Below are 288,358 nucleotides of genomic sequence, written 5' to 3'. Positions count from 1 at the left end.
TGGCCACACTAAGAGAAGACATGTAGCACTCGAAAAAGACCGTCGTTTTAGGAAGTTAAGGAATTTCAGGGGCATACTTTTTGTTTGTCTCTAGCTTCAATACACTCTAAAATCATCCCAGAGGTGTTTATGTTACCGTCTGCAACTCTGTAGCTTACATATAATTAATCTGGCCTAAACTTTTGTTTTAGGAGCTGACTGCTTGAGATGTTTTGCTTAATTTGGCACCTTCCATTGCGACGTGGTGCTGTGGCCCCTTTACATATTCGGCCACACACTAAAAGAGTGTTACAATTGTGATGATAATGGATAGAGAATGAGTTGTTGTTATTATTGTATCTCGTATTATGGAGAGCTTAGTGCGTAGCTGTGCAGTCTCTTTGCGACAGTACTTCATTAACTAGAGACCACGGCCGGAGTTACTTGCTCATACAGCACAGTGACGTCATAACATCGGCACTCGCGTCTCATTCATTATGAACAGCTGCGCACTGCCACGTGTGCTAGTCCTGAAATCGGGTGAGCCCGGCCTTTTTGCTTCTCACTAGAATAAGACGGCAACTACTCTCAAAAGAGCCATGCATTTCTGGACAGACGATTTTTTCCATTTAATACAACTTTTCTTTTACTACAGGTATTAACACACTTGGAAAGCGTGTAATCGGCGGATATCTGTCCGATCGTGTTTACTCACTGGGATACAAGCGCAAAACTTGTACTCCTCACGGCTTTGTGTTCGCCTCGACCAACGGATTACGTGACGTCTGTTGCCAACATGCTGATTTTATTCCTGCACAGTCTTATATCTCCAAATTCTACCGTAGTCGGTTCCACATTCTTGGTATATATTAAAACAATCCCGCGATTTATTTGAATGACCACGAATAGAAATGTTTTCATTTTTATTTCCTCTTCTTAAACGTACCATTCGTCGTGTTTCAACAGTCGACATCGCAAAGCTGTACCACAGATCGGCGCGATTTGTATATCTACACACTCTTTCGAAGTGATTGCCCAATATGGGACAAACACAACTGCCACGACATTTGCGATGATACAATTGTTCTCTACTATTCGAATCTCCGATTTCTCAGTAACATACTAGCGTAGGGAAGTGTATCTGGTACTCAGTCCGTTTCTGTGAACGTCAAATAGTAGGACAGCTACTATTAATTACATAGAGCAGTCTCAGCAAACAGATCTGCTATTAGCAGTTCCGTCTCATCACGCGACCTCTGCGATATCGATCCTGGAAATGTGCTTATAGCCAGAGCCAGCCCCTCGCTTAGTGGCGAGGGCCACGGCAAACAGTGGCCGGAGACAAGACACCCCCTGACTCCGTGCACAGCGTTCTGAATGGGTCTTCAGTCTTTGAGTAGTTTTGCCGCCGTGCCTAAACGCCCAAAGCTTTTTGGCGAAATGTGTTTGCAGCAGTGCCCATCTTGCACTTCTTTCCACAACGAGCGTGAACGCTTCAATGGCCGAGCACGAGACTTTTCAACGTTCCTCTATTTCCAATCTAATCTTCACCCTCCACTACATCGTGGCTCCACTGGCGTCTGCCAGGATTCCGTACTCTCCACCATGTGTTAATGTCTCCACTCGTATTACGCAAAGACTGGTAAGTCTGCTTCGTGAAGGACAGCTGCATTGCAGAGACCACGCGTGTAATAATTATGAAGCTCGGGACATCGACGTTTGCTCACTCTAGCAAAACCGATTACTGTTTAACATGTAACCACATGATTAAAACGGTTTCCGAAATTTTCCTCCCCTGAATGTTGTTTCCCGTGTAGTCGTCGTCTCTGTCGTATCGTTCATCCTGACTGCTCAGTACACACATGGAAACTTGCTGCAGGTATCAGATACCCACATGGAGGACTTGAGGCAAATTTCACGACGTTTCAGTACAGTGAAAACCGTAAATAAATAGAATGTAGTTCGCCTCTGCCAGGAGAACAAATCAGGGCAACTCGGTCTCGTAGGTTACTGTGCCGCAGGGATATATCGAGATACAGAGAGCAGCTGATATCACACTATTCATCGGTCTCTGAGTCATCACTTCAACATCACAGAAACTATAAAATTAGTTCGTCTCTATGATAGGAGCAATGCGGCCAACGCCATTAAAAGTTGCGTTCCATTTTCAGTCCGTAGGGAACTGGGGAACTGACCAATGGTGCACTGTCTCTCTCGTTCCATTAATACCGACGCTGTAGGGGCTCATAATATGTTGCCCCATAATAATGTGGCAGACGCTTTTCTCACCACATTTATACATTTACTACTTGCTTAAACGTATCGCAGAGGTCGCGTGATGAGACGGAACTGCTTTTCTTTCACGTACTTGCCGTCTACTAAATTTTATAGTTGTATATCGCTACCAACGCATTCCGTCATTTTGTCGTTTCCAGCACTTTCTATGGAGTCGTGAGAGTTCGACTATCATTATGTCACTTGCTACGACACGCTTACTTAATTAAGTGGTGACTCATTTTTCATTTACTTTGACCTTTTTAAGACATTTTCAAGTATTAAATATGGACATGCGATTGTCTTCATTTGTAACGAAATATTGTGTGGTACGTCGCCTAAGTATGATGAACGTGTATGTGATGTTTTAAAGTTTTCTTGTTCTCATCCTGAAGACTGGTTAGTCCAAAGACTGTTCAGCCGTACATTTTCTATAAATTACCTTTCATTTTGGGTAAAGAGGTCTCCATGTCAGATTTTAATTACACTCCTGTAGCGCCGAAATTACGCATTTGCGGCTCTTACTTGCGGTACTCAGATTCCTACGATTCGTACTGTCTTTCCGCCCTGAACTTTTGGTCAAATTGTTTTTCCGCACCCTGTATAACATTCCTGGATGGCAAACGTCGCTCAGCCAGCACCGCTTAAATTATTCACTTTTTACAGACGCTACACATATGTCACTGAATGACACCCAGCCAGGTTGACCGCCTATATTCCGCCACGTCACTGGAAAGCCAGCACGCGATCCACAAAATCACCAACCAGCACCAGATTCGCATAGTGACACTGTACTGATGGTGAGCACACTCAGACATTAATCGCAAACGCAGATCGTAGTAGGCAGAAGCCGAGTTTATCTTTCCGTTAATTCTGCGTCGCCTGCAGACCACAGAGCTCTGTCGGTTCATCAGCGGTCGATTGTTGGTGTTGGCGCCACGGAATGATGGCAGTTAGATTCAGGCTTTCTCCGGAGTAACTGGTATTCTATTAATGAAATCGAAACAGGAAGGAGTAACGAAAGCGGCAACTGGCAGTCAAACAGTACGTTTCTGTTAATTTAATGCGATGACAATTTTGAACGATAATGTTCGTGATGCGATTGAGTTACCAGCAATTACAGTAACCCAGGTTTTATGTTGCGCCCTCCACAGACAAACTCACTAAAGATATCGTCCCTGCCACGTTCCTACGAACTACGCACAACTGACTCTGTAATTCATGACGAAGTTGACTATTAATTTTACTAGTCTCGTATTTTTCTTAGGTAATGAATGAGGAAAATGCTCACACGTGATACAAGTGTTACGTCTATCATGCAATCGTGGAGGAGACAATTGCTCCAGCCAGAGCAGAAATGCCCTTCATGTAATTTATATTTTTCTTTATAAACTGAACATTTAGTAACAGGGTGAGCCGAATTACATACTGCATAGTGTGAATAAATGTTTCAATTTTTTGAGCAACCGTGATAAACAAGAAGAAAATACTAAGACTTGGCCACAGATGTCCGCCATCATAGGGCTGCAGTGACAGCTGAGTCGTTCCTCAAGTCTTAATGGCGCCCACAGCGGCTGAGGCGCCACATCGCAGCCCTGTCTCCGTAGACCACGCGCGACGTGTCTCGCTGTATCCAATCATTTATTTATTTTTATCGAGCATTTCGATAGTTTCTCACCCTTAAACACCAGTGTATTTTCTCGGTATCACTATAATCAATTTAAACGCTCTGTATAACACTTTTTTACGAGCGGCATGATTATTAACAATTTTTGTCTGGTTATTCGTCTGTTGCCGACTTTCCTCATTCTACACTCAGTAAACGTCAAGTATTTTTGCTTGTACATTTCAAAGTTGCCCCACTATTACCGGGTACATCTGTAGCAGTATCAGGCGCATAACATATCTTTATAATTCATATGCAAATTCCAATCTTCCACGAAAAAGACACATGTCAATCCGTGTACCTGGTTAAGAGAAACATTGGTGTCTCTCCCTACTCAAGCCAGCGAACTAATGTCCAAAACTGTGAGCACAGCATAATGCTGTGTCTGCCGCCAGTTGTCAGACGCATTCCAGTATCCTGTCCCACTCACTGATCAGTTACGCAATTTTAATCTGTCCACACAGCCGCCCACAGATTGCTGGATACTCTTCCTGCGTAACAGAACTTGCCCGGCCTTTGCCTCCCGCTACTGTTCGTGTTCAGATTTTCCGTTTCAAGATCCGCCAGGTAGTGCGTCGCACTCAACACATGATTCGCGACCGCTTTCTCTGAAGACTGCCGCCGGTTGTTACTTTAGCTCTTTCTCCATTCAGATGATGTATCTTCCAGCGCCGCACCTAGCTGCTTATGTCTCTTGTTCTCCATGCCAGGAATTGTGCCCTGTCACTGAAGAACTAAAGAGAAATTATGGCCACGTATTATATTAAGTAGTTGAAAAGTACGCTTCGCAGGGCATATACTTGCACCTGACATTGAAATCAATTTTTTTCCTCTCAGGAAAAAAGAAAAGATGTTCCTGGTAGTGTTGGAATGTGACGAGAAAAAAAAAACTTTATTTATTTCCATTCTTTTCAAAAGAAATACAAAATATAAACTTATTTCATGTTTTAATATGCTACTACTTATTTGAAAGCGCTGAGCAACGCTTCGATAGAGAACGAAAACATTCTGAAATTTATTCTACGGCTCCTGACTGCGTTATACGATATTCTCTGGTGCTGTGTGGAGGCGGATTTGAAATCGCAACTGCCTGTTTCTCTGATGTGGCAATCTTGTCGGCTCAGTTGTCTCAATTTACCTTCTTTCATACAAATAGGCTACAGCTCTCCCTCGTTGCCCACTACAAGAGATTTTTATGTACGAATGTTCTGTTTTTATTTTTTGGAAGTGCGTGATTCGCACCCCAAAGAGCGCTATCGAAAGACGTTCTGATGGCGCCCCGTGTTGCAGAAGAAGGTAACTGCGAAAGGAGTTACAGAGGACGCAGTGTAGTCGATGGCCGACAGATGGCAGCATGCGACTTCCCGTGTTAAGCTTTTATATAAGGAATAAGACGTTGAAACGGAATAAACAGCGCGAAAAAAATGTCTACGGGGGCCATTCTGTCACACAACGACCAAGGACCTTGTATATAGTAATGGAGAGGGAAATTCTTATATCTTTTTGCAGAAAATTATAAATGTCGAACGGAGGAGAAATGTTTAGCGTAAAAATAAAATATTTGATTCTCTGTGTTTCCGCTTAGAAAAAGTAACGATATGTTAATAATCGCTTTCATTTTGTCAAACAAAATATAAAACGTTATTAACAGTTGTACAAACGGCTGACGAATGTGCTCCTCGTAAACCGATCTGCCGCTACCGCTTCTGGTTCGTCATGTAAACGCTATCATATCGACTGCCGAAACATGGTCACCGATGCCGGATTTCTTGCTGTATTTCGAAGGAAAAAAACACTACCACAGCATTCCATCGTTTTACGGGTTTAAGCAGTTTCATTTTATCGAAGAATTGAGACTGCGGTCAGCACCCTTGTCGTGTCATGTCTGATAATGTGTAACAGTGCAGGATGGCGAACTCCCCCCCCCCCCCCCCCCCAACCGCCACTGCTTACGTTTGCGTTTTCTCACACGCGTCACTGACTGACTACCAAAAGGGATTACACAAAATCGTAAAAGCAGCGTCAGATTCGCATAATGACACGGTACTGACGTTGAGCACTTTTAATCACGCTTGCAGACCGTAGAAACATAGAAGCTGAGTTAATTTTTCGTTAATTCTGCAGCCCACAGACCTTTGTCGCTGCCTCAGGTACCTATTGCTGGTGCTGGCGCTCCACAATGTCGGCAGTGTTAACTTTCTCGCGAATAATGGCGGTTTGATGCAGAAAATGAAAACGGAAAAACGACAGTAAATGCACAGCCATCAGTCAAACTTTACATTCATCGGAGTTAGAAGCGAGCAAACCTTTAAGCGATAAGTAACGTCGGTGGAGCGCACATGACTGTATTTAATCTATGTAAACCCACGTTTAGAGTTTGGCCTTTCAGATACAAACTCGCCAAAGTTATCATTCTGTCCAATCGAAATTACGCATCGTATTCTTCAATGAAAAATACTCCTGACTTCCAGTAATCACCTGTGGAGTCACGCTTGCATAACACTTCCACGTCCCTACAGCAAACTATTGTGTGCTATATTACACACTCTGTTCGCATTTGAAAGCATTTCTATATTTTCGCAATAGTAATGGATGAGCTATAAAGATTCAACGTCTTCTTACTTCTTACTTGTTGGCATTCACATACATAATGTGAGTGTCGAGCAGCGATTTGTTCACATGGAGAGAATGATTTACTGCTCTGAAATAGCGGCTAAAACTCGTATGCAGACGTGGAAAGTAACAATCTATCGTATTCGTCACCAGGAAATGATACTAACCGATATAATCGACAATAATTTCCATAATCGTCCTCTTTCCAGAGCTAAATGTTTCGTAGACTCACCATCGTAAGTAGTTCAGAGGTTTTTCGTTTCTTCAGCAGTACATAAACGAACAATTGCAAAGAGGTGAACTTTTGAAATGTCGCGAAAGCAGTACTGCGCCGAAAATTTCGTTACAACTGCGAACGGAGTGTCTGGCAGCGGCGTTCTGGCTACAAATGCTTTCGGCTGCCTGCTGCCTCTAAAGGAAAGACTGCAGTAGCGGTGCCGGTGCAAGTTTCTGCTCTACGCTCCCAGCTCTTGCGGCCTGCCTTTCCACGGAACTGCTGTACCTTGGTTTTACCTCAATATAAATAACGCAACTAATTTTACCTAAAATACTACGGCGAATATTTACAATTGTTGCTAACTGTTTTACCGCATTATCGTCCAAAGCATATTCAGGTTTCGTAATACCCTCTCTGTTTTCACACGTGTTTTAGGCCGTGGGCAAGCAAATTGCACCATTAGCAGAGTAGGAAACTCACCACCGTAAATCCAGAGACGAATTTGCTTACCTGGAAAGCTGCCTATGACATTATGTATTCTGGAACCGACACAGCTTGATCTGTTATTGGCCACGCTAAGAAAATACATTTAGCACTCGAAAAGTTCCGTCGTTTTAAGAAGTTAAGGAATTTCAAGAGCATACTTTTTGTTTGTCTCTGGCTTTAGTACACTCTAGAAACATCTCAGTGGTGTGTACGTAACCGTTTGCAACTCTGTCGCTCACATGTATTTATTCAGGCCTCACTTGTGTTGTAAGGGCTGACTGCTTGATATGTTTTCCTTGATGCATGATTTTCTGAAGAGGTGATTGTTTCCGTTTAGTACGACACTTTTTTTTTCTAGTGTATGTGTTAACCCTCTTTGAAAGCGTGCAAATAGCGGATATCTGGCCGATCGTTTTTAAGTCACCGGGCTACAAGCGCAAACCTTATACTCCTTACGGTTTCAAAATTTTAACGTAGTCTGTTTCACATTCTTGGTATATATTAAAACAATTCCGCAATATTTTTTGAGAAACCACGAAAATAAAAGTTGTCATTATTTATACCCTCTTGTTAAACGTGCCATTCGTCGTGTTTGAACAGACGGCATCGCAAAGCTGTACCACACATCGGTGCGATTTGTATACCTAGGTACTCTCTCGAAGTCATTGCCCAATATGGGACAAACACGTCTGCGGGACATTTGCGATGACAGAATCGTTCTCTAGTATTCGAATCTTCGATTTCTCCGTAATATACTTACATTAGGAAGCGTATCTGGTACCCAGTCCGTTTCTGTGAACGTCAAATAGTAGACATCTTCAACTTTTGTAGTCCTGTCTTCCTCAGTTGCGTGTAATATTACGGTATATTGATAATTTTTACTTATGGACCGTCTGACAGTCGGCAACAGAAACCAAAACATTGCATTGAAACAAGCGTTCAGTTCATAGTGCTGTGGAATGTGGGAAAAAACCGCAAATTCGCATTCATAAGAAGAAGAACACCGAAAATGCAACAGGAGCGTAATATGTAAGAAATTGTCCACGCAACCTGCCACTGATGATGTCTTGCAGAAAATAAAGGCGAAACGCGTATGGCACTAAAATTGTGTTTTATCCAGTTGCTGTCAGACGGTCGATAAATAAAATGTATCAATATACCGTCAAATAGTAGGACTGCTACTACATAGTACGTAGGGCAGTGTTTGCAAACCGATCTGCCAATAGCAGTTCTGTCTTATCACGCAAACACTGCGATATGGATCCTGGAAATGTGCTAATAGCCACAGCCAGCCTGTCGCTCAGTGGCGAGGGCCACGGCAAACAGTGGCCGGAGACAAGACACCCCCTGACTCTGTGCACAGCCGTGTGGATGGGTCTGTACTCTTTGAGTAGTTTTGTCGCCGTGTCTAAACGCCTGATACTTTTTGCTGAAATGTGTTTGCAGCAGTGCCCATCTCGCACTTCTTTCCGCAACGAGCGTAATCCAGATCGCTTAATAAATCAGCTGCGTACGCTTCAGTGGCCGTGCACGAGGCTTTTGGACATCCCTTTACGTGCAGTCTGCTCCTCATCTTCCCCCACATCATGACCCCACTGGCGTCTGCCAGGATTCCGTACTATCCACTACTCGTTAATGTCTCCACTTCGTATTACAAAAAGACTGACAAGTTCGCTTCGTCAAAGGATAGCTGCATTGCACAGACAATGAGTGTAAAAGTTATGAAGCTCGAGACATTGACGTTTGTTCGCCGTAGCAAAGTCGAATAACGTTTAACATGTAACCACATCATTAGAGGACAACGGTTTCCGAAATTTTCCTCATCCGAATGTTGTTTCCCGTGTAGTCGTCGTCTCTGTCGTACCGTTCATCTTGACTGCTCAGCACAAACAGGGTAACTCGCAGCAGTTATCAGACACCTTGATGGCGGCCTAGAGACAAAATTCACCACATTTCAGTACAGTCAAAACCGTAAATGAATAGAATACGGGTTGCCTCTGAGAGGAGGACAAATGAGGGCAACTTGGCTCCATAGGTTACTGTGTGACAGGTGTATATGGAGATACGGAGACAACTTGAAATCACACTATTCATCGGTCTCTGAGTCGTCACTTCCACATCACAGACGCCATAAAATTATTTCGTCTCTACTCACGATGATAGGCGCAGTGCGACCGACGCCATTAAAAGTTGTGTTTCATTTTCCGTGCATTGGGAATTGAGCAACGGCGCACTGTCTCTCTTTTCATTAATACCGATGATGAAGGGGCTCGTATGTTGCCCCATAGTAACGTAACAGGCGCTTGTGTCACGACATTTATAGATTTACTACTACATGAAACATGGACATGTGATTGTCTTCATTTCTAAAGAAGTACTGTCTCCTACGTCGGCTGAGTATGATAAACGTGTATATGATGTTCTAAGTTTTGCTTTTTCTCATCCTGAAGACTGATTGGTCGAAAGACTGTGTTCACGCGTACATTTTCTGTGGATTACCTTTCATTTTGAATAAAGACGTCCCTATGCCAGATTTTAATTACGTTCCTATAGCGCCGAAAATACCCATGTGCGACCCTTAGTTACGACACTCACATTCTTACGTTTCATACTGTCTTTCCGCCCTGCACTTTTGGTCAAATTGTTGTTCCGCACCCGGTATAACGTTGCTGGGTGGGAAACCTTGCTCAACCAGCACTGCTTAAATTATACTCTTTTTATGTACGTTACACGTATGTGATTGAATGAGTCCCAAGCCCGATCATCCGCCTATATTCCGCCACGTCACTGGAACACCAGCACGCGACATACAAAGCATCAGAGCCGCATAACTAAACAGTACCGATTATGTGATACGAAATAGCGGAGGTCGGTAAGACGAGTGTCGAAGCCAAGAGAAGGGCCACCGAAGCCAAGAGAAATGCAGAATTAGTAAGGGTAGAGGCAGTTGGCGCCAAAACATTGGCCAAAACCGCAAATAACCGTGCAAGAATCGCTAGGCGAATTGGACACATGAATGCAATAGGAATCGATGCAATGAAAGCCCAGTGGAAGGGAGCACTTGCGAGCACAACGCAAAGAATGGAAAGCGTTGAAGAACGCGTTGCGGGTACCACCCAAAGGTGTGGAAGCGTAGAAAAAGATGTGGCCCGCCTGGAACGCCGAGTACAAACACGCTACTAATATCTTGGCCATTGACAGCAAAATTAAAATTTATCTGCGGGCACATCGAGGGCACGGCAGCTGAGAAAATGCGTAGTGTTGCAGGTACGTGCCGAACGTACCCAGAATTCACCGACGCGTTACTGGGAAAGTATTGATCGCGCCAAGTGCAAGACCGAATAAAAGAAGAAATCATTTTGTGTCCGTATCCTTAGGCGTCAGGATACAAGAGCCCCACGGAGCTCTTCGAGGCTTTAATTAGAAAGAATCAGTTTCTAATTGTTATGGTGAAATAATGAAGTTCTGTTTAGCGAAACTGCCGAGCAACTACCAGGTAGCGCTTGTAGGAAAGTACGGAGCGAATATCGAAACATTGAAAAGCCTTCTGCGCGAGTTGCAGGTAATTTTCGAAAAAGAAGCATCGCATTATGGAAGGAAATAACTATTACAATGGCGACTTTCGTGGAGCACCGCGCAATAACAACATCCATCAGCGTGGAGGAAGGACTATAAGAGACGGGACGGCAGAGTAACTTGCAGAGAAAAAACGATACCCGCCAGTACGACACGAGCTGGAGGCGCAGAGATTCACATGGAGAGCGGGACGAGTGAATCGAAATACGTGGTCCTAACCAGAGTTCCAATCACCGAAACAGAAGTGGAGGGCGAGATTGAAGCCAGCACCGTGCGGTTTCGGCTCGGGGAAAATCCGCACAAATACTCGGACAGAGCCGTTTACACGTGTTGAAATGTGAGGAGCGCAAGAACGTAGTTTTTTAACAGAAAAAAAGTGTTGCCTGTGTGTGAAAGAAAAGGGAAACATTTGTAAAATAGACTGGCTTAGAAAACATCTTTCTGTTGTGTACCTATTAGACATTAAGTGTGGTAATCTGTTTTTATTTATATTCTTTAACATGTACATGTGTAACTTGTAGGGGCTACGAGGCGACATATGGACCTTCCGCATTCTTTGTTAACTCCGAAAACGAAGGGTCGGTCTAACTCACTGTTCTGTACTTTCCGTGTCATCAGGGAGCCACCACTCTTCCGAGTCATCGGTAACACAGAGTCCATCTTCATGTGTATTTTGTCTTTACACCGTACCTGTTACTGTGACTTTGTTGAGGAAGAGCTGCTGGATGCATACCGACAGTGTTCTGGGCACGCGTTACAGCGCTGCACCACTTGTTTGTTTGCGCGGTATTTGTCACTGGTGTCATGGGCACACAATTGCGATGTCGCACCTATTTTCAGTGAGGCTTTTCTCTTCGTTGGCGTGTTGGGCACGCCACAGCGCGTTGCACCATACTCTTAGGGTTTGGAGGCGGATATGTACAGAGGTGGCCACTGTGCCCGCCCATGCCGCTGCTGTTAAGCGCAACCTTTCTGGAGTGTGGCGAGTTTCTCGTACGATGGTACGTCACGTCTCTGAGCGTGAGCGGTCGTCGGGATTTATCGTGTGAGCGGTGTAATGCCGAAGGTATGGAATTCCTCAACAAGTCCGGTAACTGGTGTCTCGGTGTGAGACCTAGCACACACGACAAGTCTAAAAGTATGATATTTACAAGAAATTGTGTACAGAGGTAGAGTCCTTGCATTGTAACTTGCGAAGTCTGCCGTGTTTTTTTTTTTTTTTGTGTAAATTTTCCACCGTAAGTTTCTGTACATCCAGTTCCATCTCAGATGAGTAGCGACCGACTCAGCGATCGGCCACGCCAGAGACAGCAACATCCACCGAGTTGTCTCAGCGGGGCAGGACGGGGGAGTATGTATGGTAAACGGGTATAGCCGATAAGTTACATATAGTATTTTTGTTAATTTCCATTACTAAGGCGATTGCAGCTAATTATATCTCGTCTACTATGTGTTCATTGTTTATTTGTGTGCGTCCGCCATGTCTTGAGCAGTTTCAGGGATCCATTGAGGCCTCTGGGATCCGAGACGGCGAGGGACGTGCAGTGGCGCCTGTAGATAGCGTAGTTAGTGAAGTTGAAGAGTCAGCAGTAATTGTGAGCATGCTCCAGTGACGGGTATGTCATAGGTGGGAATACGTACAGTATTTTAGAGTTACGGGTGGAGTACTTGAGCCTCTCTGTATCTTAATGAATCGTACCCTGATATTAACAATCGGCCCATAGGTTAAGTCACTATTCTTTACAATAAGCATTAATTATAAAGTCTCTCAGCAGAGTATAAGAATTTTGTGTTGTATTAGTGTAACAGTTCTATTCATGTAAATATTCGTCTCTATTAATTTGTTTTATCGAATGTACAAAATACGATCTTTACAAATTCTGAATGCTGTTTTAGTAAAAAGTTTTGAGGAGGCACTCTTTATGAAAGATCTTAAGTATTGTGCAGGTACTGCGAACAGCGAGTGACTGCTGGACGAGAACTGACGCTGCACGGTGGTCGGTGTGGAGAGTAAGTGGAGGCCGAGCGGCAGGCAGACGCCTGAGCGAGGCGGCTGTCAGTCACGACACGCCCCGCGGCGGCTCAGAGGCGCGTGCCGCCCACCTGGTCAGCGAGGCGGCGGCTCACCTGGCCGACAGCCTCCGGTCAGCTGAAGGCGGACACAACCCCGGGATCCCACCGGGACGGGCGACCCCGTTGGCGGCTGGCCGAGGAGACAGCGCGGGACCGCTCAGCGGTGACGCAGAAACGGGGACTCCACTAGAAATGGGGACTCCACTAGAAATGGGGACTCCACTAGAAATGGGGACTCCACTAGAAATGGGGACTCCACTAGAAATGGGGACTCCACTAGAAATGGGGACTCCACTAGAAATGGGGACTCCACTAGAAATGGGGACTCCACTAGAAATGGGGACTCCACTAGAAATGGGGACTCCACTAGAAATGGGGACTCCACTAGAAATGGGGACTCCACTAGAAATGGGGACTCCACTAGAAATGGGGACTCCACTAGAAATGGGGACTCCACTAGAAATGGGGACTCCACTAGAAATGGGGACTCCACTAGAAATGGGGACTCCACTAGAAATGGGGACTCCACTAGAAATGGGGACTCCACTAGAAATGGGGACTCCACTAGAAATGGGGACTCCACTAGAAATGGGGACTCCACTAGAAATGGGGACTCCACTAGAAATGGGGACTCCACTAGAAATGGGGACTCCACTAGAAATGGGGACTCCACTAGAAATGGGGACTCCACTAGAAATGGGGACTCCACTAGAAATGGGGACTCCACTAGAAATGGGGACTCCACTAGAAATGGGGACTCCACTGCAGGAGAGGTGCCAGACGACGAGGGCGTACTCTGACAGTGGCAGCACGGAGAGTCGGAGAGATCTCTTGAGGCGCGCTTATGACGGACGCCGTTTACCGTTCCTGCACGAATTCGCATAAATCACCATAATAGGCCGGACTGCACGCCCAAAGCAGTTCTGTGCCGGGTATTGATGGACTGCCGTTTGTCGTGATTATGTTCTCTCCTACAGAGAGCAGTTCCGAGCAATCGGCCACGTTGGTCGATCTGCTATCCTGGTTTCAGCCTCCATCACATGAATCCACGAGTGTTGCAGTCACTCTAAGAGTAGAATCCCGTATTGCAATTTTTCGGTCTAGATAAGACCGAGTGTTACGGTCTTAGCACGGCCAACTGCCTGTCCTACGGCTCTGTCCCGATTCTTGCGGTCCTCAATACAATCAGAGCCCGTACGTGTGCTGGCCACCGTACCGCGCTGTACTGCACATCAGCAATAGGCTGTCGTGCCACCCCACGAGCCTCTTGTCGATGGACAGTGCCGCTACAGAGAGTGAAGCATGACTGGAGCAACTTCCGGGTGCCGCGCCTGGTTCCCAGAAACATTAGATTGCTGGCCCACACCACCAGTCGCACTGCTTCCAGCTGGCGCCGCTTTCTCCACGCCAGGAACCACCATCCCGCTCCACAGACGAGTGTGGCAATATTCGTGTGTTGAGTGATTCGTTGTGACGTCAGCATGCGAAGGACGTTACGGGCAACTGTTTTTTTTTTTTTTTTTCTTTTCTTGCTCAGACAACTGCGTCAACACAGTAACATTCGTGCTTTTAGTGAAAACATTATTATTTTTTTTTTTTTTGCCCCCCAAACTTTATTTCAGACACTAGAGATTGGAAATTCAAAGTCAAATACATGTATATTTTTTTGCTTCATAGCTTTCAGTCTTCTTTTTTTATATGTACATTTTGATGTTAAATATATCCTGGTTCCCTATCATCATGTCAGTTTGAAACAATTTTTTTCGTGATGCACACTATGTTACATGATCTTTGATCACACAGCTACACTTACGAAATTTCTGTCTTTTCATGTACACTATATCTCTCTATCTAACTTATGTTGATGCCTGTCAATTGTCACTATGTGTACAAATTTCAATACTTACAAAATGGTATACACAATAATATGCTACTGTTACACGAGAGTATTTTTGTTTGTCTATGTGAGCGGAATATCTGTGGTTACAATTCTGGTTAATGGCGAATGGACCATCAGCCAATCAATCACTGTAAAATATTTATCATCCTTTCTGTTCAGGGAAACGGCGTGAGAGTGGTTAAACGTTTCAGCCATGAAGCATAGAGATATTGTTTGTCTTTTTGGCTTCATGCAGAAGTATGTGTGTGTTTGAGTTGGGCACCAGGAGCTAATTCTTAAATGTTACTTTAATGAGAAGCTTGCAGGCCCATTAGGTCAACATTTTACTGCAGCTTCGAACTTAGCCTTCTGTCATGTGTTCAACATTTGTATGACTGTCTGAGTATGTCCATGCATGACAGTGGGCTCCCTGAGGCTGAATCTGTGTTGCGTGTGACTTATTCGTCAATGTGAGTAAGATGTTGGCGAAGCCATAAGAAAAATTTCACCTTTTATTTTATCATCAATTTCCAATTTAATCTGCCAGTTCGTTGTGACATTTTGGAAACAGGACCGATTCTTTCTGAGTGATTGACACACTACATTTGTCAAGTGAGTCATCCACTACCAAAAACTGGGGGCGGGGGAATGAGACGTTCTGTGCCCCCTTTTGCATGTCTTCTCTCATTTTAATCAATTTTATTAGTGTTCTATGTCATTGCACGGTAGTAACAGACCGAGTAAGGTTATTGTAGTGAGAGTATTTGTACTGAGTGCTCAAAAAATATTTTTCACTTGATTCCTATACATGTTGGGTTACTTCCCTGGGTGGCTTGTGCGAGGCAACCGTCGGAGGACGTGGCACATGGCATTTCCGGTTGGGGGTTGCACTTCCCTGAATCTGAGGGGTTCGTACAATAGGCTTCAGCCCCTGGTGGAACGACCTGCGAGACGTCTGAGTGTCGCCGCGTTTTATGTGTTTAACACTTGTGGACCGTGCCCTCCGGGGTGCGACTGTCTGGCGCCAGATGGCCCGTGGTCTAGGCAGGTTGTTTTCGTAGCCAGTCAAATGGCAAGTTCAGTGCCCTCAGCTGAACAGCAGAGGCATGACCGGTCAACTTAAACTGAGGCTAGTTGACGTCATAAAGCCCTGCTCGGAATTGGAGGGAACGGCCGTTATTGGCGCGAATGATGTCCCGAGACAGTGTGGGGGATTTTGGAATCGGCGGTTTCCGAGGAGAGTAGAGAGTTCAGCAATGCTGGCTCCGCTCTTGCTTAGAATTCTCCGACAGCCTTTGCTGCCATGGGTTGACACAGAGTCGCTGCACGGCACAAGTCGGCCCCTGCATCACCAGGACGCTGCCTGCCGACGACGTGCTGCAGATTTCAGTACCGGTACAGTATTGTGCGGCTCCAGCATTGTAGGTCCTTATCAACACTGAATCACTCAGCAGCAAGCATGCTCACATTGTTACGAGTCCACCTTGTTTGTTTCTCCACGTGATCCCCTCTCACTGCTAATTGCGATACTGCTGTATAGTCGGGAGATTAATATTTGATTCATTAGGACCTCCAGTCATTATCGTCAGTCTATTGCATCACAGACAGTAGGAGCCCCTTGTTCTCGAGCCAACTCTTATTCTCATAATATTTCAGTAACCCTATTCTTTAGCGAAGTGTCTGTGTCGATAATCATGTGAATTTATGTTCTGATGTATAATAAATCTCATTCTCATATTTAATCCGTATATCTTGTCGTAGAGATATGCAGAATCCCATTTCCTGTTGCTTAATATGATAAAGTTCTCTTTTTTCTGAGTAGATTACTATTCTTATTAAATTATTGTGAGTGTGCACTCCTTATTTAACTAACTAGCAGGGGCCACCATCATTTTCCTCCATTACCATTGTGCGCATAATTAATTAGCTGGTAGATAAGGAGGGGTCGAGTGCATGTCTCGATCTCATACAAAATTCGTCTGAATTAAAGAGGTACAAACTCTTCTCCACTCGGCACCTCGCAAGATTTCATTAACGACTTAGCTGTCACGACAACCCTATGATGGCAGACATCTGTAGCTAAATCTTTCTCTTTCGTGCTTGTTTATCGTTGTTGCCGAGAAAATTGCAGCATTCATGCACATAATGCAGTAAGTAATTCGGTTCGCCGTTTACTAAGTATTAAGTTTATAAGGTTAGTCGCAACAGGAATGGCTCGGACTGGAGGAATTGCTTCCTGGACAATTACATGACAGACGTAAGACTGCTATATCGTGTGAGCATTTTGCTCAGTCTTTGCCTGTAATTAATGGCGAAGCTGACCATTACTGTTACTATTCTGATATTTTTCTTAGGTATAGTTAAGTGTAGTTCATAAGAAATAGTCTGATACAATTGTGTGTAAAATAAAATGTGCCAACGACGATAACTTTAGTGAGTTTGTCTCTGTAGTGCGTAGCTTTAAATCTGGGTTTATGTAATAGCTGTTAACTCAGTCCCACTACGTAATTTATCGTTTAAATCCGTCATCGCATTAAACTACCAGAAACGTGCTGCTTGACTGCTAGATGCCGCCTTCTGTACTTCTTTCTGTTTTTATTCCTTTAATAGAATCACAACTTAACTGCCATCGTTCCGTGCCGCCAACACCAGTAATCGACCGCTGATGCAGCGACAGAGCTCTCTGGCCTGCAGGAGACGGAGAACTAACGGAAAGATAAACTCAGCTTCCACATTACTATGATCTGCATTTGCGATCAATGTCTGAGGTTGCTCACAATCAGTACAGTGTCACTATGAGAATGTGATGCTGCGTTCATGATTTTGAGGCTCGCGCGCTGGCTTTCCAGTGTCGTGGCGGAATATAGGCGGACGACTGGGCTGGGAGCTGTGTGTAGCGTGCGTAAAAAGTGAGTTATTTGAACAGGGCTGGTTGAGACAGGTTTGCTATCCAGCGCCGTTATACTGGGCGCGGAAAAACAATTTGACCAAAAGTGCAGGGCGGAAAGATAGCATGAGACATATTATTTTGTGTATGGCAACTAAGGGTCGTAGCTGCATATTTTCTGGGCTACAGGAACGTAATTGAAATCTGACATACGAATGTCTTCACTCAAATGGCTGGTAATTTACAGAAAATGTATACGTAAACACAATATTTGGACTAACCAATCGTCACAATGAGAAAAAGGTAAATTTAAATTATGACTTTCACCTGTATCAGATTTAGCTGACGCACGCTAGACAGCATTGTTTCAGAAATGTAGAAATAACATGTCCAGGTTTCATTTTTCAATACGCATTAAAAGGGCCAAAAGGAACGAAAAATAAGCCACCAGTCAATTAACAAAATTATGTGGAGCAAATGTTCCAACTGACCACGGTTCATGCTGGCATAGCGCCTTAAATACTCAACTGCGACCTCTACATTCCTTCACTTGATGCTTTGGCTTTTGGTCAAATTGTGGTTCCGCACCCTGTATATGCCAGACAATGCGTGACAGAATGTTGGTCAAGTGCTCAGGAGTCAAGTACACCTAACCTTTGGTGGAGAGTGCTAACAAAGGCAAAATGACGGTTGCGTTGGTAGCGATCAGTAACTTTAAAATTCAGCAGACAATAAGTATGATACGTTTGACAAAGGCGCTAAGAAAATAGAGGTATAATACAAACAGTCCTCTAGTAAAGTAGTAAATGTGTAAACGTCGTGACACGAGTGTCAGCCACGCTGTTATGGGGCAACACATGAGACCCTACGGAATCGGTATTATTGATAGCAGAGACTGTGCACCGCTGGTCGATTGCCAAAGCACTGAAAACGAAACAAAACTTTTAACTGATTCGCTCACATCGATCCTATCACCATGCGTAAAGACGGTATTTTTTAATATCGTCTGTGATTCAGTAGTGATCAACGAGAGACTGTTAAATACGGTGATATTAATTTATTTTTTATCTCTATATGTAGCTAAAACATATGGGCAATGACCTAAGGTACCACGCAGACGTCGACCAGAATTCAATATTTGCTGCGATTTTCCACGTAGCCTATTTACTGAGCAGGCAAGGTGAACGGTACGACAGATTCGACGTTTACACCGGACGCAACATTCAGAAGGCGAAAATTTCGGAAACCGCTTTTCTCTACTTATGTTTACATATTAAATCTTGACGGGTTTTGCTAGTCCTTATGACGAGATTCATAATTTTTACGAGTATCGTCTCTGCAATGCAACTGTCCTTGGTACAGCGAACTTATCGGTGTTTTCCTAATATGGAGAGGAGACATTAACAATTATTGGAGGGTATGGATTTCTTACGTACGCCAGTGAAAATATAAGGAAGAGGGGAAGGAGGAGATTGCACGTAATGGCATGCTCAAAAGTACTATCCACGTCCGTTAAAGTGTTGGAAGGTGCTATGTTGAGCGTCCAAAGTTAAGCTTACTGGTGCACGGTTGTGAATTAAGTGCAGATATAAGTTGCGCAGCTATTTGTTTTGCGGCTTTGTGGTACAGACTATTCAAACACGATGGAGAATGGACGGCATACTTGACAAGAGGTTACAAAAATGATAATTTAACGTGTTTCCACAATGTCAACAAGCCAAGTACGGGCCTGTTTTTATATACGACCGGAAAGTGCAGGAGAGCACAGCACCATATCGAGAAAGAAGATGTCGCAGCGATGTAAACATGTCGTCCACACGGCTCAAGCGATCCTTTTGCTGAATCAGGAGACAGAGCGATTAATAATTATATAGTTGGTAGCTGTAGCCAGGAGAGCTAAAACCAGGCGGAAAGATGTCCGCCGTTTGCGTTTTCAAGGTGTATTAGGCGTAAACTAGAGCGAAAATGGAAAAAAAATGCTTCTTTAGTAGGGTCACTCGGTTACAGGGTTGGCGCGTTTCTCAGGGCAGGATCGCTCGTAATGAGTGAGTCGAGAGTGTCGATGTTATGACGTCACCATACTGTCAGCGATAGACGCCCTCCCGAGATCTGAATATATGTAACACCACTGAAGCGAAGGGAACAGTTGATTCTGGGAAGCCCGCCATATTTCTAACATTTGATACTTGCCTAATCTGAGCGTAATATTTCGCTAAGCGTTGTACGCAAAACTATTTGGAGTACTGTTAAAACGAAATATCGAGGAATACACAGATTCCTTTCTATAAGAAAAGGGCTTTACTTTTTCTGTCATCATAGAGGCCGCACAGATCAGATTTCGCAAACATGATTTCAACCTGTACAGTGGCTGTTCTGCACAGCAGTTCGTCGAATCATCTGCTTCCCGACTTGGGGGAACAGCGTCGCAGACGTCGACACCTTGTCTGGCAGCACGGCGATAGTGATGCGGAGACGGAAAAAAAAGGCGATGGACCTTTCTGAATTAATCCTGAACTGCTACTAAAGTTCAACTCGACAAGAGCACGGACGTGGCACAAGAATGCCGTCGCGAGAAACATCGTTCCCAGGTGTAACGGAATGTTCCGGCCTACAGCTGTTTTCACAGCAATTTATTGTAAACGCCGGGCCATTTTAATTGTCCGTTTACGTGACCGTGACGAATTACAGGGCGGTGAAGTAGAAAGAACTGCGATTACGATGATAATCCCAAGGCTTTTCTTAGCAGTAATTCAATGGAAAGAACGTAACATTTCTTACCGTGTTTTCTGTGGATTAAGGGAGACAACGTTATGCCGTTTGTCTGTCCTCCTAAGCAATTAAACTAATAGATAGATTTGCCCCGAGTTGGCAAATCGCTTCATCGTATATCTAGTACGGACGACCTCCAGTTTGAAAACGGAGATTCAGCCGTTGACAAGTCTGCTATCGACGCTTCCTCAGCTCCCAAATAGAGCAGTGCACACACCGAGAGGTGAGTAACATACACGGTAATGAATCACTTCGTTAAATATCCTGATATCAGGTTTCTTTTTTTTTCTGGTCTCGCTACAAACCTACGGCACAAGAGTAACATACTCTGTGTGGCACGGTGGTGGTACGTGCAGCTACGGTGAAGTATAATCTGTCGAAACAAAGAGGTGCTATCAGTTTCTTCTGACCAGAAGACATCGTAGCTTCATATACTACCAATATGTTACCGATTCTGAGTAAACTGAAAGCACCTAAATACTTCCTCCAGAACCGTATCTGCACTGGCTCCAAAACTTTAATAGTAGCTGGAAATTTCGATATTTACGTCGAAGCATCGGTCTGGACGAATCAGAGGAGTCCTATTGTCTGTGTCATGTGAGAAGGCGGCCCAGTTTTCAGCTGTTCTCCTCATCCCCCTCCACTAGCCACTGGCGGCCACTAATATTCATGCTCTTTCCGAGCGGCTAGCAGCGAGTTACAGCAGAGAGCGAGAATCTCGTTCCTAAGGGCAGCACTGTTGCCGCACTTCGCCACAACCGGTCCATCCAACCATCAATTTTTTTCTTTCCTTTATTTTCTTGCAGTAGTACAGCTGTGAATGTGTATCTTGTAAATGTTTAAGAGCGATTAAAAAAAAAGTCATATGACGTCAATAAACGTGAAGTGCATCACAAGCAGGCGAGGCGGATTATTTACATTTATAACTTTTTCAAACGTGAATTTAAAAGCGCGTCTCCTACGGTTGATATTTGAAAGCACAACAATGGCCCCCAAAACCATGTGGAGTCGGCAAAGAACTGTTAAAGCGAATTGTAAAGGGAAGTGTCAAGACTGCCGAAACTGTAGAAACAGTTGGTTTCGTGTCGCCGGAAAGCATCGAAATCGCAAAGAACCTGTAACACAAATGGATAGTTTTAACAATGATGTTTTAAAGAGATCCATATGAATGATGAATGCCTGACATAACAAAAACGTGTTACAATTACGCAGGCTTCAATGGTAAGCGCTTCGTCAAGGTAAAGAATTTTCAAAGTCATTTGTTCCAGATACGTTAAGAAGAGAGTTTTTAGTTCAAACAATTGATATAGGTGCAGCACGAACTACATCCCATGTAAAGATTCACGATACAAGAGAAGCAAGTAGGTCAACAGTGTATTATCTTGATGAAACATATTCCAAGAAGATATGTTGGAAAATTATTGATGGTACTGCCAGTTTTAAATTTCTCATAGGGATAGGTTCTCGGACAATTACGAGGCCTGTTCAGAAAGTAAGCTCCGATTGATTGCCAAATTGAAACCACAGTGAACATCAGAAATGTTTTACTTGTAACAATTAGCTACACCTTTCAGCTACTTCTCTACGTAGTCGCCGTTCTGACTTAGACTTTTGTCATAGCGTTGTACCAACTTTTCAATAGCCTCATCATAGAAGGCAGCCGCCAATGCTTTCCGCCAATTCTCCACGCTGGCCTACACCTCGTTGTCTGTGTCAAAATGTTGTCTTCAAAGACAGCGGTTCATGTGACCAGAGATGAAACTCAGGGGGAGACAATTGCGGACTGTATTGTGGGTAATCTAACATTTCCATTTGAAAACGATGCAGGAGCATCTTCATTGCCCCTGCAGAATGCGGCTGAGAATTGTCTCGAAGAAGAAACAGCACGGCAGTTATGTAATGTTAGCTGCATAGCTTCAGGCGAAATTTCTCACCAGGCCCTCGTACTTGGCGGCAGACACTATTTTCTAGACATCTTTACGCACTCACTGCGAGCTCAGAAATGAGAAGAGCGACGTGATGCTAACTGGGGTTATACTAGAGACACTACCCAACACATCTGTGCAAAGCTTTATCGGATTTTCATAGTCGTTTCCATTTCGCGACCGATCGGAGCTTACTTTCTGAACGCCCCTCGTATTATGCAGGCTGACTCTTCTCGTTTTATTTCTGAGAATAAATCTGTATTTACGTGCAAGTAAAACAGCAGTGACTACCGTTCTGGATGAACGTTGCCAGTCTCGTCATGTGATTCACAATTCTTGTCATACCTCGCGTCGAAGTCGGTCATTGCCAGTTATAATTAAACTGTTACAGAAAAAACATCAAGTACAAACACCTGAAATGTGGATATTTTTGCCCACCTTAAAAATAAAAATAGTAAGCATCGTATAATCTAGACTCGTGTCGATCTTCTGCAGCTCGTTAATTTATACTGTACCAGTCACGTTCACACACGACTTCGTTGCACATGAATGCGGTCACACCATTTTGCGTTTACTCACGTGTCACTGTCATTGTAGCCACATGGAATTAGTTTGGGCAAAGGGTGTTAAGACTATGTGGAAGAAAAAGAAACAAAACATTCAAGGTAACATACAGTGAATCACTTGTACATGAGGCAATAAGCAACGAGGCAACAGACAACATCCCACCTGTAGTGTGGGCATAGTCTGTGTGGCATGCTGAGAAGCTTTAGGAAGAAGAAATTGACAGGGAAACGATGATTGATATAAGACTCGAACCTATCATCATAAATTTAATACCAGATTGTTCGGAAACAGACTCAAACACAAGTGAAGATGGTATTACAATGTAGACTTTGGAACAAAGTAATATTTCTTAGTTTTAAAGACTCACGGCTTAAAAATGTGTTTGTCAACAGATCAGTTGCATACATAATAATGAGAACTTCCTAGCCTTTCTGATTAGGACTTGTATCCTTTTAATTATGCAGACTACAAATATATTGCCCAAGGAGAAGTTAAGCTTCTCCCACCGCATTGTAAACCTCTGTCATTTTCAAGGCACTTACTGGACAGGGCTCTAAAATGACAATAATGGTTACCTGTCGACATATCGGTAGTTTTCGATGTTATCGGTCAGATTCCCTGGAGTTATTCGCAGGTGGAGCTTAATTTTTTGCTTGTTCTATTGATTATCGATGCGGTCTCTCACTGCAACATCGATCGTGTTAGTTTACACTCAGAATGTCCGTTAACAAAGAAAAATATGACAACTTACTGACCATTCTTACGGTAGTCTTTCACATTAGTCTTTTCTACCACTAATTCTTTTTTACACACAGTGATTACACTCAACTACCGTCAAACACACACACACAGACACACACACACACACACACACACACACACACACACACACACACACAGAGCAGAAGCAGTTGTCAAGCAGATATAATGATTTCGGTTTGTGCTCGAAGTTAATTTTGTAGTGTATTAAATTTCTACTTATAATGCAGTTCAAATCGCAATAAATGGTAATTATTGCAAGCAGTTTCAATGTCGTTTTGAGAAAAATGGTACTTCACTTCTTCACAAAACTGTGTCAGCTGTTCTCGAATATTTACTATTTCCCTCGTAGATTTGAACCTATAATACGATGTACCTTGGGCAAACGAGCCTGAATGTTGTCCCTAGCAATGCAGTTCGGCCACGTGGACTTTATTTGCCCACTCTCTGCTGCTGGCACGTGCGCAGTTCTCACCCCCCCCCCCCCCCCCCCCGACACCACCCACACTCTTCCTTTCCGCTCCGCGTCTGTATGCGGAAGCGCCGCCCTAGGTGACGAGGGCTTTAGTGTGCGTTATTCATGGAAATCTTCAGAGTACAACACACGCCTTGTTATGTAAAAGTCAGTGTATCAATGACAGATTAAAAACTCTAGTAGTACACCGTATTCAAGTACAGCAACTATGTTTCCCGTAATTGGGTCACGGTTTTCAAAGGTTATGCACACGTACGATTCGCGCCAATTTCTACAGTTTTCTAGTAAGGACTATTTAACACGACGGAGAGTGCACAGCACATTTGGTAGAAGCAGATATTAATGATAAATTTATTCTCTAAAATGTAAACTTTCACGGCCGGAAATATCATGTCCATTATAATTATCCGGGCTGTTATGCCGTGGTCGGTTGATGAATTCTGAGGTGATTCCCAACGTTTCGTCTCCGACTGCGGGAGACATCTTCAAGCGGAATATTACCGTAATTTACAAGCCCACCAGGAAGATACAGGAATACCTTAGGCCTGCCAAGGACGCTCGCAAACCATTGGAAAAATCTGGAGTGTATAGGATCCCATGCAGCTGTGGTGATGTTTATGTGGGTACCACCAAAAAAACAGTTTCTAAACGTTTGGAAGAGCACAAGGGAAATTGCAGAAGAGGAGAAACGGAACGATCAGCTGTTGCGGAGCATGCTTTCCAGCCAGGGAACCACAATATTCGTTTCGAGGAGACGCAAGTACTAGCGGCCACAAGCGGATACTACGAAAGGCTCTACAGGGAGGCAATCGAAATCGCTAAACACCCAAATAATTTCAACCGAAAGGAGGAGGGCGTCAAATTAAACGGTATATGGATGCCGGTGTTAAAGATGATGTGTACCACTCGTCCACTACTGGGTGATGGCCGCTGTCCGTCGCCGTCGATCGCCGTTGCCAACTGCACTGACGTTTTAAAAACACGTGACGTCACGCCGCGGCGCGGACACGGAATTTAGCGGCAGTCAGTAGCGAGCCAGTGTGTGTGTTGGACTTCCCATCAAGCTACGGACCCCCTTCAAGATGTCTCCCGCAGTCGGAGACGAAACGTTGGGAATCACCTCAGAATTCATCAACCGACCACGGCATAACAGCCCGGATAATTATAATGGACAAATTTATTCTCTGTCGTCATCAAGGCATCTTTGATGTGGCCGGAGTGTGTAAGATGTCGCAGAACTACTTTGCAGAGAAAGATGCAACTACAACGTTAAGACTTTGGCAACAGAAGTTGCGCGTTTCGATTGTCGAGACAGAAATGAAACCGCTGGAAATTTGTGCGTTTGGCACGTGTAGCCCACACTGTTCGAAACGAGCTGTTAGTTATACGCCATTTATATGTTAAAACGGAATAGCACAAGCTACGCAGCGAACGATTTCCAAAATCCATGGGTTGGATGAATGTGCGGATCTAGGCTATGTTGGTCGTCAGATCGAAAACTCTACGAATGGCGAAAATTTTTGACACGACAGAACGTTCCTCTCTAACCGACTATTAGGAATTTACTCTACAAGTAACGTTTTCTGATACATCACGCTTCTCATCTCGATATTGTGTCGGCATATGTACTGGATTAATCAGAAGCCATAGCGTTTCATTCCGTATAAAAACAGGACACTACGGATGTTTCTTATTAAAGCATGATGACACGCAGTCCTGAGGAAAGGACCAGAAAAATATGTGCTTCCCGTGAAACTGACATTTACTCTTCTGTGGAAGCGGCCACCTAAATGAGCCACAGTCCAACAAGAACAGGAATTCTCAAATTACTGCAATTCTGTCGTTTGTGTAAATAAAGAATTGTCAGGACAGTGTTTGAAACGTTTGCTGTCGCTCTACCTGGCCAAACGTAACAAGGACAGTTATCGCATTAACATTGCGACTATTGGAGAAAGTAGGTTAATTGACTTACTACATGTGTGACACTAATACAACAAGATCATTTTTGAAATGAGTAATTGATTCCAGGTGTAGATAATGTAACTGTCTAATCCATTTGGTTCAGAACCTCACAGCAAGGATAGATGCACCCGCTGTGTATATGTGTACCTCTGTGGTCGAACGCACGAAACTTGGTGTGAGTCCACAGTTTCACATGCGCCAACGAGCGGCCTATAACGCAATCACGCGCAGTAAAATAAAGCTTTGGTGATCTTCGTTCTCCCGATCGGCGCCACCCAGCGACACGACAAAATAACACCACTGAAAGAAGCTTTTCCCTGTTCATCGCCTTGTCAGAGAAATTAATTTTTGGCTAGAATGTGGCCCTCCTCCTCTCATGTGGAGTGTGTAAAGACCCTCGACGAATCGTTTTTCATCTGTTACCGTTTAACGAATGCAATTTGTACAAACAGAAGGTGAACAGCTGGATACATTGCCACGAACTAAAACAAGTTCTCACACTTGGGTTTAGATTTCGCATCGATAAAAAACAGATGATGCTGTCAACTTCATTGTTACTTGTTCACAAACAGTGGCTGGTGACATATCCGCTAATACTATGTACGTGATTAGGAGTTCGCCTTGACTTTGCTAGGCAGTTACACGTCTTCAAAACCATGGACTGTAAATACGTTCCACCCCCTACTGCTATTCCTATTCCTCACTACGCAAGTCATCCAGGTGAGTATAACAAACGTATCACATGCGTTAATTGGTTTGGATAAAAACGTTTAGACGGTATTTGTTGACGATTTCTACACGTTTTGCGGAAGATCTTCTCACACAGTCGCCTCCTTCTCGGGACTGTAGAGTAACATCAGCTGGAGGCAGCTGAGGCAGAAGGCCGTCCACGAATGTGTCGCGTGCGAAACAGGAACTGTGCGGATGCGTTAAGATGGTGAAACTGGCCAGCGACTGTCAGTGTGACTCACATGTGGGAGTGGACACGCGTCTCGCAACTGGAGGGATACGCGAGGTTGTGGTGTGGGTACATTTTAAAAATGTAGTCTCTGCGTCAAATATAGATTCGCTCTTATTAAGACGATTAACTCAAGCATGCAAATTTCTCTGTCGCTCTCGTTTACTTCATATAACAGCCATTACTCGCGGGAGAGTTACAAGTGGCAACAATCCGCGATGCTAACAGCAACAATCAGTCGCTGAGGCAGTGACAAAGCTCTGTCAACGAAAAAATAAATTCCACTTATCTGTGTATAATGTTTCGCACTTTCGTTTCAGACAAAAATATTTGCAGTACTGTTATCAACGCAAAACCGGGGGTACAGACTTTTTTAAATCATAATATTGCTTAACGTTTTCTGTTATCAGAGAGGCCACACTGATCAGATTTCGCAACAGTAATTTCAATCGAGACAGCGGCGTTCCTCCAGACCAATTCGTCGAATCATTTACGTCGCAGCCACCGACATGTTCCCTGGCAGCACGACGACAGTGATACGTTGCCGAGGAAAAGGGCGATGGACCTTTTTAAAACAATGTCGAACTGCTACTAAAGTTTTAACTCGGTAAGAACACGGACGGCGTCTGACGCAAGAATGCCGTCGCGAGCAACTCCGTTCCCAGTTGTAACGGAATTTTCTGGCCACAGCAGGTTTCGGGGCAGTTTATTATAGACGCCGTGCCGTTTTAATCGTCCGTTTATATGAACTGAGGAACTACCGAGCGGCGAACTGGAAGGAATTGCGATTACGGTGATGAGGTGAAGGCTTTTCTTAGTTGTAGTTTAATCGGGAGAGCGTAAAATTTCTTATCGCGTTTTCTGTGGGTTGAGGGAGACAACACAATGCTCTTTCAGTCTATTCCCGCAAGCGATGAAACTAAAAAACAGAAAATTTACCCAGAGTTGATAAACTCGCTTCATCGCCTCGTTAGTAAGGGCGACGTCATTTCATGGCGTCTCTGGTTGGCGACCGGAGTTTCAGCTGTGGGCAAAAGTTTGCTACCTTTACTAACTAGAGACGCATCCTTACTTCTCAAATAAAGCATTGCATACACAGAAAGCTGAATAACATACACAGAAATCAATGAGAGGAACTTATTTATAATGATTTCATCGTATTTTTTTCTTTCTGGTCTCAATATATACCTGCGGCACAACACGTTCATAGCGTGTGTGACGTTGTGGTCCACGTAGAGGAACGGTTAAATATAATCTGTCGGAACTAAGAGCTGCTATCAGTTTCTTAAGATCAGAAGACAGCGTAGCTTCATTTGTTAGAAATCTTGATTACACTGAAAGCTGCTAATATTGCCTCTTAAACCGTATGTGGATAAACTCCAAAACAGTAACTGCTAGTTTCGACATTTACTTCGAAGCATCGGGTTGAACGAAACAAAAGTAGTATGCGTCATTCACAGAAATGTGCTGAGCACCTGACACGCTTGCTTATGCAAAGTCATTGTATTAAAAACAAATTAAAGATTCTAGTACTGCACAGTGGTTTTAGCTTAGCAACTGTGTTTGCCCTAATTGGGACATGGTTTTCAAAGATTAGGTACATGTACGATGAGTGCCATTTTTAGTGCAGTTTCCTGCCATGGACTTTTCGGACACGTTGGAGAGCGGACACCAAACATCGTACGAGCACCTAGTAATGATAAATTTCTTCTCTATTCTCATCAGAGCAACTTTCATGCTGATTTGATACGTGTCTGGAATGTGTAAGAAATCACAGCACTACTTGGCGGAGGAGGAAGCAAACTCCAACAAAAACCCTCTGACAACAAAGGTTGTACGATTCTATTGTCGATGCAGAAAAGAAAATGGAAATTTGTGCGTTTGGCACTTGTGATCGTCGTTTTCGTAACGATCGATAAGATGTACGCCATTTGCATGTACTGAGAGTATATTAAAGCTGTAGCAGGACAAAAATTACACGATTCAAATGCTAAAACTTAATAATAGGACAAATCTTTTGCAATGGTTCAAATGGTTCAAATGGCTCTGAGCACTATGGGACTTAACATCTATGGTCATCAGTCCCCTAGAACTTAGAGCTACTTAAACCTAACTAACCTAAGGACATCACACAACACCCAGTCATCACGATCTTTTGCAATATTAAGCGTATCATCGTGAGTAAGAAGACTGTAAGGCCAATCTCTGTCGATGGTAGGGGCTGTATATGTGGTGCTGCAGAGTCGGACACGAATGTGTCCATGTTGTGACGTCACGGCTGTGTATCGTGGAACGTGGCCGGCCGCGATCAGTACAGAATATGTGTACATTTCCTAAAGTAGGCGTTTACATCTGCACATTATGCGTTTCCCGGGCTGGATGGACGGCAGTGAATTATCGGCAGTGCTGAATATGCAAGTGGTTGCAGACTGACACGTGGAACAAAAGTCGAAATAGTTTGCCCAGTCACGGAGCAATGAGGAATGCTTGAACACTCTGTTTGAAAAGAAACAATTTTAACCCAAATGACTGTACAAACCTGTTTTACATCTAACGACCAACATGCATCCATACTTTCAACGCAAGGATTTTTAAAGACATTCTTCACCGCTTGTCGTTTCGACTGTTCAAGCGTGTCACATACGTGGCCGTAACTTTTCCCTGGCTTCACCCACAAGCACAAAACTTTTCGACTGCCATCACGCCATGGACGCTAGAATGTGACATAATTTTCAACCTGATACGCCAGTCTTCCTCTGTTTGCAGTTTATTGGTACTTGAAAATAAAGTTACGCTGCTAGAAATTCTTGAAAAAACTGGCAACAGGTGCTTGTTTTTCTTTGTGTGTTGTGTTTTATCGACACGTCCGCCGTATTCAATGAGGAACACCGAACGACACAGCGTATGCTTGTATAGTCGTGGTGTACTTGAAGAAAGGGAACTCTTCTTTCATCGTTTTAGAGGAAGAACACTTTCTTCTCCTCGTATTAAGGGACGCGAGTTAGTTTCCCACACAGCAGAAAACAGACAATGGAACGCACTAAAGCGTGCTCGCCGAAACCTGTGTTGCAACTGCCGCCTGCTTCTCACTGTTGTCTGTAACAGTCCGAAGACATCGCGTCGGTGGCATCTTGGCTGCTCCCCTCCCCTCCCCCCCCCCCCCCACCGCGTCTGAGTTTCGAGTCCTCCCTCAGGCATGGGTGCGTCTGTTGTCCTTGGCGTAATTTAGTTTCAGTTAGATTAAGTAGTGTGTAAGCCTGGGGAGTGATGACCTCAGCAGTTTGGGACTTAACACCACCACCTCGGTTGCATCTACTACAAATCTGTCATACGACAGTGAATAGCTGGAAGTAACTACGAATGCAATTGAACATCGATAGCCCTGTAACGTTCTTTAATGAATGTTACATGCGTCCTTCATTTCTGGAGTATCAAATGATGGGTACCAAGCGTGAAGCTCGCACGGAAGTGACCGGCACTGAGCACGACGACGAAAAATCTGTTCTCACCTCTCCTGGTGCCGTGACCAAAATACAGCGTCTTAGTTCCATCGTTGCGTTCACCAGAAGTGGTACTGGGAAATCGGTTTACGAAATCCGGTTTTGGGAGCCCCATGTAGGAGGGGGGGGGGGTGGGAGGCTTTGTTACCAGCTGCATAGCACGGAACGAGATGAACGGACTGTGGCGTGGGTGGACGCAGGCGGTCCGGCAGTGCCGACACGGACGTAGACGCCTCGCTCTCTCTGTTGCAGCCGTTCCCTCGCATGCCGCGGGCCGAGCTAGCAACTCAGCCTCATGACCTCAGCGTGTTGTTCGGAGGGAGGGGGAGGGGGGAGAAATGGGGCAGCCGCGCGCCCGGGCTGTCTGTGCGGCCCAGTTGTGGCGGAGCGGCCAGGCGTGTGGCGGCGTGCGGCGCAGTCCCACCTCTCGGCGAGAACACCAGAGGCAGGCGAGGCGGCCGGCCGGCCTCCACTGGGTTACTTGGAAGCTGCGGATGTTATGCTGCTCGCTTTTATGTGGCTTGTCGCGTAACTCACGACGGAACTGCTCGATTGATACGAACATTAGGGATGGCGAATAGTTTGTTAAATTAGCGCGTCGAGTGTTTAATAATTTATTACTCGTTATTTATCGCCTTCTTACAGTGGTTTAACCGCTGATACTTTGAGCGAGAATAGCGTGCAACGAACAGAAAATAGCGCCACATTCAGTCGGGCAGTGTTTCGATGTACCATTGTCGATTCCTGCAGATTTCTCGTACCACAGTTGTTGGAAACGAAAACCACGCGTTCCTGGTTACGTCACTGCAACGAAATAACCAATGTTCGTAGAGGACGCAAGTATGCGAAAACCATCAAACAGTCAGCACTTCGGACTGAGTGAGTTTTAGTGCGACACGGCGTCTTCCGCCACTGATTCCAGCAGCCGTGGTTGTCTGTAATTCTGGACCGCCAGCCGAGAGCGGCTGCAGCTTGCCTCTGTTGCGGCTTGCAGGGCTGACAGAAGTTTATTTCTCAATATTTCGCTTAATTTGGCCGAATTTGAACATCTAAAATGTTGTAAGGTACTCATTCAAAGGTATAACCTGACGTTACGGCTTTCACACAGTAAGAAAAGTATCACAGTTGTAAACTCAAGGCGTGTCGCGAGGTAACGTAACGCACGGCGCTGAAATACGCGAACGTTATTCACCCAGTATTTGAGCACTTCGCGACTTCGAACACACGTTGAGAATAATTTTAAAGAGTTCCAAAACTTTTTCTCGCTTACACGCTTAACGTCAAATATTACAGACGTTAACTCGTCTGCAAAGTAATCAGACGTCCGAAGTTGTTTAGTGCATAGGCATTCCGAATCCTGTACTCCACTCGTGGCGTCATGCCGACGTGCTTCTGGCGATGAAACGCAGCACTTGCGTTTATTTCAGTATTTTTACAATTTTCTGGAATTTAGGTTGTGATGCACGAGGGATCTGTTGTTTTCCCCAACCTACCTTAGACTGAGGCGAAGATTTGCTTTGTTGTTGGCGAATTCTTGAGAATTTATCGTAATGTTTGCGTTTCATGAAATAAAACTTTCTTATTCTCTTTTATCGTTCTGTGACGTCATGTTTCGTTTGTGATTTGCTGATAAAAGAGAAGCGATCACACACCACAATTTTTTTGCTCTATAGAACTCTGCAGCGCTTTGTTTTCGTGTTACTATTTGTTGGGTAAGAGAGACTCGTGTGTCGACGAAGCTACGCAAGGTCTTTGAGACGCGTCGTGTTCCCTGTGGCTTGTTGTGCAGAAAAGTTGTCGCAATCGTGCTTGCGCATTAGTCGTATCTTACGTCACCAAAGAATGAATGATGGTGATTGACTGTCACTTGCCAACTTCTTTATCTGACGTTCAAATGACACGATTAAAATGCAGTGTAAATTTTTATGTGCGGCCTATAACGACGGCAGAATCTAGATTTAATTTGTGCCATTTCAAGTTCAATATTTGCGAGAATCTAGGTAGATTTGTTGTTAGTTTCCGTCAGAGCACTGAATCACGTCGGAATTACATTTGTGCCGGCATTTGCTAATTATATTTGACTGAAACCTATAGCAAATATTATTTCGTTTAGGCAGATACTGTTACACAAGCCTTACCCGTTACTGATGGTAAGTCACTTTTAGGGAATTATCGGTAGCCACTGACGCCAGATTTACCGACACTTTAGCATGATAAAGTACTCAAAATCTTGAAGACTTCTGAAATGTCGTATATCATTTAGACTGCATATCGTCATAAAACGCAAATTTGAGTACCAAAACTATGAAATTGCCAACTTCGCAAACACATAGATCAGCACAGCGACTGTTCAGTTTGCTCGCCGCATCCAATCGCAGCACAGGACGCGTGATGTCACATAAGAGTGACTGTCTTCACACGTGTGGGACGGGATGATTAAATAAAAGTTCCACGAATTATATGAATAATGCGTAACCGGAAATCTGAGCTCCAACTGGTTCTCACTGTCGTGACACTGAAGTGTGTGTGGTGGTTTCCGTTCTTATACTCGGCTGTCACAAAATGTGCAACGCAATTGATGCACCGAATTGAAGACCTGTCCAAAACGTCTCGTGTGTAGCGAGATTAGTAGTGCTGAATTGTCGGGAAATGTGACGTTGACGGATGAAGAGTGGCCGCAGCCAAAACAGTTTCAGATAAAGGCCGCCATTTAATCGCGAATGTGTGGAATTCGCTCTCTGAAGCACACATCGATTGCCCATAATAACGGAGTAAGATTGCTGGTGACTTACGAATGTGTACAATGTTTCTGGGTGCTTTTAATTCTTCACGTGTTCTGTCCTCCAGCAGAATCTTTGACAGTGTGGTGTCTCACACGATACTTGGGCTGGCAGTAACGCTACTGTACCACTGGGTGCTCATAATCTGAAGTTGAGCCACTCACAGGGGTCCAGTGTGGACTGTAACTATTGTATGGCAGCGAAACCTGGTACACTAAAGCCCCCTTGCGGAACCGATTTGCACTGGAAAGGAATTATTTTCAATTTTGGCCACCAAATGGCTCTATCAACGGAAGAAAGACGTATAGAAATGTTTCCATATGTAACGGATTGGCAACGGAACGTGGGCAGGAAGGGTCAAACAAGTGAGAAAGGCAGAATGTAGATCTTGTTATTAACCGCCAGCTGCACAATTTGTTCAGTATGAGCACCGAAGACTTTGATGAGACTTTGCACAACGGCAGATTCGCACTTGGTAACTAAAATCGCAACTGATTTCCTCCGGCGCAAACTGGTTTCGCATTAACGCCTTAGCATACCTGCCAAGTTTCGTTGCCATACGACAATTAAAGACCACAGTGAACCTCGGTGAGTGGCTGCATTTTACTGACGACCACCCAGTACTTCCATGCCTCCGCTGAAGAAAAAAGCGATTCGCCAAAATTTCGCTGTCGCATTTGTGGCCAATTTGGTCATAAATCATTTAGTAGTCAGTCAGTTAAAAAAAATCTGCAGTTCTCTGATTTGCGTCGTGTTTCACTTAAAACGCCAACACTCCTTAGATTCTGCAAATAACAGTCTTCCCAGTACAGGCGGCTGTCTATACTGGAGCAGGTCGCAGCTACCGATAAGGGGCGTCGACATTGCCCCGTGGCGTAATGATATGCTGCGTGACATCATATATACCTACGTATACAACATAACGCAGTGATGTTTTTTTTTATGTGTGAAATTTTATGGGACTTAACTGCTAAGGTCATCAGTCCCTAAGCTTACACACTACTTAACCTATATTATCCTAAGGACAAACACGCACACCCAGGCCCGAAGGAGGACTCGAACCTCCACCGGGATCAGCCGCACAGTCCATGACGCAGTGATGTTCACATAGCTGCTTTATTACGTATTTTTTCTAATATAGGTTGTGGTGGAAAAGTGATGTGTTGCATAGCCCGAGGTCTCGGATGGGTTGACAGGTTCCAGTATGGTTGTTAGTTAGCAGAGCCAAAGAAATGGAGTATTACAGTAACAATAATTCTTGCTGTGTCAGATATTGTATGCACGTTACATTTCGACGAGTGTCTTATGTCCGTTTTGATGTCGTCATGGATCGAAACACAGTTGGAACGGCAGGTTCAGTATTTTTCAGCATTGGGCACAGTTCGTAGCCAGCGTAAACGTACGTTTACACCTGTGTAAATTCGCGTGTGCACGAGAAGGACGCAGCCTTCGCACAAAGAGGCATCGGTGCAGCCAGCCTCGTACGCCTGTTGACACGTGGGTGCGGGCAGTCAACACGTCCCAGGCGAATACAGACCGTGCTGTCCCGTCTACGGTTTTGTTTCGTTTGCTCCGATTTGCTGCGTCGCACTATTAAGTTCTAGTCTTTCGTGCGCTTTCAAATGTTTGTTAACCCATTGGCCGAGTGGCCTAAAAAGGAACAAATGGATCCCAAGAATATTATCGTGCATACTTATGACGCGAGTTATCGGTAACTTCTAGTGTGACTTCTGAATGATACGAGGGCTATTCCGAAAGTAAGGTCCGATCGGTCACGAAATGGAAACGACTATGAAAATCCGATAAAGCTTTGCACAGATGTGTTGGGTAGTGTCTCTAGTATAACCCCCGTTAGCATCACGTCGCTCTTCTCATTTCTGAGCTCGCAGTGAGTGCGTAAAGATGTCTAGAAAATAGTGTCTGCCGCCAAGTACGGGGGCCTGGTGAGAAATGTCCCCTGAAGCTTTGCAGCTAACATTACATAACTGTCGTGCTGTTTCGTCTTCAAGACAATTCTCAGCCGCATTCTGCAGGGGCAATGAAGATGCTCCTGCATCGTTTTCAAATGGAAATGTGAGAGTACCCACAATACAGCCCGTAATTGTCTCCCTCTGAGTTTCAGCTCTGGTCACATGAACCGCTGGTTATGAAGACAACATTTCGGCACAAGACAACGAGCCGTAGGCCAGCGTAGAGAATTGGCGGAGAGCACTGGCGGCTGCCTTCTATAGCGAGGGTATGGGAAAGTTGGTACAACGCTACGATACACGTCTAAGTCGGGTCGGCGACTATGGAGATAAGTAGCTGCAAGGTGTATCTAACTGTTGCAAATAAAACATTTTTGATTTTTACCGTGGTTTCCATTTCGCGACCTATCGGACCTTACTTTCGGAATAGCCCTCGTATAATGGATAATCGAGTTGAACTTCTTACTGCTAATGTTATGAGGAAACGTGCTTTCCAATGCAGTGGTAACGCGTATCAATTACTAATGGCCTTTTGAATAATATTCATGTTGATTTGAGACACACTATATAGTGCCTGCCATCTATCGCTGCATTCTCGAAAACAGCATGAGAAAGTAGGCTGTAGTAAAATTATAAAAATTACAACTTAATTAGAGCAGTCAACCACGAATATGATATGCAAAGTTTATTTACACAAAACCATTGCCGGTTGCCGATTTTCAAAAACAAGGTGTTAGATGGCTTTCAAAAGCTGATCAGTACTTGCGTTAACCGCCATTTAAAAGAATATTCCTTTCTGTGCAAAATATCAAACCTTCACGATCAGTTTTTCTCTGGAGATGTGAAATTATCGACTAAATTCTCCCATGCAAATGACGTCGGAGCTTTGTGTTCGGACACTACATTACTAGATGGAACGCAACAGTGAACCCAGCTACAGATTCAGTATGCCTTAAATGAAATATAAACAGGAAGCAGGATGATTCGTGAGTGGTAACGAAAATGATTGTACATTATCTGTACATGTCATCGATATAGTACAGGCCGATCTGCCCTTTAAAGAAAGTTAGAACAGTTACTGTGGCATGTATCTTGTAATCGGTATTTCAGGTAAGGAAAGGAGCCACTCGATTCTATAAGTAAATTGTCAGTAAGACGTGAATTAAAAGTTAATGAATAGCAGCACTGACAGCTCACCATACCGGTTACAAAACACTATCATACATAAATTTCTCAGCATTGTTTTGCAGGAAGAATAAAGTTATTGGGGTATGAAGTTTTCATTCTTGAGGCTGCACAGAAAGAAGTTCTAGATTTAATTGCGGAATTCAAACACACGCTACCTGTTAACGATACCTGAGTCTTGGTCTATGAGTAAGTCAGTCACGTGCGAAACTGCTTTGGGTTGCATGTTCGTACTTAATGAATAGTGTACTGCAAAGGAGTAATAAAAGTCGGATACAAGCAGGCATATACTCACTATTTACGTACGTCGTCGTTGATTGCTTACGGCAAGATGGCAGATGGTAATGTACGCAGTATAGGTAGTAGCATTGAAGTCACTACATAGTTTTGGCAGTATGTGATTAGTTAGTACAGAAGTGCTACTACATTTTGTGAATGAAATATTAGGCGCTGTGGTGATTAATTGGAGATGCACAGAAGTACTTTTATTCCTAACATTATCAGGAGAATCCTTGGAGACAGGTTTTGTGTGCAAATATTATCTATATAATTAAAATAATTCGTAAATACAACATTGTCAACCTTTCCGACTAATAACTAAGAGAACTTTTGGCGTCACATCAAAACAACAACGGGATCGAAGTCATGAGCTGAGTCGCTCAGTGACCATACCGTCACAGCAACGGAAGACGACACAGGAGGCGAAATACAGGGCTACCAATAAATCATTCACTGGTTTCCAGAATTCTACATTTTCCGAAATATTTTTCACCTCAGCGAGTTTAGACTGTGCGGAACACCTGATCTTACGAATGCAGCGCCTTGTGAAAATGCCGAAAAGGCGAGAGAAGAGTTTTCGTGTGTTGTAATGTGCGGGATATTTGACCAAATGTGGCAGCTTCGGCCGTGGAGGAGGGTGAGCGAGATTTTTGTAGAAAGAAGTCAACAGCAGCGACAAGCCGCGAACTCTGAATACCGCAGCAAAGTGTGTGGAAGACCGTGCGTCGGCTGTTACACTTCGAACCGTACCGTCTGCAGCTCGTACAACAATTAAAAGCAGAAGGTTGCGGCCGGCGCATTCAGATTCGCGCCACAACGGAGGAGGCACTGCAGGATAAACCTCGATGCTGAACCTCGATGCTGATCTTCAGCGACGAAGCAACCTAGAATTCATCTGAAAACTTAATCTCTGCACTGTGAGTGTGGGCTAATGAAAATCCTCATGAAATTGCCGCGCATGAACCACATTCGCAGATGGTTAATGTTTTCTGTCCAGTGTCACAGACAAAGCTTGAATGGGCCGTTTTTATTCTGTGAAGGAACTACGACGATCCGTAGCACGCCACAGTCTCACATTGCGGACATAAACATTTTCAGAGAAATGCAAGGTTGCTTCGATGCTGAATATGAGCATGGAGACGAAATGTCCATCCTCAACCAGTCCGCACATTGTGGCGCAAATCTGAAGGCGCCGGCCGCAGCCTTCTGCTTTTAATAGTTGTGAGAAATGCAGACGTCGCGGTTGGATGTGTGACCGCCGACGCACGGTGTTCCACACACTTTGCTGCGGTGTTTGGAGTTCGCGGATTGCGCCTGCTGTTGACTTCTTTGGACCGCGTACAGAAATCTCGTTCACCCCACTACACGGTTGCAGCTGCCACATTTGGTCAAATACGCCGCATATTACAACACAAGAAAACTCTTCTCTCGCTTTGTCGGCATTTTGGCAAGGCGCTGCATTGTTAATGTGAGGTGGTCGGCACAGTTTAAACTCGCTGAGTTGGCTGTTATATCCATACACCAATCATATTTCTACAAGTAATATTTCGGAAAATTTAGAATTCTGGAAACGAGTGAATGATTCGTGGCAGCTCTGTATTTCGCCTTCTGTCTGTCGTCTTCCGTTTCTGTAACAGTATGCTCACTGAGCGACTCAACTCATGGTTTCGATCCGCTTGCTGGTTTTATGTAATGGCAAAAGTTAGTTCAATTTTTAGTCACATCGGTTGACAATATTGTATTTACGAATTCTTTGAATAACGGAGGCAGATTATCTGTGAAAATATTCCTACAAGAACACCCCCGAAAATGTTTACAAACAAAATACTTCTGTGCCCTTACTATTAATGACCCCCCCATGAACCATGGACCTTGCCGTTGGTGGGGAGGCTTGCGTGCCTCAGCGATACAGATGGCCGTACCGTAGGTGCAACCACAACGGAGGGGTATCTGTTGAGAGGCCAGACAAACATGTGGTTCCTGAAGAGGGGCAGCAGCCTTTTCCGTAGTTGCAGGGGCAACAGTCTGGATCATTGACTGATCTGGCCTTGTAATATTAACCAAAACGGCCTTGCTGTGCTGCTACTGCGAACGGCTGAAAGCAAGGGGAAACTACAGCCGTAATTTTTCCCGAGGACATGCAGCTCTACTGTATGATTAAATGATGATGGCGTCCTCTTGGGTAAAATATTCCGGAGGTAAAATAGTCCCCCATTCGGATCTCCGGGCGGGGACTACTCAAGAGGACGTCGTTATCAGGAGAAAGAAAACTGGCATTCTACCAATCGGAGCGTGGAATGTGAGATCCCTTACTAGGGCAGGTAGGTTAGAAAATTTAAAAAGGGAAATGGAGAGGTTAAAGTTAGATATAGTGGCAATTAGTGAAGTTCGGTGGCGGGAGGATCAAGACTTTTGGTCAGGTGAATACAGGGTTATAAATACAAAATCAAATAGGGGTAATGCGGGAGTAGGTTTAATAATGAATAAAAAAATAGGGGTGCGGGTTAGCTACTACAAACAGCATAGTGAACGCATTATTGTGGCCAAGATAGACACAAAGCCCATGCCTACTACAGTAGTACAAGTTTATATGCCAACTAGCTCTGCAGATGATGAAGAAATTGATGAAATGTATGACGAGATAAAAGAAATTATTCAGGTAGTGAAGGGAGACGAAAATTTAACAGTCATGGGTGGCTGGAATTCGTCAGTAGGAAAAGGGAGAGAAGGAAACATAGTAGGTGAATATGGATTGGGGGGAAGGAATGAAAGAGGAAGCCGCCTTGTAGAATTTTGCACAGAGCATAACTTAATCATAGCTAACACTTGGTTCAAGAATCATGAAAGGAGGCTGTATACATGGAAGAAGCCTGGAGATACTGACAGGTTTCAGATAGATTATATAATGGTAAGACAGAGATTTAGGAACCAGGTTTTAAATTGTAAGACATTTCCTGGGGCAGATGTGGATTCTGACCACAATCTATTGGTTATGAACTGCAGATTGAAACTGAAGAAACTGCAAAAAGGTGGGAATTTAAGGAGATGGGACCTGGATAAACTGAAAGAACCAGAGGTTGTAGAGAGTTTCAGGGAGAGCATAAGGGAACAATTGACAGGAATGGGGGAAAGAAATACAGTAGAAGAAGAATGGGTAGCTCTGAGGGATGAAGTAGTGAAGGCAGCAGAGGATCAAGTAGGTAAAAAGACGAGGGCTAATAGAAATCCTTGGGTAACAGAAGAAATATTGAATTTAATTGATGAAAGGAGAAAATATAAAAATGCAGTAAATGAAGCAGGCAAAAAGGAATACAAACGTCTCAAAAATGAAATCGACAGGAAGTGCAAAATGGCTAAGCAGGGATGGCTAGAGGACAAATGTAAGGATGTAGAGGCTTGTCTCACTAGGGGTAAGATAGATACTGCCTACAGGAAAATTCAAGAGACCTTTGGAGAGAAGAGAACCACATGTATGAATATCAAAAGCTCAGATGGAAACCCAGTTCTAAGCAAAGAAGGGAAGGCAGAAAGGTGGAAGGAGTATATAGAGAGTTTATACAAGGGAGATGTACTTGAGGACAATATTATGGAAATGGAAGAGGATGTAGATGAAGACGAAATGGGAGATAAGATACTGCGTGAAGAGTTTGACAGAGCACTGAAAGACCTGAGTCGAAACAAGGCCCCGGGAGTAGACAACATTCCACTAGAACTACTGATGGCCTCGGGAGAGCCAGTCATGACAAAACTCTACCATCTGGTGAGCACGATGTATGAGACAGGCGAAATACCCTCAGACTTCAAGAAGAATATAATAATTCCGATCCCAAAGAAAGCAGGTGTTGACAGATGTGAAAATTACCGAACTATCAGTTTAATAAGTCACAGCTGCAAAATACTAACGCGAATTCTTTACAGACGAATGGAAAAACTGGTAGAAGCGGACCTCGGGGAAGATCAGTTTGGATTCCGTAGGTATGTTGGAACACGTGAGGCAATACTGACCTTACGACTTATCTTGGAAGAAAGTTTAAGAAAAGGCAAACCTACGTTTCTAGCATTTGTAGACTTAGAGAAAGCTTTTGACAACGTTAACTGGAATACTCTCTTTCAAATTCTGAAGGTGGCAGGGGTAAAATACAGGGAGCGAAAGGCTATTTACAATTTGTACAGAAACCAGATGGCAGTTATAAGAGTCGAGGGGCATGAAAGGGAAGCAGTGGTTGGGAAAGGAGTGAGACAGGGTTGTAGCCTCTCCCCGATGTTATTCAATCTGTATATTGAGCAAGCAGTAAAGGAAACAAAAGAAAAATTCGGAGTAGGTATTAAAATTCATGGAGAAGAAGTAAAAACTTTGAGGTTCGCCGATGACATTGTAATTCTGTCAGAGACAGCAAAGGACTTGGAAGAGCAGTTGAACGGAATGGACAGTGTCTTGAAAGGAGGATATAAGATGAACATCAACAAAAGCAAAACGAGGATAATGGAATGTAGTCAAATTAAGTCGGGTGATGCTGAGGGAATTAGATTAGGAAATGAGACACTTAAAGTAGTAAAGGAGTTTTGCTATTTAGGGAGTAAAATAACCGATGATGGTCGAAGTAGAGAGGATATAAAATGTAGACTGGCAATGGCAAGGAAATCGTTTCTGAAGAAGAGAAATTTGTTAACATCGAGTATAGATTTAAGTGTCAGGCAGTCGTTTCTGAAAGTATTTGCATGGAGTGTAGCCATGTATGGAAGTGAGACATGGACGATAACTAGTTTGGACAAGAAGAGAATAGAAGCTTTCGAAATGTGGTGCTACAGAAGAATGCTGAAGATAAGGTGGGTAGATCACGTAACTAATGAGGAGATATTGAATGGGATTGGGGAGAAGCCTCTGGCTGCTGCTCCTTGCACAGCGCACTGAAGTCGTCGTCAAAGGAGAGGCTCCACGGATGATAGCTCAGCAGGCGTACACTCAACAGCGGCCGCCTGTAGCACACAAGGTGCCAGGTTAAAAGTTAAAAACCTATAACGTATAGTTTATGCAAGAGTGTACAAGTATCCAAAAATGTGTGTGAAATCTTACGGGACTCAACTGCTAAGGTCATCAGTCCCTAAGCTTACACACTACTTCACCTACATTATGCTAAGGACACACACACACACACACACACACACACACACACACACACACACACACACACACCCATACTCGAGGGAGGGCTCGAACCTCCGCCGGGACCATCCGCGCACCCCATGACTGCAGCGCCTGAGACCGCTCGGCTAATCCCGCGCGGCTAAAAGTATCCAGAGCGGATTTCCACTCAGCAGTGGATGAGTAACTTCCTGGCAGACGAGTACTGTGTGCCACACTGGGACACAAACCTGGAACTTTTTCATTCTTTAAAGGATGCGTAGTAACACAGCAAACAATCGCAAATCCATTGGTCTTTTTAGCATTTTAGCGCATCGAGATTTCATCTTTAGATTTCGGAGCACTTGAGTGAGACACCGATTATAACTATTTCGTGCAGGTCATCCACTCCGTTCTGTGCTGCTATATCGTTTTAAGTGGTTTCAGACACATCAAACAGCAGAACTGCAGCGCCTGTCGCAGAATACCTCTTTTCTTTGAAGAAGAATTTCGTATGCATTGCAAGAGAGTGAACATGTGATATTTATGTTAAGGATATGAATGACTTGTTCAAATTAATTATAGATGATTTTAGACGCTGACATGTAGACATGTCTATCATGAGCTGAAGCAAAATCTTCCACATTACCACTTGAAAGTGGCTCAAAACGCCGAAACTGCAATTGTAAAACAATTTTTATAATCAATGGCGAATATGACGTCCTTAAAAAAAAGACATAGAGCTGGGCAGGCAGGAACCGAGAGCCGCCGTCGCAGCCTTCCTTCCGCCAGTAGCTCAGCCGCTGCCTTCCAGCCGTCACAGAAGCTCCCCTGCACGGCTGGCGGGACCAGCGCTCCCGGAAGGATGGGCACTCGGGAGTTGCTTCCTGGACGAATCCTCACTCTGCAGTGGAGAGTGCAGCCACACGGCTCTGACCTGCCAGGGAGTTTCCTATCTGCTTTAGGTGATGTGACATCTGCGATAATTCTCCGTAAAGACTGTATGACAGCTGAAAGAAGAACTCCCACAGGAAGAAGAGCTCTATGGACAAACGTGAATGTACCGTCAGGCAGGTCCACTTATTCAGTCCCTTTCAGCTAATCCGACGGCTATTGACAGCGCGATACGATGACTTAAGCTATTTGAAATCCGTCTTTGCAAATACCAAATATGTGTTTTTATTTCACAATACGTGTTTTACTTTACTCATTATACCCTTACCAGTTGTGGCATTTTTATAATGTTTCCGCTTACATCCGGCAGTGTGCATCCCACCATCTCACACTAGTATGCTTGACGTCCAGAAGTACACGTCTGCTGACGAAAAACTTGACAAAATGACGCTTCACTATTGCATACAAATGTTTAATTGGCTCTGAAGCATTCGCTCGGTCTCGTTTCGTGAGTGGTTGGTGCGGGTTTCTCGTTTGGCAGTGGAAATTATCATACAGAAATTGTTGGCTGTAAAACTTTGTCCTAAGGTCAGTGTTCCGTACATCGATTCGATGCATCTGTGTCAGGTACATGTTGTGATGAGAATGGAGCCCTCAGAATCGGGTATGAGACAATTTTTTTCCTGATTAATCTACGACCGCATTCCCTATAGCTCGTCAACGATGGAAAGTTTCCATACTGCCAGATACAATGCAGAACATTCAGTACTCCCTGTACTCCTTGTAGTATGGTCCTTGGTTATCACTGTTACTTGACAACGACGTTGTCAATTAAAGCATGAAGCTGCATCATAATCAGTTGCGTGTGATGTCTGGGTCTCCAGTTTGACCGGAAAGCTGTCCCTCCCATAAGACATGTGGTGCCATGGTGCTAAGGCTCGCAAATCATTTCCACGCTACGTACACCAGCACGCTGTTCTGCTTGGAGGTACAGTACCACACCTACTGCACTGACAAGCTGGGACTCAGAATACGTCCCGTGATAAAGTTTATCGTTTGCATGCCACAGATCCAGGAAGTAGATGCATACTGACAATGATCTGAATAATTATACTGAGATTTGGTTGGGGAAGAATTTCGGGAAAGGGCTGTTTTTAACATAATGGAGCCGTTCATTCCATAAGGCAACGAAAGAACGGATTTAAATGCAGCAAGGAAGTGAACAAACAATATCCACTGAAACAAGCTCTAAAGAAAATCTCGAAACTTCTGGACAGTTGGGAATGTACTACACAGCTATAATGATACCATATTCAGTTTAGGAGCAAGTGCGTTGCAACACAAAGTGGCAAATCAACAGAGGACGCAATAAATACTCGCCACATGGAGCTGGAGTGTCGACAAGCGGGGCAGACCGCTGCCACGGAAGGCAATCGTCGACAATCTGCGTGCAGAGGCACGGTCAGTGTGCTATAGGCGGCTTTGGCCTGTAGTGCTGGAGCCATTACTGAAGGTATCATGCGAGTCCAGTAATGAAGTGGATTGGCGGAATTTAGAAATGACCGACTGTAAAGGGCGATACGTGAACTACAGAAAGACACGAAATGGTGCGCTGCGTGGACTACGAGGGCGGTAACGAAGTTCCACCACTGCCGCTGGAGCTCTGTGACCCCCTCCCCTCTTACATCTCCGGTTTTCGACTTTGTACTGACATCCAACAGAAGATAAACACGCTGGGTCGTATGAATAAAAAAGACGACGTTCTCTGGAGAAGATTCTCGGAGCAAAAGGACATCCACTGAGAAAGCTCTTACGAGCAAAACATTCGAAGCCATAATCTGTGACGAGAGGGTTCCTTTTTCTCACTAGCTCTGCTCCCTGCTGAGCTCTCGGTGTGTGTGGTCTGCCGTGTCCGGCACAGAAAGCACGCGCAGTGTCACGTGTCATTCAGCTCGCTCAAACGGGCGACATGTCTGGAACCGGCATCAGTGTGTTCAGGCAGAGTTGCACTACGTTTCATTTTGTTTATTTTATGTGCGGCAACAAATTATTAAGACAACTACGTATACAGGTTACGAAAATGCATTTTCTTGAGATGTTACCGAATTTACAACATGCGGAAAACGTTTCAGTTATAGAAGTTAGGCGAACGTTATGCGAACGAAATCTTAAAATTACATGACTTTTTATCTACTCCAAGCCGGAACTGTGTCAGAGTTCTCTAACACGAGATAATTTTGGTTACTATGGTGAACATCGGGAATTGTCAGTGACACCGTTGTTTGGTGTAGGCCTACACCGAAGTTTTCTCGTACGTTAGTCTGAAAACTTAGGTCTAGTAAAAAGCAGCAAGAATGTTTTAATTTTAACTTCTTTTGAAAGGTTGTCCCCTCTTCTTTGGTGATTTTCTGGAGGGAAGTTCACCAGGCAAGTAATGCTCTTATTGTGAAACCCATATCAACTTCTACAGTATCTCTGTTCAGCATTTTGTTGGGCTACATATATCTTTCATTGCCTTCGAAGCAGCATGAATTCTGTCATTACTGTCAAAAAGTATGTAAAACTTAACCTGAACAGAACTTACTCAGCTCAAAGAATGCTAAAGAGCTCGTTTCAATGTTTTCCGATTGTGAGAAGCTCCTCTAGTTTTATTTATACGTAATCGGAGAACATTCTTTGTCTTAAGCAACATCCCTCACCTTTTTACTCACGTTGAGCACGTTCTCGGATGGAGTATATTCTCTGACTCGTTTTACTCATGTTAACCTCAAAATGTCCTCTCAAAATTTCCAGTACGAAGTATATCCTCCGTTTTACTATACTTCGCCAGCACCTCAGCTCTCACCTGGACTCTCCCAGCGGTTCTTCGCCGATCATCTCCCACCCTTCGTCGTCGTCCTCATTGCTTCACCACTCACAGAGAGCCGTAGTCTGGCAGCCCCTTCGCCACTGCCTCCGTCAAATGCTCCACCACCGTCGCCGCCACCTGCGCCACCGTCGACTCCCTCTCCAGCAGCGTCGCTGGCTCTGTCGCCAACACCGTCGCCAGCCCCAAACCGCGGCCCGCCCCATCGCCCCCACCACTGCCGGTGCAGGAAGTTCCAACCACATCCACCACCACTGTAGCTTCGTCACCGCCGTCATAAACTCCTGTCAATGTCCTTATCTACACACAACTGGGGCCACCTATTACACCACAACCCTCATGCATGCAGTCATAAGACCAAACAAATGAAATAGAATAGATAAAACCTCACGATTCCAAATGAAACCAAGCCAAAAATGATTTCACTAAATTTACGGACATGAAACCAATAATTCCTCTCAACTATCGTCTTTTGTATCTACATCTACATACATAATCCGCAAGCCACCGTGCGGTGCGTGGCGGAGGGTACCCTGTTCCACAACTAGTCGTTTCCTTTCCTGTTCCGCCGGCTGACAGAGCGAGGGGCAGACGCCTGTCTATATGCCTCCTTAGGAGCCGTAATTCCTCGTATCTTGCCTTCGTGGTCCCTACCAGAAATGTATGCTGGCGTCATTAGGATCGTTCTGCAGCCAGCTTCAAGTGCCGATTCTCTAAACTTTCTCAGTTGTTTTCTTCGAAATGAGTGTCTTCTTCCCTCCAACAATTCCCTGCTGAGCTCCCGAAGCATATACGTAACACTTGCATGCTGATCGAAACTCCGGTAAGAAATCTACCTGCTCCGCCTGAATTGTTTCGATGCCTTCTTTCTATCCGACCTGGTGCAGATCCCAAACACTCGAGCAATGCTGTACAAGAAGTCGCTCTAGTGTCCTAAACGGGGTCTCCCTCACACAGGAACCACATTTTCACAAAACTCTCCCAATAAACCGAAGCCGACCGTTGGCCCTCCCTACCAGAATCCTCACATGTTTATTCCATTTCATCTCGCTTCGCAAGATTACGGCCAGATATTTAAACGAAGTGACCGTGGTAAGCACGGTAAGTGGTAAGTGGTTTCGAACTGAGAATATGTTTAAGGATTCTGCAGGAAACAGGTGTTAGGGATATTGGTCTGTAATTTTGTGGGTCCGTTCTTTTACCTTTCTTATACACCAGAGTCACTTGCACTTTCTTCCATTCGCTTGGTTCTTAGCGCTGATCGCAAGATTCGCGGTATTCGCGGTAAATGCAAGCTAAGTAAGGGGCCAGTGCCGCACACTACTGTTTATAAAACCAAACTGGCATTCCATCTAGGCATTGACACTTATTTATTTTCAGCTGTTTCAGCCGTTTCTCTACGCCAGCGGTACTCATTACTATGATTTCCATACGGGACTCTGTGCGATGGTCAAACGACGGCAAGTTTGTGCCATTCTCCTGCGTGAACGATTTCTTAAACGAGGAATTTTTAACTTCGGCCTTCCTTTTGGAATATTCTACCGCCAAAAGCAGACTGGTCAACGTGTGACTGAATAGAAGCGTTAGATCCGCTTAACGATTTTGCAGAGGACCAAAACTTTTTCCGGTTCTCCGATGGTAGCTGTGCTTCGCGCTCAGATCTTTTCACAGACGCACGAATCTCTACAAATCTTTCTGTCCTCATTTGCGCGTTCTCTTTTGAACCGAGAATGTAACAGCCTTTCGTTCCTCAGCATTTTCCGAATTTTGTTATTAAAGCACGATGAGTCTTTTCCGCCCTTTATCCACTTAGTAGGCGCATACTTTTCCGGATCACGATTTACAGTCTCTTTAAACTTTAGCCATAATTTTTCTATGGCCATAATTTTGGAATTAAATGATTGTATTTTATTGTCTAAGTGAGACGCTGACAACTGCATATCAACTCTCCTAGCGTTCTCGACTGATTTACTAACTTTCGTAACCATAGTCGCTATGATAACATCATGATCACTAATCCCCATCTCTATGGTGACGCCATCGATAAGGTCCTGCCTGTTTGTGCTGGCTGACGAACTAGCTGCTCAACACAGTTTTCGGAAAACGTGTTCAAAAGTCCTTCACAAGACTGTCTGTCTGCACGAGCTGCAGTGAATCCATAGATGTCCCAGTCTATACTCGGTAGGTTAAGGTCACCGCCAGCTAGTGTCGCGTGATCTGGATATTTATGCAATGCTGACTATTTACCTTCTTTGAATGGCTACACATCTGTCCCAGCGGAGTCGGGTGGGTGGTAAAAACATCCAACAAGTGATATGGTTTCACCTTGTCCTGTTATGTGCGACGACGTAACTTCACTATAGCACTCAAATTCAACCTCAGTAAAATGTTTTTTGTCAATTGCAATAAACACTTCGCCTCCTACGGCATCGAATATGTCTTTCCGATAAACATTCCAAGACTCGCTAAATATCTCAGTTCTTTTACTTTGGGTCTTACTCAGCTCTCAATTCAAGAATAATTTGAGGCTGAGAACGTTCATGGAGGAGAGTAAATTTGGGAACTATGTTATAAATACTTCCACAGTTGACTGATAAAAGTTTCAGAGCCGAACTGACTTTACTCTGAAAGATATCTGATTTCCCTAAATGTGTACCAACTGGCGAGTGTTCATGAGAGTACCTCAAACTACTGGCTACCCTGAAACCCCCCATGTACTCTCCACAAGTACTCTGCTATCCGATTAGCTGCTTCCTTTGTGTATCGCACCCCTGTCTTGAAATCACTGTTCCCTTCATTCCCACTGCCTGACACAATATCGATAGTTTTATCCCGTCACACTATCTGCATGTGTCTATACACAGTGAACCAGTAACCCACTCACAGTTCTGATGACAGATGTGGAGTAGCAAACCCAAAATCCCCACACAATAAACATTGTGGAGTAACAATACCGTTCCTCAAAAACAGCTCCAGTTGGCTACAAATCATGTTCCATCATCCTGCATAATACTTTATCCTGAGTGTGTATTTTACCACCCTGACCGTGATCTGTGCTACTGCCTGTCTCTGTCCGAGCCATCCTATAGCACATAATTTCGTTCCTCACACTGACCACAGCTTTATATCCACATCAGTTCCCATGATGAACTTAACTGTGGATGTCGGTTGATCACCTTCATTTCAAAACACCTAGCCCATTTCCCAGACACACACATCCCAAAGTGACTCCCCTATCGACCTCTTCAGATATAACTGCAGAAGTCTTTCATCCTATTGATAGTAATCACATCGTAATCCATGTTCTCCACCTCCATAGCTATCCCACGATAAGCCACCTGAAATAACCCAACAACACCGCCACAAGACCTAGGGTGCCTGCTGGGAGCTTGCCCTTTCCCACATAGGAAGCCACCTGCTCACCCTCCGTAGCGCCAACATATTACACTACTCCATTCCACGGCCCCATATGTCAACCACTCGAGAGACTATTCCGCTTTCCTCCCGCTCACAACCTACAGTATTTACGCTCTATGCTACGGACTGACTTAAACATACCAACCACCGGACAAAATATAAGAACGATGGCTATCCGCTTCCTGCCCTCTGCTGACGTCTTCCCATCTTCCCTCATCGCTGCTTGGATTTTTCCTCCATCTATTGAGATGAACATGACTTGTGGCCTCTTTTCCTCACCGACTGGATGCCAGTATCTGGACTAGAGTCGCTACTACAAGGTATTACCGTAATTTCTCCCGAAGTGTTTTTTTTTTTTTTTGTCCCGCATAACACGAGGACACGCTCACTTTTCGTGTCAGGTTCCACATCATTGTTTCCTCAAATTATGAAAACTTCGGAAGTGTCTGTAACGATCAATACTTTCTCTAGTAAATGCAGTAACGTCGTTTATTGTGTCAGTTTTCTCCGCTGGTCTGTTACGTAATACGTGGCACATTTTAAGACACAATACGAATCAAAAATCGAAGGCTAAACGGAGTCAAAAACCCTTGTGAATCACGAGTTTCTTTAACCATGTCCTTCACTACTGCCTATTAGTGCTAGTTCTTTACTCCATTTTGAATTAAATGACCCCTGTGTTTTCTATAGCTTTAATGAATACTTCCATGGATAAAAGTGAGATAAGCTCCAATAAACCATAGTGAGTAAGACAGACATTTGAGTGTACACTGGTTTATACCTGATTATCACATGCCCTGGCCTGTCCTTGTCTTCTTCCACCTCGTAGTGCTCTACCTGTTTGCTGGCGAATTGCAAGTCCTGTAACCATCCGGTTGATTTCGTGCGCAGCATGTCTTTCACACGTTTCATGTCCTTAATCCAACGGTGGAGTTGCTGATCACTTGCGTGGTTACCCTGAGACACACAGAAAATAGTTCAAATTACTTTCATAACATCCACAAGCAGCAGCCTGTCTTATGTAATAGTGCTACATGTAACTGTATATTGACACTGAAATTACTGCCAGCGCATGAGTGTAGTACATTCAGTTTTGTACAGGCATAAAAACATTAATGCACAGCAGATGCCTAGTGGGGTTTTATTAAATAAATACATTTCTCAAACTGTGACATCCGATTAGAGAGGTGCAGATATTTCTTGGTAGTTGACATTACAGACGTCTGAATGTATGAATGTATACTCCCGTGACGATGTATCCAACTGAAATGTTCTGGAGCTGCCAGCAGCGTCGAGTTCCTACGTGTAAAGCCACATGGCGTGGCTGGAACTCTGAGCAGATTCTATTCAAACTTTTGAACGATTTTCGAAAATAGAATGGCCAGACTGTTGACAAATCCGTCAAAATCCTACTCGTTACCAACGCTGTGAGAAACCTGAACACATGTTATGACCTTCTACAAACGCAACGATAGACATCAGCCGCTCCATATCTGAAACATTATCTGAGTTAATTGCGCACACACGAAATGTCAGTTTGACTCAAAATGTTGTAGTGTTTGTCTGTTGCCTGGCTGATCGCTTTTGCCGAAAATTTGCGTTTGTAGCTCGTCATCTAACACGATGTCGTCTGTATCTGAACACGTCTCGAATATTGGAGATTTGAAGGAATGTATTGACTGTCCGAGTGTTAAGATCATTTTTTCTGGACCATTTTCGAGTGCGAAGTTTACATTTGTGTCACGTATTAAGGTCTATGCTCCTTTGACGTTGTACAAATTGTAGGCTTCTAAGTCACTGTAATAAAGATATGGCGATTTAAATTACATAATTTCATACTTGAAAAATCACTCACAAAAATCTATAAGGTGCTCCCTGTTGATTTAGAATCATGACATTTAGGAAGAAGCCAGATTTCAGAGTGCAAATAAAGGAAAAAATCTTAAAATCCATAATTGGTAACTATATAACTCTAGAAAATACTTTTCGTATTATTTTTTATCAGTCTATCTATTTGTCTGTCCATCTGTTAAGAATCTTTTTCTCTGGATCAGTTCTGGGTATCATGTTGAAATTATGTCACATACAAAGGTATACGGACCCTTGGCGGCGTAAAATTTGTAAGCTTATAACTCACCCCAGTCAACAGATACGGCCGTTTATGTCTCGTGTTTTGATAATCGAAAACTCACTCATCGACTTGTAATCATGCGATTTGGCAACAACTAAGTTTTCCGGTACAAGAAAAGCAAAAATCTGAAACTTGTTAACTTTTAATTATATCACATAAAAATGTCGTTTTCGATTTGGACATGCATTGTGTTCATGACCTGTTGAAAGTATAACATACGAACATTATTGCATCCAAACATAAAATGTATGTTGTATTCATGATTTAGTACGTAAACGGAAATATGTTTTTAAATCTTCTCTCCCTACATACATAAACTAAAGTCCTCTGCTTGCTTGTTCTTGTTTGTTTGGGCTGGGCTGAGGAAATAACGTAGAATTTCTGGACCGATCTTAGTATTGCTGGGAGCAGTATCTTGCCAGTAAAGTTACAGAGTTTCGATAACCGGTAAAAATCATTGGGAATCTCGATGTCCAGGATGGGGAGTCTGTACAGAACCCCATTCTGTTTTCCTTTTTTCTATCTACCCTAGCTTCACCCAGTATGTTGTTCTGGAAGGTGAGTGCTCACCACAGACATGGGTGCCGTCGGGGGAGTCTGAGGGAAGTGGGACAGAACTGCTGTTGTGCTCTGTACGTGGGGTCCCCAATCCTTTTGGGTCACACTGAAACAGGTGACAGTGGCTCCACAATAGATTATATTGAGATAGGGAACCAACACTCGAGGGTGCATATTTATTGTGTTAAGGACATACACAGCATACACCACCTAACAACAATGTAGCTCATAGCAATTCTTCAAAGCAACGACTGTCAGTCTGAATGAATGCATGTATTGCAATGATGCCTGCAGTTCTTCACACCCTTGCAAAGATCTCGGGTGTCCGTTGTGCACAGAACAGTAGCATCTGATAAACAGTGTACACACCTGACCACCAAATGGACCTACTGTACATAACTAGGCTCGTAGCACTCAAGCATCGCAGTGGCGCATTAACCTGTGCCGCAAGCACACCACTGACCCTGCTGTCAGCTGTCCATTACATCAGACAGCTTGTGTCGTGTTCATGGTGAGGTGTGTTGCTGTGTACGGCGCACAATGAGTAATCAAAGATGAAATGTGCAAGCACTGCGACGAACGGATTTTGAGCCCTATGTCTGCTTGTGTCAATCCAGTATCGTTCACAGCGCTGTAGTGTCCAACTTCATACAGTTTGTATTGTTTGTGGATGAGGCCTCATTCATAAGTGATGTTGTTTTCAAAAACCAAACAGGCAGATCTAGAATGAGGACAACACCCACGCTAGCCATATCGGAGGCCAACAGCAAAGATTCTCAGTCAAGGTATTTTAGGGCATTATCCAAGATCATTCCACTTTGATGTTAATGTTTGCAAGCACCTGAAGAATACTCACCTCATTGTAGGACTGGAAAGGTGGGGGGGGGGTCCTCTCTGATGGCCATTGCGATCGCTGGATCTTACAACCCTCGACTTAATTCTCTGAGGTTATGCCAAGATGTAGGTGTACGAAACACCGGTAGATACCGCTGAACACCTGCTTGCCAGGGTCCAAGCTGCCCGCCTCCTGGTACAACATTGTTGCTCACGGGCGAGGCCTCCGCGACGAGTGCGGCCGCTTCATGTTTAAAGATGATTGAAGATGTGGCTGTTGTCACACGCATCGACTCAGTCTGTGTCTCGACAAGTTCCTACACAGTTGTCACTTCCGCCCAGCTGCTCAGAACAATGCAGTGTGACATGTCTTGGAAGACAGTAGCGTGACTGACTCGATTCCACTATCGCAGTAGCCGCCACGATACAGGAATGACCTGTGAGGATATGCTGACATCACTCCGAAACTGTGATCACAGAGAGAGCGTCATGCAGTCAAAGGTCATGAGGTGGTGGTATGAATGTGGGAAATTTTGAAGAACACTGACTGACATACAGTTGAATGATTCCAAATTCAGGATGGCAGACACCTTAGGCAAGTGTACGGTGGTGGAGAGAAAAACGGATTTACTTGTGTTGCAGATATGTGCAAATATTATTTTCTTAATACAATTTTTGTACCTATTTCAATACTGCCGAGCTCATTTTTTACAGTTCTTTTGTCAGCTGTGTTTATTTACCAGGCGACATCTACACTCTTTTTGGAGAACTGTCGAGATGATTTCCCAAGTTTCTGCAATGTGTCGCTCAAAACGTAACCGATCAGCAGCTACTTGCAGCCAGCATATTCCATTTCGCGCATTTCTGTCACTACACAATCCCACTCGTTTAATATGTGGAAGTTCTTCTTCTTACGAGAAATAAACCCGTTTGTGCTGCCTTGCGTCCACGCATGGTAAGTAATGAGAGTAGTAGCAAGTTGTGAGGGGCATGTTCAAATGTGTACCAACACGCTGGGCACTGTCGCAATGCGCTATGTGTAAGTAATGTTAGTGGGGAGAGAAGAAGCGTGATGGATTGCGACTTGAATTGCTGATCAGCGCACGCTGCGTGGCTGAACGGCCAGTGGCGACACCTACAACGTGCTGACATGAGGAGAGTTTCCAACCGATTTCTCAAACCCAAACAGCAGTTGACCGGCGTTGCCTGGTGAAACGTTGTTATGATGCCTCGTGTAAGGAGGAGAAATGCGCACCATCACGTTTCCGACTTTGATAAAGGTCCGATTGTAGCCTATCGCGATTGCGGTTTATCGTATCGCGACATTGCTGCTCGCTTTGGTCGAGATCCAATGACTGTTAGCAGAGTATGGAATCGGTGGGTTCAGGAAGGTAATACGGAACGCCGTGCTGTATCCCAACGGCCTCGTATCACTAGCAGTCGAGATGACAGGCATCTTATCCGCATGGCTGTAATGGATCGTGCAGCCATGTCCAGATGGGGACGTTTGCAAGACAAGAATCATCTGCACGAACAGTTCGACGACGCTTGCAGCAGTATGGACTATCAGCTTGGAGACTGTGGCTGCGGTTACCCTTGACACTGCATCACAGACAGGAGCGCCTGCTATGGTGTAGTCAACCACGAACCCGGGTGCACGAATGGCAAAACGTAATTTTTTCGGATGAATCCAGGTTCTGTTTACGGCATCATGATGGTCGCATCCGTGTTTGGCGACGTCGCGGGAACGCACATTGGAAGCGCGTATTCGTCATCGCCATACTGGCGTATCACCCGGCGTGATGGTATGGGGTGCCATCGGTTACACGTCTCTGTCACCTCTTGTTCGCAATGACGGCACTTTGAACAGTGGACGTTACATTGCAGATGTCTTACGACCCGTGGCTCTACCTTCATTCGATCCCTGCGAAATCCTACATTTCAGCAGGACAATTCCTGACCGCATGTTGCAGGTCCTGTACGGGCCTTTCTGGATACAGAAAATGTTCGACTGCTGCCCTGGCCAGCACATTCTCCAGATCTCTCACCAATTGAAAACGTCTGGTCAATGGTGGCCGAGCAACTGGCTCGTCACAATACGTCAGTCACTACTCTTGATGAACTGTGGTATCTTGTTGAGGCTGCATGGGCAGCTGTACCTGTACACGCCATCAAAGCTCTGTTTGACTCAATGCCCAGACGTATCAAGGCCGTTATTACGGCCACAGGTGGTTGTTCTGGGTACTGATTTCTCAGGATCTACGCACCGAAATTCCATGAAAATGTAATCACTGTCATTTCTAGAATAATATATTTGTCCAATGAATACACGTTTATCATGTACATTTCTTCTTGGTGTAGCAATTTTAATGGCTATTAGTGTAAGTGATTCTTATGGGTTCCACTTCTTCTTTTCTAGCTGTGAGCAGGCGTTACTCGCTGTGGGATCTGAACCCAGCAGCTGATAATGATGATGACGATGATGATGATCTCTGGGGAACGACTTGGATCGTTCAGAGGCAGATATCGCTTATTCTACAGTATTAAATGTTGTTTGTTATTTTTGAGATGCTCTAGTTTGTAGATGTTCTCAATTCGAAAATCGGTGTGTAGACACGACCACCAGCTACTAGTTCTTTTGCACCTGTGTTTTCGTTTGGGTTTGTCCATATTCTTTCAGACACATTCCCCTGCCGACGTCATACACCTCCTCTAGTACCCATGCTGGATATGCCCTTAATGACAAACATGCCCACTGATGATGAGTTGCTGGAAGTGTATTCCAGTAATGAACACAACAACAGTTTTACTTGTAAGTACTCAGAATTTATTATTATTGTTATACGAATAAGGATTTTTATTTCTCCTTCCTTAGATACTTAACTCTGCATAGAAGAAGGAGAAAGAGACGCAGTTGATATTAGGAGTTGGACGTGTTGTTGAGGGGAAGAGCATTGTCCAAGTTAGGGGGAGACCTGTCGTGACGTCATGGGGTGAGTCGATACCAGAGCGGTCATACTGAGTCACTTTCCTGAGGTGCAGGAAAGGGGGTCGTGTAAGACACTCAGCTGTATGCTCTGCCTTGATTTATGTTCATAAGATTTTGATCAACTTATTGTGGGGTCCAGCAACATCTCTCTTCAAAAGTATATACTGCTAACAAAAAGCATGTCCTAATGCCCAGAATCATGACGAGATGAGTTTAAATTGATTTCCATGTTTGCTTCTCACTAGTGATAGAAATTAACCAAAAAATACGGGGCATACAGATAGACAACAAACACCAGATGTCCAGTGACGTTCTAATTTCTCGTTTATGGCCGAATGTAGGAAATGCATAAGAAGAAGACAAACATTAACACGCTGTGTGGCACATCGACAAAGAAGTCGAGCGTAAATTAGGTGGTCCCCTCTTCTTGTCCATATTAGCCGAGAAACATCCAAAAAGTGTAGACCTGCTGCTAATCTCTGAAGACGATAGGCAACACAACGTTTGGATAAAATGCATGACCCACCTACGTCCCTCTGAAATGAAAACAAAAAAGGTGCAAGATATTTTTGCTGTAGATGTCTCAAGACGTTTACCAAGAGCGTGTATCTTGAAAGACACCTGATTGACTGCTAGAGCCAGGAAGCAATAGGTGTGGAAATGATTATCAAGGATAAACGGTTCTCGAAGTTTAAGAATGCCTCTCACCAACACTTCTGCCCTTCGTCGTTTACGTCGATTTAGAGCGCCTCCTAGCTCCTGTGGTACAGTGTGAACGTGCTGCCTCTGCCTCCCGTCTCACTGTCACAAAATGATGCATACGACATGTGGCTACCCATCAAGATCTGTGCACTAAAATTAAAATCTTATGCCAAGGGAATAGGGCGAGATGGCTGCTCACTGAGCTTGAAAGTCTTGTACGGGATGTTTATAGTGAAAACGTCCTCATGACCAACGTGAAGGAGAATGATGCACTGTACAAGCAGGCAGCTGATCATTGTACCTGGGGACTGTGACTGGACAGAGGTGAGGAAGCTCCCTGTAGAGACTGTTGCCACGTAACGGGGAAGTCCCAGAGTGCAGGTGATATCCGTGTAGCTTTAAGTACCAACTGCCACAGCACACAGCCATCTTTTCCACAATTTAGATGCCCACTTTCTAGTTCAGCACTTTGACGAGTCTGGGTGGTAGGATGATAAGATGTGTGTCATTGCTGACACCGTTGACAGATACATGCCGCTTCAAAGAGGATCACACCACTTCCTGGATTCACAACGCTTCATGCTCACGTCTCTTTAGAAATTTGCTGAACCAACGCGTCCTGAAGATATTCGTAGCAAAGGGAGCCACTTATCTCGATGGTGTAGGGTTTCAGCTTGTGATAGAGAAGAGGTCTTTCTACACGAACATCTGGACTCTCTAGTAAAGTAAGAGGCATTTCCATAATGAATGCAATAAACAGGCACTTGGTGAATGAATGGCAGGACGGCATCTCTGATTTATCAGAACATGTAAAATGATGAACACCAACATCTTCGAGAAGTTGTGCAGCATATGGCTGAGATTACGTGGGATGCCATGTTAAGAAAGACACAAGCCAGCAGCGAAGTCTTGACCAACGTTGAGATGCATGTCTTCCTGGAACATGCGGTCCACGAGTGACTTTGCCAATGTGTGCGCAGGTATTCCAAGGCAAATAACTTGCAAATAATCGAGGGGGAGTACAGGTTGTCTGACGATTTCAGTTTAATCCTTTACCTGGATGTAAACTGTCTCTAAAGGCAAACCATGCAACAACGTCTACCATTTGGAGGGTTCTGATGGATGTCCAAAGGGGAAATCAGCAGACTGAGGAAAGAGATCAAATATGTGGCTGCTGATGCTGTTGAGGGATATGTCCTAGAGTTAGAGCTGGACTATCCCACAAGTCTGCATGACAGACACGGTGATTTGCACAGCCTGAAAGACTTTCACGTTCAGGGACTTCAACAGGTGCCTCCTCAAGGGCATTGGCGCTGCACCACAAATGCTTATCAGGAGACCTTTCGATTGAGGTTATATACTGAGGTATATACTGCAATTCCAGCTGGAAGCAGGGGTGTCCTACCACGATCACAAGTGGTTCATCGGGGGGCATAGGTGTGGAAATCTGCTGCACCCAGACTATTTACTGATGTGTCTGGGTGGGTTTATTTGTTAGTAAAAAGATAAAAAGGTGTTCCACTTGACTGGGTGTGTGTGGAATAGTTTGATGAACTGTTTGTCACAGTTCTGACTGCATGTTCGAGATTATGAATGTTTCATTGCACACTGCGTGCGTCCATGTCTGCGTGTGTGTGTGTGTGTGTGAGAGAGAGAGAGAGAGAGAGAGAGAGAGAGAGAGAGAGAAAGAGAGAGAGACAGAGTATATATTTCGTGTGGAACATGTACAATATGCATCCGTGTAAAGAAAGTATTTTATATGTTTATGGTGCGTGTGTGTGTGTGTGTGTGTGTGTGTGTGTATTGTTTTTGACTTGCCATTGCTTTTGCTGTTCTAAGTATGTACACACTGAAAACTTCTCTCTCCCTCTCTCTCTCTCTCTCTCTCTCTCTCTCTCTGAGTTACTAATAAGTGTTTAATACATTGGAAATTAAAAAATTACCTTATTCACAAAAGAACGTGTATATTGTAATGAATCAATTACGAAATAACAAAACTGTTACGTATATAACAAATACGAGAAAAAATGGAAATTAAAAAGCTTTCAGTTGTTTTCACAATACAGTTGTTCTTCTTTTTCATATTTTTTTGAATGAAATACCTCCTTTATCAGTTTTATATTGATGGCAGGAACCAGAGAAATAAGAAATCATTTTCGAATACAATATTTTTTAAATTTACATACATACATACATGGCCAACCGGTTCTAGACGGGATCGCGATTTATCGCCTCCAATTCGTATTTGCGTAAGTAGATCTTTGCGGATGTGCGCCAGGAATACTGCACGCGTTTACGTGTGTGTGTGTGTGTGTGGGAAGTGCGTCACGTCCTCGCAGTGTCGGCGTGCGGTTAGCGGTCAGCGGGCAGCTAACATCCCGTTTGCGGTCTGAGCCGCTTCGCGCTTCCGACAGCCCGGCTGTGGGCGTCACAACAACACAGGGCGAGGGAGGCCAGCGAGCGACACGGGCCGAGTCCACACAGTAGGGGGTGCAGCGCACAGACAAACCCAAAATCACTGTAGTGGTGACACGTGGCTGCAGTCGACTCTTACCAGTACGTCGACAAGCAGTATAGAAAACGAAAAATAAAATTCAGAATTTCCCTCGTTGTGCAGGAGCAGTGAATTGGAAGGTGGTGCACACTTTTATATCTGCACCCTCCAATACGTTGAATCCGTCGTCCTTGCCATGGCGCCACTGCGCTTTCTGCCGTCTAGACCTAATCTATGCCGGCCGGTGTGGCCGAGCGGTCCTAAGCGCTTCAGTCTGGAACCGCGCGACTGCTACTGTCGCTGGTTCGAATCCTGCCTCTGGCATGGATGTGTGTGATGTCCTTAGTTTAGTTAGGTTTAAGTGATTCTAAGTTCTAGGGACTGATGACCTGATAAGTTAAGTCCCGTAGTGCTCAGAGCCATTTGAACTATTCTGAACATACATACATACATACATATTTGCACACGGTATGATGTGAGAGCCCAGTTACCAGGGGCACAGGGTCAAAATCGTAAGCTGCGTCGTTACCTGGGCCACAGCACGCTTTGCCGTACTACTCTGTAGGGCTGTAGTGAAGAACGACGAGAGGAATTATCTCGAATACGAATACCTCAAGACTGCTGCAGCTGTCTGAAGACTTAAGTTTACTTCAGAAAGCAAAGTGTGTCTTTAAATCGGAACTATCTGTACAACATTGGTTTCACGGAATAACTTTTCGCAATTACACTTTTCCTAATCAGGTGCAGTGTATGACCAACGAAGCGTATCTGCACCGCAAATGTAATAAAGAAGTCGTCCTTTAAACATTCTCGCAAGCTGTGAGGTACTAACTCTACAAAATATTGGATACGTATCAGGTAAATTGCCTTTGCTGCAGTGAAATGCTTGGATTATGGTAACGAAAACAAGATGCAATGACAGGACATGATACGATGTCGGCAGAAACCGTTCTTAAATACGGAACCCGCAACTATCAATCGTTGAAATTACCATCCCGCAAACATCCGTAATATTTATAGGAATAAGATTTAATCTAGCCAGAACCTTTTCAGTTCACTAAAACAGGTATCGCCTAATTCTCTTCTCAAAGGATCCAAAATGAGGCTCACACGATACTTTAGGGACTGGCACGTTGCTACATACGCCACCAAAAGTTACACAAAGACACAGATCATACTGCGTCCTTTTGCTTTCCATGTATACTACTGTCAGAATCCAAACAGTCATAATGCACAGTGGCCATTCTATGTGTTAAGGTTGGGTTGTTTGGGGAAGGAGACCAGACAGCGAGGTCATCGGTCTCATCGGATTAGGGAAGGATGGGGAAGGAAGTCGGCCGTGCCCTAAATCAGAATGTCCGGACACGGGATTGAACCGTCGTCCTCCCGAATGCGAGTCCAGTGTATGTGTTAAGACCACATAACTGTTATTATCGGTAGTGGGAAAATCACTGGTGGTAGTGTTCATAAATCATAGACAGAGAATTCAGACTCGATAATTGTTCGAGTTAGGCCACGAGACACGTGCAGAAATGCTAACGACTGAGATGAATGCTCTCAGAAAGCAGCATCCGGTTTCACGTTAGTCTGGCACAGATTTTCATTGGCCTTGACGCATTCACCAGATATTCCGCTTGTGACTGTAGTATCACAGTGCCTTTAACAAAGCCACTCGCAGACGCAACACGCGCTAACTGGTGGACCCCAACTGCATGTCTTCGTTATTGACGCGCGTCCTCTGTGGCTGCGGCGGCTGGGGCATTGCCGTGTCACACGGACAGTGCTGGCTGGCAGTGGTGAGCACATGGCGTCGAGCCACAAGTGTCAGCTGCGCTATCGTCTGGGATATGGTCACGTGAATGTTAAGGCGGGAAGAGTTTGAGCAGTTGCAACGAACTGTATAAATTATGTGGTATGTATACAGGTTCATTACGAGATTTGAAGTTGACGAACCTCCATGTTGAGAGAAGTAATTTTATAGGCCTTCCATATGGAGTAGGGATTCTTAGGAAGAGAAGATGCTGATGGAGACTTGAAATGCCACACTCAGACTCTAGACGACTCTCCATTCAATATGAAGCTAACATGCTTCAGCTTCTAAAGCAGGACCGGATGCAAAGTTATCTGCTCTGTTAAAGAAGTAGCTAGCAAACTGGATGTGAACAGCGCGTAGCGTTGCGCAGTTGGAGGTGAGCCGCCAGCAGTGGTGGATGTGGGGAGAGAGATGGCGGAAGTTTTGAAATTGAACTGCTATATATATTATGATTATTAAGGTAAATACAGTGTTTGTTCTCTATTAAAATCTTTCATTTGCTAACTATCCCTATCAGTAGTTAGTGACTTCCGTAGTTTGAATCTTTTATTTAGCTGGCAGTAGTGGCGCTCGCTGTATTGCAGTAGTTCGAGTAACGAAGATTTTTGTGAGGTAAGTGATTTGTGAAAGGTATAGGTTAATGTTAGTCAGGGCCATTCTTTTGTAGGGATTTTTGAAAGTCAGATTGCGTTGCGCTAAATAATATTGTGTGTCAGGTTAAGCACAGTTTTGTATAAATTGTTCTAAGGGGACGTTTCAATAGCTACAGTGTGAAGAAGGTAAACTGGGAAACACTCTCCAAGAACTGACCAGGTGGTGTGTGTCATTTTCTCACCCCCTGTACGTTTAATACAGTTTATAAGAGGAGGAAAAAACTCCACTTACCATACGTTCGAATGCGAGGGGAACCAACAGCTGTGAGGCGTGCGTCGCATCGAGTGAGAGCAGCGGCGCCAAGTCCCGCCAGTAGCTGGAGAGTCCTTTCCGGAAAACAGTCGCCTGGTCCTGGAGTGCTGCACAAGACGGGAGACGACGGACTGGTGAACAAGCCAGTGGATCAGACTTCTGTAGGAAGCACAGCTTTCCCTTTCTGCCCCCACAAAGTGTATGCAGGTAGCATTTACCTTTTGAAACTAGATCAATATACAATGTCAGTAATCGTATGAGTTACAGAATGGACACCTTGACCGGACACAAAGCTCATATTCCAGCGACAAATTTAAAGAGCACATCAAGCAAAGAGAGAGGAGCACCATCACCTAACGTAGATCCAGTAATAAAAATTAACCTAATGGTAGAAGTATCAAAATACCTGAAGAAGTGGAAATATACAACTATTTCAAAAATCACCCACACAGCTTGCCCAACAATAAGACAGATTTAAGAAATAAGAGACCTCGAGATAAATTCCAGTCAGTTTTACGTGCTATTAATAGAAAGTAACATAAATGAGACTGTATAGTTTAGCTATTTGACTTTGACTTACTGACAAGCATAGGACGTAACGATTTGCACAGAATTGTGTCTATGCTGGTTTTATAATATGAGTAGTCTTTGCAACGTTTCCCGTGAGTTGTATGATATGTATGGAAATGAGGAAGAATTATGTCCACTCATAAACTTTTTATATTTAGGATGTATTTATTTTAACATAAGTAATATATTTTAGTAATTCAGTAAAAAATTGAATAAGGTGTTTTGAAAGTGTAGCTGAAAAAGTCATTCTCGGCCTAAACTTTCTAAGGACCATGGAAATGTATGACTACATTTGTACTGGTACAGTACCTTACATATTAACAGTACATTTTACAATTATATGATGATAGACATAATGTTCTGTAATGTGTGACATGTATCCCATCACATGTTTTTATCTCTTTTTTTGTACTCCATTTTCTTTTTATTTGTCCACCGGATCAATTCATGTACGAAAGTTGTTGTGAATGCGATTTATAACTTTGTTTTTAATGTGGTACAAAGAATACACATGTAAAATTATATATATATATATATATATATATATATATATATATATATATATATATATATATATATACTCCTGGAAATTGAAATAAGAACACCGTGAATTGATTGTCCCAGGAAGGGGAAACTTTATTGACACATTCCTGGGGTCAGATACATCACATGATCACACTGACAGAACCACAGGCACATAGACACAGGCAACAGAGCATGCACAATGTCGGCACTAGTACAGTGTATATCCACCTTTCGCAGCAATGCAGGCTGCTATTCTCCCACGGAGACGATCGTAGAGATGCTGGATGTAGTCCTGTGGAACGGCTTGCCATGCCATTTCCACCTGGCGCCTCAGTTGGACCAGCGTTCGTGCTGGACGTGCAGACCGCGTGAGACGACGCTTCATCCAGTCCCAAACATGCTCAATGGGGGACAGATCCGGAGATCTTGCTGGTCAGGGTAGTTGACTTACACCTTCTAGAGCACGTTGGGTGGCACGGGATACATGCGGACGTGCATTGTCCTGTTGGAACAGCAAGTTCCCTTGCCGGTCTAGGAATGGTAGAACGATGGGTTCGATGACGGTTTGGATGTACCGTGCACTATTCAGTGTCCCCTCGACGATCACCAGTGGTGTCCGGCCAGTGTAGGAGATCGCTCCCCACACGATGCCGGGTGTTGGCCCTGTGTGCCTCGGCCGTATGCAGTCCTGATTGTGGCGCTCACCTACACGGCGCCAAACACGCATACGACCATCATTGGCACCAAGGCAGAAGCGACTCTCATCGCTGAAGACGACACGTCTCCATTCGTCCCTCCATTCACGCCTGTCGCGACACCACTGGAGGCGGGCTGCACGATGTTGGGGCGTGAGCGGAAGACGGCCTAACGGTGTGCGGGACCGTAGCCCAGCTTCATGGAGACGGTTGCGAATGGTCCTCGCCGATACCCCAGGAGCAACAGTGTCCCTAATTTGCTGGGAAGTGGCGGTGCGGTCCCCTACGGCACTGCGTAGGATCCTACGGTCTTGGCGTGCATCCGTGCGTCGCTGCGGTCCGGTCCCAGGTCGACGGGCACGTGCACCTTCCGCCGACCACTGGCGACAACATCGATGTACTGTGGAGACCTCACGCCCCACCTGTTGAGCAATTCGGCGGTACGTCCACCCGGCCTCCCGCATGCCCGCTATACACCCTCGCTCAAAGTCCGTCAACTGCACATACGGTTCACGTCCACGCTGTCGCGGCATGCTACCAGTGTTAAAGACTGCGATGAAGCTCCGTATGCCACGGCAAACTGGCTGACACTGACGGCGGCGGTGCACAAATGCTGCGCAGCTAGCGCCATTTGACGGCCAACACCGCGGTTCCTGGTGTGTCCGCTGTGCCGTGCGTGTGACCATTGCTTGTACAGCCCTCTCGCAGTGTCCGGAGCAAGTATGGTGGGTCTGATACACCGGTGTCAATGTGTTCTTTTTTCCATTTCCAGGAGTGTATATATATATACACGTCAGAAGATTTGTAAATTTTGACACCTCCAGTGGCCCGATGCAAGTGATGTGCTGTTTTTAGCATTTTTTGTAATATAACTGCCTCATGTATGGGAGGATAGTGGCGTTCTATACATGCCATCTGCATTTCACTGTTCGGTTATTGCTGTATACCTGTATAAAGGGCATAGGATCGAAAATGTAGTCGTGAAAACAAATAATGTTACAGTTAATGGCAGACAGAACGTCTTTAAGAAAAATACTGCATTATTTTTATGCCTGTGCCAGATTTTTGGCATTTCGTTCTTATGCGAGCCCACTTTCAGTACAAAAAAGACATTGCTACAGATGGAGAATGATGTGTGTACACGATGTTTGTTCTGTTCCTAATGCTACTGGAATTACTCAGCGCAAATCGCAAAAGAGAAAGTCCAAAGAACGCGCATCTTAATGACTTTGTAAAAAAAACGAATCATCGGCATGAGGGACTTGAGAGCATCGTACACATTACACTGGTATCTGGCTGTAGGGCAACGACTGCAGAATGTATAGCAACGGGTTGGGAGAAGTTCACCAGCCATCACAGACAGACCGGTGTAACCTGGGTTGAGATCTGTGGCTACCACTGACACCACACCACAAGCAGCATAGTGTAGGGCGTTCTGTGGTGTTCAGCGGCGGGAGTCGCTTTTGCCTGTGGCGGTCAGGTCGACGCTGCTCTGTCCTCAGGTGGCCTCGTGAGACGTCACGGGAAGCAGCGGTCGTCGAGGTGCCTACCTCTGCAGCCCACAGAAACAAACAGGGGTCAGGAAGACTCGCGATCAAATCATGTGGAAGGCATGTGGAAGAGTTCTTAGGAATTTCGAAAATTTTTCAGAAATTTGGAAGCCAAATTATTATTCAAACTGGTTCTCCAGATAAACAATCAGTATCTCTTGAAAATATCATTCACATAGTTCTGTATGTTCAAGGACACATAAGTGTGAGGACATCCGCACAATTACCTAAAGAGCTCTCACACTCAAGTTGCTGACAAGAATATGTATATAAGAGGAAAAAGTAGATTGAGGAAGTGCTAGATGACGATCAATTTGGTTTTAGGAAAGATAAAGGCATCAGCGAAGGACTTCTCAGTTGGCGATTGATGGTTAAAGCGAGACTTAAGGAAAATCTAGGCATGTCCGTAGGATTTGTAATTAGATAAAAATCGTACGATAATTTAAAATGTTGCAGGATTTCCGAAACTCTAAGGAAAATGGGTGTAACCTCTAGGGAAAGAAGGGTTACGTGCAATTTGTACATCAAACAAGCGGATAAAGTAGGAAGACCAATAACAAACAGATTAGGTTAGGAGAGATAAAAGACATACATCTAATCGCCCCTACGATGCAATCTGTACATCGAAGAAGCAATGACGGAATTAAAAATAGGGTTCAGAAATGGAATTAAAATTCATCTTGAAAGGTTATCAGTGACAGGAATAGCTGATGTCATTGCCGTTCTCAATGGAAGTCAGAGGTAACAGTAGGAGATGTTGAGTAGAATGAACAATCTAATGGGTAGACTCTACGAATTAAGACTAAATGAAAGAAAGATTAAATTAATGAGGTCTAGCAGAAATCAGATCAGTGATCAACTTAATGTCAGAATTATAGACGAGGATCAAGACGAACTGAAAAAATTCTGCTACCTTGAGGACAAAGTAGCCAGCTGAAGTGGCCGTGCGGTTCTAGGCGCTGCAGTCTGGAACCGCGAGACTGCTACGGTCGCAGGTTCGAATCCTGCCTCGGGCATGGATGTGTGTGATGTCCTTAGGTTAGTTAGGTTTAACTAGTTCTAAGTTCTAGGGGACTAATGACTACAGATGTTGAGTCCCATAGTGCTCAGAGCCATTTTAACCAAGGACAAACTAACTCATAATGGAAAAATGAAAGAGAACATAAAAAGTAGAGAAGAACATTCAAAGAGGATGTTGATGGCCAAACGAAGTCAACTAACATCAACTGTCAGTTTTGTAACAACGAAATCAAACAATCATTGATAAAATTATTTAATAGGATAGATAAAAGAATCGACTCACGAAGCAGCGGCAGAGAACACACATAGAAACTGTTGTGATTGGCAAGCTTTTGGAGCCAGTGGCTCCTTCTGCAGGTAAAAGGGTTGAAACAGAAGGAAGAAGGGTTAAGGAAAAGGACTGGACAGGTCTAGGAAAAGGGGGAAAAGGGGTAGATTTTGGGAAAGTCACCCAGAACCGCGGGTAAGAGGAGACTTACCGTACAAGATGAGAAGGAATGTTGGGGACCGCATCCAGGGAGCTTAAAGGTGGAAGATAGGTTAATATACAAGAGAGAGGTTACTGCTAAAACATTGACCCCGAGTTAACAAGAGTGTGTCCTCCTATAATAGCCCTGTAACTGGCAAAACATATTCTACCAAAGGGAGAGCCAGCTGTGAAAAGATACAAGTCATATTCCAGCTACTACGTAAACACTGTTTAGCCTTCTACATAGGCATGACTACCATCACATTATCAATTAGGATGAATGGGCATAGGCTGAGGGTATATACTGGTAACTCACAATATCCTGTTGCAGAGCACGCTCTACAACATGACATTCGTGACACCAGCGCCTGTTTCACCACCTGGATTCCTCCCCCAGACACCAGTATCTCAGGACTCCGTAGGTGAGAACTAACTCTACAACGTGTCCTTGGTTCTCGCCATCCAGCTTTCTATCACTGTAACTACTCTTTGCTTCACTCCGTTTCAGTTTCCTGCATCTTTCATTGTCATTCCCATCTATTTTTCACCGCCCCATCCCACCTCTGTTATGTACAATGTGCTTACCTTCTCACTCTTAATAACTTGTGATCAATGTTTTAGCAGTAATCTCTGTCGTGCAAATCACCTCGTCTTAAGCTCTTAGGTTTTCAAATCTCGTCCGATGCAGTCCTCAACAACTAGTCTTCCCTTCTCATCTCGTACAGTAAGTTTCCCCTGACCCACAGTTCTGGGTGACTTTCCCAAAATCTACCCCTTAAGTTTTGAGCACATTATTCTGTGAAAGTGAAACATGGACAGTGGGAAAACCGGGACGGAAGAGAATCGAAGCGTTTGAGATGTGGTGCTAGAGAAGAATGCCGAAAATTAGATGGACTGATAAAAGAAAAAATGATGAGGTTCTCAGCAGATTCGGTGAAGAATGGAACATACCAAACGCTTTGGTAGGAAGATGGGACAGTATTTTGTCCTTGGTCATGCAACCTTATTGTTTCCTCTTGGTTCTTGTACGTATCACCCGTATTTCTTTGCAACTTACTCCCATTTTTCTCAATATTTCGAACATCTTGCAGAAGTTTACATTTCCGGATGCTTTTTCTAGGTCTATAGGGTCTATGAATGTGGCCATTTTATTTTCCAAGTTTTGTTTCTGTCATCAGTCACAATATCAGACGTACCGCCCTCTCATGCTATTAGCCTTCTGACAGTCAAAATGATCGTCATCTATCATATTTTCTATTATCTTTTCCATTCCTCTGTATATATTAGTCCTGTCGACAAATCCCATACATGAGGTGTTATGCTAGTTGTGCGATAGGCCTGCAAGTTTCTGCTCTTATCTTCATGGTGGTGTCTAATGGTATACCACCGTTCTCGTATATTCTAGACGCCAGCTTCAATAATTCTTGGTTGACACTTTCGCCAATGATTTTCTGATCAATTGCTGTGTTTTTTTCTGTTTCCCAAGGTTCTTTTCCGTTAGCTCCTTATGTCTATCTTTGTTTGTCCTATTTCTACGATGCCCTTTTCATAGGTGTCCATTTCTGTTCAAATGAACTGCCTGTGTGGTATTCATCAACGTAATATCTACAGACCAAGAGAAATTCAAATGAATTTCGTGATTGCTTTGCACTTTAGTGTCCCACTCCTTTCCGCATTTTGTTCTTCCAGACCATTCTCTTAAACTTCAATCCACTCTTCATCGCAATTCAGTTGACATCTGAGCTTATATCTGGCCCTAGGTGTGCCACACAATAGAAGAGCAGGATTTAGAAAACGATAGATTTCGACTTCTAGACATAGATAATCGGACAATTCTTCCCATAAATACAGAAGTATGAGTATTAACAAGAGCCTTACCCGGACGTAACCTCAGATGGAAATTTCCTGTGCCTCGATCATTTTCGAAGCATACCTCCCGTGGGGAAGCGAGATCTTTCTATAGCTACCGACGGTTTCGAGTTAAAACAAAGAGCGACAGAGGGAGAGAGAAAGGGACTCCCCTCTCTTCCACTCCGCTCCAAGGCCAAACGTCGTGTGCAATCATGACTGTTTGTACTGAAGCAATAATGTTATGTAATTGCAGTACGTAAAATTTTGATATTTTTATCATTATGTAATTTGTTAAAAGAAAGGCGAACAAACATGTAAAAATAATGCATCCACAGTTTGAAACAGTTACACTGTTTTACATCTAAGTCAACTTAAAGATGCAGATCTACAATTTTGTAGTATGTGTATTCTGATATAAAGCATAACATGTGGAATTTATGAAACCCCATACATTAATTTCTGTCATCAGTGACAATACCTGCTACACTTGCAAAATTATACATCAGCAGTTGATTTTATCACTGGGATGTGTATCAACAGTTGTACATGTCCCATCAAGAGAAACGTGTGTTCTTATGTGTCTCCATTGTTGTTGTTGTTGTTAGCAGAAGTAGTATATTTATCACTACCGCGTGCTGCCCGTGTACTTCGCATGTCGTAATGTTGACTCATTGAGATGTCAGGTTATATGTAAGAGTGTGCACGAATGTCTTAATTTTATCAGGTGGAATAAACGCATAAAGAAGTAAATAAATGTACACAATGTGCCAAATACCGCTACTTTTTATAACGCACTTTGCACTATTTCTAAGGACACGGGCTCTGTCGTTTCTTGCGACTCTTAGTGTCTGTTCTGCTGGGTTTGGCATCGTGTAGTGGATCCCCGTACACTCTGCAGCGTATGGTATTAAAGGTCTAAAAATTTCGTAAAAGTTACAGTACCTTCCTGCATTGTCACCTTTATCGCAACGACAATGAACGGGAGTGTTAAAACGTCACGTGTCAGAGATCTGTGCTGAAGTTTAGTGAGCGAGCAGTCTAGATCGCATCACATCGCATAGTGATTTTTTAATCCGGACCTGTGCGCTACCTTCATGCTGAGTGCCCTGGGGACGCTCGCAAGACAGCAGCCGTGTTCACAGACCGCGTGGACACGCTCCTGGCTGGACTGCCGAACACTCAGCCGTCCTGCCGCATCCCGACATGCCCGCTAAGCCATCCCGTCTCAGCCTCACAGCAGATGTCTGGCTCCAGCGTGTGGACAGCGGCGGTCTGGCGGCTCTACGGGACCTGTTGAGTGACGTCAGCTGAACACGACACAACTGGAGAGACTCGTGGACTCTCCTTGTCGGCGAACTCAGGCCCTTGTTGAGGCTAGAGGCGGTGTGCTCTACTCCTGTGTCAGCATGATCTCTCTTTATCTGACATCGAATGAAATCTGTCCTCAACCTTCATGTTAATTACTTGTAACCTTCCACATAAACATAACTAACTCGACCTTGTTTTGTAAGGAGAAAAACGTACACTTCCGAGATCTCAACCCTAGATACCAAACACCCGCCCCCTCTTAAAATAAATGGCCGTACTTAAGATAATACTCATTTCAGACATCTGAAATGAGTATTATCTTAAGTTCTGTAGGTGCAGGTTGCCTGCCACTGGCTCCGCCCCACTGCAGCTGCCTGATGCACGAGTGCAGAGTACTGTGCAGCGGGGTGACGTCCAGAGCCCTCAGACCCGCTTCATGTCGCAAGTGTGGGAAGACGTGTGTGGAGCCGGTCACGTGTGCCCCATGTGTTTCGAAACTTTGTTCTTCAAGTAGAACACATGTTATTTAACATGAAAAAAGGGTAAGCAATATGAACAGATAGTATTTCAATGCCATGCGCATATATGGTCAACACTGTTTAGCAATATTTTAGGACATATTCTGCAACAGTTTTTTATAAAACACACGCGCACACACACACATACACACACACACACACACACACACACACACACACACACACAGATCTCTGTTACGGACAGAGGCCAGGTAAAATCTGACAATATTACCTCTTCAAAGCAAGCTTCCTAAACAGTCAGTTCGTGATTTTACGTCTCCGTCGCATTGTGCCAATGAAGTTGTTTGACGAAAATGATCGTGGTGAAAGGGTATCGTCATCATTGTCACCACCATCCACTCATAAAGAATAGTCTAACGTCAATCAACTATTCTTCTCTCCATTTAACGGGTCTTCTGTATGACTGCCGCAACTAAATCGCAAGGTACAAATAGTAGCACAATGAAAAGCTCATAGAGTTTCCTTTGCCTCGTGTAAGAGTTAGTCGAATAGCCACTTATAACGACGCTTACCGGTCACAACTGTCGCAAGCTTTGGCGTTTAAACGTGGCAATCTGACCGTCACTGCATACTGCTCCTGGACGTGCCACACTGTCGCTTGTCGGTTGACCGGCACTATAAACGCGAACCTCTTACTCACCGTACCGTACAGTAGTTCGAGCTCCGGCAATGGGCGAACGCAGCGGAGCGTGCCAGAAACATGTGGAACACGGGCGTTAAAAAGCTGTGTGTTCAGAAGGTCTTAACTGCGTACACTCATAATCACGGTCCAAATCTCCGCGCGACATAGACAGCTGGGGCTCACACCTTGCAAGTTTGCGTCTCATATATGAGACAAGGTTGGTGATCTTCTCTTGTTAGATGCAATCGGGTGTGATTAGATAACTGTTTCTTTTCTCCAGTATGATTATTATTTACTTCTCATGTTTTTATTTCTATGCACTGTTATTAGGACTGAATTTTCAAATGTGGTGCAACTCCATCATCATGTGTTCATAAGCCTCGACGAGAGTTTTTACAGAATACCTAAATGAGCACATTACACTTTATTTAACAATAACGAACTTCCAAATAATATACTCACCAGTTTTATTCCTCCACTCAAACTCAAAAAGACGCCGCCTCTCACATCTCACCCTGCTTAACGTGGCTCTTGTGATGCGTCGAACAGCATGCGCTGACTGGGACAGGATATGATGCCTCAGATCACCCGTTTGCAGCGTTGTCGTGTTCCATTCCATGTTGTTCAACCTTTCAAAATAAAATGGAGTCAGCTTATGTGACAGATGATACTCTGAAACTTGACTGTATTTTGTAGAATAGAATAGTGAAAACTAAACTCAACTTGCCTTTCTCCAGCTTTTACGTTTCCCATTGATAGAGGTCGCCAGCCCCTTAGAGACAAATCGAGGTGTCAGACAGGAATTCTGGCGTAAATTACGGCTGGTATGCGAGTCTGCTAACATATTCTGGCGAACTGATCATTTCTGATGAAATACAAGAATTCACATACAAACATGCAGCCAGAACTATGATTGGACAAGCACGGCAGACAGCCTTCAAAGGCACGGAGTGGGCGCTCCCCCACAACATGGCTCACCGTCTGCTCCTGGGCGCCATAATCACGAGCAGCACTTCCACTATAATACCACGTTTTCAAGACGTTGCCATGTCTCTCCTGTGCCATTTGGATGAGGTTGAATCTTGACCTTTCTTGACAAGAGAGACCATACTACGCTACCTTACTCAGTTGGACTGAATTCTTATAGCACTCTGTCTTAGGAATTAGCACCTTGGCATCCTCGATTGTGAGATTAGCAGGGACAAAATTTGACAGAACATGCAACCCCTAAGTGGGAGCTGTTGTAGCAATGTCATTAATAGTCAACATGGCTCCTTACGTCTTAACTGTATGAGTGCCATTCTCCCAAGCTTTAGCACAATATGCGACAGCTCAATAACCAAGAGAAATTGCAGCGTTGTTTTGTTTGTCTACATTTTCTCCATAGTTTTTTGCAGGAATGTAGTGCAGTTGGTTTAGAATAGAACCAAACGACTTTCACAGGTCCGCGCAGTGCTGCATAAATGACAGTGACAGAAGAGGGAGACACCAAGGTAATTAAGGAAGTAGCTGCAGGAAATTTTGGTCCTATACAGGGCCACATATGACTGCCTGTGTGCCTCTGTATCATGGAGGTAGAACTCTGTGGGCTCAGTTCCGCTTGTGTTTTGCTCGAGTCTCTATTTGTAAAAGTACTCCCTCAGTTTGGTGTCAACTCGGAGGCTCGTCGACACAGTCAGTAAGTAGCCAGTTTCACACGATGAATTTGGTCACTAGGGGACCACTACGAACAACAGTAAACAAGTACCTGGGACCTTGGAGTGCGAAGAAATTGCCTAAGGGGACACGTGAAACGGAACCTGGATCAGTGGAGTGGGCTTGTGTTCACCGGCGAGTACAGGTTTCGAACGTCGACTGGGGATCGTCGTACAAGGCTGTGTAGGCGACCAGGCAGCGGTGCAGCTCTCTATCCATGGGTTCTGCTGTGGGGTGGGACGGTCGTATTTTTGGCTGCTATTTTGGTAATATCAACAGTAGCAGAAAACAGTATAACGGGAGTAGGATTCTTTAGGAAGGTAGAGCAGAGAGTGTGTTACAGTGAACAGTTCAGTGATACAGTTACGCTTATCACAATCGACAGCAAACCAACACCGACAACGATAGTTCAGATACTACATGCCGACGTCGGAAGCTTAAGATGACAGAAAAAGTATATGAAGGTACTGAAAGGGTAATACAGTACGTAAAGGGAGATGAAACTCCAATACTCATGGGAGACTGGAATGCAGTTGTAGCGGAAAACGTGGAAGAAATGGTTACTGGAGAATGTGGGGTTGGGATAGGGAATGAGAGAGAAGAAAGACTAACTCAGTTCTGTAATAAATTTCGGCTAGTAATAGCGAATACTCTTAATCACAAGAGGAGGATGTATAATTAGAAAAAAAATGGTAATGTCGTGTGGCTAGGGCCTCCCGTCGGGTAGACCGTTCGCCTGGTGCAGGTCTTTCGATTTGACGCCACTTCGGCGACCTGCGCGTCGATATAATTAGAAAAGGCTGGGTGATATGGGGAACTACAGTTAGATTACATCATGGTCCGACAGAGATTCCGAGATGATATAGTGGATTGTAAGGCATACGCAGGAGCAGATATAGACTCATATCACAATGTAGTAATGATAAACAGTACGTTGAAGTTTAAGAGATACGTCAGAAAGAATCGATACGCAAATGTGTCAGATACAGAAGTACTAAGGAATGACGAGATACTCTTGAAGATCTGCAAGGCTATGGATACAGCAACAAGGAATATCCACTTGAAGAGGAATGGATATCTCTGAAAAGGACAATAATAAAAGTTGGAAAGAAAAACATAGGTACAAAGAAAGTAACTGCAAAGAAACCATGAGAATTAAAATAAATAACTGAAGTTTTTCTTTTATTACCCATGATGAAAGAAGGAAGTTCAAAGATGTTCAGGGAAATTCAGGAATACAGAAATGCCAGTCACTGAGGGATGAAATAGACAGGATGTGTAGGAAAGCTAAGACGAAATGGCTGCCTGAAAAATGTGAAGAAATCGAAAAAGAAATGATTGTTGGAAGGACTGAGTCAGCGCATAAGAAAGTCAAAGCAACCTTGAGTGAAACTGTTAGCAAAGGGTGGTAATATTAAGAGTGCAGTGGGAATTTCACCGTCAAAAAAGGAGGAGGAAGTGGATATATGGAATGAGTACATTGATGGCCTCTGTGAGGAAGGAAGATTTGTCTGATGTGATAGAAGAAGAAAGAAGAGTCGATTTAGAAGAGAGAGGAGATCCAGTAATAAAATCAGAATTTAAAAGAGCTTTGGAGGACTTAAGATCAAATAAGGCAGAAGCGGTAGATAACCTGCCATCAGGATGTCTAAAATCATTGGGGGGAACTGGCGACAAAGCGACTATTCATGTTGGTGTATAAAATGTATGAGTCCGCCGACATACCATCTAGCTTTCGGAAAAATATCATCCACACAATCCCTAAGACTGCAAGAGCTGACAAGTGCGACAATTATCGAACAGTGTGCTTAACAGCTCATGCATCCAAATTGCTGACAAGAATAATACACTCCTGGAAATTGAAATAAGAACACCGTGAATTCATTGTCCCAGGAAGGGGAAACTTTATTGACACATTCCTGGGGTCAGATACATCACATGATCACACTGACAGAACCACAGGCACATAGACACAGGCAACAGAGCATGCACAATGTCGGCACTAGTACAGTGTATATCCACCTTTCGCAGCAATGCGGGCTGCTATTCTCCCATGGAGACGATCGTAGAGATGCTGGATGTAGTCCTGTGGAACGGCTTGCCATGCCATTTCCACCTGGCGCCTCAGTTGGACCAGCGTTCGTGCTGGACGTGCAGACCGCGTGAGACGACGCTTCATCCAGTCCCAAACATGCTCAATGGGGGACAGATCCGGAGATCTTGCTGGCCAGGGTAGTTGACTTACACCTTCTAGAGCACGTTGGGTGGCACGGGATACATGCGGACGTGCATTGTCCTGTTGGAACAGCAAGTTCCCTTGCCGGTCTAGGAATGGTAGAACGATGGGTTCGATGACGATTTGGATGTACCGTGCACTATTCAGTGTCCCCTCGACGATCACCAGTGGTGTCCGGCCAGTGTAGGAGATCGCTCCCCACAACATGATGCCGGTAGTTGGCCCTGTGTGCCTCGGTCGTATGCAGTCCTGATTGTGGCGCTCACCTGCACGGCGCCAAACACGCATACGACCATCATTGGCACCAAGGCAGAAGCGACTCTCATCGCTGAAGACGACACGTCTCCATTCGTCCCTCCATTCACGCCTGTCGCGACACCACTGGAGGCGGGCTGCACGATGTTGGGGCGTGAGCGGAAGACGGCCTAACGGTGTGCGGGACCGTAGCCCAGCTTCATGGAGACGGTTGCGAATGGTCCTCGCCGATACCCCAGGAGCAACAGTGTCCCTAATTTGCTGGGAAGTGGCGGTGCGGTCCCCTACGGCACTGCGTAGGATCCTACGGTCTTGGCGTGCATCCGTGCGTCGCTGCGGTCCGGTCCCAGGTCGACGGGCACGTGCACCTTCCGCCGACCACTGGCGACAACATCGATGTACTGTGGAGACCTCACGCCCCACGTGTTGAGCAATTCGGCGGTACGTCCACCCGGCCTCCCGCATGCCCACTATAGCCCTCGCTCAAATTCCGTCAACTGCACATACGGTTCACGTCCACGCTGTCGCGGCATGCTACCAGTGTTAAAGACTGCGATGGAGCTCCGTATGCCACGGCAAACTCGCTGACACTGACGGCGGCGGTGCACAAATGCTGCGCAGCTAGCGCCATTCGACGGCCAACACCGCGGTTCCTGGTGTGTCCGCTGTGCCGTGCGTGTGATCATTGCTTGTACAGCCCTCTCGCAGTGTCCGGAGCAAGTATGGTGGGTCTGACACACCGGTGTCAATGTGTTCTTTTTTCCATTTCCAGGAGTGTATATTGGAGAATGGAAAAGAAAATTGAGGATGAGTTAGATGACTATCAATTTGGCCTTAGGAAAGGTAAATGCAACAGAGAGGCAATTCCGACGTTGCTGTCCGTGATAGAAGCAAGACTAAAGAATAATAAAGTTACGTTTATAGGATTTGTCGACCTGAAAAAGATGTTGAGCAATGTAAAATGGCGCAAAGTGTTAGAAATTCTGAGACAAACAGGGGTAAGCTGTAGAGAGAGACAGGTAATACACAATATGTACAAAAGCCAAGAGGGAATAATAAGAGTGGATCACCAAGAATGGAATGCTCAGATTAAAAGATGTAGGCAGGGATGTAGTGTCTCGCCCGTATTTTCAGTATGTACATCGATGAAGCAATGATGGAAATACAAGAAAGGTTCAGGAGTGGGATTAAAATTCAAGTTGAAAGGGCATGAATGATACGATTCGCTGATGACATTGTTATCCTGAAAGTGAAAGTGAAGAAGAATTACATGATGGGCTGAATGGAATGGACAGTCTAATGAGTACAAAATATGGGTTGAGAATAAATCGAAGAAAGACGAAAGGAATTGGAAGTAGCAGAAATGAGAACAGAGATAAACATAACATCGGGATTAATTGTCACGAAGTATATCAAATTAAGGAATTCTACTACCTAGGCAGCAAAATAACCAATGACAGATGGAGCAAGGAGGACATCGAAAGCAGATTAGCACCGGCGAAAAAGGCATTCCTGACCAAGAGAAATCTATTAGTATCAAAGATAGGCCTTAATTTTAGGAAGAATTTTCTGAGAATGTACGTTTGGAGCAGAACTTTGAATGGTAGTGAAACATGGACTGTGGGAAAACCGGAAAAGGAGACAATCAAAGCATTTGAGATGATGTACTACAGACGAATGCTGAAAATTGGGTCAACTTACAAAGTAAGGAATGAGGAGGTTCTGTGCAGAATGGAAGAGGAAAGGAATATGTGGAAGGGACACGATGATAGGACATCTGCTAAGACATCACGGAATGACTTCCATGGTACGAAATTGGAGAATACATCCAGCAAATAATTGAGGACGTAGGTCGCAAGTGCTGCTCTGAGGTGAACAGGTTGGCATAGGAGAGGAATTTGTAGTGGACCACATCAAACGAATGAGAAGACAGATGACTCAAAAAAAAAAATGGAAAGGTCTCTAACGTTTCGTCTCCAAATGCTGGAGACATCTTCAGAGGCTATAAAGGCTCAGGCAGCAGTTTGAAACTTCTATAAACTCTACAAGCTGAACTGTTTGTTCGGATCCCTGCCACAGTCGGGCTGTGATGTCATCAGACGGCTGCTTAAGAGCGCAGAGTCACGAGTGCGTGTGTTGTCGAGCTTCTGCTGGGGAACACTTGGCGCTGGTTTCTGTATTCAGCACTGGGGCCAGCAACTAGTCTAATTTCTCTCATTCTTCTTTCCGTTAAAGTTGCTTTCGTGCTTTGGAATTTGAATGCCCTCTCTGTAAATTCAAGCACGTAATATTGGTTCTGTATTGCAGAGACGAATTTTTAGTTTCCCTGGTCCGAGTGGATGTTCTGCGACTGCCGATTTATTGCTATTTCGCAGATGACAACTGCTCTTCTGTTCCTTAAGCAAGAAATGAGTACTTCTGTTTGTACTACACATGTGTGCTTCACTGTGTGTGCAAGACAATTTATATATTCCTCCTGTGGCAAGTGCTGGCCGTACATCCTTTACAGTGTTCGAAACATTCACGCTCCTTCGTAATTGGTATAAACACTGCATCAATACTATGTACTCCTCGTACTCTGATCATGTGAACCATGACTGCTTTTACGAATGGGAGTAAATCTTTGTTTCTTCTTCATGAGAAGCTCCATACCTTTATAGACTTACTGCCCTATTTATCTCTTTCTCAGATTAATAATTTATTCTGAAAGTAGTGTTTAAATGGTCGGAGCGTTCCTCCAACTACTCTGGTGACACATTATTTAAGCCAAGCCGACCTATGTTCTTATTACTGCTCTTTTCAGTTTGTGACAATGACTGGAATTTTTGTGAATGTATGCACATGTGTGAGTGAGGTTTTTGCAGACCTTCTGTGCCTAACATCTGTGGATTTTCTAAGTAGCTGTACATTTTAAAATATTTCAACTTCTTTCTCTTTCTCTATACTGGATTTTATATTATAACTAATATCATTCGGAAAGTTTAGAAATTCTGAATTCTTTTTGTCCATGAGGCTATATAACGAAGTATGAGTGTCATCAATATAACAAAACCAACGATAGGGATTTTTCTTGCTGGGCTGATGAGCTGTTCCTTCCAGTTTTACATATAGAACTCCGCTGTAACTGTGCTGAGTGTGTTCCCTGTAATGTTGTAATGAATACAGTTTCAGAAAACTGGATGATTTATTCCAGAGCCTCACAAACTGAGCGAAGTTAATAACGCTTTGGTCCGCCTCTGGTCCTTCTGCAAGCAGTTATTTGGCTTCGCATTTATTGGCAGAGCTGTTGAATATCCTCCTGAGGGACATTGTTCGAAATCATGTCCAGCTGGCAGGTTAAGTCATGAAATCCCAGAGATAGTTGGAGGGCCCTACCCAGTATGCCCCAAACGTTGTCAGTTGGGGAGAGGTTTGGCGCCCTTCCTAGTCAAGGTATGTTTGGCGAGCAATAGAAACTCTCGCTCTGAGTGTGGGCGGGCATTACCTTGCTGATACGTAAGGCCAGTATGGCTTGCCATGACGGGCAACAAAACTGGATGTGGAATATCATCGACATACCGCTCTGCTGTGTGGGTGACTACTAAAGTGGTCCTGCTATGAAAGTGAACGGCAGCCCAGACCATCACTCCCGGTTGTTGGGACTTATAGTGGGCGACACTCAGGTTGATACCCCCCAGTCTCCAAGGCACCTCCAGACACATCTTTGCCGGACATTGGGGCTCAATTAGAAGTGAGGCTCATCATTGTTACAGTCAATGAGATTCCTGGCCGAAGTCGCGTCTAGAGATGCCCCAGATGGTCGTGGGATACCAATCTTACTGTCGTCCGCTATATGGTCTGACCACCTGGATTGATGCTCAGGGTTGTCATTTGTTTTCACAGCAGGACCTCTTTGGTTGTCATCTGTGGCACCCTTACAGCACATCTGTTCGCCTATGGCGTTCTGCTGCCCTTCTAGGTTATCCATCATTGGCTAACTTTTTTCCAAGATAACGCCCACTCACACATAGAGAGAGTTTCTACTATTTGTCTTTGGACTTGCCAAACCCTACCTTGGCCAATAAGTTTGCCAGACCTCTTCCCAATTGAGAATAATTGGAGCAAATAGGCAGGGACCTCCAACCAGGTCGAGATTCTGAGGATCTAACGCACCATATGGACAAAATATGGCATGATGTTCCTCAGGGAGACATCCAACAACTCTGTCAATCAATGCGAAGCTGAGAAATTGCTTACATCAGGATGCATTGCTTACATAAGGACGCGTTATTGACTTGCTTAATCTGTGAAGCTTCTCTCTCGAATAAGTCATCCACTTGTTTCTGGACCTTTCAGATAGTTCCTTTTTTTGCCTATGAGTGTAATTTCTATATGTGACATCGTGCTCCCTCTACTATTTTTACCCTCCTCGCTGCCCTTCAATACTAAACTGGTGATCCCTTGATGCCTCAGAATATGTCCTGCCAACCGATTCCTTCTTCTAGTAAGGAGTGATAGAATGTCTAAATAGGCTAATATGTGATGGGCTCAGCATGAAGGATTCTATGTTTTGCATAAATGAACTAAACCTTTTATATGTCTTTTTTTGCTACAGAGAACTGTAGAAGACTTGCTAAGTGCTTGGCAGCCATGCTTGTCGAACAGTCCATAGCGCTAACAACTGGTCTTAATGGAATGATGGGTGAATTTTTGGCACACCACACAATCTTGGTGGGACCAGATCTGATTTAAAAAGACATTTATAGTCTGTGGGAGAATTCGAGGAGGCTTTCACTAGCTGATGCATTTCTCAAAGCATTGCTGTTGGAGTGCTTTTCAACTCCCTGTACCTTCCTGGTTGTTATACAACGCCAGTTATACTGCAGTAGGTTCGTTATTTCATTAGCATTGTAGCATTGCCCTTATCTGCTGGAAGCTCTAGAATACATAAAAATTGAAATCTCGGACAGGTTTCTTTTCACGTTTCGTTAAGGTACTGATGTCTCAGTGCTTATTGCCTCTGGTAGTGCCTCCAGATTTAGGGACGAAGTCTTTGGCACAGAAATACGCTATGGAACGTGGCCTAGTACCCATTAATCAAAATTGACCAGTAGGTTGTATTTTAATTATTTATCAGTACGAGCACATGTGTTAGTGTTTGTAGGAATCACGAAAGAAATGAGGAGTGTAGAAAAATCTTTAGAGAAGGGGTGGCCAAGACATCAGCTCATGGGCCATGCCCAGGCACAAGTGCATTTGGCTCATTATATACATCTCCCCAATTAACATTTCTTAAATTTTCTCTGAAGTGCTCAATAAACACTGGGTTGAGCAACCGTACAGTTTTATTTCATGGTTTCTGAACTGTACACCTTGCTGTGTTTTCTAATTTAATCAATTGTACATCATGGGCTGATAATCCATTTATCAATGGGAAAGCGTATGTTAGTTTTGCACCCTCTTGCTGTACAAATACATAATCTATTAGAGCGCTACTGTCTTGAGCTATATGTGTAGGGAAATTGATAGCTGATTCTATATGTAATTAATAACACTTATACTTTTCCCATCTGAACTGGTTAGAAAGTTTACATAGAAATCATCACAGATTAACAACTTCCTGTTTTTGGCTGATAGACAGCGTAAACTTTTTTATGAGTAGCTCCCAATCTCCTAATGGGGACCTGTACACTGTTGCTAGCATCAACAATACATTATCTAGCTGTAGTTTATATGCACAAACTTCAAAGTGCTGATCCATGCAGAATTTGCTTACTTCTCCAGTTTTGTATTTATACCCTTGTTTTTGTAAACGGCAACCACTCCTTTATCCATGCTATATCTGGAAGTGTAAGAGGCTAAATTATACTAATTTATACTGACACTATCCATCACCACAGTTACATGGTGTTCAGACAAAGTATATCAATCTCATTGTTATTTGTGAGGTCATCTACACATACTAACAGATCATCTACTTTATTTTTTATTCCCCTGATATTCTGATGAAGTAAGTTGATACTACCCTTAGCTCATCCCTATTTACTGTACATGGAGCATCTTTTATTCTATTTTTTTTTTACTGTTGCCTGTTTGGACTTTGACCTTAACACAAAAAACCTATCTACCTGGTCCCATTAACCACAGGGGCCACCTTCGTGTGACTGAGGCTAATAGAGAAGCTGACTTATCTTTCCCCTTCCTATTTAGGTGCAGGCCATGTGTAGTGTGTCCTCACCTACCAGTAATGTCAACAGGAACATCGCATATGTGTGGTTTTGGGGGTATCTGGAACATCCCGTTCCTCCACTACTTCAGATAGCAAGCCAAAGTGTTACCACGCCTTACAGCAGTGTTTACGCAGGACCGAACATGGCGCTGAAAGACCTCCACAGACACCACATTTGTGTGGCCAGTTCATGTTCCTATTTCATCCAAGTCTCTCGCAATAGTACACCTTGGATTCATACCACAGGCTGTTTCCTGCTGCTCCAACTGTAATTACCTCATCTCCCTAGCATTTGTTTTCACAAAACTTGTGAGCTGGTACGCTGCACCTAATTCCTCCTGACGCTCCTGGCCTTGACTGTTAACTAGAAGCTATATTCTTCTTTTACTATTCTGATTTGATCCCTACATGTCTTTTTTTCTTGAAGCTAATATTCTGCTTCAAAATACAACTACATCTGGATGAGGCCCTTCCTGACTAATTCAGATAGCAAGCCAAACTGATTTACTAACTGAATTTCAAAGTTTTTTCAACAGTTTCTCTTTTTGCTCCTACCTTTCCCGTCCCTGTTTCTTCCCTTAGCCTACATAATTCCAAGTCCTCATTTTCTAATTCAGCCTTAAGGCACAAATTTTTGCCTCATCTTCAGCAACTTTTCTGTCCTTTCTACATAACATACGTTGCCATGAAGGAGCGTCTTTATCTACCCAGTTTCCTCGCCGCTACATTCGCCCCAATAAACCATAACCTACACAGTCTTCACACGCCCGCCTTAAGATTTCTACAGCAAACATCACATTTGCTAGACATGTTTTGACAGAAAAATTTACACAAAGGAAGAGGATAACTTGGCACAAGAGCACTGATGTTACGTAACCTGTATTAATACGCAATGAAGCGCTAATGCAAGCAAACTTTTAAAAATCTCAAAAACTTTATAAAACTACTCTTGTAATTCTTTCTAGGTCACAACGTATTCTTGAAACTCCGTATTTCCTTTAACACCAGTGATCTTAGGGAACTTCACTGTCTTTGTCAGAATGTGTCCGTTCCAGAAACGCGATTTTCTTTTTAAATCCATCCACATCAAATGAGGAAAAAGTTACCTTGCAGTGCATTACTGTGGGCAGTGTGCAGTCAAGTCCAGTTAAAATGTGAAATCTGCACTAGATTGCACATGTTTTAATTTTCGTTCCTGCATTCCTTCATTAAACGCTAGCAAGTTTTAAGTCGTTCCAGGTATGTCTCTCGACATAACCAACGTACTTTGCAGTACGATATGAAGTCTCCATAGGAATTGTTCAGTTTCACTGAAAACCGTTGCAGCTGAAAACGGAAGATGCGTGTGACTTCAGCAATTATACTATGCTTTCTTCCAATTTCGCCATGTGCCAAAGGCCTGCAAATTTAAGACAAAGTGCTTTTTGATGTACAAAACAAGGAATCTCGTCTGTCGACATTCGTGATTTAATCCTGTTTCATTGTCAATCAAATCTTTAAACTCTTTCTGCATATTCCAGAATCAAGAACAGTTCTCTACATGAGTAACCTAGAAGCAGATATCCTCCGATTTGTGAGGCAACTTAAATCACTTGATAACAGCTAGTCTTCCGGTCCGTACTGTATACCAATTACGTTTCCTTCAGAGTATGCTGATGCAACAGCTCCATACATAACAACCTCATACAACCGTCCGCTGGACGAAAGATCCGTATCAAAAGATTGGAAAGCTGCACAGGTGACACCAATATTCAAGAACGGTGGAAGGAGTAATCCAGTAAATTACAGGTCCATATTATTAACGTCGATATCCAGTAGGATTGTGGAACATATATTGCGTGTGAGGACTATGAATTACCTCGAAGAAAACGGTCTATTGACAAACAGCAAAGACGGATTCAGAAAACATCATTCTTGTGAAGCGCGAAGTGTTGAGTGCTATCGACAAGGATTTCGAAAAGGCCTTTGACACTGTACCACACAAGCGGCTTGTACTGAAATTGGTAATTATGGAATATCATCTAAGTTAGCTAACTGGGTTCGTGGTATCCTGTCAGAGAGGTCACAGTTCCTTATAACTGACAGTCATCGAGTGAAACAGAAGTGATTTCTGGCGTTCCCCAACATAGGCCCACTGCTGTTCCTTATCTATATAAATGATTTAGTAACAATCTGAGGAACAATCTGAGATCAAAAAATGCAAAACGATTTGGAAAATATATCTGTATATTTTGGAAAGTGGCAGTTGATCCTAGATAATGAAGTCCTCCATATGAGTGCTAAAAGGAATCTGTTAAACTTCGGTTACACGATAAATCACTACATCTAAAGCCCGCAGATTCAACTAAAACCCTAGGAATTATAATTACAAGCCACTTAGATTGGGGGTTGGGGTTGGGTTGGGTTGTTTGGGGGAAAGAGATCAAACAGCGAGGTCATCAGTATCATTGGATTAGGGAAGGATGGGGCAGGAAGTCGGCCGTGCCCTTTCAAAGGAACCATCCCAGCATTTGCCTGGAGCGATTTAGGGAAATCACGGAAAACCTAAATCAGAATGGGCAGACGCGACTTCAATTGGGATGAACACATAATGTTGAGGGGGAGGCAACCCAAAGACTGCGATTCATTAGCAGAATAATTAGAAAATGTAAGATCTACTAAAGAGACTACCTACGCTATGCTTGTATGCCCTCTTTTGGAGTACCGCTGCACAGTGTGGGATCTTCACCAGATAGGGTTAACGGAGTACATTGAGAAAGTTCAAAGAAGAGCTGCACGTTCTGTATTACCCCGAAATAGGGGAAACAGTGTTACTGACCTGTTACAGAATTTGGGGTGGACATCAAAAAGGCGTTTTTCATTGCGGCAGAATCATCTCACGAAATTTCAGTCACCAACTTTCTCCTTCGAATGCGAAAATATTTTGCTAACGCAGACATACTTAGGGAGAAACGATCGTCGTGATAAAATAAAGGAAACGGGAGCTATCGGGGAAAGGTATAGACATTTGTTTTTTCCTCGCACTGTTCGATATTGGAATAATCGAGAATCGTTGTGAAGGTCATTCGATGAACCCTCCGCCAGGCACTTAAGTGTGATCTGCAGCGCATCCGTGTACATGTACATCTTATGTCGTTTCACAGTGGATATGCACTACCTGTAACGTATATGAATTGGGAAACCTCTTCGCTCTCTTCTGTCACTGCCACTCATTTTAAAGAATCGCGACAGTAGATCGCTCGACTGCCTCCTTCGTGCAAACAGCCACTGGCCCAGTGAACCTCCACCGTACCGAGATCACACAGCGAAGGGTAAACAGCGCTGACGGCGCGAGTCTGCCGAACTCGAGGGACTTGTGCCGGCCGGAAGACGCCCCTACCCAGCTGCGGCGAAGTTATTCAGTCAACTCCTGAGGCGTCACCAGTGGCCACAGGTTGGATGTAAGATGTAATACTTCACGTATGTTCGTTTTATATTTTCCAGGAAAAAGATGTCCATTTTTACAAGTGACAAACAGCAAGCGTGTAAAACACAATGCATCAGAATAACACATATTAAAAGCATAATATTACCAAGTATCAAGAGCCATCAACTAGAGATAATTACAGAGAACACTGCAATATTTTGAGAAATGTCATTCGACCAGCTGATAGTATCAGCTGTGTGAGTAGTATGTACATATCTGAGAATAACATCAAAATAAGCTGATATATAACGAGGACAATGCCAGGCGAGCAGCGGAAATCTTCGGTTATCTGTTTACTGAATGTCGTAGTGTGAAGACGTTACTAACGTTAACAGGATTTGCAAACGTTTAAATACACTCCTGGAAATTGAAATAAGAACACCGTGAATTCATTGTCCCAGGAAGGGGAAACTTTATTGACACATTCCTGGGGTCAGATACATCACATGATCACACTGACAGAACCACAGGCACATAGACACAGGCAACAGAGCATGCACAATGTCGGCACTAGTACAGTGTATATCCACCTTTCGCAGCAATGCAGGCTGCTATTCTCCCATGGAGACGATCGTAGAGATGCTGGATGTAGTCCTGTGGAACGGCTTGCCATGCCATTTCCACCTGGCGCCTCAGTTGGACCAGCGTTCGTGCTGGACGTGCAGACCGCGTGAGACGGCGCTTCATCCAGTCCCAAACATGCTCAATGGGGGACAGATCCGGAGATCTTGCTGGTCAGGGTAGTTGACTTAAACCTTCTAGAGCACGTTGGGTGGCACGGGATACATGCGGACGTGCATTGTCCTGTTGGAACAGCAAGTTCCCTTGCCGGTCTGGGAATGGTAGAACGATGGGTTCGATGACGGTTTGGATGTACCGTGCACTATTCAGTGTCCCCTCGACGATCACCAGTGGTGTACGGCCAGTGTAGGAGATCGCTCCCCACACCATGATGCCGGGTGTTGGCCCTGTGTGCCTCGGTCGTATGCAGTCCTGATTGTGGCGCTCACCTGCACGGCGCCAAACACGCATACGACTATCATTGGCACCAAGGCGAAAGTAAATATTCAGTCATAAGGCTCTAAAATAACATGTTGGTAATATCTAAATCAACTTCCACTTCCATACTCTACAAACCCCTACGAAGTGCGTGGTAGAGGGTTTTTCCTGCAGTAGCACGTACTGGACCGTCTCCCCAGCCACTTCGCTCCTGTGCGCCCTGTAATTAGTGTGACCTCGTCTTTGCCGGCCCTACGAGAGCAACAGCCAGGCGTCCGTCTTGTATTCTCAGATTCTTCGCTTCATACAGCTTCTTGGAATGTTGTGAGTAGGTGAATTCTCGACATGAAATCTCACTTTTTTTTATCTCGTGTTTGAATCTTTTCAAATTTTTGTTCTTAAATCAACGTTGAACAAACACGGTTTCTTCTCTTTTTACCGACACGTATCTCGGCCATATTTTATTATCACCAGCGGGTTTCCTTTATTCTTCTGCAGAGTAAAGAGTAAAATATCGCATTGCGATACGCATATTTTTGGGAATGTGTTATTTTTGCTCAGAACGTTATAACAGACATGTAAACCATAGTAACACATGCCGTTGTTCATGTCGCTGCACGTCATCTGCAATACCGAGATACCAGCCAAACTGGAAATAGCAGACAGGGACATCAGCAACAGCATGTGCCATTAACGCATACATATTTCTTAGAACGTTTCGAATAAAAATGTAAAATTCCAAAATTTTACGTTTCCCCGTGTAACAATATATTCTTTCTAGAATCAAATTTTCACTCTACAGCGGAGTGTGCGCTGATATGAAACTTCCTGGCAGATTAAAACTCAAACTCGCGACCTTTGCCTTTCGCGGACAAGCGCTCTACTAACTGAGCTACCAAAGCACGACTCGCGCCCCGTCCTCACAGCTTTAATTCCGCCAGTACCTCGTCTCCTACCTTCCGAACTTCACAGAAGCTCTCCTGCGAACCTTGCAGAACTAGCACTCCTTGAAGAAAGGATATTGTTGAGACATGGCTTACCCACAGCCTGGGGGATGTTTCTAGAATGAAATTTTCACTCTACAGCCGAGTGTGCGCTGATATGAAACTTCCTGGCAGAGTAAAACTGTGTGCCGGACCGAGACTCGAACTCGGGACTTTTGCCTTTCGCGGGCAAGTGCTCTATCAACTTTTTTTTCTTTATGAAGAGGAAAAGAAAAATTTTTCGCATCCACCCATGCATCTTTCAAGTATGATGTCGCGCGCTGTGGTACATGTGTTGCTTCTGATTTCGTCACTAAGGTAACTTGCTTCGAGGAAAAAGTTCCTCACATCAGACGGGCATTAATCCTTCGCACATCAATCGGTGCTTGCAGGCTATGGTGTATCACAGCCTCAAAGAGCTTTGCGATTATACATTGTGGAAGTTCTATGAGTATATGGAAAGTCCGTTTGAGGAACAGAGCAGACGCTTTATTTCGAATGCCCACCAAACCGAGGCCCCCGCTTCTGACATCCAGTATAACGGTAGTCGCACCAACACTGAATATGTCTCCTCGCCATAAATAATTGGTAACAATGGACATGATCCCTTTCGATACTAGTTTGTGGATTGGAAATACCTGTGCAGTGAAATACGCTTTAGACAAAATGCTGTTCATGAATCTGACATTTTGCACCTGGTCCACAGTTCGATGGATGTTCTCCATTACAGCACCACGAACTTTTCTCCTAGCTTCCGTCCAGTTGAAAGCAGCCATCCTCATCGGACATGCCATTAAGGTTACTCCCAAAGTTTTACGTTTGTTGTCTTGTTTTGCCCATGCCAGTCGGAGGTGATCTAGGCCCCACAGCTACAAAATTTTACTTTTGTTTTCATTGGTTGTCGCTTCCGACGCTAGACAATAGTTTTGGATTTCTTTTTCCAGTGTAACTGTCTCCTCCTTATTCCTTATTACAACACCCACGTCATCAGCATAAGCTCGTATGACGGTTTTCTCACCACTCAATGTTATGCCTGTTAATCTTGCGTGGACAGTGCGGAGAAAGGGCTCTAAAGATACGGAAAATAAAAACATAGATAAGGGACTGCCCTGTGGAACCCCTCGCCTTATCTGTATGGGTTTAGATGTTTGGCCATTGATTGCTAGTTTCGCTTTTATACCTGTTGCAATATTTCTTAGCATGTTGAGAATCTGAGGGTGGAAAGGCATTCTTGACAGCGTCGCAAAGAGGTATCTATGACTAACGCGGTCAAAAGCTTTGTTGAAATCTGTAAAGATTAAAGCACATTTTATACTTGCCACTGACGTAATTGCAATGACGTCTCTGTATGCAGATAGACTTTCGAATATCGTTCTGGTTGGAGAACAAGATTAATGATGACTGAATATTTTGTTGGAAAAGGCACGGAGTCTTTTGTTGATAATACGCGAAATTATTTTGTAATCAGAATTTAGTAGCGAAAGAGGCCGAAAATTGTTTAAGTTGGTTTTGCCATTACTCTTAGGAATCAGTACTATTTTACTTTCCTTAAACTCTGCAGGGACCGCTTCTCCGGTCAGGACCGCATTCGCCATTGAAGTGATCTTGTCCCCAATTATAGACCAGTAGCGGGCATAAAAATCCACAGGGAGGCCATTAAGTCGCGGAGATTTTTTGAGAGGTGAGTTACGCACTGCCTCATGCACTTCATCTTTAGTAATATGTGACAGGATGTCAGCGTTTTCTGTTCCCGACAACTGTGGACCTAAAATAGTGAGAAAGTCCTCGAGAGCTGCATCGTCCACTGTGGTATAAGTTGTCATAGTACCTGTGGACTTGGTCCAGTATTTCTTTCTGGCATGTGAGCCTTGTACCAGTGTGCGTCTTTGAGTGCGTTTTTCTGTGGGACAGTGAGGGCGTATCGAGGTGAAATTTTTATGACGTACTGAGGTCGGTGCTCGCTTGGCGGTGTCAAAGTTTTAAGATTTTAAGTGAAGGCATCGAGGAGTTGCGGACGTTTATGCAGCGTGTTTTGAAACACGAAGAGCGCAGACGCGCCGCGCCGCCTGGCCCAGTAAGCGTAGTTTGTTTTGATATCGGAGCGCGTGGCGACGTAAAAAAATACTATTTTCCACAGTGCAATGAAAGGAGAGTATCGGAAAGTGCTTAATTTGTAATTACATGCGACGGAAAAGTAGCTTTTGCGTGAGTTTGTGTAATCCGTTTTTCGGTTTGTATTTGCGTCTTTGAGTGCGTTTTTCTGTGGGACAGTGAGGGCGTATCGAGGTGAAATTTTTATGACGTACTGAGGTCGGTGCTCGCTTGGCGGTGTCAAAGTTTTAAGATTTTAAGTGAAGGCATCGAGGAGTTGCGGACGTTTATGCAGCGTGTTTTGAAACACGAAGAGCGCAGACGCGCCGCGCCGCCTGGCCCAGTAAGCGTAGTTTGTTTTGATATCGGAGCGCGTGGCGACGTAAAAAAATACTAGTTTCCACAGTGGAATGAAAGGAGAGTATCGGAAAGTGCTTAATTTGTAATTACATGCGACGGAAAAGTAGCTTTTGCGTGAGTTTGTGTAATCCGTTTTTCGGTTTGTATTTGCGTCTTTGAGTGCGTTTTTCTGTGGGACAGTGAGGGCGTATCGAGGTGAAATTTTTATGACGTACTGAGGTCGGTGCTCGCTTGGCGGTGTCAAAGTTTTAAGATTTTAAGTGAAGGCATCGAGGAGTTGCGGACGTTTATGCAGCGTGTTTTGAAACACGAAGAGCGCAGACGCGCCGCGCCGCCTGGCCCAGTAAGCGTAGTTTGTTTTGATATCGGAGCGCGTGGCGACGTAAAAAAATACTAGTTTCCACAGTGGAATGAAAGGAGAGTATCGGAAAGTGCTTAATTTGTAATTACATGCGACGGAAAAGTAGCTTTTGCGTGAGTTTGTGTAATCCGTTTTTCGGTTTGTATTTGCGTCTTTGAGTGCGTTTTTCTGTGGGACAGTGAGGGCGTATCGAGGTGAAATTTTTATGACGTACTGAGGTCGGTGCTCGCTTGGCGGTGTCAAAGTTTTAAGATTTTAAGTGAAGGCATCGAGGAGTTGCGGACGTTTATGCAGCGTGTTTTGAAACACGAAGAGCGCAGACGCGCCGCGCCGCCTGGCCCAGTAAGCGTAGTTTGTTTTGATATCGGAGCGCGTGGCGACGTAAAAAAATACTAGTTTCCACAGTGGAATGAAAGGAGAGTATCGGAAAGTGCTTAATTTGTAATTACATGCGACGGAAAAGTAGCTTTTGCGTGAGTTTGTGTAATCCGTTTTTCGGTTTGTATTTGCGTCTTTGAGTGCGTTTTTCTGTGGGACAGTGAGGGCGTATCGAGGTGAAATTTTTATGACGTACTGAGGTCGGTGCTCGCTTGGCGGTGTCAAAGTTTTAAGATTTTAAGTGAAGGCATCGAGGAGTTGCGGACGTTTATGCAGCGTGTTTTGAAACACGAAGAGCGCAGACGCGCCGCGCCGCCTGGCCCAGTAAGCGTAGTTTGTTTTGATATCGGAGCGCGTGGCGACGTAAAAAAATACTAGTTTCCACAGTGGAATGAAAGGAGAGTATCGGAAAGTGCTTAATTTGTAATTACATGCGACGGAAAAGTAGCTTTTGCGTGAGTTTGTGTAATCCGTTTTTCGGTTTGTATTTGCGTCTTTGAGTGCGTTTTTCTGTGGGACAGTGAGGGCGTATCGAGGTGAAATTTTTATGACGTACTGAGGTCGGTGCTCGCTTGGCGGTGTCAAAGTTTTAAGATTTTAAGTGAAGGCATCGAGGAGTTGCGGACGTTTATGCAGCGTGTTTTGAAACACGAAGAGCGCAGACGCGCCGCGCCGCCTGGCCCAGTAAGCGTAGTTTGTTTTGATATCGGAGCGCGTGGCGACGTAAAAAAATACTAGTTTCCACAGTGGAATGAAAGTAGAGTATCGGAAAGTGCTTAATTTGTAATTACATGCGACGGAAAAGTAGCTTTTGCGTGAGTTTGTGTAATCCGTTTTTCGGTTTGTATTTGCGTCTTTGAGTGCGTTTTTCTGTGGGACAGTGAGGGCGTATCGAGGTGAAATTTTTATGACGTACTGAGGTCGGTGCTCGCTTGGCGGTGTCAAAGTTTTAAGATTTTAAGTGAAGGCATCGAGGAGTTGCGGACGTTTATGCAGCGTGTTTTGAAACACGAAGAGCGCAGACGCGCCGCGCCGCCTGGCCCAGTAAGCGTAGTTTGTTTTGATATCGGAGCGCGTGGCGACGTAAAAAAATACTAGTTTCCACAGTGGAATGAAAGGAGAGTATCGGAAAGTGCTTAATTTGTAATTACATGCGACGGAAAAGTAGCTTTTGCGTGAGTTTGTGTAATCCGTTTTTCGGTTTGTATTTGCGTCTTTGAGTGCGTTTTTCTGTGGGACAGTGAGGGCGTATCGAGGTGAAATTTCTATGACGTACTGAGGTCGGTGCTCGCTTGGCGGTGTCAAAGTTTTAAGATTTTAAGTGAAGGCATCGAGGAGTTGCGGACGTTTATGCAGCGTGTTTTGAAACACGAAGAGCGCAGACGCGCCGCGCCGCCTGGCCCAGTAAGCGTAGTTTGTTTTGATATCGGAGCGCGTGGCGACGTAAAAAAATACTAGTTTCCACAGTGGAATGAAAGGAGAGTATCGTAAAGTGCTTAATTTGTAATTACATGCGACGGAAAAGTAGCTTTTGCGTGAGTTTGTGTAATCCGTTTTTCGGTTTGTATTTGCGTCTTTGAGTGCGTTTTTCTGTGGGACAGTGAGGGCGTATCGAGGTGAAATTTTTATGACGTACTGAGGTCGGTGCTCGCTTGGCGGTGTCAAAGTTTTAAGATTTTAAGTGAAGGCATCGAGGAGTTGCGGACGTTTATGCAGCGTGTTTTGAAACACGAAGAGCGCAGACGCGCCGCGCCGCCTGGCCCAGTAAGCGTAGTTTGTTTTGATATCGGAGCGCGTGGCGACGTAAAAAAATACTATTTTCCACAGTGGAATGAAAGGAGAGTATCGGAAAGTGCTTAATTTGTAATTACATGCGACGGAAAAGTAGCTTTTGCGTGAGTTTGTGTAATCCGTTTTTCGGTTTGTATTTGTGTCTTTGAGTGCGTTTTTCTGTGGGACAGTGAGGGCGTATCGAGGTGAAATTTTTATGACGTACTGAGGTCGGTGCTCGCTTGGCGGTGTCAAAGTTTTAAGATTTTAAGTGAAGGCATCGAGGAGTTGCGGACGTTTATGCAGCGTGTTTTGAAACACGAAGAGCGCAGACGCGCCGCGCCGCCTGGCCCAGTAAGCGTAGTTTGTTTTGATATCGGAGCGCGTGGCGACGTAAAAAAATACTAGTTTCCACAGTGGAATGAAAGGAGAGTATCGGAAAGTGCTTAATTTGTAATTACATGCGACGGAAAAGTAGCTTTTGCGTGAGTTTGTGTAATCCGTTTTTCGGTTTGTATTTGCGTCTTTGAGTGCGTTTTTCTGTGGGACAGTGAGGGCGTATCGAGGTGAAATTTTTATGACGTACTGAGGTCGGTGCTCGCTTGGCGGTGTCAAAGTTTTAAGATTTTAAGTGAAGGCATCGAGGAGTTGCGGACGTTTATGCAGCGTGTTTTGAAACACGAAGAGCGCAGACGCGCCGCGCCGCCTGGCCCAGTAAGCGTAGTTTGTTTTGATATCGGAGCGCGTGGCGACGTAAAAAAATACTAGTTTCCACAGTGGAATGAAAGGAGAGTATCGGAAAGTGCTTAATTTGTAAATACATGCGACGGAAAAGTAGCTTTTGCGTGAGTTTGTGTAATCCGTTTTTCGGTTTGTATTTGCGTCTTTGAGTGCGTTTTTCTGTGGGACAGTGAGGGCGTATCGAGGTGAAATTTTTATGACGTACTGAGGTCGGTGCTCGCTTGGCGGTGTCAAAGTTTTAAGATTTTAAGTGAAGGCATCGAGGAGTTGCGGACGTTTATGCAGCGTGTTTTGAAACACGAAGAGCGCAGACGCGCCGCGCCGCCTGGCCCAGTAAGCGTAGTTTGTTTTGATATCGGAGCGCGTGGCGACGTAAAAAAATACTAGTTTCCACAGTGGAATGAAAGGAGAGTATCGGAAAGTGCTTAATTTGTAATTACATGCGACGGAAAAGTAGCTTTTGCGTGAGTTTGTGTAATCCGTTTTTCGGTTTGTATTTGCGTCTTTGAGTGCGTTTTTCTGTGGGACAGTGAGGGCGTATCGAGGTGAAATTTTTATGACGTACTGAGGTCGGTGCTCGCTTGGCGGTGTCAAAGTTTTAAGATTTTAAGTGAAGGCATCGAGGAGTTGCGGACGTTTATGCAGCGTGTTTTGAAACACGAAGAGCGCAGACGCGCTGCGCCGCCTGGCCCAGTAAGCGTAGTTTGTTTTGATATCGGAGCGCGTGGCGACGTAAAAAAATACTAGTTTCCACAGTGGAATGAAAGGAGAGTATCGGAAAGTGCTTAATTTGTAATTACATGCGACGGAAAAGTAGCTTTTGCGTGAGTTTGTGTAATCCGTTTTTCGGTTTGTATTTGCGTCTTTGAGTGCGTTTTTCTGTGGGACAGTGAGGGCGTATCGAGGTGAAATTTTTATGACGTACTGAGGTCGGTGCTCGCTTGGCGGTGTCAAAGTTTTAAGATTTTAAGTGAAGGCATCGAGGAGTTGCGGACGTTTATGCAGCGTGTTTTGAAACACGAAGAGCGCAGACGCGCCGCGCCGCCTGGCCCAGTAAGCGTAGTTTGTTTTGATATCGGAGCGCGTGGCGACGTAAAAAAATACTAGTTTCCACAGTGGAATGAAAGGAGAGTATCGGAAAGTGCTTAATTTGTAATTACATGCGACGGAAAAGTAGCTTTTGCGTGAGTTTGTGTAATCCGTTTTTCGGTTTGTATTTGCGTCTTTGAGTGCGTTTTTCTGTGGGACAGTGAGGGCGTATCGAGGTGAAATTTTTATGACGTACTGAGGTCGGTGCTCGCTTGGCGGTGTCAAAGTTTTAAGATTTTAAGTGAAGGCATCGAGGAGTTGCGGACGTTTATGCAGCGTGTTTTGAAACACGAAGAGCGCAGACGCGCCGCGCCGCCTGGCCCAGTAAGCGTAGTTTGTTTTGATATCGGAGCGCGTGGCGACGTAAAAAAATACTAGTTTCCACAGTGGAATGAAAGGAGAGTATCGGAAAGTGCTTAATTTGTAATTACATGCGACGGAAAAGTAGCTTTTGCGTGAGTTTGTGTAATCCGTTTTTCGGTTTGTATTTGCGTCTTTGAGTGCGTTTTTCTGTGGGACAGTGAGGGCGTATCGAGGTGAAATTTTTATGACGTACTGAGGTCGGTGCTCGCTTGGCGGTGTCAAAGTTTTAAGATTTTAAGTGAAGGCATCGAGGAGTTGCGGACGTTTATGCAGCGTGTTTTGAAACACGAAGAGCGCAGACGCGCCGCGCCGCCTGGCCCAGTAAGCGTAGTTTGTTTTGATATCGGAGCGCGTGGCGACGTAAAAAAACACTAGTTTCCACAGTGGAATGAAAGGAGAGTATCGGAAAGTGCTTAATTTGTAATTACATGCGACGGAAAAGTAGCTTTTGCGTGAGTTTGTGTAATCCGTTTTTCGGTTTGTATTTGCGTCTTTGAGTGCGTTTTTCTGTGGGACAGTGAGGGCGTATCGAGGTGAAATTTTTATGACGTACTGAGGTCGGTGCTCGCTTGGCGGTGTCAAAGTTTTAAGATTTTAAGTGAAGGCATCGAGGAGTTGCGGACGTTTATGCAGCGTGTTTTGAAACACGAAGAGCGCAGACGCGCCGCGCCGCCTGGCCCAGTAAGCGTAGTTTGTTTTGATATCGGAGCGCGTGGCGACGTAAAAAAATACTAGTTTCCACAGTGGAATGAAAGGAGAGTATCGGAAAGTGCTTAATTTGTAATTACATGCGACGGAAAAGTAGCTTTTGCGTGAGTTTGTGTAATCCGTTTTTCGGTTTGTATTTGCGTCTTTGAGTGCGTTTTTCTGTGGGACAGTGAGGGCGTATCGAGGTGAAATTTTTATGACGTACTGAGGTCGGTGCTCGCTTGGCGGTGTCAAAGTTTTAAGATTTTAAGTGAAGGCATCGAGGAGTTGCGGACGTTTATGCAGCGTGTTTTGAAACACGAAGAGCGCAGACGCGCCGCGCCGCCTGGCCCAGTAAGCGTAGTTTGTTTTGATATCGGAGCGCGTGGCGACGTAAAAAAATACTAGTTTCCACAGTGGAATGAAAGGAGAGTATCGTAAAGTGCTTAATTTGTAATTACATGCGACGGAAAAGTAGCTTTTGCGTGAGTTTGTGTAATCCGTTTTTCGGTTTGTATTTGCGTCTTTGAGTGCGTTTTTCTGTGGGACAGTGAGGGCGTATCGAGGTGAAATTTTTATGACGTACTGAGGTCGGTGCTCGCTTGGCGGTGTCAAAGTTTTAAGATTTTAAGTGAAGGCATCGAGGAGTTGCGGACGTTTATGCAGCGTGTTTTGAAACACGAAGAGCGCAGGCGCGCCGCGCCGCCTGGCCCAGTAAGCGTAGTTTGTTTTGATATCGGAGCGCGTGGCGACGTAAAAAAATACTAGTTTCCACAGTGGAATGAAAGGAGAGTATCGGAAAGTGCTTAATTTGTAATTACATGCGACGGAAAAGTAGCTTTTGCGTGAGTTTGTGTAATCCGTTTTTCGGTTTGTATTTGCGTCTTTGAGTGCGTTTTTCTGTGGGACAGTGAGGGCGTATCGAGGTGAAATTTTTATGACGTACTGAGGTCGGTGCTCGCTTGGCGGTGTCAAAGTTTTAAGATTTTAAGTGAAGGCATCGAGGAGTTGCGGACGTTTATGCAGCGTGTTTTGAAACACGAAGAGCGCAGACGCGCCGCGCCGCCTGGCCCAGTAAGCGTAGTTTGTTTTGATATCGGAGCGCGTGGCGACGTAAAAAAATACTAGTTTCCACAGTGGAATGAAAGGAGAGTATCGGAAAGTGCTTAATTTGTAATTACATGCGACGGAAAAGTAGCTTTTGCGTGAGTTTGTGTAATCCGTTTTTCGGTTTGTATTTGCGTCTTTGAGTGCGTTTTTCTGTGGGACAGTGAGGGCGTATCGAGGTGAAATTTTTATGACGTACTGAGGTCGGTGCTCGCTTGGCGGTGTCAAAGTTTTAAGATTTTAAGTGAAGGCATCGAGGAGTTGCGGACGTTTATGCAGCGTGTTTTGAAACACGAAGAGCGCAGACGCGCCGCGCCCCCTGGCCCAGTAAGCGTAGTTTGTTTTGATATCGGAGCGCGTGGCGACGTAAAAAAATACTAGTTTCCACAGTGGAATGAAAGGAGAGTATCGGAAAGTGCTTAATTTGTAATTACATGCGACGGAAAAGTAGCTTTTGCGTGAGTTTGTGTAATCCGTTTTTCGGTTTGTATTTGCGTCTTTGAGTGCGTTTTTCTGTGGGACAGTGAGGGCGTATCGAGGTGAAATTTTTATGACGTACTGAGGTCGGTGCTCGCTTGGCGGTGTCAAAGTTTTAAGATTTTAAGTGAAGGCATCGAGGAGTTGCGGACGTTTATGCAGCGTGTTTTGAAACACGAAGAGCGCAGACGCGCCGCGCCCCCTGGCCCAGTAAGCGTAGTTTGTTTTGATATCGGAGCGCGTGGCGACGTAAAAAAATACTAGTTTCCACAGTGGAATGAAAGGAGAGTATCGGAAAGTGCTTAATTTGTAATTACATGCGACGGAAAAGTAGCTTTTGCGTGAGTTTGTGTAATCCGTTTTTCGGTTTGTATTTGCGTCTTTGAGTGCGTTTTTCTGTGGGACAGTGAGGGCGTATCGAGGTGAAATTTTTATGACGTACTGAGGTCGGTGCTCGCTTGGCGGTGTCAAAGTTTTAAGATTTTAAGTGAAGGCATCGAGGAGTTGCGGACGTTTATGCAGCGTGTTTTGAAACACGAAGAGCGCAGACGCGCCGCGCCCCCTGGCCCAGTAAGCGTAGTTTGTTTTGATATCGGAGCGCGTGGCGACGTAAAAAAATACTAGTTTCCACAGTGGAATGAAAGGAGAGTATCGGAAAGTGCTTAATTTGTAATTACATGCGACGGAAAAGTAGCTTTTGCGTGAGTTTGTGTAATCCGTTTTTCGGTTTGTATTTGCGTCTTTGAGTGCGTTTTTCTGTGGGACAGTGAGGGCGTATCGAGGTGAAATTTTTATGACGTACTGAGGTCGGTGCTCGCTTGGCGGTGTCAAAGTTTTAAGATTTTAAGTGAAGGCATCGAGGAGTTGCGGACGTTTATGCAGCGTGTTTTGAAACACGAAGAGCGCAGACGCGCCGCGCCGCCTGGCCCAGTAAGCGTAGTTTGTTTTGATATCGGAGCGCGTGGCGACGTAAAAAAATACTAGTTTCCACAGTGGAATGAAAGGAGAGTATCGGAAAGTGCTTAATTTGTAATTACATGCGACGGAAAAGTAGCTTTTGCGTGAGTTTGTGTAATCCGTTTTTCGGTTTGTATTTGCGTCTTTGAGTGCGTTTTTCTGTGGGACAGTGAGGGCGTATCGAGGTGAAATTTTTATGACGTACTGAGGTCGGTGCTCGCTTGGCGGTGTCAAAGTTTTAAGATTTTAAGTGAAGGCATCGAGGAGTTGCGGACGTTTATGCAGCGTGTTTTGAAACACGAAGAGCGCAGACGCGCTGCGCCGCCTGGCCCAGTAAGCGTAGTTTGTTTTGATATCGGAGCGCGTGGCGACGTAAAAAAATACTAGTTTCCACAGTGGAATGAAAGGAGAGTATCGGGAAGTGCTTAATTTGTAATTACATGCGACGGAAAAGTAGCTTTTGCGTGAGTTTGTGTAATCCGTTTTTCGGTTTGTATTTGCGTCTTTGAGTGCGTTTTTCTGTGGGACAGTGAGGGCGTATCGAGGTGAAATTTTTATGACGTACTGAGGTCGGTGCTCGCTTGGCGGTGTCAAAGTTTTAAGATTTTAAGTGAAGGCATCGAGGAGTTGCGGACGTTTATGCAGCGTGTTTTGAAACACGAAGAGCGCAGACGCGCCGCGCCGCCTGGCCCAGTAAGCGTAGTTTGTTTTGATATCGGAGCGCGTGGCGACGTAAAAAAATACTAGTTTCCACAGTGGAATGAAAGGAGAGTATCGGAAAGTGCTTAATTTGTAATTACATGCGACGGAAAAGTAGCTTTTGCGTGAGTTTGTGTAATCCGTTTTTCGGTTTGTATTTGCGTCTTTGAGTGCGTTTTTCTGTGGGACAGTGAGGGCGTATCGAGGTGAAATTTTTATGACGTACTGAGGTCGGTGCTCGCTTGGCGGTGTCAAAGTTTTAAGATTTTAAGTGAAGGCATCGAGGAGTTGCGGACGTTTATGCAGCGTGTTTTGAAACACGAAGAGCGCAGACGCGCCGCGCCGCCTGGCCCAGTAAGCGTAGTTTGTTTTGATATCGGAGCGCGTGGCGACGTAAAAAAATACTAGTTTCCACAGTGGAATGAAAGGAGAGTATCGGAAAGTGCTTAATTTGTAATTACATGCGACGGAAAAGTAGCTTTTGCGTGAGTTTGTGTAATCCGTTTTTCGGTTTGTATTTGCGTCTTTGAGTGCGTTTTTCTGTGGGACAGTGAGGGCGTATCGAGGTGAAATTTTTATGACGTACTGAGGTCGGTGCTCGCTTGGCGGTGTCAAAGTTTTAAGATTTTAAGTGAAGGCATCGAGGAGTTGCGGACGTTTATGCAGCGTGTTTTGAAACACGAAGAGCGCAGACGCGCCGCGCCGCCTGGCCCAGTAAGCGTAGTTTGTTTTGATATCGGAGCGCGTGGCGACGTAAAAAAATACTAGTTTCCACAGTGGAATGAAAGGAGAGTATCGGAAAGTGCTTAATTTGTAATTACATGCGACGGAAAAGTAGCTTTTGCGTGAGTTTGTGTAATCCGTTTTTCGGTTTGTATTTGCGTCTTTGAGTGCGTTTTTCTGTGGGACAGTGAGGGCGTATCGAGGTGAAATTTTTATGACGTACTGAGGTCGGTGCTCGCTTGGCGGTGTCAAAGTTTTAAGATTTTAAGTGAAGGCATCGAGGAGTTGCGGACGTTTATGCAGCGTGTTTTGAAACACGAAGAGCGCAGACGCGCCGCGCCGCCTGGCCCAGTAAGCGTAGTTTGTTTTGATATCGGAGCGCGTGGCGACGTAAAAAAATACTATTTTCCACAGTGGAATGAAAGGAGAGTATCGGAAAGTGCTTAATTTGTAATTACATGCGACGGAAAAGTAGCTTTTGCGTGAGTTTGTGTAATCCGTTTTTCGGTTTGTATTTGCGTCTTTGAGTGCGTTTTTCTGTGGGACAGTGAGGGCGTATCGAGGTGAAATTTTTATGACGTACTGAGGTCGGTGCTCGCTTGGCGGTGTCAAAGTTTTAAGATTTTAAGTGAAGGCATCGAGGAGTTGCGGACGTTTATGCAGCGTGTTTTGAAACACGAAGAGCGCAGACGCGCCGCGCCGCCTGGCCCAGTAAGCGTAGTTTGTTTTGATATCGGAGCGCGTGGCGACGTAAAAAAATACTATTTTCCACAGTGGAATGAAAGGAGAGTATCGGAAAGTGCTTAATTTGTAATTACATGCGACGGAAAAGTAGCTTTTGCGTGAGTTTGTGTAATCCGTTTTTCGGTTTGTATTTGCGTCTTTGAGTGCGTTTTTCTGTGGGACAGTGAGGGCGTATCGAGGTGAAATTTTTATGACGTACTGAGGTCGGTGCTCGCTTGGCGGTGTCAAAGTTTTAAGATTTTAAGTGAAGGCATCGAGGAGTTGCGGACGTTTATGCAGCGTGTTTTGAAACACGAAGAGCGCAGACGCGCCGCGCCGCCTGGCCCAGTAAGCGTAGTTTGTTTTGATATCGGAGCGCGTGGCGACGTAAAAAAATACTAGTTTCCACAGTGGAATGAAAGGAGAGTATCGGAAAGTGCTTAATTTGTAATTACATGCGACGGAAAAGTAGCTTTTGCGTGAGTTTGTGTAATCCGTTTTTCGGTTTGTATTTGCGTCTTTGAGTGCGTTTTTCTGTGGGACAGTGAGGGCGTATCGAGGTGAAATTTTTATGACGTACTGAGGTCGGTGCTCGCTTGGCGGTGTCAAAGTTTTAAGATTTTAAGTGAAGGCATCGAGGAGTTGCGGACGTTTATGCAGCGTGTTTTGAAACACGAAGAGCGCAGACGCGCCGCGCCCCCTGGCCCAGTAAGCGTAGTTTGTTTTGATATCGGAGCGCGTGGCGACGTAAAAAAATACTAGTTTCCACAGTGGAATGAAAGGAGAGTATCGGAAAGTGCTTAATTTGTAATTACATGCGACGGAAAAGTAGCTTTTGCGTGAGTTTGTGTAATCCGTTTTTCGGTTTGTATTTGCGTCTTTGAGTGCGTTTTTCTGTGGGACAGTGAGGGCGTATCGAGGTGAAATTTTTATGACGTACTGAGGTCGGTGCTCGCTTGGCGGTGTCAAAGTTTTAAGATTTTAAGTGAAGGCATCGAGGAGTTGCGGACGTTTATGCAGCGTGTTTTGAAACACGAAGAGCGCAGACGCGCCGCGCCGCCTGGCCCAGTAAGCGTAGTTTGTTTTGATATCGGAGCGCGTGGCGACGTAAAAAAATACTAGTTTCCACAGTGGAATGAAAGGAGAGTATCGGAAAGTGCTTAATTTGTAATTACATGCGACGGAAAAGTAGCTTTTGCGTGAGTTTGTGTAATCCGTTTTTCGGTTTGTATTTGCGTCTTTGAGTGCGTTTTTCTGTGGGACAGTGAGGGCGTATCGAGGTGAAATTTTTATGACGTACTGAGGTCGGTGCTCGCTTGGCGGTGTCAAAGTTTTAAGATTTTAAGTGAAGGCATCGAGGAGTTGCGGACGTTTATGCAGCGTGTTTTGAAACACGAAGAGCGCAGACGCGCCGCGCCGCCTGGCCCAGTAAGCGTAGTTTGTTTTGATATCGGAGCGCGTGGCGACGTAAAAAAATACTAGTTTCCACAGTGGAATGAAAGGAGAGTATCGGAAAGTGCTTAATTTGTAATTACATGCGACGGAAAAGTAGCTTTTGCGTGAGTTTGTGTAATCCGTTTTTCGGTTTGTATTTGCGTCTTTGAGTGCGTTTTTCTGTGGGACAGTGAGGGCGTATCGAGGTGAAATTTTTATGACGTACTGAGGTCGGTGCTCGCTTGGCGGTGTCAAAGTTTTAAGATTTTAAGTGAAGGCATCGAGGAGTTGCGGACGTTTATGCAGCGTGTTTTGAAACACGAAGAGCGCAGACGCGCCGCGCCGCCTGGCCCAGTAAGCGTAGTTTGTTTTGATATCGGAGCGCGTGGCGACGTAAAAAAATACTAGTTTCCACAGTGGAATGAAAGGAGAGTATCGGAAAGTGCTTAATTTGTAATTACATGCGACGGAAAAGTAGCTTTTGCGTGAGTTTGTGTAATCCGTTTTTCGGTTTGTATTTGCGTCTTTGAGTGCGTTTTTCTGTGGGACAGTGAGGGCGTATCGAGGTGAAATTTTTATGACGTACTGAGGTCGGTGCTCGCTTGGCGGTGTCAAAGTTTTAAGATTTTAAGTGAAGGCATCGAGGAGTTGCGGACGTTTATGCAGCGTGTTTTGAAACACGAAGAGCGCAGACGCGCCGCGCCGCCTGGCCCAGTAAGCGTAGTTTGTTTTGATATCGGAGCGCGTGGCGACGTAAAAAAATACTAGTTTCCACAGTGGAATGAAAGGAGAGTATCGGAAAGTGCTTAATTTGTAATTACATGCGACGGAAAAGTAGCTTTTGCGTGAGTTTGTGTAATCCGTTTTTCGGTTTGTATTTGCGTCTTCGAGTGCGTTTTTCTGTGGGACAGTGAGGGCGTATCGAGGTGAAATTTTTATGACGTACTGAGGTCGGTGCTCGCTTGGCGGTGTCAAAGTTTTAAGATTTTAAGTGAAGGCATCGAGGAGTTGCGGACGTTTATGCAGCGTGTTTTGAAACACGAAGAGCGCAGACGCGCCGCGCCGCCTGGCCCAGTAAGCGTAGTTTGTTTTGATATCGGAGCGCGTGGCGACGTAAAAAAATACTAGTTTCCACAGTGGAATGAAAGGAGAGTATCGGAAAGTGCTTAATTTGTAATTACATGCGACGGAAAAGTAGCTTTTGCGTGAGTTTGTGTAATCCGTTTTTCGGTTTGTATTTGCGTCTTTGAGTGCGTTTTTCTGTGGGACAGTGAGGGCGTATCGAGGTGAAATTTTTATGACGTACTGAGGTCGGTGCTCGCTTGGCGGTGTCAAAGTTTTAAGATTTTAAGTGAAGGCATCGAGGAGTTGCGGACGTTTATGCAGCGTGTTTTGAAACACGAAGAGCGCAGACGCGCCGCGCCGCCTGGCCCAGTAAGCGTAGTTTGTTTTGATATCGGAGCGCGTGGCGACGTAAAAAAATACTATTTTCCACAGTGGAATGAAAGGAGAGTATCGGAAAGTGCTTAATTTGTAATTACATGCGACGGAAAAGTAGCTTTTGCGTGAGTTTGTGTAATCCGTTTTTCGGTTTGTATTTGCGTCTTTGAGTGCGTTTTTCTGTGGGACAGTGAGGGCGTATCGAGGTGAAATTTTTATGACGTACTGAGGTCGGTGCTCGCTTGGCGGTGTCAAAGTTTTAAGATTTTAAGTGAAGGCATCGAGGAGTTGCGGACGTTTATGCAGCGTGTTTTGAAACACGAAGAGCGCAGACGCGCCGCGCCGCCTGGCCCAGTAAGCGTAGTTTGTTTTGATATCGGAGCGCGTGGCGACGTAAAAAAATACTAGTTTCCACAGTGGAATGAAAGGAGAGTATCGGAAAGTGCTTAATTTGTAATTACATGCGACGGAAAAGTAGCTTTTGCGTGAGTTTGTGTAATCCGTTTTTCGGTTTGTATTTGCGTCTTTGAGTGCGTTTTTCTGTGGGACAGTGAGGGCGTATCGAGGTGAAATTTTTATGACGTACTGAGGTCGGTGGTCGCTTGGCGGTGTCAAAGTTTTAAGATTTTAAATAGGAGTTTTGAAACACGAAGCGCAGGATATATTCCGGTCGCTGATATTCGCCCCGTTCAGTGTACGCGGGCCTCTCGCTGTCACTTGGTCGGAGTGGCCGCCTTATAACGTAACTGTGAGCAAGCGGAGCGCAGCGGAGTCGCATTGCACCCCCCACACCAATCACACAGTCGATACAAATGCGCCTGTTGAAATAAGCTGTTTGCGAATTTGTTTGCTATGTTGGGAAGCATGGCGCCTGTTGAAATAAGTTGTTTGCGAATTTGTTTGCTATGTTGGGAAGCATGGATGCCATCAGACTCCCCAGCCCCCAAGCAGATATTGAAATAGTCACCATTAATTATATTAGTGGACCTGACACCCCCGCCTCTCACGCCGTGTATTACGGCGAATTTTTTTTACCCTGGATTTCCCTGGAGGGGGACAAAATGCATGCTGCCAAGCCAACAGGCTGCGCACTCCACTCACCCCCCCCCCCCCCCCCACAAATCACACAGGCGATACAAATGCGCCTGTTGAAATAACTTGTTTGCGAATTCGCTTGCTAAGTTGGGGTGCATGGAAGCCACCATGCCATCACACACCCCAGCCTCCCAGCAGTAATTAAAATAGTCAACCATATTAGTGGGCCTGACACCCCCGCCTCTCCCGCCTTGTATTACAGCGAATTTTTTTCCCCTGGATTTCCTTCTAGACACCCTCTCACTGCTGCCACACAGCACTGCTTGTGGTTTAATTATTATGTAATGCTCCAATTATTTTAATGCAGCCCAATTGCGACGATTTGTGTGTGTGTGTGATTTGTAAATTTCTGTTTTGCTTTCTCTGTCGGGAAGCTAGGGTTGCAAAAGTATTACATTGAAGCCTGCTAACTGAGGAAGTGCAGCCAGGAAGCAAATAGCTGAACATGGATGTTCGCCATGTCGAGATGAAAGTGCTGTCTGAACATTCAAAATTTTTTGGCGCCTCCAGGCGACTGTGAGAGGCTGTGCTCATCCCTGGAATCGCACCACGGGATATCGGCCGCAAGCTGCGAATTCCGACGAACGACGGGCGGCGTTTTGCGCCCTAAACCCCCCCCCCACCCCTCACCAGTCCCCCTAGCGGAATACTGGACCGCGCTTTCCGACGCAATCCGTCCTTGGCGTACAATGTGTCAGCTGCCCTGTGTCCCACGCCCTTCATACTTTCCTTTTTTTTATTGTTACGGTCTATAGAAATCCCTCCACGTTTTCGGCAGGCACTTCATCTGTAACACTACGTTATGTGAATGGGCGGCACAAGTGGCAGCGTGGATTTATGCGGCATTAGGCATGTGTAGCAGTACTGATACGTCTGTCTCTCATCTACAGTATTATGGTGGATATCTTGCCTTCGATTCTCATCTGACAACTTGTTCATTGGCGCCACACAGCACAGCTTATGGTACTGATTATTGTAATGCTCCAATAGTCGGGAATTTCGATGCACGTGTTTGATCTGTACATTCGTGTTTTCTTTACAGACAGCGTGACTGATATTAGACACCACACCGACGATTGTCTTTTATTCTAGCCACCATGTGGCTCGACTACCATTCTACAATTTGGTTTCCCAACTTTATTATTCAGTAGCGCCTACTGTTGTGGGAGTTCTTCCTTCTTGCCTCACCTCAGACTTAGTGCTTGTTTTCTCCTTTTCACTCTCCACTTCACTGCCTGTACAGCGTTTTTGTGTGTTCTCAATTGTAGTAAACATACCATCTACACACTATGTATATAACTTTTCTCTATCCTCCTCCATTCACTTTACACTTATATTACCTGTTACTTTCGTTCCTTCCTTACTTCTCTCCGTCGTTTCCTCTTTGCCCCATACATCCTCCCTCTTCTCACCATGGCTTCCTTCTCCTCCTCTCATCCTTTCCCATTTTACTATCCTCTTCAACTCTCTCAAACATACTTTCCTCATACACTCCCTCCCTCCCTCCCCCCTCCCTCCATTCTTTCTACATACTGCTTTTTCTCCTCCCCATCTCTTTTTTTCCGCATTACAGCAAGCAAAGCAGTCTATTCAAGTTCTGTGGTTACTACACACAACTCAGCTGCAAAAGCATCTGTTACTGAACTTGCAAGAGATCCCTTGCATGGAGGAGTGACTGCTTACGCAAAACTTACTCTGCACATTTGAGATATTGTACATGCAAGAGTTGCATCACACACTATTCATGTTCTATTAGCGAAAACTGCTGAAAGTGAAATTCTTCCTATTCATTTCATTATATCAGTACATCCAAGTGTTACTGTATACAGAAAGGTTGCTGCAAATGAAACAGTTACTGAATGTACAGTAGTTATGGCACTACAAGGTTAATCACAAGGTCTACTATCCTTGCAAGTTGGCTGTCCTCTCTAGTTGAGCTGTCGTCTCTAGTTGAGCTGTCCACTCTAGTTGAGCTGTCCACTCTAGTTGAGCTATCCTCTCAAGTTGAACTGTCCTCGCAAGCTGTGCTGTCCTCACAAGCTATGCTGTCCTTCCAACCTGCACTGTCCTCGCAAGCTGTGCTGTCCTCGCAAGCTGTGCTGTCCTCCGAAGCTGTGCTGTCCTCCGAAGCTGTGCTGTCCTCCGAAGCTGTGCTGTCCTCACAAGCCGTGCTGTCCTCACAAGCCGTGCTGTCCTCACAAGCCGTGCTGTCCTCGCAAGCCGTGCTGTCCTCGCAAGCCGTGCTGTCCTCGCAAGCCGTGCTGTCCTCGAAAGCCGTGCTGTCCTCGCAAGCCGTGCTGTCCTCGCAAGCCGTGCTGTCCTCGCAAGCCGTGCTGTCCTCGCAAGCCGTGCTGTCCTCGCAAGCCGTGCTGTCCTCGCAAGCCATGCTGTCCTCGCAAGCCGTGCTGTCCTCGCAAGCCGTGCTGTCCTCGCAAGCCGTGCTGTCCTCGCAAGGGGTGCTGTCCTCGCAAGCCGTGCTGTCCTCGCAAGCCGTGCTGTCCTCGCAAGCCGTGCTGTCCTCGCAAGCCGTGCTGTCCTCGCAAGCCGTGCTGTCCTCGCAAGCCGTGCTGTCCTCGCAAGCCGTGCTGTCCTCGCAAGGGGTGCTGTCCTCGCAAGGGGTGCTGTCCTCGCAAGGGGTGCTGTCCTCGCAAGGGGTGCTGTCCTCGCAAGGGGTGCTGTCCTCGCAAGGGGTGCTGTCCTCGCAAGGGGTGCTGTCCTCACAAGGGGTGCTGTCCTCGCAAGGGGTGCTGTCCTCGCAAGGGGTGCTGTCCTCGCAAGGGGTGCTGTCCTTGCAAGGTGTGCAGTCCTCGCAATGTGTGCAGTCCTCGCAATGTGTGCATTCCTCGTAAGGTGTGCTTCCCTCGCAAGGTATTGCTGTCCTTGCAATGTGTGCTGTGCTGTCCTCAAAAAGTATGCTGTGTTCACAAGGTCACATGCACTAACTATGTGTTTTGTCATTGTGAGGATTGCCAGTGTCAATATCAGTGCTGTCAGTGTAAGCTGTAGTGTCCTCACAGGTGTTGTAGTCATCACATGTTTTGCAGGAATGGCAGTATATGCACTTATCAGAAAATGTGTTTTTCCTCCCAACATGTTGTACCTTAATATGATGTTCTGTCCTCTCTTGTTTAACAGTCCTGAAAATGTTTACTGTATCATAAGATGTGCTGTCCTCGTAAAGTATGCTGCCCACAAGGTGTGTTGTCCTCGAAAGATGGGCTTTCCTTGCATGCTATTTTATCCTTGCAATGGGTGTGCGTTCTGTGCAAGGTGAACTGTCCTCACTGCTTCCTCTGTCCTTGCAATTTATTCCGTCCCCACAAAGTGAGCTGTACTGCCAACATGTGCTGACCTCATAATAAGTGAGGCAATCAGAAGGCATGCAGTCATTGGAACATATATTTTCTTCAGAATGTATGCCATCTCCAGATGTTCTCCTATCCCCATACAGTGTACTAACATTACAAGGCATGCTGTCCTCTTAAGGTGTTCTTATAGAATGAGCTCTCATTCTAAGGTGTGCTCTCCCTTTCAGGAGTGCTGACAACGTAAGGTGAGCTGTCCTCTGCATATCTGCCATCCTCTTAAGCCTTGATGTCCTCGGCATGAGTGCAATTTTATTAATGTCTTGTGTTCTGAAGGTGTCTTCACAGGGCAAGCAGTCTTCACAGGGTGTGCTGCCTTCACAGGTGTGCTGTCCTCCTAACGTGTGCAGTGCTTCTGAGGTTTGCTGTCCTTGCAGGGTGTGCGTGCCGTCATTGCAAAGTGTGCCATTCTCGCATGGTGTGCCATCCTCGCAAGGTGTGCCGTCCTCGCAAGGTGTGCCGTCCTCGCAAGGTGTGCCGTCCTTGCAAGGTGTGCCGTCCTCGCAAGGTGTGCCGTCCTCGCAAGGTGTGCCGTCCTCGCAAGGTGTGCCATCCTGGCAAGGTGTGCCGTCCTGGCAAGGTGTGCCATCCTCGCAAGGTGTGCCGTCCTCACAAGGTGTGCCGTCCTCGCAAGGTCTGCCGTCCTCGGAAGGTGTGCCGTCCTCGGAAGGTGTGCCGTCCTCGCAAGGTGTGCCGTCCTCGCAAGGTGTGCCGTCCTCGCAAGGTGTGCCGTCCTCGCAAGGTGTGTCGTCCTCGCAAGGTGTGCCGTCCTCGCAAGGTGTGCCGTCCTCGCAAGGTGTGCCGTCCTCGCAAGGTGTGCCGTCCTCGCAAGGTGTGCCATCCTCGCATGTTGTGCCATCCTCGCAAGGTCTCCCATCCTCGCAAGGTGTGCCCTCTTCACAAGGTGTGCTATCCTCGCAAGAGGTGCTGTACTCACAATATGCACGGCGAGGTTACCTTGTAGGGCAAGCCGCCCTCACAGTGTAGCGTTCTACAATCCCGAGATGTTCTGTACTCACATAATGTGCTGTCCTCAGTAGGGATGCTGTCCTCAAATGATGTGGTGCCACACTTGATGTTATGTCATTGGATAGTGTGGCATACTGATAATATGTCCCATCCTCAATCAGTGTAGTCTCTCACAATCTGTACTATCTTTACAATATGTGCTGCCACTGGTAGGTTGAAGCACGACTTTGCAAGATGTGCTTTACCATAGGTGTGCTTTCCATTCATGGTGAGTTGTCTGCTATGCTCACATGAAATACTGATCTCAGAACGTATGCTCCTCTAGCAAAGGGTCTTTTTCATAAATGTATGAACTACCAATCTGTAATTCTTTTATAATGAATGCTATCCCCACAAGGTGTACTGACTAAAAATATCTTGCGCAATTGACATGGTTTACAGTCCTTACAGTTCATGACGTCCACACAGATCTTGTCACTTCTCAGAAGAAATAAATGGACTACCAGATCATGACATACAGCTCATTGTTTCCTATGGAACAATGTCAGCCTTCGAATAGTGTGCAGTCTTCACATGGAGTGCAGCGTTTGCATGGTGTGCACCCTTTGCATGGTGTGCACCCTTTGCATGGTGTGCACACTTTGCATGGTGTGCACCCTTCACATGGAGTGCAGCCTTCACATGGAGTGCAGCGTTTGCATGGTGTGCACCCTTTGCATGGTGTGCACCCTTTGCATGGTGTGCACCCTTCACATGGAGAGCAGCCTTCACATGGAGTGCAGCCTTCAGATGGAGTGCAGCCTTCACATGGAGTGCAGCCTTCACTCGGAGTGCAGCCTTCACTCGGAGTGCAGCCTTCACTCGGAGTGCAGCCTCCACTCGGAGTGCAGCATCCACTCGGAGTGCAGCCTCCACTCGGAGTGCAGCCTCCACTCGGAGTGCAGCCTCCACTCGGAGTGCAGCCTTCACTCGGAGTGCAGCCTTCACTCGGAGTGCAGCCTTCACTCGGAGTGCAGCCTTCACTCGGGGTGCAGCCTTCACACGGGGTGCAGCCTTCACTCGGGGTGCAGCCTTCACTCGGAGTGCAGCCTTCACTCGGGGTGCAGCCTTCACTCGGGGTGAAGCCTTCACTCGGGGTGCAGCCTTCACTCGGGGTGCAGCCTTCACTCGGGGTGCAGCCTTCACTCGGGGTGCAGCCTTCACTCGGGGTGCAGCCTTTTCCTGGAGTGCAACCTTTTCCTGGAGTGCAGCCTTTTCCTGGAGTGCAGCCTTTTCCTGGAGTGCAGCCTTTTCCTGGAGTGCAGCCTTTTCCTGGGGTGCAGCCTTTTCCTGGTGCGCAGTTTTTCCTGGGGCGCAGCCTTTTCCTGGGGCGCAGCCTTTTCCTGGGGTGCAGCCTTTTCCTGGAGTGCAGCCTTTTCCTGGAGTGCAGCCTTTTCCTGGAGTGCAGCCTTTTCCTGGAGTGCAGCCTTTTCCTGGAGTGCAGCCTTTTCCTGGAGTGCAGCCTTTTCCTGGAGTGCAGCCTTTTCCTGGAGTGCAGCCTTTTCCTGGGGCGCAGCCTTTTCCTGGGGCGCAGCCTTTTCCTGGGGCGCAGCCTTTTCCTGGAGCGCAGCCTTTTCGTGGAGCGCAGCCTTTTCCTGGAGCGCAGCCTTTTCCTGGAGCGCAGCCTTTTCCTGGAGCGCAGCCTTTTCCTGGAGCGCAGCCTTTTCCTGGAGTGCAGCCTTTTCCTGGAGTGCAGCCTTTTCCTGGAGTGCAGCCTTTTCCTGGAGTGCAGCCTTTTCCTGGAGTGCAGCCTTTTCCTGGAGTGCAGCCTTTTCCTGGAGTGCAGCCTTTTCCTGGAGTGCAGCCTTTTCCTGGAGTGCAGCCTTTTCCTGGAGTGCAGCCTTTTCCTGGAGTGCAGCCTTATCCTGGAGTGCAGCCTTATCCTGGAGTGCAGCCTTATCCTGGAGTGCAGCCTTATCCTGGAGTGCAGCCTTATCCTGGAGTACAGCCTTATACTGGAGTTCAGCCTTCGCACAGAGTGCAGCCTTCGCACAGAGTGCAGCCTTCGCACAGAGTGCTGCCTTTGCACAGAGTGCTGCCTTTGCACAGAGTGCAGCCTTTGCACAGAGTGCAGCCTTTGCACAGTGTGCAGCCTTTGCACAGGGAGTGGCCACCGCATGAAATGCAGTTTTCGCATTGAGTGCAGTCTTCGTACGGAGTGCAACCTTCACTCGGAGTGCAACCTTCACTCACAGTGCAACCTTCGCTCGGAGTGCAGCCTTCGCATGGAGAGCTGCGTTTGCATGGAGTGCAGCCTTTGCATGGAGTGCAGCCATCGCATGGAGTGAAGCCTTCGCACGGAGTGCTGCTGTTGCACGGAGTGCAGCCTTCGAATGGAGTGCAGCTATCGCATGGTGTGCAGCCTTCGCATGGAGTCAAGCCTTCGCACGGAGTGCTGCCTTCGCACGAAGTGCTGCTGTTGCACGGAGTGCAGACTTCGCAAGGAGTGCAGCCTTCGCACAGAGTGCAGCCTTCGCACGGAGTGCAGCCTTCGCAAGGACTGCAGCCTTCGCTCAGAGTGCAGCATTGGCAAGGACTGCAGCCTTCGCTCAGAGTGCAGCATTCGCAAGGAGTGCTGCCTTCGCAAGGAGTGCTGCCTTCGCACGGAGTGCTGCCTTCGCACGGAGTGCAGCCTTTGTAAGGAGATCAGCCTTCGTAAGGAGATCAGCCTTCGCACACAGTGCAGTTCTTGCACAGAAAGCAGCCTTTGCACGGGGTGCAGCCTTCTCATGAAATGCGGTTTTCGCATGGATTGCAGTCTTCATATGGAGTGCAACCTTCGCTCGGAGTGGAACCTTCACTTGGAGATCTACCTTCGCTCGGAATGCAACCTTCGCTGGGAGTGCAACCTTCGCTCGGAGTGCAACCTTCGCTCGGAGTGCAGCCTTCGCATGGAGTGCAGCGTTTGCATTGAGTGCAGCCTTTGCATCGAGTGCAGACTTCACATGGAGTGCAGCATTTGCATGGAGTGCTGCCTTCGCACGAAGTGCAGCTGTTGCACGGAGTGCAGCCTTCGCATGGAGTGCAGCAATTGCATGGAGTGCAGCCTTCGCATGGAGTGAAGCCTTCACATGGACTGCTGCCTTTGCATGGAGTGCAGCCTTTGCATGGAGAGCAGCCTTCAAATGGAGTGCAGCATTTGCACAGAGTGCAGCCTTCGCATGAAGTGCAGCCTTCGCATGGAGTGCAGCCTTCGCGTAGAGTGCTGCCTTCGCATGGAGTGAAGCCTTCGCATGGAGTGCTGCCTTCGCACGAAGTGCTGCTGTTGCACAGAGTACAGCGTTCGCATGGAGTGCAGCCTTCGCATGGAGTGCAGCCGTCGCACGGAGTGCAGCTGTCGCACGGAGTGCAGCCTTCGCACGGAGTGCAGCCTTCGCACGGAGTGCAGCCTTCGCACGGAGTGCAGCCTTCGCACGGAGTGCAGCGTTCGCACGGAGTGCAGCCTTCGCACGGAGTAGAGCCTTCGCACGGAGTGCAGCCTTCGCACGGAGTGCAGCCTTCGCACGGAGTGCAGCCTTCGCAAGGAGTGCAGCCTTCCCACGGAGTGCAGCCTTCGCACGGAGTGCAGCCTTCGCACGGAGTGCAGCCTTCGCACGGAGTGCAGCCTTCGCACGGAGTGCAGCCTTCGCACGGAGTGCAGGCTTCGCTCGGAGTGCAGACTTCGCATGAAGTGCAGCGTTTGCATGGAGTGCAGCCATCGAACAGAGTGCAGCCTTTGCACGGATTGCAACCTTCGCAAGGAGTGCAGCCTTCGCAAGGAGTGCTGCCTTCGCACAGAGTGCAGCCTTCGTGAGGAGTGCAGCCTTCATGAGGAGTGCAGCCTTTGTGAGGAGTGCTGCCTTCGCGAGGAGTGCTGCCTTCGTGAGGAGTGCTGCCTTCGCGAGGAGTGCTGCCTTCGCAAGGAGTGCTGCCTTCGCAAGGAGTGTAGCGTTTGCATGGAGTGCATCCTTCGCAGGGAGTGCAGCCTTCGCATGGAGTGCAGCCTTCGCACGGAGTACAGCCTTCGTAAGGAGAGCAGCCTTTGCACAGAGTGCAGTCTTTGCACAGATTACAGCCTTTGCACAGGGTGCAGCCTTCACATAAAATGCGGTTTTCGGATGGATTGGAGTCTTTGTATGGAGTGCTACCTTCGCTTGGAGTGGAACCTTGGCTTGGAGTGCTACCTTCACTCGGAGTGCAACCTTCGTTGGGAGTGAAACCTTCGCTGGGAGTGCAACCTTCGCTCGGAGTGCAGCCTTCGCATGGCGTGCAGCGTTTGCATGGAGTGCAGCCTTTGCATCGAGTGCAGACTTCACATGGAGTGCAGCATTTGCATGGAGTGCAGCCTTCGCATCGAGTGATGCCTTCGCATGGAGTGCTGCTGTTGCACGGAGTGCAGCCTTCGCATGTAGTGCAGCCTTCGCATGGAGTGCAGCCTTCGCATGGAGTGCAGCCATCGCATGGAGTGCAGCATTCGCATGGAGTGAAGCGTTCACATGGAGTGGTGCCTTCGCACGAAGTCCTGCTCTTGCACGGAGTGCAGCCTTGGCATGGAGTGCAGCCATCGCACAGACTGCAGCCCTTGCGCGGATTGCAACCTTCGCAAGGACTGCAGCCTTCGCACAGAGTGCAGCCTTCGCAAGGACTGCAGCCTTCGCACAGAGTGCAGCATTCGCAAGGACTGCAGCCTTCGCTCAGAGTGCAGCATTGGCAAGGACTGCAGCCTTCACTCAGAGTGCAGCATTCGCAAGGAGTGCCGCCTTCGCACAGAGTGCAGCCTTCGCAAGGAGTGCTGACTTCGCAAGGAGTGCTGCCTTCGCAAGGAGTGCTGCCTTTGCAAGGAGTGCTGCCATCACAAGGAGTGCCGCCTCCGTAAGGAGAGCAGCCTTTGCACAGAGTGCAGTCTTTGCACAGAATGCAGCCTTTGCACGAGGTGCAGCCTTCACATGAAATGCGGTTTTCGCATTGATTGCAGTCTTCGTATGGAGTGCAACCTTTGCTCGTAGTGGAACCTTCGCTTTGAGTGCTACCTTCGGTCTGAGTGCAACCTTCGCTGGGAGTGCAACCTTCGCTGGGAGTGCAACCTTCGCTCGGAGTGCAGCCTTCGCTCGGAGTGCAGCCTTCGCATGGAGTGCTGCGTTTGCATGGGGTGCAGCCTTTGCATCAAGTGCGGCCATCGCATGGAGTGCTGCCTTCGCAGGGAGTGCAACCTTCGCACGGAGTGCAGCCTTCGCACGGAGTGCATCCTTCACAGGGAGTGCAGCCTTCACATGGAATGCAGCAATTGCATGGAGTGCAGCCTTCGCATGGAGTGATACCTTCGCACGGAGTGCTGCTGTTGCACGGAGAGCAGCCTTCGCATGGAGTGCAGCCTTCGCATGGAGTGCAGCCTTCTCATGGAGTGCAGCCTTCGAAAGGAGTGCTGGCTTCGACGGAGTGCATCCTTCGCAGGGAGTGCAGCCTTCGCACGGAGTGCATCGTTCGCAGGGAGTGCAGACTTCTCACGGAGTGCATCCTTCCCTGGGAGTGCTGCCTTCGCAAGGAATGCTGCCTTCGCAAGGAGTGCTGCTTTCGCAGAGTGCTGCCTTCGAAGGAAAGCTGCCATCGCAAGGCGTGCTGCCCTCGCAAGGAGTGCTGCCTTCTCAAGGAGTGCTGCCTTCGCACAGAGTGCTGCCTTCGCACGGAGTGTGCCATCGCACGGAGTGGAGCCTTCGCACGGATTGCAGCCTTCGCATGGAATGCGGCATTCGTGCGGAGTGCAGCCTTCGCTCGGAGTGCAGCCTTCGCACGGAGTGCAGCATTTGCACGGTGTGCAGCCTTCGCACAAGGTGCAGTCTTGGCTCGGAGTGCAGCCTTTGCTCAGAGTGCAACCTTCGCTCAGAGTGCAACCTTTGCTCGGAGTGCAGCCCTCGCATCGAGTGCAGCGTTTGCGTGGAGTGCAGCCTTCGCACGGAGTGCAGCCATCGCACGGAGTGCCGCCTTCGCACGGAGTGCAGCCTTCGCACGGAGTGCAGCCTTTGCACGGAGTGCAGACCCCACACGGAGTGCAGCCTTCCCACGGAGTGCAGCCTTCCCACGGAGTGCAGCCTTCGCACGGAGTGCAGCCTTCGCACGGAGTGCAGCCTATGCAGGGAGTGCAGCTTTTGCACGGAGTGCAGTCTTCGCAAGGAGTGCAGCCTTCGCAAGAAGTGCAGCCATCACACGGAGTGCAGCCTTCGCACGGAGTGCAGCCTTCGCACGGAGTGAAGCCTTCCCACGGAGTGCAGCCTTTGCATGGAGTGCCGCCCTGGCATTGGAGTGCAGCCTTCACATGGAGTGAAGCATTCGCATGGAGTGCTGCCTTCGCACGAAGTGCTGCTGTTGCACGGCGTGAACCCTTCGCATGGAGTGCAGCCATCGCACGGAGTGCTGTCATCGCACGGAGTGAAGGCTTCACACGGAGTGCAGCCTTCGTAAGGAGTGCTGCCTTCGCAAGCTGTGCTGCCTTCGCAAGGTGTGCTGCCTTCGCAAGGAGTGCTGGCTTCGAAGGTGTGCTGCTTTCACAAGGAGTGCTGCCTTCGCAAGGAGTGCTGCCTTCGCAAGGCACGCTGGCTTCGCAAGGAGTGCTGCCTTCGCAAGGAGTGCTGCACACTGTGCGAAGGCTGCAGTCCTTGTGAAGGCTGCACTTCTTGCGAAGGCTGCACTCCGGGCAAAGGCTACACTCCGGGCGATGGCTGCACTTCTTGCGAAGGCTTCACTCTAAGCAACAGCAGCACTCCACGCAAAAGCAGCAAACCGTGTGAAGGCTTCAGTCTGCAATGAGTGCTGCCTTCGCAGGGAGTGCTGCCTTCGCATGGAGTGCTGCCTTCGCACGGAGTGCTGCTTTCACACAGAGTGCTGCCTTCGCACGGAGTGCAGCCTTCGCACGGAGTGCAGCCATTGCACGGAGTGCAGCCTTCACAAGGACTGCAGCCTTCGCACAGAGTTCAGCCTTCACAAGGACTGCAGCCTTCACACAGAATGCACCCCTCTCATGCGGTGCTGCCTTCGCAAGGAGTGCTGCCTTTGCTAGGAGTGATGGATTCGCATGGAGTGCTGCCTTCACAAGCAGTGCTGCCTTCACAAGGCGTGCTGCCTTCGCAAGGAGTGCTGCCTTTGCAAGGAGTGCTGCCTTCGCAAGGAGTGCTGCCTTCGCAAGGAGTGCTGCCTGCACATGGAGTGCTGCCTTCACACGAAGTGCTGCTGTTGCACACAGTGCAGCCTTCGCATGGACTGCAGCCTTCACAAGGAGTGGAGCCATCGCACGGAGTGCAGCCTTTGCACGAAGTGCAGCCTTCGCAAGGAGTGCAGCCTTCACAAGGAGTGCTGCCTTCGCAAGGAGTGCTGCTTTCGCAAGGAGTGCTGATTCGCAAGGAGTGCTGCCTTCGCAAGGAGAGCTGCCTTCTTAAAGAGTGCTGCCTTCGCAAGGACTGCTGCCTTCACAAGGCATGCTCCCTTCGCAAGGAGTGCTGCCTTCGCACGGAGTGCAGTCCGTCACATGGAGTGCAGCCTTCGCACGGAGTGCAGCCTTAGCACATAGTGCAGCCTTCGCACGGAGTGCAGCCTTCACACAGAGTGCAGCCTTCGCACAGAGTGCAGCCTTCGCACGGAGTGCAGCCTTCGCACGGAGTGCAGCCTTCGCACGGAGTGCAGCCTTTGCTCAGAATGCAGCCATCGCACGGAGTGCAGCCTTCCCAAGGAGAGCAGCCTTCGCAAGGAGTGAAGGCATCGCAGGGAGTGCAGCCTTCGCAAGGAGTGCTGCCTTCGCACAGAGTGCAGCCTTCGCACGGAGTGCAGCCATCGCACGGAGTGCAGGCTTCACAAGGACTGCAGCCTTTGCACAGAGTTCAGCCATCGCAGGGACTGCAGCCTTCACACAGAATGCACCCCTCTCATGCGGTGCTGCCTTCGCAAGGAGTGCTGCCTTTGCAAGGAGTGCTGACGTCGCAAGGAGTGCTGCCTTCACAAGCAGTGCTGCCTTCACAAGCAGTGCTGCCTTCGCAAGGAGTGCTGCCTTCGCAAGGAGTGCTGCCTTCGCAAGGAGTGCTGCCTTCGCAAGGAGTGCTGCCTGCACATGGAGTGCTGCCTTCACACGAAGTGCTGCTGTTGCACACAGTGCAGCCTTCGCATGGACTGCAGCCTTCACAAGGAGTGGAGCCATCGCACGGAGTGCAGCCTTTGCACGATGTGCAGCCTTCGCAAGGGGGGCAGCCTTCACAAGGAGTGCTGCCTTCGCAAGGAGTGCTGCTTTCGCAAGGAGTGCTGATTCGCAAGGAGTGCTGATTCGCAAGGAGTGCTGCCTTCGCAAGGAGAGCTGCCTTCTTAAGCAGTGCTGCCTTCGCAAGGACTGCTGCCTTCACAAGGCGTGCTCCCTTCGCAAGGAGTGCTGCCTTCACATGGAGTGCAGGCCGTCACATGGAGTGCAGCCTTCGCACAGAGTGCAGCCTTTAGCACAGAGTGCAGCTTTCGCACGGAGTGCAGCCTTCGCACGGAGTGCAGCCTTCGCACGGAGTGCAGCCTTCGCACGGAGTGCAGCCTTCGCACTGAGTGCAGCCATTGCTCAGAATGCAGCCATCGCACGGAGTGCAGCCTTCCCAAGGAGAGCAGCCTTCGCAAGGGGTGCAGGCATCGCAGGGAGTGCAGCCTTCGCAAGGAGTGCTGCCTTCGCACGGAGTGCAGCCTTCGCACGGAGTGCAGCCATCGCACGGAGTGCAGCCTTCACAAGGACTGCAGCCTTCGCACAGAGTTCTGCCTTCACAAGGACTGCAGCCTTCACACAGAATGCACCCCTCTCATGCGGTGCTGCCTTTGGAAGGAGTGCTGCCTTTGCTAGGAGTGCTGGATTCGCAAGGAGTGCTGCCTTCACAAGCAGTGCTGCCTTCACAAGGAGTGCTGCCTTCGCAAGGAGTGCTGCCTTCGCAAGGAGTGCTGCCTTCGCAAGGAGTGCTCCCTGCACATGGAGTGCTGCCTTCACACGAAGTGCTGCTGTTGCACACAGTGCAGCCTTCGCATGGACTGCAGCCTTCACAAGGAGTGGAGCCATCGCACGGAGTGCAGCCTTTGCACGAATTGCAGCCTTCGCAAGGAGTGCAGCCTTCACAAGGAGTGCTGCCTTCGCAAGGAGTGCTGCTTTCGCAAGGAGTGCTGATTCGCAAGGAGTGCTGCCTTCGCAAGGGGAGCTGCCTTCTTAAGGAGTGCTGCCTTCGCAAGGACTACTGCCTTCACAAGGCGTGCTCCCTTCGCAAGGAGTGCTGCCTTCGCATGGAGTGCAGGCCTTCACATGGAGTGCAGCCTTCGCACGGAGAGCAGCCTTTAGCACAGAGTGCAGCCTTCACACGGAGTGCAGCCTTCCCACGGAGTGCAGCCTCCCCACAGAGTGCAGCCTTTGTACGGAGTGCAGCCTTCGCACGGAGTGCAGCCTTCGCAGGGAGTGCAGCCTTCGCAGGGAGTGCAGCCTTCGCATGGAGTGCAGCCTTCGCAAGGAGTGCAGCCTTCGCAAGGAGTGCAGCCTTCGCAAGGAGTGCAGCCTTTGCAATGAGTGCAGCCTTCCCACGGAGCGCAGCCTTCGCATGGAGTGCTGCCTTGGCATGGAGTGCAGCCTTCACATGGAGTGAAGCCTTCGCATGGAGTGCTGCCTTCGCACGGAGTGCTGCTGTTGCACGGCGTGCACCCTTCGCATGGAGTGCAGCCATCACACGGAGTGCTGCCATCGCACGGTGTGCTGCCTTCGCACGGAGTGCAGCCTTCGCACGGAGTGCAGCCTTTGCACGGAGTGCAGCCTTCGCAAGGACTGCAGCCTTCGCACAGAGTTCAGCCTTCGCAAGGACTGCAGCCTTCACACAGAATGCAGCCTTCTCATGGAGTGCTGCCTTCACAAGGAGTGCTGCCTTCGCAAGGAGTGCTGCCTTCGCACGAATTGCAGCCTTCGCAGGGAGTGCAGACTTCGCACGGAGTGCTGCCTTCCCAGGGAGTGCTGCCTTTGCAAGGAGTTCTACCATTACAAGGAGTGCTGCCTTCGCAAGGAGTTCAGCCTTCAGACGGAGTGCGGCGTTCGCACGGAGTGCAACCTTTGCAAGGACTGCAGCCTTCGCACAGAGTGCAGCATTCGCAAGGACTGCAGCCTTCGCACACTGAACAGCCTTCGCAAGGTGTGCTGCCTTCGGAAGGAGTGCTGCCTTCGCAAGGAGTGCTGCCTTTGCAAGGAGTGCTGCCATTACAAGGAGTGCTGCCTTCGCAAGGAGTGCAGCCTTCGGACGGAGTGCAGCCTTCGCACAGAGTGCAGCATTCGCAAGGACTGCAGCGTTCGCTCTGCAGCATTGGCAAGTACTGCAGCCTTCGCTCAGAGTGCAGCATTCGCAAGGAGTGCTGCCTTCGCAAGGAGTGCTGCCTATGCACGGAGTGCTGCCTTTGCACGGAGTGCAGCCTTCGTAAGGAGATCAGCCTTTCCACAGAGTGCAGTCTTTGCACAGAATGCAGCCTTTGCACAGGGTGCAGCCTTCACATAAAATGCGGTTTTCGAATGGATTGGAGTCTTCGTATGGAGTGCAGCCTTCGCATGGAGTGCAGCCATCACACAGAGTGCAGCCTTTGCACTGAGTGAAGCCTTCACATGGAGTGGTGCCTTCGCACGAAGTCCTGCTGTCGCACGGAGTGCAGCCTTCGCATGGAGTGCCGCCTTCGCATGGAGTGAAGCCATCGCACAGAGTGCAGCCTTTGCAAGGATTGTAACCTACGCAAGGAGTGCAGCCTTCGCAAGGAGTGCTGCCTTCGCACAGAGTGCAGCCTTCGCGAGGAGTGCTGCCTTCGCGAGGAGTGCTGCCTTTGCAAGGAGTGCTGCCTTTGCAAGGAGTGCTGCCATCACAAGGAGTGCTGCCATCGCAAGGAGTGCTGCCTTCGCAAGGGGTGCAGCCTTCGCATGGAGTGTAGCCTTCGCACGGAGTGCATCCTTCGCAGGGAGTGCAGCCTTTGCACGGAGTGCAGCCTTCGCACGGAGTACAGCCTTCGTAAGGAGAGCAGCCTTTGCACAGAGTGCAGTCTTTGCACAGAATGCAGCCTTTGCACAGGGTGCAGCCTTCACATAAAATGCGGTTTTCGGATGGATTGGACTCTTCGTATGGAGTGTAGCCTTCGCATGGAGTGCAGCCATCGCACAGAGTGCAGCCTTTGCACGGATTGTAACCTTCGCAAGGAGTGCAGCCTTCGCAAGGAGTGCTGCCTTCGCACAGTGTGCAGCCTTCGCGAGGAGTGCTGCCTTCGCGAGGAGTGCTGCCTTCGCAAGGAGTGCTGCCTTTGCAAGGAGTGCTGCCATCACAAGGAGTGCTGCCATCGCAAGGAGTGCTGCCTTCGCAAGGGGTGCAGCCTTCCCATGGAGTGTAGCCTTCGCACGGAGTGCATCCTTTGCAGGGAGTGCAGCCTTCGCCCGGAGTGCAGCCTTCGCACGGAGTACAGCCTTATTAAGGAGAGCAGCCTTTGCACAGAGTGCAGTCTTTGCACAGAATGCAGCCTTTGCACAGGGTGCAGCCTTCACATAAAATGCGGTTTTCGGATGGATTGGAGTCTTCGTATGGAGTGCAACCTTCGCTTCGAGTGATGACTTCGCACGGAGTGCTGCTGTTGCATGGAGTGCAGCCATCGCACCGAGTGCAGCCTTCGCAAGGACTGCAGCGTTCGCACAGAGTGCAGCATTCGCAAGGACTGCAGCCTTCGCAAGGAATGCAGCCTTCGCACAGAGTGCAGCATTCGCAAGGACAGCAGCCTTCGCTCAGAATGCAGCATTGGCAAGGACTGCAGTCTTCGCTCAGAGTGCAGCATTCGCAAGGAGTGCTGCCTTCGCAAGGAGTGCTGCCTTCACACGGAGTGCATCGTTCGCAGGGAGTGCAGACTTCTCACGGAGTGCATCCTTCCCTGGGAGTGCTGCCTTCGCAAGGAATGGTGCCTTCGCAAGGAGTGCTGCTTTCGCAAAGAGTGCTGCTTTCTCAAGGAGTGCCGATTCAAAGGAGTGCTTCCTTCGCAATGAGTGCTGCCTTCGAAGGAAAGCTGCCTTCGCAAGGAGTGCTGCCCTCACAAGGAGTGCTGCCTTCTCAAGGAGTGCTGCCTTCGCACGGAGTGGAGCCCTCGCATGGATTGCAGCCTTCGCATGGAATGCTGCATTCGAGCGGAGTGCAGCCTTCGCGCGGAGTGCATCCTTCGCACGGAGTGCAGCATTTGCACGGTGTGCAGCCTTCGCACGAGGTGCAGCCTTGGCTCAGAGTGCAGCCTTCGCTCGGTGTGCAGCCCTCGCATGGAGTGCAGCGTTTGCGTGGAGTGCAGCCTTCGCACGGATTGCAGCCATCGCACGGAGTGCGTCCTTCGCACGGAGTGCAGCCTTCGCATGGAGTGCAGCCTTTGCACGGACTGCAGACCTCACACAGAGTGCAGCCGTCCCACGGAGTGCAGCCTTCACACGGAGTGCAGCCTTCGCACGGAATGCAGCCTTCGCACGGAGTGCAGCCTTCGCACGGAGTGCAGCCTTCGCATGGAGTGCAGCCTTCGCAAGGAGTGCAGCCTTCGCAAGGAGTGCAGCCATCGCACGGAGTGCAGTTTTCGCACGGAGTGCAGCCTTCGCACGGAGTGAAACCTTCCCACGAAGTGCAGCCTTCGCATGTATTTCCGCCTTGGTATGGAGTGCAGCCTTCACATGGAGTGAAGCCTTCGCATGGAGTGCTGCCTTCGCACGAATCGCTGCTGTTGCACGGCGTGCACCCTTCGCATGGAGTGCAGCCATCGCATGGAGTGCTGCCATCGCACGGAGGGAAGCCTTCACACGGAGTGCAGCCCTCGCAAGGAGGGCAGCCTTCGCAAGGAGTGCAGCCTTCGCACGGATTGCAGTCTTCCCACGGAGTGCAGCCTTCGCACGGAGTGCAGCCTTCGCACAGAGTGCAGCCTTCGCAAGGACTGCAGCTTTCGCTCAGAGTTCAGCCTTCGCAAGGACTGCAGCCTTCACACAGAATGTAGCCTTCTCATGGAGTGCTGCCTTCGCAAGTAGTGCTGCCTTTGCAAGGAGTGCTGGCTTCGCAAGGATTGCTGCCTTCACAAGCAGTGCTGCCTTCGCAAGGAGTGCTGCCATCGCAAGGAGTGCTGCCTTCGAAAGGAGTGCTGCCTTCGCAAGAAGTGCTGCCTGCACATGGAGTGCTGCCTTCACACGAAGTGCTGCTGTTGCACGGAGTGCAGCCTTCGCATGGACTGCAGCCTTCACAAGGAGTGGAGCCATGGCACGGAGTGCAGCATTTGCACGGAGTGCAGCCTTCGCAAGGAGTGCAGCCTTCGCAAGGAGTGCTGCCTTCGCAAGGAGTGCTGATTCGCAAGGAGTGCTGCCTTCGCAAGGAGAGCTGCCTTCGCAAGGAGAGCTGCCTTCTTAAGGAGTGCTGCCTTCGCAAGGACTGCAGCCTTCGGACGGAGTGCCGGCCGTCACATGGAGTGCAGCCTTCGCACGGAGTGCAGCCTTAGCACAGAGGGCAGCCTTCGCACGGAGTGCAGCCTTCCCACGGAGTGCAGCCTTCACACAGAGTGCAGCCTTCGCACGGAGTGCAGCCATCGCACAGAGTGCTGCCTTCGCACAGAGTGCAGCCTTCCCAAGGAGTGCAGCCTTCGCAAGGAGTGCAGGCTTCGTAGGGAGTGCAGCCTTCGCAAGGAGTGCTGCCTTCGCAAGGAGTGCTTCTTTCGCAAGGAGTGCTGATTCGCAAGGAGTGCTGCCTTTGCAAGGAGTGCTGCCTTCGCAAGGAGTGCTGATTCGCAAGGAGTGCTGCCATTGCAAGGAGTGCTGCCTTTGGAAGGAGTGCTGCCCTTCGCAAGGAGTGCTGCCTTCGCACAAATTGCAGCCTTCGCAGGGAGTGCAGCCTTCGCACGGACAGCAGCCTTCGCACGGAGTGCAGCCTTCCCAAGGAGTGCAGCCTTCGCAAGGAGTGCAGGCTTCACAGGGAGTGCAGCCTTCGCAAGGAGTGCTGCCTTCGCAAGGAGTGCTGCCTTCGCAAGGAGTGCTGATTCGCAAGGAGTGCTGCCTTTGCAAGGAGTGTTGCCTTCGCAAGGAGTGCTGCTTCGCAAGGAGTGCTGCTTCGCAAGGAGTGCTGCCTTCGCACGAATTGCAGCCTTCGCAGGGAGAGCAGCCTTCGCACGGAGTGCAGCCTACCCATGGAGTGCAGCCTTCGCACGGAGTGCAGCCCTCGCAATGAGTGCGGTCTTCGCACGGAGAGCAGCCTTCGCACGGAGTGCAGCCTTCGCACGGAATGCAGGCCTTCACACAGAGTGCAGCGTTCCCACGGAGTGCAGCCTTCGCACGGAGTGCAGCCTTCGCACGGAGTGCAGCCGTCGCGCAGAGTGAACCTAAGCATGGAGTGCAGCCTTCGCAAGAAGTGCAGCCTTCATAAGGAGCTCAGGCTTTCCAAGGAGTGCAGCCTTTGCACAGAATGTAGCCTTTGCACGTTGTGCAGCCTTTGCACGGGGTGCAGCCTTCACATGGAATGCAGTTTACGCATGGATTGCAGTCTTTGTACCGAGTGCAAACCTCGCTCGGAGTGAAACCTTCGCTCGGAGTGCAACCTTCACTCGGAGTGCAGCCTTCGCATGGAGTGCATTGTTTGCATGGAGTGCAGCCTTCGCGTGGAGGGCAGCCTTCGCATGGCGTGCAGCCATCGCACGGAGTGCAGCCTTTGCACGGCGTGCAGCCTTCACAAGGAGTGCAGCCTTCGCAAGGAGTGCAGCCTTCACAAGGAGTGCAGCCTTCGCTAGCAGAGCTGCCCTCGCAAGGAGTGCTGCCTTCGTAGGGAGTGCTGCCTTTGCAAGGACTGCAGCCTTCGCACAGAGTGCAGCATTCGCAAGGACTGCAGCCTTCACACAGAGTGCAGCATTCGCATGGACTGCAGCCTTCGCACAGAGTACAGCATTCGCAAGGACTGCAGCGTTCGCTCTGCAGCATTGGCAAGTACTGCAGCCTTCGCTCAGAGTGCAGCATTTGCAAGGAGTGCTGCCTTCACAAGGAGTGCTGCCTTTGCACGGAGTGCTGCCTTTGCACGGAGTGCAGCCTTCGTAAGGAGAGCAGCCTTTCCACAGAGTGCAGTCTTTGCACAGAATGCAGCCTTTGCACAGGGTGCAGCCTTCACATAAAATGCGGTTTTCGAATGGATTGGAGTCTTCGTATGGAGTGCAGCCTTCGCATGGAGTGCAGCCATCACACAGAGTGCAGCCTTTGCATTGAGTGAAGCCTTCACATGGAGTGGTGCCTTCGCACGAAGTCCTGCTGTCGCACGGAGTGCAGCCTTCGCATGGAGTGCCGCCTTCGCACGGAGTGCAGCCATCGCACAGAGTGCAGCCTTTGCAAGGATTGTAACCTACGCAAGGAGTGAAGCCTTCGCAAGGAGTGCTGCCTTCGCACAGAGTGCAGCCTTCGCAAGGAGTGCTGCCTTCGCGAGGAGTGCTGCCTTTGCAAGGAGTGCTGCCTTTGCAAGGAGTGCTGCCATCACAAGGAGTGCTGCCATTGCAAGGAGTGCTGCCTTCGCAAGGGGTGCAACCTTCGCATGGAGTGTAGCCTTCGCACGGAGTGCATCCTTCGCAGGGAGTGCAGCCTTCGCACGGAGTGCAGCCTTCGCACGGAGTACAGCCTTCGTAAGGAGAGCAGCCTTTGCACAGAGTGCAGTCTTTGCACAGAATGCAGTCTTTGCACAGGCTGCAGCCTTCACATAAAATGCGGTTTTCGGATGGATTGGACTCTTCGTATGGAGTGTAGCCTTCGCATGGAGTGCAGCCATCGCACAGAGTGCAGCCTTTGCACGGATTGTAACCTTCGCAAAAAGTGCAGCCTTCGCAAGGAGTGCTGCCTTCGCACAGAGTGCAGCCTTCGCGAGGAGTGCTGCCTTCGCGAGGAGTACAGCCTTCGTAAGGAGAGGAGCCTTTGCACAGAGTGCAGTCTTTGCACAGAATGCAGCCTTTGCACAGGGTGCAGCCTTCACATAAAATGCGGTTTTCGGATGGATTGGAGTCTTCGTATGGAGTGCAACCTTTGCTTCGAGTGATGACTTCGCACGGAGTGCTGCTGTTGCATGGAGTGCAGCCATCGCACCGAGTGCAGCCTTCGCAAGGACTGCAGCGTTCGCACAGAGTGCAGCATTCGCAAGGACTGCAGCCTTTGCACAGAGTGCAGCATTCGCAAGGTCTGCAGGCTTCGCACAGAGTGCAGCATTCGCAACTCCTGCAGCCTTCGCACAGAGTGCAGCCTTCGCAAGGAGTGCTTACATCACAAGGAGTGCTGCCTTCGCAAGGAGTGCTGCCTTTGCAAGGAGTGCTGCCATCACAAGGAGTGCTGCCTTCGCAAGGAGTGCAGCCTTCGGACAGAGTGCAGCCTCCACACGGAGTGCAGCCTTCGCAAGGACTGCAGCCTTTGCACAGAGTGCAGCATTCGCAAGGACTGCAGCCTTCGCTCAGAGTGCAGCATTGGCAAGGACTGCAGCCTTCACTCAGAGTGCAGCATTCGCAAGGAGTGCTGCCTTCGCAAGGAGTGCTGCCATCACACGGAGTGCTGTCTTCGCACGGAGTGCAGCCTTCGTAAAGAGAGCAGCCTTTGCACAGAGTGCAGTCTTTGCACAGAATGCAGCCTTTGCACGGGGTGCTGCCTTCACATGAAATGCGGTTTTCGCATAGATTGCTGTCTTCGTATGGAGTGCAACCTTCACTCGGAGTGGAACCTTCGCTTGGAGTGCTACCTTCGCTCGGAGTGCAACCTTCACTGGGAGTGCAACCTTCGCTCGGAGTGCAGCCTTTGCATGGAGTGCAGCGTTTCCATGGAGTGCAGCCTTTGCATCGAGTGCAGACTTCACAAGGAGTGCAGCATTTGCATGGAGTGCAGCCTTCACATGGAGTGATGCCTTCACACGGATTGCTGCTGGTGCACGGAGTGCAGCCTTTGCATGGAGTGCAGCCTTCGCATGGAGTGCAGCCATCGCACAGAGTGCAGCCTTTGCAGAGAGTGCAACCTTCGCAAGGAGTGCAGCCTTCGCAAGGAGTGCAGCCTTCGCAAGGAGTGCAGCCTTCGCTAGGAGTGCTGCCTTCGCAAGGAGTGCTGCTTTCGCAAGGAGTGCTGCTTTCGCAAGGAGTGCTGCTTTCGCAAGGAGTGCTGATTCGCAAGGAGTGCTGCCTTCGCAATGAGTGCTGCCTTCTCAAGGAGAGCTGTCTTCGCAAGGAGTGCTGCCTTTGCAAGAAGTGCTGCCATCACAAGGAGTGCTGCCTTCGCAAGGAGTGCAGCCTTCGGACGGAGTGCAGCCCTCGCACGGAATACAGCCTTTGCACGGAGTACAACCTTCGCAAGGAGTGCAGCCTTCACACGGAGTGCAGCCTTCGCACGGAGTGCAGCCTTAGCAAAGGACTGCAGCCTTCGCACAGAGTGCACCATTCGCAAGGACTGCAGCCTTCCCTCAGAATGCAGCCTTCGCAAGGAGTGCTGCCTTCACAAGGAGTGCTGCCTTCGCAAGGAGTGCTGCCTTTGCAAGGAGTGCTGCCATCACATGGAGTGCTGCCTTCGCAAGGAGTGTAGCTTTCGGACGGAGTGCACCCTACGCACGGAGTGCAGCCTTCGCAAGGACTGCAGCCTTCGCACAGAGTGCAGCATTCGCAGGGACTGCAGCCTTCGCACAGAGTGCAGCATACGCAAGGACTGCAGCTTTCGCACAGATTGCTGCCTTCGCAAGGAGTGCTGACTTCGCAAGGAGTGGCGCCTATGCAGGGAGTGCTGCCATCACAAGGAGTGCTGCCTTCGCAAGGAGTGCAGCCTTCACACGGAGAGCAGCATTCGCACGGAGTGCTGCCTTCGCACGGAATGCTGGCCTTCGCACAGAATGCAGCCTTCGCACGGAGTGCAGCCGTCGCACGGAGTGCAGCCTTCGCACGGAGTGCGGCCTTCGCACGGAGTGCAGCCTTCACACGGAGTGCAGCCTTCGCACGGAGTGCAGCCTTCGCACGGAGTGCAGCCTTTGCACAGGGTGCAGCCCTTGCACGGGGTGCATCCTTCACATGAAATGTAGTTTTCGCATGGATTGCAGTCTTCGTATGGAGTGCAACCTTCGCTCGGAGTGGAACCTTTCCTCGGAGTGCAACCGTCGCTCGGAGTGGAGCCTTCGCATGGAGTGCAGCGTTTGCATGGAGTGCAGCCTTCGCATGGAGGGCAGCCTTCGCATCGCATGCAGCCATCGCATGGATTGCAGCCTTCACATGGAGTGAAGCCTTCACACGGTGTGCTGCCTTCGCACGGAGTGCTGCTGTTGCACAGAGTGAAGCCTTCGCAAGGAGTGCAGCCATCGCCCGGAGTGTAGCCTTTGCACGGAGTGCAGCCTTCGCAAGGAGTGCAGCCTTCGCAAGGAATGCAGCCTTCGCACAGAGTGCAGCATTCGCAAGGACAGCAGCCTTCGCTCAGAGTGCAGCATTGGCAAGGACTGCAGTCTTCGCTCAGAGTGCAGCATTCGCAAGGACTGCTGCCTTCGCAAGGAGTGCTGCCTTCACACGGAGTGCTGCCTTCGCACGGAGTGCAGCCTTCGTAAGGAGAGCAGCCTTTGCACAGAGTGCAGTCTTTGCACAGAATGCAGCCTTTGCACGAGGTGCAGCCTTCACATGAAATGCGGTTTTTGCATTGATTGCAGTCTTCGTATTTACTGCAACCTTTGCTCGGAGTGGAACCTTCGCTTGGAGTGCTACCTTCGCTCTGAGTGCAACCTTCGCTGGGAGTGCAACCTTCGCTGGGAGTGCAAACTTCGCTCGGAGTGCAGCCTTTGCATGGAGTGCAGCGTTTGCATGGGGTGCGCCCTTTGCATCGAGTGCAGACATCGCATGGAGTACTGCCTTCGCGGGGAGTGCAGCCTTCGCACGGAGTGCATCCTTCGCAGGGAGTGCAGCCTTCACATGGAGTGCAGGATTTGCATGGAGTGCAGCCTTCGCATGGAGTGATACCTTCGCACGGAGTGCTGCTGTTGCAAGGAGTGCAGCCTTCGCATGGAGTGCAGCCTTCGCATGGAGTGCAGCCTTCGCATGGAGTGCAGCCTTCGCATGGAGTGCAGCCTTCCCACGGAGTCCTGCCTTCGACAGAGTGCATCCTTCGCAGGGAGTGCAGCCTTCGCACGGAGTGCATCCTTCGCAGGGAGTGCAGACTTCTCATGGAGTGCATCCTTCCCTGGGAGTGCTGCCTTCGCAAGGAATGGTGCCTTCGCAAGGAGTGCTGCTTTCGCAAAGAGTGCTGCTTTCTCAAAGAGTGCCGATTCAAAGGAGTGCTTCCTTCGCAATGAGTGCTGCCTTCGAAGGAAAGCTGCCTTCGCAAGGAGTGCTGCCCTCACAAGGAGTGCTGCCTTCTCAAGGAGTGCTGCCTTCGCACGGAGTGGAGCCCTCGCATGGAGTGCAGGCATCGCACGGAGTGCTGCCTTCCCAAGGAGTGCAGCCTTCGCAAGGAGTGCAGGCTTCGCAGGGAGTGCAGCCTTCGCATGGAATGCTGCATTCGAGCGGAGTGCAGCCTTCTTGCGGAGTGCAGCCTTCGCACGGAATGCAGCCTTCGCACGGAGTGCAGCCTTCGCACGGAGTGCAGCCTTCGCAAGGAGTGCAGCCTTCACAAGGAGTGCAGCCTTCGCAAGGAGTGCAGCCATCGCACGGAGTGCAGTTTTCGCACGGAGTGCAGCCTTCGCACGGAGTGAAACCTTCCCACGAAGTGCAGCCTTCGCATGTATTTCCGCCTTGGTATGGAGTGCAGCCTTCACATGGAGTGAAGCCTTCGCATGGAGTGCTGCCTTCGCACGAATCGCTGCTGTTGCACGGCGTGCACCCTTCGCATGGAGTGCAGCCATCGCACGGAGTGCTGCCATCGCACGGAGGGAAGCCTTCACACGGAGTGCAGCCTTCGCAAGGAGGGCAGCCTTCGCAAGGAGTGCAGCCTTCGCACGGATTGCAGCCTTCCCACGGAGTGCAGCCTTCGCACGGAGTGCAGCCTTCCCACGGAGTGCAGCCTTCGCACAGAGTGCAGCCTTCGCATGGAGTGCAGGCATCGCACGGAGTGCTGCCTTCGCACGGAGTGCAGCCTTCCCAAGGAGTGCAGCCTTCGCAAGGAGTGCAGGCTTCGCAGGGAGTGCAGCCTTCGCAAGGAGTGCTGCCTTCGCAAGGAGTGCTTCTTTCGCAAGGAGTTCTGATTCGCAAGGAGTGCTGCCTTTGCGAGGAGTGCTGCTTTCGCAAGGAGTGCTGATTCGCAAGGAGTGCTGCCTTTGCAAGGAGTGCTGCCTTTGCAAGGAGTGCTGCCTTCGCAAGGAGTGCTGCCTTCGCACGAATTGCAGCCTTCGCAGGGAGTGCAGCCTTCGCACGGACAGCAGCCTTCGCACGGAGTGCAGCCTTCCCAAGGAGTGCAGCCTTCGCAAGGAGTGCAGGCTTCACCGGGAGTGCAGCCTTCGCAAGGAGTGCTGCCTTCGCAAGGAGTGCTGCCTTCGCAAGGAGTGCTGATTCGCAAGGAGTGCTGCCTTTGCAAGGAGTGTTGCCTTCGCAAGGAGTGCTGCTTCGCAAGGTGTGCTGCTTCGCAAGGAGTGCTGCCTTCGCACGAATTGCAGCCATCGCAGGGAGAGCAGCCTTCGCACGGAGTGCAGCCTTCCCATGGAGAGCAGCCTTCGCACGGAGTGCAGCCCTCGCACTGAGTGCGGTCTTCGCACGGAGAGCAGTCTTCGCACGGAGTGCAGCCTTCGCACGGAATGCAGGCCTTCGCACAGAGTGCAGCGTTCCCACGGAATACAGCCTTTGCACGGAGTACAACCTTCGCAAGGAGTGCAGCCTTCACACGGAGTGCAGCCTTCGCACGGAGTGCAGCCTTAGCAAAGGACTGCAGCCTTCGCACAGAGTGCACCATTCGCAAGGACTGCAGCCTTCCCTCAGAATGCAGCCTTCGCAAGGAGTGCTGCCTTCACAAGGAGTGCTGCCTTCGCAAGGAGTGCTGCCTTTGCAAGGAGTGCTGCCATCACATGGAGTGCTGCCTTCGCAAGGAGTGTAGCTTTCGGACGGAGTGCACCCTACGCACGGAGTGCAGCCTTCGCAAGGACTGCAGCCTTCGCACAGAGTGCAGCATTCGCAGGGACTGCAGCCTTCGCACAGAGTGCAGCATACGCAAGGACTGCAGCTTTCGCACAGATTGCTGCCTTCGCAAGGAGTGCTGACTTCGCAAGGAGTGGCGCCTATGCAGGGAGTGCTGCCATCACAAGGAGTGCTGCCTTCGCAAGGAGTGCAGCCTTCACACGGAGAGCAGCATTCGCACGGAGTGCTGCCTTCGCACGGAATGCTGGCCTTCGCACAGAATGCAGCCTTCGCACGGAGTGCAGCCGTCGCACGGAGTGCAGCCTTCGCACGGAGTGCGGCCTTCGCACGGAGTGCAGCCTTCACACGGAGTGCAGCCTTCGCACGGAGTGCAGCCTTCGCACGGAGTGCAGCCTTTGCACAGGGTGCAGCCCTTGCACGGGGTGCATCCTTCACATGAAATGTAGTTTTCGCATGGATTGCAGTCTTCGTATGGAGTGCAACCTTCGCTCGGAGTGGAACCTTTCCTCGGAGTGCAACCGTCGCTCGGAGTGGAGCCTTCGCATGGAGTGCAGCGTTTGCATGGAGTGCAGCCTTCGCATGGAGGGCAGCCTTCGCATCGCATGCAGCCATCGCATGGATTGCAGCCTTCACATGGAGTGAAGCCTTCACACGGTGTGCTGCCTTCGCACGGAGTGCTGCTGTTGCACAGAGTGAAGCCTTCGCAAGGAGTGCAGCCATCGCCCGGAGTGTAGCCTTTGCACGGAGTGCAGCCTTCGCAAGGAGTGCAGCCTTCGCAAGGAATGCAGCCTTCGCACAGAGTGCAGCATTCGCAAGGACAGCAGCCTTCGCTCAGAGTGCAGCATTGGCAAGGACTGCAGTCTTCGCTCAGAGTGCAGCATTCGCAAGGACTGCTGCCTTCGCAAGGAGTGCTGCCTTCACACGGAGTGCTGCCTTCGCACGGAGTGCAGCCTTCGTAAGGAGAGCAGCCTTTGCACAGAGTGCAGTCTTTGCACAGAATGCAGCCTTTGCACGAGGTGCAGCCTTCACGTGAAATGCGGTTTTTGCATTGATTGCAGTCTTCGTATTTACTGCAACCTTTGCTCGGAGTGGAACCTTCGCTTGGAGTGCTACCTTCGCTCTGAGTGCAACCTTCGCTGGGAGTGCAACCTTCGCTGGGAGTGCAAACTTCGCTCGGAGTGCAGCCTTTGCATGGAGTGCAGCGTTTGCATGGGGTGCGCCCTTTGCATCGAGTGCAGACATCGCATGGAGTGCTGCCTTCGCGGGGAGTGCAGCCTTCGCACGGAGTGCATCCTTCGCAGGGAGTGCAGCCTTCACATGGAGTGCAGGATTTGCATGGAGTGCAGCCTTCGCATGGAGTGATACCTTCGCACGGAGTGCTGCTGTTGCAAGGAGTGCAGCCTTCGCATGGAGTGCAGCCTTCGCATGGAGTGCAGCCTTCGCATGGAGTGCAGCCTTCGCATGGAGTGCAGCCTTCGCACGGAGTCCTGCCTTCGCAAGGAGTGCAGGCTTCGCAGGGAGTGCAGCCTTCGCATGGAATGCTGCATTCGAGCGGAGTGCAGCCTTCTTGCGGAGTGCAGCCTTCGCACGGAATGCAGCCTTCGCAAGGAGTGCAGCCTTCACAAGGAGTGCAGCCTTCGCAAGGAGTGCAGCCATCGCACGGAGTGCAGTTTTCGCACGGAGTGCAGCCTTCGCACGGAGTGAAACCTTCCCACGAAGTGCAGCCTTCGCAAGGAGTGCTGCTTTCGCAAAGAGTGCTGCTTTCTCAAAGAGTGCCGATTCAAAGGAGTGCTTCCTTCGCAATGAGTGCTGCCTTCGAAGGAAAGCTGCCTTCGCAAGGAGTGCTGCCCTCACAAGGAGTGCTGCCTTCTCAAGGAGTGCTGCCTTCGCACGGAGTGGAGCCCTCGCATGGAGTGCAGGCATCGCACGGAGTGCTGCCTTCCCAAGGAGTGCAGCCTTCGCAAGGAGTGCAGGCTTCGCAGGGAGTGCAGCCTTCGCATGGAATGCTGCATTCGAGCGGAGTGCAGCCTTCTTGCGGAGTGCAGCCTTCGCACGGAATGCAGCCTTCGCACGGAGTGCAGCCTTCGCACGGAGTGCAGCCTTCGCAAGGAGTGCAGCCTTCACAAGGAGTGCAGCCTTCGCAAGGAGTGCAGCCATCGCACGGAGTGCAGTTTTCGCACGGAGTGCAGCCTTCGCACGGAGTGAAACCTTCCCACGAAGTGCAGCCTTCGCATGTATTTCCGCCTTGGTATGGAGTGCAGCCTTCACATGGAGTGAAGCCTTCGCATGGAGTGCTGCCTTCGCACGAATCGCTGCTGTTGCACGGCGTGCACCCTTCGCATGGAGTGCAGCCATCGCACGGAGTGCTGCCATCGCACGGAGGGAAGCCTTCACACGGAGTGCAGCCTTCGCAAGGAGGGCAGCCTTCGCAAGGAGTGCAGCCTTCGCACGGATTGCAGCCTTCCCACGGAGTGCAGCCTTCGCACGGAGTGCAGCCTTCCCACGGAGTGCAGCCTTCGCACAGAGTGCAGCCTTCGCATGGAGTGCAGGCATCGCACGGAGTGCTGCCTTCGCACGGAGTGCAGCCTTCCCAAGGAGTGCAGCCTTCGCAAGGAGTGCAGGCTTCGCAGGGAGTGCAGCCTTCGCAAGGAGTGCTGCCTTCGCAAGGAGTGCTTCTTTCGCAAGGAGTTCTGATTCGCAAGGAGTGCTGCCTTTGCGAGGAGTGCTGCTTTCGCAAGGAGTGCTGATTCGCAAGGAGTGCTGCCTTTGCAAGGAGTGCTGCCTTTGCAAGGAGTGCTGCCTTCGCAAGGAGTGCTGCCTTCGCACGAATTGCAGCCTTCGCAGGGAGTGCAGCCTTCGCACGGACAGCAGCCTTCGCACGGAGTGCAGCCTTCCCAAGGAGTGCAGCCTTCGCAAGGAGTGCAGGCTTCACCGGGAGTGCAGCCTTCGCAAGGAGTGCTGCCTTCGCAAGGAGTGCTGCCTTCGCAAGGAGTGCTGATTCGCAAGGAGTGCTGCCTTTGCAAGGAGTGTTGCCTTCGCAAGGAGTGCTGCTTCGCAAGGTGTGCTGCTTCGCAAGGAGTGCTGCCTTCGCACGAATTGCAGCCATCGCAGGGAGAGCAGCCTTCGCACGGAGTGCAGCCTTCCCATGGAGAGCAGCCTTCGCACGGAGTGCAGCCCTCGCACTGAGTGCGGTCTTCGCACGGAGAGCAGTCTTCGCACGGAGTGCAGCCTTCGCACGGAATGCAGGCCTTCGCACAGAGTGCAGCGTTCCCACGGAGTGCAGCCTTCGCACGGAGTGCAGCCTTCGCACGGAGTGCAGCCTTCGCGCAGAGTGAACCTAAGCATGGAGTGCAGCCTTCGCAAGGAGTGCAGCCTTCATAAGGAGCTCAGGCTTTCCAAGGAGTGCAGCCTTTGCACAGAATGTAGCCTTTGCACGTTGTGCATACTTTGCACGGGGTGCAGCCTTCACATGGAATGCAGTTTACGCATGGATTGCAGTCTTTGTACCGAGTGCAAACCTCGCTCGGAGTGAAACCTTCGCTCGGAGTGCAACCCTCACTCGGAGTGCAGCCTTCGCATGGAGGGCATTGTTTGCATGGAGTGCAGCCTTCGCGTGGAGGGCAGCCTTCGCATGGCGTGCAGCCATCGCACGGAGTGCCACCTTTGCACGGCGCGCAACCTTCACAAGGAGTGCAGCCTTCGCAAGGAGTGCAGCCTTCACAAGGAGTAAAGCCTTCGCAAGGAGTGCAGCATTCGCTAGCAGTGCTGCCCTCGCAAGGAGTGCTGCCTTCGTAAGGAGTGCTGCCTTTGCACGGAGTGCTGCCTTCGCAAGGATTGCTGCCTTTGCAAGGAGTTCTACCATCACAAGGAGTGCTGCCTTCGCAAGGAGTGCAGTCTTCGGACGGAGGGCAGCCTTCGCACGGACTGCAGCCTTTGCAAGGACTGCAGCCTTCGCACAGAGTGCAGCATTCGCAAGGACTGCAGCCCTCACACAGAGTGCAGCATTCGCAAGGACTGCAGCCTTCGCACAGAGTGCAGCTTTCGCAAGGAGTGCTGACTTCGCAAGGATTCTGCCTTCGCAAGGAGTGCTGTCTTCGCAAGGAGTGCTGCCATCACAAGGAGTGCTGCCTTCGCAAGGAGTGCAGCCATCAGACGGAGTGCGGCCTTCGCACGGAGTGCAACCTTTGCAAGGACTGCAGCCTTCGCACAGTGTGCAGCATTCGCAAGGACTGCAGCCTTCGTACAGTGTACAGCCTTCGCAAGGAGTGCTGCCTTCGGAAGGAGTGCTGCCTTCGCAAGGAGTGCTGCCTTCCAAGGAGTGCTGCCTTTGCAAGGAGTGGTGCCATCACAAGGAGTGCTGCCTTCGCAAGGAGTGCAGCCTTCGGACGGAGTGCAGCCTTCGCACAGAGTGCAGCATTCGCAAGGACTGCAGCGTTCGCTCTGCAGCATTGGCAAGTACTGCAGCCTTCGCTCAGAGTGCAGCATTCGCAAGGAGTGCTGCCTTCGCAAGGAGTGCTGCCTTTGCACGGAGTGCTGCCTTTGCACGGAATGCAGCCTTCGTAAGGAGAGCAGCCTTTGCACAGAGTGCAGTCTTTGCACAGAATCCAGCCTATGCACGGGGTGCAGCCTTCACATGAAATGTGGTTTTCGCATGGATTGCAGTCTTCGTATGTAGTGCAACCTTCGCTCGGAGTGGAACCTTCGCTTGGAGTGCTACCTTCGCTCGGAGTGCAACCTTCGCTGGGAGTGCAACCTTCGCTTGGAGTGCAACCTTCGCTCGGAATGCAGCCTTCGCATGGAGTGCAGCATTTGCATGGACTGCAGCCTCTGCATCGAGTGCAGACCACACGTGGAGTGCAGCATTTGCATGGAGTGCAGCCTTCGCATGGAGTGAAGCCTTCACACGGAGTGCTGCTGGTGCACGGAGTGCAGCCTTCACATGGAGTGCTGCCTTCGCATGGAGTGCAGCCATCGCATGGAGTGCAGCCTTTGCATTGAGTGAAGCCTTCACATGGAGTGGTGCCTTCGCACGAAGTCCTACTGTTGCACGGAGTGCAGCCTTCGCATGGGGTGCCGCCTTTGCATGGAGTGCAGCCATCGCACAGAGTGCAGCCTTTGCAAGGATTGTAACCTTCGCAAGGAGTGCAGCCTTCGCAAGGATTGCTGCCTTCGCACAGAGTGCAGCCTTCGCGAGGAGTGCTGCCTTCGCGAGGAGTGCTGCCTTCGCAAGGAGTGCTGCCTTCGCAAGGAGTGCTGCCTTTGCAAGGAGTGCTGCCATCACAAGGAGTGCTGCCATCGCAAGGAGTGCTGCCTTCGCAAGGGGTGCAGCCTTCGCATGGAGTGTAGCCTTCGCACGGAGTGCATCCTTCTGAGGGAGTGCAGCCTTCGCACGGAGTGCAGCCTTCGCACGGAGTACAGCCTTCGTAAGGAGAGCAGCCTTTGCACAGAGTGCAGTCTTTGCACAGAATGCAGCCTTTGCACAGAATGCAGCCTTCACATAAAATGCGGTTTTCGGATGGATTGGAGTCTTCGTATGGAGTGCAGCCTTCGCATGGAGTGCAGCCATCGCACAGAGTGCGGCCTTTGCACGGATTGCAACCTTCGCAAGGAGTGCTGCCTTCGCGAGGACTGCTGCCTTCGCAAGGAGTGCTGCCTTTGAAGGAGTGCTGCCATCACAAGGAGTGCTGACATCGCAAGGAGTGCTGCCTTCGCAAGGGGTGCAGCCTTCGCACAGAGTGTAGCCTTCGCACGGAGTGCAGCCTTCGCACGGTGTACAGCCTTCGTAAGGAGAGCAGCCTTTGCACAGAGTGCAGTCTTTGCACAGAATGCAGCCTTTGCACAGGGTGCAGCCTTCACATAAAATGCGGTTTTCGGATGGATTGGAGTCTTCGTATGGAGTGCAACCTTCGCTTGGAGTGGAACCTTTGCTTGGAGTGCTACCTTCACTCGGAGTGCAACCTTCGTTGGGAGTGAAACCTTCGCTGGGAGTGCAACCTTTGCTCGGAGTGCAGCCTTCGCATGGAGTGCAGCGTTTGCATGGGGTGCAGCCTTTGCATCGAGTGCAGACTTCACATGGAGTGCAGCATTTGCATGGAGTGCAGCCTTCGCATGGAGTGATGCCTTCGCACGGAGTGCTGCAGTTGCATGGAGTGCAGCCATCGCACGGAGTGCAGCCTTCGCAAGGACTGCAGCGTTCGCACAGAGTGCAGCATTCGCAAGGACTGCAGCCTTCGCACAGAGTGCAGCATTCGCAAGGACTGCAGGCTTCGCACAGAGTGCAGCATTCGCATGGACTGCAGCCTTCGCACAGAGTGCAGCCTTCGCAAGGAGTGCTTACTTCACAAGGAGTGCTGCCTTATCAAGGAGTGCTGCCTTTGCAAGGAGTGCTGCCATCACAAGGAGTGCTGCCTTCGCAAGGAGTGCAGCCTTCGGACAGAGTGCAGCCTCCACACGGAGTGCAGCCTTCGCAAGGACTGCAGCCTTCGCACAGAGTGCAGCATTCACAAGGACTGCAGCCTTCGCTCAGGGTGCAGCATTGGCAAGGACTGCAGCCTTCACTCAGAGTGCAGCATTCGCAAGGAGTGCTGCCTTCGCACGGAGTGCTGTCTTCGCACGGAGTGCAGCGTTCGTAAAGAGAGCAGCCTTTGCACAGAGTGCAGTCTTTGCACAGAATGCAGCCTTTGCACGGGGTGCAGCCTTCACATGAAATACGGTTTTCGCATAGATTGCTGTCTTCGTATGGAGTGCAACCTTCACACGGAGTGGAACCTTCGCTTGGAGTGCTACCTTCGCTCGCAGTGCAACCTTCACTGGGAGTGCAACCTTCACTCGGAGTGCAGCCTTTGCATGGAGTGCAGCGTTTCCATGGAGTGCAGCCTTTGCATCGAGTGCAGACTTCACAAGGAGTGCAGCATTTGCATGGAATACAGCCATCGCACAGAGTGCAGCCTTTGCACAGAGTGCAACCTTCGCAAGGAGTGCAGCCTTCGCAAGGAGTGCAGCTTTCGCTAGGAGTGCTGCCTTCGCAAGGAGTGCTGCCTTCGCAAGGAGTGCTGCCTTCGCAAGGAGTGCTGATTCGCAAGGAGTGCTGCCTTCGCAATGAGTGCTGCCTTCGCAAGGAGTGCTGCGTTTGCAAGAAGTGCTGCCATCACAAGGAGTGCTGCCTTCGCAAGGAGTGCAGCCTTCCGCCGGAGTGCAGCCCTCGCACGGAATACAGCCTTTGCACGGAGTGCAACCTTCGCAAGGAGTGGAGCATTCACACGGAGTGCAGCCTTCGCACGGAGTGCAGCCTTCGCAAGGACTGCAGCCTTCGCACAGAGTGCACCATTCGCAAGGACTGCAGCCTTCCCTCAGAATGCAGCCTTCGCAAGGAGTGCTGCCTTCACAAGGAGTGCTGCCTTCGCAAGGAGTGCTGCCTTTGCAAGGAGTGCTGCCATCACATGGAGTGCTGCCTTCGCAAGGAGTGTAGCTTTCGGACGGAGTGCACCCTACGCACGGAGTGCAGCCTTCGCAAGGACTGCAGCCTTCGCACAGAGTGCAGCATTCGCAGGGACTGCAGCCTTCGCACAGAGTGCAGCATACGCAAGGACTGCAGCTTTCGCACAGATTGCTGCCTTCGCAAGGAGTGCTGACTTCGCAAGGAGTGGCGCCTATGCAGGGAGTGCTGCCATCACAAGGAGTGCTGCCTTCGCAAGGAGTGCAGCCTTCACACGGAGAGCAGCATTCGCACGGAGTGCTGCCTTCGCACGGAATGCTGGCCTTCGCACAGAATGCAGCCCTCGAACGGAGTGCAGCCGTCGCACGGAGTGCAGCCTTCGCACGGAGTGCGGCCTTCGCACGGAGTGCAGGCTTCGCACGGAGTGCAGCCTTCGCACGGAGTGCAGCCTTCGCATGGAGTGCAGCCTTTGCACAGGGTGCAGCCTTTGCACGGGGTGCATCCTTCACATGAAATGTAGTTTTCGCATGGATTGCAGTCTTCATATGGAGTGCAACCTTCGGTCGGAGTGGAACCTTTCCTCGGAGTGCAACCGTCGCTCGGAGTGGAGCCTTCGCATGGAGTGCAGCATTTGCATGGAGTGCAGCCTTCGCATGGAGGGCAGCCTTCCTATGGCATGCAGCCATCTCATGGATTGCAGCCTTCACATGGAGTGAAGCCTTCACACGGTGTGCTGCCTTCGCACGGAGTGTAGCCTTTGCACGGAGTTCAGCCTTCGCAAGGAGTGCAGTCTTCGCAAGGAATGCAGCCTTCGCAAGGACTGCAGCCTTCGCACAGAGTGCAGCATTCGCAAGGACAGCAGCCTTCGCTCAGAGTGCAGCATTGGCCAGGACTGCAGTCTTCGCTCAGAGTGCAGCATTCGCAAGGATTGCTGCCTTCGCAAGGAGTGCTGCCTTCGCACGGAGTGCTGCCTTCGCACGGAGTGCACCCTTCGTAAGGAGAGCAGCCTTTGCACAGAGTGCAGTCTTTGCACAGAATGCAGCCTTTGCACGAGGTGCAGCCTTCACATGAAATGCGGTTTTCGCATTGATTGCAGTCTTCGTATTTACTGCAACCTTTGCTCGGAGTGGAACCTTCGCTTGGAGTGCTACCTTCGCTCTGAGTGCAACCTTCGCTGGGAGTGCAACCTTCGCTGGGAGTGCAACCTTCGCTGGGAGTGCAACCTTCGCTGGGAGTGCAACCTTCGCTCGGAGTGCAGCCTTCGCATGGAGTGCAGCGTTTGCATCGAGTGCAGCCATCGCATGGAGTGCTGCCTTCGCAGGGAGTGCAGCCTTCGCACGGAGTGCATCCTTCGCAGGGAGTGCAGCCTTCACATGGAGTGCAGGATTTGCATGGAGTGCAGCCTTCGCATGGAGTGATACCTTCGCACGGAGTGCTGCTGTTGCACGGAGTGCAGCCTTCGCATGGAGTGCAGCCTTCGCATGGAGTGCAGCCTTCGCATGGAGTGCAGCCTTCGCACGGAGTGCTGCCTTCGACGGAGTGCATCCTTCGCAGGGAGTGCAGCCTTCACACGGAGTGCATCCTTCGCAGGGAGTGCAGCCTTCGCACGGAGTGCATCCTTCGCAGGGGGTGCAGACATCTCACGGAGTGCATCCTTCCCTGGGAGTGCTGCCTTCGCAAGGAATGCTGCCTTCGCAAGGAGTGCTGCTTTCGCAAAGAGTGCTGCTTTCTCAAGGAGTGCCGATTCGAATGAGTGCTTCCTTCGCAATGAGTGCTGCTTTCGAAGGAAAGCTGCCTTCACAAGGAGTGCTGCCCAAGCAAGGAGTGCTGCCTTCTCAAGGAGTGCTGCCTTTGCACGGAGTGCAGCATTCGCACGGTGTGCAGCCTTCGCACGAGGTGCAACCTTGGCTCAGAGTGCAGCCTTCGCTCGGAGTGCAACCTTCGCTCAGAGTGCAACCTTCGCTCGGAGTGTAGCCCTCACATGGAGTGCAGCGTTTGCGTGGAGTGCAGCCTTCGCACGGAGTGCAGCCATCGCACAGAGTGCGGCCTTCGCACGGAGTGCAGCCTTCGCACGGTATGCAGTCTTTGCACGGACTGCAGACCTCACGCGGAGCGCAGCCTTCCCACGGAGTGCAGCCTTCACATGGAGTGCAGCCTTCGCACGGAGTGCAGCCTTCACAGGGAGTGCAGCCCTCGCATGGAGTGCAGCCTTCGCAAGGAGTGCAGCCTTCGCAAGGAGTGCAGCCTTCGCAAGGAGTGCAGCCATCGCACGGAGTGCAGTTTTCGCACGTAGTGCAGCCTTCGCACGGAGTGAAGCCTTCCCATGAAGTGCAGCCTTCGCATGGAGTGCCGCCTTCGCAAGGAGTGCAGCCATCGCACGGAGTGCAGTTTTCGCATGGAGTGCAGCCATCGCACGGAGTGCTGCCATCGCACGGAGGGAAGCCTTCACACGGAGTGCAGCCTTCGCAAGCAGGGCAGCCTTCGCACGGAGTGCAGCCTTCGCAAGGAGTGCAGCCATCGCACGGAGTGCAGCCTTCGCATGGAGTGCAGCCATCGCATGGAGTGCAGCATACGCATGGATTGAAGCCTACACATGGAGTGCTGCCTTCGCACAAAGTGCTGCTGTTGCACGGAGTGCAGCCTTCGTATGAAGTGCAGCCTTTGTATGGAGTGCAGCCATCGTACAGAGTGCAGCCTTTGCACGGAGTGCAACCTTCGCAAGGAGTGCAGCCATCGCAAGGAGTGCAGCCTTCGCTAGCAGTGCTGCCTTCGCAAGGAGTGCTGCCTTCACAAGGAGTGTTGCTTTCGCAAGGAGTGCTGATTCGCAAGGAGTGCTACCTTCGCAATGAGTGCTGCCTTCGCAAGGAGAGCTGCCTGCGAAAGGAGTGCTGCCCCCGCAAGGAGTGCTGCCTTCGTAAGGAGTGCTGCCTTTGCTCGGAGTGCTGCCTTCGCAAGGAGTGCTGCCTATGCAAGGAGTGCTACCATCACAAGGGGTGCTGCCTTCGCAAGGAGTGCGGCCTTCGGACGGAGTGCAGCCTTCGGACGGAGGGCAGCCTTCGCACGGAGTGCAACCTTTGCAAGGACTGCAGCCTTCACACAGAGTGCAGCATTCGCAAGGACTCCAGCCTCCACACAGAGTGAAGCATTCGCAAGAACTGCAGCCTTCGCACAGAGTGCAGCATTCGCAAGGACTGTAGCCTTCGCACAGAGTGCAGCCTTCGCAAAGAGTGTTGACTTCGCAAGGAGTGCTGCCTTTGCAAGAAGTGCTGCTTTCGCACGGAGTGCAGCCTTCGCACGGAGTGGAGCCTTCGCATGGATTGCAGCCTTTGCGCGGAATGCGGCATTCGTGCGGAGTGCAGCCTTCGCGCAGAGTGCAGCCTTCGCACGGAATGAAGCATTTGCATGAGGTGCAGCCTTGGCTCGGAGTGCAGACTTCGCTCGGAGTGCAACCTTCGCTCGGCGTGCAACCTTCGCTCGGAGTGCAACATTCGCATGGAGTGCTGCGTTTGCGTGGAGTGCAGCCTTCGCACGGAGTGCAGCCATCGCACGCAGTGCCGCCTTCGCACGGAGTGCAGCCTTCGCACGGAGTGCAGCCTTTGCACAGAGTGCAGACCTCACACGGTGTGCAGCCTTCCCACGGAGTGCAGCCTCCCCACGGAGTGCAGCCTTTGCACGGAGTGCAGCCTTCGCACGGAGTGCAGCCTTCGCAGGGAGTGCAGCCTTCGCAGGGAGTGCAGCCTTCGCACGGAGTGCAGCCTTCACAAGGAGTGCAGCCTTCGCAAGGACTGCAGCCTTCGCAAGGAGTGCAGCCTTCGCAAGGAGTGCTGCCTTCGCACGAAGTGCTGCTGTTGCACGGCATGCACCCTTCGCATGGAGTGCAGCCATCGCACGGAGTGCTGCCATCGCATGGAGGGAAGCCTTCACACGGAGTGCAGCCTTGACAAGGAGTGCTGCCTTCGCAAGGAGTGCTGCCTTCGCAAGGAGTGCTGGCTTCGAAGGAGTGATGCCTTCACAAGGAGTGCTGCCTTCGCAAGGAGTGCTGCCTTCGCAAGGAGTGCAGCCTTCGCAAGGACTGCAGCCTTCGCACAGAGTTCAGCCTTCGCAAGGACTGCAGCCTTCACACAGAATGCAGCCTTCTCATGGAGTGCTGCCTTCACAAGGAGTGCTGCCTTCGCAAGGAGTGCTGCCTTCGCACGAATTGCAGCCTTCGCAGGGAGTGCAGCCTTCGCACGGAGTGCTGCCTTCCCAGGGAGTGCTGCCTTTGCAAGGAGTTCTACCATCACAAGGAGTGCTGCCTTCGCAAGGAGTGCAGCCTTCGGACGGAGGGCAGCCTTCGCACGGAGTGCAGCCTGTGCAAGGACTGCAGCCTTCGCACAGAGTGCAGCATTCGCAAGGACTGCAGCCTTCACACAGAGTGCAGCATTCGCATGGACTGCAGCCTTCGCACAGAGTACAGCATTCGCAAGGACTGCAGCCTTCGCACAGAGTGCAGCTTTCGCAAGGAGTGCTGATTTCGCAAGGATTCTGCCATCGCAAGGTGTGCTGTCTTCGCAAGGAGTGCTGCCATCACAAGGAGTGCTGCCTTCGCAAGGAGTGCAGCCTTCAGATGGAGTGCGGCGTTCGCACGGAGTGCAACCTTTGCAAGGACTGCAGCCTTCGCACAGAGTGCAGCATTCGCAAGGACTGCAGCCTTCGCACAGTGTACAGCCTTCGCAAGGAGTGCTGCCTTCGGAAGGAGTGCTGCCTTCGCAAGGAGTGCTGCCTTTGCAAGGAGTGCTGCCATTACAAGGAGTGCTGCCTTCGCAAGGAGTGCAGCCTTCGGACGGAGTGCAGCCTTCGCACAGAGTGCAGCATTCGCAAGGACTGCAGCGTTCGCTCTGCAGCATTGGCAAGTACTGTAGCCTTCGCTCAGAGTGCAGCATTCGCAAGGAGTGCTGCCTTCGCAAGGAGTGCTGCCTTCGCACGGAGTGCTGCCTTTGCACGGAGTGCAGCCTTCGTAAGGAGTGCAGCCTTTCCACAGAGTGCAGTCTTTGCACAGAATGCAGCCTTTGCACAGGGTGCAGCCTTCACATAAAATGCGGTTTTCGAATGGATTGGAGTCTTCGTATGGAGTGCAGCCTTCGCATGGAGTGCAGCCATCACACAGAGTGCAGCCTTTGCATTCAGTGAAGCCTTCACATGGAGTGCCGCCTTCGCATGGAGTGCAGCCATCGCACAGAGTGCAGCCTTAGCAAGGATTGTAACCTACGCAAGGTGTGCAGCCTTCGCAAGGAGTGCTGCCTTCGCACAGAGTGCAGCCTTCGCGAGGAGTGCTGCCTTCACGAGGAGTGCTGCCTTTGCAAGGAGTGCTGCCTTTGCAAGGATTGCTGCCATCACAAGGAGTGCTGCCATCGCAAGGAGTGCTGCCTTCGCAAGGGGTGCAGCCTTCGCATGGAGTGTAGCCTTCGCACGGAGTGCATCCTTCGCAGGGAGTGCAGCCTTCGCACGGAGTGCAGCCTTCGCACGGAGTACAGCCTTCGTAAGGAGAGCAGCCTTTGCACAGAGTGCAGTCTTTGCACAGAATGCAGCCTTTGCACAGGGTGCAGCCTTCACATATTATGCGGTTTTCGGATGGATTGGAGTCTTCGTATGGAGTGTAGCCTTCGCATGTAGTGAAGCCTTCACATGGAGTGCTGCCTTCGCACGAAGTGCTGCTGTTGCACGGAGTGCAGCCTTTGCATGGAGTGCAGCCTTCGCATGGAGTGCAGCCATCGCACAGAGTGCAGCCTTTGCAGAGAGTGCAAACTTCGCAAGGACTGCAGCCTTCGCACAGAGTGCAGCATTCGCAGGGACTGCAGCCTTCGCACAGAGTGCAGCATACGCAAGGACTGCAGCTTTCGCACAGATTGCTGCCTTCGCAAGGAGTGCTGACTTCGCAAGGAGTGCAGCCTTTGCACAGGGTGCAGCCCTTGCACGGGGTGCATCCTTCACATGAAATGTAGTTTTTGCATGGATTGCAGTATTCGTATGGAGTGCAACCTTCGCTCGGAGTGGAACCTTTCCTCGGAGTGCAACCGTCGCTCGGAGTGGAGCCTTCGCATGGAGTGCAGCGTTTGCATGGAGTGCAGCCTTCGCATGGAGGGCAGCCTTCGCATCGCATGCAGCCATCGCATGGATTGCAGCCTTCACATGGAGTGAAGCCTTCACACGGTGTGCTTCCTTCGCACGGAGTGCTGCTGTTGCACAGAGTGAAGCCTTCGCAAGGAGTGCAGCCATCGCCCGGAGTGTAGCCTTTGCACGGAGTGCAGCCTTCGCAAGGAGTGCAGCCTTCGCAAGGAATGCAGCCTTCGCACAGAGTGCAGCATTCGCAAGGACAGCAGCCTTCGCTCAGAGTGCAGCATTGGCAAGGACTGGAGTCTTCGCTCAGAGTGCAGCATTCGCAAGGAGTGCTGTCTTCGCAAGGAGTGCTGCCTTCACACGGAGTGCTGCCTTCGCACGGAGTGCAGCCTTCGTAAGGAGGGCAGCCTTTGCACAGAGTGCAGTCTTTGCACAGAATGCAGCCTTTGCACAAGGTGCAGCCTTCACATGAAATGCGGTTTTCGCATTGATTGCAGTCTTCGTATTTACTGCAACCTTTGCTCGGAGTGGAACCTTCGCTTGGAGTGCTACCTTCGCTCTGAGTGCAACCTTCGCTGGGAGTGCAACCTTCGCTGGGAGTGCAAACTTCGCTCGGAGTGCAGCCTTTGCATGGAGTGCAGCGTTTGCATGGGGTGCGCCCTTTGCATCGAGTGCAGCCATCGCATGGATTGCTGCCTTCGGGGGGAGTGCAGCCTTCGCACGGAGTGCATCCTTCGCTGGGAGTGCAGCCTTCACATGGAGTGCAGGATTTGCATGGAGTGCACCCTTCGCATGGAGTGATACCTTCGCACGGAGTGCTGCTGTTGCACGGAGTGCAGCCTTCGCATGGAGTGCAGCCTTCGCATGGAGTGCAGCCTTCGCATGGAGTGCAGCCTTCGCACGGAGTCCTGCCTTCGACGGAGTGCATCCTTCGCAGGGAGTGCAGCCTTCGCATGGAGTGCATCCTTCGCAGGGAGTGCAGACTTCTCACGGAGAGCATCCTTCCCTGGGAGTGCTGCCTTCGCAAGGAATGGTGCCTTCGCAACGAGTGCTGCTTTCGCAAAGAGTGCTGCTTTCTCAAGGAGTGCCGATTAAAAGGAGTGCTTCCTTCGCAATGAGTGCTGCCTTCGAAGGAAAGCTGCCTTCGCCACGAGTGCTGCCCTCACAAGGAGTGCTGCCTTCTCAAGGAGTGCTGCCTTCGCACGGAGTGCTGCTTTCGCATGGAGTGCAGCCTTCGCACGGAGTGGAGCCCTCGCACGGATTGCAGCCTTCGCATGGAATGCTGCATTCGAGCGGAGTGCAGCCTTCGTGCGGAGTGCAGCCTTCGCACGGAGTGCAGCATTCGCACGGTGTGCAGCCTTCGCACGAGGTGCAACCTTGGCTCAGAGTACAGCCTTCGCTCGGAGTGCAACCTTCGCTCGGAGTGCAAACTTCGTTCGGCGTGCAGCCCTCGCATGGAGTGCAGCGTTTGCGTGGAGTGCAGCCTTCGCACAGATTGCAGCCATCGCACAGAGTGCGTCCTTCGCACGGAGTGCAGCCTTCGCACGGAGTGCAGCCTTTGCACGGACTGCAGACCTCACACGGAGTGCAGCCTTCCCACGGAGTGCAGCCTTCACACGGAGTGCAGCCTTCGCACGGAATGCAGCCTTCGCACGGAGTGCAGCCTTCGCATGGAGTGCAGCCTTCTCAAGGAGTGCAGCCTTCACAAGGAGTGCAACCTTCGCAAGGAGTGCAGCCATCGCACGGAGTGCAGTTTTCGCACGGAGTGCAGCCTTCGCACAGAGTGAAGCCTTCCCACGAAGTGCAGCCTTCGCATGTATTTCCGCCTTGGTATGGAGTGCAGCCTTCACATGGAGTGAAGCCTTCGCATGGAGTGCTGCCTTCGCACGAATCGCTGCTGTTGCACGGCGTGCACCCTTCGCATGGAGTGCAGCCATCGCACGGAGGGAAGCCTTCACACGCAGTGCAGCCTTCGCAAGGAGGGCAGCCTTCGCAAGGAGTGCAGCCTTCGCACGGATTGCAGCCTTCCCACGGAGTGCAGCCTTCGCAAGGACTGCAGCCTTCGCTCAGAGTTCAGCCTTCGCAAGGACTGCAGCCTTCACACAGAATGTAGCCTTCTCATGGAGTGCTGCCTTCGCAAGGAGTGCTGCCTTTGCAAGGAGTGTTGGCTTCGCAAGGATTGCTGCCTTCACAAGCAGTGCTGCCTTCGCAAGGAGTGCTGCCATCGCAAGGAGTGCTGCCTTCGAAAGGAGTGCTGCCTTCGCAAGAAGTGCTGCCTGCACATGGAGTGCTGCCTTCACACGAAGTGCTGCTGTTGCACGGAGTGCAGCCTTCGCATGGACTGCAGCCTTCACAAGGGGTGGAGCCATGGCACGGAGTGCAGCCTTTGCACGGAGTGCAGCCTTTGCACGGAGTGCAGCCTTCGCAAGGAGTGCAGCCTTCGCAAGGAGTGCTGCCTTCGCAAGGAGTGCTGATTCGCAAGGAGTGCTGCCTTCGCAAGGAGAGCTGCCTTTGCAAGGAGAGCTGCCTTCTTAAGGAGTGCTGCCTTCATCAAGGACTGCTGCCTTCACAACGCGTGCTCCATTCGCAAGGAGTGCTGCCTTCGCATGGGGTGCAGGCCGTCACATGGAGTGCAGCCTTCGCACAGAGTGCAGCCTTAGCACAGAGGGCAGCCTTCGCACGGAGTGCAGCCTTCGCACGGAGTGCAGCCTTCCCACGGAGTGCAGCCTTCGCACGGAGTGCAGCCTTCGCACGGAGTGCAGCCATCGCACGGAGTGCTGCCTTCGTACGGATTGCAGCCTTCCCAAGGAGTGCAGCCTTCGCAAGGAGTGCAGGCTTCGCAGGGAGTGCAGCCTTCGCAAGGAGTGCTGCCTTCGCAAGGAGTGCTTCTTTCGCAAGGAGTGCTGATTCGCAAGGAGTGCTGCCTTTGCAAAGAGTGCTGCCTTCGCAAGGAGTGCTGATTCGCAAGGAGTGCTGCCTTTGCAAGGAGTGCTGCCTTTGCAAGGAGTGCTGCCTTCGCAAGGAGTGCTGCCTTCGCACAAATTGCAGCCTTCGCAGGGAGTGCAGCCTTCGCACGGACAGCGGCCTTTGCACGGAGTGCAGCCTTCCCAAGGAGTGCAGCCTTCGCAAGGAGTGCAGCCTTCGCACGGACAGCAGCCTTCGCACGGAGTGCAGCCTTCCCAAGGAGTGCAGCCTTCGCAAGGAGTGCTGATTCGCAAGGAGTGCTGCCTTTGCAAGGAGTGTTGCCTTCGCAAGGAGTGCTGCTTCGCAAGGAGTGCTGCTTCGCAAGGAGTGCTGCCTTCGCACGAATTGCAGCCTTCGCACGGAGTGCAGCCTTCCCATGGAGTGCAGCCTTCGCACGGAGTGCAGCCCTCGCACTGAGTGCGGTCTTCGCACGGAGAGCAGCCTTCGCACGGAGTGCAGCCTTCGCACGGAATGCAGGCCTTCGCACAGAGTGCAGCGTTCCCACGGAGTGCAGCCTTCACATGGAGTGCAGCCTTCGCATGGAGTGCAGCGTTTGCATCGAGTGCAGACCTCACACGGAGTGCAGCCTTCCCACGGAGTGCAGCCTCCCCACGGAGTGCAGCCTTTGCACGGAGTGCAGCCTTCGCACGGAGTGCAGCCTTCGCAGGGAGTGCAGCCTTCGCAGGGAGTGCAGCCTTCGCACGGAGTGCAGCCTTCACAAGGAGTGCAGCCTTCGCAAGGACTGCAGCCTTCGCAAGGAGTGCAGCCTTCGCAAGGAGTGCAGCCTTCGCACGGAGTGCAGCCTTCGCACGGAGTGAAGCCTTCCCACGGAGCGCAGCCTTCGCATGGAGTGCTGCCTTGGCATGGAGTGCAGCCTTCACATGGAGTGAAGCCTTCGCATGGAGTGCTGCCTTCACAAGGAGTGCTGCCTTCGCAAGGAGTGCTGCCTTCGCATGAATTGCAGCCTTCGCAGGGAGTGCAGCCTTCGCACGGAGTGCTGCCTTCCCAGGGAGTGCTGCCTTTGCAAGGAGTTCTACCATCACAAGGAGTGCTGCCTTCGCAAGGAGTGCAGCCTTCGGACGGAGGGCAGCCTTCGCACGGAGTGCAGCCTTTGCATTCAGTGAAGCCTTCACATGGAGTGGTGCCTTCGCACGAAGTCCTGCTGTTGCACGGAGTGCAGCCTTCGCATGGAGTGCCGCCTTCGCATGGAGTGCAGCCATCGTACAGAGTGCAGCCTTTGCACGGAGTGCAACCTTCGCAAGGAGTGCAGCCATCGCAAGGAGTGCAGCCTTCGCTAGCAGTGCTGCCTTCGCAAGGAGTGCTGCCTTCACAAGGAGTGTTGCTTTCGCAAGGAGTGCTGATTCGCAAGGAGTGCTACCTTCGCAATGAGTGCTGCCTTCGCAAGGAGAGCTGCCTGCGAAAGGAGTGCTGCCCCCGCAAGGAGTGCTGCCTTCGTAAGGAGTGCTGCCTTTGCTCGGAGTGCTGCCTTCGCAAGGAGTGCTGCCTATGCAAGGAGTGCTACCATCACAAGGGGTGCTGCCTTCGCAAGGAGTGCAGCCTTCGGACGGAGTGCAGCCTTCGGACGGAGGGCAGCCTTCGCACGGAGTGCAACCTTTGCAACGACTGCAGCCTTCGCACAGAGTGCAGCATTCGCAAGGACTGCAGCCTCCACACAGAGTGCAGCATTCGCAAGAACTGCAGCCTTCGCACAGAGTGCAGCATTCGCAAGGACTGCAGCCTTCGCACAGAGTGCAGCCTTCGCAAAGAGTGCTGACTTCGCAAGGAGTGCTGCCTTTGCAAGAAGTGCTGCTTTCGCACGGAGTGCAGCCTTCGCACGGAGTGGAGCCTTCGCATGGATTGCAGCCTTCGCGCGGAATGCGGCATTCGTGCGGAGTGCAGCCTTCGCGCAGAGTGCAGCCTTCGCACGGAATGCAGCATTTGCATGAGGTGCAGCCTTGGCTCGGAGTGCAGCCTTCGCTCGGAGTGCAACCTTCGCTCGCCGTGCAACCTTCGCTCGGAGTGCAACCTTCGCATGGAGTGCTGCGTTTGCATGGAGTGCAGCCTTCGCACGGAGTGCAGCCATCGCACGGAGTGCCGCCTTCGCACGGAGTGCAGCCTTCGCACGGAGTGCAGCCTTTGCACAGAGTGCAGACCTCACACAGAGTGCAGCCTTCCCACGGAGTGCAGCCTCCCCACGGAGTGCAGCCTTTGCACGGAGTGCAGCCTTCGCACGGAGTGCAGCCTTCGCAGGGAGTGCAGCCTTCGCAGGGAGTGCAGCCTTCGCACGGAGTGCAGCCTTCACAAGGAGTGCAGCCTTCGCAAGGACTGCAGCCTTCGCAAGGAGTGCAGCCTTCGCAAGGAGTGCAGCCTTCGCACGGAGTGCAGCCTTCGCACGGAGTGAAGCCTTCCCACGGAGCGCAGCCTTCGCATGGAGTGCTGCCTTGGCATGGAGTGCAGCCTTCACATGGAGTGAAGCCTTCGCATGGAGTGCTGCCTTCACGAGGAGTGCTGCCTTCGCAAGGAGTGCTGCCTTCGCATGAATTGCAGCCTTCGCAGGGAGTGCAGCCTTCGCACGGAGTGCTGCCTTCCCAGGGAGTGCTGCCTTTGCAAGGAGTTCTACCATCACAAGGAGTGCTGCCTTCGCAAGGAGTGCAGCCTTCGGACGGAGGGCAGCCTTCGCACGGAGTGCAGCCTTTGCATTCAGTGAAGCCTTCACATGGGGTGGTGCCTTCGCACGAAGTCCTGCTGTTGCACGGAGTGCAGCCTTCGCATGGAGTGCCGCCTTCGCATGGAGTGCAGCCATCGCACAGAGTGCAGCCTTTGCAAGGATTGTAACCTACACAAGGTGTGCAGCCTTCGCAAGGAGTGCTGCCTTCGCACAGAGTGCAGCCTTCGCGAGGAGTGCTGCCTTCACGAGGAGTGCTGCCTTTGCAAGGAGTGCTGCCTTTGCAAGGAGTGCTGCCATCACAAGGAGTGCTGCCATCGCAAGGAGTGCTGCCTTCGCAATGGGTGCAGCCTTCGCATGGAGTGTAGCCTTCGCACGGAGTACAGCCTTCGTAAGGAGAGCAGCCTTTGCACAGAGTGCAGTCTTTGCACAGAATGCAGCCTTTGCACAGGGTGCAGCCTTCACATATTATGCGGTTTTCGGATGGATTGGAGTCTTCGTATGGAGTGTAGCCGTCGCATGGAGTGCAGCCATCGCACAGAGTGCAGCCTTTGCACGGATTGTAACCTTCGCAAGGAGTGCAGCCTTCGCAAGGAGTGCTGCCTTCGCACAGAGTGCAGCCTTCGCGAGGAGTGCTGCCTTCGCGAGGAGTGCTGCCTTCGGAAGGAGTGCTGCCTTTGCAAGGAGTGCTGCCATCACAAGGAGTGCTGCCATCGCAAGGAGTGCTGCCATCGAAAGGGGTGCAGCCTTCCCATGGAGTGTAGCCTTCGCACGGAGTGCATCCTTCGCAGGGAGTGCAGCCTTCGCACGGAGTGCAGCCTTCACACGGAGTGCAGCCTTCGCACGGAGTACAGCCTTCGTAAGGAGAGCAGCCTTAGCACAGAGTGCAGTCTTTGCACAGAATGCAGCCTTTGCACAGGGTGCAGCCTTCACATAAAATGCGGTTTTCGGATGGATTGGAGTCTTCGTATGGAGTGCAACCTTCGCTTCGAGTGATGACTTCGCACGGAGTGCTGCTGTTGCATGGAGTGCAGCCATCGCACCGAGTGCAGCCTTCGCAAGGACTGCAGTGTTCGCACAGAGTGCAGCATTTGCAAGGACTGCAGCCTTCGCACAGAGTGCAGCATTCGCAAGGACTGCAGGCTTCGCACAGAGTGCAGCATTCGCAACGCCTGCAGCCTTCGCACAGAGTGCAGCCTTCGCAAGGAGTGCTGCCATCACAAGGACTGCTGCCTTCGCAAGGAGTGCAGCCTTCGGACAGAGTGCAGCCTCCACATGGAGTGCAGCCTTCGCAAGGACTGCAGCCTTTGCACAGAGTGCAGCATTCGCAAGGACTGCAGCCTTCGCTCAGAGTGCAGCATTGGCAAGGACTGCAGCCTTCACTCAGAGTGCAGCATTCGCAAGGAGTGCTGCCTTCGCACGGAGTGCTGTCTTCGCATGGAGTGCAGCCTTCGTAAAGAGAGCAGCCTTTGCACAGAGTGCAGTCTTTGCACAGAATGCAGCCTTTGCACGGGGTGCAGCCTTCACATGAAATGCGGTTTTCGCATAGATTGCTGTCTTCGTATGGAGTGCAACCTTCACTCGGAGTGGAACCTTCGCTTGGAGTGCTACCTTCGCTCGGAGTGCAACCTCCACTGGGAGTGCAACCTTCGCTCGGAGTGCAGCCTTTGCATGGAGTGCAGCGTTTCCATGCAGACTTCACAAGGAGTGCAGCATTTGCATGGAGTGCAGCCTTCACATGGAGTGATGCCTTCACACGGATTGCTGCTGGTGCACGGAGTGCAACCTTCGCATGGAGTGCAGCCTTCGCATGGAGCGCAGCCATCGCATGGAGTGCAGCCTTCGCATGGAGTGAAGCCTTCACATGGAGTGCTGCCTTCGCACGAAGTGCTGCTGTTGCACGGAGTGCAGCCTTTGCATGGAGTGCAGCCTTCGCATGGAGTGCAGCGATCGCACAGAGTGCAGCCTTTGCAGAGAGTGCAACCTTCGCAAGGAGTGCAGCCTTCGCAAGGAGTGCAGCCTTCGCAAGGAGTGCAGCCTTCGCTAGGAGTGCTGCCTTCGCAAGGAGTGCTGCTTTCGCAAGGAGTGCTGCTTTCGCAAGGAGTGCTGATTCGCAAGGAGTGCTGCCTTCGCAATGAGTGCTGCCTTCTCAAGGAGAGCTGCCTTCGCAAGGAGTGCTGCCTTTGCAAGAAGTGCTGCCATCACAAGGAGTGCTGCCTTCGCAAGGAGTGCAGCCTTCGGACGGAGTGCAGCCCTCGCACGGAATACAGCCTTTGCACGGAGTACAACCTTCGCAGGGAGTGCAGACTTCTCACGGAGTGCATCCTTCCCTGGGAGTGCTGCCTTCGCAAGGAATGCTGCCTTCGCAAGGAGTGCTGCTTTAGCACAGAGGGCAGCCTTCGCACGGAGTGAAGCCTTCCCATGGAGTGCAGCCTTCGCACGGAGTGCAGCCTTCGCACGGAGTGCAGCCATCGCACGGAGTGCTGCCTTCGCACGGAGTGCAGCCTTCCCAAGGAGTGCAGCCTTCGCAAGGAGTGCAGGCTTCGCAGGGAGTGCAGCCTTCGCAAGGAGTGCTGCCTTCGCAAGGAGTGCTTCTTTCGCAAGGAGTGCTGATTCGCAAGGAGTGCTGCCTTTGCAAGGAGTGCTGCCTTCGCAAGGAGTGCTGATTCGCAAGGAGTGCTGCCTTTGCAAGGAGTGCTGCCTTTGCAAGGAGTGCTGCCTTCACAAGGAGTGCTGCCTTCGCACAAATTGCAGCCTTCGCAGGGAGTGCAGCCTTCGCACGGAGAGCAGCCTTCGCACGGAGTGCAGCCTTCCCAAGGAGTGCAGCCTTCGCAAGGAGTGCAGGCTTCGCAAGGACTGCAGCCTTCGCTCAGGGTGCAGCATTGGCAAGGACTGCAGCCTTCACTCAGAGTGCAGCATTCGCAAGGAGTGCTGCCTTCGCAAGGAGTGCTGCCTTCGCACGGAGTGCTGTCTTCGCACAGAGTGCAGCGTTCGTAAAGAGAGCAGCCTTTGCACAGAGTGCAGTCTTTGCACAGAATGCAGCCTTTGCACGGGGTGCAGCCTTCACATGAAATGCGGTTTTCGCATAGATTGCTGTCTTCGTATGGAGTGCAACCTTCACTCGGAGTGGAACCTTCGCTTGGAGTGCTACCTTCGCTCGCAGTGCAACCTTCACTGGGAGTGCAACCTTCACTCGGAGTGCAGCCTTTGCATGGAGTGCAGCGTTTCCATGGAGTGCAGCCTTTGCATCGAGTGCAGACTTCACAAGGAGTGCAGCATTTGCATGGAGTGCAGCCTTCACATGGAGTGATGCCTTCACACGGAGTGCTGCTGGTGCACGGAGTGCAACCTTCGCATGGAGTGCAGCCTTCGCATGGAGTGCAGCCATCGCATGGAGTGCAGCCTTCGCATGGAGTGAAGCCTTCACATGGAGTGCTGCCTTCGCACGAAGTGCTGCTGTTGCACGGAGTGCAGCCTTCGCATGGAGTGCAGCCTTCGCATGGAGTACAGCCATCGCACAGAGTGCAGCCTTTGCACAGAGTGCAACCTTCGCAAGGAGTGCAGCCTTCGCAAGGAGTGCAGCTTTCGCTAGGAGTGCTGCCTTCGCAAGGAGTGCTGCCTTCGCAAGGAGTGCTGCCTTCGCAAGGAGTGCTGATTCGCAAGGAGTGCTGCCTTCGCAATGAGTGCTGCCTTCTCAAGGAGAGCTGCCTTCGCAAGGAGTGCTGCCTTTGCAAGAAGTGCTGCCATCACAAGGAGTGCTGCCTTCGCAAGGAGTGCAGCCTTCCGCCGGAGTGCAGCCCCCGCACGGAATACAGCCTTTGCACGGAGTGCAACCTTCGCAAGGAGTGGAGCCTTCGCACGGAGTGCAGCCTTCGCACGGAGTGCAGCCTTCGCAAGGACTGCAGCCTTCGCACAGAGTGCACCATTCGCAAGGACTGCAGCCTTCCCTCAGAATGCAGCCTTCGCAAGGAGTGCTGCCTTCACAAGGAGTGCTGCCTTCGCAAGGAGTGCTGCTTTTGCAAGGAGTGCTGCCATCACATGGAGTGCTGCCTTCGCAAGGAGTGTAGCCTTCGTACGGAGTGCAGCCTTCGCACGGAGTGCAGCCTTCGCAAGGACTGCAACCTTCACACAGAGTGCAGCATTCGCAGGGACTGCAGCCTTCGCACAGAGTACATCATTCACAAGGACTGCAGCTTTCGCACAGATTGCTGCCTTCGCAAGGAGTGCTGACTTCGCAAGGAGTGCTGCCTTTGCAAGGAGTGTAGCCTTCGTACGGAGTGCAGCCTTCGCACGGAGTGCAGCCTTCGCAAGGACTGCAGCCTTCACACAGAGTGCAGCATTCGCTGGGACTGCAGCCTTCGCACAGAGTACATCATTCGCAAGGACTGCAGCTTTCGCACAGATTGCTGCCTTCGCAAGGAGTGCTGACTTCGCAAGGAGTGCTGCCTTTGCAAGGAGTGCTGCCATCACAAGGAGTGCTGCCTTCGCAAGGAGTGCAGCCTTCACACGGAGAGCAGCATTCGCAAGGAATGCTGGCCTTCGCACAGAATGCAGCCGTCGCACGGAGTGCAGCCGTCGCAAGGAATGCAGCCTTCGCAAGGACTGCAGCCTTCGCAAGGAATGCAGCCTTCGCAAGGACTGCAGCCTTCGCACAGAGTGCAGCATTCGCAAGGACAGCAGCCTTCGCTCAGAGTGCAGCATTGGCCAGGACTGCAGTCTTCGCTCAGAGTGCAGCATTCGCAAGGATTGCTGCCTTCGCAAGGAGTGCTGCTTTCGCACGGAGTGCTGCCTTCGCACGGAGTGCACCCTTCGTAAGGAGAGCAGCCTTTGCACAGAGTGCAGCCTTTGCACAGAATGCAGCCTTTGCACGAGGTGCAGCCTTCACATGAAATGCGGTTTTCGCATTGATTGCAGTCTTCGTATTTACTGCAACCTTTGCTCGCAGTGGAACCTTCGCTTGGAGTGCTACCTTCGCTCTGAGTGCAACCTTCGCTGGGAGTGCAACCTTCACTCGGAGTGCAGCCCTTGCATGGAGTGCAGCGTTTCCATGGAGTGCAGCCTTTGCATCGAGTGCAGACTTCACAAGGAGTGCAGCATTTGCATGGAGTGCAGCCTTCACATGGAGTGATGCCTTCACACGGAGTGCTGCTGGTGCACGGAGTGCAACCTTCGCATGGAGTGCAGCCTTCGCATGGAGCGCAGCCATCGCATGGAGTGCAGCCTTCGCATGGAGTGAAGCCTTCACATGGAGTGCTGCCTTTGCACGAAGTGCTGCTGTTGCACGGAGTGCAGCCTTCGCATGGAGTGCAGCCTTCGCATGGAGTACAGCCATCGCAGAGAGTGCAGCCTTTGCACAGAGTGCAACCTTCGCAAGGAGTGCAGCCTTCGCAAGGAGTGCAGCCTTCGCTAGGAGTGCTGCCTTCGCAAGGAGTGCTGCCTTCGCAAGGAGTGCTGCCTTCGCAAGGAGTGCTGATTCGCAAGGAGTGCTGCCTTCGCAATGAGTGCTGCCTTCTCAAGGAGAGCTGCCTTCGCAAGGAGTGCTGCCTTTGCAAGAAGTGCTGCCATCACAAGGAGTGCTGCCTTCGCAAGGAGTGCAGCCTTCCGCCGGAGTGCAGCCCTCGCACGGAATACAGCCTTTGCACGGAGTGCAACCTTCACAAGGAGTGGAGCCTTCGCACGGAGTGCAGCCTTCGCACGGAGTGCAGCCTTCGCAAGGACTGCAGCCTTCGCACAGAGTGCACCATTCGCAAGGACTGCAGCCTCCCTCAGAATGCAGCCTTCGCAAGGAGTGCTGCCTTCACAAGGAGTGCTGCCTTCGCAAGGAGTGCTGCCTTTGCAAGGAGTGCTGCCATCACATGGAGTGCTGCCTTCGCAAGGAGTGTAGCCTTCGTACGGAGTGCAGCCTTCGCACGGAGTGCAGCCTTCGCAAGGACTGCAGCCTTCACACAGAGTGCAGCATTCGCAGGGACTGCAGCCTTCGCACAGAGTACATCATTCGCAAGGACTGCAGCTTTCGCACAGATTGCTGCCTTCGCAAGGAGTGCTGACTTCGCAAGGAGTGCTGCCTTTGCAAGGAGTGCTGCCATCACAAGGAGTGCTGCCTTCGCAAGGAGTGCAGCCTTCACACGGAGAGCAGCATTTGCATGGAGTGCTGCCTTCGCATGGAATGCTGGCCTTCGCACAGAATGCAGCCGTCGCACGGAGTGCAGCCGTCGCACGGAGTGCAGCCTTCGCAAGGAATGCACCCTTCGCAAGGACTGCAGCCTTCGCAAGGAATGCAGCCTTCGCAAGGACTGCAGCCTTCGCACAGAGTGCAGCATTCGCAAGGACAGCAGCCTTCGCTCAGAGTGCAGCATTGGCCAGGACTTCAGTCTTCGCTCAGAGTGCAGCATTCGCAAGGATTGCTGCCTTCGCAAGGAGTGCTGCCTTCACACGGAGTGATGCCTTCGCACGGAGTGCACCCTTCGTAAGGACAGCAGCCTTTGCACAAAGTGCAGTCTTTGCACAGAATGCAGCCTTTGCACGAGGTGCAGCCTTCACATGAAATGCGGTTTTCGCATTGATTGCAGTCTTCGTATTTACTGCAACCTTTGCTCGGAGTGGAACCTTCGCTTGGAGTGCTACCTTCGCTCTGAGTGCAACCTTCGCTGGGAGTACAACCTTCGCTGGGAGTGCAACCTTCGCTGGGAGTGCAACCTTAGCTGGGAGTGCAACCTTCGCTCGGAGTGCAGCCTTCGCATGGAGTGCAGCGTTTGCATCGAGTGCAGCCATCGCATGGAGTGCTGCCTTCGCAGGGAGTGCAGCCTTCGCACGGAGTGCATCCTTCACAGGGAGTGCAGCCTTCACATGGAGTGTAGGATTAGCATGGAGTGCAGCCTTCGCATGGAGTGATACCTTCGCACGGAGTGCTGCTGTTGCACGGAGTGCAGCCTTCGCATGGAGTGCAGCCTTCGCATGGAGTGCAGCCTTCGCATGGAGTGCAGCCTTCGCACGGAGTGCTGCCTTCGACGGAGTGCATCCTTCGCAGGGAGTGCAGCCTTCGCACGGAGTGCATCCTTCGCAGGGAGTGCAGCCTTCGCACGGAGTGCATCCTTCGCAGGGAGTGCAGACTTCTCACGGAGTGCATCCTTCCCTGGGAGTGCTGCCTTCGCAAGGAATGCTGCCTTCGCAAGGAGTGCTGCTTTCGCAAAGAGTGCTGCTTTCTCAAGGAGTGCTGCCTTCGCACGGAGTGCAGCATTCGCACGGTGTGCAGCCTTCGCACGAGGTGCAGCCTTGGCTCAGAGTGCAGCCTTCGCTCGGAGTGCAACCTTCGCTCAGAGTGCAACCTTCGCTCGGAGTGTAGCCCTCGCATGGAGTGCAGCGTTTGCGTGGAGTGCAGCCTTCGCACGGAGTGCAGCCATCGCACGGAGTGCGGCCTTCGCACGGAGTGCAGCCTTCGCACGGGTTGCAGCCTTTGCACGGACTGCAGACCTCACGCGGAGTGCAGCCTTCCCACGGAGTGCAGCCATCACATGGAGTGCAGCCTTCGCACGGAGTGCAGCCTTCGCAGGGAGTGCAGCCTTCGCATGGAGTGCAGCCTTCGCAAGGAGAAATGAGAAATTTAGATCACTACACGAGTTACAGTATTGACAGAAAATTAGCTTGTCTGTAGCCGCTATGTTGCAGAGACCATTCGCCATTTTTAAAAAGTCTTAGACTAGGTCTGAAAAGAAAACTACATGTGCAGAATTTTAGAGTGTTTATAGAAGATAAAAAGGAACACTTTTTTATATGAGGCACGTGTCGCACACGTATGAAGGTCTTATCTGCACTGGCGTTCAGAGACGTTGTTCAAAGTGCTGTGGGATGGGCACTGTTTTAGAGGTGCTGCGTGCCTCCTACGGGAGGGAGACGAGTTGTTCAGTGTACCAGACACTGGCGGACACCCCAGGTGAGGTGGTCGCCTGTTAGGCTGAGGCTGCAAACATTATTTGTGAGACACCCACTTGCTTCGAGTGTGTTAGCGCCCAGCTGGCAATTCAGTAACGTCTCTAAAACATCACACAGCCTCTGTGCATCGCTGGCGTCGAGACCTTCATGGGCCACGAGCAGGTGGAGGGTACACCTGTGACATTTGTGTCACATAAAATTTGTTCTTTTCAATCTTCTGTAACCAATCCAAAATTTTGTGTACGTAGTCTTTTTTTAGTCCCTGCATAATGAAGAAGTCAATAATACATCGAAATGAAGTAGTTAGCTTGTCATAGATCCAGACGGAGAGTTGCCGAGGAATCAAAAAACTGCCTTTGGAAAGAGCACCAGAGATTATCTTGCGTGGCGTACAAAATCACGCAAGATCTAAAACTACAAATTCAGAAAGATATTTGAATCTCATTCCTCGAACAACTGAACAGTTGTCAGCGCATAACCGTGAAGTGGCCGGGTCCCAGTATTAAACTTACCTACAATCTTGAAATCGTAATCGTGGAATGAAAAGATGAACTCAGCTGCCCGGAACCAGTAGGTACGATGGAAGGCGTACAGATCGTCAGCGAGGCTGAACATCTGCGACGCCTCTGGCTGCTGCTCCTTGCACAGCGCACTGAAGTCGTCGTCAAAGGAGAGGCTCCACGGATGATAGCTCAGCAGGCGTACACTCAACAGCGGCCGCCTGTAGCACACAAGGTGCCAGGTTAAAAGTTAAAAACCTATAACGTATAGTTTATGCAAGAGTGTACAAGTATCCAAAAATGTGTGTGAAATCTTACGGGACTTAACTGCTAAGGTCATCAGTCCCTAAGCTTACACACTACTTCACCTACATTATGCTAAGGACACACACACACACACACACACACACCCATACTCGAGGGAGGGCTCGAACCTCCGCCGGGACCATCCGCGCACCCCATGACTGCAGCGCCTGAGACCGCTCGGCTAATCCCGCGCGGCTAAAAGTATCCAGAGCGGATTTCCACTCAGCAGTGGATCAGAAACTTCCTGGCAGACGAGTACTGTGTGCCAGACTGGGACACAAACCTGGAACTTTTTCATTCTTTAAAGGATGCGTAGTAACACAGCAAACAATCGCAAATCCATTGGTCTTTTTAGCATTTTAGCGCATCGAGATTTCATCTTTAGATTTCGGAGCACTTGAGTGAGACACCGATTATAACTATTTCTTGCAGGTCATCCACTCCGTTCTGTGCTGCTATATCGTTTTAACTGGTTTCAGACACATCAAACAGCAGAACTGCAGCGCCTGTCGCAGAATACCTCTTTTCTTTGAAGAAGAATTTCGTATGCATTGCAAGAGAGTGAACATGTGATATTTATGTTAAGGATATGAGTGACTTGTTCAAATTAATTATAGATGATTTTAGACGCTGACATGTAGACATGTCTATCATGAGCTGAAGCAAAATCTTCCACATTACCACTTGAAAATGGCTCAAAACGCCGAAACTGCAATTGTAAAACAATTTTTATAATCAATGGCGAATATGACGTCCTTAAAAAAAAGACATAGAGCTGGGCAGGCAGGAACCGAGAGCCGCCGTCGCAGCCTTCTCGTACTTCCGCCAGTAGCTCAGCCGCTGCCTTCCAGCCGTCACAGAAGCTCCCCTGCACGGCTGGCGGGGCCAGCGCTCCCGGAAGGATGGGCACTGCAGTGACCAGAGGCCTCGGGAGTTGCTTCCTGGACGAATCCTCACTCTGCAGTGGAGAGTGCAGCCACTTGAAACGTCGGGGATCCGACACACGGCTCTGACCTGCCAGGGAGTTTCCTATCTGCTTTAGGTGATGTGACATCTGCGATAATTCTCCGTAAAGACTGTATGACAGCTGAAAGAACAACTCCCACAGGAAGAAGAGCTCTATGGACAAACGTGAATGTACCGTCAGGCAGGTCCACTTATTCAGTCCCTTTCAGCTAATCCGACGGCTATTGACAGCGCGATACGATGACTTAAGCTATTTGAAATCCGTCTTTGCAAATACCAAATATGTGTTTTTATTTCACAATACGTGTTTTACTTTACTCATTATACCCTTACCAGTTGTGGCATTTTTATAATGTTTCCGCTTACATCCGGCAGTGTGCATCCCACCATCTCACACTAGTATGCTTGACGTCCAGAAGTACACGTCTGCTGACGAAAAACTTGACAAAATGACGCTTCACTATTGCATACAAATGTTTAATTGGCTCTGAAGCATTCGCTCGGTCTCGTTTCGTGAGTGGTTGGTGCGGGTTTCTCGTTTGGCAGTGGAAATTATCATACAGAAATTGTTGGCTGTAAAACTTCGTCCTAAGGTCAGTGTTCCGTACATCGATTAGATGCATCTGTGTCAGGTACATGTTGTGATGACAATGGAGCCCTCAGAATCGGGTATGAGACAATTTTTTCCTGATTAATCTACGACCGCATTCCCTATAGCTCGTCAACGATGGAAAGTTTCCATACTGCCAGATACAATGCAGAACATTCAGTACTCCCTGTACTCCTTGTAGTATGGTCCTTGGTTATCACTGTTACTTGACAACGACGTTGTCAATTAAAGCATGAAGCTGCATCATAATCAGTTGCGTGTGATGTCTGGGTCTCCAGTTTGACCGGAAAGCTGTCCCTCCCATAAGACATGTGGTACCATGGTGCTAAGGCTCGCAAATCATTTCCACGCTACGTACACCAGCACGCTGTTCTGCTTGGAGGTACAGTACCACACCTACTGCACTGACAAGCTGGGACTCAGAATACGTGCCGTGATAAAGTTTATCGTTTGCATGCCACAGATCCAGGAAGTAGATGCATACTGACAATGATCTGAATAAGTATACTGAGATTTGGTTGGGGAAGAATTTCGGGAAAGGGCTGTTTTTAACATAATGGAGCCGTTCATTCCATAAGGCAACGAAAGAACGGATTTAAATGCAGCAAGGAAGTGAACAAACAATATCCACTGAAACAAGCTCTAAAGAAAATCTCGAAACTTCTGGACAGTTGGGAATGTACTACACAGCTATAATGATACCATATTCAGTTTAGGAGCAAGTGCGTTGCAACACAAAGTGGCAAATCAACAGAGGACGCAATAAATACTCGCCACATGGAGCTGGAGTGTCGACAAGCGGGGCAGACCGCTGCCACGGAAGGCAATCGTCGACAATCTGCGTGCAGAGGCACGGTCAGTGTGCTATAGGCGGCTTTGGCCTGTAGTGCTGGAGCCATTACTGAAGGTATCATGCGAGTCCAGTAATGAAGTGGATTGGCGGAATTTAGAAATGACCGACTGTAAAGGGCGATACGTGAACTACAGAAAGACACGAAATGGTGCGCTGCGTGGACTACGAGGGCGGTACCGAAGTTCCACCACTGCCGCTGGAGCTCTGTGACCCCCTCCCCTCTTACATCTCCGGTTTTCGACTTTGTACTGACATCCAACAGAAGATAAACACGCTGGGTCGTATGAATAAAAAAGACGACGTTCTCTGGAGAAGATTCTCGGAGCAAAAGGACATCCACTGAGAAAGCTCTTACGAGCAAAACATTCGAAGCCATAATCTGTGACGAGAGGGTTCCTTTTTCTCACTACCTCTGCTCCCTGCTGAGTTCTCGGTGTGTGTGGTCTGCCGTGTCCGGCACAGAAAGCACGCGCAGTGTCACGTGTCATTCAGCTCGCTCAAACGGGCGACATGTCTGGAACCGGCACCAGTGTGTTCAGGCAGAGTTTCATTTTGTTTATTTTATGTGCGGCAACAAATTATTAAGACAATTACGTATACAGGTTACGAAAATGCATTTTCTTGAGATGTTACCGAATTTACAACATGCGGAAAACGTTTCAGTTATAGAAGTTAGGCGAACGTTATGCGAACGAAATCTTAAAATTACATGACTTTTTATCTACTCCAAGCCGGAACTGTGTCAGAGTTCTCTAACACGAGATAATTTTGGTTACCATGGTGAACATCGGGAATTGTCAGTGACACCGTTGTTTGGTGTAGGCCTACACCGAAGTTTTCTCGTACGTTAGTCTGAAAACTTAGGTCTAGTAAAAAGCAGCAAGAATGTTTTAATTTTAACTTCTTTTGAAAGGTCGTCCCCTCTTCTTTGGTGATTTTCTGGAGGGAAGTTCACCAGGCAAGTAATGCTCTTATTGTGAAACCCATATAAACTTCTACAGTATCTCTGTTCAGCATTTTGTTGGGCTACATATATCTTTCATTGCCTTCGAAGCAGCATGAATTCTGTCATTACTGTCAAAAAGTATGTAAAACTTAACCTGAACAGAACTTACTCAGCTCAAAGAATGCTAAAGAGCTCGTTTCAATGTTTTCCGATTGTGAGAAGCTCCTCTAGTTTTATTCATACGTAATCGGACAACATTCTTTGTCTTAAGCAACATCCCTCACCTTTTTACTCACGTTGAGCACGTTCTCGGATGGAGTATATTCTCTGACTCGTTTTACTCATGTTAACCTCAAAATGTCCTCCCAAAATTTCCAGAACGAAGTATATCCTCCGTTTTACTGCCACGCCCCACTATACTTCGCCAGCACCTCAGCTCTCACCTGGACTCTCCCAGTGGTTCTTCGCCGATCATCTCCCACCCTTCGTCGTCGTCTTCATTGCTTCACCACTCTCAGAGAGCCGTAGTCTGGCAGCTCCTTCGCCACTGCCTCCGTCACATGCTCCACCACCGTCGCCGCCACCTGCGCCACCGTCGACTCCCTGTCCAGCAGCGTCGCTGCCTCTGTCGCCAACACCGTCGCCAGCGCCAAACCGCGGCCCGCCCCATCGCCCCCACCACTGCCGGTGCAGGAAGTTCCAACCGCATCCACCACCACTGTAGCTTCGTCACCGCCGTCATAAACCCCTGTCAATGTCCTTATCTACACACAACTGGGGCCACCTATTACACCACAACCCTCATGCATGCAGTCATAAGACCAAACAAATGAAATAGAATAGATGAAACCTTACGATTCCAAATGAAACCAAGCCAAAAGTGATTTCACTAAATTTACGGACATGAAACCAATAATTCCTCTCAACTATCGTCTTTTGTATCTACATCTACATACATAATCCGCAAGCCACCGTGCGGTGCGTGGCGGAGGGTACCCTGTTCCACAACTAGTCGTTTCCTTTCCTGTTCCGCCGGCTGACAGAGCGAGGGACAGACGCCTGTCTATATGCCTCCTTAGGAGCCGTAATTCCTCGTATCTTGTCTTCCGTGGCCCCTACCAGAAATGTATGCTGGCGTCATTAGGATCGTTCTGCAGCCAGCTTCAAGTGCCGGTTCTCTGCACTTCCTCAGTTGTTTTCTTCGAAATGAGAGTCTTCTTCCCTCCAACAATTCCCTGCTGAGCTCCCGAAGCATATACGTAACGCATGCTGATCGAAACTCCGGTAAGAAATCTACCTGCTCCGCCTGAATTGTTTCGATGCCTTCTTTCTATCCGACCTGGTGCAGATCCCAAACACTCGAGCAATGCTGTACAAGAAGTCGCTCTAGTGTCCTAAACGGGGTCTCCCTCACACAGGAACCACACTTTCACAAAACTCTCCCAATAAACCGAAGCCGACCGTTGGCCCTCCCTACCAGAATCCTCACATGTTTATTCCATTTCATCTCGCTTCGCAAGATTACGGCCAGATATTTAAACGAAGTGACCGTGGTAAGCACGGTAAGTGGTAAGTGGTTTCGAACTGAGAATATGTTTAAGGATTCTGCAGGAAACAGGTGTTAGGGATATTGGTCTGTAATTTTGTGGGTCCGTTCTTTTACCTTTCTTACACACCAGAGTCACTTGCACTTTCTTCCATTCGCTTGGTTCTTAGCGCTGATCGCAAGATTCGCGGTATTCGCGGTAAATGCAAGCTAAGTAAGGGGCCAGTGCCGCACACTACTGTTTATAAAACCAAACTGGCATTCCATCTAGGCATTGCCACTTATTTATTTTCAGCTGTTTCAGCCGTTTCTCTACGCCAGCGGTACTCATTACTATGATTTCCATACGGGACTCTGTGCGATGGTCAAACGACGGCACGTTTGTGCCATTCTCCTGCGTGAACGATTTCTTAAACGAGGAATTTTTAACTTCGGCCTTCCTTTTGGAACATTCTACCGCCAAAAGCAGACTGGTCAACGTGTGACTGAATAGAAGCGTTAGATCCGCTTAACGATTTTGCAGAGGACCAAAACTTTTTCGGTTCTCCGATGGTAGCTGTGCTTCGCGCACAGATCTTTTCACAGACGCACGAATCTCTACAAATATTTCTGTCCTCATTTGCGCGTTCTCTTTTGAACCGAGAATGTAACAGCCTTTCGTTCCTCAGCATTTTCCGAATTTTGTTATTAAAGCACGATGAGTCTTTTCCGCCCTTTATCCACTTAGTAGGCGCATACTTTTCCGGATCACGATTTACAGTCTCTTTAAACTTTAGCCATAATTTTTCTATGGCCATAATTTTGGAACTAAATGATTGTATTTTATTGTCTAAGTGAGACGCTGACAACTGCATATCAACTCTCCTAGCGTTCTCGACTGATTTACTGACTTTCGTAACCATAGTCGCTATGATAACATCACGATCACTAATCCCCATCTCTATGGTGACGCCATCGATAATGTCGTGCCTGTTTGTGCTGGCTGACGAACTAGCTGCTCAACACAGTTGTCGGAAAACGTGTTCAAAAGTACTTCACAAGACTGTCTGTCTGCACGAGCTGCAGTGAATCCATAGATGTCCCAGTCTATACTCGGTAGGTTAAGGTCACCGCCAGCTAGTGTCGCGTGATCTGGATATTTATGCAATGCTGACTATTTACCTTCTTTGAATGGCTACACATCTGTCCCAGCGGAGTCGGGTGGGTGGTAAAAACATCCAACAACTGATATGGTTTCACCTTGTCCTGTTATGTGCGACGACGTAACTTCACTATAGCACTCAAATTCAACCTCAGTAAAGAGAATGTTTTTTGTCAATTGCAATAAACACTTCGCCTCCTACGGCATCGAATATGTCTTTCCGATAAACATTCCAAGACTCGCTAAATATCTCAGAGTTTTTTTACTTTGGGTCTTACCCAGCTCTCAATTCAAGAATAATTTGAGGCTGAGAACGTTCATGGAGGAGAGTAAATTTGGGAACTATGTTATAAATACTTCCACAGTTGACTGATAAAAGTTTCAGAGCCGAACTGACTTTACTCTGAAAGATGTCTGATTTCCCTAAATGTGTACCAACTGGCGAGTGTTCATGAGAGTACCTCAAACTACTGGCTACCCTGAAACCCCCCATGTACTCTCCACAAGTACTCTGCTATCCGATTAGCTGCTTCCTTTGTGTATCGCACCCCTGTCTTGAAATCACTGTTCCCTTCATTCCCACTGCCTGACACAATATCGATAGTTTTATCCCGTCACACTATCTGCATGTGTCTATACACAGTGAACCAGTAACCCACTCACAGTTCTGATGACAGATGTGGAGTAGCAAACCCAAAATCCCCACACAATAAACATTGTGGAGTAACAATACCGTTCCTCAAAAACAGCTCCAGTTGGCTACAAATCATGTTCCATCATCCTGCATAATACTTTATCCTGAGTGTGTATTTTACCACCCTGACCGTGATCTGTGCTACTGCCTGTCTCTGTCCGAGCCATCCTATAGCACATAATTTCGTTCCTCACACTGACCACAGCTTTATATCCACATCAGTTCCCATGATGAACTTAACTGTGGATGTCGGTTGATCACCTTCATTTCAAAACACCTAGCCCATTTCCCAGACACACTCATCCCAAAGTGACTCCCCTATCGACCTCTTCAGATATAACTATCCTATTGATAGTAATCACATCGTAATCCATGTTCTCCACCTCCATAGCTATCCCACGATAAGCCACCTGAAATAATCCAACAACACCGCCACAAGACCTGGGGTGCCAACATATTACACTACTCCATTCCACGGCCCCATATGTCAACCACTCGAGAGACTATTCCGCTTTCCTCCCGCTCACAACCTACAGTATTTACGCTCTATGCTACGGACTGATTTAAACATACCAACCACCGGACAAAATATAAGAACGATGGCTATCCGCTTCCTGCCCTCTGCTGACGTCTTCCCATCTTCCCTCATCGCTGCTTGGATTTTTCCTCCATCTATTGAGATGAATATGACTTGTGGCCTCTTTTCCTCACCGACTGGATGCCAGTATCTGGACTAGAGTCGCTACTACATGGTATTACCGTAATTTCTCCCGAAGTGTTTTTTTTTGTCCCGCATAACACGAGGACACGCTCACTTTTCGTGTCAGGTTCCACATCATTGTTTCCTCAAATTATGAAAACTTCGGAAGTGTCTGTAACGATCAATACTTTCTCTAGTAAATGCAGTAACGTCGTTTATTGTGTCAGTTTTCTCCGCTGGTCTGTTACGTAATACGTGGCACATTTTAAGACACAATACGAATCAAAAAATCGAAGGCTAAACGGAGTCAAAAACCCTTGTGAATCACGAGTTTCTTTAACCATGTCCTTCACTACTGCCTATTAGTGCTAGTTCTTTACTCCATTTTGAATTAAATGACCCCTGTGTTTTCTATAGCTTTAATGAATACTTCCATGGATAAAAGTGAGATAAGCTCCAATAAACCATAGTGAGTAAGACAGACATTTGAGTGTACACTGGCTTATACCTGATTATCACATGCCCTGGCCTGTCCTTGTCTTCTTCCACCTCGTAGTGCTCCACCTGTTTGTTGGCGAATTGCAAGTCCTGTAACCATCCGGTTGATTTCGTGCGCAGCATGTCTTTCACACGTTTCATGTCCTTAATCCAACGGTGGAGTTGCTGATCACTTGCGTGGTTACCCTGAGACACACAGAAAATAGTTCAAATTACTTTCGTAACATCCACAAGCAGCAGCCTGTCTTAGTATACAGTTACATGTAGCACTATTACATGACACTGAAATTACTGCCAGCGCATGAGTGTAGTACATTCAGTTTTGCACAGGCATAAAAACATTAATGCACAGCAGATGCCTAGTGGGGTTTTATTAAATAAATACATTTCTCAAACTGTGACATCCGATTAGAGAGGTGCAGATATTTCTTGGTAGTTGACATTACAGACGTCTGAATGTATGAATGTATACTCCCGTGACGATGTATCCAACTGAAATGTTCTGGAGCTGCCAGCAGCGTCGAGTTCCTACGTGTAAAGCCACATGGCGTGGCTGGAACTCTGAGCAGATTCTATTCAAACTTTTGAACGATTTTCGAAAATAGAATGGCCAGACTGTTGACAAATCCGTCAAAATCCTACTCGTTACCAACGCTGTGAGAAACCTGAACACATGTTATGACCTTCTACAAACGCAACGATAGACATCAGCCGCTCCATATCTGAAACATCATCTGAGTTAATTGCGCACACACGAAATGTCAGTTTGACTCAAAATGTTGTAGTGTTTGTCTGTTGCCTGGCTGATCGCTTTTGCCGAAAATTTGCGTTTGTAGCTCGTCATCTAACACGATGTCGTCTGTATCTGAACACGTCTCGAATATTGGAGATTTGTAGGAATGTATTGACTGTCCGAGTGTTAAGATCATTTTTTCTGGACCATTTTCGAGTGCGAAGTTCACATTTGTGTCACGTATTAAGGTCTATGCTCCTTTGACGTTGTACAAATTGTAGGCTTCTAAGTCACTGTAATAAAGATATGGCCATTTAAATTACATAATTTCATACTTGAAAAATCACTCACAAAAATCTATAAGGTGCTCCCTGTTGATTTAGAATCATGACATTTAGGAAGAAGCCAGATTTCAGAGTGCAAATAAAGGAAAAAAATCTTAAAATCCATAATTGGTAACTATATAACTCTAGAAAATACTTTTCGTATTATTTTTTATCGGTGTATCTATTTGTCTGTCCATCTGTTAAGAATCTTTTTCTCTGGATACGTTCTGGGTATCATGTTCAAATTATGTCACATACAAAGGTATATCGACCCTTGGCGGCGTAACAATTGTAAGCTTATAACTCACTCCAGTCAACAGATACGGCCGTTTATGTCTCGTGTTTTGATAATCGAAAACTCACTCATCGACTTGTAATCATGCGATTTGGCAACAACTAAGTTTTCCGGTACAAGAAAAGCAAAAATCTGAAACTTGTTAACTTTTAATTATATTGAAAGGGTACAGTACCGCCCAACATTGAAAATAGGTACGAAATTCTTGTCAGAACAACACATTTTGTGTGTAAAAGTAACTCAATTTCAATTAATACAGCGAAGCCGGATACCAGTGTGGGAAAGAATGACAATTTATTTATTTAATTGATCACATGTGCACTTCCTCAAAATAAATCCCTACATCCAGTTTGGTGAGATCTGTGAACAGAATGAATGTATGGTCGTCTGCTAACCACAGATAGTGAATGGGAATATATGATCATCTTTGAGTCGATCCTTTGGCTACCTTTGGTGAGATCAAAGAGATGGAAGTTACCAGAGCTTTGGAGCGTCTGAAATGTGGCTGACCAATAAGGTAGCAAGGTGCTTCTCCCACTTCGACAGAGGTGCGAGAGAACCGGAATACGGCCATGTTTCGGCACTCTGGCGCTGAACCTTCTGCTGTAAAGACCTGTTTTTTTGTTGTGCTCCGTAATGAAAGTGTGGAGGCATGGTATGGATGTGGAATATTTAAGAGTAGTTAGAACTAATCATTTCTCTTTCCTAGGAACTTTTGTGGGGAAAATTACAAAGTGAGGCAGGTAATTTTAAGGGAATTGTAGTAAACCAATGGTCACAATGAGACCACGTGTAGTTATAAGTTGAGATACTAGCGTGTGTACAATAAGCTGAAATATTTAAGAATTAATAGCGTGTGTACAATAAGCTGAAATATTTAAGAAATAGCGTGTGTATCATAAGTTGAAGTATTTAAGAAATATCATTCCGTGTGACACTAAATTTAAACTCAGAGAGAATCAAGGTGAGTCGGCCGTTTTTCCAGCAACGCCACTAGGCTTGCATTGCACAGGAAGACGTGCGTTTATCTCCAGAGTTCACAGTAGGAAAGTAAAATTACAAAGTGGGGCAGTGTCGTGTGAAACTGGGATAGATATTGATTGAAGTGGGAAAGCGGAAAGTGATGAAGTTGTAACCGTTCGTTGTGTAATATTTCATATTGTTGTGATGTGTATGTCTTGTAATTTGGGTATGTGTGTTTTGCATGGGAGTAGCAAGGTAGTTTCGAAAGATTTGTGGGTTATGCTTGTTCCTTCTGTATCGCTCGATCTGGAGGAAAGTTTCGTGAGGATGAATGTGAGAGACGAAATGTGAGGTATAATAAAAGATCCACCATCCGATCCAGGGAGTGCACTGTTGGGGCAAATAGATTATGAGACCATAGTATAGAGATTCACTAACGTAAAGCCATGCCCACTGGGCGGAATTTCTCTTGTGATTTTGTTCTAGGTTGTAGAATTTGTGTGTTTAGGAATAAATCAAATAGTGAATAGAAAGAGATTGGTGGCCTTTTTCATTAAATTGTATGTTATCATAATGTCCCGAATTTATATAAAAGCCGTTAAATCAAAGACAAAAAGTAAGTGTGGTATTGCCAATGCGTAGTGTGCAGTCAGAGTTCTATAAATCACTGATAGTCAGATGCGTGTTTCCGTTGCGTATTATTCATGCAGGAGGATAATTTGTAATTAAATAGTAAGATACGAGAATTCATGTTGCTCAATAAATTAAGGAAGAATCCACTCGCTTGGCATGAAACTTCCCCTTTGAACAATTTTACACGACTGTGCTTAACCTGACACACAATATTTTTTTAGCGCAACGCGATCTGACTTTCAACACACAATATTTTGTTAGCGCAACGCAATCTGACTTTCAATAATCTCTACAAGAGAATGGCCCTGACTAACATTAAACTATACCTTTCGCAAATCACTCACCTCACAAAAATCTTCGCTGCTCAAGCTACTGCAATACAGCGAGCGCCACTACTGCCAGCTAAATAAAAGATTCAAACTATGGAAGGCACTAACTACTGATAGGGATAGTTAGCAAATGAAAGATATTAATAGAGAACAAAGAATGTATTTACCTTTATATCATCATATATATATATATATATATATATATATATATATATATATATATATATATATATATATATAGAGCAGTTCATGACAACTTCCAAAACTCCGCCATCTCTCTCCCCACATCCACCACTGCTGGCGGCTCACCTCCAACTGCGCAACGTTACGCGCTGTTCACAGCCAGCTGCCTAACACTACAATGGTTGAGTATTACAACAATGCAAAGCAGCCACAGACTGCACACGGCACAGCCGGTGATTTTCATACTGAGGTGGCGTTACCAATAAAAAAACCTAAACAGCCTACTTACATAGCCCCCATGCTCCCCACAAAAAATTTTACAAATTTTGTTGGGCACTGGCCAATACATATTTGTTAAAATTTTTCATAATCGTAATTACAATAACAAAGAAATCAAATGCACACACTTATTGATACAATGTTGGTCAAAAGCTAAAATTTTCTCACAGTCCATAAAGACAGTCCTGATCATTCATCACATTGCAGTGTTTTTCTCAAAGTCTGAGCAGTAAAAGAAAATGCACACGGAAGTAGTGGATTTCCATGCAGTCTTGAAGAAGTATCGTTGTCCTTCCAACGGAAAGACAGTGCTGACTCTTGACATGCAGGCAGGTAATGGGCCACAACAGAGCAAACCCACAGCGGAGTCAATCGAAGTTTTGAAGAGTATTGGTGGGTAGGTCATCACAGAGCAGATCCACTGTAGTCCTGGTAGAAATGACGGTACTAGTGGGCCACCAGAGGTGCAGACCCACTGTAGTCCTTGTAGAGATGGCCAGCAGCCATCTGTTGTGACTGTGCAGGTGCACAATCACCATTGAAGAGTCTTGCGGATAATTTAGCAAGTCCATAACCACCACTTGTGCACTCACAAAGTTTTTGGAATAGTCCTCAGAACCAGCAATGCTCTTATCCAGTCCCTTGCTGAATCATTAAAACATGTGCAAACACTATCACTCCCTACTTCTCACATATTGTGCATATGCTATGACCAACAGAAACGAGTGCAGTCAAAATATACTTAATTTGACGACCTGGTGTCAATTACAATATTATAACATGAGAATACAATTACAAAGGTACAAAATACATTAGTAAAGAACATAACAATACAGATAACATTTGTAGTAAAACAGGCTTTACAAAAGAATAGAAATAAACATATACATTAGTGTTACAAAAATAATGACATAAGTACATACATAAAAGATCAGAATAGCTTTTGAAACATCAACTTTACACATGAGCATTAAAATAGAACAGAATTACTAATGTCTAACATCTTTACAAAGTAAATAACATATTATCAATGCAAATTATATTTGAGGATAACAGTATTCCTCATCATAGTGAATGTAGCTTAGTATTAGAAAAATTCTACAACATAAGTCTTATCAGATATACATATAAATACAGGAAAAACATAAATACACAAGGGAACACAAACACATAGGGGGATAACACAATGGAAAGGACAGGGTTCGTTTTCAGTGTAACTTTTGGTACTGCAGTATTTTGCGAACAAAACCTTTTGTTTGTTCTTGGAGATCTCCCTTCGTTCGTCATTATTCCCAAAAAGTCCTATCTGTACCTCTTTTCTGTATTTTTTTCGTATAACTTCTAAATGCATTTCTTCCAATTCATCACAACGCAGTCTCTTATATAGTCTACCCCCTCTTAAGCTAACTTAAATCTACTGAGCTCAGACATTAAACTAAGGGACGAGGCAATGCAGCAACACATAAAACAATAAACGCAAACAGCAATGACAAAAATTGCAGATTTGCAAAGGAAGCAGCATTTTAGAAATTAGCAAAGCAATTGTAATATTACAACTAATCTAAGGTAATGTGCAACAAATAATAACAAGAAATCATTAGTAAAACTGGCTTAACAGAATAATACAAAGTCAAATTCAATAACACTATGCCTGGCAAAACAGCAGCAACTTATACCTAAACATGACATAGCTCAAGCAGAAAAAATATTACAGTAAAGACAACAATACAGATAAGGGAAATGTATATTCACATCTTAATGTCTAAGTAATTAAAGTGGTGCACCACAACAACGTATTGTAAAAAAAATATTACCATATACTTGAAAAGAAAATTATGTGTGCAGTTACTGTTACTAGTCCCTTCTTATTGTTCTTTCCTTTCCAAGTGCTCCTTTTTTTTTTTTTAATGTGGATTACAAAATTATTATTTAATAGATCTGTAGACAGAAAATATTTAAATTAGTACATCTATAAAATTTTATTTTAACCAGTGCTGCAGTGCAGCTAGAAACTAGATATTAAACAAAATGGGCAAAGCAAGGCGTGAAACGTCATTCACTAGCCATATGGCATTTCTCTCAATTAACACGACAATAGCCGTGAAATGTTTCTCATCGTTTTCAAGTTCGACCGTGTCGTTTTTGCGATGCTTTCTACAAAGGAACGTCAATAGCAATTATAATGGCCTCCCCTAATGGCTTTTTCTTCTACCTGTGCCGCTGGAAGGCTAATGGCCCCTTTTTTTTTTTTGTTCGGGCGGCTGTCGCCCAGGTGGGTGCCCGCGACGCATTACGTGCAGGTGGTCACTTAACTTTCGTACGGAAATATTTACGACAGCAGTTTCCACTACAATGGCAGTCTTAAATATTTCACAGGTCAAGAATTAGCGTTGCAAATCTGTAAAAACAAAATCCTATGAATATAACAGTGTCCAAAAAATTTTCGTCGGCATTGTGATACATTCACGCATTTACACACATTTCATAATTCTAAAATACGGTTCTTGGTTTCCAACATCCTCTTCCACAAAGCAGAGTCCCTAATTCATTACTCCTTACCTTATTACACATATACATATTCGTCGACACTTCTTCAATATTTCCTCATAACAGACATGTAGCATAATCAAATTCCTCATATAGCATCAGCTTCTTGACCATAAACATACCTCAGCAGCACAAAACACATCGTCGTCGTCAAAATAACATCATAACACCTCAGTCAAATCTCAAAAACGTCGTAGCTTTCTGCAATAATTACAAAACCTAAAAAAATTCTCTGCTCATGTCAGTAGTGTCATTTACCTCAAACGTACTTTAAAAATCATGCTCCCTTACCAAATACATCATTCAAAGCTCTCATAGTATCACAATGGTTCTGAAAAAAATATGAAGAGTTCACAAGGTACATACAAAATACAATTTCGTAAGAGTGAAGTTATCCAACTGTGTAATTACGTAAACATCTGTCACGGATGTAGTAAAAAAAATGTTTATCTCTCAGTTACATGATCAGATAGCTGTGTAATTTATGTGTTGGAGAAATATGGTACCGATGTGTAAAGTTGTATAAGCAAATACCATATTAGCTAGGGTTCCTTGTGGTTGCCACACACATGGTACACAAAGTAAGCGTGTACCCCCCTGAGGATAAATGTAATTATACCCTCAGGTGTTACAAATTACATCAATGGAATGACATGTATCACGGAAAACTTTCTTTGTAATTCAAAAATCTTGAAAAATAAATGATTTAAGTACAAAATTGATCACTCAAATGCGTGTCCTGTAGCGCTAAATGTGCGTCTTGCTGTAAGATAATTCTGTGGAAGTGTCGTAGTTATCGTCCTCCGAAAGCTAAGTTCTGCAGAAGTCAATGTACTTACCTCATGATACACAAAAGTGAAATGCTTTGCGTATAAATATCTTAGTTATTACGCTAATTGCCGTGATGAGGAAAGTACTGTGTTGTAACGTATTGTTGTGCTACGGAAAAGGCTGTCTCCTTGTAGCTATACCACAAAAGTTACTACTAAAACATGTTTTACTTTCCAGAAGAATTCAGAAAAACTGTGCAGATATAAAACAGATACACCGCAAAAGCAACAAGGTGAATTGTCACTCATTAGTAGCGTCGTGATATAGTCGAGTAGCTGTCACACAAACTCCAGAATGTATTTTCAAGTAAACCAAAATGTTGCATTAAAACCTCAAGTTAAAAAAAGCACATTATCTCTCAATAAACGGTTTAACGTGAGAAAGGTGGTGTAAACCTTTGCCCTTCCTAGCACGCAGAGTTTGAACAATGCAATTATCATGCGGTATACATCGTTAAAGAATACTGGAATTTTTCTCAAGGTTAGCGTCTATGTTATTTTTCTTGGAGCCAGCCGGCGCAGGTGTCTGCCTGCGGTGCGGGTCAGTGTCTGTTTCTTTGTTGGAGCGCGTCGTTATTGGGATTCGGAGACCTAACTTCTACAAATTCACCGTGATGAGACGGCCCTGCCCTGTTTAAATCCCGCCAGTTCTGATGCAATTCAGGTCTGTCGTTACGATCACATCGTCTCTCGTCATGTTGGTAGTTTCTGTGGTTTCTTTCTTGTCGGTTAAGTGGTGGAGAATTTCTCCCTGAATCGTAACTGCGCGCTGGACCGTTGCGTCTAAAGTTATTCTGTCCCTCGTAATAATAATTGTTTTGGTTCCCATATTGTCTGTTTCTCTGATTGTCTCTGTGATAGTCATTACCGCGGAGAGGTGATCTTTCCCTGTAATTATTACTACTCTGCCAACGGTTGTTATACGGGTGGTGTCTGTTTCGGTCACGATTTGTGTTGTGAGAATAGCCTTGTCGCGTCCAGTTATTATTTCTTTCATCGCGGAATTGCGACGGATGTGATCTGTAATTGTTGTGCTCGTGCGTTCCGCGATTGTCAGTGTCAATTTCCAGTTCTTGTAAGAGTCCTTGAAATGCTTCAATGTCGTCTTTGCAACGTCCTGCCAAAATAATATGTCGCAAATGTTCAGGCAGTTTGATTAAGCAAATGCGGATGAGTTCTGAGGGGCTGTATGGGTTTGACAGGTACTGATTCTTGTGCAACATGTCTTCAAAATATTTCACAAGACTGGAGAATTCAGATTGTTCGAAATGTTTCATCATTATGATGCCATGTTTTACTCGGTCTTGTGTGGCTTGAGACCAATATGCTGAGAGGAAGGCATGGTAAAATTCTCCTTCACTATGACAATCGTGAATGACCGAACGCATTCTTACAGCTGGTTCATTCTCTAAATAGCCACACATAAATTCTAATCTGTGTTCTAATGACCAGTTGGGAGGAAAACAATGAGAGAATTGATGGAGCCACGCTTGTGGATGAATGTCGTTGGCAGAATTTTTAAACGTTTTGAATTTACGTGTAGTAATGAACAGCTTATAGTCAAAGTCATCATGTCGGCGAGTCGCATATCGGTCATTGTTACGTCGTTTCGGCGGTTCCATTTCAAAATTCGGTGCACCTTGCCAATTTCTTTCATAATTTCCGAAATGCGCTGTGTTATTATTTTGTGGCTGTTCCGTATTTCTATGTCTCTCTTCCTGTATTGGGGCGCGAGTGTCCTCTGAAATACGTAATTCTTGTATTACCTGTGTCAGCTGATCTTGTACTTCGCGGATTTCTCTTTTGTACTGTGTATTGATTTGATTTTGATTTTGTTTGAATTTTCTAATTTCTTCATACTCTTCTGTGTCATTAAAGACTACCGGTTTTGTGTCGTTCAGATTATCATCTACCTTCGTAGATAAGTTAGTGAACTGATCCGAAAGTTCGGCTACTTTCTCCGATAGTGAACACATTTCCTCAGTGTGTTTTTCTGAACCAAGTTTCAGAGTGTCCATTTGTGTTGAAATCGAATCTACTGTGTCCTTTAAGTTATCTTGAGTTTTTGCAAGTTGCGTAACCGAATCGGTAGATGCAACTGAGTCAATTTTAGCCGACAAGGTCTCATGATTTTCATGAACAATGGTTTGCAGTTCTTTTATGGCTGCTTCGTGATTCTGTAATGCATTTTCATGCCGCGAAAAAATAGGTTGAAAATGCTCACAAATTTGTGTTTTTACATCATTACAGACTTTTTGACATTTCGATTCAATATTATGTAACTCGGTAGTTAAATCTTCACGTGTTTGTTCAAGCTTATTTTCCACTGAGTCTAACTTTTGAAGCTTTTGTTCCATTGCGTCTAACTGTTGCTGTGTTTGACTCTGATTTTGTTCAAGCGTTGTGTCTAACTTTTGAAGATTTTGTTCCATTGTGTCTAATTTTTCAAACTTTTGTCCCATTTGTTGCATTAATTGTAATAACAATGCACTGGTGTCTGAAACACGTTCCTCAGTGCTTTTCGGCAGTGAAGTTTTACCGGCAACATTCACATTTTGACAAGCAGAAAATGTGTCTTGACTTATTTGAGAAAACGGTGAGGACCCAAAACCTGAATCTACAGTATTTGTGAGATCGTCTCGTGTCATTTCGGATTCCTGAGCCGAGCTATTGCCGACCGATCGATCGATAATGCTTCCCTGTTCTCTAATTGTTTCGCTGTCTACACCATTGTTTGCCGCCCGCTCCATTTCCGTATGCACAATTACCAAATTATTACTTTGAACATCAGTTAATTCATTACTCGGTGGCGCTAACACACTGCTTTCGTCTTCGCTGTCATTTCTCAATTTACTTTGGAGCCTAGTATTACGTTTTTCACACGCCATTATTGTCACAGTATTTCACACGACAACACAGAAAAGCACAATTTGAAGATCAAAAATAAGAGAACACATTAACATAACACTGAAAATAATATCTAGTTAATTGCAGCTGCGAAATACTTGGTGCAAATCTACATGCATGCCACAACTATTTTACTATACAACAATGAAAAACTACAACTACAATGGAAATTCTCTCTACAATTACGCGCTAGCAATAAACAAAATCTACACTAATTACACAAACTACAAGAAAAAATCAGAAGATTCCAGTGAGGTATCCTCGGCTAAGGGTCGACATATGAAACTTCCCCTTTGAACAATTTTACATACGACTGTCCTTAACCTGACACACAATATTTTTTTAGCGCAACGCGATCTGACTTTCAACACACAATATTTTGTTAGCGCAACGCAATCTGACTTTCAATAATCTCTACAAGAGAATGGCCCTGACTAACATTAAACTATACCTTTCGCAAATCACTCACCTCACAAAAATCTTCGCTGCTCAAGCTACTGCAATACAGCGAGCGCCACTACTGCCAGCTAAATAAAAGATTCAAACTATGGAAGGCACTAACTACTGATAGGGATAGTTAGCAAATGAAAGATATTAATAGAGAACAAAGAATGTATTTACCTTTATATCATCATATATATATATATATATATATATATATATATATATATATATATAGAGCAGTTCATGACAACTTCCAAAACTCCGCCATCTCTCTCCCCACATCCACCACTGCTGGCGGCTCACCTCCAACTGCGCAACGTTACGCGCTGTTCACAGCCAGCTGCCTAACACTACAATGGTTGAGTATTACAACAATGCAAAGCAGCCACAGACTGCACACGGCACAGCCGGTGATTTTCATACTGAGGTGGCGTTACCAATAAAAAAACCTAAACAGCCTACTTACAGGCAAACCACCCATCTTGCAGGCCTGACTGCTTGATGCCACAGTATGAGAAAGGCAAGTGGGTGCCTCTCATAATTTCGACCCTGCCAGGATTATTTTATTGGTTAGGATATTTTGTTGTTAGGGTTTGCTGTTAAATTTTTTTTATGGAATGTATTGTGATAGCGCTAAGAAGTAAATTTTTTTTTTCTGTTTGCAATTTCTTTCTGGATAGGTGAGGATCTTTTATTTGTTTTATGTAATTAATTGCGGTATCGCACAAGGCTAGAAGATCGTTTTATAATTTTTTTTGCGTAATGTCCGTAGTAACTAGGTCGCAGGCTAAAAGTATAGTCACCATGGAGAATAACGATTCTGGCGTGAACGTAGCAGTGCAGCGGGAAGCAGCTGTAGATGGGTTAATGAGCGGGGACGGCAGGCACTCAAAAGAGGCTGTATTGTTCAGTGGACCGCTGCAAGGGGATCCTTTGTGCGGCGGGCTTTGTCCACAAACACGGGCCTTCCCAGACGACGCGGGCGAGCCGAGACTAGGCCAGGTGTACGGTGAAAGTGCAGCTACCCTTAGCGAAGCTACGGTTTCGCAGGCGAACGAGGTGAGCGCGTCGACGGTAGCAAATGACAGTGGGCTACTGCAGTTTTTACAGAGGATGGATGAAAGATTACAAGCGATGAATGGGAAGAATGAGGAGAGAGATAGGAAGAATGAGGAGAGAGATAGGGAGAATAAGGAAAGATTGGAAGCAATGAGTAGGGAGACTAAAGCGATAAATGAAAAATTGGAAGCAAATAACGAAAGATTAGAAGCAATCAATAGAGATAATAAGGAGAGAGATAGGGAAAATAAGGAAAGATTGGAGGTAATGGATAAGGGAAATAAAGAGGCAATGAGGAAGCTCCACACAGTTATCGATGAGCGTCTGTCCGCAGTTAATAATCGGTTAGATGAGCGGGAGAAGAATCTGGGTGCGGTAAAGCAAGTATGTGATGCTGTGAAAGAAAAAACCAATAATTTGGAGGTACGAGTAAGTGCAATAGAGAGCGATATTACCGAACGTGGGGACGTGTTGCCGGATGAGCGAATCAAAGAGATAGTAGAGGACTTACTTGCAGATAAACAAGGGGCATTAGACAGCGTAGAAGCTCAAGTCACACGGCAGGAAATGGCGCTAAATAAACACAGGGATGAAGTTGCGGTGGTAGTGGCCAGAATGAATACGATTAGCGCAGATGTAGAAAAGATCAGTATGAGAGGCGAAACAGGCTCTGACAGTACGCAGCGAGAGGTTTATGCCGATCAGGATGAGATACAATCACCATTACAGTTTAAAGAGGCACAATTAGAAATAAGTAGGAAACATAGTGAAGAACTGACACAGTTGCAATTAGCGTGCAGAAGCGAAGGTGAAACACCACCAGGTAGATTGCAGGAGGAGAGTGAGATAAACTCAAAAGGCGAAAATAGGCAGAAAGAGGAAGACGAATTCGGAGAGTCAGAAGAACGGTTGTGTCAGATAAAACAGGTGGCAGACCCAACTGGGTATAGTCCAAGGCTGTCTCAGTTTCAAGATTCGTTACCTTCATCGAGGGGACTGCTCCGCAACATGAAGTTTGTGTATAACTATTTGAGGGACGAGGCTAGAGCGAAAATGCAGGAAGACCTTAAAGACTGTAGTAGCTATTTAAACGAATTCAGGCCGAAAAGTAAGCAGGACCAGGTTACGCTAAGCATATTGATGATGCAAAATCGTAACGAAGGTGGCATAAGGGATTCAGTGTCGTGCTATCAGGAAATGTTCAGACGAAACAGGTACTTGGATGTGACATACGAACCAGCGGAGTTCATTAGGATCCGTATAACGAAGTTGCCAGTGAAATTGCGCAGAGGTATAGTGATGGCAGGCAGAGGCTTAGACGATTCCGCGTCATTTCAGCACTTGTTACAGGAACTGGGTAATGAGAGCAATATCGTGAACGGAGACACGACTCATAGGTCAGTTAGTGTCGAGGGTAGGAACGGCAGAAACTGTCAGAATGACAGGAGAGCATGGAATCCAGGCATTTCATTCTTGTCATAATGGATTCAAGAATAGGAGAAACTAATCCAACATATCAGCCCTTAATATCTTGCTCTAAAACACATGCAGCTGGCACTGAAAATTGTCTATGTAGCAGACATACTCTACTGATATGTAGGAATGCAAATACCATACTTCTGATCAGAGAATAAAACGGCAGTAATGGAATCCGTTAGGCTGGTATCTCAGTAAAATTTGCAAATTTTTATTTCGAACAGTAAAGTAAAAGAAATGTTATGTAGTAATGCCAATGAATCCAGTTGAATTAGTGTGATTCGACTATTGTAGATACTAAACAAGTAATGTAAGAGGTAAACATTGTGATCGAAGTTTTTAAATTAGATGCCATCTGATCTATAGTATGTCATTGTCGTGGTGACAGCTATAATGAAGTGCTGTGTATGGTTGTTCGGAATCTGGTGTTAGTGAAAGAGGCCACTAGCACCAAAGTTACTAACACTTGGGCTGCCCAATTCTCCCAGCTTGTATATTCTCTGCACACATTTAATTTTCGTGTAAGCACATATTCCTAACTAGCGAATTCTTTATTGTGTATAGTGGACCATTCAGAGTGAGGCGGATTGTCCATGAAAATGCTGTACTGATTGAGACGATCAAGGGAAAACAATCTCGTGGGCTTCATCACATTTCTAACATCAAATTATGGAAAAGTTAAGGATAGATCTAAGGTAGGCAATTTATGGTAAATAGTCAGTGTATTTATTTGTGGTGTGTAACGTTGTGCAGGGTCAGATCGAACATAAGAATTTTCAGGCGGGATGTCAGGAAGTGTGACGGAATAGACTGGTCGAATGAGTCATGAACAGGAATCGACAGAGTGGTGTATGTACGTATTTTTGTCGTATGAATAAGGATCAAGCAGAAACGACGTGATGATTAATGAGTGAATAAAGATAGTAGATAGAGAAGCGACGTGATAAATAGTAGTGGATAAAGGTGGTATATGAGGAGAAGCGACGTGAAGCAAGGGGATTAATAAAGAGAGATTCGACGTGATGAAACAGTGGTAAATAAAGGTGAGTAGAATTGAATAATGTGGAGATGTCTTAGATGTATGTTACAGAGAGGCCTGTGTATGCTGCGATAGAGATTGATGCCAATGGCAAAGGAAGACCAGGAAATGATGGAGTAATGGACGGACGGAGAGCCGAAATACGAATGAAGAGATGAGGACAACTGCACAATGTGAAAGGACGTAAAGGGAGTATGAGACCCAGATGGTGAACGTTGTGAAATACTGACGTAAGATGTAATATAAGTGTAGATCTAATTCTTACCATCAAATATGCTATTTGGCAAAAATAATATTTTTTGTTGTTGTTGAAGCCTCGTACCAGTATAACTGATCAAAACGGTACCAAGAATGTGTGCAGTTATTTTGCAGGTTGATTAATTTGTGTATTTTTTGTTCTTAGATGAAATGTCGCGATTCTAAGTTGAGATTTAGCATAAAGTGAATGCAGAGGTAAGCCGATGTAAAGAGGTGCCAGAGTGAAAGGACGAATTCGGAGACTGGAACGCTATCTCCGAAACAGCTTCATGTGTTATGTGGTTGAGTATAAGGGAGCAAAGGTATGGTATGTTGTCGTGAGTGTGGTGGTGTTAAGGTTAGCTGACTTCTAGACCTATTCTGTTAGTGTATTAATGGGTTGAATGAGAAGGAAAGTGTGATGTCTGGTGACTGAGAGTCGTAGAGTAGTGTGATCAATGCGCACACTCCTGTAAAGGGGATGCTACCGATCTGTAACTAAAATATTATTATGTATTGTTTGATTGGGATGAACCTCGATGGCAGGTCAGGATCTGACATCATGTGGATGGTTCATACATGTCCTAGAAACGTTGCTATATATAATGAAATGTAAAATATGTGAAGAGATACTGATTTCAGTCTGTCACAAGCACAAGGGTGCATTATATGTTGTAGATTTAGAGTCACCAGTTTCTAAAATGTTTGTTGTGTTAGGATGTTGAAGTAGTTTACTATTTAATAACATGTGGTAGGTAATTGTGAGCTATGTAGATTATTCTTATTTTTTGTTAGAACACTTTCAAGGGGTATTAATTTCAGTGTGTCACGAGCACAAAAGTTCATTGTATATTGTAGCTTGAGAATCAACAGTTTCTAATATTATCACTGTGATAGGATGTTAGAGTGGTTTACTATTTTGTATTGTAATTATGAGTTGTATAGATTGTTTCTTATTCATTTTGTTCTTTATTTTTTACACTTTCATGTTTTGTATGAGGGACGACAGGTACAATGAATAGCACGAGTGTGGGCTGTCTATAGAAAAGAGATAAATGTTGATGTTGTATGTGTAGAAAACTAGGGTGTATAATTTTAATGTAAGAATTTCCTTTTGTCTGTAATGTTGCGAGATGCACGGAAGATCTGGCTAATTGGGTGTCGTAACGCCCATACCGCTAACGGGCCGAGCTGACGTCGCCATGGCGACAGGCGACACAGCCGCGGCACTCCCCACTCCATTGTCGGACGAGGTACACTCCACGCGCCCGCTACAGCAGGTCAACGGCCTGGGGCGACACGCACGTATCACTGGCCATTCATGAGTTCCGCCACCCTTACGACTGGGGAAGGTATCCCGCGGAGGCAACAGCGGGTGGTTTCTTCTGCTCAACGGCGCGCGCAGCGGCGCTACTGCTGAATGGACGAGGCGCGGCAGAGCCCGGCGAGCATATTTTTTACCTGCAGCTATTAACTTGTACTGGACTGTGGAGCCGTGAAACAAGATGACTGCGACTTTCCATAATGTGGAAAGTGAAGGACTGGTGTTTCCACGTTGTGAGTGGTGGAAAAGATTTTGTCTTTAGCAAACAGGACGATCGTTTTGTTTTGTCTTGACCACTGAACGGTGGGATCCATAAACTTTTGGCAGTGACTTGTTAAGTGTGCTTTGTGAATTGCATGTGGGACACTTGGTATACTTAGAGGACAGTTGTCGTATGCTGAACAATTATTATATGAAGGCAAGAAACTAGAGTGGGACATTGACATTTGCGTCTGTAGTAGGAGACATTTCTTGAACTGGCGCGGGAATAAGTGCTGTTTGTTGAAACTTACGACTTTTAATTACACCATGAACTGAAAGGACAGAACCGTGGGTAATAGTAGTTGTAGGGCCATTTTTTGGACGAACAGATTCGTGTGGATGGTACTCTGAGAGTGACTATGATATTTGTGTTTAATGGGAGATACAGTTTACTGTTCAGTGCATGTTCAAAATGCCGAATTGAGTGACTCAAAGACTTTCGTCCGGGTAACCATGGGAGAGCTTTGACACCGAGACAGTGGTTCTAGGAAAACTATCAGCAACTTTTTGACCCCAAGAAAATCACAGAATGAAATGTTTCCGTGTGACTCGCAAGATAGGGAATAATGTATTTGTAATTGTGTAAATGTTTTTTTTATATGTTTCATTCCTGAAGGGACAGCAAGCGTAATTGTATTTTATTAATATTTGTGTTTAGAATAGTTAGTGTTTGTTTTTTGTCTGTTCTGGGTTATCAAGTTCACGTAGCATGTTTATTAGAATATTTGGTACAATGATGCTCTAATTATAAGCCAGTGGCGTAATACTAACGTAGCGGTTCATGTAGCATTGATCAGTAAGATTGTCACAGGGGACAAGAGTTTGCATTGCACAACAAATATCGGAATTAACTGATGTATTTTGATGTCGTGCATAGTAATAATCTTGTTGGTGTTTCGACTGAAGCCACTTATTTTTTATTATCACAGTGGTGACATTTCACATTAAAGTGTAACGAAGGCTAGTCGAAATGCAAGTTCTTGTCGTCTATATGTGTGACAACAGAGAAATGAACAGTAGAGTAAGATAAGAGAGCTACTGGTGGATTCAAGCACTTATTGCTTAACTATTTACTGCGTGTATTGATCAAAGTTGATGAACTGACTAGCTCAGCAGCAGGTATTTGTACTGATGGACAAAGATAAGGCTAAACTCACTGTCGAGTAGTTGTGGCAATTGCTTAAGTGATGATAGTTAATGAGGTATGACATGATGTCTTAGACGAACTATATTACGTAACCAGTATGTAACTTGTGGTATATTTCATTGTTTTTCTTCTCAGTTTTTATTTCTCTGTAGGTTTGAGGTATATTTTAGAGTAATGGTATGGAGCCTGACATTCTATGTGTAACTAGTGTACGAATTTTTTTTCTTTTGTTGATTTTGTTTTGTATTTAGACTTTGCCGTGTAAGGGTTTTTACAGCGCAATTTATGAATGTCAGATTACTTGCTCTGTGTTTGGACGGTGAGCTGTTTAAAATTTCATGCGTACAATTAGTATTTTTTTTATTTGTTGTAGAATTATTGAAATTTGCATTACTCATAAAAATAACGAAGATCCCAGTAACTAAAGCAAATTTTTATCTCAATATTATTTTTTCATTTCTATGGTGTGATGTTTTATTTGTCATGTGGTTTGTTATATATTTGTATGTGTACGTTACTCCAGATTGTGGAGAGTACAATAATGCAACAACTGCCAATAATTTGTTCGTCTATTTGAGGTCACCAGGGGCTAAGGTCTCCTCCTGGTTATTTTGATGAATTGCTACGTTTGTTTTAATACAGTTTTCTTAAAAAAATGTTCGGAACTACCCTCGCATTGCAAGGATAGTACCGTGCCATTTTTTTCTGCATGGGTAGCCGGTGGTGAAAGGGTACAGTACCGCCCAACATTGAAAATAGGTACGAAATTCTTGTCAGAACAACACATTTTGTGTGTAAAAGTAACTCAATTTCAATTAATACAGCGAAGCCGGATACCAGTGTGGGAAAGAATGACAATTTATTTATTTAATTGATCACATGTGCACTTCCTCAAAATAAATCCCTACATCCAGTTTGGTGAGATCTGTGAACAGAATGAATGTATGGTCGTCTGCTAACCACAGATAGTGAATGGGAATATATGATCATCTTTGAGTCGATCCTTTGGCTACCTTTGGTGAGATCAAAGAGATGGAAGTTACCAGAGCTTTGGAGCGTCTGAAATGTGGCTGACCAATAAGGTAGCAAGGTGCTTCTCCCACTTCGACAGAGGTGCGAGAGAACCGGAATACGGCCATGTTTCGGCACTCTGGCGCTGAACCTTCTGCTGTAAAGACCTGTTTTTTTGTTGTGCTCCGTAATGAAAGTGTGGAGGCATGGTATGGATGTGGAATATTTAAGAGTAGTTAGAACTAATCATTTCTCTTTCCTAGGAACTTTTGTGGGGAAAATTACAAAGTGAGGCAGGTAATTTTAAGGGAATTGTAGTAAACCAACGGTCACAATGAGACCACGTGTAGTTATAAGTTGAGATACTAGCGTGTGTACAATAAGCTGAAATATTTAAGAATTAATAGCGTGTGTACAATAAGCTGAAATATTTAAGAAATAGCGTGTGTATCATAAGTTGAAGTATTTAAGAAATATCATTCCGTGTGACACTAAATTTAAACTCAGAGAGAATCAAGGTGAGTCGGCCGTTTTTCCAGCAACGCCACTAGGCTTGCATTGCACAGGAAGACGTGCGTTTATCTCCAGAGTTCACAGTAGGAAAGTAAAATTACAAAGTGGGGCAGTGTCGTGTGAAACTGGGATAGATATTGATTGAAGTGGGAAAGCGGAAAGTGATGAAGTTGTAACCGTTCGTTGTGTAATATTTCATATTGTTGTGATGTGTATGTCTTGTAATTTGGGTATGTGTGTTTTGCATGGGAGTAGCAAGGTAGTTTCGAAAGATTTGTGGGTTATGCTTGTTCCTTCTGTATCGCTCGATCTGGAGGAAAGTTTCGTGAGGATGAATGTGAGAGACGAAGTGTGAGGTATAATAAAAGATCCACCATCCGATCCAGGGAGTGCACTGTTGGGGCAAATAGATTACGAGACCATAGTATAGAGATTCACTAACGTAAAGCCATGCCCACTGGGCGGAATTTCTCTTGTGATTTTGTTCTAGGTTGTAGAATTTGTGTGTTTAGGAATAAATCAAATAGTGAATAGAAAGAGATTGGTGGCCTTTTTCATTAAATTGTATGTTATCATAATGTCCCGAATTTATATAAAAGCCGTTAAATCAAAGACAAAAAGTAAGTGTGGTATTGCCAATGCGTAGTGTGCAGTCAGAGTTCTATAAATCACTGATAGTCAGATGCGTGTTTCCGTTGCGTATTATTCATGCAGGAGGATAATTTGTAATTAAATAGTAAGATACGAGAATTCATGTTGCTCAATAAATTAAGGAAGAATCCACTCGCTTGGCAAACCACCCATCTTGCAGGCCTGACTGCTTGATGCCACAGTATGAGAAAGGCAAGTGGGTGCCTCTCAATATCACATAAAAATGTCGTTTTCGATTTGGACATGCATTGTGTTCATGACCTGTTGAAAGTATAACGTACGAACATTATTGCATCCAAACATAAAATGTATGTTGCATTCATGATTTAGTACGTAAACGGAAATATGTTTTTAAATCTTCTCTCCCTACATACATAAACTAAAGTCCTCTGCTTGCTTGTTCTTGTTTGTTTGGGCTGGGCTGAGGAAATAACGTAGAATTTCTGGACCGATCTTAGTATTGCTGGGAGCAGTATCTTGCCAGTAAAGTTACAGAGTTTCGATAACCGGTAAAAATCATTGGGAATCTCGATTCCCAGGATGGGGAGTCTGTACAGAACCCTTAGTGCGTGAGTCCTTCTCGCACTTGCCCATTCTGTTTTCCTTTCTTCTATCTACCCTAGCTTCACCCAGTATGTTGTTCTGGAAGGTGAGTGCTCACCACAGACATGGGTGCCGTCAGGGGAGTCTGAGGGAAGTGGGACAGAACTGCTCTTGTTCTGTGTACGTGGGGTCCCCAATCCTTTTGGGTCACACTGAAACAGGTGACAGTGGCTCCACAATAGATTATATTGAGATAGGGAACCAACACTCGAGGGTGCATATTTATTGTGTTAAGGACATACACAGCATACACCACCTAACAACAATGTAGCTCATAGCAATTCTTCAAAGCAACGACTGTCAGTCTGAATGAATGCATGTATTGCAATGATGCCTGCAGTTCTTCACACCCTTGCAAAGATCTCGGGTGTCCGTTGTGCACAGAACAGTAGCATCTGATAAACAGTGTACACACCTGACCACCAAATGGACCTACTGTACATAACTAGGCTCGTAGCACTCAAGCATCGCAGTGGCGCATTAACCTGTGCCGCAAGCACACCACTGACCCTGCTGTCAGCTGTCCATTGCATCAGATAGCTTGTGTCGTGTTCATGGTGAGGTGTGTTGCTGTGTACGGCGCACAATGAGTAATCAAAGATGAAATGAGCAAGCACTGCGACGAACGGATTTTGAGCCCTATGTCTGCTTGTGTCAATCCAGTATCGTTCACAGCGCTGTAGTGTCCAAGTTCATACAGTTTGTATTGTTTGTGGATGAGGCCTCATTCATACGTGATGTTGTTTTCAAAAACCAAACAGGCAGATCTAGAATGAGGACAACACCCACGCTAGCCATATCGGAGGCCAACAGCAAAGATTCTCAGTCAAGGTATTTTAGGGCATTATCCAAGATCATTCCACTTTGATGTTAATGTTTGCAAGCACCTGAAGAATACTCACCTCATTGTAGGACTGGAAAGGGGGGGGGGGGGGTCCTCTCTGATGGCCATTGCGATCGCTGGATCTTACAACCCTCGACTTCATTCTCTGAGGTTATGCCAAGATGTAGGTGTACGAAACACCTGTAGATACCGCTGAACACCTGCTTGCCAGGGTCCAAGCTGCCCGCCTCCTGGTACAACATTGTTGCTCACGGGCGAGGCCTCCACGACGAGTGCGGCCGCTTCATGTTTAAAGATGATTGAAGGTGTGGCTGTTGTCACACGCATCGACTCAGTCTGTGTTTCGACAAGTTTCTACACAGTTGTCACTTCCGCCCAGCTGCTCAGAACAGTGCAGTGTGACATGTCTTGGAAGACAGTAGCGTGACTGACTCGATTCCACTATCGCAGTAGCCGCCACGATACACGAATGACCTGTGAGGATATGCTGACATCACTCCGAAACTGTGATCACAGAGAGAGCGTCATGCAGTCAAAGGTCATGAGGTGGTGGTATGAATGTGGGAAATTTTGAAGAACACTGACTGACATACAGTTGAATGATTCCAAATTCAGGATGGCAGACACCTTAGGCAAGTGTACGGTGGTGGAGAGAAAAACGGATTTACTTGTGTTGCAGATATGTGCAAATATTATTTTCTTAATACAATTTTTCTACCTATTTAAATACTGCCGAGCTCATTTTTTACAGTTCTTTTGTCAGCTGTGTTTATTTACCAGGCGACATCTACACTCTTTTTGGAGAACTGTCGAGATGATTTCCCAAGTTTCTGCAATGTATCGCTCAAAACGTAACCGATCAGCAGCTACTTGCAGCCAGCATATTCCATTTCGCGCATTTCTGTCACTGCACAATCCCACTCGTTTAATATGTGGAAGTTCTTCTTCTTACGAGAAATAAACCCGTTTGTGCTGCCTTGCGTCCACGCATGGTAAGTAATGAGAGTAGTAGCAAGTTGTGAGGGGCATGTTCAAATGTGTACCAACACGCTGGGCACTGTCGCAATGCGCTATGTGTAAGTAATGTTAGTGGGGAGAGAAGAAGCGTGATGGATTGCGACTTGAATTGCTGATCAGCGCACGCTGCGTGGCTGAACGGTTTTGTAAACAGGCGCCAGTGGCGACACCTACAACGTGCTGACATGAGGAAAGTTTCCAACCGATTTCTCAAACCCAAACAGCAGTTGACCGGCGTTGCCTGGTGAAACGTTGTTATGATGCCTCGTGTAAGGACGAGAAATGCGCACCATCACGTTTCCGACTTTGATAAAGGTCCGATTGTAGCCTATCGCGATTGCGGTTTATCGTATCGCGACATTGCTGCTCGCTTTGGTCGAGATCCAATGACTGTTAGCAGAGTATGGAATCGGTGGGTTCAGGAAGGTAATACGGAACGCCGTGCTGTATCCCAACGGCCTCGTATCACTAGCAGTCGAGATGACCGGCATCTTATCCGCATGGCTGTAACGGATCGTGCAGCCATGTCCAGATGGGGACGTTTGCAAGACAACAATCATCTGCACGAACAGTTCGACGACGCTTGCAGCAGTATGGACTATCAGCTTGGAGACTGTGGCTGCGGTTACCCTTGACGCTGCATCACAGACAGGAGCGCCTGCTATGGTGTAGTCAACGACGAACCCGGGTGCACGAATGGCAAAACGTAATTTTTTCGGATGAATCCAGGTTCTGTTTACGGCATCATGATGGTCGCATCCATGTTTGGCGACGTCGCGGTGAACGCACATTGGAAGCGTGTATTCGTCATCGCCATACTGGCGTATCACCCGGCGTGATGGTATGGGGTGCCATCGGTTACACGTCTCTGTCACCTCTTGTTCGCAATGACGGCACTTTGAACAGTGGACGTTACATTGCAGATGTCTTACGACCCGTGGCTCTACCTTCATTCGATCCCTGCGAAATCCTACATTTCAGCAGGACAATTCCTGACCGCATGTTGCAGGTCCTGTACGGGCCTTTCTGGATACAGAAAATGTTCGACTGCTGCCCTGGCCAGCACATTCTCCAGATCTCTCACCAATTGAAAACGTCTGGTCAATGGTGGCCGAGCAACTGGCTCGTCACAATACGTCAGTCACTACTCTTGATGAACTGTGGTATCGTGTTGAGGCTGCATTGGCAGCTGTACCTGTACACGCCATCAAAGCTCTGTTTGACTCAATGCCCAGACGTATCAAGGCCGTTATTACGGCCACAGGTGGTTGTTCTGGGTACTGATTTCTCAGGATCTACGCACCGAAATTCCATGAAAATGTAATCACTGTCATTTCTAGAATAATATATTTGTCCAATGAATACACGTTTATCATGTACATTTCTTCTTGGTGTAGCAATTTTAATGGCTATTAGTGTAAGTGATTCTTATGGGTTCCACTTCTTCTTTTCTAGCTGTGAGCAGGCGTTACTCGCTGTGGGATCTGAACCCAGCAGCTGATAATGATGATGACGATGATGATGATCTCTGGGGAACGACTTCGATCGTTCAGAGGCGGATATCGCTTATTCTACAGTATTAAATGTTGTTTGTTATTTTTGAGATGCTCTAGTTTGTAGATGTTCTCAATGCGAAAATCGGTGTGTAGGCACGACCACCAGCTACTAGTTCTTTTGCACCTGTGTTTTCGTTTGGGTTTGTCCATATTCTTTCAGACACATTCCCCTGCCGACGTCATACACCTCCTCTAGTACCCATGCTGGATATGCCCTTAATGACAAACATGCCCACTGGTGATGAGCTGCTGGAAGTGTATTCCAGTAATGAACACAACAACAGTTTTACTTGTAAGTACTCAGAATTTATTATTATTGTTATACGAATAAGGATTTTTGTTTCTCCTTCCTTAGATACTTATCAACTGCGTCTCTTTCTCCTTCTTCTATGCAGAGTTATTAGGAGTTGGACGTGTCGTTGAGGGGAAGGGCATTGTCCAGGTTAGGGGGAGAGCTGTCGTGACGTCATGGGGTGAGTCGGTACCAGAGCGGTCATACTGAGTCACTTTCCTGAGGTGCAGGAAAGGGGGTCGTGTAAGACACTCAGCTGTATGCTCTGCCTTGATTTATGTTCATAAGATTTTGATCAACTTATTGTGGGGTCCAGCAACATCTCTCTTCAAAAGTATATACTGCTAACAAAAAGCATGTCCTAATGCCCAGAATCATGACGAGAGGAGTTTAAATTGATTTCCATGTTTGCTTCTCACTAGTGATAGAAATTAACCAAAAAATACGGGGCATACAGATAGACAACAAACACCAGATGTCCAGTGACGTTCTAATTTCTCGTTTATGGCCGAATGTAGGAAATCCATAAGAAGAAGACAAACATTAACACGCTGTGTGGCACATCGACAAAGAAGTCGAGCGTAAATTAGGTGGTCCCCTCTTCTTGTCCATATTAGCCGAGAAACATCCAAAAAGTGTAGACCTGCTGCTAATCTCTGAAGACGATAGGCAACACAACGTTTGGATAAAATGCATGTCCCACCTACGTCCCTCCGAAATGAAAACAAAAAAGGTGCAAGATATTTTTGCTGTAGATGTCTCAAGACGTTTACCAAGAGCGTGTATCTTGAAAGACACCTGATTGACTGCTAGAGCCAGGAAACAATAGGTGTGGAAATGATTATCAAGGATAAACGGTTCTCGAAGTTTAAGAATGCGTCTCACCAACACTTCTGTCCCTTCGTCGTTTACGTCGATTTAGAGCGCCTCCTAGCTCCTGTGGTACAGTGTGAACGTGGTGCCTCTGCCTCCCGTCTCACTGTCACAAAATGATGCATACGACATGTGGCTACCCATCAAGATCTGTGCACTAAAATTAAAATCTTATGCCAAGGGAATAGGGCGAGATGGCTGCTCACTGAGCTTGAAAGTCTTGTACGGGATGTTTATAGTGAAAACGTCCTCATGACCAACGTGAAGGAGAATGATGCACTGTACAAGCAGGCAGCTGATCATTGTACCTGGGGACTGTGACTGGACAGAGGTGAGGAAGCTCCCTGTAGAGACTGTTGCCACGTAACGGGGAAGTCCCAGAGTGCAGGTGACAACCCGTGTAACTTTAAGTACCAACTGCCACAGCACACAGCCATCTTTTCCACAATTTCAGCGAGCATGATGCCCACTTTCTAGTTCAGCACTTTGACGAGTCTGGGTAGTAGGATGAAAAGATCAGTGTCATTGCTGACACCGTTGACAAATACATGCCGCTTCAAAGAGGATCACACCACTTCCTGGATTCACAACGCTTCATGCTCACGTCTCTTTAGAAATTTTTCTTAACCAACGCGTCCTGAAGATATTCGTAGCAAAGGGAGCCACTTATCTGGATGGTGTAGGGTTTCAGCTTGTGATGGAGAAGAGGTCTTTCTACACGAATATCTGGACTCTCTAGTAAACTAAGAGGCATTTCCATAATGAATGCAATAAACAGGCACTTGGTGAATGAATGGCAGGACGGCATATCTGATTTATCAGAACATGTAAAATGATGAACACCAATGGACATCTGACCGCCAACATCTTCGAGAAGTTCTGCAGCATATGGCTGAGATTACGTGGGATGCCATGTTAAGAAAGACACAAGCCAGCAGCGAAGTCTTGACCAACGTTGAGATGCATGTCTTCCTGGAACATGCGGTCCACGAGTGACTTTGCCAATGTGTGCGCAGGTATTCCAAGGCAAATAACTTGCAAATAATCGAGGGGGAGTACAGGTTGTCTGACGATTTCAGTTTAATCCTTTACCTGGATATAAACTGTCTCTAAAGGCAAACCATGCAACAATGTCTACCATTTGGAGGGTTCTGATGGATGTCCAAAGGGGAAATCAGCAGACTGAGGAAAGAGATCAAATATGTGGCTGCTGATGCTGTTGAGGGATATGTCCTAGAGTTAGAGCTGGACTATCCCACAAGTCTGCATGACAGACACGGTGATTTGCACAGCCTGAAAGACTTTCACGTTCAGGGACTTCAACAGGTGCCTCCTCAAGGGCATTGGCGCTGCACCACAAATGCTTATCAGGAGACCTTTCGATTGAGGTTATATACTGAGGCATATACTGCAATTCCAGCTGGAAGCGGGGGTGTCCTACCACGATCACAAGTGGTTCATCGGGGGGCATAGGTGTGGAAATCTGCTGCACCCAGACTATTTACTGATGTGTCTGGGTGGGTTTATTTGTTAGTAAAAAGATAAAAAGGTGTTCCACTTGACTGGGTGTGTGTGTGGAATAGTTTGATGAACTGTTTGTCACAGTTCTGACTGCATGTTCGAGATTATGAATGTTTCATTGCACACTGCGTGCGTCCATGTGTGCGTGTGTGTGTGTGTGAGAGAGAGAGAGAGAGAGAGAGAGAGAGTATATATTTCGTGTGGAACATGTACAATATGCATCCGTGTAAAGAAAGTATTTTATATGTTTATGGTGCGTGCGTGTGTGTGTGTGTGTGTGTGTGTGTGTGTGTGTGTGTGTGTGTGTGTATTGTTTTTGACTTGCCATTGCTTTTGCTGTTCTAAGTATGTACACACTGAAAACTTCTCTCTCTCTCTCTCTCTCTCTCTCTCTCTCTCTCTCTCTCTCTGAGTTACTAATAAGTGTTTAATACATTGGAAATTAAAAAATTACCTTATTCACAAAAGAATGTGTATATTGTAATGAATCAATTACGAAATAACAAAACTGTTACGTATATAACAAATACGAGAAAAAAATGGAAATTAAAAAGCTTTCAGTTGTTTTCACAATACAGTTGTTCTTCTTTTTCATATTTTTTTGAATGAAATACCTCCTTTATCAGTTTTATATTGATGGCAGGAGCCAGAGAAATAAGAAATCATTTTCGAATACAATATTTTTTAAATTTACATACATACATACATGGCCGACCGGTTCTAGACGGGATCGCGATTTATCGCCTCCAATTCGTATTTGCGTAAGTAGAGCTTTGCGGATGTGCGCCAGGAATACTGCACGCGTTTACGTGTGTGTGTGTCTGTGTGTGTGTGTGTGTGTGTGTGTGTGTGGGACGTGCGTCACGTCCTCGCAGTGACAGCGTGCGGTTAGCGGTCAGCGGGCAGCTAACATCCCGTTTGTGGTCTGAGCCGCTTTGCGCTTCCGACAGCCCGGCTGTGGGCGTCACGACAACACAGGGCGAGGGAGGCCAGCGAGCGACACGGGCCGAGTCCACACAGTAGGGGGTGCAGCGCACAGACAAACCCAAAATCACTGTAGTGGTGACACGTGGCTGCAGTCGACTCTTACCAGTACGTCGACAAGCAGTATAGAAAACGAAAAATAAAATTCAGAATTTCCCTCGTTGTGCAGGAGCAGTGAATTGGAAGGTGGTGCACACTTTTATATCTGCACCCTCCAATACGTTGAATCCGTCGTCCTTGCCATGGCGCCACTGCGCTTTCTGCCGTCTAGACCTAATCTATGCCGGCCGGTGTGGCCGAGCGGTCCTAAGCGCTTCAGTCTGGAACCGCGCGACTGCTACTGTCGCTGGTTCGAATCCTGCCTCTGGCATGAATGTGTGTGATGTCCTTAGTTTAGTTAGGTTTAAGTAATTCTAAGTTCTAGGGACTGATGACCTGATAAGTTAAGTCCCGTAGTGCTCAGAGCCATTTGAACTATTCTGTACATACATACATATTTGCACACAGTATGATGTGAGAGCCCAGTTACCAGGGGCACAGGGTCAAAATCGTAAGCTGCGTCGTTACCTGGGCCACAGCACGCTTTGCCGTACTACTCTGTAGGGCTGTAGTGAAGAACCACGAGAGGAATTATCTCGAATACGAATACCTCAAGACTGCTGCAGCTGTCTGAAGACTTAAGTTTATTTCAGAAAGCAAAGTGTGTCTTTAAATCGGAACTATCTGTACAACATTGGTTTCACGGAATAACTTTTCGCAATTACACTTTTCCTAAGCAGGTGCAGTGTATGACCAACGAAGCGTATCTGCACCGCAAATGTAATAAAGAAGTCGTCCTTTAAACATTCTCGCAAGCTGTGAGGTACTAACTCTACAAAATATTGGATACGTATCAGGTAAATTGCCTTTGCTGCAGTGAAATGCTTGGAGTATGGTAACGAAAACAAGATGCAATGACAGGACATGATACGATGTCGGCAGAAACCATTCTTAAATACGGAACCCGCAACTATCAATCGTTGAAATTACCATCCCGCAAACATCCGTAATATTTATAGGAAAAAGATTTAATCTACCCAGAACCTTTTCAGTTCACTAAAACAGGTATCGCCTAATTCTCTTCTCAAAGGATCCAAAATGAGGCTCACACGATACTTTAGGGACTGGCACGTTGCTACATACGCCACCAAAAGTTACACAAAGACACAGATCATACTGCGTCCTGTTGCTTTCCATGTATACTACTGTCAGAATCCAAACAGTCATAATGCACAGTGGCCATTCTATGTGTTAAGGTTGGGTTGTTTGGGGAAGGAGACCATACAGCGAGGTCATCGGTCTCATCGGATTAGGGAAGAATGGGGAAGGAAGTCGGCCGTGCCCTAAATCAGAATGTCCGGACACGGGATTGAACCGTCGTCCTCCCGAATGCGAGTCCAGTGTATGTGTTAAGACCACATAACTGTTATTATCGGTAGTGGGAAAATCACTGGTGGTAGTGTTCATAAATCATAGACAGAGAATTCAGACTCGATAATGGTTCGAGTTAGGCCACGAGACACGTGCAGAAATGCTAACGACTGAGATGAATGCTCTCAGAAAGCAGCATCCGGTTTCACGTTAGTCTGGCACAGATTTTCATTGGCCTTGACGCATTCACCAGATATTCCGCTTGTGACTGTAGTAGCACAGTGCCTTTAACAAAGCCACTCGCAGACGCAACACGCGCTAACTGGTGGACCCCAACTGCAGGTTTTCGTTATTGACGCGCGTCCTCTGTGGCTGCGGCGGCTGGGGCATTGCCGTGTCACACGGACAGTGCTGGCTGGCAGTGGTGAGCACAGGGGGCCGCCAATGGCGTCGAGCCACAAGTGTCAGCTGCGCTATCGTCTGGGAAATGGTCACGTGAATGTTAAGGTGGGAAGAGTTTGAGCAGTTGCAACGAACTGTATAAATTATGTGGTATGTATACAAGAGGTTCATTACGAGATTTGAAGTTGACGAACCTCCATGTTGAGAGAAGTAATAGGCCTTCCATATGGAGTAGGGATTCTTAGGAAGAGAAGATGCTGATGGAGACTTGAAATGCCACACTGAGACTCTAGACCACTCTCCATTCAATATGAAGCTAACATGCTTCAGCTTCTAAAGCAGGACCGGATGCAAAGTTATCTGATCTGTTAAAGAAGTAGCTAGCAAACTGGATGTGAACAGCGCGTAGCGTTGCGCAGTTGGAGGTGAGTCGCCAGCAGTGGTGGATGTGGGGAGAGAGATGGCGGAAGTTTTGAAATTGAACTGCTATATATATTATGATTATTAAGGTAAATACAGTGTTTGTTCTCTATTAAAATCTTTCATTTGCTAACTATCCCTATCAGTAGTTAGTGACTTCCGTAGTTTGAATCTCTTATTTAGCTGGCAGTAGTGGCGCTCGCTGTATTGCAGTAGTTCGAGTAACGAAGATTTTTGTGAGGTAAGTGATTTGTGAAAGGTATAGGTTAATGTTAGTCAGGGCCATTCTTTTGTAGGGATTTTTGAAAGTCAGATTGCGTTGCGCTAAATAATATTGTGTGTCAGGTTAAGCACAGTTTTGTATAAATTGTTCTAAGGGGACGTTTCAATAGCTACAGTGTGAAGAAGGTAAACTGGGAAACACTCTCCAAGAACTGACCAGGTGGTGTGTGTCATTTTCTCACCCCCTGTACGTTTAATACAGTTTATAAGAGGAGGAAAAAACTCCACTTACCATACGTTCGAATGCGAGGGGAACCAACAGCTGTGAGGCGTGCGTCGCATCGAGTGAGAGCAGCGGCGCCAAGTCCCGCCAGTAGCTGGAGAGTCCTTTCCGGAAAACAGTCGCCTGGTCCTGGAGTGCTGCACAAGACGGGAGACGACGGACTGGTGAACAAGCCAGTGGATCAGACTTCTGTAGGAAGCACAGCTTTCCCTTTCTGCCCCCACAAAGTGTATGCAGGTAGCATTTACCTTTTGAAACTAGATCAATATACAATGTCAGTAATCGTATGAGTTACAGAATGGACACCTTGACCGGACACAAAGCTCATATTCCAGCGACAAATTTAAAGAGCACATCAAGCAAAGAGAGAGGAGCACCATCACCTAACGTAGATCCAGTAATAAAAATTAACCTAATGGTAGAAGTATCAAAATACCTGAAGAAGTGGAAATATACAACTATTTCAAAAATCACCCACACAGCTTGCCCAACAATAAGACAGATTTAAGAAATAAGAGACCTCGAGATAAATTCCAGTCAGTTTTACGTGCTATTAATAGAAAGTAACATAAATGAGACTGTATAGTTTAGCTATTTGACTTTGACTTACTGACAAGCATAGGACGTAACGATTTGCACAGAATTGTGTCTATGCTGGTTTTATAATATGAGTAGTCTTTGCAACGTTTCCCGTGAGTTGTATGATATGTATGGAAATGAGGAAGAATTATGTCCACTCATAAACTTTTTATATTTAGGATGTATTTATTTTAACATAAGTAATATATTTTAGTAATTCAGTAAAAAATTGAATAAGGTGTTTTGCAAGTGTAGCTGAAAAAGTCATTCTCGGCCTAAACTTTCTAAGGACCATGGAAATGTATGACTACATTTGTACTGGTATAGTACCTTACATATTAACAGTACATTTTACAATTATATGATGATAGACATAATGTTCTGTAATGTGTGACATGTATCCCATCACATGTTTTTATCTCTTTTTTTGTACTCCATTTTCTTTTTATTTGTCCACCGGATCAATTCATGTACGAAAGTTGTTGTGAATGCAATTTATAACTTTGTTTTTAATGTGGTACAAAGAATACACATGTAAAATTATATATATATATATATATATATATATATATATATTCCTGGAAATTGAAATAAGAACACCGTGAATTCATTGTCCCAGGAAGGGGAAAATTTATTGACACATTCCTGGGGTCAGATTCATCACATGATCACACTGACAGAACCACAGGCACATAGACACAGGCAACAGAGCATGCACAATGTCGGCACTAGTACAGTGTATATCCACCTTTCGCAGCAATGCAGGCTGCTATTCTCCCATGGAGACGATCGTAGAGATGCTGGATGTAGTCCTGTGGAACGGCTTGCCATGCCATTTCCACCTGGCGCCTCAGTTGGACCAGCGTTCGTGCTGGACGTGCAGACCGCGTGAGACGACGCCTCATCCAGTCCCAAACATGCTCAATGGGGGACAGATCCGGAGATCTTGCTGGCCAGGGTAGTTGACTTACACCTTCTAGAGCACGTTGGGTGGCACGGGATACATGCGGACGTGCATTGTCCTGTTGGAACAGCAAGTTCCCTTGCCGGTCTGGGAATGGTAGAACGATGGGTTCGATGACGGTTTGGATGTACCGTGCACTATTCAGTGTCCCCTCGACGATCACCAGTGGTGTACGGCCAGTGTAGGAGATCGCTCCCCACACCATGATGCCGGGTGTTGGCCCTGTGTGCCTCGGTCGTATGCAGTCCTGATTGTGGCGCTCACCTACACGGCGCCAAACACGCATACGACCATCATTGGCACCAAGGCAGAAGCGACTCTCATCGCTGAAGACGACACGTCTCCATTCGTCCCTCCATTCACGCCTGTCGCGACACCACTGGAGGCGGGCTGCACGATGTTGGGGCGTGAACGGAAGACGGCCTAACGGTGTGCGGGACCGTAGCCCAGCTTCATGGAGACGGTTGCGAATGGTCCTCGCCGATACCCCAGGAGCAACAGTGTCCCCAATTTGCTGGGAAGTGGTGGTGCGGTCCCCTACGGCACTGCGTAGGATCCTACGGTCTTGGCGTGCATCCGTGCGTCGCTGCGGTCCGGTCCCAGGTCGACGGGCACGTGCACCTTCCGCCGACCACTGGCGACAACATCGATGTACTGTGGAGACCTCACGCCCCACGTGTTGAGCAATTCGGCGGTACGTCCAGCCGGCCTCCCGCATGCCCACTATACGCCCTCGCTCAAAGTCCGTCAACTGCACATACGGTTCACGTCCACGCTGTCGCGGCATGCTACCAGTGTTAAAGACTGCGATGAAGCTCCGTATGCCACGGCAAACTGGCCGACACTGACGGCGGCGGTGCACAAATGCTGCGCAGCTAGCGCCATTCGACGGCCAACACCGCGGTTCCTGGTGTGTCCGCTGTGCCGTGCGTGTGATCATTGCTTGTACAGCCCTCTCGCAGTGTCCGGAGCAAGTATGGTGGGTCTGATACACCGGTGTCAATGTGTTCTTTTTTCCATTTCCAGGAGTGTATATATATATACACGTCAGAAGATTTGTAAATTTTGACACCTCCAGTGGCCCGATGCAAGTGATGTGCTGTTTTTAGCATTTTTTGTAATATAACTGCCTCATGTATGGGAGGATAGTGGCGTTCTATACATGCCATCTGCATTTCACTTTTCGGTTATTGCTGTATACCTGTATAAAGGGCATAGGATCGAAAATGTAGTCGTGAAAACAAATAATGTTACAGTTAATGGCAGACAGAACGTCTTTAAGAAAAATACTGCATTATTTTTATGCCTGTGCCAGATTTTTGGCATTTCGTTCTTATGCGAGCCCACTTTCAGTAAAAAAAAGACATTGCTACAGATGGAGAATGATGTGTGTACACGATGTTTGTTCTGTTCCTAATGCTATTGGAATTACTCAGCGCAAATCGCAAAAGAGAAAGTCCAAAGAACGCGCATCTTAATGACTTTGTAAAAAAAACGAATCATCGGCATGAGGGACTTGAGAGCATCGTACACATTACACTGGTATCTGGCTGTAGGGCAACGACTGCAGAATGTATAGCAACGGGTTGGGAGAAGTTCACCAGCCATCACAGACAGACCGGTGTAACCTGGGTTGAGATCTGTGGCTACCACTGACACCACAAGCAGCATAGTGTAGGGCGTTCTGTGGTGTTCAGCGGCGGGAGTCGCTTTTGCCTGTGGCGGTCAGGTGGACGCTGCTCTGTCCTCAGGTGGCCTCGTGAGACGTCACGGGAAGCAGCGGTCGTCGAGGTGCCTACCTCTGCAGCCCACAGAAACAAACAGGGGTCAGGAAGACTCGCGATCAAATCATGTGGAAGGCATGTGGAAGAGTTCTTAGGAATTTCGAAAATTTTTCAGAAATTTGGAAGCCAAATTATTATTCAAACTGGTTCTCCAGATAAACAATCAGTATCTCTTGAAAATATCATTCACATAGTTCTGTATGTTCAAGGACACATAAGTGCGAGGACATCCGCACAATTACCTAAAGAGCTCTCACACTCAAGTTGCTGACAAGAATATGTATATAAGAGGAAAAAGTAGATTGAGGAAGTGCTAGATGACGATCAATTTGGTTTTAGGAAAGATAAAGGCATCAGCGAAGGACTTCTCAGTTGGCGATTGATGGTTAAAGCGAGACTTAAGGAAAATCTAGGCATGTCCGTAGGATTTGTAATTAGATAAAAATCTTACGATAATTTAAAATGTTGCAGGATTTCCGAAACTCTAAGGAAAATGGGTGTAACCTCTAGGGAAAGAAGGGTTACGTGCAATTTGTACATCAAACAAGAGGATAAAGTAGGAAGACCAATAACAAACAGATTAGGTTAGGAGAGATAAAAGACATACATCTAATCGCCCTTACGATTCAATCTGTACATCGAAGAAGCAATGACGGAATTAAAAATGGGGTTCAGAAATGGAATTAAAATTCATCTTGAAAGGTTATCAGTGACAGGAATAGCTGATGTCATTGCCGTTCTCAATGGAAGTCAGAGGTAACAGTAGGAGATGTTGAGTAGAATGAACAATCTAATGGGTAGACTCTACGAATTAAGACTAAATGAAAGAAAGATTAAATTAATGAGGTCTAGCAGAAATCAGATCAGTGATCAACTTAATGTCAGAATTATAGACGAGGATCAAGACGAACTGAAAAAATTCTGCTACCTTGAGGACAAAGTAGCCAGCTGAAGTGGCCGTGCGGTTCTAGGCGCTGCAGTCTGGAACCGCGAGGCTGCTACGGTCGCAGGTTCGAATCCTGCCTCGGGCATGGATGTGTGTGATGTCCTTAGGTTAGTTAGGTTTAACTAGTTCTAAGTTCTAGGGGACTAATGACTACAGATGTTGAGTCCCATAGTGCTCAGAGCCATTTTAACCAAGGACAAACTAACTCATAATGGAAAAATGAAAGAGAACATAGAGTAGAGAAGAACATTCAAAGAGGATGTTCATGGCCAAACGAAGTCAACTAACATCAACTGTCAGTTTTGTAACAACGAAATCAAACAATCATTGATAAAATTATTTAATAGGATAGATAAAAGAATCGACTCACGAAGCAGCGGCAGAGAACACACATAGAAACTGTTGTGATTGGCAAGCTTTTGGAGCCAGTGGCTCCTTCTGCAGGTAAAAGGGTTGAAACAGAAGGAAGAAGGGTTAAGGAAAAGGACTGGACAGGTCTAGGAAAAGGGGGAAAAGGGGTAGATTTTGGGAAAGTCACCCAGAACTGCGGGTCAGAGGAGACTTACCGTACAAGGTGAGAAGGAATGTTGGGGACCGCATTCAGGGAGCTTAAAGGTGGAAGATAGGGTAATATACAAGACAGAGATTACTGCTAAAACATTGACCCCGAGTTAACAAGAGTGTGTCCTCCTATAATAGCCCTGTAACTGGTAAAACATATTCTATCAAAGGGAGAGCCAGCTGTGAAAAGATACAAGTCATATTCCAGCTACTACGTAAACACTGTTTAGCCTTCTACATAGGCATGACTACCATCACATTATCAATTAGGATGAATGGGCATAGGCTGAGGGTATATACTGGTAACTCACAATATCCTGTTGCAGAGCACGCTCTACAACGTGACATTCGTGACACCAGCGCCTGTTTCACCACCTGGATTCCTCCCCCAGACACCAGTATCTCAGGACTCCGTAGGTGAGAACTAACTTTACAACGTGTCCTTGGTTCTCGCCATCCAGCTTTCTATCACTGTAACTACTCTTTGCTTCACTCCGTTTCAGTTTCCTGCATCTTTCATTGTCATTCCCATCTATTTTTCACCGCCCCATCCCACCTCTGTTATGTACAATGTGCTTACCTTCTCACTCTTAATAACTTGTGATCAATGTTTTAGCAGTAATCTCTGTCGTGCAAATCACCTCGTCTTAAGCTCTTAGGTTTTCAAATCTCGTCCGATGCAGTCCTCAACAACTAGTCTTCCCTTCTCATCTCGTACAGTAAGTTTCCCCTGACCCACAGTTCTGGGTGACTTTCCCAAAATCTACCCCTTAAGTTTTGAGCACATTATTCTGTGAAAGTGAAACATGGACAGTGGGAAAACCGGGACGGAAGAGAATCGATGCGTTTGAGATGTGGTGCTAGAGAAGAATGCCGAAAATTAGATGGACTGATAAAAGAAAAAATGATGAGGTTCTCAGCAGATTCGGTGAAGAATGGAACATACCAAACGCTTTGGTAGGAAGATGGGACAGTATTTTGTCCTTGGTCATGCAACCTTATTGTTTCCTCTTGGTTCTTGTACGTATCACCCGTATTTCTTTGCAACTTACTCCCATTTTTCTCAATATTTCGAACATCTTGCAGAAGTTTACATTTCCGGATGCTTTTTCTAGGTCTATAGGGTCTATGAATGTGGCCATTTTATTTTCCAAGTTTTGTTTCTGTCATCAGTCACAATATCAGACGTACCGCCCTCTCATGCTATTAGCCTTCTGACAGTCAAAATGATCGTCATCTATCATATTTTCTATTATCTTTTCCATTCCTCTGTATATATTAGTCCTGTCGACAAATCCCATACATGAGGTGTTATGCTAGTTGTGCGATAGGCCTGCAAGTTTCTGCTCTTATCTTCATGGTGGTGTCTAATGGTATACCACCGTTCTCGTATATTCTAGACGCCAACTTCAATAATTCTTGGTTGACACTTTCGCCAATGATTTTCTGATCAATTGCTGTGTTTTTTTCTGTTTCCCAAGGTTCTTTTCCGTTAGCTCCTTATGTCTATCTTTGTTTGTCCTATTTCTACGATACCCTTTTCATAGGTGTCCATTTCTGTTCAAATGAACTGCCTGTGTGGTATTCATCAACGTAATATCTACAGACCAAGAGAAATTCAAATGACTTTCGTGATTGCTTTGCACTTTAGTGTCCCACTCCTTTCCGCATTTTGTTCTTCCAGACCATTCTCTTAAACTTCAATCCACTCTTCATCGCAATTCAGTTGACATCTGAGCTTATATCTGGCCCTAGGTGTTCCACACAATAGAAGAGCAGGATTTAGAAAACGATAGATTTCGACTTCTAGACATAGATAATCGGACAATTCTTCCCATAAATACAGAAGTATGAGTATTAACAAGAGCCTTACCAGGACGTAACCTCAGATGGAAATTTCCTGTGCCTCGATCATTTTCGAAGCATACCTCCCGTGGGGAAGCGAGATCTTTCTATAGCTACCGACGGTTTCGAGTTAAAACAAAGAGCGACAGAGGGAGAGAGAAAGGGACTCCCCTCTCTTCCACTCCGCTCCAAGGCCAAACGTCGTGTGCAGACTGTTTGTACTGAAGCAATAATGTTATGTAATTGCAGTACGTAAAGTTTTGATATTTTTATCATTATGTAATTTGTTAAAAGAAAGGCGAACAAACATGTAAAAGTAATGCATCCACAGTTTGAAACAGTTACACTGTTTTACATCTAAGTCAACTTAAAGATGCAGATCTACAATTTTGTAGTATGTGTATTCTGATATAAAGCATAACATGTGGAATTTATGAAACCCCATACATTAATTTCTGTCATCAGTGACAATACCTGCTACACTTGCAAAATTATACATCAGCAGTTGATTTTATCACTGGGATGTGTATCAACAGTTGTACATGTCCCATCAAGAGAAACGTGTGTTCTTATGTGTCTCCATTGTTGTTGTTGTTGTTGTTAGCAGAAGTAGTATATTTATCACTACCGCGTGCTGCCCGTGTACTTCGCATGTCGTAATGTTGACTCATTGAGATGTCAGGTTATATGTAAGAGTGTGCACGAATGTCTTAATTTTATCAGGTGGAATAAACGCATAAAGAAGTAAATAAATGTACACAATGTGCCAAATACCGCTACTTTTTATAACGCACTTTGCACTATTTCTAAGGACACGGGCTCTGTCGTTTCTTGCGACTCTTAGTGTCTGTTCTGCTGGGTTTGGCATCGTGTAGTGGATCCCCGTACACTCTGCAGCGTATGGTATTAAAGGTCTAAAAATTTCGTAAAAGTTACAGTACCTTCCAGCATTGTCACCTTTATCGCAACGACAATGAACGGGAGTGTTAAAACGTCACGTGTCAGAGATCTGTGCTGAAGTTTAGTGAGCGAGCAGTCTAGATCGCATCACATCGCATAGTGATTTTTTAATCCGGACCTGTGCGCTACCTTCATGCTGAGTGCCCTGGGGACGCTCCCAAGACAGCAGCCGTGTTCACAGACGGCGTGGACACGCTCCTGGCTGGACTGCCGAACACTCAGCCGTCCTGCCGCATCCCGACATGCCCGCTAAGCCATCCCGTCTCAGCCTCACAGCAGATGTCTGGCTCCAGCGTGTGGACAGCGGCGGTCTGGCGGCTCTACGGGACCTGTTGAGTGACGTCAGCTGAACACGACACAACTGGAGAGACTCGTGGACTCTCCTTGTCGGCCAACTCAGGCCCTTGTTGAGGCTAGAGGCGGTGTGCTCTACTCCTGTGTCAGCATGATCTCTCTTTATCTGACATCGAATGAAATCTGTCCTCAACCTTCATGTTAATTACTTGTAACCTTCCACATAAACATAACTAACTCGACCTTGTTTTGTAAGGAGAAAAACGTACACTTGCGAGATCTCAACCCTAGATACCAAACACCCGCCCCCTCTTAAAATAAATGGCCGTACTTAAGATAATACTCATTTCAGACATCTGAAATGAGTATTATCTTAAGTTCTGTAGGTACAGGTTGCCTGCCACTGGCTCCGCCCCACTGCAGCTGCCTGATGCACGAGTGCAGAGTACTGTGCAGCGGGGTGACGTCCAGAGCCCTCAGACCCGCTTCATGTCGCAAGTGTGGGAAGACGTGTGTGGAGCCGGTCACGTCTGCCCCATGTGTTTCGAAACTTTGTTCTTCAAGTAGAACACATGTTATTTAACATGAAAAAAGGGTAAGCAATATGAACAGATAGTATTTCAATGCCATGCACATATATGGTCAACACTGTTTAGCAATATTTTAGGACATATTCTGCAACAGTTTTTTATAAAACACACGCACACACACACACACACACACACACACACACACACACACACACACACACACACACACACACACACACAGATCTCTGTTACGGACAGAGGCCAGGTAAAATCTGACAATATTACCTCTTCAAAGCAAGCTTCCTAAACAGTCAGTTCGTGATTTTACGTCTCCGTCGCATTGTGCCAATGAAGTTGTTTGACGAAAATGATCGTGGTGAAAGGGTATCGTCATCATTGTCACCACCATCCACTCATAAAGAATAGTCTAACGTCAATCAACTATTCTTCTCTCCATTTAACGGGTCTTCTGTATGACTGCCGCAACTAAATCGCAAGGTACAAATAGTAGCACAAAGAAAAGCTCATAGAGTTTCTTTTGCCTCGTGTAAGAGTTAGTCGAATAGCCACTTATAACGACGCTTACCGGTCACAACTGTCGCGAGCTTTGACGTTTAAACGTGGCAATCTGACCGTCACTGCATACTGCTCCTGGACGTGCCACACTGTCGCTTGTCGGTTGACCGGCACTATAAACGCGAACCTCTTACTCACCGTACCGTACAGTAGTTCGAGCTCCGGCAATGGGCGAACGCAGCGGAGCGTGCCAGAAACATGTGGAACACGGGCGTTAAAAAGCTGTGTGTTCAGAAGGTCTTAACTGCGTACACTCATAATCACGGTCCAAATATCCGCGCGACATAGACAGCTGGGGCTCACACCTTGCAAGTTTGCGTCTCATATATGAGACAAGGTTGGTGATCTTCTCTTGTTAGATGCAATCGGGTGTGATTAGATAACTGTTTCTTTTCTCCAGTGTGATTATTATTTACTTCTCATGTTTTTATTTCTATGCACTGTTATTAGGACTGAATTTTCAAATGTGGTGCAACTCCATCATCTTGTGTTCATAAGCCTCGACGAGAGTTTTTACAGAATACCTAAATGAGCACATTACACTTTATTTAACAATAACGAGCTTCCAAATAATATACTCACCAGTTTTATTCCTCCACTCAAACTCAAAAAGACGCCGCCTCTCACATCTCACCCTGCTTAACGTGGCTCTTGTGATGCGTCGAACAGCATGCGCTGACTGGGACAGGATATGATGCCTCAGATCAGCCGTTTGCAGCGTTGTCACGTTCCATTCCATGTTGTTCAACCTTTCAAAATAAAATGGAGTCAGCTTATGTGACAGATGATACTCTGAAACTTGACTGTATTTTGTAGAATAGAATAGTGAAAACTAAACTCAACTTGCCTTTCTCCAGCTTTTACGTTTCCCATTGATAGAGGTCGCCAGCCCCTTAGAGACAAATCGAGGTGTCAGACAGGAATTCTGGCGTAAATTACGGCTGGTATGAGAGTCTGCTAACATATTCTGGCGAACTGATCATTTCTGATGAAATACAAGAATTCACATACAAACATGCAGCCAGAACTATGATTGGACAAGCACGGCAGACAGCCTTCAAAGGCACGGAGTGGGCGCTCCCCCACAACATGGCTCACCGTCTGCTCCTGGGCGCCATAATCACGAGCAGCACTTCCACTATAATACCACGTTTTCAAGACGTTGCCATGTCTCTCCTGTGCCATTTGGATGAGGTTGAATCTTGACCTTTCTTGACAAGAGAGACCATACTACGCTACCTTACTCAGTTGGACTGAATTCTTATAGCACTCTGTCTTAGGAATTAGCACCTTGGCATCCTCGATTGTGAGATTAGCAGGGACAAAATTTGACAGAACATGCAACCCCTAAGTGGGAGCTGTTGTAGCAATGTCATTAATAGTCAACATGGCTCCTTACGTCTTAACTGTATGAGTGCCACTCTCCCAAGCTTTAGCACAATATGCGACAGCTCAATAACCAAGAGAAATTGCAGCGTTGTTTTGTTTGTCTACATTTTCTCCATAGTTTTTTGCAGGAATGTAGTGCAGTTGGTTTAGAATAGAACCAAACGACTTTCACAGGTCCGCGCAGTGCTGCATAAATGACAGTGACAGAAGAGGGAGACACCAAGGTAATTAAGGAAGTAGCTGCAGGAAATTTTGGTCCAATCCAGGGGCACATATGACTGCCTGTGTGCCTCTGTATCAAGGAGGTAGAACTCTGTGGGCTCAGTTCCGCTTGTGTTTTGCTCGAGTCTCTATCTGTAAAAGTACTCCCTCAGTTTAGTGTCAACTCGGAGGCTCGTCGACACAGTTAGTAAGTAGCCAGTTCCACTAGATGAATGTGGTCACTAGGGGACCACTACGAACAACAGTAAACAAGTACCTGGGACCTTGGAGTGCGAAGAAATTGCCTAAGGGGATACGTGAAACGGAACCTGGATCAGTGGAGTGGGCTTGTGTTCACCGGCGAGTACAGGTTTCGAACGTCGACTGGGGATCGTCGTACAAGGCTGTGTAGGCGACCAGGCACCGGTGCAGGTCTCTGTCCATGGGTTCTGCTTTGGGGTGGGACGGTCGTATTTTTGGCTGCTATTTTGGTAATATCAACAGTAGCAGAAAACAGTATAACGGGAGTAGGATTCTTTAGGAAGGTAGAGCAGAGAGTGTGTTACAGTGAACAGTTCAGTGATACAGTTACGCTTATCACAATCGACAGCAAACCAACACCGACAACGATAGTTCAGATACTACATGCCGACGTCGGAAGCTTAAGATGACAGAAAAAGTATATGAAGGTACTGAAAGGGTAATACAGTACGTAAAGGGAGATGAAACTCCAATACTCATGGGAGACTGGAATGCAGTTGTAGGGGAAAACGTGGAAGAAATGGTTACTGGAGAATGTGGGGTTGGGATAGGGAATGAGAGAGAAGAAAGACTAACTCAGTTCTGTAATAAATTTCGGCTAGTAATAGCGAATACTCTTAATCACAAGAGGAGGATGTATAATTAGAAAAAAAATGGTAATGTCGTGTGGCTAGGGCCTCCCGTCGGGTAGACCGTTCGCCTGGTGCAGGTCTTTCGATTTGACGCCACTTCGGCGACCTGCGCGTCGATATAATTAGAAAAGGCTGGGTGATATGGGGAACTACAGTTAGATTACATCATGGTCCGACAGAGATTCCGAGATGATATAGTGGATTGTAAGGCATACGCAGGAGCAGATATAGACTCATATCACAATGTAGTAATGGTAAACAGTACGTTGAAGTTTAAGAGATACGTCAGAAAGAATCGATACGCAAATGTGTCAGATACAGAAGTACTAAGGAATGACGAGATACTCTTGAAGATCTGCAAGGCTATGGATACAGCAACAAGGAATATCCCAGTAGGCAGTCCACTTGAAGAGGAATGGATATCTCTGAAAAGGACAATAATAAAAGTTGGAAAGAAAAACATAGGTACAAAGAAAGTAACTGCAAAGAAACCATGAGAATTAAAATAAATAACTGAAGTATTTCTTTTATTACCCATGATGAAAGAAGGAAGTTCAAAGATGTTCAGGGAAATTCAGGAATACAGAAATGCCAGTCACTGAGGGATGAAATAGACAGGATGTGTAGGAAAGCTAAGACGAAATGGCTGCCTGAAAAATGTGAAGAAATCGAAAAAGAAATGATTGTTGGAAGGACTGAGTCAGCGCATAAGAAAGTCAAAGCAACCTTGAGTGAAATTGTTAGCAAAGGGTGGTAATATTAAGAGTGCAGTGGGAATTTCACCGTCAAAAAAGGAGGAGGAAGTGGATATATGGAATGAGTACATTGATGGCCTCCGTGAGGAAGGAAGATTTGTCTGATGTGATAGAAGAAGAAAGAAGAGTCGATTTAGAAGAGAGAGGAGATCCAGTAATAAAATCGGAATTTAAAAGAGCTTTGGAGGACTTAAGATCAAATAAGGCAGAAGCGGTAGATAACCTGCCATCAGGATGTCTAAAATCATTGGGGGGAACTGGCGACAAAGCGACTATTCATGTTGGTGTATAAAATGTATGAGTCCGCCGACATACCATCTAGCTTTCGGAAAAATATCATCCACACAATCCCTAAGACTGCAAGAGCTGACAAGTGCGACAATTATCGAACAGTGTGCTTAACAGCTCATGCATCGAAATTGCTGACAAGAATAATATATTGGAGAATGGAAAAGAAAATTGAGGATGAGTTAGATGACTATCAATTTGGCCTTAGGAAAGGTAAATGCAACAGAGAGGCAATTCCGACGTTGCTGTCCGTGATAGAAGCAAGACTAAAGAATAATAAAGTTACGTTTATAGGATTTGTCGACCTGAAAAAGATGTTGAGCAATGTAAAATGGCGCAAAGTGTTAGAAATTCTGAGACAAACAGGGGTAAGCTGTAGAGAGAGACAGGTAATACACAATATGTACAAAAGCCAAGAGGGAATAATAAGAGTGGATCACCAAGAATGGAATGCTCGGATTAAAAGATCTAGGCAGGGATGTAGTGTCTCGCCCGTATTTTCAGTATGTACATCGATGAAGCAATGATGGAAATAAAAGAAAGGTTCAGGAGTGGGATTAAAATTCAAGTTGAAAGGGCATGAATGATACGATTCGCTGATGACATTGTTATCCTGAAAGTGAAAGTGAAGAAGAATTACATGATGGGCTGAATGGAATGGACAGTCTAATGAGTACAAAATATGGGTTGAGAATAAATCGAAGAAAGACGAAAGGAATTGGAAGTAGCAGAAATGAGAACAGAGATAAACATAACATCAGGATTAATTGTCACGAAGTATATCAAATTAAGGAATTCTACTACCTAGGCAGCAAAATAACCAATGACAGATGGAGCAAGGAGGACATCGAAAGCAGATTAGCACCGGCGAAAAAGGCATTCCTGACCAAGAGAAATCTATTAGTATCAAAGATAGGCCTTAATTTTAGGAAGAATTTTCTGAGAATGTACGTTTGGAGCAGAACTTTGAATGGTAGTGAAACATGGACTGTGGGAAAACCGGAAAAGGAGACAATCAAAGCATTTGAGATGATGTACTACAGACGAATGCTGAAAATTGGGTCAACTTACAAAGTAAGGAATGAGGAGGTTCTGTGCAGAATGGAAGAGGAAAGGAATATGTGGAAGGGACACGATGATAGGACATCTGCTAAGACATCACGGAATGACTTCCATGGTACGAAATTGGAGAATACATCCAGCAAATAATTGAGGACGTAGGTCGCAAGTGCTGCTCTGAGGTGAACAGGTTGGCATAGGAGAGGAATTTGTAGTGGACCACATCAAACGAATGAGAAGACAGATGACTAAAAAAAAAAAAATGGAAAGGTCTGTAACGTTTCGTCTCCAAATGCTGGAGACATCTTCAGAGGCTATAAAGGCTCAGGCAGCAGTTTGAAACTTCTATAAACTCTTCAAGCTGAACTGTTTGTTCGGATCCCTGCCACAGTCGGACTGTGACGTCATCAGACGGCTGCTTAAGAGCGCAGAGTCACGAGTGCGTGTGTTGTCGAGCTTCTGCTGGGGAACACTTGGCGCTGGTTTCTGTATTCAGCACTGAGGCCAGCAACTAGTCTAATTTCACTCATTCTTCTTTCCGTTAAAGTTGATTTCGTGCTTTGGAATTTGAATGCCCTCTCTGTAAATTCAAGCACGTAATATTGGTTCTGTATTGCAGAGACGAATTTTTAGTTTCCCTGGTCCGAGTGGATGTTCTGCGACTGCTGATTTATTGCTATTTCGCAGATGACAACTGCTCTTCTGTTCCTTAAGCAAGAAATGAGTACTTCTGTTTGTACTACACATGTGTGCTTCACTGTGTGTGCAAGACAATTTATATATCCCTCCTGCGGCAAGTGCTGGCCGTACATTCTTTACAGTGTTCGAAACATTCACGCTCCTTCGTAATTGGTATAAACACTGCATCAATACTATGTACTCCTCGTACTCTGATCATGTGAACCATGACTGCTTTTACGAATGGGAGTAAATCTTTGTTTCTTCTTCATGAGAAGCTCCATACCTTTATAGACTTACTGCCCTATTTATCTCTTTCTCAGATTAATAATTTATTCTGAAAGTAGTGTTTAAATGGTCGGAGCGTTCCTCCAACTACTCTGGTGACACATTATTTAAGCCAAGCCGACCTATGTTCTTATTACTGCTCTTTTCAGTTTGTGACAATGACTGGAATTTTTGTGAATGTATGCACATGTGTGAGTGAGGTTTTTGCAGACCTTCTGTGCCTAACATCTGTGGATTTTCTAAGTAGCTGTACATTTTAAAATATTTCAACTTCTTTCTCTTTCTCTATACTGGATTTTATATTATAACTAATATCATTCGGAAAGTTTAGAAATTCTGAATTCTTTTTGTCCATGAGGCTATATAACGAAGTATGAGTGTCATCAATATAACAAAACCAACGATAGGGATTTTTCTTGCTGGGCTGATGAGCTGTTCCTTCCAGTTTTACATATAGAACTCCGCTGTAACTGTGCTGAGTGTGTTCCCTGTAATGTTGTAATGAATACAGTTTCAGAAAACTGGATGATTTATTCCAGAGCCTCACAAACTGAGCGAAGTTAATAACGCTTTGGTCCGCCTCTGGTCCTTCTGCAAGCAGTTATTTGGCTTCGCATTTATTGGCAGAGCTGTTGAATATCCTCCTGAGGGACATTGTACTAAATCATGTCCAGCTGGCAGGTTAAGTCATGAAATCCCAGAGATGGTTGGAGGGCCCTACCCAGTATGCCCCAAACGTTGTCAGTTGGGGAGAGGTTTGGCGCCCTTCCTAGTCAAGGTATGTTTGGCGAGCAATAGAAACTCTCGCTCTGAGTGTGGGCGGGCATTACCTTGCTGATATGTAAGGCCAGTATGGCTTGCCATGACGGGCAACAAAACTGGATGTGGAATATCATCGACATACCGCTCTGCTGTGTGGGTGACTACTAAAGTGGTCCTGCTATGAAAGTGAACGGCAGCCCAGACCATCACTCCCGGTTGTTGGGACTTATAGTGGGCGACACTCAGGTTGATACCCCCCAGTCTCCAAGGCACCTCCAGACACATCTTTGCCGGACATTGGGGCTCAATTAGAAGTGAGGCTCATCATTGTTACAGTCAATGAGATTCCTGGCCGAAGTCGCGTCTAGAGATGCCCCAGATGGTCGTGGGATACCAATCTTACTGTCGTCCGCTATATGGTCTGACCACCTGGATTGATGCTCAGGGTTGTCATTTGTTTTCACAGCAGGACCTCTTTGGTTGTCATCTGTGGCACCCTTACAGCACATCCGTTCGCCTATGGCGTTCTGCTGCCCTTCTAGGTTATCCATCATTGGCTAACTTTTTTCCAAGATAACGCCCACTCACACATAGAGAGAGTTTCTACTATTTGTCTTTGGACTTGCCAAACCCTACCTTGGCCAATAAGTTTGCCAGACCTCTTCCCAATTGAGAATAATTGGAGCAAATAGGCAGGGACCTCCAACCAGGTCGAGATTCTGAGGATCTAACGCACCATATGGACAAAATATGGCATGATGTTCCTCAGGGAGACATCCAACAACTCTGTCAATCAATGCGAAGCTGAGAAATTGCTTACATCAGGATGCATTGCTTACATAAGGACGCATTATTGACTTGCTTAATCTGTGAAGCTTCTCTCTCGAATAAGTCATCCACTTGTTTCTGGACCTTTCAGATAGTTCCTTTTTTTGCCTATGAGTGTAATTTCTATATGTGACATCGTGCTCCCTCTACTATTTTTACCCTCCTCGCTGCCCTTCAATACTAAACTGGTGATCCCTTGATGCCTCAGAATATGTCCTGCCAACCGATTCCTTCTTCTAGTAAGCAGTGATAGAATGTCTAAATAGGCTAATATGTGATGGGCTCAGCATGAAGGATTCTATTTTTTGCATAAATGAACTAAACCTTTTATATGTCTTTTTTTGCTACAGAGAACTGTAGAAGACTTGCTAAGTGCTTGGCAGCCATGCTTGTCGAACAGTCCATAGCGCTAACAAGTGGTCTTAATGGAATGATGGGTGAATTTTTGGCACACCACACAATCTTGGTGGGACCAGATCTGATTTAAAAAGACATTTATTGTCTGTGGGAGAATTCGAGGAGGCTTTCACTAGCTGATGCATTTCTCAAAGCATTGCTGTTGGAGGATTGCTTTTGAACTCCCTGTACCTTCCTGGTTGTTATACAACGCCAGTTATACTGCAGTAGGTTCGTTATTTCATTAGCATTGTAGCATTGCCCTTATCTGCTGGAAGCTCTAGAATACATAAAAATTGAAATCTCGGACAGGTTTCTTTTCACGTTTCGTTAAGGTACTGATGTCTCAGTGCTTATTGCCTCTGGTAGTGCCTCTGGTAGTGCCTCCAGATTTAGGGACGAAGTCTTTCGCACAGAAATACGCTATGGAACGTGGCCTAGTACCCATTAATCAAAATTGACCAGTAGGTTGTATTTTAATTATTTATCAGTACGAGCACATGTGTTAGTGTTTGTAGGAATCACGAAAGAAATGAGGAGTGTAGAAAGGGGAGAAATCTTTAGAGAAGGGGTGGCCAAGACATCAGCTCATGGGCCATGCCCAGGCACAAGTGCATTTGGCTCATTATATACATCTCCCCAATTAACATTTCTTAAATTTTCTCTGAAGTGCTCAATAAACACTGGGTTGAGCAACCGTACAGTTTTATTTCATGGTTTCTGAACTGTACACCTTGCTGTGTTTTCTAATTTAATCAATTGTACATCATGGGCTGATAATCCATTTATCAATGGGAAAGCGTATGTTAGTTTTGCACCCTCTTGCTGTACAAATACATAATCTATTAGAGCGCTACTGTCTTGAGCTATATGTGTAGGGAAATTGATAGCTGATTCTATATGTAATTAATAACACTTATACTTTTCCCATCTGAACTGGTTAGAAAGTTTACATAGAAATCATCACAGATTAACAACTTCCTGTTTTTGGCTGATAGACAGCGTAAACTTTTTTATGAGTAGCTCCCAATCTCCTAATGGGGACCTGTACACTGTTGCTAGCATCAACAATACATTATCTAGCTGTAGTTTATATGCACAAACTTCAAAGTGCTGATCCATGCAGAATTTGCTTACTTCTCCAGTTTTGTATTTATATCCTTGTTTTTGTAAATGGCAACCACTCCTTTACCTATGCTATATCTGGAAGTGTAAGAGGCTAAATTATACTAATTTATACTGACACTATCCATCACCACAGTTACATGGTGTTCAGACAAAGTATATCAATCTCATTGTTATTTGTGAGGTCATCTACACATACTAACAGATCATCTACTTTATTTTTTATTCCCCTGATATTCTGATGAAGTAAGTTGATACTACCCTTAGCTCATCCCTATTTACTGTACATGGAGCATCTTTTATTCTATTTTTTTTTTTTACTGTTGCCTGTTTGGACTTTGACCTTAACACAAAAAACCTATCTACCTGGTCCCATTAACCACAGGGGCCACCTTCGTGTGACTGAGGCTAATAGAGAAGCTGACTTATCTTTCCCCTTCCTATTTAGGTGCAGGCCATGTGTAGTGTGTCCTCACCTACCAGTAATGTCAACAGGAACATCGCATATGTGTGGTTTTGGGGGTATCTGGAACATTCCGTTCCTCCACTACTTCAGATAGCAAGCCAAAGTGTTATCACACCTTACAGCAGTGTTTACGCAGGACCGAACATGGCGCTGAAAGACCTCCACAGACACCACATTTGTGTGGCCAGTTCATGTTCCTATTTCATCCAAGTCTCTCGCAATAGTACACCTTGGATTCATACCACAGGCTGTTTCCTGCTGCTCCAACTGTAATTACCTCATCTCCCTAGCATTTGTTTTCACAAAACTTGTGAGCTGGTACGCTGCACCTAATTCCTCCTGACGCTCCTGGCCTTGACTGTTAACTAGAAGCTATATTCTTCTTTTACTATTCTGATTTGATCCCTACATGTCTTTTTTTCTTGAAGCTAATATTCTGCTTCAAAATACATTCAACTACATCTGGATGAGGCCCTTCCTGACTAATTCAGATAGCAAGCCAAACTGATCTACTAACTGAATTTCAAAGTTTTTTCAACAGTTTCTCTTTTTGCTCCTACCTTTCCCGTCCCTGTTTCTTCCCTTAGCCTACATAATTCCAAGTCCTCATTTTCTAATTCAGCCTTAAGGCACAAATTTTTGCCTCATCTTCAGCAACTTTTCTGTCCTTTCTACATAACATACGTTGCCATGAAGGAGCGTCTTTATCTACCCAGTTTCCTCGCCGCTACATTCGCCCCAATAAACCATAACCTACACAGTCTTCACACCCCCGCCTTAAGATTTCTACAGCAAACATCACATTTGCTAGACATGTTTTGACAGAAAAATTTACACAAAGGAAGAGGATAACTTGGCACAAGAGCACTGATGTTACGTAACCTGTATTAATACGCAATGAAGCGCTAATGCAAGCAAACTTTTAAAAATCTCAAAAACTTTATAAAACTACCCTTGTAATTCTTTCTAGGCCACAACGTATTCTTGAAACTCCGTATTTCCTTTAACACCAGTGATCTTAGGGAACTTCACTGTCTTTGTCAGAATGTGTCCGTTCCAGAAACGCGATTTTCTTTTTAAATCCATCCACATCAAATGAGGAAAAAGTTACCTTGCAGTGCATTACTGTGGGCAGTGTGCAGTCAAGTCCAGTTAAAATGTGAAATCTGCACTAGATTGCACATGTTTTTCGTTCCTGCATTCCTTCATTAAACGCTAGCAAGTTTTAAGTCGTTCCAGGTATGTCTCTCGACATAACCAACGTACTTTGCAGTACGATATGAAGTCTCCATAGGAATTGTTCAGTTTCACTGAAAACCGTTGCAGCTGAAAACGGAAGATGCGTGTGACTTCAGCAATTATACTATGCTTTCTTCCAATTTCGCCATGTGCCAAAGGCCTGCAAATTTAAGACAAAGTGCTTTTTGATGTACAAAACAAGGAATCTCGTCTGTCGACATTCGTGATTTAATCCTGTTTCATTGTCAATCAAGTCTTTAAACTCTTTCTGCATATTCCAGAATCAAGAACAGTTCTCTACATGAGTAACCTAGAAGCAGATATCCTCCGATTTGTGAGGCAACTTAAATCACTTGATAACAGCTAGTCTTCCGGTCCGTACTGTATACCAATTACGTTTCCTTCAGAGTATGCTGATGCAACAGCTCCATACATAACAACCTCATACAACCGTCCGCTGGACGAAAGATCCGTATGAAAAGATTGGAAAGCTGCACAGGTGACACCAATATTCAAGAACGGTGGAAGGAGTAATCCAGTAAATTACAGGTCCATATTATTAACGTCGATATCCAGTAGGATTGTGGAACATATATTGCGTGTGAGGACTATGAATTACCTCGAAGAAAACGGTCTATTGACAAACAGCAAAGACGGATTCACAAAACATCATTCTTGTGAAGCGCGAAGTGTTGAGTGCTATCGACAAGGATTTCGAAAAGGCCTTTGACACTGTACCACACAAGCGGCTTGTACTGAAATTGGTAATTATGGAATATCATCTAAGTTAGCTAACTGGGTTCGTGGTATCCTGTCAGAGAGGTCACAGTTCCTTATAACTGACAGTCATCGAGTGAAACAGAAGTGATTTCTGGCGTTCCCCAACATAGTGTTATAGGCCCACTGCTGTTCCTTATCTATATAAATGATTTAGTAACAATCTGAGGAACAATCTGAGATCAAAAAATGCAAAACGATTTGGAAAATATATCTGTATATTTTGGAAAGTGGCAGTTGATCCTAGATAATGAAGTCCTCCATATGAGTGCTAAAAGGAATCTGTTAAACTTCGGTTACACGATAAATCACTAAATCTAAAGCCCGCAGATTCAACTAAAACCCTAGGAATTATAATTACAAGCCACTTAGATTGGGGGTTGGGGTTGGGTTGGGTTGTTTGGGGGAAAGAGATCAAACAGCGAGGTCATCAGTATCATTGGATTAGGGAAGGATGGGGCAGGAAGTCGGCCGTGCCCTTTCAAAGGAACCATCCCAGCATTTGCCTGGAGCGATTTAGGGAAATCACGGAAAACCTAAATCAGAATGGGCAGACGCGGCTTCAATTGGGATGAACACATAATGTTGAGGGGGAGGCAACCCAAAGACTGTGATTCATTAGCAGAATATTTAGAAAATGTAAGATCTACTAACGAGACTACCTACGCTATGCTTGTATGCCCTCTTTTGGAGTACCGCTGCACAGTGTGGGATCTTCACCAGATAGGGTTAACGGAGTACATTGAGAAAGTTCAAAGAAGAGCTGCACGTTCTGTATTACCCCGAAATAGGGGAAACAGTGTTACTGACCTGTTACAGAATTTGGGGTGGACATCAAAAAGGCGTTTTTCATTGCGGCAGAATCATCTCACGAAATTTCAGTCACCAACTTTCTCCTTCGAATGCGAAAATATTTTGCTAACGCAGACATACTTAGGGAGAAACGATCGTCGTGATAAAATAAAGGAAACGGGAGCTATCGGGGAAAGGTATAGACATTTGTTTTTTCCTCGCACTGTTCGATATTGGAATAATCGAGAATCGTTGTGAAGGTCATTCGATGAACCCTCCGCCAGGCACTTAAGTGTGATCTGCAGCGCATCCGTGTACATGTACATCTTATGTCGTTTCACAGTGGATATGCACTACCTGTAACGTATATGAATTGGGAAACCTCTTCGCTCTCTTCTGTCACTGCCACTCATTTTAAAGAATCGCGACAGTAGATCGCTCGACTGCCTCCTTCGTGCAAACAGCCACTGGCCCAGTGAACCTCCACCGTACCGAGATCACACAGCGAAGGGTAAACAGCGCTGACGGCGCGAGTCTGCCGAACTCGAGCGACTTGTGCCGGCCGGAAGACGCCCCTACCCAGCTGCGGCGAAGTTATTCAGTCAACTCCTGAGGCGTCACCAGTGGCCACAGGTTGGATGTAAGATGTAATACTTCACGTATGTTCGTTTTATATTTTCCAGGAAAAAGATGTCCATTTTTACAAGTGACAAACAGCAAGCGTGTAAAACACAATGCATCAGAATAACACATATTAAAAGCATAATATTACCAAGTATCAAGAGCCATCAACTAGAGATAATTACAGAGAACACTGCAATATTTTGAGAAATGTCATTAGACCAGCTGATAGTATCAGCTGTGTGAGTAGTATGTACATATCTGAGAATAACATCAAAATAAGCTGTTATATAACGAGGACAATGCCAGGCGAGCAGCGGAAATCTTCGGTTATCTGTTTACTGAATGTCGTAGTGTGAAGACGTTACTAACGTTAACAGGATTTGCAAACGTTTAAATACACTCCTGGAAATTGAAATAAGAACACCGTGAATTCATTGTCCCAGGAAGGGGAAACTTTATTGACACATTCCTGGGGTCAGATACATCACATGATCACACTGACAGAACCACAGGCACATAGACACAGGCAACAGAGCATGCACAATGTCGGCACTAGTACAGTGTATATCCACCTTTCGCAGCAATGCAGGCTGCTATTCTCCCATGGAGACGATCGTAGAGATGCTGGATGTAGTCCTGTGGAACGGCTTGCCATGCCATTTCCACCTGGCGCCTCAGTTGGACCAGCGTTCGTGCTGGACGTGCAGACCGCGTGAGACGACGCTTCATCCAGTCCCAAACATGCTCAATGGGGGACAGATCCGGAGATCTTGCTGGTCAGGGTAGTTGACTTACACCTTCTAGAGCACGTTGGGTGGCACGGGATACATGCGGACGTGCATTGTCCTGTTGGAACAGCAAGTTCCCTTGCCGGTCTAGGAATGGTAGAACGATGGGTTCGATGACGGTTTGGATGTACCGTGCACTATTCAGTGTCCCCTCGACGATCACCAGTGGTGTACGGCCAGTGTAGGAGATCGCTCCCCACACCATGATGCCGGGTGTTGGCCCTGTGTGCCTCGGTCGTATGCAGTCCTGATTGTGGCGCTCACCTGCACGGCGCCAAACACGCATACGACCATCATTGGCACCAAGGCAGAAGCGACTCTCATCGCTGAAGACGACACGTCTCCATTCGTCCCTCCATTCACGCCTGTCGCGACACCACTGGAGGCGGGCTGCACGATGTTGGGGCGTTAGCGGAAGACGGCCTAACGGTGTGCGGGACCGTAGCCCAGCTTCATGGAGACGGTTGCGAATGGTCCTCGCCGATACCCCAGGAGCAACAGTGTCCCTAATTTGCTGGGAAGTGGCGGTGCGGTCCCCTACGGCACTGCGTAGGATCCTACGGTCTTGGCGTGCATCCGTGCGTCGCTGCGGTCCGGTCCCAGGTCGACGGGCACGTGCACCTTCCGCCGACCACTGGCGACAACATCGATGTACTGTGGAGACCTCACGCCCCACGTGTTGAGCAATTCGGCGGTACGTCCACCCGGCCTCCCGCATGCCCACTATACGCCCTCGCTCAAAGTCCGTCAACTGCACATACGGTTCACGTCCACGCTGTCGCGGCATGCTACCAGTGTTAAAGACTGCGATGGAGCTCCGTATGCCACGGCAAACTGGCTGACACTGACGGCGGCGGTGCACAAATGCTGCGCAGCTAGCGCCATTCGACGGCCAACACCGCGGTTCCTGGTGTGTCCGCTGTGCCGTGCGTGTGATCATTGCTTGTACAGCCCTCTCGCAGTGTCCGGAGCAAGTATGGTGGGTCTGACACACCGGTGTCAATGTGTTCTTTTTTCCATTTCCAGGAGTGTAATAAAGTCTTGTACATCGAAAAAAGTTCAAACTCCTGCGTCTCACTCACTCAAATTGCTTGTAACACCATTTTTAATGTGGGCAATTAAAGGTAAAGCTGAAGGATGCAAACTGTAAGGAAATGGAAGCAGTAATTACACAATAAATGAGGGTGCATGTGCTTGAGATCATATATTATTTGGGACAGTATATTTTTCTATATCATGCGCTACTTCTTTTGCGTCAGTCACCTAGCTCGTGAAATTTATTTTTTCCTGTGCGAAAGTAAATGTTCAGTCATAAGGCTCTAAAAATAACATGTTGGTAATATCTAAATCAACTTCCACTTCCATACTCTACAAACCCCTACGAAGTGCGTGGTAGAGGGTTTTTCCTGCAGTAGCACATACTGGACCGTCTCCCCAGCCACTTCGCTCCTGTGCGCCCTGTAATTAGTGTGACCTCGTCTTTGCCGGCCCTACGAGAGCAACAGCCAGGCGTCCGTCTTGTATTCTCAGATTCTTCGCTTCATACAGCTTCTTGGAATGTTGTGAGTAGGTATTCATCTTGAGGTGAATTCTCGACTTGAAATCTCACTTTTTTTTATCTCGTCTTTGATTTAAGAACAAAAATTTGAAAAGATTCAACCTTGAACAAACACGGTTTCTTCTCTTTTTACCGACACGTATCTCGGCCATATTTCATTATCACCAGCGGGTTTCCGTTATTCTTCTGCAGATTAAAGAGTAAAATATCGCATTGCGATACGCATATTTTTGGGAATGTGTTATTTTCGCTCAGAACGTTATAACAGACATGTAAACCATAGTAACACATGCCGTTGTTCATGTCGCTGCACGTCATCTGCAATACCGAGATACCAGCCAAACTGGAAATAGCAGACAGGGACATCAGCAACAGCATGTGCCATTAACGCATACATATTTCTTAGAACGTTTCGAATAAAAATGAAAAATTCCAAAATTTTACGTTTCCCCGTGTAACAATATATTCTTTCTAGAATCAAATTTTCACTCTACAGCGGAGTGTGCGCTGATATGAAACTTCCTGGCAGATTAAAACTCAAACTCGCGACCTTTGCCTTTCGCGGACAAGCGCTCTACTAACTGAGCTACCAAAGCACGACTCGCGCCCCGTCCTCACAGCTTTAATTCCGCCAGTACCTCGTCTCCTACCTTCCGAACTTCACAGAAGCTCTCCTGCGAACCTTGCAGAACTAGCACTCCTGAAAGAAAGGATATTGCTGAGACATGGCTTACCCACAGCCTGGGGGATGTTTCCAGAATGAAATTTTCACTCTACAGCCGAGTGTGCGCTGATATGAAACTTCCTGGCAGAGTAAAACTGTGTGCCGGACCGAGACTCGAACTCGGGACTTTTGCCTTTCGCGGGCAAGTGCTCTATCAACTTTTTTTTCTTTATGAAGAGGAAAAGAAAAATTTTTCGCATCCACCCATGCATCTTTGAAGTATGATGTCGCGCGCTGTGGTACATGTGTTGCTTCTGATTTCGTCACTAAGGTAACTTGCTTCGAGGAAAAAGTTCCTCACATACTGCAGACGGGCATTAATCCTTCGCACATCAATCGGTGCTTGCAGGCTATGGTGTATCACAGCCTCAAAGAGCTTTGCGATTATACATTGTGGAAGTTCTATGAGTATATGGAAAGTCCGTTTGAGGAACAGAGCAGACGCTTTATTTCGAATGCCCACCAAACCGAGGCCCCCGCTTCTGACATCCAGTATAACGGTAGTCGCACCAACACTGAATATGTCTCCTCTCCATAAATAATTGGTAACAGTGGACATGATCCCTTTCGATACTAGTTTGAGGATTGGAAATACCTGTGCAGTGAAATACGCTTTAGACAAAATGCAGTTCATGAATCTGACATTTTGCACCTGGTCCACAGTTCGATGGATGTTCTCCATTACAGCACCACGAACTTTTCTCCTAGCTTCCGTCCAGTTGAAAGCAGCCATCCTCATCGGACATGCCATTAAGGTTACTCCCAAAGTTTTATGTTTGTTGTCTTGTTTTGCCCATGCCAGTCGGAGGTGATCTAGGCCCCACAGATACAAAATTTTACTTCTGTTTTCATTGGTTGTCGCTTCCGACGCTAGACAATAGTTTTGGATTTCTTTTTCCAGTGTAACTGTCTCCTCCTTATTCCTTATTACAACACCCACGTCATCAGCATAAGCTCGTATGACGGTTTTCTCACCACTCAATGTTATGCCTGTTAATCTTGCGTGGACAGTGCGGAGAAAGGGCTCTAAAGATACGGAAAATAAAAACATAGATAAGGGACTGCCCTGTGGAACCCCTCGCCTTATCTGTATGGGTTTAGATGTTTGGCCATTGATTGCTAGTTTCGCTTTTATACCTGTTGCAATATTTCTTAGCATGTTGAGAATCTGAGGGTGGAAAGGCATTCTTGACAGCGTCGCAAAGAGGTATCTATGACTAACGCGGTCAAAAGCTTTGTTGAAATCTGTAAAGATTAAAGCACATTTTATACTTGCCACTGACGTAATTGCAATGACGTCTCTGTATGCAGATAGACTTTCGAATATCGTTCTGGTTGGAGAACAAGATTAATGATGACTGAATATTTTGTTGGAAAAGGCACGGAGTCTTTTGTTGATAATACGCGAAATTATTTTGTAATCAGAATTTAGTAGCGAAAGAGGCCGAAAATTGTTTAAGTTGGTTTTGCCATTACTCTTAGGAATCAGTACTATTTTACTTTCCTTAAACTCTGCAGGGACCGCTTCTCCGGTCAGGACCACATTCGCCATTGAAGTGATCTTGTCCCCAATTATAGACCAGTAGCGGGCATAAAAATCCACAGGGAGGCCATTAAGTCGCGGAGATTTTTTGAGAGGTGAGTTACGCACTGCCTCATGCACTTCATCTTTAGTAATAGGTGACAGGATGTCAGCGTTTTCTGTTCCCGACAACTGTGGACCTAAAATAGTGAGAAAGTCCTCGAGAGCTGCATCGTCCACTGTGGTAGGGGCGTATAAGTTGTCACAGTACCTGTGGACTTGGTCCAGTATTTCTTTCCGGCATGTGAGCCTTGTACCAGTATGCGTCTGGACTTCAGCAATAAAAGCTTGTCTGTTTTTAGCATGCCGCACCAAGTGATACAGAGAAGCAGTTTCATCAGCTACTACTAATGTGGCTTTCGATTTAATTTTTAGTCCCTCCATCTGTTGCTGTTTAATGCTTAATAACTTGGCTGTTAATTTTTTATATCATTCAGACGAATTACGTCATGTGCCTCTTGATATCTCTCAAAACTTTATAATAAAACTCCATTGTATTCCTCAACTCCCTGCGCCTCGCTACACTATACTGCATGACAACTTTCAGCAGCCTTGGTTTAGCCCTCCTAGTCCACCAGTCAATGACTGTTGGGTGCTTGTCTGCTGTGCGGAGGCACATAGTCCAGTTCTTCGTCAGTTAAAACAGATATATTCAAATTCCATTGCCCTCTGAACCGACAGGTTGGCTGTACACTTAAATTAAAGGAAGTTAAAAGTGTACTGTGATCACTAAAATACACGGGAACTGTTTCAACGTTTAATAAAAAATTTTCCAAATTCGGTGGCACGTAAATTCTATCTAGGCTGCTGCAGGAGTGGCTGGTTATATACGTCAACTCGACTGATGTCGGGTACTGAAGTTCCTATACATCTTTGAGTTGTAGATCACTTACTAACTTTTTTAACTATGGCGAGTAGTTGAAATTTGGTTGTTCATCTTTCTGGTTTAAAACACAGTTAATATGTCCACCTAATATAAGAGAACACGGATTTTCCTCAATAAATAAATTAGTTCATCTTGAAAAAACTGGCGATCGGTTTGAAACGAGACGCAAATTGCCAATGCCTGGCAAAGCAGCTCCATCTGAACCAGCTGCCTAGCAATCGTCCGGAAGGCGGCTGCACAGACTCGACATTTGGAGTCAGCGCCCGTCGCTCACACAGACACTCACACCTGCGCGTCTCGAGTGGGCCAAACCACACAGAGACGGACAGTGGCTGGGTGGAGGTGCGTCACACGAGTCGCGCGATTTCGCCTCTTCTGAAATTATGGAGGTGGCGATGGGACCGACGGCCTATAGAGGATGCAGTTCAAGCCACTGGTGGTTCTATGCTGTCATAGGGGTGTTTCTGTCGCCGTGACTTGGATTCAGTCACTACGGTCGGTGTGATCCTGAACCAGCTCGTTTATTTCAACATTCTCGGTGACGAAGTGTTGCCCTATTCTCTGGACACTTGCGTTGTAGAAGATGACACACACAGTCGTGTTCCCAGGGCTGCGTGCATACACTCCCGGTTTCGCGAACACTCAGGCGCCCTGCAGCACCTCGAGGCGACCACTAGACAACCCGGTCTCAGAGCCGCAGACGTTGTACGGTACTGTCTGGAACAGCAGCTGAGACGTGGCAGCCGACATCCCCACACACTGGTAGCTCTGCGGGATCTGATGCAGCAGTGGGAGGCCTCGGGCAGATGCTGCGGATCTGAAGAAACTTTCCGAACTCTCTTCCCCGCCGAGTTGACGAAGTCTTCGAGGCTAGAGGCGGTAATACCGTGATGCCACTTCATGATCCTTGAAGCAAAAGTTGGCTTGAATGTGACTGTCTTACTATAAGTTAATGATTTACGGAAAGAATGGGAATCATGCACCAGCTAGTTGTACTTCACAAGTTTATTCGAATCCTTACCTAGGTTTAAACAGATATAAACCTTTCTTCCTTGGAAGAAGTAGTTATGTGTGTAAACTTATTGTGTGGAAAGAGAAAACAGGTCATAAAGCTCAGTCAACACTAAAATGACCCATATAAATGCTAAGGTATAGCCACATGGCTTAATGAACAGTAAAGCAAGGTAAAAGTGTGAATAAACATCTGACGTGCCACTGGTTGGCTGTTCGATTCCTATGGCTTCCATAATTTTACTGTTGCTGACTGCTGCCTTGTTAGAAATTTTAATTACGTATATACAGCAAATGTTGTGGAGTATTACTGTAATCTGGTGGTGCAGGGTGTTGGCTCTATAATTGCTTCTTTCGAAAAGTAATTAATTTAGCCACTTGCAGTGTTTATTGTTCACTTTTGAACTAATTTACAACTAACAACGATATCGAGCTACAGCTGTTGTCATCTCAAACGACGCTATACTTTTATTGGTTTTTGGTAATACGGTTGGGAAATAGGAATATAAATTCAATTTTAGTAAGGCAAGCAGTCTCGATGAAAAGCTTTTATTGTTAGTTACCGCTTTCAGTCTTTGACTGTCATCATCAGATTATTTACTGTCTGCTGTAGCGATATGCGGAGACAGCGAGCGGAGAGAGACGTATGCCACGAGGCACATTCCATTGACTGCTCGGTGGAAAGTGTCAACAGAAGAGGCGGCGGCAGAAGGTATTAGCGCGCTTCCTCTTTGGGTCTCACAAATGTGCCCTTATTGACAGATAGTTAGTATCGCAAAACAGGAAAAGTAGGTGACAGCATTGAGAATAAATTTAAGGAGAGGAGAAAGAATTAGTTGTACGGTTAGTAGTAATGGCATCGAGTGGTCTACATACCTCGGTACACGGCGGGAGTCGATACAGTCGTCAGCGATCTGGCAGTCGAGCTTCTGGACGAGTTCCCAGGCTTCGTTATACGTGAGGCGGCGCAGCTGCGCCAGGGCGGCGGCGCACCCCCCTCCCTCCTCCGCTCCACCTGCTGGCGGCGGCGACAGTCCGGAGTCCCAGATGCGGTCTGTCAGGCGCTGCGCAGCTGACCACGCGAGGAGCGGCTGCTCCGAGCTGTCGCACGTTCTCATCTTCGCTGGCCAAACTGCAAAACGTTCTTCAGTCACCTCGAGGTCTGCACTCTGACTCACGAGCTTCCACGGGCTCCTCATATGCACATCAGTACCAGCAGCTACTGAAAGTGAAACACTAAGAGAGCTGCAGCCAACGATAATGGACATGGCGTGAGGTGTGCTGCACACTTCTAAAAACAAAAGGACAAGTCAGCTGACAGCACGGCGGCCACTGCTGCGGCTCCCCTTGACGAGGGAGCGGGAAGAGCTGCGCCGACAGTACAACACTGGACACTGTGCCGTCACTCCGTATGAGCCGAAGTTCTGACTGCAGCATAGGTGTGGACGATCCGTGCATCGAGGCCCTGAGCAGAGCGGAGAATGCCACGTTGCACTCTCGCCCATCTCACGGGGAGCCACTCGGTATACAATACGTAACTGGTTACACTGGTCGCAGCTGTTACATTTCTGAGTCCTTGAGACAGCTCGCTTGCGATATTTTCGACATCCTTTCAACAAAGTAATTTAATGTCGCATGTCAGCCATGCTGTTCTGCCCCAGCTTGACAGAGTAAGCACCGCTACCACAGGAACGTGCGATGTACCTGGCTAGGCGCAGACAGTAATATTTAAGTGAAAATCACACTTATCGTTAACTCGTTTGATTGGCGAGATTGGGGACCCGTGCTCATAAACCTTTGCAGAACGCCAGAGCAGATAGAGTCTCACGTTGGTGTCAGAGCTGGCAGTGCGGGGCTGGAGAGGAGACTCCAGGCTGGCCGAGAGGCAGCTGGGCTGCAGGCGGCAGGGCGCTCCAGACTGGAGCGGCAGCCGGTGGGAGCCTTTCCTGGTGACTTCAGATCTCCAGTCCAGGCTGGGCCGTGAATCACGACCCCGGGCATTCTGTACTCTCCTCTCCTGGAGCGCCGCATACTTAGCCTGTCTCATCACAGTCTACCTGCCAAGTACTGCGTCACAGTCAAATAACTGCAGCCAGAAAAGCTGGAATTCCCAATGATGTAATCGGCATACCACTCTCCTCTCGCTTTAATCTCTGGGATCCGCCTCTGAGCTGTATTTTCCTCTTAGCTGTAGCCGTGTTTACCCAGGGTATCTCGTTAGGTAAGCAGCAGAGGCGCTGCCATTCGTTGTCCTGTACACTTCCGAGGCAGTAGTTGCACTTCTGTCCCTTTGTACTTGTGTGGGAACGTTCAGCGCTTACGCAGCAGGGAGAAAACAAATGTAATAGCTAAGTACTCATCAAATGTTGAGATCATTTTAGAAATAATCGAACTGAAATTGTCGACCGATATGCAAGTGCGGTTGACGTACGGTTCCTCGCCGTAAATAAAGCAGCAATGAAGGCACTGAGTGGCAGAGCGTGGCTTTGCACTAAAAAGCGCTGATCTGTTCTCACCTGCCAGAAAGTTTGCGGCATGGTCTCTGGACACACAAAAAGTATCTCTCTAGATGAAACACCTTAAAGCTTCGAAGGGAACTATGAAATTCAGAGGCCGCCGCCTCAGCTCGAGTCAAGGCAAGCGTAAACAAGTCGAGGTAAGGCATCCTCCAGGTGTGTTAATGTAAATGGACGTAAAAGCAACATTTGCATTTCCTGCTTCACTTCTAAAAATAGCCCATTTTGTTTTCCGTGTTTGCTGTTAGCTAAGGGTAAAGGCACAAGCTGTACATGCGTTGGCATGTCAGATCTAACGCCATTCGACGACCCACATTTTGCCTACCGTGCTAACACAACACTGGCTGCAGATGCCAACAGGGGGTGGGACTGAAGGTATCAAATGCTGTCGACAGCACGAGGCTACGGAGCGTAGCTGAACTGCTTAGTTGACGAGTAAGTCACGATAGTGCTACAGTGCTAATGGTGTTGATACAAAGCAGAGCAATGGCAACGATAAACAAAGTAAACATTGCGTTATATCTTCAGTAACAGTAGCCGAAGTTGAGATTCCGTCAGAAAGAATCCCAAGAAATTTCGCCGAGTGAGAAAGAAGTGGCGGATGAAGGATTTGCCTTTCTGCAAATGAGTCAGTGGAATGTGTGGTGTCGTGCGAACAACGTACAAAAGGCGTATAGTGGTGGTGACACGTGCACGGCAATAGAAAGAAAGTGTTACTGAAACAGGTGTGGTGTAGTTCATCGACGCTGTCGGACAGGGAGCCCCAGTTCCCGTTTCCAGTGAAACGTACTGAAGGACAGTCGCTGTCCTAGGAGTTGGTACCAAACGTAATTTTGTATTTGGAAAATCATCCGTGGCATAGGAAAACAACAATTACGAATATACACTACTGGCCATTAAAATTGCTACACCAAGAAGAAATGCAGATGATAAACGGGTATTCATTGGACAAATAGATTAAAATGGTTCAAATGGCTCTGAGCACTATGGGACTCAACTGCTGAGGTCATTAGTCCCCTAGAACTTAGAACTAGTTAAACCTAACTAACCTAAGGACATCACAAACATCCATGCCCGAGGCAGGATTCGAACCTGCGACCGTAGCGGACTTGCGGTTCCAGCCTGCAGCGCCTTTAACCGCACGGCCACTTCGGCCGGCCAAATAGATTATACTAGAAATGACAGTGATTACATTTTCACGGAATTTCTGTGCATAGATCCTGAGAAATCAGTACCCAGAACAACCACCTCTGGCCGTAATAACGGCCTTGATACGCCTGGGCATTGAGTCAAACAGAGCGTGGATGGCGTGTACAGGTACAGCTGCCCATACAGTTCAACACGATACCACAGTTCATCAAGAGTAGTGACTGGCGGATTGTGACGAGCCAGTTGCTCGGCTACCATTGACCAGACGTTTCGAATTGGTGAGAGATCTGGAGAATGTGCTGGCCAGTGCAGCAGTCGAACATTTTCTGCATCCAGAAAGGCCCATATGGGACCAGCAACATACGGACGTGCATTATCCTGCTGAAATGTAGGGTTTCGCAGGGATCGAATGTAGAGCCACGGGTCGTAAGACACCTGAAATGTAACGTCCACTATTCGAAGTGCCTGTAACCAATGGCACCCCATACCATCACGCCGGGTGATACGCCAGTAAGGCGATGACGAATACACGCTTCCAGTGTGCGTTCACCGCAATGTCGCCAAACACGGATGCGACAATCATGATGCTGTAACCGAACCTGGATTCATCTGAAAAAATGACGTTTTGCCATTCGTGCACGCAAGTTCGTCGTCGAGTACACCATCGCAGGCGCTCCTATCTGTGATGCAGCGTCAAGGGTAACCGCAGCCATGGTCTCCTAGCTGATAGTCCATGCTGCTGCAAACGTCGTCGAACTGTTCGTCCAGATGGTTGTTGTATTGGAAACGTCCCCACCTGTTGACTCAGGGATCGAGACGTGGCTGCACGATCCGTTACAGCCATGCCTGTCATCTCGACTGCTAGTGATACGAGGCCGTTGGGATCCAGCACGACGTTCCGTATAACCCTCCGGAACCCACCGATTCCATATTCTGCTAACAGTCATTGGACTTCTACCAACGCGAGCAGCAATGTCGCGATACGATAAACCGCAATCGCGATAGGCTACAATCCGACCTTTATCCAAGTTGGAAGCGTTATGGTAGGCATTTCTCCTTCTTACACGAGGCATCACAACAACATTTCACCAGGCAACGCCGGTCAACTGCTGTTTGTGTATGAGAAATCCGTTGGAATCTTTCCTAATGTCAGCACGTTGTAGGTGTCGGCACCGGCGTCAACCTTGTGTGTATGCTGTGAAAAGTTAATCATTTGCATATCACAGCATCCTCTTCCTGTCGGTTAAATTTCGCGTCTGTAGCACGCCATCTTCGCGGCGTAGCAATTTTAATGGCCAGTAGTGTATTTTGAAGAAGTTCGCAGAAATATGACCGTTAGTGCATAAGAAAAACTACGGTTATTGAACAGACAAGACGCACTTGTCACAAAAACTGATGTTTTCGCGTTTCAAGGATGCTCGATACAATTTACGGGATGTAGATGCTGGTGACCTACTACGTTATCCACATCAAACTGCGCGCGACATACATATAGTGATTTGAAGAGAAGCAGTGGATGCTTGCTTAACGTCAAACTGTGCTACAGAACTGTAGGACAATGAAATTTCAAACGAAGCTTGACGATGCACAGCATACTACGGAATCGGCCCAGAAATTTGTAGGGGCGGTATTCAAACTTATCCTATCGTTGAGTAAGGAATTTGTTTTCAACTGCAACCAATCTGCATTTGAAGAGGAAACACATATGAAAGGGACCCTGGAAATTAAAGGTATCAAGAGAATTCTATCAAGATCATGGAATATCAATTCGTATACAATTAACTGACTCTTTAACCGGATGGTAAATATGCTGGAACGCTATTCATTGCTCTGCAGGAACTAAGAGGTGCTTTGCGCCCCTTGATTCTTTCTCATGTGAGTGACTTTGGCAAGGGCAGTAGGGGATATTTACATCATAGCAAGCAAGAGTCTGAGGACGGGCGTTAGATAACTGCAACTATGGTATGAACACTGCATTTGGCTAATAGCTCGTCAAAATAAGTTGCTTTTGTTTCATTCGTCGCCTACGTATAAAAGTCATACTGCTAAAGAACAAACTATCGCTCCTGGAAAGTGTGTGACATTGCAGTTCATACCTCCTGGAACCACCAGATGAATTCAACCTCCACATGTTTGTCTTTTCTGTGCGTATAAAACATATTATTGTACTATCTGCAGCAACGCCTTAAAGGATAGCCAGTTTCACGATAAGCTCCACGACAGGCTGTTTCGCATTCGGTTGCACGCCATCACTTTCCTTCAGTTCTCGTCACCCTGTTACTCCAATGTGATTTCTGTATGCATTCTTCAAGAGTGGATGCCTTGCACGCTTCGTAGCTGCCAAGGAGCTCGTCTTTTATCTCGATGGTGCGAACCTTTGTGATCATTGAGACGCGCCATTTTTATTCGGTTTTCATGGTTTGTTTCTAACATTTCTTGGATGTCGACGATGTCCATTTTGTGAGGTGTAATACATGCATCCCACAGAAGGTTGATCTCTGCGCATCCCAGACTCTCGTTTTCTGTGGACATGGTGCGTCATCACCAGTTAATATTTTTCTGGTCATGATTTTCACTTTCGAGTAAGCCTTACTAAAGACAGTTCCTGCGACGTCGCACTTAACAGTTTCCTTGTAAGTCATCTAACAGAGAAGTTTAAGAAGCGTGGGGAATCTATTGGACATAAGAATGCTATTTTTAGCATTATCAGTCGTTGGAAAAACACAAATTATGCAACATCTTAGCTTTCAGGCAAAATACAGAAAGACAGAACGGCGATATAAGACAAACTCGCTATGTTCTTTCCAAGATAAAGTTCTGCAGTGGGTCTGAACTTGCGCTACGTGTACATCATGAAACAGTACAATCTAACAGTCCTAGAATACTTAGGGAACGGGTAAACCTCACTTCCGCGTCAGCTGCGGATGCGAAAGAGCACGTGAACAAGTCTGCTGTCTTTTAGGTGCACCCAGTGGTATGCAGAAGAATTTATTGGACTGTACGCTACATGTGTGTCAGGACGAAGGTAATGCAGAACTAGCGAAGACATTTTTGTGTCTCTGTTAGCGGATGAAACATCTGATGTAGCTTCTAAATTTCAGTTACTGGTAGTATTTCGTTTTCTGTTATCTGCTGAAGAGCCGGTTGAAAGATTTTGGATGTTTTCAAATCAATCGCTTATCAGTGCTACCTCCTTGGCTGATTCAATTAAAGATGTACTCGCCCATATTGTCCAAGAAACGAAAGAAAACGTAATATCTCAAATTTGTGATGGCGCCAGCGTCATGCGTGACCGTCATACAGAAATCCAATCAACTGTAATATAGGGGCATAATTTCGTGTATTACGTACATTGTTATGAACACTCACTGAACTTAATTTTTGCCCAAGCGACAAGTCGAAACAAAAAAATGAAACCGTTTTTCAGAACTACTGCGGAGGTAGCAATACTTTTCTGTCATTCACCTCGAAAAGTGGCTGTTCCAGATGCAGTTGTGAAACAAAAAATCCCACATGGATCAGCCATTACATGGAACTTTAAATCGTGAAAAGTGCTCACAGTTAATGTGAATAGAGAGGACACTCCAGAATGTCTTAAACACATTGAAGATACCAGCAGCCAGACAACAAATGTAAATCAAACATGTCGTCTAAGGATAAAACTCTATAACACAAAAATTTCCTTTCGGTTAGGGATATCTTATAAAAATAACTAGCTGACAAACCCAGCAATGTACAGCTATTCATTTGGCAATTTTCCATGAGAAATGAAAACAAAAATTGAACTGCGTTTTTCTGTAATATCGAAAAAAATTCATTTATATGTATTCATGAAAACACTTAAAATTACGAAACGAAATATGCATAATTTCCAGAAGTGTAAGCACAGCTTATTTTCATGTCTGGACCGCGATTCTGTAAACGTCTGCACAGACTCTTCACAGCCCTACAGGTGGCTGTTTTCGCCTACAGCCGTTTGCGCTTCGCAGCTGAAAGATGATGAAAGCTCTGCCAGGTATCGGGGATTTCTCTTAAGTGGACTCGACTCTATGTGTGTCTCAGCTCTAACGAATAAATGTATTAAAAATTCATACATGACGCCACATCTCCTGATCCTTGCGTCATACAATGACACGACTTTGCAGGTACATTCGCTGGTGTATGACGGTACTGTGTGCAGAATGTGCTGCGAACAGAGGTGGTAGGGAAGAAGCACTCATTTAGACGTCATCCATTATGAGGCAATCTGTCGTGCATCTCACTGTTTACGACGTTATGTGCCCTGAACTATGACAGATGAGTAGTTATTACCCCCACAGCAATTCATTTTTGGTGGTAAGAGATGTGTGTAGGAAGTTTGATTGAAGTCGGTTCAGGAGGGGATGTGGTACATCTGCAAACCACACACACACACACACACATCCATTTTTATAATATGTATGTATGCCCTACGTGAACATCTAGTACAGCCAATTTCAAAAATATACCACTGGTCGCGTCTCAATAAAGCAAGCAGCAGCATCATTCCGAAACGAAATTTTTAAAATTAGAGACAATGTTAATGATATCACAGAAGAAACAGAGGTTTGAATTCTGCAGCCACTTGTTGCCCTCTAATTTACTCAAACGGCGCTTCTTTCTTTCATTGAAAAATTAGTGTCCTGAAAATGTGCCATCTGCTGTTACGCAGTCCTATCAATTTCTTAAGTAAAGCTGAGTTAAAAACAGAGCTACAGACCATTTATTCTCGAAATAGGTTTCAAGAAAAAAAAAAAAACGCAGGAGCCCTTATAAAGTTTGTCATTGAAAATATTCTGCAAGAACCTTTTGGCGACGTCAGGAATCTGCTGAAATCAGCGGCTGCTGTCCCATGAGAAGCTGTGAAGCAGAGACGTGTTTCCGCACGTTGTCGCGGGTCAAACAGTTTCTTAGAAGTACCAGAGATGAAGATAGGCTGTCTCATCTTGCCATGCTATCTATTGCAAAGAAAACGATTCACAGGTTTCCAAATTTCAACGACAGAGTCATAGATCCATCACGAAAAAGGAAAGGAGGATGGTTTTTTTCTATACGTCTACAGGCGATTCAACCCTACGAACGTTGTCAGGCTCATTGTAAGGTAATTTTAGAATTACAAAAATATTTTACTTAATTTAGGAAATTAAACAGTACAGTGAAGGAAGTGAACTCCGTCGCAGCCACTTCAGGCATCAGCCACCGATGTCTGTGCTGTACCGCTAAGGATACGTCCTCTGCACCGCGATGACACAACGGCGAATGTTAATTTCTGAAGCGCAGAATGCAGCCCACCGTTTTCTCTTATCACTCGGAACTTTCCACTCCTCACTGTGCTTAGCAACGATCGAAATTTTGTTCTTAGTTTGTATTTCATTTTCTTTCTTATCGATGTATCGCTGTACGTTAAGTAGTTAAGATCCGTTTGACATCACTATATTCATTGTGAATTGTTTTTTATTGTAATATCAATGTCCACGATTATGTAGAATACAGAACTATGGAAAATACGTAAAGGGTGCTATTATGACGAGGTACAGCAGAAATTATGCAAGAAGGTGCTTTGGTTTTAAAGAATCTACTCGTTGTATTTCGCAACATCTTACTTCTATCTATTCTCACACATATGAAAAACGTTTTGGGCTCAATTCGCAAATATAGATGCTTAATTTACCGTCTTTCCAAATCGTACTTTACGATATTTTTCACATGCAAAAGGTTATTGCAAAGTACATTGACCGAAAAGGGTGAAAATGAAGTGCAATTTGTCCCCAAGGCGGTCCTTCACTGTCAGGGAGAAAACGTATAACCTTTGATAAGAGCATATGAAAGCCAAGGCGCCTGTGCGTGAGTGAAAACTGCACTGTGCATAACGTCTTGTCAGTCTGTACTGCACGAAAAAGCACTTACCTTCATCAATACAGTAGTTCCATCGCACCAAATCTTCAACGCGCCTGAATTTAGAGATTCTCCCAGACTCAGTAACGTTGTTGAGGTGCCAGCAGACGCTATCCAGCACCGAGTAGGTCCCGTTTGCTACAAGCAGAGCTGCCATTGTGGCAATTACGCCCGCCGGCTGCATTGTCCGCTGTCGACGCTGGGGAGCAAACAGAAGCAGTGCGCGGCGCAGGGAGCGCGCGCTCCATATGACGGCGGGCGCAGCGGAAGTCTGCCGCAGGACGGCCAGACCACGGGAAGCGTGGCGTGACGCCTCTCACCCGGATGACCGCCGTATTCCTGTTTGCCTGGTGAGAGTTCGCAAAAGTCGTCGAGTAAAACAAAAGTGGTAGCTGCCCTTCCCAAAGGAAGTGTTCCTAATCTATGAAAACGATTTAGGAGGCAATCTGAGCAGCCATTGTTTGCAGATGATGCTCTCTTTCACCATCTAGTAAAGTCATCAGAAGGTCAAAGCAATAGCAAAATGATTTAGAGAATTTATCGGTGCGGTACGCAAAGAGGCAGTTGAACATTAATTTTTTTTAATTACATTTGTGGTAAGAGCTTATGCGATCAAACTGCTGATGTCATCGGTCCCTAAGTTTACAAACTACTTAACCCAACTTAAACTAACTTATGATAAGGACAACACACACACCCATGCCCGAGGGAGGACTCGAACCTCCGACAGGGGGAGCCGCGCGAACCGTGACAAGATGCCACAGACCGTGCAGCAACCTCGCGCGGCAGTGGCAGCTGATTCTAAACAATGAAAAGTCTTGTGTCACCCACATACGAACTAGAAGGACTCCGTTATTTTCTTTTGCTCGATGAGTCACACAAATTCAGAGGGAGCCATTTCAGCTAATGCCAAGGAATTAGAATTAGGGCCAACTTAAATAGGAACGATCAAACAGAAAATCTTGTGGAAGACGAGCCAAAGTCTGTGTTTTGTTTGCAGGACACCTAGAAGATGCAACAAGTCCACTAAAGAGACTGTCAGCTAGGGGTGCTAGAAGCACGCTCCGTCACACACCGCTTGCTGGCATGCTGAGCATTGTTGTAGATGTACATGAACATCTCCCTATACTCGCAATAAGTCACAATAGGGTGCATGGCGGAAGCTGCCTTCCACCACTACTAGTCATTCCCTCTCCTGTTACGCTCTTAAATACGGCAAGGGAAAAACGACTGTATATTTGCCCCCACGGACACCATAATTTCTCTGTACAGTGCTTCTTGCGCCAAATGGACGTTGATGCCCGTGAAATCATTGTGCAGTCAGCTACGAATATCGGTTCTCTAAATTTTTTCTGCAGTGTTCCTCGAAAATAACATTGTCTTCCTTACAGGGGTCCCTATTTGGGTTCACAAACCATCTCTACAACACGTGAGTGTTCTTCGAATCTACAGGTAACAAATCTAGCTGCACACCTCTCAATTGCTTCGATGTCTTTCTTTAATAGGACCTGGTGCGGATCCAAAACACTCAAACAGCACTCAAGAATGGGTTGTACTATTGTCCTATATTCTGTCTTCTACAGATTAACCCTATGTTTCCTAAAATTCTCCCACTCGAAGTCGTGCATTCACCTTCTCTGCTCCATTCTTAAATGCTCATTCCATTTCATATCGCTTTGCACCCTTACACAGAGATATTTCATCGATGTGACTGCTAATGCTGTATTCCAGTATTTCTACGTTTAGATCCAACTACCATTCATCTCACCATCTAGAAATTTTGTGTGAGTCAACTTGTACCGTCCCACAGTCACTCAAGAATTACATCTCCCCGTACACCACAGCACCATCAGTTCATCCTGTCTGTCAGATTATGTTCTGCAGCACGCCAAGCTGTCTCGAGTGCAATGTAAGAGGTTCTGTTATCAAGAAATTTTTCTACCACTCGCAATTCTTGAAACCTACTGTATACGCTCGTCCATTCGTTAACAGACTGTACTGAGCCACCTTAGCACTTAATCACTGCCTCAGGATCTGTCAGTAGTTTTCTTCCGGTGTCGTATTACAGCAGACGTGCGCTCACCCTTCCCTCCCCACCCCAATCCCCCTCCATTCCCCTCCGCCACACTGCTCTCGCCCCATTAAGGATCGTTTCAGGTCTGTATACAGTAGTGAAAAGAACGTTGCGAAGTGCTATCATCAGGGATGGGCCAAAAACCAAATATATTCGATTATACCTATCTCTTTCTTCAGCAGGGTAACAAACTCCAGCTGAAATGTATCAGCAGGCCACAGACTACCTTCCAGATTTATGAGACCTGCAGTCTTTCTATTCAAAATGGTTCAAATGGCTCTGGGTACTATGGGACTTAACATCTGAGTCATCAATCCCCTAGAACTTAAGATTAGTGAAACCTAACTAACCTAAGGAGATCACACACATCCATGCCCGAGGCAGGATTCGAACCTGCGACCGTAGCGGTCGCGCGATTCCAGACCGAAGCAATTATTCAGAAACAGTCTTATTCGCATTTATTATTATTATTATATCGCCAACCGGTTTCAAGCCGACGTGGGGGGGTCATCTTCTGGGTGCCTACACCGTGAAATTATAGATATCCGTCAGAAAGACTCCATTATACAACAGCTGAAATTACGTAAATTTTAAACATGTTACCCATTGGTCGACTGCTGGTGGTGTCACTCCTGTCTGCATAACTGAGGAAACTATGCGAGTCGTGCGGTAGCGTTCTCGCTTCCCACGCCCGGGTTCCCGGGTTCGATTCCCGGCGGGGTCAGGGATTTTCTCTGCCTCGTGATGGCTGGGTGTTGTGTGCTGTCCTTAGGTTAGTTAGGTTTAAGTAGTTCTAAGTTCTAGGGGACTTATGACCACAGCAGTTGAGTCCCATAGTGCTCAGAGCCAAACTATGCGAGACTAACCCTTCGTATGGGCTTAAATAGCGTGCTGAGGTCACGTGAATAGATGGTAACACCCCCAGCGGCGATCAACGGCAATAAATACAGTTTATTATATGTAAATACTAGTCACCTTGGTTTAACATAAATGTGACAGTAAATAACGGAAAACGGAACCATTCCATTTAAAAAGAGTTACAGTTATACTGTTAATCATAAAATAATAACATATGTTCAGTAGTCAACTCGTAAAATTCGTAAAAGTATATTACATTATGTGCCATAATATAAAGTAAAACAATTTGTGACACACAAAAACTGGTGTCGTCTTTTATTATAATATATCTATTCGTAGATGTGCGTAGAAAACATTTGAGTCAATTACTAAAAAGGCCAATACGGATGGACTACAGAGGCCTCTACTCCTTGTGGTGAGGACGCCGTTGCCATGGATTACAAAGCGGATATCAGGCGCCCTCTAGTCTGTGCAGCGAGGACGCTGTCGCCATGGTATCAGCGGGTGTGCATATATGGTGTTATCTTTGCCCTAGTCACGGCGTCCGTTGCCGTGGTAGAGGTATGTCATGGCTCTTCATTCACAGAGAAGTTGTCACCTATTCGAGATTATGGAAATATCGACAATCAAGGATAACCTAAAAAATCTAAATATAGGATAAAAGTTTATGGCACGTTTGTAGTACCCATCAAAGGAATTAAATTATTGAAATAATAAAAGGAAAAGTAGCATCATTGTGTACAAATACTATTATCGAATAGCTCGAAATTTTTTTTATCGTGACTCTATTTATCCTTTCAGCATCGCTGCCGGATTCCGTTTATTATGTATAAAAATTTCCAGGCTCTCTAGAATATCCTTCATAGGACCTTTTTGAGTTACATGCGGTATCTTCAGATTATCCCTTATATTGATTTCTGCATGTTTTTCCATATCTAAATGCTGTCCAAAGAGTGATTTATTACGTGCTGTTCCAGTAGTATGTTCTTTAAATCTGGTATTAAAACTTCTCCCTGTTTGCCCGATGTAAATTTTGCTACAGTCTTTACAAGTCAATTTATAAATTCCTGATATAGGAAGCATCTTGTTTTTAACATCTCCTATACTATGAGTATAATAATAGAAAGGTTGCCGGCCGCTGTGGCCGAGCGGTTCTAGCTAATAGTCTTAGGCAGACATCAGAGCTTCCTCAACTCACCAAGTCTCGGTTAAGTTGTAGAAGTGTATCGCTTTTCACCAACACATATAATCTGACTGTTAGTCTATCTAAACCCGTGAATGTAGATACAGAACCCGGTGGTGACTTTGGGATGGCTGTAGAAGTAGAAAACTTTCGAAGTGTTTTTGGCACGAAAGGACTATCTGTGTAGCATGAGGGAGTATTCAAAGAAGTAGATGACAACAGAGTATGGTGCATTTAAATCACCAACCGACATTGAAATGTATGGGAGGAGAGTTTCAATAGTGGAAATATAATAGGAACCTATGATTGAATTAACTTCAGGGGGTATGCGAATTTAAATAAAACATTTGGGTGTGGGGAATTTGGGTGCTTTATAATACGTGTTAGCGACTGCTACAGACGGGCTAACATGCTGGTATCTGAATCTAGGAGGAGCAGGTTATAACTTCATGTACTCTCCCTGTGCCAGGAGAGGCCATTAGTATCAAGTCCATTGAAGTAGAATTGAGGGATGGTGTATCTACTCATATATGTGCTACTTTCTGGACTGAACACTGTACAAGCTGAATTTAACTCTAATATAAAGGAATTTCCCGGAAAACAATGCTCAACACAACGAGTATAGAATGTATAAATGTAAATAAAGAAAATACAAAATAAATTGTTCTCTCTGTCCCACCGCATCCCAGTCCGCACCATTGTACTGCACATAAACGTGCCATGAGCCAGCGCTTACTCGGGAGTCTCCAGCACTGTGCGCGAGACGCCTCTGTGGCGCACGTGTCGGCCGGGCAGTGCTGTGGCGAGCTGCCGCCGCGGGCCCCACGTGGCCACTGGCTGGAGGAGACCTGCAGAGGCGGGCCGCAGCCAGCAGCCAGCAGCCAGCAGCCAGCTCCCCACCCAGCCAGCCAGCCGCGGCCTCCACAGCAGTGCTGGCGCCGCAGCTGGTGAGGGCAGCCAGAGGGGTGGCACGCCACAGCGTGTGGCCCGCAGCAGTCAGCACTTTGATGTTAATGCTGAATTATATACAGTTACTCTAACTCAGCGGTAATGTTTTGCGAAGCTGCTGTGACTCCACATAATTTTTTTAGTTCCTATTGTTTTACCTTGAAGTTTACTTTTTGCTGATATGTAAGGTGTCTATTTTTGAAGAAAAGACATGTGTAATGCAGCACACTGTAAATAACTAGCCACATCTTACAATATTGATTTATGGAAATCCTCCTTTTTCATCATTTACATCTGTCTAGTCATTTGTAGTGATTAGGTTCTTTTCTATGAAATAACACTGATATAGTTAAGAATTTTTTTTGTAAATAAAAAAAAATGATCGATTTTTTAATATATTCATTTTCTATACCATTTAAGGCAGCTGGTGTGGCCGAGCGGTTCTGGCGCTTCAGTCTGAAACCGCGCGACCGGTATGGTCGCTGGTTCGAGTCCTGTCTCGGGCATGGATGTGTGTGATATCCTTAGGTTAGTTAGGTTTAGGTAGTTCTAAGTTCTAGGGGACTGACGTCCTCAGATATAAGTCCCATAGTGCTCAGAGCGATTTGAACCATTTATACCATTTAATCACATATATAATTTCACATTTAATTCCATATACATTTTTAAATTAATAAACTATCTGCTTTTTCCGTTTAATTATGTGCCATATTTGCATTTAATTCCATGTACAAATTGAAAACTAATAATAAGCACTCTGTGTTCCCAGTCAACCACTTTTTCGTTTCTAATTTGTTTTTGCCTGTACATAAAATGCGTAGGTGAAAAAAGAACCACACATGTAGGCACTGAAGAGTAAAAGAAATTGGTTCATGTGGCACAGACTTGATTAATGTCTGAAGTAGTGCTGGAGGGAGCTGACACCTTCAATCCTGCAGGACTGTCCGTAAATCCGTAAGAGAACGAGAGGGTGGACATCTCTACTTAACAGCACGTTGCAAGGCGTCCAAGATATGCTCAATAATGCTCTCGTCTGGGGAGTTTGGTGGCTAGCGGAAGTTTTTAAATTTAGAAGAAAGTTCCTGGAGTCACTCTGCAATAATTCTGGACATGTGCGTTGCCGCATTGCCCCGCTGGAATTGCCCAAATCAGTCGGACTTTACAATGGACATGAATGGATGCAGATGCTGAAATAGGATGCTTATGTACGTGTCACCTATCAGAATTGTATATAGACATACCAGGAGTCCCATGTCACTGCAACTGAAAACGCTCCACACCATTCCTGAGCCTCCAGCCCCTCGAACGGTCGGTCCCCTGCTGACATGTATTCATGAGTTGTCTCCATAGTCTTAAATAGTCTTGTTTGAGGCACAGCTCAATGTCCTAACGGATTATCAGATGAAATTACATAGCTTCTGGTGCCAAAGGTAGCTCCATGTTTATGTCTCGTTTATAATCGATATCTAGAAATTGGGCATGGAAAATCGCGGAGGTAGTTATAATCAAGGAAGTCCGATAGATCTAGTTGGTTGCTGGCGGTTCTGTAAAAAGAATCTGAAAAGCTGGGTGGCGCCAGAAGTCGACTCACCGGCTTCTGAGCGGTACAAACTACTGGCAGCTCGCTTTCCGTGCAGGGAACGCCACTAAGAATGCCGCAAATGCAGTACAGCAACTCGTCTGTGCAGCCGCGTGAAAACACGTGGTGGGCGGCCGAGTGGGTGCCTCGGAGGCTGACGGCAGCTGGCGGTGGCGGCCGGCGCTGTCCTCTCAGGCAGTGGGGGCTGAGCGCTCACTGCCGAGGTAGCATCGTGCTAAGCGTCCTGGAAGACCGGCGCCAGTTAACCGAGCTATCAGTGACTCCAGCAAAGGCTGCACTTTCTCTCTTTTCCGAGCCTGCATTTGCACAGCCAGGCTCCGCCGTCTGATGATTTTCTGCGCACCTCAGTACTCCACTCAGTGCACTCGGCCCCCGCCCCACCGCGGTGTCTGGCTGCGCTGCTGACGTCACGGGCAGCGCTGCCCGTGCACTGCCGCGGGGAGGTCTTTTGTCATTTCTTGTGTAAGATACAGCTGTAATCACGTCTCGAAATTATAATACATCAAATTTCCAAATCGAAAATTATAAAATTTTTAACTTTTGACAAGAGAAAAAATGCAAAGTAGGAATGATTGGTTGTTGTGGCCTCAACAACGCTGCTGAGGAACGCGGTCTCAGATCGTGTCCTCGAGCCCGACCCCTGGGCAGCGCCTCCCATTATTAGTTTACCACATGAGATATTTCACACCTCGAATGTCACGAGGCCAGTCATCCCTCGCATAACTGTTCCAATGTCTAAATGTAGTCCAGTAATTAACATCCACCAATTTACCCATTGCTCACAGGCCACACTGGAGAACGTAGTTCATGTTTTCCATTTGAATTGATCACACAGCACTAAACAAACTTTCCACAGCCAACAACTCCCACTTGTTCCACAGGGTGTAAACAAACCAAAGAGTGTGGTTAAGGCTGTTCAAAGATTTACCGTTTGGACGAAGCTTATCTTTGGTCAACAGTAGCATTCTAGAAAATTGCTAAAAAGAAAGAGTGTGTCAAAAAAGACTTTGTAGCTTTGGAATGATACAGAAATATATTGAAATGTCTTACAGAGTCGGTTGATGTGTTATTTTGTAGCAAAGAAGCTCAAGTTTCACATAAAAGTGTCATTTCGTTTCGATGTTACTACCATCTATGATGCGGGACACATCCCACTGGTAGTCTACTTTCCCTTCCCACATTGTGGCAAATCTGGTGAAACTTGAGCAACGCCAGCGTAGATTAAATTTTTCACGTCGGCCGAATTGTTTGCTACGGGAGGAACATACGCGCGGTCTTTAATGAAACCACCGAACAGTTATCGCAGAGTTCGTTTCATGGAACCAGAACACACAGCGGGCACGCTCCACACCAGTGAAAGCAGCCATCCTAACTGTGCACAACGCTGGCGTTCCTCGTGGTGGAATGGGGTACTGATGGACTGATGTGCATGGAGGTTGTTTGCTGCATAATCATACACCTACCGATTCTATAAGTTATCTCAATACATTCCTATATCATTCTAAAGTTGCAAATTCCTTTTTGATTCGTCCTGTACATCTCTATTTGGATTACATTCATTATAATTAAAGTCACATCTATTGGATTACCTAGCACAGAGAGAGTCTTGTAGAAGACTCTCTATAGCTTTAAATGGTGAAGTGTTCTGATTCGAAGACTTTATTTGCCGAAATCTCAATTGATCCTACAATGATGACTAGTTTCGGCAAACTTGAACTGCCATTTTCTAAATATTCTTCCTTAATACATATTAATTATAACCTAGACGTCTGAGCTTGTAACCCCACACCCTGTATGAGTTGCAAACCATTGTCGCCACATCAGTAGTAGAGCTATAACAAGCCTACAGGGCTTCCACGGACATTTCTGTGTGAAGTTATCTATTTTAACTACAAGTTACTCGTGATTTAATGTGTATGGCGAGCGTGGACTAGAGGTGGAAGATGGACGCTGATGATCTCATAGTATAGGATTATTGTCTGCAAATGTTGCGACTCATGGTTGCTAATACACTGCCAGAAAAAAAATTGGAGCTTTTGGAGGTTAATAGGTCACTCAAGATTTATTGTTGCAACATTGCATATGGAGTACATGAAGTGGTAGCACATACAGACGATTAGCATACGCGGTTGGACGAACCAGGCATCGACCCAAGCTGAGACATCCATATTAGCACGTGGCGTAGCCACCACGGGCAGCAACACAGGCGCTGACTCTGTGATCCAGTGGGTCGTACAGGTGGAGAATACAGCCCTGGGATACGTGATGTCACGTCGTTGTGTAAGAGTCCTCGCTTGACACGTCGCACCTGTCACTTGTCGTCCCATCATACCCCACACCTGCTGGACTGCAGAGGAGTCCAAAGATCGTGCCAGCCAGGGAAGTTGCTACACGTCTGACGGGGCACATTGAGCTCGATGAGCAGTATGTGGGCGAGCATTATCCTCTTGGAACAACACACCGTCTTCCTGTTACAAGAAAAGCAGAAGATCAGGTTTAACAACATTCTGCATTCCTCTCCAGGAACGGCACAGTAAGGCCAGTGTGTACACTCTTTGAGGTAGCACTCACCAGCTCTTCGTCGCATGCACAAACGACCGTCACTTGGATGCAGGCAGTATCTGCTGCTGTCGCTCAAGACCAGGGCGCGCCATTCCTTCTTCCAGGTGAAGGAAGCCCTGGCGGTACCAGTCGAGCTCTCCACGTCGATGCCGTGGTGTGGGTGTGTGTGTGGGGGGGGGGGGGGGGGAGGGGGCGAGGGGAGAGGAGCTAGAAGTGTGGGTGCCCACAGTCTCACTGCTAATAGGTGGTTCGCAACTGTTTGTGTTGAGGTGTCTGGTCTCACGAGCTCTGTTACCTGCGCTGCGGTAGCTGTACGACCTGTCGCCGCTGCCCCTGGAATAAGACGATTCTGGCGGGCGTCAGGGCTCCGTGGACGTGCAGGAGCTCGTCTGCGAGAGCGAGAGTGATCACGTGACCACTGACAGCATCACAAAGTGGCGCAGCACGTGCAGCTTATGCGGCAGTTCTGTAAAAGGACGACAATTTGACCCCTTGCAGGTGTACGAATATATGAAATAGTTATGAATATGATCAGGGATAAATTGAGTTTTGTGATGGTTCAAATGGTTCAAATGGCTCTGAGCACTATGGGACTTAACATCTATGGTCATCAGTCCCTAGAACTTAGAACTACTTAAACCTAACTAACCTAAGGACAGCACACAACACCGAGCCATCGCGAGGCAGAGAAAATCCCTGACCCCGCCGGGAATCGAACCCGGTCACCCGGGCGTGGGAAGCGAGAACGCTACCGCACGACCACGAGATGCTGAGTTTTGCGAAAGGAATATAAGATTTTTCGTTGGTTGATATTACGAAACATCCTGGCCTGGTAAAAAAGCAAGAGATTGTCAACAAAGAGTCAGGCAGAAATTATCTAGCTGACTAGTTAGATTCATGGGTGACTCTAGAGGAAACATTTGGACTCCATAACGAAAATATCTGACCCTGATTTGCCGTATGAACATTGTAATGAAAATATTGGTTTTGAAGAGCATTTGTTTGACTTTTCTGTCTTTCATAGGTACTGAATTCGGTGTTCAGTAACTTTCATCAAGTGAACAGCGTCGATAATTGCGAAGTTTAAAAGACGCGGCGGAATGGCATTTAAGTATGACTGATACTGTCTTCCAGAAGGAAAGAAGTGATAGCTGTTCAGATATTTAGTCTCGATAGGCGGTTTACAGGTGAATGCAGTGTTACTTTCACCTCGTATCCCTACTGTATTAGTGAAGGAGCTGAGCTGTCCCACTGCCAGCTGCTGCGGTCTGCCAGTGGCAGAGCGGTCGGCGCCGGGCCGTCGCTCCGCCCCCGCACGGCGGCAGCAGAGGCCGGCGCTGCAGCTGGTGAGGCGCTGCGGCCGCCCCCGCCTGCCTCAGTCAGCACAGCACTGCAGCCGGAGCAGTCCCACGTCGAACGGCGGCCTCCAGAGCTCTGTACACTGGCGTCAGTGTTGGGTTATTCGCGTGTGCAAACCGGACTGACGTGAATACCACAGGCGGTGTACGCCGAAATGCTACATCCGCGTTGACGATTGGTTCACCTGATTGTTCCGTAAACTTGTGTCTCTGATCCTACTGGTGAACGTAATACAGTACTACGCTCGCTATAAGTGTTCTTTGATGGAAACTGATACCTACCGTAGCGCGTTACACACAATATGCTGGAGTATAGTGAACACGGCTGCTTGTTAAATCACTGACCCTGTATCAGTTGAAACAAAGAATAGCAGGTGCCCACTGATTTCTTGACAAGCCCAGTTGTTGTAGGCTGTTCAGTTACAGACACGTTTGCTGGGTGTACGAGTACGGTGTGGATGACTGATTTGATCATTTCCGACACAATACAACTTTCACTGCTCCAAGTTATTCGTTCTTTTGAGATTAAAGGTTGTTCTACAATGTGTTGAGCATTTTTTGCTTATAACACAGCTTCAATATATTTAATGTTAAATGGTGGACGTCTATTAGTTTGTTTTTGACCTTGCCGGTTGCAACCCTCGTCAATGCGATCGCGCGACATGTGTGGGCGACATGATTACACTGGCGGGTTTTCTGCCAGATGTGAAGACAAACTTCCGTTGTGGAAACTATTAAAAGCATACCGCATTGAAGTCAGGCAAAATTTTGACTTTCAGTAAAACATCGCCATTCTTGGTGATACTGTCCTTTTTTTAAGTGATTTCTCTCGTTTCTTCTTCAACAGTGGCTGTTTTGTGTGCCAAGGGAGAATAGAGCCGTGACTTACTAACATGTTTAGTGTAAATCTCTCCATTAGTGGGAAGCCACTATCGCAGGATCGCGATTTCTCGCCTCCAAGTCGTATTTGTGTAAGTGGAGCTTTGCGGATGTGCGCCAGGAATACTCCACGCTTTTACGTGTGTGTGTGTGTGTGTGTGGGAAGTGCGTCATGTCCTCGCTGTGACAGCATGCGGTTCGCGGTCAGCGGGCAGCTAACATCCCGTTTGTGGTCTGAGCCGCTTCGCGCTTCCGACAGCCCGGCTGTGGGCGTCACAGCAACACAGGGCGAGGGAGGCCAGCGAGCGACACGGGCCGAGTCCACACAGTAGGGGGTGCAGCGCACGGTCAAACCCAAACTCACTGTAGTGGTGACACGTGGCTGCTGACCACACTTACCGGTACGTCGATAGGCAGTAAAAAAATGTAAAATAAAATTCAGAATTTCTATCGTTGTGCAAGAGCAGTGAGTTTGAAGGTGCTGCACACTTTTGAATCGGCACCTTCCAAAACGTTGACTCCGTCGTCCTTGCCATGCCGCGACTCCGCTCTTTGCCATTTAGACCTAAACTATGGCCGGCCGGTGTGGCCGACCGGTTCTAGGCGCTTCAGTCTGGAAGCGCCCGACTGCTACGGTTGCAGGTTCGAATCCTGCCTCGGGCTTGGATGTGTGTGATGTTCTTAGGTTAGTTAGCTTTAAGTAGTTCTAAGTTCTAAGGGACTGATAACCTCAGATGTTAAGTCCCATAGTGCTCAGAGACATTTTGAACCTAAATGTATGGCCTGACACCCTTTGTCTCTTACATGATGCGAGTCTCACCATGGCTTCAAAGGCTACAAAGGCTACAAAGAATTTAAAATAAATTTCGTCCGTTCCGAATAGCTACACCCATTGGTAACCGCTTCATTAAGTTTTAAAGATATAAATAACTAATTTATAAATTTTATATAAGAATATAAGGAGAAGATTAAATCGATTAAGTAGACATATAGGTATCAGAGTAGCAAATTTTAGCTGTTGATTATCAGTGCAACAGAGAATACAGAGAATCTGTGGTACCCTCATGTCGTTTATGTACGAAGTAAAATATCCGACAATGTACACTAAAGTACTCCCCAATCCCTCCTCCACCTAGACTGTTTGGCGGGAAGACCGTCGCCGCCGTGGGGTGGCGTGCGTGCCTCAGTGATGCACACAGCCATACTGCAGATACAACAACGTGGAAGGGGCGTCTATGCAGGAGCCAGACCAACATATGGTTCCCGTACAGGGGCAGCAGCCTATACAGAATAATGCTGAAGGTATGATGGGTAAATTCAGTTCTTAGCGAAACGTTACATAATCGAATGGATGAAACATATAGAAGGAATCGACTGACAGCAAGCGTCTTCAAGTATCAAGGAATCGTTAATCAAGCAATGGAACAAAGTGTGCGGTAGTACAGAAAAAGCAAAGAACCTAACAGTGAATGGTTGGAGGTATCAGGAATTCTTTACGTCATTAGTTACAATTGAAAACATTACTTACAGATATTAGCATCTATAGGTTTAATACTGATTCGCAGGGCAATTTCAGACACATTGCTTATGATATCCACTCCTGTACATTACGAACGACTGTGCAAAGAGTATTACTAAAATAATGGTCAAAGTTTTGCTTCGGGACAGAGATTTTCTTCGGTCAGTCCCCTACTATTCTACCTGTGTTCTTCAGAAGTACAGTGCAATGTTCTTTCGGACATGCATACATATATGCACGCTTGCATGTCCGAAGAAACATTGCATCGTATTTCTGAACAACACAGGCACTGCAGCATCGCATTTATCCGCCGATACCGGGCAAGCGACTGTCAGTTAACATGTCTCCGAATCAAATGGCTCTGAGCAGTATGGGACTTAAGTTCTAAGGTCATTAGTCCCCTAGAACGTAGAACTACTTAAACCTAACTAACCTAAGGACATCACACACATCCATGCCCGAGGCAGGATTCGAACCTGCGACCGTAGCGATCGCGCGGTTCCAGGCTGTAGCGCCTAGAACCGCACGGCCACCACGGCCGGCAACATGTCTCCCCTGTACGGGAATATACACAACGTATGTACGAGTGCAGGGGTAGCAGACACGTGGTTGACGACATATGGAAATCAGGGTCTGGTCTTGAAGAAATGCAAGTGAATTTACGCTAACGCGTATAAATTTATGCACCATCTCGCCACATAAGTAGTCTAATGTCAATTAAGTAGGTGGTAGAACACTGGCATTTTTTCCTGGGTTTGTTGGTGAGTTAATGTTTTCATTTTTTTCCATTTCTTTCCCTGAGCGACCAGCTCGTACTTCCTGTTCCAATTTCTGCTGAACGTGAATGTGGCGTTCCACGTTCGTTCGAAAAACTAAAGGCAGGTACACACTCTCAGATGAGAACAGCAGACAGTAGAGCGTTGTATCATCTGCAGTTCGATAGAAACAAAACACAGAAAGAAATAAAGAATTATTTACCCATTGCGTGATAATGTAATGACTACTGGAGCGATTAAAATTAATACATTGCCCTGGGTGAGAGCAGTAACAGGCGGTAGTGTTCTGTCTATACTAGTGGTACAGGCACCAGTCCCTGCCCCTGTACATACACACACTCACACACACACATAGTCAGAAGGTTAAGAGCTGCAAAGATGACAAATTTGTTGTTATTGATGTAGTGGATAAGTTGCAGAACATTGTCGATGAAGGAGAAGTTCCAAGTGAACCCCACTCTTATTGACAACAAGATGTACTGGTTATGGAAACATTAGGAGCAGCTGGGTTCAGACTTCCTGTCCATTCCCTCCAATGTGTTGACCATCCCGCCTCAATCATGTGCAAACTGACACACTTTGGCTCTAGCCATTCCAAGACTCACGCAACTGTATAAAACAAACAACTGCTTTTCAAACTCGTAACTACAGCCTTAAGAAACCATCCTATCCAATTTACTAACTTATTAAAATACACAAGACTAACCCTAGACTGTACACTAACGTGAAAGCTGGACATACAGACCATACAATGAAAGTGTACAACAGAAGAATACTTCTGTATCTACTTACTGATCAAACATGAGAATTACAACCTTTTACTGTACTCCACAACTCCAAACCTGGGAACTGACTTGTCTCATTTTCCAGAGCATGGAGTGTCGCTGGTATGTTCTATGACGCCCCCTGTGGACATCAAATGAATGACTACTGTCGATTGCCTAGCGCCGTAAGACGAGGCTCCAACCCACTGCAACAACATTTTCGTGATATTGACAGAGAACAGGCGAGTAGCGAATTACTATAGAACGCATCAGACGTAAATTAACGGTTAAGACGGAGGTGAACGTTGTTGGACACGAATGCATTTTAACGAAAATGAGATCGTCGTTAGCATCACCCAACATGTGTCTGCATATTCAAACACATTACCTAGGGTTTCGTGAATGTAGTCTCTGCACATGCCCTAACTGTTATATAGATCACTGTCTGTTGCTTTTTCAGCAAAACCGTACTGAACATGCAAGTTTTCGCAGCAAGCGGTGAGCTCTGCTCTCGAAGAAAAGGAGGAATGTTTAAAGTTTCAACTCGTCTCGACGTCGAGACCATTCGAGGAGCGACATGGCCTCTCACTACAGAAGAACGAGGGCAGAAATCGACAGTACCCGTATTTAAGGGAAGGCCGCACTGTTTTCTGCAGTGGTTTGGCAAAACCACAAAAAACCTAAATCTGGGAAGACGGACCGAGATTTGATCGTTACCCCTGTACCACAGCTTTTCCTGTACATTTTTGGTTTCTGCTGGCGTTCCGTGTATGGTCACAGCGTGGGGATGTCAGGCACTCCAGCTGTACATATCACGTGGAACACGCACACAAATGCGCACAAAGTGAGTATCTGTCGAATAATGTTCAGAGAAATTTGTTGCCAAAGCATTCGTCTGCCGCATTCTATCGACAAGTTGCGTAATTAGTCACACAGGAATTCGCGTTCCAATGCAACATAGTGTCCAGCGAGATCTGAGTTGGAAATGTGATGTCATAAGATATAGATTCTTCTACGATATTTCTGCAGCCGTGGTCCAGGGGTAGTTCCGCATCGAGCGCCGGGTGGAAGGGTCGCCAGTTTACAGCCTCACCACAGTACGCCCATACCTGGACAGCTTTGCCTCGGTGTTTTCGTGTCCTCGAGTGTAGCACATCGTCTAGGCCAGAAGATAACAAGAGTTTACTTTGGTCTCTTAGAGTGATGTGACGGGTATACTATGTGAATGCTAGTCTACTCAATACCCTTCACACAGTTATAGTAGCCTCCGTTCAGTGGAGATGGTAGTAAAATGCAACATTCCTTCCCATCTACAGTTTTGTGTGTACCACATTCATACAACATGTAATGAGGAAGTACCGACGTTCTTTCTCATCACCTAAAGTGGCCACCTCTGATCTAATTGCTAGTGGAGGATATTTGTGTTGAAGTCCTCCTGAGAACAGCTTCGAAATTGGTGTTAGCTGATCTCGTTTCTATTCCCTACGAGATTGTTGCCACGTCTTGGCCACGTGCAATGGAGCAACAGATGAATGCACATCCACCTGCTCCTGACTTTTCAGTTTGAACCTCGTTGCAGGGTCGTGAAACTGTTGTTAGCAGACTGGCTGTGTCCGCAGTGCAACACAAGAGATGTCGTATCAGGACAGAGAGCAGTTGGGTACATCTACTCCTCACACAGCGCTCTCTGAAGTGAGTCTGTTGGTTGTTATATACCGTAGTGCTGACTCCTGCTCTACTGGTGGGATCGATGGTGTGAAAAAGGAAGTTGAGATAGCTGGTGTGTGTCCTAGCATCTTCCAGAAACATACAGGCGTGGGGAAGTCGTTGGGATTTCTGGTGTTGCAATGATTAAACAACAGAAAAACTGTGAGGCCTCTAAATTTGTCTGTTCCGTTAGAGTCACCCTTTCCTACGACCTCTTAGCGGCTTTCTCCTGTTAGTACCATTAAGCCGATTGGTGGCCAGAATGTCCTCCCTCTTTATCCAGATGTGATGCCTGACTCCTCTCGTGTGTGCCGATCAGAACTGCAAGACAGAGCCTCTGGTTCAAATTGTTTTTCAGGTAATCTGGCTAATGTTCAAGAACAACCTACGTACTTGACAGCAGTCGCTCTATTGCCTCGTAATCGCTATAAGCAACGCATCTTCCTTGAGCGGGTGGCAACTTGTAAAAGGAAGAAAATGGGTCCTGGCCTGAAACTAGCTATCAAGTGAATAAAAAAGTGAAATATCTCACAGTGGCTGGTTTTTCGTTGTACAGATATTTTGTTTCAGCCAGTATGTTGCTAAAAACTTCCGTGATTTCGAGACAACGTTGATTTAGCAGTACTCGCTCCTAATGTCTTATCTAGTGTCATAAACTTAATATTATCAACCAAAGAAAATGAAAAGTAAGAGTTGTATCGAGTGGATGGACAGACACAACCTCATGAATCCATGGACTCTGCATATCAGCAGGGGACTGCTCAAGATGATGGATGCTCTGTAATGGTGTGCGGCATGTGCAGTTGGAGTGATATGGGACCTCTGATACGTCGAGATACGACTCTGAGAGGTGACATGTATGTAAGCATCCTGTCTGGTCTCCTGCATCCACGCATGTCCAATGTGCATTCTGATGAACTTGGGAAATTCCAGCAGGACAATGCGACACTCCACACGTCCACAATTGCTACAGAGTGGCCCTAGGAACACTCTTCTGAGTTTAAACACTTCCACTCGCCCCAAACTCCCAGACATGAACATTATTGAGCATATCTGGTATGCCTTTCAACGCGTTGTTAGGAAGAGATCGCCAGCCCCTCGCACTATTACGGATTTATGGACAGCACTGGACGATTCATGGTGTTATTTCCCCCCAGAACTCTTCAGACATTAGTCGTGTTGCGGCACTTCTGCGAGCTCACGGGGACACTACACGATATTAGGCCTGTGTACCAGTTTCTTTGGTTCTTCAGTGTACAACGTAACAATTCCGAAATTTAATGCGGATGATACAGAAATACACGACGTTTCAATGTATAGCTATGCTGATATTGAACGACAGGAAGAACCTGAACCTGAATGTGGATGTTCAAGGAGTGTACGCCGAACTACATATGAAGAAACGATCACCATAATAAAATAAGGGAAATCAGAGGTCGCACGGAAATATATGGGCGATGCTTTTTCCACGTGCTATACTTGGTTGAAATAACAGAGAGTTGTGAAGGTGGTTCCATGAACCCTCTGACAGGTACTTAAATGGGATTTGCAGAGTATCCATGTAGATGTAGATGTCGATGTAGACTTCTGCTGCAGCACCTGGAGACCTGGTCAAGTCAGCATGACAATGGGTATGGAGCAAAATCAGAAGGAGTGCTAGGACTGAGCATACGCAGAAGCAACAGAAGTGGTTGTGGAATTCAAACCGGAGTGTTTGGCAGAAGGACGAAGTTGTTCTCGTGAAATTCTCAAAAAAATGTTTCAAGTGGCTCTCAGCACTATGGGACAACATCTGAGGTCATCAGTCCCCTAGACTGAGAACTATTTAAACCTAACTACCGTAAAGACATCACACACATCCATGCCCGAGATAGGATTCGAACCTGCGACCGTAGCAGGACCGCGGTTCAGGGATGAAGCGGCTAGAACAGCTCGGCCACAGCGGCTGGCGTGAAATTCTATTAGGTAAATTTACAGAAAAGGAATTCGAGGCAAAATGTGCTACATTTACGTTGAAACTACTGCACATCTCAAGTAGGAACCTCGAGAACGAAGTAAGAGAAATTAATGTGCGTACAATGGTATCTATTCAGTTACACACACTAGCTAAATATGGCAAAGAAACAGTAGATACATTCGTTAAGGTTGTTACCAAGTACCATTGACCATGCTGTATTATTCATTGATCAATGGTTCCTCTAAAACATGATACTCAAAAGTGAGGTTGCATGTCACTGCCAGGGGAGCTGATGGACATCAGAACAACTTGTGCCACTTTTCGCATATAGCGACAGAAAGGCCGGTGTTCTTGTGGAACCGTCTCCTACTCACCCAGCAGAGGCAGGACAACACTCTGGACACCTGCAGAGTTCAGCAATTCCTCAGACACAGGAGGATCGTTTCATGTTAAAGTTCCCCAAGCCACGTGACTGAGAATGTATCTGATTTGTCACTTCCGAGGGAATTGGTTACGTTTTGAAGAGTGACCCTGTCCTAAAAGGGTACAAATGTCTTGTCCTGGTGAAAGATCACCCCAAAAAGTAGCACAGTAGCACACCTTGGAGGAATCCAGCACAGTTTAGTGTTCCCTCACAGAACAAAATGGGTTATTTTAAGTTACAGTTGGTCACAAAGGATATTTATAAAGTGATCCTTTAACCTGTAACACAGGATATGAGGAACATCTGCGCTAGAGCAGCTGTGTGATTCAGGAAGTTAGTCAATTAGAGCTGTCCAGCTGAAACAACACATCCCAGTAAAGTTGTCCAAAAGGCAGCAGACCAGGCTTGTTGTATCTAGCAAATTCTCGACCAAACACCACTGGTTATTTTGGCTTATTATTCTGTCCAGCATGAAACGCCAATATATCAGCCTGTCTGCGTCAGTTGAACTGAGGAACACCCTGCAGAGGTGATCCCTGTAACACAATAACTGAGTAGATGGGTGTCGTTCTGAGCAAAGGTTAAATCAGCTGGTTTTGTAGGAACAGGTCTGGTGTATACTGCTCTCATCAGGGTGCCGTGAACAGCCTTCAGGGGCAACTTTCGGCCACAACTGAACACGATTAGCTCTTAGATGACACAACCAGGTTGGTTGAGCTACTTCAGCACGACTGGAGCTATGAGTGAGGCGCATTGTCGTGCTGGTAGATACCAGTGTTGCAGGGTCAGTGCGGGCTAACACTTCTTATGTTCTCCACAGTTCAGCGTCTCCTTAACAAACACCAGGCTTCAAAAATTCAAATGGTTCAAATGGCTCTGAGCACTATGGGACTTAACATCTATGGTCATGAGTCCCCTAGAACTTAGAACTACTTAAACCTAACTAACCTAAGGACATCACACAACACCCAGTCATCACGAGGCAGAGAAAATCCCTGACCCCGCCGGGAATCGAACCCGGGAACCCGGGCGTGGGAAGCGAGAACGCTACCGCACAACCACGAGCTGCGGACAAACACCAGGCTACGTTTCACCCTACGTTTCCGCACAGCCTGATATATTAATCTGGTCTTGCATGTCTTCATGGTGGGACATAATGTGTATCACTTCAACTGTATCACTGTAACACAGCATGGAAGGTGAGGTAATGCTGATAATGTACCAACGGCAGCAGAGCAGGCTGGATGCTCCTGCTAACTTCCGTTTTACCTCAACAACCACCACATGTGATCTGCTGTAAACTCATAATATTCACTCTCACCTTTAAAGTTATCTTTCACATCAGACTCTATAACGTTTCCACGTAAAACATACTTTGTAACTATGCAACTACAATTTTATTTATGTATATACAGGTACTGATTACGTCTGTGGGCTCTGAATAATAATAGAATAGAGACAATTATGATATATTTTGTATTTGTAAAGGATTAAGTAATGGATTTCCGAAATAATATCTGTGTCGGCGAGTTCTGAAACCGCCACAGAAAAGAATTAATAAAGAAAAAGATTTCATGACAATCAGCCATTTTATAAGTAGTAGTGTAAGAATAATATTGTCGTTGTCGTCTTCTTGGAGTCACATAGAGAGGAGGAATCTGTGACGCTATGTTTAACACGTAGGTAGCTTTCATTTGTCAAGATTGTAAGCAGGACGCTATTGGGCGCTGAGTATAAAGAATGGTGTGTGAACTTGTTATTCGAGTTTTAAATATAGTTGTGTAATAAAAATTGGTATGGTAGTATTAGAAAGCTTGCCTGGTATTTTACACATCTATTTGCGACACTTTCAGCTTTTTAAGTCGTGTCCGCGGTGCAGAGCTGAGACGTTGTTCACAGGCGGACGCGGGCTGCTAATATTGTGAACTTTAACAGTGTCAAAGTGAAAATACTTTCATGTTTCAAAAGGAAACCTTGCTAAGCAAAAATTATGGGCTCGTAAAAGTTATAAAGAAATCATTTTCCGGTTAATAATGATAGTCTTATGCTCTAGTGTTAGCCACGGCACTGATTAATAATTAATGTTGACGAAAAATCCACTGCAAGGTTTGAGGTTCCTTAAGCATTCCGTACGGTAACTTCATTATTTTTGATAACAGAAATAATTTCAGAACATTTTTACGATAACTGTAGCAGAGGTGGATATGTTGTGCATTCTACTAAGTTACAGTAACAAATCTGTTCATTTAATAAGAAGCCAGTTCCAGTATAATAATAATTAATCTCATTTGTTCGCAACATACAATTAACCAAAAAAACCTCTGTACAGAAAAAATAACTGGAGCGCGAAAACTCACGCAACGAATTTTGGCAATAATATCCCACGTACTAGCAAAAGTATGGCAACTAACAAATCTGGACCTGTGGTGGGGGGAGACAGAGTCATACGGGGTGACCTTCGGAACTGGGACCTGGGGGAGGAAATCGACATAAAACTGCAGTCTCCGTATGTCCATCTCTCAGTCACTCGACATGAATTTCCAACTGTTGCATCTCACATCATCCTCAAGCCGCGAGTTAACGTCATTCCATTCCAGTCCGGGCATCATACGTGAAATGCGAGCAACAGGCAGGGGCAAATAAAAATGGCGCGGACGAATGGATACGATTGGACGTGAATGTGACGCAGACACCACGTATGTGCCGGCCACGTGATCCAGACCGGTGCAGAGCGCAGGGCCAGCTGTGTCAGTGCGAGTGGAGCAGTGCAAGGGAGGCGACGGTGCTCACAGAGGAGCAGCGGGTGTCCGTTGTGGAAAGTAACGTCACAAAAAGGCATTGCAATGGTGTGGTTAGTTGTTTGTCGAGAAGTTTAATGGTCTCAAAGTGCCAGCAAGAAACGCCACGCAACGTTCAGTCCAAAAATGGCCTCAGACAGTATTTGTTTTGAACAAGTCATAAAACATTCCTAAACATGCCCGGACACCAGAAAATGTCAATGGAGCTCACCAGAAAATCCTTTAATGTCCTATCAAAGCAATCCGACGCCTGTTGCAAAAAACTCGAATGACACGTCGATCATGCTGGCGAATATAGCTGGGCCTGCACATGCATTCCTAATGAGTGTCTGTTGTTCGTGGATTAAAACCAGCAGAGGTCCCTTAGTGCCTCCAGTTTTGTGATTGGCTTCTTTATGTCTGACGAAGTCTGGTTTCACCTGAGTGGTTATGTTAACTCACAGAATCACAGATTCTGTGCAGTGGAGAATCCATATAATTTCCACAAAACACAGCTGCATTATCGCAACGATGGGGTTTGGTGTGCAGTGTCTGCACACCACGTTATTGGCCCCATCTGCTTTCATCAGAGTCTGACTTCGGGGAGTTACATTGTCAACATTCTGAAATCATTTCTGGCAGCACTAACGGAGGAGAGATGAAGAGGGAAAACAGGGCAGGAGGGAGTGCAGAGACACTGAAAGAGGGCACAACAGAGGGAGGGAAGTAGGAGGGGGAAGCCGCTCAGGAGGAGGAAGGGGGAGGAGAGGGAGCCCTGAGGAGGAGGCAGGAAGATGGGGTTAGATTTTGTAGGAAGGGTAGAAGTCAGGGCGAAGCTCATCATCTGGGAGGGGTAGACGGTGGAAGTTGAGTTGAGATGGAGGGTGTGGAGATGGAGAGAGGGTGGGACACAATGGTAAAGGCGCGGCAACTGGTTGGGAGTGGAGAGGAAGGGAGGCACCTGGGGTTGAGGGGGATCAAGGCAGCGGACAATACATAGAGTGCGGATGTGTTCAAGGAAAAGGAGAAGATGGGGGAGGGGGATGAGGTCGTAGAGGATGCTCGTGGGGGACGGAAGGCGGATGTGGAAGGCGAGGTGGTGCGCAAGGCGTTCGAGGATTTGGAGGGCTTTATAGAACCGGGGAGGGGCGGAAATTCAAGCTACGCTGGCATAACATAGGATGGGGCGGATCAAGGATTTGTAGGTGTGAAGGATGGTGGAAGGATGCAGACCCCACGTCCGGCCGGACAGGAGTTTCTGGTGGCGGTTGTGATGTTTGTTTTGGATGTAAGGAGATGGGGAGTCCAGGTAAGGTGGCGGTCGATTGTGAGGCCAAGGTATTTGAGGGTAGGAGTGAGGTGGATAGGACGGCCATAAATGATGAGGTAGAAATCATGGAGGCGGAAGGAGTGGGTGGTGCCGCCTATGATCATCGCCTGGGTCATGGAGGTATTGATACGTAGAATCACTGGTTGCACCAAGTGGTGAATTGGTCAAGGTGGGTTTGGAGGTTATGTTGGGACTATTGAAGGGTAGGTAGGATAAAGGGCTAGGAAGGCGGTGTCATCAGCAAACTGGAGAAGATGAACAGGTGGGGGAGGTTTGGGCATATCAGCAGTGTACAGGAGATAGAGGAGAGGGGAAAGGACAGAGCCTTGGGGCACACTGGCAGAGGGATAGAAAGTACTGGAGTTGGAACTGTGGATAGTCACATAGGAGGGACGATGGGAGAGGAAGGAAGCAACGAGGTGGATGAAGTTGATAGGGAGAGCATACGTCTGGAGTTTGAAGAGGAGCCCGGGATGCCAGACACGGTCATAGGCGTTCTGGAGATCAAGGGAAACAAAGATAGGAGAGCAACTGGAGTTAATTTGGAGGGAAAGAAGATTGGTAAGGTTAAGGACCTGGTCATTGGCGGAGATGGAAGGCCGGAAGTCATATTGGGTAAGGGGAAGGAGGTGGTGCTGGTTAAGGTGGCGGTGAATACAGTGAGAGAGGATGGCCTCGAAGACCTTACTGAACATGGAGGTGAGGCAGATGGGACAATAGGAGGAGGTATCAGAGGGGGGTTTGTTAGGTTTAGGGAACAGCAGGACATGGGAAGTCTTCCACAGGTTCGGGGTAAAATCCAGTGGAGAGGAGGACATTGTAGAAGGTAGCAAGGACAGACAGGAAGCATGCAGGGGATTCCTTGAGGTGGCAGTAGATGATGCCATCATGACCAAGGACGGTGTTGCGTTTGGAGCGAAGGACGATTGTGGTGATGATGCACTGATGGGAGTGTTGATGTCTGAGGGGGGTAACCGATCCAAGTACTGGAAGCTAGGGGCGAGCGGGGGGACAGAGGTGTCCATGCGGTCAAGGACGGTGGGGAAGACGGAGTAATCAAAATGGGATCGTCAGGAATGGAGAAGACATCGGATAGGTGAGAAGCAAAATGGTTAGCCTTACTGAGGTTGTCAGGAAAGGGTCGATCGTCATGCAGTATGGGGTAATGAAGGGTGGGATGGCTACCAGTAAGGCGGTGGAAGGCTGACCAGTACTTGGAGGAGTTGACAGGGAGGGTGGAGTCGAGGCGTGTGCATGTCTGGCGCCAGTCCCGCCGTTTTTTTGTTGTAAGGGGTTTCCAGATGTGTCACTGTAATTGCCGGTGGCGGGTGAGAGTATCCTGGTCACGGGTGTGGAGGAAGGAGCGGTAGAGCCTGTGGGATTCAAGCAGAAGAAGGATTGCCTGTGGAGGAAGAGTTGGGTGGTGAGAGTGGATGAGTTTGGAAGGGACATGAGCCTCCACAGCGTCAGTTATGGTCTTCTGGAGGAAGGAAGAGGGATGGGTGATGTCATCAGGGTGGTGAAAGGTGAGGGGGTGGCTTTCGACCTGTAAGGCAATGGATTCCTGTTAGGCATCCCAATTGGCACGGTGGTAGTCATGGACAGGCTTTGGAGGGGCAGCTGTGTGGGTGGCTGCAGGGTGGGACGGGTAAAGGAGATGGTGAGAAAGACAGTGAGATGGTCACTACCAACGGGATAGACATAAACGGTGATGCGACCAAGCAGGTTGGGGGAAGCGAGGATAACTTCGGGGGTGGAGTTACTTTCAGGATGAGTGTGTTGTGGTAGAGGAACAAGGTCACCATGGAGGGTGGGAAGGAACTGATGCCACCGCCGAAGGGTGGCAGGGTCACAGCTGTGGATGTTGAGATCATCGGTGATCACATAGGTGGAGAAGGTACGGTCAGCATGGGAAATGAAGGCAAAGGGGAGAGGAGCTGCATGGCAGATATAGATAGTGGCACAGGTGATGGTGAGGGAGGAAAAACTAGGCTGAGGAGTTCGGTCACTGAGGACGGATTGTGGCTGGACAGGGAGATTATTGAGGTGGCCTATAGCAACCCCGCCTTGGGCTAGGGGTAGGGGATTGTCAGTGCAGTGAAGGAAATAGGGGGAAGTGTGGACAACAGGGTGGGGTTGGAGGACGGTTTCATTAAGGATGAAGGAGTCAACCTGGTGCTGGGAGAGGGTATGCATGAAGAGGTATTTGTTTGCAGGGAGGGAGCGAATGTTGAGGTAAAGGAGACGATACTGCTGATGCGCTAGGAGGCTGGAGGTGGGAAGGATGCGGGAAGGGGAGAGAGGGGCGTAAACAAGGGTGTCGAGGCAGGTGAAGGTAAAGTGGGCCTGGTTGTGGGAGAGGTGGCGTAGGTGTTTAAGTGGAAAATAGAGCGGGCGGCAAGGGAAGTCTGCTGGAATGTGCCAGGGCACTGGAAGTGGTGGATGTTCTGCAGGACAATGGTTAGGAGCCGGATGATGTCTTCTGTTGTAGGGGCAGGATGGAGGTAACTGTGAGGGTGGATGGTTGAGTACACGGGGCGAACGGGGACAGTGAGTTCAGGGTTGGTGGGAGGGGGTTTGGCTTTGCATTTGGGGGAATAGGTGGGGTGAGGTTCATTGCAGGTGTTGCAGGAAGGGGGGAGGCGAGGTTGGTACACTGTTTAAGGAAGTTGGAGGCTTCACAATGGGGGCAGGTGGGTGGGTTCTTGCAGTTTTGGGTGAGGTGGTCGTTGTACAGGAGGCAGCGCTGGCAGCGGTAGGATTGAGGAGGGGAATGGGACAGTCAACAGGGTGGCAGCAGTTGAAAATCAGGGCTCCCTGCGTGAGGAGGTGGTCGATGGAGGAGGTGGACTTAGTAAATATACGCATGATGAAAGTAGGGCCAGAGGAGTTGTAAATACGGTGGGCCAAGTGGACTTCCAGGGCAGGGTGGGCGTTCAGTTCTGCCAACACCTCAGCCTCCGGGACCACAGCGCTGAGCTTTGTGATGACGGCAGTGAGGGATGCATGGGCCCAAAGGTGATGCAGGGAAGACGCCATAGGAGATCAGTATGGAAAGAGTGAGAGGAGACTTGATGAGAACAGAGTCTCTGCGAGGGATAAGTTGGGTGATGGGTGCAGTGGGGATGTAATTTTGGATTTCAAGGGTGAGGGTGCGAGCATCCAGGAATTTCGGATCAGGGTTGGCTAGGACGAAGGTATACAGAGAGGGGGCTGGAGAGGAGGGAGGTGGGGTGGTATCCATGGTGGGGTCAGAGGGAGATGGGGTGGGCAGTGGATTTTTGGAAGATTTTTATGCGGGTGTTGCCTGGGAGGAGGGATGAGGGACTGGATGGATGGGGAGGTGGTGGAAGGCAGGGCCCTCCTGTGAGGCAGTAGCACCGGGTGAGAGGGTAGGGCACTCTGTGGCGGCGACTGTGGCGCAGTGGGGGGTGGGGGGTGTCTCAGGCAGGTGAAGCAGTGGTAGTTGCTGGGGGGAGAGGGGGAAAGTCGTCTCGGTGGGCGACAGGAGCGGAAGGGGGGGGGGTGGAGCAGGGGCAGGAGCAGGAGCAGGAATGACATACAGGTGGGGATACAGTGATGAGGTGGAGATAGATGGGGAGGAGGCTGTGAGTAGGGGAGGTGGATGAGACAGGTTAATCCCAGAGGAAGCACTCCATGATGTTACAGTGGGAGCAGGTGAAGGGGAGATGATTTTGGTTGTTGGGGTGTCCATGATTGCAGGCATTCCCCAAGGGCAACAGGAGAAGCCGAAGTACAAAAGGAACTAAAATGGGGAGTGGCGACGAGCTCTGGGCGGCGGCGAGCACCGAGAGACGGCGACCCGGCGGCGGCGGCGGCGACCGGACGGCGGGAAGCAGTGACAGCGTGCTGACGGGCAACAACACGACAGGCACGGTTGGGGCTCTTCCACTTCGAAAATACACCCTGAGTGTAGCCCAGGCAGCGTGAGTCCTCGATCAGGAGGTGAGGGAACCAACTCTCGAATCCGTCCGGGCACCTGTGCTCCAGGCTTATAGCACATCAGCGGGTGCTGATAGGCTGCCGTGTGGGGTGTGGCCAGCACACAGCGCTGGCGGCAGCGGCGCTCACGTATATCAGGAGCGCCGCCAGGCCGCTGTCATATAGGCACGTGCGTTCTGGCAGGCTTCTGAACTCGACGTGTCGCGATGCCAGAGTTTGGAACTTTACTTGCTAATTAATACACATGAGGGAACAGTCACACTTGATATGTCGAAGTATGCTATGATTGTGTTTACCATTCGCAATAAACGTAATTTAAATTCTACGTGGCTAATTTCGGTTGCTAATACACTCCCTGTACTTACCTAAAAAGATCATCTGACATGTAGCTATTTGCTGGTTTCACATTAGAAACTACGAGGAGGAAGGACACTCCTTGACCTCGCTACCTACCCGCTTTCACAGGTAGCGTTTTGTGCACATGTGAGTAAGTGTAGCGTATGATTTTCTCAGAAGCGCTCATTTATCAGAAATGTTGCTCCAAGGCTTTTATAAAAACAGGAACCACAATTCAATTTTTTGCAGCTATGGCTTTTAATTTCTGGTAAGTGTTATGAAACATGTTGTTAGTGACTGTGAAACATACAAATGTTCAAATGTGTGTGAAATCTTATGGGACTTAACTGCTAAGGTCATCAGTCCCTGACACACTACTTAACCTAAATTATCCTAAGGACAAACACACACACACATGCCCGAGGGAGGACTCGAACCTCCGCCGGTACCAGCGATACAGTCCAGCCTTAGACCGCTCGGCTAATCCCACGTGGCTGTGAAACATCCCCTTAGAAAATTATGTATTACTGTGGTGATAAACCTCTTACGTTATTTGATTTTCAAACAGCTGAGCAAAACTGAACGTAGACATTTATCTCTTTACTTATTCTTATCATCACTATACTGACACACAATTTTTTTAAGCGCAACTTAATCTGACTTTCAATAAGCCCTACAAAAGTCTGCCCCCAGTAGCTGAGTGGTCAGCGCGACAGACTGTCAATTCTAATGTCTCAGGTTCGATTCCCTGCTGGGTCGGAGATTTTCTCCGCTCACGGACTGGGTCTTGTGTTGTCCTAACCATCGTCATTTCATCCCCGTCGACGCGCAAGTCGCCGAAGTGGCGTCAAATCGAAAGACTTGCACCAGTCGAGCGGTCTAACCGACGGGAGGCACTCGTCACACGAGTTTTTTTTATCCCTACAAAAGAATGGCCCTGACTAACAGTAACCTATACCTTTCATGAATCACTCAAAATTCTGCCATCTCTCTCCCCACATCCACCACTGCTGGCGGCTCACCTCCAACTGCGCAACGCTACGTGCGGTTCAGATCCAACTGCCCAACACTACAATAGCAAATATACCAACAATGCAAACCAGCCACAAACTGCACACAGCACAGTCAGTGATTTTCATACAGAGCGCTACCTGGCGTTACCAACTTAGAAACCTAAACAGCCTACATACAACTGTAACTCGTGACATAAGAACAGTCATAAAAATATCCAGAGACGAGTAGCACGGATTGTCAATGACAATAATTTTCACATCTGACATGAAATTCCCCTGTCAGAGAACTGAGGTCCATCTCAACCAGTTCCCAAGTGTACATTTCGTAGGGAGCTGTGTGCAGTGCAGGTGCGGGGTTGAATACCTCTAAGAGTGTCACAGCTGACATCGGCACATAATGCTGCACGCCTCCAGTGGGCCAAACAGCACAGGAACCTGACAGTAGGTGACTGGGTGTGCGTGTGGTTTTGGCTGGGTCCTCTGGTCCAACTCAACCGATGATTTACTGCAAATGGTTATGTTTGGCTACCTCGACACCACTTGCAGCCAGTCGCGGACTTCATGTTCGCAAACAACGACATAATTTGTATGGACGAGAATGCACCATGTCACCAGGTCACAACTGTTCCCATTGGTTTGAAGAACGTTCTGTACAATTCGAGAGAATGATCTCGCCACCCGTGGTACACATATGGAACATAATAGGGATGTCGGTTAATACACAAAATCCTGCACTGGCAACACTTTTGCAAGTATGGAAGGCTGTTAGAGGCAGCGTGGCTCAGTATTTCTGGAGGGGACCTCCAATGACTTGTTGAGGCCATGCCACATTAAGTTGCTGTACTACACTGGGCAAAAGGAGGTCCCACACGGTATAATGAGGTATCCCACCTCATTGTGTATCTCGCGTTGGAAGAATGAGGATAAGATGAGAGAGGTTAGTCTGCGTATGGTGGCTTACGGACAGTCATTTTTACGTGAATGGGGTATGGAAGGAAATAAATAGTACAGACACGATTTTCCCTACGCCATGCACTGCCTTACTCAGTAATTATTACGTGTAGATGTAGGGAATGTCGCCCAGCGGAAAGTAAATCAGCTAAACAGTTGGTTTCCACCTACCATTAGTAACAGTAATACACTGACGTGGCAGGAGTCATGGGGCACCTCCTAATGTCGTGCCGGACCTCCTCTTGCCTGGCGTAGTCCGACGAGTCGACGTGGCGGGACTCAACAGGACGTAGGAAGGCCCTGCAGAACTACTGAGCCATGGGGTCTCTGTAACCGCCCGTAACTGTGAAAGTGTTCCCAGCACAGGATTTGGTGCACGAAGTGATTTCGTCCCATAAATGTTGGGCGGGACGCCTGTCGGGCTGTGCGGGTGGCCAAATCATGCGCTCTAACTGTCCAGATTGTTCTTCAAATCCGTAGCGAACAATTGCGTCCTGGTGACATGACGCATTGTTGTTTGGGAAAATAAAGTCCATGAATGGCTGCAAATGTTCACCAAATACCCGAGCCTAACCATCTCTAGCCAACCATTGATTCAGCTGGGCCAGAGGACCCAGTCTGTTCCATGGAAGACAGCCCACACCAAGATGGAGCCACCATTTCTATTGGTGGACGGCCGAAATGCCACTCAGCTGCTCTGTTTCCGTGTTCTTCTGCATACGCTACTACTTTCAGTTTATAGCCCACATCATATGAATACCTTTTATTTTTTCCTTTAAGAAACTATCTGTACACCTGGCTGAAAATGATTCAGAAGTTCGTGGCACCCTCTATCGGTAATGCTGGAATTCAATATGGTATCAGCCCTTCCTTAGCCTTGATGACACCTCTCGCAGGCATACGTTCAATCAGGTTCTGGAAAGTTTCTTCGGGAATGGCAGCCCATTCTTCACGGAGTGCTGCACTGAGGAGAGGTATCGATGTTGGTCGGTGAGGCCTGGCACGATGTCGGGCTCCAAAACATCCCAAAGGTGTTCTATATGAGTTAGGTCAGGAATCTGTGCAGGCCTGTTCGTTACAGGGATGATTTTTTAGTCCAACCACCGCCAAAGGCCGTGCATTATGAACAGGTGCTCGATCGTGTTGAAAGATGCGATCACCATCCGCGAATTGCTCTTCAACATTGGGAACCAAGCAGGTGCTTAAAAGATTAATGTAGGCCTGTGCTATGATAGTACCAGGCAAAAGAAGAAGACGTGCAAGCCCCATTCATGAAAAACATGACCGCACCATAACACTAATGCCTCCGAATTTTACTGTTGGCACTACACACGCCGGCCTATGACGTTCACCGGGCATACGCCATGCCCACACCCTGCCATCGGATCGCCACATTCTGTACCGTGATACGTCACTCCATACAGCGTGTTTCCACTGTTCAATCATCCAGTGTTTACTTGACGGCATTCGTGACAGAACAGTCTTCTTTTGATTGTAGTAAATCAGCTGGAGGAAGTAGTCGAGAGTTGTTTCCCTGATTCTAAAATTTCAGATGCTACTCAACTGCGTTGAACTGAATGTTTCCAGACTGTAAACAATGTGATAGGAGAGAGCCATAACAACACAGAACGAAGTACCAAGAAAACTGAGACACACTAAATTCAGTGTTCTCACTGATGAGTCAACAGATGTAGAATATGTTAAAACCTCGTGTGTTCTGGTTTGATATTTTGATAAGGACAAAAAAAAACAGTAATTTTCGGAACCTTTGTGAAATTTTAAAACATGGTGAATATGATAAGGTGCAACAAGTAAAAATATTTATAGTAATATAATGCTTCCATTTTCTGAGGACAATGTTTCTCAAAACAATCTTATAAGATTTACTTCTGCTGATTGCAATTATATGATGCGATCAAGAAACACTGTTGCTACTCGCTTGACTGAACAATGTCCTGGATTAATTATACTCAAATGCATATTTCATATTTTCACATATGTGACAGTGAAGCTGATAAATGACTTTCCAAACCTAGCTCGGAATATTCATCACCATTTTATAGTGTTAAGTGTCAGGACGTGCTACACACAGGTCTCCGTACAGTGTAGACGCACTTGCCTTTTAAGGACATGTTTATCCTTTAGTGGCAAGCCACTGACGCAGGAATGCATATTTGCGTAACGAGATCATTGCGGATGTGCGCCAGGAATACTCCAGCTTCTTACGTGCGTGTGTGTGGGAAGAGCAGGCAAGAGTGCTGGCGTCATATCCCAGCTGTGACCGCAGGCGGCTAGCGGTTTGCGGTCAGCTGAAATCCTGTTTGTGCTCCAAACTGAGTCCCGGTTGCGACAGCGCGGCTGTGGGCGTTATAATGCAGGGCGTGGGAGGCCAGCGACGCGGACCGAGACCGTACAGTTTGGGGCCCACCGTACGGGCCAACCCAAAATCACTACAGCGGTGACACATGACTGCAGCTAACACTTACCAGTACATTGATAAGCATTACAGACAATGTAAAATTAATTTCGGATTTTCCATCGTTATGCAAGAGCTGCGAATCGGAAGCCGCTGCACACTGTAGAATCAGCACCTCCCAAAACGTTGAATCCGTCGTCCTTGCCACGACGGCACTGCGTTCCCTGCCCGCTAGAGTTCTTTTCCAGGGGTTATGTGAAATACCTGTGTCTAAAACCATTCCACAACACAAATCGCTCATTTCTGAAGCGACAGTTCATCCACAGACGCATTTAAATGTATGATACGAAATGTTCTCGCTTAAATACTGTCTGTGTCGACAAGGGCTTCATACAAAATATCTATAAAGAATCTAAAATAAATTTGCTCCGTACGGAATATCTACAGCCACTGGTAATCGCTTCATTCTGTTTTATCTGTATACCTAGAGATACAAATACGTAATTTATAAATTTTACATAAGAATATGAAGAAAGACTCAGAAGACTAAAAGGATTCAGTAGACGTATAGACAATCTTACCCGGCTATTATCAGTGCAAGGGACAATATAGAAAGCCTGTGATACCCTCATGTCATTTATGAACCAAGGAAAATATTGGACAGCGTAGGCTACAATAGTCCTATCTCCACCTCCACTGTTTAGCAGCAAGGCTATGCAGGAGTGGGGTGGCCTGCGTGCCTCATTGACGCAGCCAGCCATACCACAGATGCAACAACGTGGAAGGGGCGTCTATACAGCAGTCAGACCAACATATGGTTCCCGAAGGGGGAGGCAGCCTATTCTTTAGTTAGAGGGGACCAGTCCAGATGAGTTTCAGAAGGTCTGGCTATGCCCACACCCCCCCCCCCCCCCCATACGTTGTTATTATGGGAGGATGATGGCAAGCATACAACTGTCATGCATTCATCGTTGTAGAATCTGAAATGTGATACAGAATAATTCTGAAGATGGCTAAATCGAATACATAATCAAGAGGTATAGGATCGAACTAATAGAAACAATAGTGGCCCTGTCTGACCAATTGAAGGAATCGATTGATAGGATACATCCTCAGGTATCAAGGAATCGTTAACTAGGTAACCGAAGGAAGTGTGTGGTGGTACAGAAAAATCGGAAAAGTAAGCACTGAATGGTTGGATATACCAGCAATTCCTTACGTCACTAGGTACACCTGACAGCATTACCTACAGATATTAGCATCCATAGGTTACATCCTGGTGCGCAAGTCAATTTGCAACACATTGCTCATAATTTCCAGTCCTGTTGATGTTTTCCTCAGATCACAACTGAGCTGGCCGTGGTGGGCGAGTGGTTCTAGGCTCTTCAGTCTGGAACCGCGCGACTGCAACGGTCGCAGGTTCGAATCCTGCCTCAGGCATGGATGTGTGTATTGTCCTTAGGCTAGTTAGGTTTAAGTAGTTGTAAGTTCTAGGGGACTGATGACCTCAGATGTTAAGTCCCATAGTGCTTAGAGCCATTTGAACGATTTGGACCACAACTGAAACGTGTCCTATGCACGTAAACAAACGAAAGCAATGTGACTAAAATAATGGTCAAAATTTTTTCGTTGGACGAGAGCTTTTCTTCGACCAGTACTATACTGCTCTACCTCTGTTCTTCAGAAATATAGTGCAATGTTCTTTCGGACACGCATGCATTTATGCATGCATGCATGTTCGAAGAAACATTCCATCGTATTTCTGAACAACAGAGGAACTGCAGCATCGTATTTATGCGCCGGCATGGGGCAAGCGACTGTCAGTTAACATGAGTAGTGGGGCAAACTATGTGCTAGGACACTCTGTATTGTTGCCAAATTTATTCAAGATGGCGGCGATGACATCATCCAAGTTGGCGGCATGTAGACTTGGCAACAGTGCATGACGTCATCCAAGATGGCCGATTTTGGCGGGAAAATAGGCCAACTGTGCTATGTCCACTAACCTAACCTCCAGAAAAAATGGCGGTAATTTTGAATTTTGGCGGGAAAATAGACCAATTGGGCTACGTCCACTAACCTAAGCCTCCAGAAAAAATAGGCGCGAAATTCAAATTCCAACAGAATAATGAATGCAAAACCGTACTGGCCTTTATTATTACTTATCATTTATTATTATTATTATTATTATTTGCCTGCCTCCACTAACATAGAATCAAGATGTCCAATATCTGCAGTCAGAAAATCATTTCCTTTACACTCACAACAAAAATCTGTCCCAACTTCAAATTCCAACACCATAATCTATCACATGTACGAAATAGCCCACATTCCCACTCACTTATATTTTTATCACTGCTTACCTATCCTAACCATGTCAAATAATAATAAAAATAATAATAAATGGCACTTGTACTAACATAAGTCACCTCCTGTGAATTGGCAGGAAAGGATGATGCAAGTCTTTATTTCAATAAGTACGGTCGTCACTTGTTCTCAATCTCACTTAGTACACACATCTTGGAGATGGCAGCTGCACCGAGTGCGCTCACCACGATATTCACACGAGAACTGGTTTAGTTGAAATCGTCGCCAGCAGAGGGACCTACTCCTACCCGCCACGGTCGCCACAGGTAAGGCAGCGACCGCATACCCCCACGTTACAGCCGGTCCAGCGTCCTCGTCAACAACAACAACGTATTATCCCAGACAGGAGAGTCTACCCCCTGCCCAAAGCAGCATGTTGAAACCTACACATCTCTAGGAAAGAAAGAAAGCCATGCCACACGTTTCCCGCCAATTTTCTTTCTGCAGGACACGTTGCACCCTGTCCATACCTACCTCACGACTGCTCTTGTAAAAACTTGTTTTACTCACACTTGCTGACGTTCCAACTGTCCGTTGCCTACACGTTTCCCGCCAAAATTGTTTTTCCCGAACAAGTTAGTACCTGCCAAGACCAACCGTTCACCATCTACCACGTGTATTTCTCGGACAAAGAATGCCCTGCCACGCTTTTTGCGCCAAAAGCTATTTCCTTAAGACTGGAAACTTCCACAACAGGATGTGTGTTCGACCCTAACCTAACTAATCACCCTATTCTCATTATCCAAACAATATCCTTTCATTAGCAACACACTCCTGTATACAAGAGTGATTGCATGTCCCTAGTCGTGTGCACGATCAATTTAATATAACATAAAGAGCCCATCACTATTTAATTGAATCGACCACTTAATTAACGTCTCTCGTCCGAAAATGCAAAGTCCACCACGACCACAAATCAATTTTCGTCCACCTGGACGAATGAAATAGTTAAACTCTCTACTGACCACTACGTCCCTTTACCGATCCATGTTTATTCGCTAACATGTACTAATGTGCACTCCACTTCTAGCAAACAAAGCCGCTAACCGAAGTCACCTTTGCTTCTCTCTCTCGTGCCACAAGCGTGTGGCCGCCCGCGTCACAGTCGCCACCTTTGTACTCTTGTCTGACATACTCCTCCGTAAATATTCTAACTATGAACTGAATCCTGTTGTTCAACCCACGCGACCTAGAACATGGCCAGAGCACGCCTTCCAGTACCTAACCCGAGAATATCGCTCGCTAGTTTACCGCGAAATACTGCAGTCCATCGCGCACTCGTAGCTAATCCCCTCCGCAAGTCGATCTAACGCGAAGTTCGCAACTCAAATCCACATCTACACAAAATAAGAACTCAACAAAATTTTATATAAATACTTAACCTTCCCTTTACCAAGAAAAAAAAATAGCTAACGATAATCATCTCCATACTTTTAATCATGTCCTTCAGCCTTACTAACGCCATTCTTAATACCGTGAACATCCAGTTACACCTATATACCATACTTTTAATAATAAATCACCCATCCCAACACACTTTATGAGCTCAAGTCCTCAATTCACTCTCCATTCTAAATACGATCAATTACTTTTCTATAATTTCATAAAATACTCAGCCCTCCCTCATGTGCTGGAAGCATCTGCGTAGTTCTTTCAGCCACCAGAGTTGTTAGTGAACTCATTCATGTAAGGAGCCACCCCCTGCCCATCTTTCAATAGTTTCATCTATTGGGTGAACTGCGATCCATATGAAGTAATTAGGTACCACGCCCATGAATTCGACACATCTTCTTATGCGACCGATAATCCTTATGGTAATGTTCCACAAAACAAGAATGTTATCGGTCTCATGGATTTTAGAGTTTGTAGGTCTTTGGTCCAAGATGTATGCATATTGCACATTGGAAGGTCTCACTCAGAGACGAGCTAAGGGGGTACGACGAATGGTATCACGAGCTCAGTCTATCGATGACTATTTGCACTGCCTACGTGGTGGTGTTCACGGTGCTGAACTGCAGCCACCGCATATGGTCAGGCAAACTAGCATTCGATCGATAGCGCACGAGGTATACACTGTGCTGCAGTTTAAAATCGGTCTGTCGCCTCATGACGATAAAAGGGTCATCTGTGATGACGGCATTGAAACTCGCCTGTACTCACACTGCTCACTTGTAGAGAGAGAAGGGACGGGGGACTCCGATTGAGAGGAAGAGAGAGATACTGAGAGAGAGAGAGAGAGAGAGAGAGAGAGGGAGAGAAAGATGACGAGAGTGTCTGCAGAGTAGTAGTATGACCCTTTTATCATAGTGTAAATACTGAATGAGAGTGTTTTGTAGTGTGTATCAGATTGCATACTTCTGTGTATGTCTGAGTGTGTGAGCCTGTGTTAAGTTTGTCTGTGTGTAAATATAAATATTATTTATTATACAAAAGAAAAAATCATAAAAAACACAAAAAAACAAACTAAAAATAAAATTATTAAAAATTATTTATATATATTTGTATATATTTCTTGACGACTATTACTAGTTAATGTACACTCCTGGAAATGGAAAAAAGAACACATTGACACCGGTGTGTCAGACCCACCATACTTGCTCCGAACACTGCGAGAGGGCTGTACAAGCAATGATCACACGCACGGCACAGCGGACACACCAGGAACCGCGGTGTTGGCCGTCGAATGGCGCTAGCTGCGCAGCATTTGTGCACCGCCGCCGTCAGTGTCAGCCAGTTTGCCGTGTCATACGGAGCTCCATCGCAGTCTTTAACACTGGTAGCATGCCGCGACAGCGTGGACGTGAACCGTATGTGCAGTTGACGGACTTTGTGCGAGGGCGTATAGTGGGCATGCGGGAGGCCAGGTGGACGTACCGCCGAATTGCTCAACACGTGGGGCGTGAGGTCTCCACAGTACATCGATGTTGTCGCCAGTGGTCGGCGGAAGGTGCACGTGCCCGTCGACCTGGGACCGGACCGCAGCGACGCACGGATGCACGCCAAGACCGTAGGATCCTACGCAGTGCCGTAGGGGACCGCACCGCCACTTCCCAGCAAATTAGGGACACTGTTGCTCCTGGGGTATCGGCGAGGACCATTCGCAACCGTCTCCATGAAGCTGGGCTACGGTCCCGCACACCGTTAGGCCGTCTTCCGCTCACGCCCCAACATCGTGCAGCCCGCCTCCAGTGGTGTCGCGACAGGCGTGAATGGAGGGACGCATGGAGACGTGTCGTCTTCAGCGATGAGAGTCGCTTCTGCCTTGGTGCCAATGATGGTCGTATGCGTGTTTGGCGCCGTGCAGGTGAGCGCCACAATCAGGACTGCATACGACCGAGGCACACAGGGCCAACACCCGGCATCATGGTGTGGGGAGCGATCTCCTACACTGGCCGTACACCACTGGTGATCGTCGAGGGGACACTGAATAGTGCACGGTACATCCAAACCGTCATCGAACCCATCGTTCTACCATTCCTAGACCGGCAAGGGAACTTGCTGTTCCAACAGGACAATGCACGTCCGCATGTATCCCGTGCCACCCAACGTGCTCTAGAAGGTGTAAGTCAACTACCCTGGCCAGCAAGATCTCCGGATCTGTCCCCCATTGAGCATGTTTGGGACTGGATGAAGCATCGTCTCACGCGGTCTGCACGTCCAGCACGAATGCTGGTCCAGCTGAGGCGCCAGGTGGAAATGGCATGGCAAGCCGTTCCACAGGACTACATCCAGCATCTCTACGATCGTCTCCATGGGAGAATAGCAGCCTGCATTGCTGCGAAAGGTGGATATACACTGTACTAGTGCCGACATTGTGCATGCTCTGTTGCCTGTGTCTATGTGCCTGTGGTTCTGTCAGTGTGATCATGTGATGTATCTGACCCCAGGAATGTGTCAATAAAGTTTCCCCTTCCTGGGACAATGAATTCACAGTGTTCTTATTTCAATTTCCAGGAGTGTATATATGAACAAAAAGATAAAATTTTAGACCTTCATTTCCTCCTTTTATAATGAAGAAGAAGAAAAAAACAATTTTATGCAGTTCATATCTGCTTCGATCTGAGTAGTTGTTATAGATTTTAGTTTATAAGTTTCACCTGCCACTAGCCATCCAGTCGTAACTAGTTTTAGGTATGTGAGTTCCACAAATTAAATTCATTTTATATATATATATATATATATATATATATATATATATATATATATATATATATATATATGTGTGTGTGTGTGTGTGTGTGTGTGTGTGTGTGTGTGTGTGTGTGTGTGTGTGTGTGTGTCTGTGTGTGTTCATTTTATTGGATCAAATGTTTATAACGACCCATGTATGTTCATCTGGTTATTGTAGGGAAAAAAAAAAATGTTTAGACCAACTTACTTGAATGAAATGTATTTTCAATTGGTCTTTGTACTTGAAAATGTTTTAGAGCCGCTAACGTGAAGTAAAAAGTAAAAATACGTTTGACATTAGTTAATAAAAAGTCTTTCCTGTGGAACTTTACTACCTATACTATTATTTACCTTGTAAGATACTGTAATTAGCTTGTGATACCTCTGCTTTAGTTGTAATACATATATATAGTCATCTCAGCACACTACTTACGAATAATGCAAAACACGTATCTGCAAAGGAGCAGAAATTTCATTTTTTACATGATCAGAAATAATGTATTATTGTCTCCTTGTGATCAAATACTCTCAACACTTGCAGCAAATGTTTATAAGAGATGCCAGGGTCATCCCACTGAATCCCATGATAGAATTTTGTTAGCCACATTGCGCTTCTGACTGTCTTATTGCACTTGACGTCTTTCAGTGGTTTCGGCGATTCAACTCTTGATGCAAATGTTCCTATTATTCCATCACAATGTGTGAATGCTATTAATGTAGAGTCTTTAATTATGAATTGCCTGCACTCATCATAATAAAATCCTGGAACGTCAGCTACGATCCTCACACCTTCAGGTAACATCGTGATCTGCCCTAGACCTAGCAGAGTGTGTATTAATTTATACAACTCGTTGCACTACACCAGTGAGCGGACAGTAGTTAATGAGACGATCATTCAGAACGAGAGTATATGCCGAAGTCTCATCAGGTAAGTTTGCTGAAGATTCAAATTCAATCCATACATATACAGGCCCTCATTTAATTATCTCATTCTGTTTTGAACAGTCAGTAACGATTATTGGCGCTAGCTTCTTGAAACTCTGTGGGCTGAGTAGGCATGCTTCATTTTCAACACCTTCATAGTAAGATGCTCGAAATCTCGCAAACATGTCAAATGCCTGACTGGATACATTGCTGTCCCACTGTAAATGTAAATTCTCGTATGGGTAGTATTCCGAATTCAAGTAGACTCTGGCGTTAGTTAACTTGCAGTGGTCAAATTCAGTCGAGTCCTTTGATACATTAGCACGCCTTTGAGTTTGAAATGCGAGTATGATGAATCGAGGTGCTTCCAACTGCACTGATGTTTTAATAGCCCAAGTATGTGTGGACACTGTAGGTAGGACTGGGTATTCAAAATCTCCCATGATTGGAAAGTTAGTGGTAGGTAGGTCCGAGCATTCTGAACTTTTAAGAGCTTCAAGTGCTCCTCGTCGGCAATGGTGATGTGAGGCATTTTCCATGATATGCTATTAATCTTGATTTGAACATTCTTTGCAGCTGTTTGAGAGATTGAATTCGCATCACTTGCACTCATCACCAAAATAAGTTCCTCTTTAGCGTTGATAATTATTCGCTGCATATCTTCAAAATAACCCATAAGCATTTTTAGTGGGATGCACTTCGTAAATCGGCTTTGTCCACCCTCCCAATCTGCTGCAGCTATGAACCACCCAGCATTTTCCAAACTGTTTGAATCAGAGGGTGAGGCTGAAACGTACATCTTAAGGGTTGTAATACCGACATTGCGTGTGCGGTCGATTTCAACTCCATTGAGTTCATAACGTATCTCTTGAAACAGGAATGCTACAGCATTTCGGGTGAGCTTCGAGAGCACTACGCCAGCCCCGTCAGCTTTCTTAAATGTGTAGTCCAGGTAGAGGAAGCTCTTGCTAAGCAGTGTTACCGCGTCCTGATGTTGGATAACAATCCTAATTTCATCATTTTTGTTAAATGTGCTTGAAGCGTAGGGATTGTGTGAGTGGTATTCATGACGAATAATTCGGTCATCATGCTCTACTGACTGAGTTACGTTGAGCGACGTCATTCTGCGGTTTTAAACCCGCTGAAATGAGGAATTCGTAATTAATGCGTGTTATCACCTTGCCCTTCCGCGTTGCACTGACGGGTCGTGAGCCTGGTGTGCTAGCTTCATACCTTATTCACATCTCGCCTTAGATGCAGGCGTAAAATTATCTCTTCTCCTCTAAAGTTAACAAGCTGATCATTCTGGTCCACAATACGCAGTTCAAGGTAGTCCAGTGTCTGAACAGTCAGCGGGAGATATATAGCGTTTGTGAGGGCTTGAACTAGTTTATACCCTGTGCCAACTGTAGGAAAGAATCCGTAAATTGAATGAATCAATTTATCATTCAGGTATGAGTTTGTGGCAATATTACACTCAACGTGAATTGTACTCACCGGGAGTATATCTACAGCATGATCTGATGTGTAAAATTTACTGGCGTCCTTCACCAAAACACGATCCTTCGCAAAACCTAGCAGTGGACCAATTGAATATCTCTGTGTAAAGTCGATCGTAGCACTCTCTGTCAGTATTTCAGATGTAAGGGTATTAATGTTTGCCCATAGTTCAGTACCTTTTCCTGACTGTTTTAAGAATTCGTTTAAATCATTAACATCGTAGGCACCAGGTTGTATTTGTAGAATCTCCTTCCGGCTGTCAATTTCAAGATGTGGTTTACTGTTGCTCTGTGTGATATTTGGAATGCTCTTATACGTCTCCAGAACAATCAGAGCAATACTCCTCACCCCTGCACTTAAATCAATCGGCGGAAAGTAATTTGCACGTAATACTGATCCTCGCTCTTTTAAAGTCAGAGTGCATCTAAACATCAAATGACGGTCATCTGTTCAATGACAGCTCTTTTATACATCGCACACATGATCTGACGATGACACATTCTAGTGGGGGTTCGCCGTACCTGTCATGAGGAACATAACGAAGAGATGACCACACAGGTATGTGTTAAAGTCCTGATATCGCCGGACATTGTAGAAGACGCGCCTTTTGCTGGTGAAATAGCGTTGTAATTCTTCAGGTGGCTGTAAATCCCTGAATGAATCGAAATACTGAACTGTATTTGGCCTTTTTTTAACATACGTGACCCAATGGGTCCCTGGACCCCCAGCAGCATCTAAGTTTACAATTCCGCACTCATTAGTCCTCCACATGATCTTCGGTAATGTATCGCGCATAAAGACCTCTCGGAATGCGCGAATGTGAAGTTTTTCTTTAACAATTTTAACTAGATCTCTATTCGTGAGCGCTCGGTCAGGTAGGATAACTAACGGACTTTTTATTTATGAAAAGACCTAGTCCTTTCTTGTATGGTTTCCGATAGCCGTTGCCTCCATAGCGCGATTATGTCTTTTGGCTTCCTCTAGTTGGGCATGAGCATTCTGGGCGTTTTTAGCCGTTTTGGCGACAGCTGCAGCCCCGCCTGTAAGCGACACCACAGCAGACAGGGCTGCAAGGGCTGGAACGAGGAACGGAATAATTCCACCTGAAGTCTTTGGTTGGACCCTAGGTGGTTTAATTGCAGCCTTGTTCTTCTTCTTGGTCCTACCGTCCTACACACCTTTTGCCGCACACATCGAAGTGAGAATACAGTTTTTCAAACAACTGGGGTTGTTCTTCGCACGCAAAGCTGTACGAACTGCATTCATAATTCGTTTGAAATTCATCACCCCCAAGCCCAGCTTCATATTTCCACGCATGGTCTTATCAACCACGAATGCAGCAACGCGTTGGCCTATTCCTAGATCTTTTCTTCGCCTTATTTGCTTGGCTTTATCTGCTAATATTCGGTCAGCGACGTGGCGTGCTGGGAGATCCTTATCTGCAGCGTATGCGAGGTCGTGTTCAAGGCAGGCTTCGTCTAGTAGGTTAATGCCTTTGTCACCGCCTGCCAGACGTTTCTGAAGCTTTGTTCCAGACCCACAGAAGTTATATCCGGGAATGTGCAATTCAACAGGTAATTTGTCGAGAACACCACCTTCACCTCTTGTTATGATATGTCTCCTAAAGTGCATGGTAAGCTACTAACGTGATAGATGTCTAGGCTCTCTGTTATATACCAAATTGTCAGCATCAATCCAACTGTTTTCTGATGATGGACATCCTAACCATTATCTAGCGCTCTATTCCCGCCATATCTTATGACGCGTTTGATGAGAACTCTTCTGCAATTCTTCAGTGTAAAAGCATCCTGCAATTCCCTCACCCTTGCCATCCTTCAAGATATATTTCCTAGGGTTCATTCTCTGCACTTTGGATACTGTGAATATCTCGGCGGACCAGTTTGGTAAGTACGATTTCTCGAACGCTGTGTTCTGTTTTGAAATACGTACTAAGTCACCTACATTGAACCTCTGCTTGCGAGGGTCCAGCATTTTAATCCGGAAATATACTGTGTCCATGAGTAAATTATCGCGAACATCGATCGGTCTCATTTTTATTGTACTATGCTTGGTTCGATTATACTTTGCAATTATCTGTGGCAGGATATCTATCCACTTGTACGAACCGCGAAGATTAAAATGCATCCACATTTGAGCTTTGATTGTTCTGTTCAACCGCTCGACGATACTAGCTTTAAGGTGGGTAAACGTGGAGTAGTGGTGTATGCCATACCGCTCCATCACAGTTTTGAAATGTTCATTGTAAAACTATCCACCGTGATCGGTTTGAAGATTGGCCGGGCATCGATTCATTCCTGTCTGCAGCAGACGCTCAAACACCACAGCAACATCTCTACCGGTTTTCGTTTTCACAGGTAATGCCCATGCGAATTTAGAGTATGTATCAATAACCATTAAAATGTATTTGAATACATTATTATGAGGTGAATATCGATTCATATCTACAAGATCAGCTTGCCACAAGTCATCCAGTCCCTTAATCATGGCCGGCCGAAGTGGCCGTGCGGTTAAAGGCGCTGCAGTCTGGAACCGCAAGACCGCTACGGTCGCAGGTTCGAATCCTGCCTCGGGCATGGATGTTTGTGATGTCCTTAGGTTAGTTAGGTTTAACTAGTTCTAAGTTCTAGGGGACTAATGACCTCAGCAGTTGAGTCCCATAGTGCTCAGAGCCATTTTGAACCTTAATCATGACATGCCTACGAGGGTATGTTTTGTGTGCTGGCTTGTGTAGTTCTCGAACCACGGTCTCCATACTTATTCGATGATACCTCTCTCTCGAAGCTCGGAGATTATGGATACAACCTCATTCGAATGAGCTGTATTTCCCACAGCAGCCGAAGCCATCAACAGTCGAAGTCTGTCTATTAGTTCGTCCAGCTCATCTTAATTTATATACTGAGGGGATGATTGCTCACTCCTTTATGCTGGAAGTCTACAGTCTCACCAATGCTTTTAGGTTGTTCATTAAGTAAGGGTTGTATAATGGTCGTGTATTTAGAGTTTTCCAGCTTTCTCAGGATTTTTGTACAGATCAGTCAAGTATAGTATTTCACGATAGACTTTGTGATCATCAGCAGAGTATTTTCAGTTTTTTGGTGGTCTTAGGAAGATTAGGTTCATTAAGCCAGGCGTTCTTTTAACCTCTGCATCCCCAATGCGTATTGTGCTATCGGATAAATTTATAGTTTGAGAGCCTAGCTTGTACGGTCTCTCCTTGCCGACACAAAATGTTCTATCTATCTTAACGGGCGGATACTGGATTGTGAATTCTGCTATTGGATCATTATCACGCGAAGCCATCTTGGTGATAGATTCGGTAATGTGTTTAAAAGCTTCTTTTAGAGTTTGCTGAAGTTGGGACATTCCGATCGCGAGCAAACGTAATTTATGTCGAACTGCTTTGTGCGCCTGAATGACTTTATGCTTTGTCGACATCTCGAAGGATACTAATGAGAGTTCTGAATATCACGTGGTTTTATATATGCTTTGTTGTACTTCTTCTTCTCCTATTTTCCTACACTATCTTCTTCAATAACAACAGCCTCGGCTTCTATATGCTGCTCAGTTGCGCTAATTCTGTTCTCTATCCGGTTTTGGTTAATGGCAAGAAGTTTCTGAGTGTCGTTTAGTTCCCTTGCAACTTAAATTTAAAAATCTTGAGTCCAGACTAGTTAGATATCGGTGTAGATGCGGACATTCTCTCTCTGCACACCTAACCTCTCAGACTGAGCATGTGCCATGCGTGCGAATTTGTCCATGCTGTAGTGTCAAGCACTAAACTATTTTGCACGTTTATATATGGAGCAAGAATTGGAAGTTCCGGCTATACCTACCGTCATTCAGGTTACGAGTTTTATCAATAACGAGAAAGCCGTATTGTGAGTGGTTCCAGTAATCAGCACATACCTTTACAAATTCATTGTATGACATGTCGGTCCCTACGTGAGCACGGTAAATGTGCTTTAAATTGAGATTGTCTTGTTTGAAAGCTATAATGAGGTTGGCGTTATCCCGTACCAGCTGTTTTGGGATCCTGGAATACGTCTGACGCAGATAAAATACATCAACACCCATATGACGGCCAAAGCAGAAATATTTACGGATTTGATCTTGCGACATCGTCAAATATGAAGGCAATGTTAGGCTTTACCTCTTCAGGTGGGGGGACGTCGTCGCTTTCACTGAAGGCTCTGTACGTTACACCGTCTACTCCATCTTATATTTTCTTCAGAAACTGGTACTTGGGCTGAAAGAGTGTTTTGAAGGAGACGAAAAGGTGCTCGAAGAGGACTCCATCTACGTGCGTTAACAGAGCCATGAGGACATTTGTATAACCGCAGTTGGATTGACGTACAATTATAACTCGTATGCTGTCAGGAAGGAGTGGTCAATTCTTGTTGGTCTTCTGGTCTTGGTCATCATGACAGGACCAGTCACCTACAACAAAGTCCTTGCGGCGAGGGTGTTTCACCCAGCCCGCCATGATACCTACTGTGGTAGGTCAAGGAGTGGAATACGCTTTTATATGATGAAAAATATGTATATATGTGTAGCCACTATATTGCAGTCACCTTACCAACTGAGCTACAACGGCTACACAATAGAATGAACTCTAGGTGGTATATTTAAAGGGAACACTGTCATATAGATTAATGTAGGTGACATTTTGTCTTGACAAATAAAAAACACAATCACAAATTTAATATTATAAAATAATATTTTTACTTATTAAAATATTTACAAATTGATTACCATGAGAAAAAATCTGTACATTCTTTTTTTAAGCGGTGCAGCGGAAGTACAGTATTTGGAAAACCGCTGCTTCTTGTATGCTTGAAATTCAGCACGTATATCTCATAATGTTATGCATGAATTACAATAGTCCGGTATTCTGTCAGTAAATTTGAGTTCGACATTTTCAACACTTATTCGAGGAATAGCACAAGACTTGGGCACTGGTGTTATACACATACTAAAACAATGTTCTATATCATCTATGTGGATGCTACATGTGTGAAGCCAGTTAATGATGTCGGTGTATACTGCCTGAACATATGGGCACCACCTATTTAGTCTCTCTATCGTACTAGTTAGAGCCATGTCTAAATTGAACAAGTCATCAACAGTGGGGTGATGCATGAAAATACTATAACCGTCATCACTTTTAATTTTAGTGTAGCATCATCATACATTGATAGAATACTCACAGTTAGAGTGCCACAGTACATGTCCTGGTAGGAGTAGGATGGATAATATTCGGTAGTCATATGTTTCTTGATCTGTGATTTTAGATGGCATAGTTCATGCCACTCATAGCCAGAAAATTTCACTCTAATATTTTTGAGCAATTTTCCAGCACTAACACAGTTCACAGGCTACCGTATTGTGAAACTTCAAGTCCTACATGAAGACGTTTTGAAGCACTAATGGTTAACACGTAGCTTGAGGCGAATAGTAAAGGGTGAGGTGGACTGGCGGTCGGTATCTTCTCATCGACGACATCCACACCAGTGTGGTTAGACTGCTGTTCCTGCACTGATGGCGGGACGTCCCTTGTGAGATTATGATCAGTGGACGGTGCATACAAAGGAGCCCAGTACTGTGAAGCCCCGTCAAGCGCAGTCTCTGGTACCGACATTAACACCTGGCTATCCTGCTCCAGCATGCTGAGAAGCTGAGCTACAGGATCCTGCATGGATGAGTCCGAGGCCTTCACGTGCGCGACTGGGACATGCTGGGACCTGCTGATGCTGGAGTCACAGGTGGAGCTGCTGGAGGACAAAGACGAATATTCATAAGAAATGATGTGATGTTGGTAGAGAAATAATAATAATAATAATAATAACAATAATAATAAGAATAGGCCTCCGGTATGTTCTGCCAGTCGTAAAAGGCGACGAAAAGAACAAACCACTAATAGGGCTAACCCCCCTTTTAGTGTGATTAGTTGGTTCAGGACAGAACTAAAGAAGCCTCGGACAAGCGCCGTCATGGTCGGGGACGACGCTTGAACCCTATGCCCGCCCACAATGGTAACGACACTGCTAGCCAACTGGAAAATGATTTAAATCCAAATAGAGGTGTTTTGCAGGATATGCGTCCTGCAACCACCCTAGAAGGAAAACAAAGACAGAGGATGAGATGGTCAGATGAAGTTAATCGACACCTCATGTTCTGTTATTACCAAGCAACAAACCTAGGAACCAACACAACTGGATACAGATCACAAGTATACACAACATTTATTACCAGATACCCAGAATTAAAATTTTTAACAGAACAACGACTAGCTGATCAGATCCGTGTAATAATCAAAAATAACAGGATACCCCAGTCAGAATTAGAAAACATCAAACAACAAGTACAACAAATACTGGAACAAAATAATGTGCAATCAGAAGAAGAAGAAAATACAGTAATGGACTCAAACATCCCAGAGCAAACAAACAAAGAACAACACGCACCAATTAAACAATCAGAGGAAAACGAAATCTTAAGACTGCCACCAGAACAAGCACAAATAGAACACGAAGTGACACAGCTGAAATTTTTCTTCTATATCTAGCATCTAACATATATAGAATACAAAGACACAAATACAGACATAAGACCATTCTTGCATAGACCACCAAATAACCCACAAGTCGAAACAACAATAAAAACTATCAACACAATCATACACAACAAAATAAATGAAAACACAACTATGGAAGAGTTACAACTACTGGTTTATATAGGAGCACTCACTACACTAAATATACACACTAGACAGAGATCAGAACCAACCAACACACAGAAGAAACCCACAAAACCAGCATGGCAACACAGGCTACAGATCAGAATAGAAAAACTGAGAAAAGACATCGGACAGCTAACACAATTTATAAGAAATGAAATCTCGGAAAAAAAACGAAAAAGGTTAGGTAAAATCTCACAACAAGAAGCGACAGAGCAATTAGACGAAAAGAAGCAGAAATTACAAGCATTAGCCAAACGACTCAGAAGATACAAAAAAAGTGAAAATAGAAGGAAACAAAACCAAACATTCAACACAAACCAAAAGAAAATTTACCAGACAATAGATAACACACACATTAAAATAAACAATCCACCAAACATAACAGACATGGAACACTTCTGGAGCAACATATGGTCAAACACGGTACAACATAACAGGCATGCTCGGTGGATACAAGCAGAAACAGACACATACAAGATGATACCACAAATGCCTGAAGTGATAATTTTGCAACATGAAGTCACCCAAGCAATTAATTCTACTCACAATTGGAAAGCCCCTGGAAATGATAAAATAGCAAATTTCTGGTTAAAGAAGTTCACCTCAACACATTCACATCTAACTAAATTATTTAACAGTTACATTGCAGACCCATACACATTCCCTGATACACTTATACATGGAATAACCTATCTGAAACCTAAAGATCATGCAGACACAGCGAACCCAGCTAAATATCGCCCCATAACATGCCTACCAACAATATACAAAATATTAACTTCAATCATTAAACAGAAATTAATTACACATACAACACAGAACAAAATTATAAATGAAGAGCAAAAAGGCTGTTGCAAAGGAGCACGAGGATGTAAAGAGCAACTGATAATAGATGCAGAGGTGACATATCAAGCTAAAACTAAACAAAGGTCGCTACACTACGCATACATTGATTACCAAAAAGCTTTTGATGGTGTACCCCACTCATGGTTACTACAAATATTGGAAATATACAAAATAGATCCTAAATTGATACAGTTCCTAAACATAGTAATGAAAAATTGGAAAACCACACTTAATATCCAAACAAATTCAAATAATATCACATCACAGCCAATACAGATTAAGCGTGGAATATACCAAGGAGACTCATTAAGTCCTTTCTGGTTCTGCGTTGCTCTGAACCCACTATCCAACATGCTAAATAATACAAATTATGGATACAATATTACTGGAACATACCCACACAAAATCACACATTTGCTATACATGGATGATCTAAAACTACTGGCAGCAACAAATCAACAACTCAACCAATTACTAAAGATAACAGAAGTATTCAGCAATGATATAAGTATGGCTTTTGGAACAGACAAATGTAACAAAAATAGCATAGTCAAGGGAAAACACACTAAACAAGAAGATTACATATTGGATAACCACAGCGACTGCATAGAAGCGATGGAAAAAACGGATGCCTATAAATATCTAGGATACAGACAAAAAATAGGAATAGATAATACAAATATTAAAGAAGAACTAAAAGAAAAATATAGACAAAGACTAACAAAAATACTGAAAACAGAATTGACAGCAAGAAACAAGACAAAAGCTATAAATACTTATGCCATACCAATATTGACCTACTCATTTGGAGTAGTGAAATGGAGTAACACAGACCTAGAAGCACTCAATACACTTACACGATCACAATGCCACAAATATAGAATACATCACATACATTCAGCAACAGAAAGATTCACATTAAGCAGAATGGAAGGAGGAAGGGGATTTATCGATATAAAAAACCTACATTATGGACAGGTAGACAATTTAAGAAAATTCTTTATAGAACGAGCAGAAACTAGCAAAATACACAAAGCAATCACTCATATAAATACATCGGCTACACCACTACAATTTCATAACCACCTCTACAACCCTTTAGACCACATAACATCAACAGATACGAAGAAAGTAAATTGGAAAAAGAAAACACTTCATGGCAAGCACCCGTATCATCTAACACAGCCACACATCGATCAAGACGCATCCAACACATGGCTAAGAAAAGGCAATATATACAGTGAGACAGAAGGATTCATGATTGCAATACAGGATCAAACAATAAACACCAGGTATTTCAGCAAGCATATTATTAAAGATCCCAATACCACAACAGATAAATGCAGACTTTGTAAACAACAAATAGAAACAGTAGATCACATCACAAGCGGATGTACAATACTAGCAAATACAGAATACCCCAGAAGACATGACAATGTCGCAAAAATAATACATCAACAGCTTGCCTTACAACATAAACTTTTAAAACAACAAGTTCCTACATACAAGTATGCACTACAAAATGTACTGGAGAATGATGAATACAAATTATACTGCAACAGAACCGTTATAACAGATAAAACAACGCCACATAACAAACCTGACATCATACTCACCAATAAAAAGAAGAAATTAACACAACTGATCGAAATATCCATACCCAATACAACAAATATACAGAAGAAAACAGGAGAAAACAAATTGAAAAATACATCCAGCTGGCTGAGGAAGTCAAGGACATGTGGCATCAGGATAAAGTTGACATTGTACCAATTATACTATCAACTACAGGAGTCATACCACAAAATATCCACCAGTACATCAACGCAATACAGCTACATCCAAACATACAACTACTGAAATCTGTAATTATTGACACATCTTCAATTACCCAAAAGTTCCTAAATGCAGTGTAACATATACCACACAGTGAAAAGGAAGTCACGCTTGATCAAGGTCCGCGTCACTTTCCATTTTTAACCAGACGTAATGTCTGAGAAAGGAATATAATAATAATAACAATAATTTAGAGACTTACTTTTCTGATGCTGCTTGCTCCTGCTCCTATTGTGCTGTGGTGGCGACTGATGCTCCATCTTGACTGACTGGAACAGAGATCGAGGAGCTGCTGAGTGGTCCTGATATAGAAGCCACCTACATCATCATGATGCTGGGTGCTTATTGGTTGAATGACGTGAACACGTGACCTATCGAAGTGCCCTCTAGGGGAACACGTGAACTAGATCAGTTAGTCGCTCTGCTGGATAGGAGGCAGTCATCTTTTATGGGCTGGGAACTTATATGTTGGCTTTAGAAAAGGTAGACAGTTCCAACAGTAGCAGATGGGTAATGCATTTTTAAAGCATTTCGTGGGAGGGAATTTATTTGGAGGACTGTGTTCTTGTTCTTATTCATATGTTCCAGGATTAATGCACATTTCCATTCAGCATGTAGGAGGCTATGGGGGCAGTTGTCGGCTGTATTTTTGCAAACTACACTGCTGTTAAACTCAGCACGGTCAAACACCAATAACTCATCGATTGAACACATTCTGCAGGATGGTCTTCAATGGTATATGCGTAGTATACGAATATGCTTATGCTGAAGTGAATTGGTGTCAGCTGAACGTCTATTGCGTTTTGGAAGAGTGAATGCTTGATGGTAAATACGTCTACAGTTTGCACATGTGGATGAGCATATGCTGGTTACGGAATGCATCCTGGCTCCATCCCTCTCCATTGTCGAAATCTGCTGAACAGAATACTTGTACTTAATCCTCCAACACTCCTCCGTTATCATACGCTTCCACACCTCATGCAGTGAACTGTGGCTACAGTTCTTCCTCGAATGTCTACATGAAATGCAGTTATTGATAGCTGCTCTATCACCCACACTCATCTCTATGATTGAACATATGGTGACGGTTTGACAACGACAGCTCAGCAAAGACTGAATGTGCAGGAAAATGGTAATGGTAGTTCAGTGGAGGTAGCACAATTGGCTTTCTTCCCACCAAAATCAACCGTCTTAAATGACGTCACGGCGGCACTCTCTGGTGGCAGGTGTATGAACTAACACAGTTGGACTGCATACACACATGAATGATATAAATAATAATAAATGATAATGAATGTTAATAAATGATAATCCATAATAATGAATAATAATAAAGATAAGTACGGTTTTGCATGCATTATCCTGTTGGATTTTGAATTTCGATATATTTTCCCGCCAAAATTCAAAATTCCTGCAAATTTTTTCTGGAGGTTAGGTTAGTGCACATAGCGCATTTGTTCTATTTTCCCGCCAAAATCGGCCATCTTGGATGACGTCATCCGCTGTTGCCAAGTCTACATGCCGCAATCTTGGATGACGTCATCGCCGCCATCTTGAATAAATTTGGCAACAATGCAGAGTGTCGTAGCACATAGGTTGCCCCACTACTAACATGTCTCCTCTGTACGGGAATATACATAACATATGTACGAGTACAGGCGTAGCAGACACATGGTTGGCGACATATGAAGTCAGGGTCCGGTGATGAAGAAAAGCAAGTGAATTTACGCCAATGGGCATGGTTTTATGCGCCATTTCGTCACGTAAGTCTTTGAATGTCAATTAAATGTGTTGTATGACGCTGGAATTTTTTCCTGTGTTTGTTGGTCAGTGAATCTTCACATCTTTTTCCCTGTGCGACTAGCTCGTACTTCCTGTTCCACTTTCACCTGAACGTGAATGTGGCGTTCGATGTTCGCTAGAAAAACTAAACGCAGGTACACACTCTCAGATGAGAACAGCAGACAGTAAAGCGCTGTATCATCTGCAGTTCGATAGAAACACAACACAGTGACAAAGAAAGAAGTAAACAACTATTTACCCATTGTGTGATAATGGAATGACTACTGTAGCGATGAAAATTAATACATTGCGCTGGGTGAGAGCAGTAACAAGCGGTAGTGTTCTGTCTATACCAGTGGTACAGGCACCAGTCCCTCACCCTGTAAATACACACACTCACACACACAGACGTAGTCAGAAGGTTAAGAGCTGCAAAGACGACAAATTTGCTCTTATTGAATTAGTGGATAAGTTGCAGAGCACAGTGGGTGGAGGAGAAGTTCCAAGTGAAGCCACTCTTATTGACAAGAAGAGGTATTGTTTATGGAAACGTTAGGATCGGCCGGGTTCAGACATCCATTCCCTCCAATGTGTTGACCAGCCCCCTTCAACCATGTGCAACCAGACACACCCTGAATCTAGCCATTCCAAGACCCAGGCAATAGTATAAGACAAACAACCACTTTTCATTTTCATAACTACTGGCTGATAGAACCATCAAATTACTAACGCACTAAAATACACAGGGGTACGTCTCGGCTGTAAAGAAACGTGAAAACTTCACGCAAAAATCATACAAGAAAAGCGTACAACAGAAGAATACTTTTGTAGCTACTTACTGACCAAACATGAGAATTGCATCCTTCTACTGTACCCCACACCTTCCAACCTGGGAATTGACTTGTCTCATTTTCCAGAGCTGGTATCTTCTATGAACGCCCCCTGTGAACATCAAATGAATGACTACTGTCGAATAATGTTCACAGAAATTTGTTGCCAAAGCATTCGTCTGCCGCATTCTATAAACAAGTTGTGTAATTAGTCACTCAGGAAATCGTGAACAGTTCCAATGCAACACAGTGACCAGAGAATTCTGATTTGCAAATACGACGTCATAAGGTACAGATTCTTCTATGATATTTCTGCAGCCGTGGTCCAGGGGTAGTTCCGCATCGAGCGCCGGGTGGAAGGGTCGCCAATTTACTGCCTCACCACAGTACGCACATACCTGGACAGCTTTGCCTCGGTGTTTTCGTGTCCTCGAGTGTAGCACATCGTCTAGGCCAGAAGATAACAACAGTTTACTTTGGTCTCTTAGAGTGATGTGACGGGTATACTATGTGAATGCTAGTCTACTCAATACCCTTCACAGAGTTATAGTAGCCTCCGTTCAGTGGAGATGGTAGTAAAATACAACACTCCTTCCCATCTACAGTTTTGTGTGTACCACATTCATACAACATATAATGAGGAAGTAGCGACGTGCTTTCTCATCACCTATAGTGACCACCTCTGATCTAATTGCTAGTGGAGGATATTTGTGTTGAAGTCCTCCTGAGAACAGCTTCGAAATTGGTGTTAGCTGATCTCGTTTCTATTCCCTACGAGATTGTTGCCACGTCTTGGCCACGTGCAATGGAGCAACAGATGAATGCACATCCACCTGCTCCTGACTTTTCAGTTTGAACCTCGTTGCAGGGTCGTGAAACTGTTGTTAGCAGACTGGCTGTGTCCGCAGTGCAACACAAGAGATGTCGTATCAGGACAGAGAGCAGTTGGGTACATCTACTCCTCACACAGCGCTCCCTGAAGTGAGTCTGTTGGTTGTTATATACCGTAGTGCTGACTCCTGCTCTACTGGTGGGATCGATGGTGCGAAAAAGGAAGTTGAGATAGCTGGTGTGTGTCCTAGCATCTTCCAGAAACATACAGGCGTGGGGAAGTCGTTGGGATTTTTGGTGTTGCAATGATTAAACATCAGAAAAACTGAGACGCCTCTAAATTTGTCCCGTTTAAGTCACCCTTTCCTACGACCTCTTACCGGCTTTCTCCTGTTACTCCCATTAAGCCGATTGGTAGCCAGGATTTGCTCCCTCTTTATCCAGATGTGATGCCTGACTCCTCTCGTGTGTGCCGATCAGAACTGCAAGACAGAGCCTCTGGTTCAAATTGTTTTTCAGGTAATCTGGCTAATGTTCAAGAACAACCTACGTACCTGACAGCAGTCGCTCTATTGCCTCGTAATCGCTATAAGCAACGCATCTTCCTTGAGCGGGTGGCAACTTGTAAAAGGAAGAAAATGGATCCTGGCCCGAAACTAGCTATCAAGTGAATAAAAAAGTGAAATATCCCACAGTGGCTGGTTTTTCGTTGTACAGATATTTTGTTTCAGCCAGTATGTTGCTAAAAACTTCCGTGACTTCGAGACAACGTTGATTTAACAGTACTCGCTCCTAATGACTTATCTAGTGTCATAAACTTAATATTATCAACCAAAGAAAATGAAAAGTAAGAGTTGCATCGAGTGGATGGATGGACACAACCTCATGAATCCATGGACTGCATATCAGCAGGGGACTGTTCAACATGATGGATGCTCCGTAATGGTGTGCGGCATGTGCAGTTGGAGTGATACGGGACCTCTGATACGTCGAGATACGACTCTGAGAGGTGACATGTATGTAAGCATCCTGTCTGGTCACCTGCAGCCACTCATGTCCATTGTGCATTCTGACGAACTTGGGAAATTCCAGCAGGACAATGCGACACTCCACACGTCCACAATTGCTACAGAGTGGCCCTAGGAACACTCTTCTGAGTTTAAACACTTCCACTCGCCCCAAACTCCCAGACATGAACATTATTGAGCATATCTGGTATGCCTTTCAACGTGTTGTTAGGAAGAGATCGCCAGCCCCTCGCACTATTACGGATTTATGGACAGCACTGGACGATTCATGGTGTTATTTCCCCCCAGAACTCATTCAGACATTAGTCGTGTTGCGGCACTTCTGCGTGCTCACGGGGACACTACACGATATTAGGCCTGTGTACCAGTTTCTTTGGTTCTTCAGTGTACAACGTAACAATTCAGAAATTTAATGCGGATGATACAGAAATACACGACGTTTCAATGTATAGCTATGCTGATATTGAACGACAGGAAGAACCTGAACCTGAATGTGGATGTTCAAGGAGTGTACGCCGAACTACATATGAAGAAACGATCACCATAATAAAGTCCCCTAGACTGAGAACTATTTAAACCTAACCAACTTAAGGACATCACACACATCCATGCCCGAGACAGGATTAGAACCTGCGACCATAGCAGCACCGCGGTTCGGGACTGAAGCGGTAGAATAGCTCGGCCACAGCGGCTGGCGTGAAATTCAATTAAGTAAATTTACAGAAAAGGAATTCGAGCAAAATGTGCTACATTTACGTTGAAACTATTGCACGTCTCAAGTAGGAACCTCGAGAACGAAGTAAGAGATTAATGTGCGTACAATGGTATCTATTCTGTCACATACACTCGGTAAATATGGCAAAGAAACAGTAAATACTTTCGTTATAGTACCATGCTTAATGGTTACCAGCAATGTGTCGTCTGGCAAGAAAAACAGTTGTGGCTGCAGCGATACAGGGCAGCCAGAAAGGTATTCCAGAAAGAACTGAGGGGGTTAGGGTTAAAAGCTGGGAAAGATATGTGCTGCACCAACTGGCCGCCGCCCATAGGGGAGTCCCCTATAAGTTGGTCAGAGAGAAAAAATAAGATCTCTGAAGGTTCTCTCGACAATCAGAGATGGCGACCAAATGACAGAGTCCTGGCAGGAGTCTGCCGAGGTCCTTCTACAGATTCTGTTACCAGATGATGAGGAGAATGAGGACAATGAGATTCAATGCCATATCTGTAGGGAAGATAATGTAGAGTAGAGCAACAACACCATGGTGTACCCCTTTTAGAAGGAAGAAGTGGCAGGTACATATTAAATCTTTCAGAAGGGGGAGGCTCCAAAGCCAGATGGCATAGTAGCAGAGGTTGTGCAATTACTCGCCCCTCAGCTAATAGGACCTCATAAAGGGCTCTTCAATGAATACCTAAGGCTTGGTAAATTTCCGAAAATTGGGAAAAGGGCAAATTTGGTAATTATAAGGAAAGGAAAAGATAAGGACCATAAGGAAGCCAATTCCTACAGGCCGATATGTCTCCTAGATATCCTGGGGAAATTAATAGAGAAGTTTTTGGCAGACAGTCTGGCGATAAACAGGATGCTGCGCGGGATGAGCGACAGGCAGGGTTGAGGTCTGCAGCTCAGCCCCACACAAGTATGTGGTAGGCATCATGGTGGACATCAGTGGCCCCTTCGACAACCTGTGGTGACCTTCGCTCTTCTCCCCCTTGTGTGAGAAGGAGTGCTCAGGGCCCCTCCGTGGCTGTCTGAGGAGCTGTTAAGAGGACAGGGAGGTTTGGTTATCATCACCCAGCGGAAAAATAAGTAAAACCATCACAAAGGGTTGCCCCATGGATCTGTTCTGGGGACACTCTCTTGGAATGTAAATATAGAACCGCTGCTAGAGAAATTATACCTCAGCTAGGACGTACTAGACGTGACAGCCTACCCAGATGACCTCCTGCTGGTTGGTGGCCATAGCCGTGAAGACCTAGAACCGAAAGTGGAAAAAACAATAACATCACTTTTAGAATGGTGCCACGAAGCGAAAATAAGGATTGTACCACACAGATCCACGTATCTATTGCTGAAAGGTAGCCTGATTAGAAATCCAACCGTTAGAATCAAAGGAACACCAGTTCTATGGCGCCGCGAGGCCAGATATTTAGGGGTTGTAATTGATGAAAAGTGGAATTATACATCAGATATAGACACCATATCTCAATGAGCCCTACAAGTTTTAAGCAATCTCATCAACAGAGGACATAAAAGATTCCATCTGAAACCCAATCTCATTCAACTCTATCACAATAATATATCAACATCAATAGTAGGATACAGGTGTGGGGTCCGGGCACAAAGGCTCACGAGGCCTGCCATGACCGTGAGAAGGGTGCAGAGGAATATGCTGTTACGCTCTGTTGGGCATATCGAACTCCTCCTGGGGAGGGGGACGGCGTTGTTGGTGTTAATGGGGCTGTATCCATTACA

At 46.7% G+C, this 288,358-nt stretch overlaps 3 protein-coding genes across 3 annotated transcripts; all 3 read right to left on the bottom strand.

Annotated features, from left to right (window-relative positions):
* Window positions 1-45,706: 45,706 nt before the first annotated feature.
* On the bottom strand, window positions 45,707-71,641 carry LOC126215000 (uncharacterized). The gene is made up of 4 exons (XM_049941627.1): window positions 71,114-71,641; window positions 61,482-61,609; window positions 49,857-50,032; window positions 45,707-45,953 (listed from the first exon to the last, which is right to left on the bottom strand). Exons 1-4 carry the CDS (start codon window positions 71,268-71,270, stop codon window positions 45,707-45,709), a joined length of 708 nt encoding a protein of 235 aa, XP_049797584.1. The 5' UTR covers window positions 71,271-71,641.
* A 36,880-nt stretch (window positions 71,642-108,521) lies between these two features.
* On the bottom strand, window positions 108,522-155,263 carry LOC126214999 (translation initiation factor IF-2-like). Its single transcript, XM_049941626.1, has 2 exons — window positions 155,240-155,263; window positions 108,522-109,292 (listed from the first exon to the last, which is right to left on the bottom strand). The coding sequence occupies exons 1-2, from the start codon at window positions 155,261-155,263 to the stop codon at window positions 108,522-108,524; spliced, it is 795 nt and encodes a 264-aa protein (XP_049797583.1).
* A 477-nt stretch (window positions 155,264-155,740) lies between these two features.
* Window positions 155,741-231,819, bottom strand: LOC126215165 (uncharacterized). Its single transcript, XM_049941834.1, has 6 exons — window positions 231,626-231,819; window positions 222,912-223,167; window positions 203,509-203,675; window positions 193,897-194,024; window positions 164,284-164,459; window positions 155,741-156,234 (listed from the first exon to the last, which is right to left on the bottom strand). The coding sequence occupies exons 1-6, from the start codon at window positions 231,795-231,797 to the stop codon at window positions 155,955-155,957; spliced, it is 1,179 nt and encodes a 392-aa protein (XP_049797791.1). The 5' UTR covers window positions 231,798-231,819; the 3' UTR covers window positions 155,741-155,954.
* Window positions 231,820-288,358: the final 56,539 nt, after the last annotated feature.

This window comes from Schistocerca nitens, chromosome 12 (genome assembly GCF_023898315.1).
Source record: "Schistocerca nitens isolate TAMUIC-IGC-003100 chromosome 12, iqSchNite1.1, whole genome shotgun sequence".
Classification (NCBI taxonomy): Eukaryota; Metazoa; Arthropoda; class Insecta; order Orthoptera; family Acrididae; genus Schistocerca; species Schistocerca nitens.
The sequence above is the reverse complement of the archived record's forward strand: the minus strand, read 5'-3'. Positions and strand labels throughout refer to the sequence as shown.

What these genes read in the sequence shown, in the direction of transcription:
- LOC126215000 (XM_049941627.1), bottom strand. Translation starts at nt 71,270, where the DNA reads ATGGAATGGAACACGACAACGCTGCAAACGGGTGATCTGAGGCATCAT. An exon ending in TGAGTGGAGGAATAAAACTG is followed by an intron (nt 61,610 to 71,113) that starts GTGAGTATATTA and finishes CGTCTTGTGCAG; the next exon opens with CACTCCAGGACCAGGCGACT. An exon ending in CCAGGGCATGTGATAATCAG is followed by an intron (nt 45,954 to 49,856) that starts GTATAAACCAGT and finishes TGTGTAGATAAG; the next exon opens with GACATTGACAGGAGTTTATG.
- LOC126214999 (XM_049941626.1), bottom strand. Translation starts at nt 155,263, where the DNA reads ATGGCGAATGGTCTCTGCAACATA. An exon ending in CGAATGGTCTCTGCAACATA is followed by an intron (nt 109,293 to 155,239) that starts GCGGCTACAGAC and finishes CTCCAGGATAAG; the next exon opens with GCTGCACTCCAGGATAAGGC.
- LOC126215165 (XM_049941834.1), bottom strand. Translation starts at nt 231,797, where the DNA reads ATGCAGCCGGCGGGCGTAATTGCCACAATGGCAGCTCTGCTTGTAGCA. An exon ending in TGAGTGGAGGAATAAAACTG is followed by an intron (nt 194,025 to 203,508) that starts GTGAGTATATTA and finishes CGTCTTGTGCAG; the next exon opens with CACTCCAGGACCAGGCGACT. An exon ending in CCAGGGCATGTGATAATCAG is followed by an intron (nt 156,235 to 164,283) that starts GTATAAGCCAGT and finishes TGTGTGCTACAG; the next exon opens with GCGGCCGCTGTTGAGTGTAC.